The sequence below is a fragment of the Acomys russatus genome, chromosome 3 (genome assembly GCF_903995435.1).
Source record: "Acomys russatus chromosome 3, mAcoRus1.1, whole genome shotgun sequence".
Taxonomy (NCBI): Eukaryota; Metazoa; Chordata; class Mammalia; order Rodentia; family Muridae; genus Acomys; species Acomys russatus.
Genome location: NC_067139.1, coordinates 13,302,747 through 13,591,104, shown reverse-complemented (window position 1 = coordinate 13,591,104; position 288,358 = coordinate 13,302,747). Strand labels below are relative to the sequence as shown.

The 288,358-nt window shown below is 43.2% G+C and overlaps 1 long non-coding RNA gene across 1 annotated transcript; it reads left to right on the top strand.

The window, feature by feature from the left end:
• Positions 1–52,825: 52,825 nt before the first annotated feature.
• LOC127209779 (uncharacterized) lies at positions 52,826–235,419 on the top strand. The gene is made up of 3 exons (XR_007833247.1): positions 52,826–53,020; positions 170,378–170,421; positions 235,353–235,419. It is a non-coding gene; the product is annotated as an uncharacterized LOC127209779 (long non-coding RNA).
• Positions 235,420–288,358: the final 52,939 nt, after the last annotated feature.

The window sequence follows — 288,358 nt, the reverse complement described above, 5'->3', positions numbered from 1 at the left end:
CTGTTCAAAACCAGTCATCTGTTCAGGAAGCTGCGTTTTTCTGCCAGAGAGCCGGGGACGGGGAAGTCACTGGAAAGGGGCTTGAGACAGCCTTTAGCTGTTTGGCACAACAAGGAGTTAAGCCTTGGTGGGTCAAGAGCACTTTGGTAGAAAGCTAAGACACAGGAAGACTGTGGAGCGGGAGTAGGGGAGCAAACCATAGAATGCCAAGAAAGAATTCAATGTGGAAATCTTCTGAGAAGGAACGAAGCTCTCAGCATGACCCACTCAAGTGACTTGGGAAGACCACATATCAGTGGCCAGTAGGTGTCTGTTTAGTCAATCCACAGTGTCAGCCAGAAGTGAATAAGGTAGAGAGATATCTATCTGTGCTGCCCGCCCCTCCTCGCCTTCCGGAAACACAATGGAGAAGTTAAGCTTTAGAGCTGGCTGGGAGAAGGTGTCTTTCCACTCCAAGCAACTAAAATTGACTTTGGAATCAATCAATCAATCTCTCTCTCTCTCTCTCCCTCCTGCCCTCCCTCTTTATCCTTCCTTACTTTTTTCCTCCCTCCTCAACCTCTCTCTCTTTGTTACCAAAAACTGAATTCAGGATAACGGTTAAATATTTTTATCTAAAAAAAAGTCTCATTTTATTTTACATATATAGTTATATGTGCTTTTTGCCTGCATGTCTGCTCACTACATTCATGACATGCTGGAAGACTCTAGAAAAGAGCATCAGATTTGCCAGAAATGGAGTTTCAGATGATTGTGAGCCATCGTGTGGTGCTGGGAACTGGACCTAGGTCCTCTGCAAGAACAACAAATGCTCCTTTTTTTGTTGTTTTGTTTTGTTGACACAGGGTTTCTCTGTGTAGCCTTGACTGTCCTGGATTAACTTTGTAGACCAGGCTGGCCTCCAACTCAGAGAGATCCACCTGCCTCTGCCTCCCAGAGTGCTAGGATTACAACCATGGGCCACCATGCCTGCCTCAGCAAATGTTCTTAACCACAATTTCCCCCTCCTTGCTCTCCTTCCAGTACCCTCCCCACCTCAATTGCTTTTAATAACTAAAAGGGACCAAAAAGTTATAGTCTCTTATTAAAGTGCACTTCATTGGTCTTCCCCCCATTCTGTGAGATGTCAGTCTCACCACACTATTTTCTATTTTCTCCCATGTGGTAAGTTGGCAAAAGGTATTTTGGGCTACACTTAGGAATACATAGTAATGATGACACATTAATACATAGACACAGTAATGTCTCAAAATAAGAGGGCCCCACCACCAGCAGCAGGAGACAGAAGCTTACCATGTAACTATAGGCTGCCCTAGTGCTCACTGTGTAGACCAGGCTGGCCTCAGACTCACAGAGCTGTGCCTGCCCCTGCCTCCTGAGAGGGGGCTTTAAGCCTGTGGCCTACCATGCCCAGCTAGGATTCCACTATCCCAGAAACCAAGATACACTACTTTTTTTAAAGGCAGATGTGCCTGATTTACACCAAAACACCCCATTTTTACTTACAGTGAGTAAAAAAATTCTACTTTTAAAATGGAAACAAACAAAATAATCCCATGGTGTTCGATAATCATGGAGCCACTGATCATGAGATTCTAAAATATAAATGAAAAAGAAACTTCCCTCTAGACTGAGACTACCAAATCTGCTGACCATTACATAATATTCAGGGCCTTTATGAAAATTTATCAATAATCCAGGCCTGGAAAATGGCGCAACCAGTAATGAATGCATTATTACATCAGCATGAGAGCCTGAGTCCAGATCCCCTGCACCCACATAAACAGCAAGTGTGATGGTGCACACTTATAATCCCTGTGCTCAACAGGTGGAGACAAGAAGATTCCTGGGCCTCACTGGCCAGGTAGTCTAGCTAAACCAGTATGGTCCAGGCTCAGTGAGAGACCCTATCTCAACAACAAGGTGGAAGCTGGGCACGGTGATTTGGAGACAGAGGCAGGCAGATCTCTGTGTGTTTGAGGCCAGCCCAGTCTATATAGTGAGTTCCAGAACAGCCAGAGTTACCTGGTGAGATCCCATCTCAATATAGAAAATAATAATGATGATGATAATAATAATAATAATAAAGAATAAGGTGGAGAATGATTAAGAGGACACCTAAAATAGACCTCTGGTCTCTACATGCATCTGCATATACGTAAGTGCACACACTCGAATGTACCTACATATATACCCCCGGATACACACACGCACACAGGCACACATGCACACACACACAGAACACAGAGTTATACATAACTCCAAATTAACTACCATTATCAGAGTCACCATTAAAGCATTAAAGTCTCTGTCCATTTAAAACAAAATAAAAGCCGCATCTACCATGTAGGTAGATATATAATTTCACTAAAGTTGAACTATTTTGAGTAAATGGTCCTTGGTCTCATAACAACCAGACATAGCTCAAGTTTAAGCAAAGAAGCAACTATACAAAATGTAAAGCTGTTCATTGGTGGAAGTATAGGTAGTTACACACACACACACACACACACACACACACACACACACCGAAAAAAATAAATGAGAATGTGAAAAAAAGAAGGAAAGAAGCCTGCAGTAACTGACTTCCATTTTGGTCAGGGGCCTTGAGAACCTGCTGGAGGGTGGATTCCCACTCCCTTTCCAAACCTTGGTCTCTGGGAGTCAGAGTTGAGGTACACAGGTGTACATCAGTCTTACTGACAGAACTGGCTAGCTCTCAAGCACCTAGAGTGTTTCATGAATGAAGCATACACCCAAATATTTGGAGAGGAGAGAAATCCCAAAATTGTACCTTTCTCCCATGCCTGTTTTTAAGAAGGTAGACATATGCAAACCAGAGGCTTACCAATGGCTCTCCAATCCTTGCTGTTATTATCAAAGGCCTCGTAATTACTGAAGCAATTAAAACAAAGTAAGCCTGATAAAAGACCCTTAAGATCCTCACCCTGTCTCTCGTGGACACGAGCAGCCTGTGGTAGTTGTCTAGCCTCTGCATGCATGAAAAAACCCTCAAAGCACTTCCTGCCCTTTGATTTGCACTGTGCTCTGGGAGAGGGCCGCTTTCCTTCTATCTCTGTGCCATCTCTTCAAGCTGGTCCTTCTGGGAGTAATATTACCCGAGTGTTTATACCCTGAGCCCAGCTCTCCACAAGTAACTGCATGTTTCCTGAAACCTACCATTGGCAGCTGTTACACAGACATTTTCTCCTTTTTAGATACCTATAATTACACCAATTATGCCAATCATTGATGTTTATAAAGGACTTAAATTTTTACACACCCAGAAGAGCCTGTCAGGAAGCAGAATACACCCCACAGAGAGGCCTATTTGACCATCACAATCACTGCAGAGAGTCCCTAACTTGAGAGTCAGCCCTCAGAGTGAGGCTTCTTGTGAGCCTGGATGTCTCAGGCAAGTTAATCCTGTCACTGGGGTAAAAAAAAATATGTTTGGTTACCAACCACAGAACCCCATTTAACTTTTAAAAGGAAAGAAGACTGTGTCCCGTTCAATGAAATAAGGCTTTTGAGTTTAAACCCTTTCCACTGCAAGGGAGGCGTTCAGCTGTCTTTGTCTCTGCCTTCCAACAGAATGAAGGATGAGGAGCTGCCAGTTAGCATGCCAACCTGGACCAGGGGAAATGAGTCTCCCTGGCAGTGCCCCTCCCCCAGCTATTTAATGGAGCTTAAGGCAAAAGGAAAGTCAATTTGTGTATATCTGCCTTTATTTAAATTTTTTGCTCACCACGTGTTTTTTTAATACATTAATCTTGAGAGTCAAAAAACAATTACTGCATGGGGGCTAGAGATATATCTCAGTTGGTAGAGCACTTAAACAGAGCCCTAGGTTATAGATTCACAGCACTGCACAAAACCAAATAGGGTGGATCATTTCTGTATTGGCAGCACTGGGGGTAGGGCAGGAGGTTTCAGAAATCAAGGTCATCCTGAGCTACATATAAAGCCAGCCTGGTATACATGAGGTCCTGTCTCAAACCAAAATAAAACTGCAGGATTATAGTGGTGTGTGCCTATAATTCCAGCACTTGGGAGGCTAGAAAGAAGCCAGTCTGGGGTTACAGATACTCCCACCTCAAAAAAAGTCCATGGGACTCGGCCTATAACTCAGGAGTAGAGGGCAAGCTTAGAATGTCTTTAGACCTCTGAGTTCAATGCTTCACAGAACTGGGTAGGTCGATTTGTACCCACGAATCCAGCACTAAGGAGCCTGAGGCAGGAAGACTGCCCCATGTTTGCTGGCTACATAGGAGTTCTGGGCCATCCAGGGATTCATAGCACTCTCTCAAAAAGTCAAAACAAGCGCAAACACACACACATACACACACACAGAGAGAGAGAGAGAGAGAGAGAGAGAGAGAGAGAGAGAGAAGGAGAAGATGCACACAGCTCACTGGGCAGACACTTTTTATTTGCCTTCCTAAAATATTAGAGCATTGTCCTTAGTTTTGTTTGTTTGTTTGTTTTGTTGCTGTTGTTGTTGTTTGAGACAGGGTTTCTCTGTGCAGCCTTGGCTGTCCTAGACTCACTTTATAGACCAGGCTGGCCTCAAACTCACAGCAACCCGCCTGCCTCTGACTCCCGAGTGGTGGGATTAAAGGCATGCGCCACCATGCCCGGCTTGTCCTTAGTTATTAATGTACCTAAGGATCTATCATCTGGGCTACTGGTAAAGGATGTGCACGTCCAGTCTGCACACCTGGAAATTCAGACTTACCATATTGAGGTGGAATTCAGACTTCTATATGGCTAAGACCAATGCATGCATAGTTAAGCAAACATGTTTTTAATGCAGGCAAAACACACTTAGGAAATTCATTATTGGGCTGGAGAGATGGTTCAGTGGTTAAGAGCACTGTCTGCTCTTCCAGAGGTCCTGAGTTCAATTCCTAGCAACCACATGGAAGCTTCCAACCATCTGTAATGAGATCTGGTGCCCTCTTTTGGAGTGCATGAAGAACACTGTATACAAAATAAATAAATAAGTCATCTTTTTAAAAAAAGAAAGAAAAGAAATTCATTATCAGTGTGTTTCAAAGCCTTTGCTTCAGAGGAGGGATATACCTATCTCACTAGATGCAGGAGGTTTCAGGAAAATGGCAGATGCCTAGGTTTAGCTACCGGCAGCATTAATGGAATTACTCTCTGTTCCTGTCCTGAAAGAGAGGGAAAGGGAGAGGAAGAGAGAGAGAACTTCATTTTCAGTGGGCAGCAGAATGTCCTGATAATTGTGCTGTCTTTAAAAGAGCACATGCAGGCACTCGGTGTTTTTACAGAGGGCTCACAAATTCATGGAGTTATTATTACACATCTATTCAGTGTTTTTACAGACATTTAACGTCCCTCGGAACATTACATTCCTTTACAAATCCCCCTTCTGTCAAATTCTCTAATTTAATAGGATTATCCCCTAATGGAATGCTTTAACAATATTTCTCAAGTTAAGGTCTGAGCACCATCTATTTATTATGCAATCCACAACCATATGCCGACCTTTCCAGAAAATGTTATCTGAAGCTGCCCAGAATGCTCATGTACAGCTTCAGGCACTTGTGCACAGTTGGGGGATTATCTACAGAAAGATGGGAGCAACTTTATAACGGAAGCTTGTTCTCTTCTGCAGGCAGGTCCTGGGCATTATATGCATTCCCCGCTTTACTGGGACCTAGCCAGATCATGTGCAAACATATTCAAGGTCATGGAAGCCCATAAGCAACAGGAGAATATGAGCTCCTCTGTGAGTAGAAACCAGGACCAGTGTGAAAACACTGTGTTGTGCCTGGTGGTGACTGGCACTCAGTGAGCTCCTGTGAGCTTACAGCTTCTCTTTAGATGACTTCCCAGCCAGGTTCACCAGTGCAACCCTCTTACTGAGTCCTGGAAGTTCTTGTGAAGGGACTTTGAAGACCAAGGGCTCCGTCGTTCAGCCATGAGTCTATGACGTCATTGAGGCTTTAGCACAGCTGGAAGGGTACTTGCCTATCATGAACAAAGCTGTAGATTCAGTGCCAGCACCATGTAAAATCTATGCATGGCTGTGTGCACCTGTAGTACAAGAAATCAGTCAAGAGTATCAGAAGGCAGTGTGTGGTGGCACACACCTTTAATCTCAGCACTCGGAGACAAAGGCAGGCGGATCACTGTGAGTTCGAGGTCAGCCTGGTCTACAACTGAGTCCAGGACAGCCAAGGCTACACAGAGAAACCCTGTCTCAAAAAACCAAAAAAAAAAAAAAAACCAAGAGTATCAGATGTTCAAGATCATCCTTGGATACACAGTGAGTTCAAGGCCAACTTGGATATATGAAACATTGTCTCAAAATAAATAAACTAATGAATTACTAATCAGGATAGGTGAAATGGCTCAGTGTGGGTCAAGGGGCTTGCTGTCAAGCCTTACAACTCATGTTGGGCCGTGGGAACTCACAAGACAGAGGAAGAGAAGTGACACACCAAAGTTGTCTTCTGACCTCCACATGTGGACTGTGGCATGTATGTGGAACCCCTACACACACACATACATCACAATCCACATGTATCCCACACTCTTCCTAAAGTCTCAAAATCTTCTTAGAAGCTAGTCATGCTGACTCTATCTATTGTCTACTCTGGACAATTTTTCCTCATACTTGTGGAATTGATCATTTATCTCACCGGAGGGTGGGGGATATTTGGTAGTGGTTTTGGCCGAGGCAGAATGGCTCTGATCCCGTTTCTTCAGTTGTGCATAATCATTGGCCAACTGTCCAGTTCAACTCTGCTGACACAGGCCATGAGAAAGGCTTGACTTGTGTTTTGGGATTCTCTTACATATGTAAAAGAAGGCCGGTCTGGGCAGCTGGTTAGATCAGTCCCACTAGGAGAGGAGGACCCTGTGGATCCTTTAAAGACAGAGAGAGCAGAGAAGATAGTTTCCTCGTACCTTGCTGTAGAGAGGGCTCTTCACCTGGGATGCGTCTATCTGCTACGTGCCAGCAGTTGGGTGTCTTTATCCACTCCTTTTTGGCTTGTGGAGAGGAGGGAGTGGGAACGGGAGGTGGATTATAGGGGTCAAGGACAAAGACTAAAGTCCTGGCATCAGTAGGAAGGTGACAGGGTGTAGTTTTTAACTTCGTGTTTGTAAGTTAATGAGTGAAGTTAAGATACAAATTGTGTTTTTCCTTATGTATATTACAAACACACACACACACACACACACACACACACACAGCCCTACTTCAGTCCCTCCCCCTCCTACTGTTCCTCCAGTTTCGTCCCTGTTGGAAGCCGATATTTTTAAAGACATTTGATCTGCCTAATGGAAGAGGAAGAAAACGGGGATGAGATCAAGGGGATTTCTGAGAAAGAAAATTCTGAAACACAAGGGACAAAAGAATGAGTCACCAGCCCTGTCATGAGAACCCAGCTGGCTCAGGCCTCCCCAGTTTTTTTGCTTGTGTATGTGTGTGTGTTTGGGGCGAGGGAGGGGGTGGGTTTAAAGATATTATTTGTCAATATCTGATTGATTGGCAATGACCTGTTCTGGGAAATTTGAGGGGAGGGGGAAATCTCTGGTCAGTCTTTAGTCCTGATAATGCACTTGTCTGTGGAGATGGTAGTAGGGAATATTTAGGCATGGCTTTCTGAAATGAGCCTGTGGAAATACGCTGTTGATGATGAAAAGGAACAACCAAGGTAAAAATACCATGGCAGACATTAGACTGCCTCCTTCCCACCACGGTGACAGAGAGGGGCAAGTTCTGTTTTCAGGCTCCTTGCAGGAGTGTCTGAGTAGCCAAGAAATGACCTAGGACAAGTCTGGGGTGTGTAGGGGTGGGGGCTGGGGGGGGCGGTGACTGGGCAATTTTCCTGCTTGACAATGGACTAGAGGCCATTGATGAGCAGCCAGTTCCTGTTTCCTTCCTGTTTTGTGGGTGGAGGGTGTGAGGTCTAGAGCAGCTGGGGTCAGGAGGGAAAGGCCACGGAGAGGCTAACCAGAGCCTGACAACCTAATCTAGAAGACAGGTTCAGGACAATACCCGTGGGCTTGTCCTCTTGTCCAACACATGGAAGACTCTAGTGTCCACCCCAAGCACTAAAAACAAACCCAGAGATCGGTTCTCTTCTTTTTTTAAAACTGGAGTCTCATAGAGCCCAGGGTTTCCTGCGAGCTGGGCAAGCAAGCACTCACCACTGACTTTCTCACCATGTGGGTGGAAGGGACAGATTTGTATGGTTCCAGCCACTTTTAGTCAAGTAATCTGTTGCCTGTAAACAAAAATCTCACCTGACAGGAACAGAAAATCTTCACTCTGGTTGTTGATTGTTTTGTTCTGAGCTTATTTCCCAACTTTATCACCATTGACATCAGCAACAACACTTATTAAGCACTTATTATAGATGTGCACTGTGTGTGAGTGCATGTGTGAGACTGTGTGTGTGAGTGAAAGTTTGTGTGTGTGTGTGTGTGTGTGTGTGTGTGTGTGTGTGTGTGTTGTTATTGTTCTTTTGAAACAGGATCTTATGTAGCCAAGGCTGGCTTTGAACCCTTCATTCTCCTGCCTCCATCTCCTGAGTACTGAGATTATTGGTGTGCATAGCCATGTACAATTTTTGTATTGTTTCGTTAATACCAGCACCATGACACAATTATTATTACCCACACTTTGTAAATAGGAAAATAAAGTGTAGAGAAATGAAGCAATTTGTCCCTGGGAATAGCTGTAAGTAAAACTGAATCTAAACTGTCTAACTCTATAGCCTTCCCTCTTTCCATTGGCAAGAAACCAATGCTTAAAGTGTGGCCCATCTTTTAAGATCATCCTTTTAAACCAGGAAGTAGCATGGATTGTTGGAACAAAGTACCATCACAGCCACCATATCTACACTGAACAGTATAACTACTCTGTGAACATCTTGAATAGCATTTACTAGATTTAAATTTGTCAGGCGGGAGGGTGGAAAAAGGAAGATAAGAGCAAGGGGATTATAATCAGGATGTAGTGTGAATAACTTATAATAATAATTTTAAAAATTAAAAATAACAATATACAGACAAAGCAGGCTATATTTAGGAATGTACATGTATAGACATATACATATATACATGAAAAAGAGGCCATACATAGTAACTGGAAGGTCACTACAAGGAATCATAATGCATGCTGGGCAGACTCAGGGCCAGTGCACAGCTCATGCCTTCAGGTGGCTTTCCTGGAGGAGACCCAGGTGTTCAAGCCGGAAGCTCACAGAGGCAACTGTTTTGCTTTTTCCTCCACTAAGCCCGGGTAGGCTGTCACAGGTCTGTCGCTTTCTGCTTTTTATTTCTTGTGTTTGCGGGTTGCTTTAAATGGCCCCCCAAAGTGCATGACCTCCTGAATCTGGATCAGGTTGTAACCTTTCTCCCCATCTTTGCTGTGTCCCTGATTTTGTCCAGCTTCAGCCTTTTAAAATGTCACTACGGCTAGGCTTCTCAGTCGGGTTCCTTTGGCCTATCTTTGCCATTCCTTCTCCAGGCTGCTTCTGCTATTTTGGCTTTGGTTGTTAGGGTTTTTTTCGGTTTTGGTTTCGGTTTTGGTTTTGGTTTTGTTTGCTTGTTTGTGTTTATTTTGTTTTTGCTTTTGAGACAGTGTTTCCCTCTTTATCCCAAGCCAACCTTGCACTCACTGTAATCTTCCTGGCTCTGCTTTCAGAGTGCTGGAATTACAGACCTGCACCTGGCTCCCAGCAAGGCCTAATAATTCAGTCACAGGTGAAGCTACTTTGGAGACTCCTCTGTTCTCTTGTGCCTTTCTCATTCTCCCTCTGGCTCTGGTCCTCCCACTGCGCTCTGACTATCTGAAATCTGGTTCCAATCCCAGGCAGAGCACACAGGACTCTGCTTGCCTTTTCCTCTCTTGCTGGGATAATGATGATTCCAGGAGTGTCCCTCCCACCTGCTTCCCAAGTCCCTTCTCCTGTCTGTTCTCCTGAAGAGCTCTTTTCCAGACAAGCATTTAAACCCACAAGAAACATTCACCTTTCACTTCATAAGGGAAATTCACTTACTTAAGAGGAATGAAAATCTCCCGATGTATGAATACAGTGCATATGCGTGTGTGTGTGTGTGTGTGTGTGTGTGTGTGTGTGTGTGTGTTTTGTATCTATGGGTCTGCATGTGTGTGTATGTATGTATATATATATATATACACATATACCCACATACATACATATGTGTGCTGTATATGCCTAAGAGTGTATGTATGTCCGTGTGTGTGGTGCATAAAGCCAGTACTCAATGCTAAATAAGGGTTTCCATATAAGGATCACTATTGTAGGTACAAGGAGTCAAATGTCTGGTTTCTAGTTGCCTGAACAGCCATTCAGTGTCCTGGAGACCCAGCCTCTTCCCTTCTTTCATTTCTACCCTTATCAAGATGCCATGAGAGCATGTCTGCCACTGCATCCTCACAAAGCGGTCAAGCGTGAGGGGAAGAGGAGCAGTTTTCTTTTCTAGCCTCTCCATCTTTGTGACTAACCAGGGAAGAAAAAAAAAAATTTCCCTGAAGTCCTCAAGCTATGCCTGAATATACTTTGTATGCTCTATGTGCATGTGCTTTATAATATTATTAAAATTGACAAGCAGGCTAGAACTGGAACATTCCTTGTTCTCTTGGCTTTCCTTGTCCCCATCACTCACAAAATTAGCTTAGTAAAGAGAGGTAGATGTCTTTGTGTAAGAGGGGAACATCTTAGCCAGGTGTGGTGGCGCACACATTTGATCCCAGCCCTCGGGAGGCAGGACCAGGTGGATCTGGACGGAGGCTAGCCTGATTTGCTACAGAGTGAGGTCCAGGACAGCCAGGACTGTACAGAGAAACTCTGTCTTGACAAAAAACAAAAGAGAGAGTGGAGTAGGGGTAAACACCTTACAAGCTTGGTTTCAATATGTTTTCTCTGAAAGGACATGCTAGGAAAAGAAAAAGCTAATGAAGTATTAACTGTACATTAGAGGTTAATTCTGACTGGCAGCATCCACATTCAAGAAAGACAACCAAGGCCAGCCTTAATGGTATTGACTTTAAATCTAACCCTTGGGAGGCAGAAGCAGGCAGATGTGAGTTCAAGTCCAGCCTCGTCTATATAGTAAACCTCAGGACAGCCAGGCCTATATAGAGAGACCCTGTCTTGAAAGGAAGAAAAAGAAAGACTAAAACAAAGAAGAAACAAAAAGACAAGCAAGAAGTTAATTAAAATTGTGTAATCTCAGTGCTGAGGTTGAGGCAGCTAGATCTGCAGGGTCTCCAAGCTGGTGAGACCCTGTCAACAATAAAAGATAAGACCCCACTCACAGCAGTGGTTCATATTGATCTCCATGTAAAAGCTGGAATATTTCTGAAAGTCAGGACTCTCTGACAGCCGCTCCTTAAATATCAGTGCCGCTCTGTTCTCATGCCCTCCCTCTTCAGTGAGGAAGAAGAGCCTGCAGTCTGGTGTGCACGTACTCACATTCATTGTTTTTCCTTAAATGACTCAGCCGCTGTCGGCTCCTGTGATCGAATAATTTCATGTAATCTGTGAGCTGTAAAGTGGTCACTGTGTCTGCCAATTGTCAGACTGGAACCCTGTCCTAAGTTTCTCCTAATCATAGCCATAACGGACTGTATTAGCTAGTTTAATATAGATTTTGCGGGTAAGCTCAGCCTTAACCCTCAGCCAAGCCAATCTACAGGTGAGGCTGTTTACATAGGAGAAAGAAGAGAAGGGAAGGCAGGCCCGATGGCGCATACCTGTAATTACAGCACCTGGGAGGCAAAGCCAGGAGTTCAAGGCCGGCTTCGGCCCTCAGTTCTCCTTGCCACATAGCCCATGGATTCATGACATCTTTTCTACTTTAGTTCCTCAGGTCACCTCTAAGGTAGGAGCTCCTGTGGACTCCTACCTAAGACACTGTGACAGTCACCTAGCTGTTCTCTTGTTTTTTTGTTTTTTTGTTTTTTTCCCCCCCTGTTTGGTCTCTTTTGTTTGAGACAGAGTCATATACCTAGGTTGCTCAAACTGACCTTGAACTCCTGATCCTCCTGCCCTCACCTCCAAGTCTAGGAGTTACAGAAGTATGCCACCACACCCAGGAGGAGACCGGTATTGTTCCTCTTCTGTTTGTTCGTCACATTGTGCCCTGTCACTGTCCCCTGCAGGATCTATTCAGTATAGATGAAAGGTGTTCCCACACTCTCTGGCCTGGGCTCCCTCTCACACAGCCCTGGAACTCTGAATAGTGAAACCTTTCCTTCATAGCTGCCTGCTTGCCTGGCTTTTTCACTCACCATTGAGCTTAAAGGAGTTATTCACGCCTTCTCGGTTCCTGAAGACTCCTACCTTGTCTAGAGCTATGTACATGTGTTCACAGACTATTCCACTTAAGGAAATGTCTCATAAGACTGAAAATAAAGTTGGAAAATTTGGGGAGGGGGAAGAAAGACATATTTACACTTGTCCCTCATGCCCTTCTTGGATTGAAGAACTCCCATTGTTGGTGTTTCATTGGTTGATTTTGAGACTAGATCTCCCTCTGGAACTCATTATGTAGACCCAGCTGGCCTCAAGATCACAGGGATCCACCTGCCTCTGCATCCCAAGAGCTACCATTAAAGATGCTTGCTACCACACCTGGCGTAGGAATCCCCTTTGTTGAAGCACATGGTGGTTTGAATGAGAAATGCCCCTCATAAGCTTGCCTATCTGAACTCTCGGTTCCAACACAGCAGTATTTGTGGAGCTTTAGGTAAACAGCCTTGCTGGAGGAAGCACCCACTGGAAGCCAACTTTGACATTGCATGGTCTCACCCTACTTCCAGTTCGCTATCGCTGCCTAGTGCCTGTGGTTGAAGAGCTGCCAGCACTGGCTACCATGCCTGCCTGCTATGGTGCTGACCTGCTGTGATGGACTCCTATCCCTCTAGAGCAGTAAGCCCAAATAAACCCTTCCGTCAGTTGCCTTGCTTGTGGTATTTTATTCCAGTAACAGAAAAGTACTACCACAAGGTGGAATAGTCCAGATGTTGGTGGCCCCCAGATCTGTTTTTAACCATCAATGTTCTTCTATTGAGTTGTTCTTCAATGAGTACTGATTCTGCAGAAACTCATCATCCTCATCTGTTGAATAAGGACTGTATTCATGTCTGTAGTGTGCTGTGAAGGTTACTAGAGATCTTTGGATCTAACAAATATTAATAAATGTTACCTTTTTCTTCTTGAGCTGGCTTATTGGCCTAAAAGCTTAACATATTATGTAATTTTCACATGAGAGGCACATTACTTGCCTTTCCACAATACAAATTATGGAATGCAGATATCTAAAAATTGGATCAATTTCTTAAAACTATATATATTCTTTAAATACACACACACACACACACACACACACACACACACACACACTCCAAGACCTCAACTAGCCTAGGCTGGCCTGGAATTCACTGTGTAGTGAAGGATGGCTGTGAACTTCTGATCCTCTGGCCTCTGCAACCTGATTGTATTTAATCCTTTAATTAAGCTAGCTTTGTAAGTTGTAGAATAAACTCCATTTTATACTAATTAATAATATACAAATTATTTTATCAGTATCCTAGTATAGGAGAATTAGTTACAATTTTCTTATTATAATAACCTAGTCTACTAGATTGGCTAATATATTAATAAAAGTGGCCCAATTTATCTCTTTCTTGAAAGCATTCTAAGTAAATTAAATAATGTATAAGTGAGCAGAGTTAGCACACCCAAGTAATAATGGATACACTGAAAATTATTATGTGCAAAATCATACACTTTGTAATATTCTTTGGGTATAGAAAAGGAAAGTAAAGCATTGCCAATAATTCTGGAAAGTAGACTACATTAATGTGGGAAGCTGGATTTAAAAAGAGATTAGAATTCAGGCATTACTAAAACATGTTCTCAGACAAATAAGTAAATCTAGGTAGTAAATTAGACAATTTAAACGCAAATCTTTTGCTTGGTTGGTTGATTTTGTTTTACATTGTTCTGGATGGAAGGCCTCATCTGCTTCTGCTAACCGGGCTACACTCAGCTCCCAAAGGATCTCCGAGCATTTTTGTTTTGTTTTGTTTTTGAGACAGGATCTCCCTATGTAGCCCTGGCTGTCCTAGAGTTCACCATGTAAACCACTGGCTTCTCCTAGAGATCCACCTGCCTCTGCCTCCGAAGGGCTGGAATTAAAGGCGAGCGACATTTTGTTTTTTTTTTTTAAAACAGGCTCTCATTTATCTCAGGATGACCTTAAACTTGAGGATGGCCTTAAACTTCTGATCCTCTTGCCTCCATCTCTGACAGCTAGGATTACAAGTGGACACCTCATGTTGGGTTTACATGCCACTGGGGATGGAACCTTGAGCTCAGCTAGTCAGTGTTCCACCAGCTGAGCCACATCCCAGCCCCAGCTCTGTCCTTCTTTAGGGTAAATAATTGTTTGACTTGAAAGCCTTGGCAAATGCATTAAGTTCATTCCCCCAGTCTCTCTCCCTTTACGAGCTCCTTCACCCACGGGTCCCCAGCAGGTTAAACAGGCTACACTTTGGCTCCTTTTCACAAGATATGACTAATTACTTTAAATTGCTCTGGTTTATTAAGTGAAATCCAAAGCAGCTTCTCTGCTTACCTGACATTTAGTTAATGAGCACAGTGGTACCTCCAGGAGGTTCGTGGACCTTTGATAAAGGGGTAGTTTAATAGGCAAAATAGCATATCTGGATTTCATTGGGGGAAAACATGAGATAATCCATATATTTGAATGCAATTTAATGTAATTACATAGCAATTTTGGTTATTGCCAAAAGAAGGTGTGTCGTTGCAAGTGAGAACGGGAGGCTAACTACTTCTACATGTAATTAAAATCTATAAACAGATATTAATTGAATCTTTACTATGCTCAGGATTCAGGGGTATAAGAGCAGATACAAAGAGACATAGGACTCGGACACTACTCTCAAACAATACGCACTGTCATGAGGAAGTTAATGGGAAATGCTGTACGTGTTAAGTTCTTGGACATGCCCATGTCTTTTGGTCCTATACTTTAGTAATCAAACTTTTATTGATCTTCATATATAGGGCGCTGTATTTGTGAGACAAAGAAAAATTAAACCTGTTGTTATTTCACTTCGAGTCCTTTACAGGAAATAAGAGCGTCAAAGTGTAAATAAATAAAAGGCCGAGAATGATGGAGTCAAATACCATTCCTTCACTTTAGCATAAAACTTTTAAAAAGTGCTTTTTCAAGCCATACCTGTGTGTCCAGTTAGCATAACTAGCTAGTGAGTAGTGCTAATAAAAAGGCTTTCCTACATGCACCATATTGAGATAATTTTTCCTGGTCTTGCTTCATGCTATGCTTTAGATCCACCATTTGCACTGACAGTGGTTGAGATGGCTTGGAAGCTTGATCTATACTTATGTCCTCAGCACTTCACCTTTCTTTAACCTCAGCATCCACTGTAATAACATTTTGTCCAGCTACCCTTCTAAGGTTCTTTTTTTCCCATCAGCCAAAGTTATGGCACCCTTCAGTTTTCTTCCCACCACAGCTCTGTCATGAGCTCAGAGACTGGACTTTTATTCTGAGTTCCCTAAACCACTCTCTGCTGCTCCCTTTTCCTTCTTGAAGAATGTAAGGAGCTACCTGGTGTATTATGTACACCCTTGTCCACCCTGAGATGCTGAGATGACTCTCTATGGAATATGGCCTTAAACAGAAGCAAGGTTAGATGGTGAAGGTGACATCCAAGAGCAAAAGCAAGAAAGGTGGGGGCTAGGAGATGAAAACTTCAGATAAACAAGATGGAGCTGTAATTCAGTGGTAGAGTATTATGGGCTGGCCCAGGGGCCAATCCCCTGTACGTCATGGCCATCACTGTTAACAAAAAAGAAAATAAGAATGGGAGCAGGGAGGGTGGAGGTTTCTCAGTGGCTGGTCCCTTTGCAGCCATTTCCAATTGCCTGTGGCTGTGAAATTTCCTTCTTCATGGTAGCTCTGAGAACCTACATCCTTAGCAGCCCAAGGTCTAGGAGGCTTAGGAAGGCTTCTGTGATGTAAAGCTTGGAATTAGGTGGTTGGGGGAGGTGGGGAACACTGAGCCTTAGGGTTCTTTTATTCTACAACCACCAAAAGACCAGGAGCAAGAACCTGGGATAGGAGGAGGCTGGGGAGATGGCGCAGCAATTAAGTGTGTTTGATGGCCAGCACTCACATCCGGCAGCTCCCAACCTCCTCCAACCCCCACCCCACGACTCCAGTTCCAGGGGATCTGACACCCTCTTTTGCCTTCCACAGATACCTGAAGGCCCATGGTGCCCATAAACCAATTGAGGTCCACACACATAGACATAAATAAATCTTAAAACAAATAACACCCTGGCTCTGGAGCCAGACATCTAGCTGCGGACTTGAATTTAGCTCTGTTTCTCTGACTATGAAGTCAGAGAGGAAACTTGCTCATCTTAGAGGCGAGGAGTCATTCCTGTTTCTTCTCCTTCACCATGAGCCTTCCTACATGAATGAGCAGGCTCCGAGAACTCTGCCCTCACATCTGTTCTTTGTTTGGTCTGCACTATTTTTCTTCTTCTCCAGGCCACCATCCCATCTAGCTGAACCAATACAGATGGTCCTCAACTCCCCATTGGGCGGTGTCAAGATCAAGCCTCAGTAACATGGAGCTAAACTACATAGAAAATGGCCTGAATATAAGCTCTGGACCTTCGATGCTGAGCAGTGGCTTACAGTCCTGCTGTCTGGTTCTCCTCTTCATCCCTGGGAGAGAGAGATGCTGCTGAAGAAGATTGGATTATATATCCCCAGGTCAGGAAAAGGCCCAAGGTCAAAATTCAAAGTATAATTTCTACTGAGTTGAATTTGATTTCAAATCGCTATCATGTCAAACCACAACAAATTGGTGAGTTTAACTGTCTTCAGTTGGGGAAATTTTTTTATGCTGACTTTCCCTTTTGACCCTCTTTTATGCTTTATACCTCCTGAGGCATTTAGACAGGTTTTCATTTTTATTTGAATGATACAACTTGAACAGGGGCTTCATGCTAAGCCCACATTCTACATTGAGTTACCCCTCCAGTACCCAGTAGGATACCTTTTTTTTTTAACAAAATCAGATTGTGTTACCCCTTAATTAAAACCCTCCGAATGTTTTCCATCACTGAGCACCAATTCCTGCATCTCTACATGGCTACTGGTACAATATTACCAACACACCAGCTGGAGTATTCCTCAGCACCAATGGATTCTGTCCATTGTTTCTGTAGCAAGCTAGACTTGTCCTTGTTCACTGGAGAGCTGGCTCAGTGGTTAAGAGCACTGGATGCTCTAACACATGAGCTGGATTTGGTTCCTAGATCCCATGTGGTGGCTCACAACTGTCTGGCGACTCCAGTTTCTGGGACTCCAACTCCCTCTTCTCACCCCCTTGGGTACCAGGCACACACATGGCACACATCCATGCAGGCAAAACACACATGGCCATAAGATTAAAATACAACTGACATGTTCTAATTAAAGAGGACCTCAGTTCAAATGTTCCTTCTAAGCTTGGACTTGATCTATCACCCTGTGACCTCCCAGCATGCCACTATCAGAAATTGTCATGCTGATTTCCTCTCTCTTCTCAGCCATAGGCGACCTGTTTATCTCTGTCATCCATCACAGTGCCTGGAATGAGCCTGACACTTGGTGCAGAGTCAGCAAATATTGGCTGACTGTTGATGGAATGGGGTCACTTTTTTGAACATTGGTTTCCACTGAGAAAGTAAGGGAGATTCTCATTTACTATATATAAAATGTATAATCTCATTTACCAAACCTTTATGCTATATTCTATATATCATTTAGATTTATGTATGTAGCATATCTGAATATGTAAAATTACAGACATAAATTATTCACTACGTAAACCACACATATACATTTGTATTTTTATTATTATTTTTAATCCCTTCTTTGAGAATTTCGTACAATGTAGTTTAAGTCTCCACTGTCCCCCATCTCCTCCTAGACTCTGCAAATCCATATATTATGCATATTTTTACATACATGTATATTATATATTTACGTTTCAGGAATCACTTTTCATAGATATGTGTATGACTTTGAGCGAAGTACCTTTACTCGCCAATAGTCAAACTATAGTAAATGGTTCCGGTGGTGCTGGCTAGTTTTTGTCAACCAACACACCTGTAAAGAGGGACTTTCAAGCTCTGGTTGTCCTGTGGGCGTGGCTATGGGCATGGACTGTGGCCTGTAAACTCCTCAGCATACCCTTTCATCTCCCAGTTGGTTTAGCCAACATGCTATCATAACAACAGAGGAGCAAGCTAGGACAGCAGCTGTTGTGTTTCTCATCCTGCCAGCAAGTTTGGACACTTAGATCCATTCGGCTAACAATGCTTGGTAGTGTCTCGTTTTGCTTTGTTTCCTTCAGTCCTTCCTCTGAAGAATTTGCTGGAAATAGTTCTTCACTTAAGCTGAAGCCACTGGATTAAAAATGGCTTATGAATGTTTTTCTCAAACTAGAAAACAGTGGTCTAGGGAAGAGAAATCGTTTGGTAACCAGCTCTCCTGTGCATGACAAGATAACCTACCCAGTCAGAGGATTCAAGAGTTCACTTCTGAAGACTCTTGGGAGAAGAAAATTCATTTAACAAATTCCTAGGGCAGTCTGACTAGAGATTGATTCTCTGGATCTAAAGTTAGGGTCCCACCTTTCCCGAGAAGGCCAGCAGATATCCTTTGGGTTCTTGATTCAGTTTTGTCTGGCACTCGGAAGCCCTTAGCTACATATGTCCTTTCAGTTGGCTGGGAGCTACCGGTGTCTGCCTCGTGGAAGGCTGAGAACCACAGCTATAGACATTTAAAGCACACTGACTTCTGCAATAACCTCCTTGTGGACTGGAAGAAGTCCACTGACCAGTAGGTTGGTCCCTGGATGTGTGAGTATCACTAACCCAGAGAAAGGGTATAGGCTGGAGAGAGAGCCAGACTGAAGAGGTGGGTCTCCGGAACTTGATTGCAAAACCGTCTTTTTCCAAATTTTTATTTTCATTTAATCATAAATTCCTTTGTGTCTCCTTTCCATTTCTGCCTCCACAAGATCAGACCTTTCTTCATGATCTAGTATAAGGGAGTTCTTTGTTTTTTTTTTTGTTTGAGGCAGGGTCTCTTTGTAGCCAAGGCTAGCCTCCAATTCACTATGTAGCCAAGGATTACTGTGAGCCTCGGATATTCCTGCCTCCTCCTGGGATAACAGGCATGACCCACCAAACCTGGTTTCCATGGTGCTCAGGATTGAACTCAGGATTTTCTGCATGCTAGGTAAGTATGTTACAAATTGAGCTCTACTCCAAGCCCTAAATTACTTTCTTATCAAGTTGCTAAAAACAACAATAACAATAACAAAAAGAAACATAAACAAACAGCAAAATAAGGCCCATAAAGTTTGACTGAGATATTACCCAATGTCTGTTTGTCCTGTATAGGGTTCAAAGTCTCTTAGAAAGTGGATCTGAAAAGGCTTGAGTTTTGAATTTAGTATCAAAAACCATCTCTTCTTAAAAATCAGTATAATTAAAGCAGGGCGTGGTGGCACACACCTTTAATATCAGCACTCAGGAGGCAGAGGCACATAGAGAACTCACAGATCGCTGTAAGTTTGAGTCTACAAAGTGAGTCCAGGACAGCCAAAGCTACAGAGAAACCCTGTCTCAAAAAAAAAAAAAAAAAAAAAAAAAAAATCAGTATGCTTCCTCTTATTTCTTTAATCAAAACAATGAGTGTTACATAACACATCCTGTTATACAGCTCCCAGTTTGTTGGTGGGAAAATCGGGCACATTTATTCACAGAAGTTATATTGCTATTGCTGTCTGTGGTATCAGCTTTGCCTTTTTTTGTTTTTTGTTTTCCCCTCTCTCTCCATATATTGCAGTTTGAGTAGGAAACAGCCCTTGGAAAAGCAAAGCTATAATTATTTTTTTCAAATATATTGTTTCTATTCAAGTAGCAAAGATGACCTTTCTTGGATCTTAGGAAGGTTCTAGAATTGGGCTGGGGCTATAGCTCACTGGTAGAGCTCGCGTCTAGCATGAGTGAAGGCAGGAACTCAGTGCAACAAAACAGTGAATTCACATGTAATGGTCAGAAAATAGCCTCTTCTATTTCCTATCTGATGTTCCTGATGTCTTCTAAATGTTTGGGATAAATAAGGCATATAAAGACAGAGATGCACCAGGGTGGGGATGGGGCCAGGTAGGATGCCTGTTTGAATTCTCCTGAAACTGGACTTACTCTCTTGAGGTTGAGATGGTTAACAAGGCTCACCCAGAGCAAGTTCTGTGTGTTCTCCCTGGCCATGGTTGGTAGAGTATTGGAAGTGGACCTAAATTTGTTCAGGATATGAAATAGTCATGACTCATCTTGCTGTTTTGAAAGGGTTGTCTGTCCCAGTTCCTGGAGAGATGCTATTGTTTGTCTGCTCCACCAGAGAGGAAAGTTGACATGAAATGGATCGTGTGACACCCTGATGACTGGTCTTAGAGAAGGAGTAGAAACCACAGCGTCACCTCAGGGGCATCCAAGAAAAAGTGGGGTGGAGATGGGACTCTAAAGTACCAGGAAGCACAGTCCTTGCCTGAGGCGCTTGCTCAAACCTGCCTTCCTCCAGGCACAAGCCTCTTAGGTTTTGTTTTGTTTCCTTAAAGAGTTTAATGACCTCACCCTCTTGAGAAGTCCATTGTGCTGAGTTCTCTGTGTAAGTGCTGCCCATCTAGCCAGGTGGTCTGGGAGGATCCAGGTGACTAAAGGTGATGACAGGAGTCAGAGAGGATAGAGCTGAGGGCGCCTTGCTTGGAGGTAAGGCACAGAGCACAAGTGACATATCACAATCTGGCTGCAATGTGGGGTTTATTGCAAATTGGGGTTGATGCTCGGACTTGCAATCCATCACATACTCTGAGTCAGGAGTGAAATCACAATCATCACCCTACCGCTCTGTGGAGATGGGGTGAGTGAGGAAAGGCATTCCTGAAGTATGTACCTAGATGAAAGTTTTGGCCGCTTCCTCAACCATAAAAATACCAGTGGTAATGCACTTAGGGCATTTATATGAAAGTCATTTTCAGTGCTGTTTGTGAATAGCCTTGCCACACAGAATGTCTATTTTATTGGAAAGAATTTCAGAATGCAGCTGGTCGTGGCGATGCACGACTTTCCTGTCTGTAAGAGGCCAAGGAAGAAGGACTGCTGGGAATTTGAGGCTAGCCTGAGCTACGTGGTAAGTCTAGGCCAGCCTATGATACTTTGAGTAAAACCCTGTCTCATATTCTGGGAATGGTGAGTTTGACAGCTTATAATATGTGAGGCCTTGTCTCTAAACAAACCAAGCAGACACAAATGACTGAGGTACAGCAAGTATGAAGAAATTACTGGTTTACATGTGACTAATAAGGAAAAATGAGATCATGTCCCTTAGCTTCCTTCGATGGGAGAAAACCCTTGTTCTTTTGATGATTTCTGGAATTTGACTGCAACAGTGTAACAAGAAGTCATGGCTATTAAACTAAGCATTCTGTTTTATTAAACACACACACACACACACACACACACACACACACACACACACACTTATACTGTAGGACTAAGACTAGGAAGATGGCTCAGTGGATGAAGAAGCCTGAGGACCTGAGTTTAATCTCAGAGACCTACATGGTAGAAAGAGAGAACTGACCCATGCAAGTTGTCCTCTGACCTCCGCATGTATGCTGTGACTCTGACAGGGCAAGTAAATAAATACAGAAGGAAATGTACATAAAGAAATAAGAACAATTTAAATTTCCTACTACTATAATTTAGTTTCTTTATATATATTTATTTAATAGTATATTTTATATAAAGAAACACATACATACATACATACACACTTTGAAGCCAGGCATGGTAGTACTTACTTGTAACCCTCCCATTTGGGAAACAGGCAAAAAGTTCAGGAGTTTAAAGCCAGCCTCAGTTACACGAGACACATCTCAAAAAGGGAACCTCCCAAAAAGAAAAAAAAAAAAGTTATTTGACTTGAGAGCACTTTTATAACATGCATAGGCCTTAAGGCTTATTGTTTGCAGTATTGAGGATATATATATATATATATATATATATATATAGTTTGAATAGTAAAAGTAACAAAATGAGTGAGTCATGGTGGCACACACCTTTAATCCCAGCACTTGGGAGGCAGAGGCAGGTGGATCTCTGTGAGTTCAAGGCCAGCCTGGACTACAGAGTTCCATGACAGCCAGTGCTATATGGAGAAACCTTGTCTCAAAAACAAACAAACAAACAAAAAAAAAGTAACAATTGGCCATTATGGCTACAACATTAATTATATGCATTAACAACCTTAAGCTTCTCTCTCTCTCTCTCTCTCTCTCTCTCTCTCTCTCTCTCTCTCTCTCTCTCTATCTCTCTCTCTCTCTCCCCAACTCGACTTCTGTCTTAATTGCTGTTCTATTGCTGTGATGAAACAACATGACCAGGCAGCCTTTAAAGGCAAGCATTTACTTGGTCCTTGCTTACAGCTTTAGAGAGTTAGAGAGTTAGTACATTAGCATCATGATAGAGAATGTGGTGGCAGAAAGGCAGGAATGGTGCTGGAGAAATGAGTTTTACATCTAACCGGAGAGTTACAGGCCAAGAAAGAAACATTAGGCCTGGTGAAACCTCAAAGCCCACCCACAGTAATATACTTCCTTCAACAAGGCCACACATCCTAATCCTTCCCAAACAGTTTTATTAACTGGGAACCAAACATTCAAATATATGAGCATATATGGATAAATTCTACCCAGGTTCAAGCATTAATGTAGCATTTAGTTTGTGTGTTTGTGTGTGGCATATATGTGTGTATATAAGTGTGTATGAATACATGCACATGGCACATACAGAAACCAGATACAGACCTTAGGTGTTTTCTTCACTCTCTCTTGACCTTATTTTCTGAGACACAGAGTCTCTCACTGACCCTGGTGCTCATGTCAGGCTTTTTGTATGAATACTGGGGCTCCAGACCCAGGTCCTTATGCTCTCATGGCAAGCCATGTTCCCCCAGTCCAATAATTTACTTGAAAACTGAGCTAATTTATACCTTGGCATTCATTTGATTTCTCAGGTATTCTGGTATAAAATACTTACTCAGTGAGAAATTAAGAGTTCCCATAAAGATTGTTTTCCTTTTATGTTCCTTCCTCTCTGGACAGTTTCCCACTTGGATGAAATATTTCATAAGCGCTAGAGAAGATTAGAACTTTCTACAAATGAATTCCAGTGTTTCCAGTTAAATTCCTCAAACATTTGTCAGAACGTTCCCTTGCTGTGTGTCCATGTCGCCTAGCAATATGGGCAATGCACCTCACCAATAGGAATCACATGGAATTGTGTGTGTGTGTGTGTGTGTGTGTGTGTGTGTGTGTGTGTGTGTGTGTAGGGTGCTGGGGACTGAATTGGGAACCTTGAACATGTTAAGCACAATTCTCTGCCCCTGAGGTACATGCCCAGCTCCCAAACAGTAAAGGGAGGCCTTGCAGTTGACCTCTTCCCACCCCCTACTTGTTTGCCTAGTGCCCACGGAGGGTGTTGGATCCCATGGAACTGGGGTTACACATGGATGCAAGCCACCACTCGGTAGCTGGAAATCAAACACAGGTCCCCTGGAAGAGCAGCTAGGCCTGGAAGAGCAGCTATGAAGCCACTGTAGCTTCATAGTTTTCTAGATCTTTAATAGCTTCATATAATCGCCTGAATTCTGTAGTTTTTTTTTTTTTTTTTTTTTTTTTTTTTTTAAATTTATTTATTATTATGTATACATTATAGATGGTTGTGAGCCACCATGTGGTTACTGGGAATTGAACTCAGAACCTCTGGAAGAGCAGTCAGCGCTCTTAACCACTGAGCCATCTCTCCAGCCCGAATTCTGTAGTTTTTGACCCTTGTAAGTATAATACAAGAAATGTTTGTAACTTTTCGGTGTACTTACTATTGTTGGCACTGAAATCTCTCTCTCTCTCTCTTTCTCTCTCCTTCCTCTGTCCCCTCCCCCCTCCTTCCTCTGTCCCCTCCCCCTCTCCTTCCTCTGTCCCCTCCCCCTCTCCTTCCTCTGTCTTCTCCCCTTCTCCTTCTTCTTCTCCTCCCTCTCCCTCTCCATTTCCCTCCTTCCCTATCTGTCTCTTTCTTTGAGAGAGGGTCTCATGTAACCAAGGTTGGCCTAGTAACTCAATTTTTTTTTGTTTTTTTTCCCCCAAGATAAGATTTCCCAGCGTGGTCCTGGCTGGCCTCAAACTCAGAGATTCACCTGCCTCTGCTTAAAGGTGTTTCGATCAAAGGTCCTAGCCACCACTCCTGGCTTCAATGTGTTACATACTTGAGAAAGACCTAAACTTCTAATCCTTTCCTTCACTTTCCAAGTACTGGAATCAAAGGCTTGAGCCTCCAGTAAGGTTTCATGTGGCCCAGCATTGTATGCTTACCATTTTGTAAGCCAAGCAAGCACCCAGCCAACTAAGCTAAAAGAAAAGTCTTTTCCATTTCTTTGTGTTTATGACATAGTCTCATGTAGAACAGGTTGACTGTGACCTTAACATGTAGCTTGATTGACCTTGGATTGTTGGTTCTCTTGCTCAGGTTGGAGATGAGTGTATCTTCAGCCAGCTCTATTCTTTTCTATCCAAGATTCTCCATCATTAGGTTTTGTTTTTTGAAATTTATTTCTTTATTATTTTGAGTTTTTGAGACAGAGTCTCTCTGTGTAGCCCTGGCTGTCCTAGACTTGCCTTGTAGTCCAGGCTGGTCTTGAACTCACAGAGATCTGCCTGCCTCTGCCTCCTGAGTGCTGGCGTTAAATGCAAGCACCACTGTGCCCAGTATGAAATTTTATTTTTAATAATATATGTGTATGTATTATGTGCGTGCATGCGTGCGTGCGTGTGTGTGTGCATGTGTGTGTGTGTGTGTGTGTGTGTGTGTGTGTGTGTGTGTGTGTGTGCACGTACCCATGGAGGTTTTAGATGTTCTGGAGCTGGACTCACAGACAGTGGTGAACCACCTGACTTGGCTTCTGTGAATTGAACTCAGTCCTCTGAAAGAGAGTGATATGCACTTTACTCCCCTGAGCCACTTTACACTCCAGCCCCCACTGCCTCCAGGCCCCATGGTGTGTTTGTTCCTGATTTGCATGCATCTCAATGAACCAGGATGAGAGCCTGGAACTCACTGGGGCCTCCTAAATGCTGGGATTAAAACATGTGTGCTACCATGCCCAAAAGAGTTCCTTAGCCACCCGTGCTGGTTACTTTGTCAGTTTGACACAAGCTAGGGTCATCTGGGAAGAGGGAACCTTAATTAAGTAGTTGTCTCCAAAGATAGCCTGTAGGTAAGTCTATGGGGCGATTTCTTAATTAATGGTTGCTGTGGGAGGGTCCACCCACTGTGGGCGGTGCCACATCTTGGCAGTTAGCCTGAGGTTGTATAAAAAAGCAGGTTGAGCAAGCCCAGGTGAGCAAGTCAGTAAGCAGCATTCGTCCGTGGTCCTGACATCAGGTTTCTGCCTCAAGTTCTGTTACGATTTCCCTTCTTGATGGACTGTAAGCTGAAATAAACCCTCTCTTCCCCAGCTGCTTCTGGTTAGTGTTTTATCATAGCCATGGAAAGTAAACTAAGGTATCACCTTTATTTGTTTTCTCAATATTTATCAGCCCAAGCCCTCCCTTTCTTACTAGTAATTGAGCAATAGAATTTCCCAACCAAAGATCCTTCCTTTTTAGTCATTCTTCTTCCTGACATAACAATACTAGGCACAGAAATGACATTCAGGGCCCTCTGACTTATTGTTTTTCTTTCTTTGTTGTGCCAGGTCTAACATTAAGCACAATGCTGATAAGAAACTGCAAGATTGCCATCTCATATTTTTCCTGATAATCAAGGAGAAAAAAAATTTCCATTTCTCCATTATGTATGATTCTAGCTACAATTTAGTTTTGTTATTGCCAAACTGTTTTCTAGAATGGTTTTAACAGTTTTGCCTTTTCACCAATAGTTTTTGTTGTTGGTGGTGGTCTTTTGTTTGTTTGTTTTAGTTTTTCGAGACAGGGTTTCTCTGTGTTATCTTGGCTGCCCTGGACTCACTTTGTGGACCAGGCTGGCCTCACACTCACAGAGATGCAACTGTCTCTGCCTCCCAAGTGCTGGGATTGTAGGAGTGGGCTATCATGCCTGGCTCAGTTCTTTCTTTCTTTCTTTCTTTCTTTCTTTCTTTCTTTCTTTCTTTCTTTCTTTCTTTTTAAATTTATTTATTTTTATTTTATGTGCATTGGTGTTTGCCTGCATGTTTATGTGAGTTATGTCTATGATAAGGTATCAGATCCAATGGAACTGGAGTTATAGGCAGTTGTAAACCTACATTAGCGTTCTGGGAATTAAATCTGGGTCCTCTGGAAGAGCAGCCAGTGCTGTTAACCACTGAGCCATCTCTCCAGCCCGGTGTCTTTTTAAAAAAAAAAATTTTATTTATTAATTCATTCATATTATATCTCAATTGTTATCCCATCCCTTCTATCCTCCCATTCCTCCCTCCCACTTTCATCCTATTCCCCTCCCCTATGACTGTGACTGAGGGGGACCTCCTCCCCCTGTATATGATCACAGGGTATAAAGTCTCTTCTTGGTAGCCTGCTATCCTTCCCCTGAGTGCCACCGGGCCTCCCCATCAAGGGGATGTGGTCAAATATGGGGCATCAGAGTTCATGTGAAGATCAGTTCCCACTCTTCACTCATCTGTAGAGAATGACCTGTCCCTTGGCTAGATCTGGGTAGGGGTTCAATGTTTACTGCACGTATTGTCCTTGGTTGGTGCCATAGTTTGTGTAGAACCTCTGGGCCCAGATCTACCCATCATAATGTTCTACTTGTAAGTTTCTAGGACCCTCTGGATCCTTCTATTTCCCCATTCTCCCATACTTCTCTCACCTAGAGTCCTAAAAGGATGTCTTCACATCTATCCCACTTTCCTGGTAGGTGAAGACTTTTATGGGACATGTCCCTTGCCAGCCCGGTGTCTTATGTCTTATAAAGAGGAAATTCATTCTTAATTTGCTAAGTTGTTTGTTTTAGCATGAATAGATCTCAAGTTTTAATAATTGTTTTCAATTATTTTTATTCAATTGTTTTCATTAAACAAGCTATGATTGGGAGGGATCCTCTTTAACATAGTAATTTATTAAATCCCTTACCTTTCCCCCCCTAAATCTAGATGATTCTGTGTCTTTTTGAGCTATGCTGTATTCCTTCATAATTTATGACTTTCTAAAATACTTCATTAGGGTTCTAGAACTCTGTTAATAAATGAGATTAAACTACAATTTTTCTGAAGTAGACCTTTCTAAGTTTGCGTATTAAGGCCGTACACTTTGGAAAGGTGGTAGGGACTCACATTTTTCAGTTGTAGAATAGTTTGTGAAAGGCAGAGCTTCTCTTTTCCCCTCTTTCTTTGATTTAGTAAAAACTCACTGTAGCCAGGTTTGTTGGTCCATACCTGTAATCTCAGCACTTGAGAGGTAGAAGCAGGTCATTCACTGTGAAGTTGAGGCTGGTCTGGTCTACAGAGCAAGTCCAGGACAGTCAAGGCTACACAGAGCAACTCTGCCTAGGAAAAAAGAAACAAAGAAAGAAAGAGGAAAAACCTCACTGTAAAGCTGTCTGGCTCTGGGGCTAGAGCTTTGGCTCCACAGTTAAATCCCCTACTGCTCTTGCAGAGAACTTGAACTGGAATAGCCCTGTTCTGTGGCTCACAATTGCCACACAACTCCAGCTCCAGAGAAGTCTGAAGCTTCTGCCGCCATGTGTACTGGACACACAAACCCATACACGTAAGTAAAATCAAAACTAAAAATCTTTTTAAAGATCATATGGCTCTAATATTGCTCCCTCCCTCCCTCCCCCCCCCCTCGTGTGTGTGTGTGTGTGTGTGTGTGTGTGTGTGTGTGTGTGTGTGACGTGGGCAAACTCAGATTTTCTTTTTCTTAAGCCAATTTGACATATTTTTGAATGGTTTTTGGTTTCATAGTTTCATATTCACTGACATAATATTGTGCCCCATATTTTCCCGTGATTAAATAAGAACCATCATGACGTACATCACTTCCTGTGTTGTCTGAGTCAGGATTGTCCAAGTCTCTCATTGACTTCCGGACAATGTCTGTTTTCTGTTGCATCCATAGCCCCCTTTCCCCTGTGTTGGAATCAGTTGTGCTGGCACTGTTTGTTATAGTGACTTTTTCTGCCCTATTTAATTCTGACACCATTTAAGTGAGGGTTTTGATCTGTTTCATCCATCTGCTTGTCTCTATTTACATTAATACCACACAAATGATGTTTTATTTGTACTGAAGATTGAACCCAGAGCTTCCCTTAAGCAAGCTATACCCCAGCTCTGGCCCTCTCTTTACTTTTTATTTTGATATAAAATTTCAGTAAAATTTCCAGGCTGGAGCTGGAGAGATGGCTCAGCAATTAAGAGCACTGGCTACTCATCTAAAGATCCAGAGTTCAATTCCCAGCAACGAAGGAGAGAAAAACCTGTTTTTTAGGATCCCAAGTGTGGGATTGGAATGGTCTTGTGAGAGAACAGGTGAGGTTGATCTACCAGAAGACCGACCACCTCGTGAGGGAGCTTGATTGTTGCCAGCTGAAAAGATTCCATGAATAGACTCTGGGAGGAGATATATAAATGAGGCCGGAACTGGAGGAGCGGTTTTTTGTTTTGTTTTTGTTTTTTGTTTTTTTGTTTTTTGTTTTTTTGTTTTTTGAGACTTCAGATAGTTTTGGTTGTTCATCACTCCGCTTTGAGATGCTCCTAGAGAGAACCGCTCAAGGAAAGGCTTCGGGGTTCTGGCTCCTGCTGAGGTTACAGGTTCTGGTTACTCCAGGTTCCAGCAGAAGAAATCCTGCTGATTATGCCAGGAGATTCGCTACTCAGACCTGATATCCTTACAGTTTTGTTGTTGTGTTCCTTAATACTCATTTCCTATTGTTTTGGTTAGTTGGGTTACAAGTGACGTATGCTCGGTTAATAAGTTGTAATAAAATATATTGATTAAGAAAATTGAGCCTACACAGCAACTACATGGTGACTCACAACCATCTCTAACAGAATCTGATGCCCTCTTCTCTCATGCAGGCATACATGCAATAGAGTGCTTATATACATAAATAAATAAAATCTTTGCTGGGCATCGTGGCACATACCTTTAATCCCAGTACTTGGGAGGCAGAGCACTGTGAGTTCAACGCCAGCCTGGTCTACAAAGCAAGTCCACGACAGCCACGATAACATAGAGAAACCCTGTCTCAAAATAAACAAACAAGCAAACAAATAAATAAATCTTTAAAAAACCAAAAATTTCCAGGCTGGCCTAGTACCCTGGCCTGTAGTCTATTAAGTCCTTGAGTTTACAATTCTGCTGCCTCAGACTCTAGAGTATATGGGATGGTAAACCTTGGGTATAACCCCCAAAATCACACAAATAAAGAACAGAAGTCCTTAATCAAGTGAGGACATGACTGCTCCACAATATGGTTGAGGGGAAGGTTTTTTCATAGGTATGAGGGAGAGCACAGCCAGAGGCATCTGAGAAAGCCAGAGCAGGGAGAGAAGGCAGTAGAGTAAGCATGCCTGTAGACTAAACCAGGGCGTGAGAGGAGACCAGGGAAGTGGAGTGAGAGAGGAAGAGGAGAGGAGAGGAGGGGAGAGGAGAGGAGAGGAGAGAGAGAGAGAGAGAGAGAGAGAGAGAGAGAGAGAGAGAGAGAGAGAGAGAGAGAAGAGAGAGCCGAGAGTGAGCCAAGAGGACCATGCGGGCAATGAGAACAAAGGGACTGATGACCAAAACGGCAAGGATAGGAAGCTGTAGGCAGGGGAGAGTCCATGAGCTGGGACACTTAGGGTAGGGGTGGAGTGAGCAGAGCTGAGAGGAACCAGGATGCCAGTACGGATGGCACTGTCACTGGTACTTGCTATGCCGAGAGAGCCTGGAGGCAGCATGGGCTTGGGTATACTGACAGGCACCACAGTTACCCATTTGTGGACTGACAAGAAGGCAGAAGGAAGAGGAGGGAAAAGAGGATGAAGAGGAGGCCAGAGGTGGCCAGGAGGGAGAAACTCGATTCCTGTAATTAACATCCGTAATCTCTAAGGTTTCTCCCAACATCGTATTTTTATTGATCACCTGGGAGTTTTACATCATGCACCCCATCACATTCACGTCTCATCCTCCTGTATCTGCTCCCCCTCCCTCGTGACCTCCCTCAGAGAAGAAACAGAAGAAGAAAAAAGTTATGTTTATTTATTATGTACTTACTATATTTGTGGGGCGTGTGTATATGTGTGTACATTCATGCCACGGCATGTATGAGGACGACAAGGACAACCTTCAGAAGGTAGTTTTCATGCTCCACCACAAGGGCTCTAGAAAGTGAATTCAAATCCACAGGCTTTGCTTGGTAGGGAGGTAGCATCTTCACCATTTGAGCCATTCTTCTAGCTCATTTTAAACATATCTTGTGCTCCATATCATGTATAATATTTATGTATATGTGTTAACATTTTTATTGTTCACCTTGTCTTATATCTAAATTATGATTGTATTACTAATTTACCAAATGTCAAGTTAAGGGACATCTAATTAATAATCTTTGTTATAAACCTGGTGTTGTGGTGCAAGTCTATAATCCTAGCACTTAAAACAATGAGGCAGGAAGATAACAGCATGGCAACATAGTGAATTTAGTCCATTCACAGGTACAAAGTGAAACTGTGTCTCAAAACCCAATCATCCTCCTCCTCCTCCTCCTCCTCCTCTTCATCATCATCCTCTCATCATCCATCTCTGTCCTGAACTCCAGAGACATGATGATTGTTTATCCCTATAATCTGTGAGCTACATGCTGACCATACTAGAGTAAGTCTGGGAAGAAAAATCAATATAGGCTATAAAGCACCCTCCTTTGGATGGGTTACCACACAGTCTAGCATCACCAGGAGTGGGATATGAATGAGTCTTTCAGCTTGTTTCTGAATTTTCAGGATTATAATTAATTATAGTAAAAAACTCAGCATTCAAGTAGCCATTTTACAATTGTGTGTTGTTGCTTTACACTTGCAAGTAGTTATTTTAGTATAAAAAATTAAAAACAGATAGACACTCAAGCAAGTGTATTTAGGCTTGAATTCTAGAGGTTTTATTTTTGTTTTCCCATTGTTTTGTTTTAAAATCAGGCTCTCATGTAGCTCAGGCTCACCTGGGACTCACGATATAGACCAGGCTGGACAAGACCTCATAATTTATCTGCCTGATAGAGTCTCTTTTATTCTGGGACCAGCCTTAAACTTGCTCCTGAGGATGTAGTAGCTAAGGATGACCTTGAACTCCTGATCCACCCCTATCCCTCCCTCAAGTCCTGGCATTACAGGTATACGCCCGACACCAGGCTTATGGGGTACTGGTGATCCAACTCAGGGCTTCCAGTTTGCTAGGTGAGCACTCCCAAGATAAAAAAGATGCTTTTTCTGTTGGGAGTGGTGGCACACACCTTTACTCTCAGCACTTGGGAGGTAGAGGCAGGCAGATCGCTGTGAGTTCAAGACCAGCCTGGTCTACAAAGCAAGTCCAGGACAGTCAAGGATACACAGAGAAACCCTGTCTCAAAAAACCGTGAAAAGAAAAAAGAAAGGAAAGATGCTTTTTCTAACTTTACTTCAGCCAAACATTCCATAGATGCTGAGCATCTGTCAGGCCAGGCTACACGAGAGTGAATAACCACAGCTTCTCAGGGAGATTTTACACGGTTCCTGGAATTGATTTATATCTGTTTAACGTATTAACCTTCGTAAATGAACTTGTGTTTCAAGTGAGTTTGTATTGATTTACCTGTATGGTTTCACTGTGTCCTCTGTGTGACCCAGGCCATGTACATTTCAGAGTGGACAGGACAGAGACTTACTAGGAAGCAGGCAGGTGTAGGGCTGTCTTGGGGTGCTGGGAGTCAAACCTGTGAGGTAAGGATACTACCCAGCCAAGCTTACTGACAGCCAAGTTTGAGGTACACCATCCTATGTACCTCAAAACATCAAAGCAAGCAAGAACATTTGCTAAGTTGAATTCTTTTTTTTTTTTAATGCAGCAGCATAGGAATAAATAAGCTATTACCTAAATAAAGAGCAATCTCCTCCCTCTCACCATAATTTCCCCTTTTACTTCCTCTCCCCCTTCTGTAACACTGCTTCTGCACCTGTATCCATTCTCCCTATGCCCTGTTCCACTTAGAGAAATCGTTAACCTTGGCTATAAAAAATTACTATGCAAAGATGATAATCTTGCATTTTCTGTAACAATCCAACAGTGTGTATGTCTCAAATGTGTTTCCACCTCTGTCTTCCGGGCTGCAGAAGCAGGAAACACTCTCTCTCTGTGTGTCACAGGTTGGAGACTCACAGGTTCAGTCCCAGGAGAGGCAGAGCTGGAACCCCGAATCTCTGGATTCCGAGTTCAAATCTTTAGCTTCTAGAATCTGGAGTTTGCTTTTTGGTGGGTGTGACAACCAAAACGTGTAGAAGGTGGATATTTGCTTTCCCTGGAAGTGAACAGTGCCAGTTAGGGACGACAGCTATTGGGGTGAGATTTCTTACCTTCTATCCAAAGGTTTCGGTGGTTTATGTATAAAGAAACCTTAGTTTAAAACATTTCTAGAAGCCAGGGATAGCAGCTTCCACCTGTCACCTGGGAAAACAGGAGAAGAGCAGCATCATGCATGTGAAGCCAGCCAGGCAGCAGCCGGTGAGACCCTGCCTCAAAATCCTAGAAAGTAAAATAGCTCTTTGGTAGGGTAACTTACATAGCCTGTGGGAGGGCTTGGGTTCAGATTTTTAAAAACCTAAAGCGGTAAAGCATACTCGTAGTTCTGAGTTCAATCGCAGAACAATAAACATCTAGACACGATTCTTGGCCAAACTCTTGTTGGGCTGAGGCATCAGAAAACACTTTTTTCCTGAGATGATAAAGGCTCGTTTTCCTCTGTTGGAAATCAACTATGCATCGATTCCTGCAAGGTATTTTTCATAGATCAACAGACCAATGATTCTTGAAAGCGCCGCTGGACAGGAAGTAAGTGTGGAAAAACTGCAAGGAGGAGGCTCCTTCTCAGAGACGGCTTACTTTCTCTCTGCGAAGAGCTGCGAGTGCAGGGCGGCACACTCAGCTTCACGTTTCTGAGAACAAAGCGAAGTAGGAACCCGCTCAATTACTACATTTATCCATAAGATTAAAGCCAAACTATAAATGAAATGTTATTTGATCCAAAAACCTGTGAAATTGTTCTCCTGTAGCGACCCATAAAGAGGACATGGCTTGATATTGTGAAAACGGCCCTTGGCCACATCACACTAATAGACAGAAAAACAGCTTTCAAGTCTCTGGTTCTTTGATATCTTTGACTAAAGGCCAGGGGCAAAAGACCAAGGCATGCTCCACAAGGGGCCAGAGAACCTGTGTCCACAGGTCCGAAGTCCCTGTTCAGAAAATACAATGGTACTATATAACACAAGTTGAGCTAAAACAGAATTCAAACATATCTACAGTGCTTAGAACTTTTACAAAAATCTCATCAAACCTCAGGCAAATGAAGCTAAATGCTGAGCTAGTGCAAAGCTTCTTAATTTTCTTTCTTTCTTTCTTTTTCTTTCTTTCTTTCTTTCTTTCTTTCTTTCTTTTTTTTTTTAAGGTTTGGAATGGTGGTGCACACCTCTAATCCCAGCACTCAGGAGACAAAGGCCGGTGGATCTCTGGCTCTCTGTGAGTTCAAGGCCAGTATGGTCTACCTGGAGAGCTCCAGGCCAGCTGAACAACACAGTGAGACCCCCATCTAAGGAAAAAAAAAAAAAAATCAGGGCCTGGAGAGATGGGTGAGCATTTAAGAAAACTGGCTGCTATTTCAGACAAACCACCTATACATATAAAATAATAAATGGATTTATTTTGTGTGAGCATGGGCCATGGACATTGCAGGACATGCATGCAGAGTAAAGTCAGAGGACAAGCGTGGGGAGTCCGTTCTGGCCATCTATGCTGTAGAGACAAGGCCTCTTGTTTACTGTGAGGTATGCATTCCAAGCGAGTGGGCCCAGGGGCTTGTGGCCAATTCTTCTGCCTCTGCCGCCCATCCCCTTTAAGAGTGTTGGGATTACAAAGTCATGCCGCTACTACTGTTTTCTTGTTTGTTGGCTTGCTTGTTTTGAAACAGGGACTCGTCTTACTATGCAGCGTTGGCTGTCCTGGAACTTGCTGTGCAAACCTAACGGACATCAAATTTGTAGAGATGTACCTGTGCCTGCCTGCAGCGTATTGGTACTAAAGTCCTTTGGCACCACACAAGCGACTTCTGTTCTTTTTAGTTTTTAGTGGATTACAGGAGTCAATTCTACTGGGGTGGGGCGGGGCCTGAGGGGCTGAGAAGGACCTTTGCTAGCTAAGCACTAAAGCAAAGCTTCTTGGACCGTGACCCCATATACGTTCTAGTAATTGAATGTAGGAATCTCAAAACAATTGCCAACAATAAAAGGTTTCTGAACCCACAGTAACCAAAAACTAACTCAAAATCAAATGCATAATGAATCAGAGATGTGTCTTGCTGGCAGCCACTTGACTTAGACTGTGGGACTTGGTTTCAGCAGCCCGGGGTTCCAGACCCAACATCTGCTTCTCACTGTGTACACAGCCATACTAGGCAACACCGAAGAACGCACCTGAAACACCTTCACTTGGACATGGACTACTGTCGATGGTGAATTGCTGTTTGTTTGTTTGTTTTTGGATTTTGTTTTGTTTTGGCAGGGCTTTTTTTTTTGGTCTCCTGTAACCCAAGCTCCCCTCAAATTTACCAAGTAGCTAAGGGTGGCCTTGAACTTCTGATCTTCCTGCCTTTGCCTCCCGAGTGCTGGGATTACAAATGTGTACCACCACATTTGGTTTCAGTGACCCTACGCCTCAAACCCAGGGCTTTGTGAATGCTAGGCAAGCACTCTGTCCACCGAGCCACATCCCCAGCTCAGGAAGTAAGAAACTTTGGCTTTTTTTTTCTGACATCATTTCTCAGTGTGTATCCGCTCATATCTTTGCTCAGTATCTCATTAAATGAACAAGTACTTCCATCTTCACTTGAATGTACCTTTGCTTTCATCTTTAATAACATAAAATAATCATGCCCAAGAATTGATGATCTTACAGATTTCATTTAGTCTTCATTGTGTGTGTGTGTGTGTGTGTGTGTGTGTCTGTCTGTCTGTCTGTCTGTCTGGGGGTATGTGATGTGCATGTGCAGGTGCCTGGAGAGGCTGGAGGCATCAGATATCTCTAGGGAGCTGGAGTTACAGGCAGGTGTGAGCCTCCTGATGTGGGTGCTACTTAAAACGTAGGTCTTCCTCAAGAGCACCGAATGCTCTTAATTTCTAAATTATCCTTTTATCCCTAAAATTTATTAGTTTCTTTATAGTTTATTATCAGTAAATGGTCAATTTTGTATACCTATTTTATATACATATATTCCTGGGGGGTCCCATAGAAATTTCTTGGGTGAAAAGGAGTCATGACTAGCAAGCTTGAGAAGCCTCCATGAGAACAGCAAATGAGCAGTTACCTGTGAAACATGGAATTATGGGCATGTTCCTCTGACCGGGTTTGTCCTAAGTAGCACAGCTCGGAGATAAAGGCTATAATGAGTTGAGTGGCAATGGTGCTCATGGTAGGTAAATAGAAAAAGGAAAAGTAATTACCTAATGAGTAGATACCAAGTAAAGGAGCCTTTCCTCGGCCTGTCTCAGTGCTCTGACCTTTATGAAAGTAGTCAGTTGGTTGAAGTTGGACCTTTACGTTAACTTTAAGTGAATCTTAAAGAAAAACCTCCACAGACTTAAGTGAAAGAGGTAATTTTAAATAAGATTGAAAAAAAAATTCAACAGGAGCTGGTGAGATGGTTCTGCAGGTTGCAGGTTACAACATGCACTGCTCAAGGCTCAAAGTCTGCTTGCAACTCCATAACCCAAGGCAAGAGAAAACAGACTCCTAAGAGTTGCTCTCTGACCTCTATACACACTGAGTGCACATTCTAGCACATACTTTTATGTGCCACACACACACACACATCACATCACAAATTTTAAAAAGATCAAAAACTCATAGATATGAAAGAAGAATAAATATATTTTTCTTCTTCTTGTTTTGTCCTTGTGAGGACAGAAACTCACTATGCTTTCTAGATTGACTTCGAACTCGGCATCTCCTGCCTCAGTCTCCCCAGTGCTGGGATTGCCGACGTGTACCACCATACTACATTTAGATATATGTTTCTGAGCCAGCGGTAGAGAAGGACTTGTTTGCTGCTTCTCAGGGATCACTCGGATCCTAGGTGTCTTTACCATGCGCCATCTCCCAGCCCCAACGTAACATTTTTATCACCATCACTCTTGAGATGGTGCTTCGACCGCTTGGACTCAGTGTATAGTGAGGGTGGAAGCAGAGGCTGTTTGGAGGGTTTCAGTTCAATCTCAAACATGGAGAGGCTTCAAGCACAGATCTGGGACATCTCCAGGCAAAGTCTGCTGTGGTCAGTCTTTCATCTGACTTCCTGGTGTGCATAGGCTTTTCTGAGAAGAGTGGGGGAGGGAGAGAGAAAAAAAGTAGGTACAAGGAGAGGTGGGGGAGGGAGGGAGGGCGGAGATTCAGAGAGTGTCAGTTCTTTTCCTTTTCCTTTTGAGACAGAGTCTTTCTCCATAGCTCTAGCCATCCTGTAACTCACTTTGTAGACCAGGCTGGCTGTGAACTCACAGGCTGTGAGATCCTCCAGTCTCTGCCTCCTCAGTGTTAGGATTAAAGGCATGTACCACCACTGTTCTGCAGTGTTTATCACTTACTTGTTTTTTTTTTTTGTTTTTTGTTTTTTTTTTTTTAAACTTACTTATTTATTGGTTTTTTCGAGACAGGGTTTCTCCGTGTGTAGCCTTGGCTAACCTAGAATCACTCTGTAGACCAGGCTGGCCTGCAACTCAGAGATCCACCTGCCTCTGCCTCCTGAATGCTAGCATTAAAGACATGCACCCACCATACCCTGGTTTTTAATTTTTTGTTTTGTTTTGTTTTGTTTTTTCGAGACAAGGTCTCTCTATGTAGTGTTGGCTGTCCTGGACCCGCTTGCTAGACCAGACTGGCCTCACAGTGATCCACCTGCCTCTGCCTCCTCTAAGTGCTGGGATTAAAGGCTGCTTCTTTTTAATTTTTTAAAAATAATTTTTAAGCCGGGCGTGGTGGCGCATGCCTGTAATCCCAGCACTCAGGAGGCAGAGGCAGGTGGATCTTTGTGAGTTCGAGGCCAGCCTGGTCTACAAAGTGAGTCCAGGACAGCCAAGGCTACACAGAGAGACCTTGTCTCGAAAAACAACAACAAAAAAAAAAATTTAAATTTTATTTTATGTGTATGAGTGTTTTGCCTGAATGTTTGTCTGTGTACCACTTATGTGCTTGGTACCTCCAGAGCCCAGAAGAAGGCATCAGACCTGCTAGAACTGAGTTTGGAGATAGTTGTGAACCACCATAGGGGTGGTGGGAATAGAACTCAGGTCCTCTGGAAGAGCAACAAATGCTCCAACCACTGAGCAATCTCTCCAGCTGTACCTCCAGATCAGTTCTTTTTTTTTTTTTTTTTTTTTTTTTTTTTTTTTGAGGCAGGGTCTCTTCTGTGTAGCTTTGGCTGTCCTGGACTCTCTCTTTGTAGACCAGGCTGGCCTCGAACTCACAAAGATCCACCTGCCTCTGCCTCCTGAGTGCTGGGATTAAAGGTGTGCGCCACCACACCCAGCCATCCAGATCAGTTTTTAAAGGACATTAGTCCTAAGAATCAAAGCTCCACCCCTTGTTACATCTTAAGCCTTGATTACTTCCTTGGAGGCCCTAACTTTCAAAATAGAGCCCAACTATAACAGGAAATTAGGGCTTCAGCATCTGAATTGGAGGGTGTGGCCAACACTGTCTACCACAAAGAGGACTGAAGTTGCTAAGGACAAAAAGGCCAGGTCTTTATGCTGTTTAAGCTTAGATTTAAGCACGTGATAAGCACAGCCCCCACCTCACCCCCTCAAGCTGGTGGTATTGTTTCATTTTTGAGATAGATGGAATTACTGAGAAAAAGGATGAAGATTGTTCCTTGGGTAAAATTAGTTTAAGATATGTTGAGGCGAAAGGCGTGTAGGAGGCATGGTGGAATTTTCCAGACACAAGGCGCCTTCAAGGGGCTTTGTGTGGATGACAGACACCTGGGTTGGAGAAGCAGAAAGGGGAACCAGTGTGCTGAGCAGGGTGGACAGGCAGACGAGGAATGGCAAGGGAAGAGGACTGAGGACTGATGTGGGGGAGAAAGTGGAGGAACTGATGATACCCAAAACTCCCCGTTCCTGACAGGCATCTCATCCCAGCCCAGGGGAGGCGATTGGCAGGAGCATCTTCAGGGTCATCTTTTCACTACAGAGCCAAAGAAGGCCAGCATGGGCTACAGGATACTCAGTCTCAAAAATGAAAATTGAAACAACAAAGAAATAGAAACAAATCAAGTCAGCAAGCAAACAAACAACAGTGACAACAAAACACTCCAAATCTTGTTAAAGACTATATTGCTTCAAACCTAGCGGAGGAAAATCTAGGAAAACTTTTGATTTAATAATTTGTAATTTCTCCATTGCTCACACTCTCAATCTTAATAGTTTTGTCTGAACACATCCCCACTTTTACTGCAGTTCAAAGTAATATTTTCACTAAATAAATGAAAGAATCTTCTGGAAGGTGCCTTAACAAGCAGAGGATTGTATTTAGCTATGGATTTAACCTCTGTCACTCCAGCTGCAGAATGAAATGATTTATGACAGGGAGAAATTGTTGGCTGGGAGGAGATGAGAGAGGCAGTGGCTTCTTTGGCTTACTCTAAGTAGGGTGATGGCTCTCCTCTGGCTCCCCAAGGAGGTGTCCCATCCTGAGGAGGATCCTGGTGGCTTTTTATGGGGCTCTCTGTGATCTAGCTCAGGAAGGGCTGCTACGGAGTTCCTGTCTGCTGTGGACAAAGAGACTCATCTCCAGCTCTTTTTTTTTTTTTTTTTTTTAATGACAGCTAAGATTGCCAGCAAATAAGAGCAAACTAAATAAGTAATGAGAGAGACAGGGTCGGGGAGGGGTGGAAGAAAGAAATCTCTTATGAGTGGAAAATTGCGCATTGAACCTAAGCATGCTGCTGAGCAGGTGGGAACCCTGACGAAGCTAAATTTGTTTATTCCAAACTCAAGAGGAGTGAGCAGGTGGCCAGAGAAGGGTTCTGTGGCATGTGCTTGTGCTCCCAATTACCCCTTGGGCAGAGGCAGGAGCCTTACTACAGGTCTATGCAAACCAAGACTGGGTTTTTATTTTATTTCATTTTCTTTATAATTTTCTTTTTTCAGTTTTTTTGAGATAGGGTTTCTCTGTGTAGCTTTGGCTGTCCTGGAACTTGCTCTGTAGACCAAGGCGGGCTTGAACTTATAGAGAGCTACCTGTCTCTGCCTTCCAAAGTGCTGGGATCAAAGGCATGCGTCACCACACCAGCAGACTGAGTCTTAAAAAAAAAAAAAAAAATCAAACCAAGAAAAGAGTTGGGAAAAAAAATTAAATTAAATTTAAGAAAATAAATTAAATTAAAATTAAATAAATAAATAAATAGGAAAAAAGCCAGATGTGGTGGCATGCACCTTTAATCCCAGCACTCAGGAGGCAGAGGCAGGTGGATTGCAGCCTAGTCTACAGAGTCTAGGACAGCCAAGGCTACACAGAGAAACCCTATCTTGAAAAACAAAAAAAAAAAAAAAAAAAAAAAAAAAAAAAAGAAAAAGAAAAAGAAAGAAAGAAAGAAAAGAGTTGGGGGATAGCTACCTTATTTATCTCTTATGGTTTTTGGTGTTCTGTGTTTTGTTTTTATTTTTTTGTTTTTGTTTTTTGATATAGGGAGGGTCTCAGGTATCCCAGGCTGTCCTCTAACCTGTTGTATAGCCAAAGCTAGCCCTGAAATCCTCATTTGTCTTCTGAGTGACAGGAATATAGATGTCTATTACTTCTGGGGTATTTATTTGGCAGTACTGGGGTCTCACTAAAACAATTACCCTACCCTTGAGCTCAACACCATCCCCAAACCCCCATACCTAGTATGCATTTAACCCCGTCTAACTAGGAACTTGATCACTATTTTTATCAGATTGGCCTCCAACTCATGGACATCTTCCTGCCTTTGCCTGCTGAGTTCTGGTTAAAGATGTAAGTCACCACCTGGGCCCGTCTATGACATAGATAGCCACTAAGGTTTTCCTGGGTTTGTCTGCTCGTTTGTTTTTTGTTTGTTGGTTGGTTTTTTGGGTTTTCTTTTTGTTAGTTTGTTTGTTTGTTTGGTTGGTTGGTTGGTTTTTCGACACAGGGTTTTCTCTGTGTAGTCTTGGTTGTCCTGGTCTCATTTTGTAGACCAGCTGTCCTTGAACTCACAGAAATTAGCCTCCCCCTGCCTCCCCTAAGTGCTGGGATTAAAGGCATGTTCCACCACTGCCCAGCCTGTTTGTTTCCGTTTTAGCCTGGAGGAAAATACCCACTATTATCTCTCTCTATAAAACAACATATTCATTAGTCCTAGCCTTGTTTAAGCTGTATTGTCTCAAGTATGTTCATGGAAAAGAAAAAGGCATGGGGCAAATTGGAAAACTCAAATATTGCAAAATTGAAAGCAAACAGGTAAGGGCATTTTATCTCCTTGTGTTGCTTGTGGGCTAAAGATTGTATCTGGTAGATAGGAAGGGTGAATATTATGAAACTGAAAGCCAGGAGTTAGCGCTCCATAATTACGCCACCAAACCTGCAACAGGATCTGGGCTTTTTCTCCTCTGCTGCACCACATGACCAGGTGAGCCTGGAAAGCAGGGTTTGCCATCAGAAGTGGAATGCACTTTTTACTGATAAAGGTCCCTCCCACCCATCCTATGACTTCAGATGCTCCAGGGGAGGACACACACTAGTGAGAAGTGCAGGTTCCGCTGGCACAGACTCAGGGGCTGTGAGGAGCCAGTGGCAAGTAGGAGGTGAAGGCAGGGTTTATAGAGGTGCTGGGGAGAAGAGGAAACACTCACACAAAGAATCCTTAGTCTGCTTGAAAGAGACAGGCTGTTCTGGGACCTTCTAAGCATTAGAAGGTAAAGGGATGGCAATGGCTCTTGGTTCAAACACTAAGCAAGCTAGGAGTCTTAAGGCATCAGGGATGGCTAACAGAGGCTGTGGGTTGGTGGTGGGGATGGGGGTGAGGGGTAGGGTAGGGGTGGTGGTGGTGAGGGGTGTTGTCCTTGGTCCTAGAGAAGTGGAAAGGACTTACTGGATCTCAGTTTCCTTAATATGGAAAAGTGTTGCTGTCACTCATAGGAGAATTTGATGACAAAGCAATTATACCACTCTATCCCTAACTGTAAGGTACAATATCCTCAGAAAATGAGTTTGCAGCCACTTACCTCACTTTATGATTTGCTGTCTGGTTTAAAAGTATATTTTAGGATCATGACAAATAAATCAAAATATAAACTTATAAAAGTCTACCTTACACAAGATTCTTATGATATAATCTCACAGTGTACTTACTTACAATAACAAATTATATTGTGGAAGCCCCTGAGCTTGATATTTTGTGCCCCAGTATATTTTGGGGGTATGTATAGGGGGTCACCTACCTGAATAAGAAATCAAGAAGGCTAGCCAGATCTAGCACCATTGGCGCCCATAAGTTCAAGGACTGCCCTGTACTAAAATAAAAAGTAACAAAACAGAACAAAACAAAGAACCGTGTTAAGAAGTGGAGGCATGAGGACCCTTGGCCATTCAGCCATGAGTGGAGGCTAGCCTAAGCTATATGAGACACTGTTTCCAGAATAAATTAAGTACAGGACTGGAGAGGTGGTTCAGGGGTTAAGAGTATAGACTGTTCTTCCAGAGGACCCAGACTCAATTCCCAGCACTCACATGGCAGTTTACAACTGTCTGTAACTCCAGTCCCGGGGGATCTGTCTCTCTCATGCAGACACATACAGGCAAAACACCAATGTACATAAAATTAAAATAAATTATTTATTTAAAAGAGAATAAATAAATCCATCAATAATAGAAACTACACAGAAAAACCCTGGTTTTTCTTTGGGAGGTGTTGTTGTGTTTTGTTTTGTTTTGAGCCAGGGTTTCTCTGTGTAGCCTTGGCTGTCCTGGACTCACTTTCTAGGCCAGACTGGCCTCAAACTCACAGAGATCTGCCTACCTCTGTCTTCCGAGTTCTTGGATTGAAGCCATGTACCACCACCGCCCTTCAAGAAACTCCATCTTGAAAAAGAAAACAACAAACCACCCCCAAAACAGAGAGACAAAACATACCGTATAATTCATTCTTTCCTGAACATGCATTGAATGATTCTCCTGTTAGGATTTCCAATACAGTCTAGCAATTTCTATACCTTTTTAGTATGCTTATCTGTGTGTGTATGCTTGTGTGTGTGTGTGTCTGTGTGTGTTGTGTGTTGGTTGGGGAGGGTGTAAACATGGAGATCAGAGGACAACTTTCAGGACTTAGTTCTCTCCCAGAGGTAACTGCAGTTGTTCATAAGACAAAAAAGATATACATAGCACAGAGACAGCTCCCCAGCCGCCACAATTGCCTGGGTGAAACACTGCATTTTTCCCATCCTGTTGTTCGTTTGAGTCCTTTTTCTTTTTGAACTGTTGGTGGTCTTCTGTTCCCGGTGTTTTAATAGAAGGAATGAACTGCTATTGATTGAGAATCATTCCTGATGTTATTTCTTCTCCCCCATCCACCTCTTTTTTCCTGAGAGGTTCTTATGATCTCCTGAGAGTTCAGTATACTTTTGATGCTGTGTAGCCAGTGATGACCTTGAACTACAGATCCCCCTGCTTCCGTCTCCCAAAGGCTGGGATGACAGATGTTTGGCAGCGTGCTAGTATATGCAAGGCTGGAGATGGAACCAAGAGCTTCCTGCATGGGTAGGCAAGTATCCTATCAATTAAGCCACGCTCCTAGCCACTGCTCAGAGCTCACAAGGCATTCTGCTACTGAGCTGTGTCCAGCTCCTTCAACAAGCTTGGGTAACTTTTGTCTCTCATTCCTATCATCCTTAAGGATGGTCCTTTCTAGAACTCCAGACTTTGTGCTCGAGAATCAAAGTGAAACTTTACTATGTCCTACTTTCCCCACTTTAGCTTATTTTACATCTGCTGGAAATAATTCGCAGTCCGTAAGCGTCAGCTGTTTTTATTATTTGTCAGGTTGGCATGCTAAGCACTTTCCATTTTGATGACCTTATTGTTGGCAATCCTACCATACAGCTAATTATAAATCACAACAGACGATCAGGTAGGTAAGGGGCCTGACCTCAGGGATAGGGAGGGAGGGGCAGAGCCAGGGTTCTGGGGTGAGAAGACAGCAAGTTCTTCCAAGAAAATTTCAAAGCCTAGTTGTTACCTGTATGTTTGAGCATGAGTCTGTGAGTTTATGTGTACCATGTCTGCACAGAGGGCATCAGAGCTTCTGGAAAAGCACTATAGATGGCTGTGAGCTGTGTCCTACCATCCTTAAGGATGGTCCTTTCTATAACTCCAGACTTAATGACCTAATGTCCGTGCTGCCCATGAACCCAAGTCCACTGCAAGAACAGAACAAGCTCTTAATCCTGCCCCCCCATTTTTTTGCAAAAGAAAAAAAAAACCTCATAATATTCAGGATCCTTTCGTGATAAAATGTCTACATGGATAAGGTACAAGAGAAATATTCATTTGAGTTCTATATGACAAGCCCAAAGCCAGGCTCTCATTAACTTTCCTCTAGGATACAGAACAAAACACCAGTGGCCACTGTCAGCACGTCCATTCGACACAGTGCAGGATGTCCCAGCCAGGGTAAGTAAGTAAGTAAGTAAGTAAGTAAATGAATAAATAAATAGTTGAATCTTTGAGAGAGAGGAGGAACAGGAAGGCTTGTTTCTTTGCAGATGTTCTGATCTTATATACATAAAATCCCAAAGAATTTATAACCACAAGAAAAGCTAATGATACATAACTTTAATAAAGTGGTGAAATACAGAATCAATATAGAAATACCAGATATTGGTATTTTATTTATTATTTAAAAATGAAAACCTCTACTTTCAGAAAAGACTGAGATTTCATCTGAGGTGGCAAGGAAGAGAGATGCTTAACCCTAGTGGGTTGAGGGAGTAAAGGCATTCCTTTAAAGTCTCTCTACCCTTCCCACAATGGTGGCTTTAGGACAGTGGTTCTCAACCTTCCTAATGATGTGCCCTTTAATACAGTTCCTCACATTGAGGTGACCCCCGATTGTAAAATTACTTTCATTGTTACTTCATAACTGTAATTACCCCATATGGTCAAAGCAGAGAACCATCTCCTACAGATTGTCCTCTGACCTCTGTATGCATGCCATGGTGCACACATGCTCTCTCCCAACCAACACACCCACATAAAATGAAAGAATTCATCCAGCAAAATATAAGCCATAGAAATTGATGTCCAGCTAGAAAATACTATGAAAAATTTATGTGAACCTTGCCAAGATGAACTTGGGCAGAATCTGGAGAGACTGCCTCAAGACATGGTGGAACTTCTCAAAGTTGTTCTCTCATATCCACATGAGCACCATGGCATGAATGCTTGGAAGCACGAACACACACACACACACACACACACACACACACACACACACACACACACACACGTCACATGACCTCACTTGACTCAAGGGAAGTGCGTAGCATTTCTGCCCTGTGCCCAGTGAGAACATCAGGAAAGCAGAGTGCAAGCATGCAGTCTAGGTTAGAGAAAATTCCAGAGCTAGAGATGGCACTAGAGTCTTAAGATTATGTGGTCATTTGATGATTTGCTCATTATGGCGGCTAGAATGAAAATGAGACTTGTGTATTATCTCGTAAGATGTTTAGAAACAGCTGCTCCTGCACCTTGAGGCATTTGCTGGGAGGTTTAGAAACCGGCCGTACAGTTGCAACTGCCTATTAGCCTTTCACCATAGTCTGAGTCTGCATCAAAAACTTCCTCTTCCTCCCCTTCTCCTTTCCTCTTCCTCATCTTAGTTCTCCTCATTTTCCTTTTCCTTCTTCTTCTCCTCCTTCTCCTTCTCCTCCTTTGTAATGCGTCATTGTGATTGAACCCAAGCTCCTCCTCCTTTGTAATGCTTCATTGTGATGGATTGAACCCAAGCCCTTTGCATGCTAGGCATTTGTTCTGTTACTCCTCCACTGCTTTTTTGTTGCTTTGAATTTATTTTTCTTTTCTTCCTCTTCTTTTTATGAAGGAGGTAATTTTATTTGAAAAAGACACATTTATTTATTTAATGTGCATTGGTGTTTTACCTATGTGTATGTCTGTGTGAGGCTGTTGCATCCCCTGGAACTGGAGTTACAGATGATTGTGAACCACTATGTGGGTGCTGGGAATTGAACTTGGGTCCTCTGGAAGAGCAGCCAGTGCTCTTAACCACTGAGCCACCTCCCAAGCCCCTTGGATTCATTTTTTTCCAAACAAGTGTTTCTAGTTCGTATTTCCTATTGCTTTGTTGGCTGTTGGCATTAGAGGAAAGAACTCGCTATGACCATTATGAACCTGTGTGTACAACTCTCGTAGGTAACATTTGATTCTATTTATCCCTACTTCAGTCTCAGTGAGTACAATAGTACTGATCTTAAACTACTACATAGCTAATTAACTACAATCCCTAAACATTTGTTGTTACTGATGTGAATTCTCTTCTAGGAAAAGTATGAGCTTCCTTTTGTCTCCAAACAGAATGCAGTCTTCCTTCCAGAAGGCTACATGTAAAATATGTCCAGTTCCCTAGCAAGCCGACTGTGAGGGTAGCACTTAGCAGCAGGTACCAGTCTATTAGGGCTGTGATTCCAGAAGGACCAGGAAAGAAGAAAGCAAGGAAGCCAGCAGCATATAGAAGAAGGAAAGAGAGAAAGAAGGACAAGAGCAGGAGGGAAATGGGAGTCAGCTAACACAGGGTTGGCTCCCTGAGAGATGAGTGCTATTGGTAACTAAGGCTTAAGATTGGTGACTCCAGCCAGGCAGTGGTGGCACATGCCTTTAATCCCAGCACTTGAGGCAGAGGTAGAGGTAGGTGGATCTCTATGAGTTTGAGGCCAGCCTGGTTTACAGAGGTCTACAGAGCAAGTTCTAGGACAGCCAGGGCAATACAGAGAAACCCTGTCTCAAAAAAACAAAGAAGAGAGAGAGAGAGAAAGGAAGGAAAGAAGGAAGGAAGGAAGGAAGGAAGGAAGGAAGGAAGGAAGGAAGAAAATAGGTGATTCTAGGGAGACTGGAATAGTTTAGCACAGTCCCACCCCTGCGGTGAGGGAGCAGAAGTGTGTCTAACATCTTCTGTGGAAGGCCCAGTCTGAGGGCCTTCACTGCCTGGCACCTGTGCTTTGCCCCTCTGTACCAACCACAGTGGTCTTAGAATTCCAGGAAGGCTGTGATCACAGAAGTAAAAAGGGAGAGACACATAGTCAAGTGTCATTGTCGGAAGCTTAAATCAAGCTTGGCCTGGTGGTATGTTCCTTTAATTACAGCATTTGTGAAGCAGAGGCAAATGGATCTCTGTGATTACAAGGCCAGCCCAGTCTGCAGAGGGAACTTCAGGCAGGCCAGGGGTATGTAGTAAGACCCTATCTCAACAACAGCAACCAAAACAAAATATTAAGCAGAAGCTGTGACCCAAAGCTCCTACATAATGAGTACAGAGGGGTCATCCCTCTGGGTTTCTCTTATGGCCACCTTTGAGCTCCACTTGTGTTGTTGTTGTTGTTGTTGTTGTTGTTGTTATTATTATTATTATTATTATTATTATTATTATTATTATTATTTGTATCTGAACTTGACTTTCTGATCCTCCTCTTGCTAGCTCTATGCACCACTGTACCTTTTTCTTTTTTTTTGTGAGATGCTGGTGAAGGAACTTGGGGCTAGATAAATATTCTGCCTATTGAGCCATCTCCTAGCACTTAGCACTTACGCTTTATTTTTATTATCTATTTTTTAAAATGTTTACTTATTATGTATATACTATGCATCAGATCACATTATAGATGGTTGTGAGCCACCATGTGGTTGCTGGGAATTGAACTCAGGACCTCTGGAAGAGTACTCAATGCTCTTTTTAAAAAATATATATATTTTATTGATTTATTCATATTACATTTCAATTGTTATCCCATCCCTTGTATCCTCCCATTCCTCCCTCCCTCCCATTTTCCCCTTACTCCCTTCCCCTATGACTGTGACTGAGGTGGACCTCCTCCCCCTGTATATGCTTATAGGGTATCAAGTCTCTTCTTGGTAGCCTGCTATCCTTCCTCTGAGTGCCACCAGGCCTCTCTCTAGCCCTGCACTTACATTAAAAAAAAAAAAAATACAGAAATATGGTATACAAAAAGAGATGATATCCTGGTTAGCTTTATGTCAACTCAGGACATAAGCATAAAGTCATCTTAGAGGAAGGAACCTCAATGCAGAAAATTCCTCATTTATATCCAGCCATGGGCGTTTTTTAAATTAGTGATTGATGTGAGAGGGCTCATCATAGGTGGTGCCATCCCTGGGCTGCTGGTCCTGGCTTCTATAAGAAAGTAGACTGAGCAAGCCAGGGGAAGCAAGCCTCCATGGCCTCTGCATCAGCTCCTGCCTCCAGGTTCCTGTCCTGTTTAAGGTCCTGTCTGACTTCCTTCAGTGGTAAACAGTGATGTGGAAGTGTGAGCCAAATACACCCTTGCCTTCCCAAGTGGTCGGTCACGGTGTTTCATGGCAGCAATAGTAACCCTAATCGAGTGGGGTGGTTTCCTTTTAAAATACAGTGGTGAACACCCTGACACAAACTGGCCCAGGAGTTAAGGAGATGGAGGGCTTCTGAGATTCTTCATGAGCTGCCAGGGAAAGAGATATTTCCAAGGAGTGTTTCATATATTGACAGCAAGGAGAAACTGAGCTTGTAGCAAGTCCTTTATTCTTCCTTTTGTGAGAAAGAAGTAAGGATCTTCAAAGGCTTGGTAATCTTTTTTGGTTCTATTTATTTATTTATTACTTATTTATTTAATTTAAACAGAGGGTCTCACCATGTAGCCCAGGCTATTCTGAGGCTCAATTTGTAGCCCAGGACGGTCTTGAATTCAGTCATTTTATATGCTCAACTTCCAAGGGATTGGGACTATGAGTTTGTGCCATCAGGGAGGTTTGGCAGTGTTATAGACTGACTGTAAGGGTAAGTGGGAAACTGGATATTATTTAGGAGTTAGAAACTACATAAGGTTGACTCGACCTACAATTTGGAGTATTTTCCAGAAGCCGCTGGATGGAATCGTCGCTACTGGCCTTTTGTGACTTTTAGGAGCCGGGGCCGGGGGGGGGGGCGGGGGGGGGAGCAGGAGGGCAGGGAAGAGGAGAGTACATTTCTCCTAAAAAGAGAATTCTGGAGATCAGAATAATTACACAAAGAGGAGAATGTGACAGACAGGAGTGGGCGGGGGCGTTTCCTCTTTGTGATTGTGATGCATTCAAGATTCCCATCCTAAAAGGAGGCTTTTGAACACACCGGAGGTAAGCTCTAACTCCAGCATGTGTGCAGGTGTCACCAGTAGGCTAAGGTCCCAGCAGACCCCTAGTTGGTGGCCGTGTGCCGATGGGATCCCAGGCGCAAGCGCCAGCGCAAAATCTTGGCGGGACCCGCGCGAGCACGTGCCCCGCCGCGCAAGTGAGCCGTGTCCCCCTCTCGGAGCCGCCTGAGCCACCGCCCTTGGCCTTCCCTGTGGTTCTTTGTATCACTTTGCCACCTTTTCCTTTGGCTGCCTCTACCTAACTTCGTTTACCCCACATTCCAGACTCAGCAGGGTCCCCAACTTCAGAAACTGCTTTAAAGAGAACTAAGGGGCTAAGCGCGCTCTCCTTGCCTTTGCGCTGAGGGCAACCCGAACATGCCAGTGGAGTGCAGCACCCAGCAAGGGTGGAGGACTGACCTGGGAGAGGGCATCTGTCTGATTCTTGGGTGCGATTACCCGGGTTTCTTCTGGCCAGGGAACAAACTCTGTGGGAAGTTGGTTACAAAGTTTCAGAGATGAAGCAAAGTGAGCTCTAGCGGGTACCTAGTACGGACCCCAAGAGGCCAGGACGGAAGCTCCTTCATGGGGTCTTTGTTCTAGCCTAGGGAAGAGACTTGGTAAGCACCGGAAGGGTGGTTGCAGTGATCCACACCCATGACATTCCAGACCCAGCAAGGGTCCCATCCTACCCACTCTCCATAGCCTTCATCCTAGCCAAGAAGACAGATCTCACAGCCCCTTTGCACCCTCAAATTTAGCAGCCCACGGATACTCTTTGTCTGAACTTGGGGGGGAAGAAAGAGTAAATAAAGGTGCGCAATTGTGGGGACACGAGCAGGAGGTTGGATATTAACTTTGGAATGTTTGGTTGCAGTCTGGTTTTGGTGTTTTATTTTTATTTTTATTTTTACCCCCCTTTGCCCTGAAGACTGATTTATTATAAAAGGCTCCTTCTACCTCTACTCTCTCCCATGGTCCTGCTTTTTCCTTCGATCTTGGTGAGATCTAGAAAGAAAATTGGCACTGCTTTGAGTTCCTTAGCGAGTCAACCATGCTAGGGTGAGAATTGAATGCTGCGGTGGGGGGTTGTAAAGATGGGTGGGGGGTGGCCCAGTTTTGGAACTGATGGACGGACCTAGTTTGCAGAGGACTTGAAAAGCTGAGAGATGTCCCAGATGCCAAAGACAGCTAGCTGGCTTGCCCAGGACAGGAAGGTGAGGGATGAGATTCAGGGCTAGAACACACCAGTTCCAGGGAGTAGAAGATGCCTGGGGGGTGAGGAGGACCCTGTAGCTGTGAGGGGAAGGTAACCAGGAGGAGCACTAGGCCTGGAAGGGAGCCATGTTAACCCTGAAAGTCCTGTTAATATAGCTGGAGATGAGAGGAAGTTCGCTGGAGCTTGAGGGGGTGGTGCAGGATCGGGGGGAGACCCCCGAATGAGTGGCATAGTGCCTGCAGCAACAAGTAGCCTACAAGGCTGAGTGTAGACCCCTGTGGGACCCTACTTGGCCTGTGCCATGTAGATTTGAGTGAGGGTTTTTCTTTGGGGTCATGTCTGGGCACTGGTCTGGGAGAGAGGTGAGAATTTTCCATTTCTTAGAGCTCTTTTGAATTCTTTCAGCCCCTTGGGTGGAGGAGGGTGAACAGGAATGGAGGATCATGGATGGATAGACTCCTGTGAACCCCACCTCTGAGTGTACCTCTTATCTTAAGGGTTGACTGGATCCTTCGCGTTACCGCTCCTGGGATGCTGAGAAAAGGCAGAAACTCATTGCCAAAGTGGATGGCTCTCCCTGATTGGCAGGGAAAGTGCAAACAAAGAGGTGCATCTCCCGGAAACAATGAGTTTGGAGATTTCCCCTGGGCACGGGAGCGCAGACTGAAGGCTGGGTGTTCAAAGGGTGTATGAGAAGGGACCAGAACCCGCATCTCCAGGGCAAAGTTTTCTGGGAGGTGGAAGGAGAGAGGATCGGGACTGAGTTGTTGGTGCTTGGGGACAGAGCAGCCAGAGCTGCGTACCAAAGCTCAGAGCCGGGCGGGAGATGCGGGGAGAGGGAGGGGGCGGGGAGGGAGGGGAGGGGAGGGAGAGAGGAGGAAGGGGTGAGAGGGAGAAACCTGCCGCGGCTCTCCGCCTCTTTGTCTGCTCTGGGACTTGGAACAAAAGGGGGAACTCTGATGAACTCCTTCTCCCGCTCCCTGGACGCCCGGGTATCTCTTTCTCGCAACTTTGTCAACGCGACTTTCTCCGCTGTCAGGCTGCGCAAAAGTACCCCAGCGCCTGCCTCGCAGGCTGCAACAATGGAAACAATGTCCCTTCAAAGTGAGACCAAGTGGGGGGGAGAAGGTGAGTGACTTGTCCTGTTTACCCTCCTCCCCTCAGGTCGCCCTGCTCTCAATCCTTCCGAGGGCAAAGTCGTAGATCCAGTAGGCAAGTTTGACTGTTTCTTCCTTTTTTTCTTTTCCTTTTTGGTATATTGCTTCCCCACCCCCCCGCGGTTCTCTCTTTCTTTTGTTCTTTACGGCTCTTGCACAGATTGCTTTATTGTTTATTTTAAGTGGGTTCATCTCATGTGCTTCCTTAGGGGTGGTGAGGGGCTGGGGAGAAGGGCATCCAAACGGGGCACGGCTTCGCTTTTCCCCAGTTGTGTGTAGATTGGAGGAAAACACTCTGATAAGGATGGGAACTAGATCAGGCTCATCCGCACCCAAGTCCTAACTTTGGTCACAAAAAAAGGGAAGAGATGCAGAGGTGGGGGTCATTTCCTCGCCTGTTTTCAAACTTCACCGTTTGCGGAGCGCTCTGGAGACGCGAAGCTTACAACAATAGAATGTAGAAGGGGTTTGGATGGTGAGGCGGGGTTCCAGCAAATTGATAGAAGTCCGGCAAGTTTTCTTGGGCTGGGGTCCGATGGAGGAAGCCACAGGTTCCAGACTGTCAAGAGTTGCGCAGATGAAGCAGAAGGGGCCTAGACCATTAATTGGGAGCCTTCTCCTTTCACCTTCCTGGTTTGGTTCAGTTTCATGACCCACCCAGAATGACCTATTGCTATCTTCAGGATCCATCCTCTCTTCGGTGGTGGCGACCGCCCCCACCCCCCATCCCCTGGCCTATTTCATTGAGTTTGAATAGAAAGGGGACTTTGAACAGGCAGAACTACCCTAACCTAGCCCTCCGCCCCGCCTTTTGTGTTTTAACCTTTTGTTTCTATCGGCCACACCCCGCCCAAAAGAGCGGCGGCCCTATTCTGCGTCTCTGCTCTGCGGGGAATCAGCGCAGGCTGCGCGGTCCCTCTGGTTAGTGGTGAAGGGCGGCTTCCTAACTTTGTTTCCCAAGTCCCTTAACTTCCGAAAGCTTTTGGGTTGGTTCTTGCTCACTAAGTCAACATCTTCACTTTATATGAAATTTCTTTTGCTGCTTTTCTACTTCGTTCCAAAAGTTGTTTATCCCTACCAGTCACTTGCGTACCTAAAAAAAAGATAACTTAGAGATCTAAGTTGGGGTTTTTCCAAAGGCCAAAGTTCGTTTTATCTGTCGGATGTCTTAAAATATGACTCTGTCTTGATTCTACGACACAAAACCAGCCCCATCATCTTCAGGTATGTTTTGTGGGATGGGTCCAAATACCAAGGTAATTTATCACCTTCTCCACTCTCTTCCGTGAGCACAATTCCTGGAGGTGCCCCTCAAGCTCTTGGAGCCACTCTCAACAAGACAAGGGGAACGCCATCGAAGCCATCCTGCCGCTGCTGACTCCAGGAAGCACCCTCACAATGCGGTGACTTCTGAGAGTTACCATTCTAAAAGGTGCCAGGGCTGTGGAGCTTTGAATTTTCGTGTCAAAGACTGAAATGAGTTAAGACGACAGAAAACTAACCTTTATAAATTCTCATTGTATAGGTGTCATTACCAGTGGCTCCAAGTGTCGTGTCATGCTTAGCCGGAGTACTTCCTACTGATCAATCCTTCGAATTGTTCTTATTGGATATATACTTTTACCAGCCAGTGGCTTGGAGATGCCAGGACCTCAGCCAGTTAGCCCTGGACAAAATACCATCAACTTCTTCCATTGGAGTTTCTTCAGTTAAATTGTTGGAATTTTTGACAAGGTTCTCTTTATGTGGATTATTATAAGTGTGATAACTCGGGACTCTCCACTTATGGAAGGTATGTTGCTTAGACACTCACCAGCACTTCATTTCGGGCCTCATACTAATGTCACTGGAGAACTGTCTCCTTGTTTTGAGTTGTTGCCTGACCAAGTGATTTACGACTTCTTGTTCCCTTCTCGGGGACTGTGTTTTGTAGATAGTTTGTCAGGTGGAATGATGATTTGAGAGTGTCTGATGAAAGTTTATTGATTTTTACCATGTGTCTGTCAATATCTGCACATATAATGAATGTTGATTTATATAGATTTATTATTATTTTATGTCAGTAATGGGTCCAGTATCTTCAACAGTCCATGCCTTATTTTAGTTGTGCCTGATTTTCTCCTTAAATACCACAGTGGATATTCTATTTTAACAGAACTTAAAAGGCTTGCATCATTATCATCATTATTATTGTTATTATTATTTGCATTTTGACAGTTCATTTTGGTAAACAAAATCCACCAGTGACCCCAAATAAATAAATTTCTAATGGCAGAGTGACAACATAAAATGCAGTGAGTTCTCTTAGAATAGCAAGTTTCGTCATGCAAAAACCAAAGGGCACCAGGGTTTCTTTAACCTTCATGGCAGATTACCAAGATTTTATATTTCCTTTTGAATACCTTACCATTAATTTCTGTTGATCTCTGGGAATGCAACTAAAAATTCTCATCATCTTGATGGTGACATAAGGGGTTACTTTTGTACGATATTTCCTGTTCTTGTTGAAGCAGTTTGCTCTGGAAACTCAGAGTTTGGTAAACAAAATAAAATGATAATAATTGGAAATGACTTTATCCCATTATGAGTGAAATAGAATGATTTGGGGATTTCTGTAAAACTAGGCTTCAGAACCCTCTGGTGCTTCTTCTTCTTCTTCTTCTTCTTCTTCTTCTTCTTCTTCTTCTTCTTCTTCTTCTTCTTCTTCTTCATCTTCTTTATCATCTATAAAATTGAAGATGTAAACAAACCCCTGCAGTTCTTCATCTCGAAGATGCTCTACTCTGTGGGCTGTTGCTTGTAACTTAGGTGTGTCTTTGGTTGTGAAGTTTATTTTCTTGCTGATAAACAGGAGAGGGCTGCATTGGAGCCCTGTGCTCATCGCTGCGTTTCAGCACTGCAGAATTCACCTTCAGCAAAATGTGCCAGACAGCGGCGGCCGTGCTCTCTGTGCTTATCTGCTCCAGTATTTTTCTGGACACAGAGCAGACAGAGTTACTCTTTTTTTAAAAAATTTTATATTTACCTATTTAATGTATATGAGTGCTCTTTTCTCTTGTACACCTACATGCCAGAAAAGGGGATCAGATCATATTGTAGATGGTTGTAAGCCACCATGTGGTTGCTGGGAATCGAACTCAGGACCTCTGGAAGAGCAGTTAGTGCTCTTAACCTCTGAGCCATCTCTCTAGCCCCCAGACAGAGTTACTCTTAAGAATATTACCCATCTGAAGTTACTATTTTGGATTTTGGTGTAATGGCCACCTGGTGTTGGCCTCCAGGGTTTAGACTCGGGCTTTGGAATGAGTCCCATCCCAGACAATACTCTCTGTGACATCTTGCCTCTGTTGCATGATTTGCTTGGGACTCAGTTTTGTCATTTGTAAGTTAGGCAGGCCCCCTAACACCTGTCCGATAGCACTGTGGTGAGAAACATATAGGTAGGTCTAGGGGTGTTCTTCAGTTGTAGAGTTCTTTCTTAGCATGCATGAGACCCTGGATACAATTGCTAACACTACAAATCACAAAAGAACCCCAAGAGTATATATGTATGAAAAAAAAGTAACAGGGGGCTAAGCATTAATAAACAATATTACTGTTAGCTTCTTCAATGAATTAGTGATGTTTGAATGACTCAAACTTTCTTAACTGGCTTACAAACCATGGCCAACAGAACTATTCACTAAAGTAATCACAATTAATTTGGGCAGGAGTGTGCACATGCATGAATGTGCATTTCACTAAGAACATATTCTGTCCAGTTCTGTTATCCAATCCACTGCATGGTAACTTGCAAGCATTACTATGAGCTAGCCTGCTGCTAAGAGGCCTGCTTCATCCTTGAAAGAGTGGTTCTTCATCCCCATGTAGAATGTCTGTCAGTTGCAATGATAGTGACTTCCAGAATTAGTTTACTCAGATTCTCTCTTTTGTTTGTACATTTATTTATTTATTCTGTGTGTTGGGGTGGGCATGTGTGCGTGTGTGCATGCATGTGTGTGTGTGTGTGTGTGTGTGTGTGTGTATCAGTCTAGGGTATCTTGCAGGAATTCCTTTCTTTCAGCTTGCAGTTGGCTGGGGAGCAAACTCAAGTCATCAGGTTTAGCGATAGATAAGCCAGGCCTTTATTGGATGAGCCATCCCACCTGCCTGGCTTACTCAAATTGTCTACTTTGAAAGCTGTTAATGATGAGTGGTTTTGGATATAGCTTTAAACTTTGAGGTGTCTGAGGATGTAACTCAGTTCACATAGTGCTTGCCAGAGCTATGTAAATCTTGTTTGGGGACTCATTCCTGTAACCCCAACACTCACCTGAAGGACGGGAAGTTCAAGGTCATCTTTCACTACCAATTTGAGTTTGAGGCCAGCCCAATGTACATGAGACCTTGCCTTAAAAAAAAAAAAAAAAAAATCATTAGTCAGCTAAAATACAAACACCGTGGCTTAATGGCTTAATGGAAATCAAGAATTCATACATCTTCTGATTGCAGTGTTCACCGAATGGTCTTTATTTAGAGAGAAATCAGGTTTGTGGAAAAGGTGCTCAGTAGAACAGCAGTTCTTTCTAAAATGAAAGTGCACACCTAGGATTTTCATTTACTAGATCTGTGCATCAGTAGGTGTGTCTTCTGGATGGGACATTTTACTTGGACAGAGATTACATTCTCTTTCTCTCCCTCTCCCCCTCCCCTCCCCCTCTCTCTCTCCCCCTTTAGGAAGTTTTAGGTAGAAATGCCAAGGTATGGCTTCTCATTTGCAATCTACTATCAGGTAGTTGCCTAGAAATGATAATATTAAATAGGATATATCGAATATGAAATATGTCTGTTAAAGTAGGAAAACACCTTTTAAAAGGTTGTATTCAAAACTGTCAAAACATTCATTTAGTCAGCTGCACACCAGCCACTAATAGCTGGAGATAGTGTCGTAGAGTTTATCTGTGTGCTGGTCTTTGAAATTATTACCAGGTTTACTTAGTGGAGTTTTACACTGTTGGTGTTTAGCACGGATGGGTCTGCATCTACTTAGCTTCTGAGAATCCTCCCAGGTGGCTCCCAATACACTCCTGAAGGAAGCAAGGCTGAGTGTTCACCTGTGCTGTCTGCAAATGGTAACTTTCAAGACCTCAACAGTAAGTGAAAAGGGCTTGCTAGACTTTGGTTTTGAAGTCTGGGAGGTCAGTACCTGGACACTGAGCTGGGCCATGATCTGGACAATGAGATTTTTTATTTTCTCAAAGGCACCTGCTTGTATTTCCAAATTTACTTTGATTCCTTCCTTATAAAATGTTTGTTTTTTAAATTACCTTTATTTATTTATCATGTGTGTATGTGTGCAAGTGCCAAGAGAGTTTGTGAAAGCGGGAGTGGTGGTGCACACCTTTAATCCCAGCACTCAGGAAGCAGAGGCAGGCTGATGGATTTATGTTTGAGGCCAGCTTGGTCTACAAAGTGAGTCCAGTACAGCCAAGGCTACACAGAGAAATCCTGTCTTGAAAAAACTACTCCCCCGACCAAGAAAAATGGCAGCTTGCGAAATTGGTTATTTACTTATTGGATCATCTCCTTGGTCCTGATTTCTTCTTTATGTTCTCATATTTGCTGACTTTTTAAGTACAATTTAATTTTTTTTTTTGAGAGTTATTTTAGGATAGGATATGGTGGTACATGCCTTTAATGCTAGCACTCACTGAGGAAGGCAGAGGCAGACGAGGCCAATCTGGTCTACAAAGCAAATCCAGGATAGCCAAGGCTACATAGAGAAATCCTGTCTCAAAAACCAAACCAAAACAACGACAAAAGACGTACTTTAATCTTATGTGTGTGCACCCACTGGTGTGCATGGCCTGAGGGGACCAGAAGAGCATGTTGTATCTCTGGAGCCCTTGGAAGAGGAGTTACAGGTGGTTTAGTCCCCCTCTCATGTGGGTGCTAGGAACTGTACTTGGGTTCTCTGTAAGAACAGTAAAATTTTCTAATCTTCCCAGCGCCAGATTGGCTGACTTCTAAACTGCCTTCCATCTCTAAGAACTTAGGTGTCATTTCTGTCTGTTGTTTGGACTGGGAATTGATCTTAGGGTCTGGCACTTGCTGGGCGAGCTACCCCCTCAGCCACCTGTCCGTTATTGTCAAAGATACAGATGTGTAGAAGTGTAACGTGAATCTAGGAAGCCTGCATTGTTCATCTGTCCTTTCCTCATTCCTTCTGCTAACTAGCCATCTTGAGTGTATCATGTGTGCCAAGTGAAGTGACAAGCTCTCAGGACACAGATGTGAAGGACATGAGTAAAGTCTTCTGAAGCTTCTCCTGGGGAATGTAAAATATACATTCAAAGGTGGAAGTTGGTATTGAGAAGAATGAAGCAGGAAAGGAGATGGGAGTGAGACAGGAGAGGTTACTGCTTTCTGCAGGCTGACCAGACACGGCCTTATCAGGAAGGTAACCTTGAGGGTGGATAGGAAGGGAGGAGAGGAAAGAGCTCCTGCTATCAGGGCAGGGAACATCCAGGCTGAGGCAGGGGCAGGAGCCTGACTTATCAAGGCAAAGCCATGGGGAGTGGAGGGCACCCATGAGACACAGTAGTAAGATGAGCTGTGGGAAGAAACAGGAATGTGGACAGATAGCAAGGGTCCTTGAAGGACAGAATGCTGCAGTTTATACCAAGGGGACAGGATGCCACTGAAGAGTGTCAGATAGCGGATGACCTGACATAACCAATGTTGTCACAGAGTGGCTCTGGGTGGGGGAATTGAGGTCAGAGCTAACCAGGGAGACTCTTAGGAACTACTGTCCTTGTCCCACTGCCTGGATGGTGGCTGGGACAGTAAGGCAGAGGGATCGTAGAGGGGTGGGTAAGAGCCAAATCATGGGTATATGTCAGGGCTAAGTTTGGAGAGTTTTGCTGGTAGGGTAGATGGGAAATTGAGAAAGAGGGGAGATGCATAGGATTCTGAGACTTCCAGCCTGAGCTCAAGAGGGGATGGAAAGCTTTTAACCAAGGTGAAAGTGAAGTTGCAGGAAGTCTGACCAGTACCTCAGGTAGAACACATCAGGATCCAGGTGTGTGTGTGTGTGTGTGTGTGTGTGTGTGTGTGTGTGTGTGTGAGCACAAAGGCCAGAAAAAGACATCAGGTACCCTGTTTTAATACTCTTTATCCTTTTAATAATTTACTTATTTTATGTATATTGAGGTTTGGCCTGCACATTTGTCTGTGTGAGGGTGTCAGATTTTGGAGTTACAGACAGTTGTGAGCTGCTGTGTGGGTGCTGGCAGTTAAAGTAGGGCCCTCTGGAAGAGCGGTCAGTGCTCTTAAAAGCTGCTGAGCCATCTCGCCAGCCCTTCTTTATTCTCAAGACAGGGTTTTTCTCATTGAAACGGGAGTCACTGTGGAGGCCACGCACACAACCATTCCTGGCTTTTGACTTGTCTTCTGGGGAGTCCAACTCAGGCTCTCACACTCTTACTTACCCAGTAAGCTGTCTTCTTAGGCCAAGATGAAACGACCCTTAAAGTAACTACGTAGTTTAAGATATGTCGTGTTTTCCAGGTAGGCATTTGGAGACATCGTTGGGAGAAATTAACTGCCGTTTAGAACCACGGGTGCATGAGTTCACCAAGGGAGTGAGTGTAGAGCTCCCACATTTAGAAGCAGGAAGATGAGAAAGAAAGACCTTTTCTTGTAAATGGCTTGGCATATTATTGTGTGTGTGCACACGCGTGAGCACGCACACACACACACACACACGCACACACACACACACACACAGGCTGGTGAGGTAGCTCAGCTGGCAAAGTAGGGCCTGAGTTTGATCCTCAGATCTCACATAAAGCAAATTGGGTGTGGTAATAATATGCCCTCATAATCCCAGTAGAGGTAGAGACAGGAAGATCCCTGGATCTTTTTGGCCAGTAAGGCCCAGCTTACTTGATACATTCTAGGCAAATGAGAAGCCTTTTCTTTTTTTCTTTTGCTTTTCTTTTCTTTTCTTTCTTTCTTTTTTTTAAAAACAGGGTTTCTCTGTCTTGTAGCCTTGACTGTCCTGGACTCACTTTGTAGACCAGGCTGACCTCAAACTCACAGAGATCAGCCTGCCTCTGCCTCCCCTAGTGCTGGGATTACAGGCATGTACCACTATGCCTGGCTTGAGAGGCTCTTTCTTAAAAAACAAAACAAAACAAAAGCACCAAACCCAAGATGAACAGTACATGAGGATGGACACGCAGAATTGACCTGGCTCACACACACAGAGTTTATAATCCCATGAATCCTGACTAAAATTTGTCAGTATTTTATAAGGTTTGAAATACTTTCATATTCTTGGTGTGGGGCAAGCTTTTGATGCCAGCACTCAGGGTGCAAAGACAGATAAATCTCTGTAAATTCAAGGCCATAGCGAGTGAGACTGTTTCAATAGAGACAACACATTTCATGTCTATCATCTCAATGGAGCCTCACAGTAGCCACAGTTAGAGAGCCCAATTACGCTCATGTCTTCTTACCTTAGAGACAAAGAAACTGAGCCTCAGAAGTCAGATGGTTCAGCACTCGGGAGGCAGAGGCAGGCAGATTGCTATGAGTTTGAGGCCAGCCTGGTTTACAGAAAGAGTCCAGGACAGCTAAGGATACACAGAGAAACCTTGTCTTGAAAAACCAAAAAAAAAAAGTCAGATGGTTTGTCCAAAGTCACCCAAGTATAAGTCAGAGCTATTGCTGAACTTCAGATCAGTGTCATCCCCCAAAGAGAACATGGTAGTAACTAACTAGGTTCCACTCATGTACACAGTAGGCATAACTCCTCTGTACCCACAGCACATGACTCACAGCAGGGGAAGGGGCGACTCATCACTGTGGTTAGGGAAGACATAACATGCATGACTATTTTAAGCTTGGGCGGATGAGACAAGATACCTGGATGATATGGGGATTTCGTAGCCCCTTGATTCATACTGAGCAGTGAGAAGTTGGATAAGAGATAGAGTGAGTGGCCTGTGACAGATTTTTTTTTCCAGAGGAGACACAACATATAGGTCTGTTCACTTCAAATAGGAAGCCCACAATAGACCAAAGGAACAATTGCACTGAAGTCCAGTTTGGTGATCCAATGAGTTGTTTTTTTTGTTTTTTATTTTTTTTTAATTGGGGTTGCTAGCAGGAATATGGGTAGGTGGGAGTTACTTACAAGCAGTATGGATGACTCAAAAGCAGCCACAATAGCAGAAAGCTCACCCCAACATGGTGAGGGCTCCGGAACACTGCAACCCTGAAATGTCTGCTTCTAACAGGCAGCTCACAGTACAAACACCTCTTTCTTGCTGCAGTTGGCTGCTGGATCTCCATTTTCAGCAATTGTTAACTCCCGGGAGCAAATGTTTCAAGTTGGAGGGAATGGAATGTTGCAATTTGAAAGTTTAGGCCATATAGTTACAAGGGCTAGTTCAAACACAGATGAATTTGAGATTTTTATTTTGGTGTGTGTGTGTGTGTGTGTGTGTGTGTGTGTGTGTGTGTGTGTGTGTGTGTGTGTGTGTAGGAAGGTACATGTATGTGCTTATGTATGTGGAGACCAGAGAATAAACTTTGGATGTTTTTCCTCAGGTGCCATTCTCCGGGTCTTGTTTGTTTGTTTGTTTAGTTGGTTGGTTTTTGCAGACAGGGTTTTTCTATATAGCCTTGGCTGCCTGGGACCAGGCTAGTCTCACAGATACCTACCTGCCTCTGCTTCCTAAGGGCTGGGATTAAAGGCCTGTGTCCTGGTGCCTGGCCTCTGCTTGTTTTGACAGTCTCTCACTGACCTAGGACTCCCTGGATAGGCATGGCTGTTTGGACAGCAGCACTGCGGACTTACCTGTTTCTCTTCAGTGCTGTGATCACAACAGCCCTATCAAAGGTTTTGTTTGTTGGGGGTGGGTGCTCTAAGTGTGGAACTCGAGCAAAGACTTTACCAGCTGAGCCATCTCCCAGACCTGTTTGCTTGATTGTTTCAGGCGGGGTCTACTGTATGTAGCACAGGCTAGACTTGACTTGGTGACCCTCCTGCCTCTGCTTCCTAAGTGCTGGGATCACAGGAGTGTGCCACCATGCCAAAGGAATTAGGTTTGAACAGTGATTATGATGTGGCATCATGGGCAATGTTGCTAGAATATACTTATGCCTGGACATAGACTCAATACCACATGTACATGTTTTAAACATTCCATTTTCCTCAAGCCATGGAAGGGAGGTGTGTCTGAGTCACCTGCTGCCACTGATGCTCTGGGTTCAGCATTTGTGTTTCTATTTTTTGGATTCAAGTAAGAAACCTCCCAATTTAGATCTTACAAAGCAAGGGTTTTCAGGATGTGGTAGCATATGCATGGAATCCCAGCCTTTGGAGGCTGACGCAGGATAAGAGTAAGTTGGAAGACAGCCTGGTCTACACCCAGAGACTTTGGCTTGAGAGAGAACTTTATTTTGTTTTGTGTTTGGATTTCTTCCTTCCTTCCTTCCTTCCTTCCTTCCTTCCTTCCTTCCTTTCTTTCTTTCTCTTTCCTTCTCCTCCTCCTCTCCCTCTTCCTCCTCCTCCTTCTCTTCTTCTTTGACAGGGTTTCTCTGTGTAACCTTGGTTGTCCTGAAACTTGCTCTGTAGACCAGGCTTGCCTTGAACTCATTAAAATCCACCTGCCTCTGTCTCTTGAGTGCTGGGATTAAAGGCATGCACCACCACTGCCTGGTGTGTTTTGATTTCCAACCAAAGGAATTCAAATAGCGCCATCCCTGAGTGCCTAATGGGGTAGCTTTGTGTTACCTTGGCTGCTGGAGACAGGAATATGAATATGAAACTTGCTGTGTAGCCATTGAAGGTCTTGCCCTTTTGGTTCAATGAATATGAAATGCATTTATTTGTCTTTTTTTAATTACATGTGTGTGTGTGTACATGTGTGTGTATGTGTATGCAGACATGTGTATGTTCGCATGTCCATGTGTGTGTATGCGCGCGCGCGCGTGCGCGAGCGCACACGCACATATGTGTGTTGCCATGGCACAGATGTGGACGCCCACAGACAACTTTTTTTCCTTTGGTTCTTCGGATCTAACTCAAGTCAGATTTGATGGCAAGATTGTGTAGCTGCTGAACCAACTTGCTGGCATGGATATCATATACTTTAAAACACATATTAGTGTAAGTACCACCAACACTATTTCAGATCCTTTCCCATAAAGACCCCCCTGTACCAATTGGCAACTTTTGCCCCTAATCATTGGTCCTAGACAAGTACTCATCTTTCTATCTCTATAGATTTCTCTTTCAGAACATTTCATAGAAATGGATTCATACAGTTCCTGGTCTTTTGACTTTGGGGGCTTACCGCAGAGCTAAAGAGGTCATGCATGTGGTGTAATGTGTATGTCTCTATTTCATTTGACTGCTAAGTGGCATTCCACCGCAAGGACATACTCTGATGTGACCTGTGAAGCAGATGGTGGCCCTGTGAGTTGTTTTCAATGTTTAGCTATCTTGAATAGTACAGCCATGAGTAGGTAGCCATATCTTTGCATGGATAGATACTTTCATTTCTCTTGAGCACATATCTAGGTGTTGAGTCAGTGGGTGGTACAGTAATTATATGAAACTTTAAAGAAACTCTTTTCTAAGTTTGTGTCTTTTTTTTTTTCTTTTTTTTTTTATTAATTTATTCTTGTTACATCTCAATGTTTATCCCATCCCTTGTATCCTCCCATTCCCCCCCCCATTTTCCCATTATTCCCCTCCCCTATGACTGTTCCTGAGGGGATTATGTCCCCCTATATATTCTCATAGGGTATCAAGTCTCTTCTTGGCTACTTGCTGTCCTTCCTCTGAGTGCCACCAGGTCTCCCCCTCCAGGGGGACATGGTCAATGTGAGGCACCAGAGTACGTGAGAAAGTCGTATCACACTCTCCACTCAACTGTGGAGAATATTCTGACCATTGGCTAGATCTGGGAAGGGGTTTAAAGTTTACCTCCTGTATTGTCCTTGGCTGGTGCCTTAGTTTGAGCGGGACCCCTGGGCCCAAATCTGCCTATCATATTGTTCTACTTGTAGATTTCTAGGACCCTCTGGATCCTTTTATTTTGCTGTTCTCCCATGCGTCTCTCATTTAGAGTCCCAATAGGATGCCTTCCCCTCTGTCCCAGTTTCCTGGTAAGTGAAGGCTTTCGTGGGACATGCCCCTTGGGCTAGTATGCAGATATAAGTGAGTATATACCATTTGATTCTTTCTGCTTCTGGTTAACTCACTCATTATGATCATTTCTAGCTCAATCCATTTATCCACAAATTTCGGGAATTCCTTGTTTTTAATAGCTGAGTAGTATTCCATAGTGTATATGTACCACAGTTTCTTTATCCACTCTTCTACTGAGGGACACTTAGGCTGTTTCCATGTTCTGGCTATTATGAATAAGGCTGCTATGAACATGGTTGAGCAAATTTTCTTGTTGTGTGCTGGAGCATCTTCTGGGTATATTCCAAGGAGTGGAATAGCTGGGTCTTGAGGAAGCCCTATTCCCATTTTTCTGAGATAGCACCAGATAGATTTCCAAAGTGGCTGTACTAGTTTGCATTCCCACCAGCAATGAAGGAGTGTTCCTCTCTCCCCACATCCTCGCCAGCATGTGGTGTCGCTTGAATTTTTGATCTTAGCCATTCTGATGGGTGTAAGATGGAATCTCAGAGTTGTTTTGATTTGCATTTCCCTGATGACTAAGGAGGTTGAGCATTTCTTTAAGTGTTTCTCAGCCATTTGATACTCCTCTGTTGAGAATTCTCTGTTTAGTTCCAAGCCCCATTGCTCAATTGGGTTATTCGGTTTGGTGGTGTTTAATTTCTTGAGTTCTTTATATATTTGGATATTAGACCTTGTCAGATGTAGGGTTGGTGAAGATTTTTTCCCAGTCTGTAGGCTGTCGCTTTGTTCTCTTGACAGTGTCTCCTGCCTTACAGAAGCTTCTCAGCCTCATGAGGTCCCATTTATTAATGGTTGACATTAAGGCCTGGGCCGTTGGTGTTCTGTTCAGGAAGTTGTCTCCTGTGCCAATATGTTCCAGGCTCTTTCCCACTTTTTCTTCTAAGTGGCTTAGTGTCTCTGGTTTTATGTTGAGGTCTTTAATCCACTTGGATTTGAGTTTTGTGCAAGGTGACAAATATGGGTCCAGTTTCATTTTTTTACACATAGACCTCCAGTTAGACCAGCACCATTTGTTGAAGATGCTATCCTTTTTCCATTGAATGGATTTGGCTTCTTTGTCAAAAATCAAGTGACCATATGTGTGTGGATTCATATCTGGGTCTTCGATTCGATTCCACTGATCAACCAGCCTGTTGCTGTGCCAGTACCATGCTGTTTTAATTACTATTGCTTTATAGTACAGTTTGAGATCAGGTATGGAGATTCCTCCGGAGCATCTTTTATTGTACAAGATTGTTTTAGCTATTCTGGGTTTTTTGTTTTTCCATATGAAGTTCAGAATTGAACTTTCAATGTCTTTAAAAAATTGTGTAGTTATTTTGATAGGGATTGCATTGAATCTGTAGATTGCTTTTGGTAGGATGGCCATTTTTTACTATGTTAATTCTCCCGATCCATGAGCAAGGAAGATCACGCCATCTTCTCAGGTCATCTTCAATCTCTTTCTTCAGAGTTTTGACATTTTTTTCATACAAGTCCTTCACTTGCTTAGTTAGGGTAACTCCTAGATATTTTATATTGCTTGTGGCTAATGTGAAGGGTGTGGTTTTCCTAATTTCTTCCTCTGCAAGCTTGTCATTTGTGTATAGGAAGGCTACAGACTTTTTGAGTTAATTTTGTATCCAGCCAATTGCTGAAGGTGTTTATCAGCTTTAGGAGTTCTCTGGTGGAGTTTTGAGGGTCACTTATGTACACTATCATATCATCTGCAAAGAGGGATAATTTGACTTCCTTCTTTCCCATTTGGATCCCCTTGATCTCCTTTTGTTGTCTTATTGCTCTGGCTAGAACTTCGAGTACTATATTGAAGAGATATGGAGAGAGTGGGCAGCCTTGCCTTGTTCCCGATTTGAGAGGAATTTCCTTGAGTATCTCACCATTTACTTTGATTTTGGCTATTGGCTTGCTGTATATAGCCTTTATTATGTTGAGGAAGTGCCTTGTATCCCCGATCTCTCTAAAACTTTAAACATGAATGGGTGTTGAATTTTATCAAATGCTTTCTCTGCATCCAAGGTGATGATCATGTGGTTTTTTATTTTCAGTTTGTTTATATGGTGGATTACATTGATGGATTTCCGTATATTAAACCATCCCTGCATGCCTGGAATGAAGCCTACTTGGTCATGATGAATGATATCTTTGATGTGCTCCTGTATTCGTTTTGCAAGTATTTTATTTAGTATTTTTGCATCTATGTCATAAGAGAAATTGGTCTGAAATTCTCTTTCTTTGTTGAGTCTTTGTGAGGTTTAGGTATCAATGAGACTATGGCCTCATAGAATGAATTTGGTAATTTTCCATCCATTTCTATCTTTTGGAGTAGCTTGAAGAGTATCGGTATTAGCTCGCCCTTAAAGGTCTGGTAGAATTCTGCACTGAAACCATCTGGCCCTGGGCTTTTTTTGGTTGGGAGACCATCGATGATTGCTTCTATTTCTGTAGGGGAAATGGGACTATTTAACTTGTTTATCTGTTCTTCATTCAACTTTGGCAAGTGAACTTGATCAAGAAATCTTCCATTTCCCTTAGATTTTCAAATTTTGTGGCGTATATGCCTTCAAAGTAGGATCTTATGATTCTTTGAATTTCTTCAGTGTCTGTTGTTATGTCTCCCTTTTCATTTCTGATTTTGTTCATTTCAATACTGTCTCTCTGCCTTTTAGTTAGTTTGGCTAATGGTCTGTCTATCTTGTTGATTTTCTCAAAGAACCAGCTTTTGGTTTTGTTGATTCTTTGGACTGTTTTCTTAGTTTCTAATTTGTTAATTTCAGCCCTGAGTTTGATTATTTCCAGGCGTCTACTCCTCTTGGGTGTTTCTGCTTCTTTTTTTTCTAGGGCTTGCAGTTGTGTTGTTAAGATGCTTATGTGCGATGTTTCCAATTTCTTTTTAAAGGCACTTAGTGCTATGAATTTCCTCTTAGCACTGCTTTCAATGTATCCCACAAATTTGGGTATGTTGTTTCTTCATTTTCATTGAATTTCAGAAACTCCTTGATTTCTTTCTTTATTTCTTCTCTGACCCAGGTGTCATTTAGCAGAGAGTTGTTTAGTTTCCACAAATGTGTAGGCTTTTTGTTATTTCTGTTGTTGTTGAATTGCAGCCTAAGAGCATGGTGATCTGATAGGATACAAGGTATTATTTCAATCCTCTTGTATCTGTTGAGGCTTGCTTTGTGACCTACGATGTGATCAATTTTGGAGAAGGTTCCATGGGGTGCAGAGAAGAAGGTGTATTCTTTCTTGTTTGGGTGAAAGGTTCTATAGATATCTGTTAGATCCATTTGACCCATGGCATTGGTTAATGATGTTATTTCTCGGCTTAGTTTCTGTTTCAATGACTTATCCTTCAGTGAGAGTGGGGTGTTGAAGTCTCCCACTATTATTGTGTGGGGATCGATGTGTGGTTTAAGCTTTTTTAGGAGATCTTTTACATATGTGGGTTCCCTTGTATTGGGAGCATAGATGTTCAGAATTGTGATGTCATCTTGGTTGACTTTACCTTTGATGAGTATGAAGTGTCCTTTCTCATCCCTTTTGATTAATTTTGGTTGAAAGTCTATTTTGTTCGATACTAAAATGGCTACACCTGCTTGCTTCTTGTGACCATTTGCTTGGAATATTTTTTTCCAACCTTTTACCCTGAGGTAATGCCTTTCATTATGGGTGAGATGTGTTTCTTGGATGCAGAAGAATGTTGGGTCTTGTTTATGTACCCATTCGGTTAGTCTGTGTCTTTTTATTGGAGAATTGAGGCCATTGATGTTGAGAGATATTAATGACCAGTGACTGTTAAGAGTCTTAATTTGATGTTGTTTCCAGTCGAGCGTTTGTGTAGTTGTGTTTTTGCCATGGGATAGTTATCTATTTCCTGGGTAGTTTTGGTTGTAGCTTGACCCTTTGGGATGGAGTTTTCCTTCTAGTACCTTCTGTAAAGCTGGGTTTGTGGATAGGTACTGTTTGAATTTGTTTTTGTCATGGAATATTTTGTTTTCTCCATCAATGGTTATTGATAATTTTGCTGGGTAAAGTAGTCTGGCCTGGCATCTGTGTTCTCTTAGGGTTTGCAGGATCTCTGTCCAGGCCCTTCTGGCTTTTATGGTCTCTGCTGAGAAGTCAGGTGTAATTCTGATAGGTTTACCATTAAATGTTATTTGGCCCTTTTCCTTGCAGCTTTAATATTTTTTCTTTATTCTGCATGTTTTGTGTTTTGATTATTATGTGGCGGGCAGTTTTTCTTTTCTGGTCAATTCTATTTGGTGTTCTGTAGGCCTCTTGTATGTTTATAGGCATCTCTTTCTTTAGATTGGGGAAATTTTCTTCTATGATTTTGTTGAGAATAGTTTCTGGGCCCTGGAGTCTGATGTCTTCTCTTTCTTCAATGCCTATTATCCGCAAATTTCTTCTTTTCATGGTGTCCTTAATTTCTTGGATGTTTTGTGTCAGGAGTTTTCCAGATTTTGCATTTTCTTTAATGGTTGATTCAATATCTGTGATTGTATCTTCTAGCCCTGAGATTCGTTCTTCCATCTCTTGGATTCTGTTAGAAAAGCTCACCTCTGTGTTGCTCGCCTTCTTCTCTGAGGTCTCACGTTCTCGTTTTTCTTCTGTCTGTGTGTTTATCATTGAATCCATTTTCATTTTCAGATCTTGAACTGATTTTTTGATTTCTTTCATCTGATTTTTTGTATATTCCTGAGTTTCTTCCATTGCCTCTTTATAGGTCTTCAGAGCTTGAATCGTTTTACTTATTTCTTTCATCTGGTTGTTTGCATTTTCCTGCAATTTTTCCAGTTCCACTCTATGTGCTTCTTTTATGTCTCTCACCTGTTTGTCTGCGTCTTCCTGCATTTGATTACGAATTTTATTTGTTTCCTCCATTATCATCCTCATTACTAAGGATTGAGGTCATTTTCTTGTATTTCCGTTGTATTTGAGTTCTCTGGGTGGTTTTCTTTGGGCTAGCTGGAAACTGGAGACGCCATGTTGTTTTGGGGTTTTTTGCGTATGCTTTTTCGTTGTCCTTTAGACATCTTGCCGTCTTTGTTTTTGTTGGGTAGCTTCCAGAGTTGAATGGAGGGTGTCTGACGATAGATTCACTTGTTTTCTTACGATTTCCCTAGGCTGCGAGCTCAAAGCTTCACTGGTGTGGATGTTAGGAGGTTAGCCCTGTTGTTCTGGTCTCTCACAGCCAGTGATCCTCAGTCCCCCTCTGCTGTGGATCCTGCAATTGTTCTGGGTCTCTGAATGAGCGTTGGGTCAGGCCAAGGTATCCACAGCCTTCTGTGTTCCCTGCCAAGTCCAGCCAGGAGCACTGGGACCGAACCACGGGCAGAACTCAGCTAGATTCTCAGGGCCTGAACCGTCTGCCAAGCTCAGCTAGGGATTTTGGGCCCAAAATGCACACAGGGTCCAGCCAGAATTTTTGGGCTGGGACTACGCACCAAGCTCCACTAGGGCCTTTTGGCCCAAAGTGCGTGCTGTGGTCAGTTATTGACTCAGGGCCCGAACTGACCACCAATCTCAGCCAGGAATTCTGGATTCAAACTGTACACTGTGTCCAACCAGAGTCTTAGAGCTGGTGGAACCGAGAGCTCTGTCCAGCCTGTGCCACAGCAGGAGAACTGCGGCTGCTCTGAGTTAGCGCCAGTGGTGGAACAAGTGCTCCGCCCGGACTGTGTCACCGCAGGGGAGCTGCCGCTGAGCTGAGGTGGTGCCTAGGATGGAACCGAGCACGTCACCAAGCCTGCGCCACAGCAGGAGAACTTCGGCTGCTCTGAGTTAGCGCCAGTGGTGGAACAAGTGCTCCGCCCGGACTGTGTCCCCGCAGGGGAGCTGCCGCTGAGCTGAGGTGGTGCCTAGGATGGAACCGAGCACGTCACCAAGCCTGCGCCACAGCAGGAGAACTGCAGCTGCTCTGAGTTAGCGCCTGTGGTGAAACCAAGTGCTCCGCCCGGACTGTGTCACCGCAGGGGAGCTGCCGCTGAGCTGAGGTAGTGCCTAGTGTGGAGCAGCGTGCTCAACTAAGCCTGTGCCACAGCAGGGGAGCTATGGCCACGCTGAGTTAGTGCCTCAGGCAGAATTGTTTGCTGGGCCGGGCCAGTACCCGGGACTCTGGGGCCGAACTGTCCGCCGAGTCCAGTCTGGGTCCAAAGGCTCCACGCGACCCAAATCCTGCCCCGAGTCCCCTCTCCCGCAGCAACTCCCACCAGCCACCACACCAATCGCCTCCACCGGAAGGCTATGAGCTGCAAACCTCAGCCGCTGCTGCTGGTGCCGCTGGTGCTGCTGCCTCTGCCGCTCCGATCAGAGAAAAACCACGCTCCTCCCGTGTGCAGGGGCACGCAGGTCCTCCGCACCCTGGTCCCTCCGCACCGTGGAGCACTCCCGCTGCCGTGATGTTCGGACCTCGGTGTTCCTGGCTCAGAAATCTGTGCAATTCCCTGAATTGTTCACTGGAGCCTCCAAACGCGGTCCACACTGCTCGCCGCCATCTTGGATCCCTAAGTTTGTGTCTTAATCACTGTTCTATTGTTGTGAAGAGACCATGACCAAGGTAATTCATTCTTTCTTTCTTCCTTTTCTTTTCTTTCTTTCTTTTTTGTTTTTGTTTTTAGAGACAGGGGTTCTCTGTGTAATTGCCCTAGCTATGCTGGAATGCTCTTTATACATCAGGCTGGCCTTGAACTCACATTGATCCGCCTGCCTCTGACTCCCGAGTGCGGGGATCAAAGGCATGCGCTGCCACGCCTGGCTGACCAAGCTAATTCTTAGAAAAGAATGCATATAAAGGGAGAGGAAGCCCCCCTCAGGCACAGTCATAGGGGAGGGGAGTAAGGGGAAAATGGGAGGGAGGGAAGAATAGGAAGATACATGGGATGGGATAACCATTGAGATGTAACAAGAATAAATTAATAAAAAAGAAAAAAAAAGAATGCATTTCATTGGGGGCTTGCTTAGAGTTTCAGAGGGTTAGTAACAGGTTATCATCATATGGAATGTATGGTGGCATGCAGCCAGGTATGGTGGTAGTGAAGCAGGTGAGGCCTGTACACTGATCTGCAGGAGAGAGGGAAGAAAAGGGGCTGGCGTGTTGATGTTAAAGCCTCATTGCCCACCTCAGGGACACACTTCCTCCAACAAGGCCACACCTCCTAACTTTTCTAACTTATCTCAACAGTTCACCGACTGAGGAACAAGTATTCAAGTATGTGAGCCTATGGGGGCCATAACTCTGCTTTGTCTTAGTTCTTTTTTCTGAGGGAGGGACATCCATGAGAAAACTTCCCGGCATAACCGTGGAGCCCAGGATAAAATGGAGTTGTTCACAGGGATTGCCAAGAGGCTTAGCTCCCTGGCACAGAGTCCCTAGGCCTCAGCAGGTCTGTAATGCTTGTCCCTGTGTGTTGTCAGAGCAGAAAGGAGTGAGATAGGGGCCCAGCCACCCGCAGAGGGCTCTGTCTCAGCATGACATGCTTCTAAAGCTAACAGACAGAAGAAAGTTGTGTTCTTTGCACAAAATAGTTATGGTATCAATGTTAGCTACAAACTCACAGGGAAGCCATCTATGCCGTTAAGAGTCCGGTGGTTAAAGTGTTTTGCAATCACCACATTAAGCATTTGGGAGAACTAGGTGGGTGTAGGGTTTGAGGGGTGGGTGCCTGTAATCTAAGCACCTGGGAAAAGGGGCAGGACGAACCAGAGTAAAAAACCAGCTTCAGCCACTACCTGATACCCTGTTTCAAAAAAAAATCAACCAGAACCAAATAAAAAAGATCGTAAAACTAATTTTGGAGGACTAACCTGTGTAAACTAGCTGCAAAGCACGGCCCTGGGAGGTGACCCGCGGCTCTGGGAGGTGACCCGAGGCAGGTGCCAATCGGCGTTCTTCTCTTATGAGGCAATGTGTAACATTTAGTATCCCAGTAACAGTTTTTCACAATCTTGAGGCATGCAGGCTCGCAGGCACCAAATCCTTGGCTTAAGATAAGGATATTTAGTCTAGGTTAAGTGTTGGACAGCTTGGCAGCAATGTGAGAGCAATTATTTGAGATTGGATTTTTTTTTTTTTTCTAGTTTTTTTGAGACAAGGTTTCCCTGGGTAGCCTCAGATGTCTTGGACTTGCTTTGTAGAGATCCACCAGCCTCTGCCTCCCCTTTAATCCCTGTGATTACAGGTGTACACCACCATGCCTTTCACCAATCATCAGCTGAGATGGGATTTTTAAAAATAAATATTTTCTTTGCCTTAATGTTTTTGAGGCAGGTGAGTCTGGAACTTACTTTGTAGCCCAGACTGTTCTCAAACTTGTGGCAATCCTCCTGTTCCTGTCTTCTTAGTGCTGGAATTACAGATATGAGCCACCATGTCTGATCTTTTGTAATCTGTTTGCCTTTTATTGAGTTTTGAGGTAAGGGTCTCAAGGAACCCAGGTTAGCCTCAAACTTGCTGTGTAGCCATTGAAGGTCTTGCCCTTTTGGTTCTTATGTGGGGATTATAGGCAACTGTTGTCATGTCAGTTTACTCAGGGCCTTTCTTGTGTTAGGCAAACACTCTCTAACTGAACTATACCCCTGTCCCCCTCTTTTGTAATTCTTTTAAAAATATTTGTCATAGGGTCTACTAGATGTAGAAAATATCCATGGTTAACTGATCCTCTGCTAGAAGATTCCAGAATAGTTGGGCCAGCATGTTAATGATGAGGAGGATGATGCATCCAGTGATTTATGTATGGAAGACTCTGAAAATAAGTATGAAACTTAAAGAAGTCTTCATAATTAGCAGACATAAACAAAAAACCACAGTCAATATACAGGCACACACTTGTAATTTTAGTACTCAGGAGGAAGAAGCCAAGACTCAGAGGTTCAAGGTTAGCCTTGGCTACATAAGGGATCAGCCTGGGCTATATAGACATTGATTTGGGAATTATTTTTCTCACTTTTTTCTTCAAGTTAGATGTCCAAAGAGCTGTGGGCATCCTCACAGTTCCCTAACCAATTACTGAAGTGCCAACCTTTCTTTATTTTCTTGGTATGTTCAGTCTGGGCTTCATATAAACAACAGTGCCTTTGCTTTTAAATTGAACCTTTTTTTGGTGGGGGGGGGTGGTTTCGAGACAGGGTTTCTCTGTCTAGCCTTGGCTGTACTGGACTCACTTTGTAGATCAGGCCAGCCTTGAACTCACAGCAATCTGCCTGCCTCTGGCTCCTGAGTGCTGGGATTAAAGACGTGTGCCACCACACCCGACTTAAATTGAACCTTTCTGGAAACATTCTCACAGGTACAATTCCAAGTCCCATTGACACGACAGTGAAGGTGAGCCCTCAGAGACGGGAATAGGCTTTTGTTTTCTAAAAGCCCAGGGCAGGATTCCACACTTCACTCCATTTCTCTTGGGTCTAGGTCTCTGCGCCAACTCAGTCAATCTAAGGGCAGCATGGTGCCTTTTCTCCTTGAGCCCTTTATTTTCAACACTGTCTGGAAGGAAGAAAGAACTCGAAGCATCTTCACAATGTTGTAGCGGATCTGCCACAGCTTGTGCAGCGGCTTCTTGTCGCTGAGGCACACTGTGGCCTGGTGCTATCTTCTCCCTGGTCCAGAAGGTGATGCTTAGATGTTCCAATGAGTGAGCCAGGCTGATAGCGTGCTTGCTTATGCCCTATGCGTGTTGTGTCACCCAAAGGTAAGCAAGCGATGCAAGTCTAGAAGTTGGAGCTCCCTGAGGTAGGCTTCTATGGCCCGATGTGCACTGCTGCCTCAGCCTCATCACAGGCTGATGCTCTTCTTGGAATTCCCTCCCCAACTTCTTTTTTTTTTTTTAAGAAAAATACCACAGTGCAGGAACTCAGCCCCAAGCTACTGGAGTTAGTGCCCAAAGGCTCATCCGCATAGGTGGTAGACAGCATAGGGGCACCTATGGCACCTATGGCACCAATAGGACAGACAGCTCTTCTGAAATGCTTCCCCAAGTTAGGCAACTGTGGTCAAAATAAAGCAGGTAATGATGCAGCAAACAATTTTGCCAGCATACGTTTTGACCCTCTTTTATTTTGTAGATTAGTGTGGTTCCCAGGATAAGGGAAGTTCACTGTCAACCTGTTTCTAGGGTAAATAAACCTTGGTTGCCTTCTGAATTAATGTTCAGCATTTGTCTTAGTGTGGGAATTTCGGTGACATGGACTGTTTTTCTTACTTTTTTTTTTTTTCCTTGTCAATTTCTCCCTGACTCTGCAGCCAAATTTAAAAATTGTCACTTTACTCTTATGATCCAACTACCTGAGTATATCATGTAGCCTTCCAGCCAAATGTTTGCACCAGACCAGTGAGCAAGGACCAGGAGATGCTGCCCTTGGTCTAGTGCTAATTTCTGGCATGGCAACATGGCTTTCTGAGTTCTGAGGGTTTGAACATGACCCCTGCAAATGGGCTCACAGCCTGAGCACCTGGTGCTTCCACCAAATAATGATCTCATCCTGTTTTTTTTTTTTTTTTTTACTTTTAATTACATAAATTTATTTATTGTATGTATGCAAATGTGTGTCTCTGTGTGTGTGTATATACATATGTACATACACTAATAAAACCATAATACGCTTGTACAGGCCAGAAAACAACTTGTGAGCGTTAGTTCTTTCCTTCCATTATGTAGGACTCAGGGATTGAACTCATGTCCTCCGGCTTGGCAGCAAGCACCTTTACTAATGGAGCTGTCTTGCTGGCCCTCCAGCTTATTAATTCAGTCAATTATGCAAATTCTACAACTTGCTACTTCCTGGGTTTGTCCTGGCCTTTGTGTTCTTCCATTATTTTAGGCACATACATAACTAGTTCATGCTATTTGTTTGTTTTTGAGACAGGCTTTCGCTGTGTAGCTCAGAGTCTCCTCACGCTCGTGGTCATCCTGCCTCAGCTTCCTGATGGCTGGGATTCTAGGCATGAGCCATCATGCCCAGCTCTACTTGGTACTGTTTGAGTACTCTGACCTCATTCTTGCTGTCATCTCCCTTTCTCTGTTTGACTTACTTTCTTCTTCCCTGTGACCCTTGGTTGCTGTTCTGTCTACCCCTCTACCCATTTTACAGTCCTTCCTCCTTACATTCATTCACCTACCCATCCATCCATGCATCCACGTATCCATCCACACATCCACCTATCCACCCACGTACCCATCCATGCATACATCCATCCATCCGTCTACCCACCTTCCCCTTCATTCTCTCACTCACTCATTCATCTGTCCATCCATGCACTTATCCATTCGTCCTTCTCTCCCTTTCTCTCCCCCCTCCCCATCCATATATCAAAACATCCATCTTTCCTTCTATTATGCTTTCACTCATTCAGATGTGTTAGTCACTGATTAAATGTTGATGATACAAAGTTTAACAAAGCTGAATGTGGGTACATCCTTCACATATCTTAGGGGAAGTGGCTTCTGCATCTCAGCACATCTGGAGAAATGTGGAGAATAACTTTTGGAAGGTCATCGGCACCTCAAACTCTGGCCTAACCTCATGTTAAAACTCAGCTATTTTTTTTCCCCTAACTTCTTGAATGTCACATTGAGGTCTCCACCAGCTTTTATTTTGTTTTTGTGTTTTTAAAACACAGAGAACTCTCATTAGCAGAATTCTACAGAATGCACTTGAAGTCAGGTTGGCTTAGGTTCCTGAAGGTTGCAGGAAAAGTTCCATCCCTTAGTTAATCTGTGGCCATCCTAAGGGATGTCCTATCTGCACTCCTTGGTGGCTTAGAGTGCTTGGTAAACTGCTCAGGGGAAGAATTACAGGCCAACGGCCACAGTAAGGCACCGGCCACTTCTTTTCTTTCTTCCCTTTCTCTTTTTTCCTCTTTTCTTCTTTCCTTCCTTCCTTCTTTCTTTTTGAGACAGGTTTTCTCTGTATAGCCCTGGCTGAATTGGAACTCTCTCTGTAGTCCAGGCTGGTCTTGAACTCAGAGACCCGCTGCCTTGCTCAGCTCACCTACCATTTCTTTTACAGCAGTTCTGAAGGTAGGGAGGAAAAGAGGCTGCTGCAGGCCTGAGGAGCTACGGCCCAAAGCCAGTGATTATACACTCCGCTATGCACTACTTTGAAGCAGTGGACGCCTTTCCGTGTCATGTTGCTCTCACTCTGTAACCTAGGCTGGTCTTCAATTCATAACCTCCCCCTCCTGAGAGCTGTGATTGCAGGTGGGAGCCAGGATGCCTGGGCTCTTAGAATTTAAGGGAGCGGTTCATTTCAGCTGTGAAAAGACAGAACATAGCTGAGAAACACACAAAAACATGGAGAAACAACAGCAATGAAATTTTGTCTTAACTTGTAGCAGCTGTGGTTACAGATAGCACTCCTGGCCACTGCTCTGGTTACCATTTTCTTCATATTTCCATATTTCCAATAATGCATGTTAAGACTTGGCCTTTTGAGGAAGTCACTAGCCAGCCTACAGGCAGCAAGATTGCAAGTTCAAAGCCAGCTGGGCTTTATAACAATCTCCCTCACCCTCTATTGTCTGCATACATTTGAGCACACACTCACGCACACAGCAAAAACCATTAAAAAATGAGCTGGGCCTGGTGTTACAAGTCTGTAACCTCAGTTATTAGAGAGGCTGAGGCAGGAGGGTCATGAGTTCAAGGCCAGCCTGGGCCACTTACTAAGAACCTGTCTCAAAATTTCAAGGATGGACTGGAATTGCAGCTCAGGAGTAGACCATGTGCCTAGTATGTGTGTGGACATGCTAGTCTGCGTTAACACAAAAACGCACCAACAAAAGCGAAAACGTCACAAAAATAGTCTTCGCAGATGAAATTAAGTTGGGGATTTTGGCCTAGAGAAATCATCCTGGGCTGCCTAACTAGGCCCTAAACTCAGTCTTGGTGTCCTCAAACAAGAGGGACAGGAACACTGCCTCAGAGAGCAAGTGTAAGGGACATACAGTTGCTGGACCTGGATGGCCACAGCCACCACTAACTGGAAGCAGGAAAGAACGACTGTCTCTTGGTCTTTAGGAGACCAATTTTTGGCACTTTAAGCCACAAACCTTGTGTCATTTGTCACAGCAACCATAAAGAATAATTGGGCTATCCATTCATACACTTTCTTTGTGTGCATACATGTGCTTGTGAGTTGTGAGGCTGTGTGTGTGTGTGTGTGTGTGTGTGTGTGTGTAGGTCAAAGGTCAGCTTTGGGTTGCTGTTCTGGAACAGCTGTCTTTTTTGGGATTTTCGAGACAGGATCTCTCACTGGCTGGGGAGCTCACCCATCCAGCTAAGCTGGGGGGTTAGCAAGCTGAGGGATCTGCCTTTCTCCTCCTCTGCGAGTGCCAGCCACTACACCTGGCTCTTTAGGTGGGGACTGGGAATCGAACTCAGGTTTGTGTGTGTGTGTGTGTGTGTGTGTGTGTGTGTGTAGCACCTTGGCATCTGTGTTATTTTCCCAGCCACACTGGGCTGCGTACTTTCTGAGGGGCCCAGGCCTTTTTCTTCTCTCTGCCTGGAGTCTTCACAGCAGGCAGACTTCTGCACACAGCAGGCACCCCATACCCAGCTGCTCTAACTGACTTCTTCATTGGTTCAGAACTTCAGAGCCTGAAGATTTGTATTTAAATTTTTATTGGAAGAGAAGTGAGGCCAGCGAGATTGTGGCATTTATTTGCAAAAGAAGAATTGATACCCCTAAGGCTTACTTCTGTCTCAGTTTATTGCATCTTGAAGCCCGGATTTACACCACGTTTTTAATGTAGCAATTCCTGCGCTGGGCTAGAATATTAATAGAAGCACCAAGGAACCTCATCTGGTGGAACAAGAAGAGCAAGTTGGTCCAGGCAGTGGTTTGATGTCTTAATTAGATAGGGCTTCGGGGTAGGTGCTCTCCTGCACCGACAGTATCTAAGTGACAGTGTTCAGGGATTTCTGAACCAAACGCAGAGTGTCTTCTGCTCAAATCTTCCATGAAATACAATTTTGAAACTGTGAGCTTGGCTCTCACTCAGGCAGAACCTTGCTGTATTTGCCAGGACTTCGGCTCAACAGCAACTGCGGGATCACATTCTTTTGGAAATAGAGTTTGTTTTTATGTATAAAGAAGCCGCAGAGAAATAGCAGGGATTTAAGCCCGATAGCCTGGGTTGGTGGCAAACATTACCTAATAGCAGCGTGGCATTCCTTTCTCTGTTTCCTTTTCTCCATCCGATACCTCCCTCCTCCTCCTTCCCTCCCATCTTATTCTCCCCCTCCCCCAACGATGACCTCAAAAACACTATGTGTCCAAGGGTAACCTTGTAGCTCCTAATCCTCTGGCCCCTGCCTCCCAGTTGCCAGGAGGGAGATAGTTTCTGTATTTACTAGGAGGCTGCTTTTCTCTTGAGTGTTTATAGTGCTGCTTGGCATCACCTAAGGCATTAATACACCATCAGAGTTTGTAAGACTCAGTCACTTTGACACATAGTTACAATAGTAGCAGGGCTTCTCCCCCCCCCCCCCCCATGGAGCTGAGTGTTGACTTTTTGTTCTGGTTAAAGTTAATAGGCAGTTTAGTTGTTGTTTTGTCTTTCTTTCTTCAGACAGTGTCTCTCCCTAGGAAGCCCTACTTGGTCTGGAACTCTCTAGGTAGACCAGGCTGGCCCTGAGACCCACGTTCTTCTGTCTCCTGGGTGATTGGATTGAAGGTGACAAGGCAGTTACTTTTTAAGCTAACTCAAGTTCTGTGGTCCACCAGTGGAGTTCTTGGATTGTTGCTGACCTTGCCCCTCTCACCTCCCTACCACATTTTTTTTCCAAATACAAAATCTAGTTTATTAAACACAACAATAAAATTGATAAACTTTACACAGCCTGATTAAGACAAAAAATAATCAAATCACCAAGATTGAAGGAAGAGCCGTCAGTGCTAATCTAGTGAACAGTAAAACAGTGTCTGAGCACCTTCAAGAGCAACATACACCCACATGATGGAACGGACTTGTATGAAATGGACTAACTCTTTGGAAGACTCAATCTACCAAAACGTTCATAAAGTCCTACCACATTTTAAATGTGTGCTAGAGCTGTGTAGTTTTTGCAAATAGCTACAGAGCTATTAAATATTGAGGAGTTAATGGGTGTGCTCTGGATGTCTTATGCAATTCCCTACAGGGAAGCCTGAGTCCCACCAGATTTTGGTTTTTTTCCTTGTGATTGAATAATGATTAAAACCCACAAGTGTTGATATAAGCACAGCCTTAACTGCAGTTGGAGTGTCCTGAATTCTCATGTCACCTAATAGTAAATTCCCCCTCCCTCCCCTTTTTTTCTCCCCCCCCCCCAGTTTTTTGTTTTTTTTTTTTTGTTTTGTTTTTTTTTTTTTTGAAACAAAGTCTCACAGTGTATCTGAACCGGACTGGAACTCACCCTGTAGCTCATCCTGCCTCAAGATTGTGACAATCCTCCTGCCTCATCCTTCTGAGGGTTGAGACTATAAGCACTCACCATTACATCCAGCATAATTAACTAAAAGCCATTAGCAGTGTTGGGCTTGAGCCTCCTTAGGACTGAACCCTGTCTCAAAACACAACCAAAACACAAACAAGGAGTTGCATTTGGTTTCCCTGTTGTGATTTATTTTGTTTTGTTTTGTTTTTTTTCACATAATCTCATCATGTGGTCCTGGCTGGCCTGGAACTTTCTATGTAAACCAGGCTGGCCCAAAACTCGCAGAGATCCACCTGACGCTCCCTCCTGAATGTGAGAGCCTCATGTCAGGGAGGACCAGAGGGATGTGACTTCTTTGTGTGGCAGTGGTGCCTCAGTCATGAATTCACAGGGCTATGGATTGTGGTTTCCTGTAGAAGAGCAAGACGGTCCAAATTCTAGCATGGAGTGGGGAGAGATTCACTAGTCATCACTATTAACTGAGCGGCTCTGGAAACTGGCTGGCTTCTAGAGGAGGGAGAATCAGTTTTCTTTAAGAGTGTGACTCTTAGGCTAGCCATGCTCCAGTGGATGATCTCATATGCAGGCACATATGGGCAGCATATTATTGGAGTTGAGGGGTTCTTTAAAAAAATGAGGAAAAAGAGGACACAAACTGGGTGTGGGGGTGCTAGGAAGGGCAGGATGGATCTGGGAGGAGTTAGAGGAGTTGGTGTCGAATATGGTCAAAATACGTTGTATGAAATTCTTAGAAAATTAATAAATATTTTCAAAACAATGACTGGGGATGTAGTTCAGTTTGTAAAGTGCTTGCCCAATGAGGCCACAGATTTGACCTTCAGAATCCCAGAAACTATGTGGTGGCCCAATCCCAGCACTGGGGGAGAAGTAGGAAGACTGGAAGTAGGAAGTCATCTTCCACTACAGTTTGAGTTTGAGGTCAGACCAACAAGCAGAAATGATTACATGAAGCAGTGATGGTCACAGACAGAAGTCCATCCTATTGGTCTTCTATAAGTCCTCTGCTGTTTTCTGATTTAACTTAATGTATTTTGATAGGAAACTATTTTTAGCCAGTGTTTGCCTACCTTGCTACTAGTAGAGATAATGAGAAATCCCTGGAGATACTTAGCCAAATTTCTGTTCCCTGGGTGTTTTCTTCTTTTAGATGGTATGGGTGTGTGGGCCTTGATTTACTTGATACTCACTCAGGAAGATCATCTCCATGATAAAGACTGATGCTCAGAGGAATTGCCGAAGCCTTCACTAATTTCCAAGAAGGCTTTTTAAAATCTTCCTTTAACCCTTTGTTAAAACAACAGCAGCAGCAGCAGCAGCAGCAGCAACAACGATAACAGCAGCAACATACTTGTCAGGAAAGGATTAATAATTTTCGTGACACCTGAGAACCCCTGAAGGATTAGGGAGAATAGTGTGATTGTTGACGCTGCTATTGATGAAGACTTTTAGAGTGTTCAATTTGTAAAAACCTTTGTTTGACTGCTTGATGTCAAATCTTGGTACATATATGCAGCTTGACTTCCCCCAAATTATTAACTCCATGGTTGAAGATAGATTTTGGAATGTCTTTGTAAAAACAATGTAGCTTTTGTTGGAGATTTTATTCTCCTGGGCTGTAAATGATTGTGACTAGCACATGGGAGGCAGAGGCAGGTGGATATCTGTAAGATTGGGGCCAGCCTGGTCTACAAAGTAAGTTCCAGGACAACCAGAGTTATGTAGACAGGCCTTGTCTAAGAACCAAACAAACAAACAAAACCAACCAAAAAAGCTACAATACAATAAATATAATATTTTTTTTGCTTTGCATATTCATATAAAATTAAATACCCCAAACATAAGAAGTAGCTCAGTTGTTTTGTGTGTGTGTGTGTGTGTGTGTGTGTGTGTGTGTGTGTGTGTGTGTGTGTGTTTTGTTTTATTTTTGAAGCGGGATTTCTCTGTGTAGCCTTAGCTATCCTAGACTCACTTTGTAGACCAGGCTGGCTTCAAAATCACATTTATCCACCTGCAGGCATGCACCACTGTTGTATAACATAGTGATTTGAGTGAAACAATCATTTATTTTTTGGTATTTCGAGACAGGGTTTCTCTGTGTAGCCTTAGCTGTTCTGGACTTGCTTTGTAGACCAGACTGGCCTTGGACGCACAGCGATCCGCCTGCCTCTGCCTCCCGAGTGCTGTGATTAAAGGTGTGTGCCACTACCACCCGACAAATAAGTTTAATTTTAAAATAATTTTTAAAAAAGTAAAAAGGTAGGCTCACATCTTCAATTCTAATACTGGGGAATGAGAGGAGGGCAGATCTCTTATGAGTTCAAGGCCAGCCTTGTCTTCATAGGACAGGCACGGGTACATTAAGATACCTGGTTTCAGAAAAAGATAATAATCCATTGAAAAGTAAGATTATTTTTTTAATCTGGCATTTTCCTGATAGCACTAAAGAAGAATCTTGTGGCAGCATTTCCATGTGTCCAGGAAAATCTGAAAACCTATGTAGTTTCCATAATTGTATTATATGAAATTATAATTACAAAACTTTAACATGAATCAACATACTTAATATTTATAGAACATTCAACATTTGTTGTTGTTGTTGATTTGGGGGTTGCTAGGGGTTTTTTGTTTGTTTGTTTGGTTTGGTTTTAGTTTTTTGAGACAAGGTATCTCTGTGTAGCCCTGGCTGTCCTGGAACTCTCTCTGTAGACAAGGCTGTCTCTGCCTCCTGGATACAGGGACTAAAGATTTGTGTCACCACTACCCAGTGAATATTCAACTTTTCTAAGAAAAATACTTAAAAAAATATAGAGACCTGGTCAATCCACAACAAAACTAAAAAGGCAGTTGAATGAAGCCTTTCTTTCTGTGTGACAATATTCCAGAACACTGATTTGATTCTACCTTGGAAATCTCACCCAAATCAGACAGGCAAATATATGGATTCCATTTGAAATGACTGCAGCCATCTTGAACCATTTTCACCATTACTGCCCCCTGAGCTTCTCCTGCATACAGCAAACTAGGTGCAAGGGCATAGTAAGGAAGCCCCATCTCCAGCCCTGGAACTCACTCCTTGGCAAGTCACTCGATTCCACAGGAAGAGCTACCCTTGCCTCTGTCACAAACCACAGTTTCTAGGATGAACTGCTTCAGAGTGTCAAGCAATGTTAACACTTACTGAACCATTTGACAGTTTATAGCCTAGCCAATACAAGTGACAAGCCAGCTTTTCCTTCGTTTCTAGAAAGACACTTGAAAATCTGTGCTAAATGTCCACTGTCGTCAGAACCTTTTAATGAAGCATTTAATGGCGAGTAAATGGAACTTTATGGCTCAATAGGCTAATGGCCAGGTCTCTCTACTCACAGTTGTAATTAATAATGAACTGTATTAATTTATTGAATAAACAAAGTCTCTCTAAGCTAAAAAAGAAATATGGCACTGGTTCTCATCTTCATCATGCAGATGAAGGAAACAGCATCATTAGCACACGGCAGAGAGGTGGTTGATGCCTCTGAGGTTTATTTGGTTTGTTTCTTTTGAAGCAGGCTGACCTTGAGCTCACAGGCAAAGACCTACCTACCTCTGCCTCCCTAGTACCAAGATTAAGAGCATGTACCACTAAGCCAGGCTCTGTACACAGACATAGGAAAGCACAAACCCTCTTACACTCAAGTCATCCACTTTTTCTGACTTTACTCCTCACAAATAAACTACCTCATCATTATTTTATTTTTCCAGAACTGAGCGCTGTGCACTCTCTTATTCTCTGCACCTTGACCAGTTTTGGGTCTCTGTGGTAGTTGCCATTCACTACAAATAGGAGTTTCTCTGAAGAAGGTTGAGAGATGCATTAATTAACCTATGGGTTTAACAACAGTAAGTCTCTAGGAGCTGGTTGAATCTATGAGCATTTAGAAGAGTTAAAATAAGTCATCAGTTCTCCCACAGCGTCTGTGACCTGTCTAATTACAGGTTCCAACCCAACATTAGTGTTGGGTAGGGGAGTAGAGCTTAAATCCAACCAGAAAATGGCTGGTTACTTCCTTGATGTTTATGTCACTATTGCACAGGTAGGCATGTTTTCCCAGGCCAGTCATTAATGTAGTCAGCAGGGTACACAGGTAAAACTGATGTGTTATTCAGTGTGGTTTCTCTTCTGGTAGTGTGCATAGCAGATTCTAACGCTATGAAAGTGAGTCAGCAGAAATGAAGCTTCCAGGTCAGTACCAGCTTGATATCTCTGTGTTCTGATTCGAGTATGTGGTGTCTTCCATGGTAGGGTCTTAATGTCAGGTTTTGGAGGGTAACTAATGGCAATTGGCAAGACCTTGTAATGTTGATGGGAACCAACAGGACCTCACTGGCCAACAACTCCAAAATTAGTAACCTATTCCTGACAATGGACTATCTGTTAGCCTGTGGGATCCAGTCAGAGTGCTGGCTCCCCTCTATAGGTTAACTCCACATTAACTATTCCATTTTAGGGAAGTCTCTACAGTAGTAGATTTCCAAATGTCTTTAGTGTTATTTTTCCCTCTCCTGTACTTCCTCCTCTACCCTGCCCTCCCGTCTCTTATACCCAAACAAGACATCTAATGTTCCACTCCTTCTTCCCAGGGCTCAGGGACCATTGCAGAAGATGCAATGGGAAGGCAGTAAGAGCCAGAGGCAATGAATGGCTACAAGGAAACCGTATCTTACACAGTAATGCAGCTGCACATAGGAACACACAGTGGTTATGACAGCATGTACAGGACCCATGCAAGCTCAAGCCAGAGCAAATCCCAGCACACAGTGGGAAGTTGAGCATCTCTAGTCTAGAGTTACTGGAAGATGATGGCTGTCAGAAGAGGGAAACTCCAGTTCTTTTAAAAGTGTACCCCGGGGAAATTGGCCATGCCCCTATGAAGGCCACTCACTCAAGAATACAGAGGCAGCGCAAATTAGACTGAATGGATGTAAAATGTTTTTTCTTTTTCTTTTTAAAGAAGACACAACCAGGTGGTGGTTATGGTGATGGCACAGGCCTCCAGCACTAGGGAGACAGAGGCAGGCGGACCTATGTGAGTTAAAGGCCTTGCAAAGAGAGGCTGAAGCAGGGTGGGTAGCTCATTCCTGTAACTCCAGCACTCAGGAAGCAGAAGCTGAGGCGCAAAGCAGATCGTTCCAAGCCAGGTGAGAACTTATCGCAAAAACACAAAGTAGAAGAGTGAACCCAATTTTTTCTCCATTTAAATGATTGTTTCAGCCAGGCGTAGATGGTGCACGCCTTTAATCCCAGCACTCGGGAGGCAGAGACAGGCAGATCACTGTGTGTGTGTGTGTGTGTGTGTGTGTGTGTATGTGTGTGTGTATACATACACACTTATTTATTAATTAATTCATTTTTTATTGTTTGTGTATGTGTGAATATTGCAAGTGTGCTTGTGTGTAAACCTGAATATAGAGATTAGAGAGCCGTTTTGAGGACCTCCTTCTATCATGTGAGCCTGAGGCTCTAACTCAGCAAAGTGCCTTTACCAGTTAGCCAACCCACTGGCCCTTGTTTGTATTAGTTTTGTTTGATATTTTGTCATTAAGAACTTAATCTTCAAAAGATCTTGGATAGTGATGACTACTGAAATAACCAGAATAAAATGCTGATTTTACCCAGAGTCCTTTCTTTACGGAAAGAATGACAAGGGTCCAGGCTCTTGGCTAGTGCTTGGAGGAAACTGAGTGTGCAGTAACTGCTTTCAACACAGAAATCTCCCAGTGGTGATTGGGATTCCTTTGTGCTTTATGGGACAGTGTCTAGGATGGCCCAAAGTCCTCCAGTTCTGCAGAGGCCTGCTTCTGAATATTAAGAATCATAAGCCTGTGAACATTTGAAAAGGCTGGGTTGGGACTCCTCATTTGTCACTGTTCAACCGAGTGTACAGATGTGTGAGGGTCCCTCGTAAATTACAGGGTTTGACATTTCTAGGACTAACCACGGAAGGGGTACTTGCCTGTGAATCACCGCTGCTCGCCTGTGCTGAAACGGCAGCTTCTATTTTATGGTGCTGAAGATGAAGCAAACAGAGCAGTAGTTATGTTCAGCACTAGTCTTCTTTTGCTCCTGTCAACTTGCTGAGGCAGCATTTGGATACCAGTGGACCCCTGCACTTCTTTCAAGTGCTTTAAATGTGGGCAAATTTATGTTTTACCAAAAGGTTAATTCTGACAAATTATTGTAAATTATTTCTGTAGGATCTGCCGCAGTGAATTAATTCTGTATGATGCATAGGTGGGTGTGTATTTTAGAAGCAAGTACTGCGTTTCCTATACCAGTAGACCCAGGAAGTCGTAGTGGGGCAAGACTGTGGCCTTTCTGTGAGGATAGATGACACCCATGGGCTGAGGACTTAATATTTCTGTTGAATTACATGATATTCTAGTGTACCACCCACCTTTGTGGCACCCCTATAATTCTTTCTCTCTTCGTTGATGGAAGACAGTTCTCTGTTCATCACGGATACTTGCCACACATAATTATTCTAGCAAAGCCTGAACCTTTTCTGTGATTCCCACCTCATAGAGAGGATGGAGCAAAGGTCGACCCTGAAAAGGAGTGATGTATAAATTAGCTGTTTAAGTACTCCCCTCCCCCAAAGCCCCACTCTAATAACATCAAACAAAAACAAAACAAAAGAAGTAACAAAGCACTGAGCATGGGGCAGGAGTGGGGGGGTATGAGGGGGGTGAGTGGGATACCTTCCTGAGTGGAACAGGCTTCTAGAAGTTCGGAGAGGCCTGCTTATTATGTGTGCTGCTGAGGATCAAACCATGACTCTGGTAACTAAGCAACCGCTCTACCACTGAGCTAGAGTGCCGCCCCCAACATGTAACTAGGGTTTAGAGTGCCATGTGTTCTGCTCCCGGAACTAGGACTTGAACCCAGAACTTTGTACGTGGTAGGCAAACACCCTATAACTGAGCTATATCCTGGCCCAGAACACCTAAATCTGCTGGCTTCGATGAGCCAATGTTCTGAGAACTCACGTAGAGCAATCAGGACACGTTCTACAACAAACGTACATTTGGCAGCCATGGCTATACAGCAGAAAGATCAGATGGCTCTGACAGCAGAATTCTTTCTCATACTTCTGGTGGCTGAAAGTCCAAGATTCCTTCTGATGTATGAGAGTGATGGTTCCCCTGTGTCTCTCCTTGTGTAGGAGATGCTGTCCTCTGCCTCCCCAATCCTTCCCTTTTATATGAGTTGATGTCCAAATTCTATTTTTTTTTTTTTCATAAAATTGTCTGCTCTTTTGGATTATGGTCCACTCTCATGATCCTACTTTAACTTAATTGTCTCCTCAATGAGTTTCCTAATTGAGTCATAGTCTCAGGCACTGGGAACGAAATGTCAGCCTATGAATTATTTATTTTTTGTAATATTGGTATTGAACCTGGGGCCTCTTATATGCTAGGTAAGCCACACTTTTGGCACCTGAGTTTGATGGGACACAGATCAGATCATGTCAGATGGTGGTACCCACCCCTCAGTACTAACTCAGTCTCTTTACGCTTTTCTTCTAATTGTTCTTTTAAAAGCACCCAACAAAGCAAAACTTCTCAGTGTCTTGTATTTCAAGTAATTGACTGACTAACGTGTGTATGTGTGTGTGTATCTCTGTGTGTGTGTGTGTCTGTGTGACACATGTGTGCTAGGATGCCTGTGTAACAGTCAGAGGACAACCTTGGATGCTAGTCCTTGCCTTGTTTCATGTTCAGGGTCCCTGAACTTCCTGCTTTTCTGTGTGAGAGCAGGGGATTACAGATATGTGTGCTACCGTGTCAAGCCTTTATGTGGGTTGCTGGATTGGAACTTACATCGTCAGGTCTAGTTGGCAAGTGCTTTATGCACTGAGCCTTCTTTTATTGTGTGTCACAATTTGTACAGGAAAAGGAAGATAAGAGAATATCCTCTCTTGAATATATCTTCTAATCTCTTTACTGGGTATAAAACACATAAAGAAGAGTACACAATCGTAAATGCATTTTCAATGACTTATCGCAAAATGAACTCTTCAGATGGAGAGTGTTGATTCTCCCTTTCTGCAAGCTCAGCTACAATTCCTCCGTAAGGCAGATGCTGTTGAAAGTTCCCCAGTATCTAGTTACATCCATGGAAAGGCTCACTGTCCTCCGTTGCATCTGAACTCTACTCAGCTTTCTCTTTCTGAGACTCAGATATGCTGTGCGACATTTGCTTTCTTGAGCATGCCACACTGTGCTCTTCTATTCTTGGAGGGCATTTGGGTTGTTGCCAGCTGTTGTTAGGGACCCTATTTTTAAGAACATTCTTCTTTTAAATTTAAAAAAATATTTATTTGGCAAAGATTGTGTACTTTCAAGGCATGTGGTGTGGTGATTTGATACACTGCATAATATCCTTGTGAAATGTCTCTTATTGAACATATGTGTGCGTTCCTATTATGGGATGGAGTTGCTGGGACAGAGAGCATATATTAAACTTTAGTAGATGCTGCCAAATAGTTTTTCCAAAAGTACTTGTACCAATTTACACTTCCCCTAGTCTCTGTGGCAGTTCCATGTGTTACCACAGCTTTGCTCGTATTTGATAGCATTAATTTTTTAAGTTTTAGCCACTCTCTTGGATAAGTATTGAGTCTCATTGTGTTTCCATGTAGACAAACGAATTTGAGTATCTTTACTTGGTTGCTCTTTTTAAAAATTGAGACAGGGTCTCACTTTACCCAAGGCTGACCTTAAACTTTAAACAATCGCCTTGTTAATGCTTTCTAGAACCTCACGTGATGGGATTATAGGTGTGTGTTACCCCGTCTCACACTTTTGCTTTAACATTAGCATAGATGAATGTTTAAAACAGTCTCATGCCTGTTAAGGTTTCCCTGATGTCTTTCAGTTCTTCTAAATCTTAAGCATATAAACAGTGAGTTGTCTCCTCTTTTGAAGCATCATGCTTCATCCCGGGGGTGAGGGGTGTTTTGAATCAGACAGCCTTGGCTTATGCTTGGTGATAGATTCCTTGTCATTCAAGGTTGGGTCATTAATCTGTGGTCAAACATTTTTAAAAAAAATTTATTTCTTTTATTGTATGTGCATTGGTGTTTTGCCTGCATGTATGTCTGTGTGAGGGTATCAGATCTTGAGTTACAGACAGTTGTGAGCTGCCATGTGGGTGCTGGGAATTGAACCTGGGTCCTTTGGAAGAGCAGTCAGCACTTTTAGCCGCTGAGCCATCTCTCCAACCCCCAAGTGTGGTCAAACATTTGTTGTCATCATCTTTTACACAATATTAAAGCCTTTTCAACCTCCAATCACTCATTCATTTGTTGCTTGATCATCAAGTGAGATTAAAAAATTAGAGATGGGAGTATGAATACATTGTACCCACTTATGCGTCTCATCTGGCAGTGCTGTTTCTGGAGGTGATGGGACTTTTAGGAGGCAGCGTCTAGTGGAGGAAGTGGGTTATTGGGGAATAGGCCTCATGGTTTGTAGTCTGGTCTTGCTTCCTACCAGGCCTCTCTGCTTCCTGATTCACAGATGTGTGAGCCAGTAGCCTGTGGCCATGGGGCCTGTTGTTCTGCTTTCTTGATGTGATAAACTGTGTCCCCTTAAACCATGAACCAGGATGAATTCTTTCTCCTTTAAACTGGTGCTTATTCTTTCCCTGCCTCCCTCCCCTGGCTGTATGTGTGTGTGTGTGTGTGTGTGTGTGTGTGTGTGTGTGTGTACTTGTTTGCATGCAGCTGTACATCTATGTGCATGCATGTGGAGGTGAAAGGTTGACATACTGAGGCAGCATCTCCCACTGGACCCCTGAGCTCACTATTGGCTAGTGTAGCTAGCTAGATTGCTCTGGGAATCCCATTTTCTCCTCCTCTCACCACCTGCTTAAGTTGTTTCTTGCCAGGTAGTTGGTCACAGCAACAAGAAAATAACCAACACAAAACTTAAGTGTCTTAGAAAAACAGATTGAAGAACTGTTTTCCCCCTGGTTTTATTTATTCCTGGTTTTGTAGTTACATTTATATGCAAGGAGAATGCTCGTGCTGAGGAATTGACTGTTCTACACAGTCACTCATGCTGCTGTTTCAGGTGACAGCTGGAGACCGAGCAGTTGTATTTCTTCCAAAACTCTCAATGAGGTAGTGTGTGGTAAATGTTCTCTTGAAAACATTGGCCATATATACCAAACCCTACGAATTCTGAGGGCCCTTATATGAGATGCTCTAACATTTGCACAGACCCCTAGCACTGTGGTGCTCAAAGTTTCTAATGCTCCAACCTTTTAATACAATTCCTCATGTTGTGATGACCCCAACCATAAAATTATTTTATTGCTCCTTTAACTGTAATTTTGCTACTGTCATGAGTCATGATGTAAGTAGCTGAAAGGCAGAATATCTTATATTGCAACCCCCAAAGGGGTCACAACCCACAGGTTGAGAATCACTGCCCTGGACAATCATTTCCTATGCTTTCAGTCATCTGTCCATACCTTATGTGCAACACACTGTAAGACTAAGTAAAGGCAGCACTGTAGCATTTAGAGAATGAAGGCAAGAAAGAGTCAGTGTGTGCTTTGGATCCCCATTTTTTCTGAAATACTTTTGATGATCCCTAGTCAGCTGGATACATGAAAAAGAACCTGAGCTAACTGTGACTCTGTTGATGTCCTTCCCTTTATAGCAATATCTGACATGTGAGTTATAAACTTATGGTCTGAGACTTGTCATTTGGTAGATTCTTCAAGCCGTGTTTGGGGCACAAAGCTTTATCATTTAATTGTAGTGAGTATGATGCCAGCCTAGCATCCATAGCCAGTGTCAAAACAATTAGTCTATATGGAGGGACCCTGTCTCAAAAATAAAACAAAACAAAAAACCAAAACAACACCAACAACAACACCCTCAAAACCAAATCCAAACCAAGCCAAACCAAACTAAACCAACCCCCTCAAAAAACCCCAAATAAAATAAAGAATAGTAAGAAAAACTTGTCTTGAGTTGAAGTGACTTCTTTTCCAGTCCCTAGAGATTAAACTCAGGGCTGTGAACAAGCTAAACAGGAATTCTACCATGGAGCTAAACCTCCACTTCTTTACACATTTTCATTATGGGTGAGAGTCTGTTCAGCTGGTCTCAAATTCACTCTGTACCCCCATGAGTATCTTGAATTTATTATCCTTCTGGCTGAGCCTCCTCAGTAACTGGGATGGCAGGCTACACCACCAGGTCTGGCTGAAATGATTGGCTTTTGAAAAAGTATTCTTCCCTCTGCCCTCTGGTGGGGCCCAGCTACATCAGAGAGGCGCATTTCCACCTCCTCTTAGCAAGCAGAGCACTCGCCTCTTAACTCAGATGAGCCTGTCGACACAGGCTCGGGGCCACCTTTTGCTTTCCCTGGATGACAGGACTATAAACAGTCTTGGCATTATCTGTTTACTTTTCCACCTGCTAGATTAGATTATCCTTACCTCAAAATCCCCAGTATCTAGTATGTTGGCTGGGCACGTCCACTGTTCTGGTCAGTAATCACCCCTTGGATAAAAGGGAATAAACAATGTCAGCAACCAAATACAGAGGTACCCATTCACTCTTTGTTGCAGTGGGTAATTGCATACCAGGAAGCTATGATGTGCCTGGCACAGAGCTGCGTTCTGGGTCTGAGTCATTGTGCCCAAACAGACCTGGCAACTAACTGTTCCAGCAGGCTTCCAGTTTGTAAGGATCCAGACCCAGTTGCGGTTGTGTTTAGTTACAAATTGTGCTGAGTGCTTTGAAGCATGGGAGCATGAGACCCCAATTTGGGGGACCAAGAAGGCCTCCCAAAGAAAGGGGAATGGAAGACAAGACCTGAAGGATGAGTAGGGACTAAGGAGGAGGGGAGAAAGGCAGGAGGAGCTTTTCCTGGCTGGGGAAATGCCCTTGGAAGAGCTCTGTGTCAGGAGAGAGCATGCTGTACCAGATCCCTGAGGTCTCTAGAAAGATCTTTCAGGAAGTCAGGCCACAGTCATATGATTATTACAGCTATGTTTTGCAGTGTCGTGACCAGACTCTAGGCCATGCTAAGCAGGCATTCAACCATGGAGCTACTTACCCCTCCTGGAGCCCTTTCCTTTGGGACTTCCACATCTTCCCTGAAGGTGTGCCTTGTTTTAGAAGCCACAGTTTGCCTTTTAGAGCCTGTCTGAGCAAACAAGGGGGACAGGAGGGTCAGCTTTGCACGTTGTAAAGATTACCTTCATGCCAGGAACAAGGCCATTAGACTGCAAATGTAAACAAAGTGGGGAATAAAAAACCAAACAAACTATATTTATCCGTGTTGCTCTATGTTGCTTGTATGTCAGAGTAATCGAAAAGTATAGGAGGAGGAACTTCTGTACAGAAGCCATTCCAATGGATGTGTGTGGCACGGAGCCGTGGGATGGCAGCATTTTGCATTCTTTAGTGAACAGTGCAGGAGTTATCAGTATGGTTAAGTTTTCAAAAGGAGAGCTAACCAAAAAAAGGTTCACAGAAGTACACAGTACCAGAACTTGGTAAATAGAAAAATAAGCCAAAGCGGGCAAACAAGCAAACAATGAAACATGAATCAAACTAAGCCTGCAAACCGGGTGAGTATATTCAGGAGATGTGACACAGGAGAAATAGGCTTCTTGTATCATAGAGGTGCTTCCAGAAAAGTCCAGGCCCAGGGAAATTTAACATAAGCAACTGAGTCTGTTATAGCACAACATACTTAAGGAGGGGAAGGGAGAGAGGAGAAGCTATTAAGACCTGAAGGGAAGAAATGAGTTACATAAATGTCTGTCTTATTTGAGTTCCAGTTTGAGTACCTGACTAAAAGCAAAAATTTATGATATAGTTTGGATAATAGGAACACAATGGGTATTTGATGGTATTAGTGGTTGTTATGAATTATTCTTGTGTGATGTTACTTTGACAATGTCTAAGCAGTAACAAAGAGACTTTTCTTGCTAGAGGTAGTGCCTGAAATATTTACAAATGGGTGATAGGATGTCTGGGATGTGTTTCTGAGGTGGTTAGTGTTGAGGCTGACTAATAATGGGAATTCGATTACTTTCCTTTCTAATAACTGTCGACACTTTTCCATTTTAAAGTGTTCTGCAGGGCTGGTGAGACAGTTCAGTTGGTAATGTGCCTGCCTCGAAAACTTGAGGGCCTGAGTTCAGATCCTTTATACCCGGGTATAAAGCTGGGCAGGTGGCAATGATTTGTAACCTCAGTTCTGGGGAAGCAGAGACAGGCAGATCCCTGAAGATCACTAGCCATCCCATGTAGCCAAACCAGTGAGCTCTAGTTCAGCAAAGATACACTGTCTCAAAAATAAAGCAGATAGTGATTGAAGAAGTACACACAAACATGCACACACACATACACACGCACACACACACATGCACAATCACAAATACATATAGAACATATAATTTGGCAGATCTTAGGGTCTCACCCTCAACCCCCAAATCCTCAGTCTACTTCACCTGACATCTTATTACTGAATCACAATTTAATGTATTAGTACATTGAATGTTTCATTTGTGTCTTTGGGGTTGTAGCTCAGAGATAAAGCATTTGCTGGCATGTATGGGGTTTTAGTGTCAGTCCCCAGAATAAATATTAATTTGTAGTACACATTTAATGCCTTTTTTTCATTTAATGCCTTTTAATGCCTGTTACAGTGATCATTTTTAAAAGAAAAAAAAAAAACCAAACAAACAAACACAAGAAAGTTGAAACTTTTGGATATCTAAGAGAAAGCCAACAAAGATAGTTACTGTTAGCCATAATCCCATCACCCTGGAGAAAGTTGTAGCCGGTATTTTGGGGTATCCATCTCAGTAGGCATATATACTTAGTAAAATAAAATTGTAATTATAAATTGATGCGTTCTCTCCTTAACAGTCCATTTTGGCCATTTTCCTGGGATACTTGAGAATTCTTTCAGAAGCGAAATTTAATGGTTGTTTGTACTGAGTCCTATAGACGTACATCTGTGGCAAGAGTGAGTCAATTCCTTGTTGTCAAACACTGAGTTGTTTACATTTCATTTTACTATGTAAATGATGCTGTAATGACTATCCTTATAGGTACAGCTTTTGTACACTCTTAATTATTTCCTCGGGGTAAATACAGGCATTGCAGTTGCTGGGACATGATCATGTTTTTGAGCAATTTTATAGTATAGGCCTTTGGAAGGTGAGCACTAACCTGTCCTCTGTGTGTGTGTGTGTGTGTGTGTGTGTGTGTGTGTGTGTTTGTGTTTTCCCCAGGTACCCACCAGTTTTGCATGTAATCTCTTAAGGTTTTTGGCCAGTTTGTCATTTTGTCTTCATTGGCATTTTGACTACCTGAGTGAGGCTTTTTTTGTTACTCACCAGGTTTATAGCCATGTTTCTCTGAGATCTTCTATTCTGTGTGCTTGTTTTTCTTAGTTTTATGCGGCCTCTATTTACAAAATGTCCTGTTTTGTGCCCTGTCAGGCACCATATCTATGTGTTTTTAAGTTTAAAGTATGGAAATGGTTCATATGTGATCTCATGGTGCGTGCTTATACTATTTGGGATCGGAGGCAGCCTAGTCTACACAGTGAGTGACAGGGCAGCCTACATAAGAACTTGTCTCCAAAAAGATGATCAGTTTTCAAAGTGTAGGTCATGGTTTATACTAGCATAACATTTTCCTATGTTCAGAAAGGTTGATCTCTTTCTGGATTCTCTCTGGTGTTATAAAGTCTTTTTACATTTTAGAGTCACCATCTCTGCTTATCCCTTCTATTTTTTTTCATTTCCCTTATTTTGACTCTTAATTTACATGGATCTCATTTTGATATGCTGCATAGAAGAGGGACCAATTATCCCAGAAATTCAACAGTTCTTTTTTTTTTTTCTGATTTGAGTTCCTTCTTCATTATTAAAATCATCTTTAAAATATTTTAAAAATGAAAATTACATTATTATTGCTAGGTAAGTCACATGTGTCTTGATGCATGTGTGGAGGTCAGAGGACAGCTTGCAGGAGTTGGTTCTCTCCTTCCATTTTGGTTCTGGGGAATCAAACTTGGGTCATCAGGCATGGCGAGTGCCTTTACCTGCTGAAGCACCTTGGCAGGCCAATTGAGATCATTTGTGTATGGTCTTTCTGTAGTATTTCAGTGCCCTGCAACCTAATTTTATCCTAGTATAAACCATGACCTACGCTTTGATAATTGATAATTTTTTTTGGAGACAAGTTCTTATATAGGCTCACCTGTCACTCACTATGTAGACCAGCTGCCTCAGTACCATCATGCCTGGCTGCTAGGTTTGTTTTGATGTTTGTATTTGTTAGTTTGCTTGTTTGTTTGTTTTTTTCTTTTGAGACAAAGTTTCTTGGTAGCCTTGACTGTCCTGGACTCACTTGGTAGACAAAGTTGGCCTCAAATTCAGAATTCTGCCTGCCTCTGCCTCCCTGAGTGCTGGGTTTATAGGTGTATGCCACCACACCCTCCTCTGCTAGCTTGTTTTAATATATAATATCAATACAGTTTTAAACATTTTTTTATTTTTAGATCTCCCACCTTTTTTGTTTGCTTTCTTTTGTTTGTCAAGGCAGGGTTTCTCTATGTAACAGCCCTGGCTATCTTGGCACTAACTTGGTACACTAGACTGGCCTTGAATTCACAGAGATCTGCCTGCCGCTGCCTCCTGAATGCTGAGATTAAACATGTGCACTACCATGCCTGGCTTTCATTTTAGATTTTAATTCTGTGTATCTGTGTATGAGTGTGTGTCTGTGAATGTGGGTGGCCACAGAGGCCAGAAGAGGGCTTTAGATCCCCTGGAGCTAGAGTTATAGGTAGTTGTGAACCAACCAATGTGGGTGCCGTGAATCAAACTCTGATCCTCTGAAAGAGCAGTCCATGCCCTTAATTGTTGAGCCATCTCTCTAGCTCGCTCAGCACCGTTTGTTGACTATTTATTTATTTAGGAAATTTGAGACAGGGTCTCACTGTGTAGCTCTGGCTGTCCTGGAACTAACTATATAGATCAAGCTAGTCTCAAGCCCCAGAGATCCACCTGCCTCTGCCTCTCAAGTGCTGACATTAAAGGCCTGTACCATCACAGCCAGTCCTCCTTCTCAGTATAGTTTATATATACTGGTAGTCAGTAGAATCTTCTCGCAGTTGCAGGACAGGTCATTAAATTGAGAGTCTTGGTATCTCCCATTCATTCCATCAAGTGACAAAGCATCAGTGGCAACTGTCTATGTTTTTCAGAAATGTGAAATGATATCATAAAGGCCTTGCCTCAGATTTGTCAGTTACTAGGTATTTTATGCTCAGTGATGTTATTGAAAATGGAATCTCAGAAAAGCAACAGCTTTGTTGAGTTATGATCTGTGTCCCAAGTTTTGGGCTTGTTTTCAAAGATAAGCTAACTAGTAGGCACAAAGCATATGTGCGACCTTTGTGACTTGTAGTTTTCTGTTCCTGTTTTGTTTTGTTTTTTTCATGTGTTCATGTTTGTCCTTTTTACGAGTGTGTGTGTGCGCGCACGCGTGCATGTGCGTTCGCACTCTCCACAGGTAAACGCATGTATGGAGGTCAGTGGTCAGCCTTGGGTGACATTTCCTCAGGTGCTATCTACCTCTTTTGTGTATAAGGGTCTCTGAGATCTGGGACTTACCCATCAAGCTTACCATGGAACCCAGGGACCCTTCTACCCCACCTACTTGGGTGCTTGGTAAGATCTCATACTTCTATGACAATCACTTTACACGGTGAGCCATCTCTACATCACTTTTCCTTCTCTTTTTCATGTTTTCTTCCTTTCCTGTCATTTCTCATTCTGTCTGCCTATTGTACTGGGTCACCTACTACCATTTTCATTCAAGTATGTTATAAACTTTGAGCATATTACTCGCCCTCTATTCTACTGCTGTTTCTTCCGTGAACAAGATCATATTTAAAGTGGACATCTGTGACTTTGGCAACCCAAACAGAAATTCGATCTGCTATTTCATCATTCATTAACTGGCTGTGTGATTTTGGAGACATCACATTACTTCCCTGGGACCTTTTCCTTAAGGTTCTTTCTTGCTTTGTACTAATAAACATAAAATATGATGCTCAAAATATTTGAACCGCATAATGTATGTGCACAAGCACAATCAAGACCCACACACACACACACACACAGACATACACACACAGACACACACACACAGACACACACACACACACAGACACACACACAGACACACACACAGACCCCCCCCCCACAGACACACACACACACACACACACACACACACACACACACACACACACAGAGACACACAGACACACACACATCCCTACCTGGATTTGCGTGATATCATAGTCTGGGGGATGTGGCAGCCTGTGTTCCCTACCTAGGACTACAAAAAAAATTTTAATTGAGGAAAAAAAAAAAAAAAAAGACCTCACAGCTATTGAAATGTTACAGAAAAAATTGAGATATATTTTGGTGTTTCCTCCTCTTTCAGCTTACCTGGCCTTGGGTACTGGCATTGGATCTCAGTTCTCTGAAACGTGATTAAAAATAAAGCATGACCTCACTCGATGAAGATATGTCATCTTTCTATTTTAACTGTTCATTTTAACACTTCTGAGGAGGAGAGCACATTTTTATTTTAAGTCTTATTTTATAACAAATGACCCAGCTTTAGTATTTTGAAACTGGCAGTGTTTGCACATGAGCTGTTTCCTTGCTGGGACACGAGAAGAACCTTCTTTTAAATCTGACATGAAATCTGAAGCATGCTTTGAAAACCTAAGTGTATATGTGTGTGTGTGTCTAATTATGGGTATGGTGGTAAAAATGTGTGCACATGTGTAAGGGCATAGTTGAAACTTGCATGTCATTCACAAGAAACCACCCACTATTTTTTTGTTGTTGTTGTTTGTTTTTTGTTTGGAGACAGGGTCTCTCCCTGGAACCTAGGGCTCATTGCTTCATCTAAACTAGTTGTCTAGTGAGTGCCAGGAATCTTTCTGTCTCTACCTCCAAAGCTCTGGGCCCTCAAGCCTGCACCACCATGCCCAGATTTTACATGGGTAAATATTGGGGAGCAGACTCAGGTCCTCATGTTTTCACAGAGCTTACACTTTACTGAACTGAAACCCCACTTCTGCAACCCCAACCCCATGCTTACTGAGGATAAGAATACAACAGCCAGGCGCAGTGGCACATGGCTTTACTCCCAGCATTTGGGAAGCAGAGGTAAGTGGATTGATATGAATTTGAGGACAGCCTGATTTACAAAGTAAGTCCAGGACAGCCAAGGCTACACAGAGTCTTGGGAAAACCAACCAACCAACCAACCAACCAAACAAACAAAAAAACCCCCACCACCAACAGTAAGCCACAGGAACACTGAGGAAGGAACACTGTGATGGGGTGTCCAGGTTACATCTTCTTCTGATTCCTCTATGGGTGCATTTCTGACTATCTAAAATCACCACCATCTTAGAAGTAACTGAACTTGCAGAAATAGCTCATGAAGTAATTTTCTATTTAAATGGTCTGCACTTTCTAGAATAAATACTCTTTAACAAGGATGATATTAATGTATGTCTGACAGCAACTGCATTGAGAAGCCAGCTTTTGCAAACCACTTTTGTCACCCATCCAAGTATGGGTCTTTTATGACTGATTGTTGTGTGTCTGAAGGAGCTATTGTGTCAACAGTGAACATCATAATGATCCTGAAAATCTGACTCAATGGAACAAATGCATTTTAATGGCATGCCTTTTGCTTTAAAAAGACGTACCAAAATAGAGAGACAGTCTGAAAGCAGGGCATTATTTTATAATGAAAAACTAATATGTGGGTAGTTGTAGCTAACGGAAGTGTGTGTCTAGGGATGAAAATCCACTTTGTGTAGATGAAATCATTCCCATCAGCAGACTGCGCATGGTCTAGGAGAGTCAGCTGAGGGAGAGAAATTAAAAGGGTGGGATATGGATGGAAACCTAGGGAGGCCTTTTCCTGAGGTGCAGGACTAAGGTAGACTTAGGACTGCTTTCTTAGCATGTGCAGAACATCTCTGAGACTTGTCGCAGCCCTGTAGCAGCACCACTTTGTCTCCTGCAAAAGTAGCTCTGAGATACCTTGTTTCCTTCCTTCTTACAGTCAGACTGTAAGTGTACCCCATGTTGAGGCACAGGCTTGGAGACCAAGATAATCCTACCTCTTTAAAAAAAAATTACTGGGGCTGGAGAGGTGGCTCAGAGGTTACAAGCACTGTCTGTTTTTCCAGAGGCCCTGAGTTGAATTCCCAGCAACCACATGTGGCTCATAACCATCTATAATGAGATCTAATGCCCTCTTCTGGTGGGCAGGCACACATGCAGGCAAATGTTGTATACACAATAAATAAATCTTTAAATAATATAATAATAATAACATTATTATTATTTATTTTTTATTTTTTCTGATACAGGGTCTTAATTCTATATTCTTAGCTAGCCTAGAACTTGGTTTTTTTGTTTGTTTGTTTGTTTTTTTGTTTTGTTTTTGGAGACAAGGTTTCTCTGTGGAGCCCTGACTATCCTGGACTCACTTTGTAGACCAAGCTGGCCCTCACAGCGATCCTCTTGCCTCTGCCCCCTGAGTGCTGGGATTAAAGGCGTGTGCCACCACGCCCGGCTTAGAACTTGTTATATATACCAGGCTGGCCTTTAACTCACAGCAATTCTCCTGCCTCTGTCCTTTGAACACTAGAATTTCAGACTCTGTGATACCATGCCCGACGTGAGGCTAAGATAACGTTCTAGTGTTTGCCAGGAATTTTTGTAGAGCCAAGGATCCAGGTTTTCATATAAGGAGATTATATAGCAGCGATTTTGTTTGATATCATTACATTTTTGGAAGTGAGGTGTTTTATTTAGATATAGTTTGGTTATTTTTAAGCATATATCTGTGTGGCTGTGTGTGGACTTGTGCATGTTAGTGTGGATATCAGAAGATTAAGTTTTCCTGGAACTGGAGTTGCAGGTGGTTTTGAGCTACCAAGTATGGGTGCTGGGGAACCCAATTTGGGTCCTCTGCCAACAGTATTCATTTTTAAGCATGAAAGCCATCTCTCCAGCCCCTAGAGTTGAGGTTTGTTTGTTTTGTTTTGTTTTTTTTAAGGACTAGCATATTGTTTTTCATGTCACTATTTTTCTTATTCCTCATTTGTTAAAAATGGGGTCTCATTGCCTGGCCTGGAACTCAATACATAGACCAGACTGGCTTCAAATTTGCAAAAATTTACCTGCCTCTGCCTCCTGAGTTATTTTGCCTGTTGTTTTATTTGTTTTCTGGACAAGGTCTCCCACTGTAGCTCAGTCTGTCCTGGAATTAGTCCCTATATATCTTAGGTTGGCCTTGAACTGTATCTGGCTGTTTGTGTTATTTGTGGGAGAGCTCACACTTTATAGAAATATAACGTAGCACATTTGCCACAGGTATACTATTTTGTTTGCTACAGTTCTTATTCTAAGGCAACCTATCAGAACCCCCATTTACGTATGCTTTTCAATAAAAAAAAAAAAATTAGACATGGGCTGTCAGGCCTCAGGATTGTGTTATGTCCTGGTCCATGGTGATGCATGGGGTTTTGTGTTACGTCAGCTGACTAGAAACAGCAGCAGTCTGTTTTATCAAAGGCCTCTTAGGAAGCTGAGCCCTTTGGCAAGATGGAACAGAGGAAGCTGGGAAGAGAGAATATCAGTGCTTGATTGTCACATAAGACATTGTTATTTCCTGTCGACCCCAAGTCACCATTCATGTCTCTGACGGTCTCTTCTTTCACGCTCCGATGGTGGCAGTGCTGTTGGAGGCCTCTTGTCCACATTGCTTGTTTCATGAATGTGAGGGCCAGTTCTCTTTCTCCTTCTGGCGGCGGATGCCTCCTTTTGGTTGCTAGCAGCCTTGCACAGACAGGCAGGGATGCCTTTTGAGGAATACCGTGTGACTGGCAGTTTCTTGGGCAGGAAGTCTGGAATGAGATATGTAACTCTAAAATTAGAATATGCACGATTAGCTGGGCATGGCCGACGTGGGAAGGTGGGTTTGTAAGCATGGTAGTCTCCCAAGGCAGGTGTCTTATCCTGAAATGCAGTCTGTCTGTCCCTTGACGTGGCTTGTCTACATAATACAGGATAGGTGCTCCCATGACCCGGAACTAAAGGTAGTGGACATGTCCAGCTTTCTACCCTGAAGAGAGAGCTATCCTTCTTTAGGACAATAGCAAGAAAAGGCTAAGTTGATGTAAGAGGCTCCCACTGTATGAATTTACTCCTACCGTGTCATCAGTTGTGTATGGTAACGGACCACAGCCTTAGTGCTTTCCACTGTAGTGGGAGTGCTCCGTAACACTCTGCCTTAGTGAATAGTGCAGACTCCTTCATTCCAGTAAGGAAAATTAAAAAGCCACCCTTCTCCTTTTCAAGGGTCATTTGCCTAGGTTCTTTATCCTGCCGACTTCCCTTGCTCACTGAAAAACACTATGGGGTGCACAGAAGACAGACAGCCCAAAGGCAGCATTTTTAAGGGCAGGAGGGAAAGAAGTAAGGGCCTTAGAGGCAGAGGGGGAAGGGCAAGCCTTAATACCTCAGGAGCCTGGCAAGTTGGGACATCTCACCATCAGTGTAGAACCCGTGGCCCGGGAGGTCATGTCTCCTTCCGTGTAGAGCCCCCCAAAGTGAGCCGCTCCTCAGAATTCCAGACTTGAGTTCAGTGAACTAAAAGGAGGCTTTTGTCCTTGGGCAAACCACACATTCCACAGACCAATTTGCAAAAGCCAGATTTGTGAGTGATGGAGGGTCCATTGGAGGAAAAGGCCTCTTTGTTGGAAACTGGAATAGGGCAGAGGTGAAAAGGTGAGTGAGGCAGATGTCAGTTTTGTGTATGGCAGCCTCCCATTTGTTAGCAGTCTGACCCCCCCATGGTAGGTCACGAATGCCTAGTTGGTGAAGGGATGCTCGGTGGCACATTTGGGGGTGCATTTGCCATTCATGGACATTAAAGGGGTACTTGAAGAGTCTTAGTGTTTTTCTGCGTTATCTATAGAACTCACTCAAAGGAGGATCGTCATTCTCCAGATTGAGGCTTTTCTACCAGAAAATGCCTGGAGTCTGTTCTCAGCTGTATTTTCTTTTAGAGTCAAAGCCTGTCTCCAAGTGCCCTGGGGACAGCTAGCAAGGGACCCAGAGGTCAGCACTGTCCATGTCTAAGTTAGACAAAGAAAAGTTCATCTGGGACGCACCACTCCCTCAGGGACTAAAACCATCCGTTGGCATCTTACATCTTTTCCTGTATTTTCAAAATACAGCCTATAATTTTGCACACTATATTTGCCCGTGTTGACTTTGGCGTCAACTAACTTAGTCTCCCTTCCCTGACAATCTGACAGTCTCTCCCTCCCCCCTCCCCCCCCCCCCCCCCCCCCCCCCCCGACTCTCTCTCTCCCCGGTACCCCTAGGAGCAGTGCTTCACGATGACAAGCAGGCTCATCTGCCTCCCCCTCTGCCCCAGTTTTTCTCTTGGTTCAGCTCAACAGTGAGCACCTGGGTACAGTACTGACACAGTGTGGGAAGGTGGGACACGGGCCTTTGGGGAAACATGTATTTACAACTCCACAGAGGCAAGGCTGGCCAGGGATGTGTATCAGGCTCTCTCCTGGGTGTGGCACCGGTCAGGATGCGGAAGGTAGCTCCTTCCTCCCTTTCAGGTGTGCTTAGCGTTAACTTACTTCTCCAAGGGAAGTCAGCCCAGGATGAGAAAGATGAGCTTGTGGGTGACTTTTGGCCAGTTTCCAGCTTCGTTATTACTTATAGAAGTGTATAGTAACTGAGAAGGATTTTGCTGGTGCGAAACTCAGCCTTTGAGGGGCTGGATAACCTGCCCAAGGTCACTCAGACTCTAACAGATGTTCTCTGATCCAAAATAAGTTGTCACTGTTTAGGGCATATCAGATTCGGGTGACGTTGACAATGACATGCCCACTAGATAAAGGGAAGACGGGAAATAGCAGGCTTGTAAAATATTTTTTTTTTCTTTTTAAGTTTAAACCAAAGTCCATCTCGCCTGCTGCCACCCATTGCCCATTGCCCATTGCCCACTGCCTTGGATCCATGAAGTTTTTGTTATGGTTTGAATGTAAAGCTCCTCACACTGGTGCCATCTTTGAATCCTTGCTCCCAGCAGGTGTCCCATTTTGGGATGTTGTGGAAATTTTAGGTAGCAGCTCCTTGCAGGAGGAAGTGACTCATTAGGGGCTGGCCTTACGATTGCACAGCTCAGCCTGTCTCCGGTCAGCTCTCTGCTTCCTGTTCTGTGTAGATTTGAGGAGTCCCAGCCACACGTCCCTGTCACCATGGAGGGCCCTGCCATGCCTTTCTAGTCCTGACAGACTGTATTTCTTAAACCATGACCCTAGGTGACTATCTCTTTCCTCTTAAGTTACTCTCATCAGAAGTTTGGTCACTACAGCAAGAAAAGCAAGTAACACAGATATGGTGGTCTCCTTTACACAGGACTGTCTTGGAGAAAAAAAACCCAACCAAACCTTTGTTCTTTGAGTTAAAAATCAGTCCTTTTTTTTTTTTTTTAAATTGATATAAATGAATCAGTGTTTATTCTGCAGAGTTAAACCTTAGAATTTAAAACTAAATTTTCTTTAAATCAGTGTAAATGAATGAAGCAATTTTCAGTAGTCATCCCTCTTAAATATATCTTCTATATAAAAATTCAAGACTTTGTCAGGTGGTGGTTGAAGGAGAGATAAACATGTCTTTTTTTTTTTTTTTTTTTTTTTTTTTTGGTTCAGATCACAAGTAGGGGATGAGAAAAAGACTTGTGAGAGAGTAGGTGATGTTTATCCCTTTAGAAGTCGAACCACTGTGTGGGGGAGATTGGTTGTTAACCACCTGAAAAACATCCTTGAGCAAATTCTGAGAAGAGGTATAAATGTGAGCCAAAAACAAGAGGCGGGGCCTTTGAAGACTTGGGATGGTTCTGGCTGTTCACTGCTCCACTTCGAGACGTTCCTACAGAGAACTGCTCAAGGGAAGGCTTCGGGTCTCTGGGCTCCAGCTGAGGTTCTGGGTTCTGGTTGCTCCAGGTTCCAGCAGAAGAAATCCAGCTGATTACACCAGGAGAATCGTTCCTCCGAACTGATATCCTTACGGTTTCATTATTGTATTCTTTAATCTTCTTTTCCTATTGCTTAGGTTAGTCAGGTTATAAGTGAGGTACTCTTTGTTAATAAGTTTGTAATAAAAATATATTTGTTAAGAAAATTGAGCCCACAGGGGGTGTTGTGTACCTTTAAGCCCAGCACTCTGGAGGCAGAAGCAGGGAGATTTCTCAGTTGGAGGCCAGCCTGGTCTACAGAGTGAGTTACACAACTGCCAGGGCTACACAGAGAAAACAATCACGATTTCTTCTTATGTCAGTTTGGTGCATTTCTCTGAAGTAGCAGGTTCATAGACACAAATAACTTCATGTTTGGTAATTTGCATTTTCTGACTCACAAAAAGGCGGTAAGACTCACTGTCACACAGTACTTGCTAAGAAAGAATTTTCTACTTTTACTACTCTATGGGCACCTTTTATAGTTACAAAACAACAACAATAACAAAACCCCGCCAAAAAAAAACCCGCCCCCCCAAAAAAAAAGTCCTTAAATTCTTAAGCAGACAATATGGTTGGTTGGTTGGTAGGTAGGTAGGTAGGTAGAATTAGCTGTAGGCTGGTACTATAGAGCAGCCTGTGGGCCACTTTCATCCTGTGTCATTGAAGCTTTACCCTTGTTAGTAAGTAAATCTGCATTTCTTCTCTCTCTGTGGCAGCATCTCGCTTTGATTCCAGGCCGTTGACTATTTAGATGTCTCATACAACGAAGTCAGGCCATCTTGCTCCTTTCTATTTCTGGTTTATTTCACTTAGCCTAGTGTCTACCAGGTTTGCTTATGTGGTTGGATTGTCTACAACTTGCTTTTACTTAAAGGTGGAATGATAATTCTATTTTGTGTTTGTATGTGCATGAGTGTTCTCTCTATGTCTCTGTCTGTCTGTCTGTCTGTCTCTCTCACACACACGCACACGCATACTCACACACCTATGCAGCACATTTTTCTTTGTTTCTTTACCTGCTGGTAGGCATTTTGATGCCTTGGCTGTCTTGGCTATTTTGAGTAGGGCTCCAGTAACCTGGGGAGTAGGTGGCCATTAATGTCTTTGAGGGATTCTGATTTCAGTGCATTTGGGTAAATCACCAGAATTTGGATTACTTGACTCTCTGGTAGTTTTAGCTTTAGTTTTGCAGAATTTTCCTGTTGTATTCCACGGTGATTTCCACCATTTTGCAGCCTTACCAAGAAGCTTTCCATTTTCTCCACAAAGCTTGTCTTTAAAAAAAATTTTTTTTTGTATTGAAAATGATATCATCCTAACAGGTGTGAGAGCTCACTGTAGATGTGATATGCATTTGCATTTCCTTGAAGACGTGTGACATGGAAATGAAATTTTCAGTGAAAAGCTGAGCTATGAAAATTGGAAATAATATTTGCGATTCATATACACGAGGCGATGTTAACTATGGAAGAGTCAAGAAACCTACACAAGTCAATAGCAGACTACCTCAAACCAATACAACTCCAATCATACCTTGATTCAAAGATGGTTAAGACAGCCAGGCATGGTGGCGCACACCTGTAATCCCAGCACTCGGAGAGGCAGAGGCAGGTGGATCTCTGTGAGTTCGAGTCCAGCCTGGTTTACAAAGCGAGTCTAGGACATCCAAGGCTACACAGAGAAATCTTGTCTCGAAAAACAAAAACACACAAACACAAAACAAACAAAAAAGATTAAGAGGATGCACAGACATTTTTTCAATGAAGATGTATACATGGCTGCAGATGTAGGAGAAAAAAAAATCCTGTGTCTCTGCAGGTATCAATTTCTAAAACCTTACTTTCTGTTCTTCCAGTGAAGAGTCTGAAGGAGGCGGGGTATCATCTAGGCTGGTGGCGCATGCCTTTAAACTCAGCACTCCAAAGGCAGAGGCAGCAGATCTCTGTGAGTTCCTGCCAAGCCTGAGCTACACAGCGAGGCCCTGCCTGAAAAACAAACAAATAAACAAGCAAAGAAGATGCAGAGAGAAGGAGGAGAGGCTTCATTTGGGATGATTCCTCAGGTCCTCTCCCTCTGGACTTAGTCACTCCCTTAAAATGTTGCTTAATTTCTTATTTTAAGTTGACAATCACTGCACCCTCTGTTTCACGGGAAGAAGGGAAATCACATGCGCACATCTGGAAGGTAGCTGTGAGTCTGTGTGTATTCTTGCGAGCAGAATGGATCCAGCGCTGAAGTTTTAGCTGTGCTGCGCTCTCGAGAGTGTGGAATTCCCTTAAGATCCAAAGGCCATAGAGTATTCTTTAGAGGACTGCCTCGCATATTTCCTGTGCATCTTGTTTTGTCTGGGGACTGTTCTGCAGAACCCTTGCCATCTGTAGTGGGTGGCGACTATATCTCAGTCTTGAGGAATTCATCTGTTCATTTTCTTTCTTTTTCTGACTTGATGACACCATTGTGGTTACTTCTCCTCCCTCCCCAGTCAATAACATCTCATTTTCCATTATTACATCTTAAGTATATTGCAGTGGCTGCAAGCTGTTACATTTTCATTTTGGTAATGTGATGGTTGGAAAAATCTGTCAGGAAACAGTCACAGGAGTTCAAGTCTTCCAAAGCCTAGCTCTCTTCCAGAAGAATCTGCCTGGATGGAAACGGATCTCTACCTGCTTGCACTTCGCAGCATTAGCTCTCCGGCCTGTATCATCTTCTCAGATGCTGGAGCTCTGGACAGTCATGTACCCACATGGGCAAGTGGAACTCCCAGAACCTGCTCTACACTCTAGCCAGTCCTTTTCTGTTTAGATGCAGCGTCTCACTGCTCTTAAGAAATCAGGAGAAGAGAGTGTGGCTGCAAAGTGTGATGTAGATCTATCATCCTAGCATTCAGGAGGCTGAGGCAGGAGAGTAGAAAGTTTGCCATCAGTCTGGGCTACAGAGCAAGATACTGTCTCTAAACAACAACAACAACAACAACAACAACAACAACAACAACAACAACGCAACAACCCCATGAACAAAAACTACCCAGGGAGTCTCTAAATATGAGTGCCAGGATTCACTCAGTGGTGAGATCTGGGTCACAAGTGTGTCCACTGCCGTAGGAAGCAATCTCCCGATGCAGAATTTGCCTTGAAGCTCTTCGTTGGTAGTATTAATGCCTTAGTTGATGTCTAACGGAAACTCCTTGTTGGTGGGAGAGGCCTTTGCCTTTTAATAGTGCTTTTTCAAGTCTGAAAAACTGAAGTAGCCACTTCTGGGAACCTTTTTTGTAAGGGCCCTTAACTGTTTAGAGGAGGCATAGGCTGGAGGAGTGTGGGTTAGGGAGGAGTGCTTGGTAAACAACATGCAAAGCTGGGGCAGGAGTAGTGGCTCTGTCTCATCTAGTAGTGGCAGTAAGTGAGTCAGAGTCCCGCCACCAGCGGGCCACCATCTCCTGTGATGGTTTGGGATCTGGGATTTTGATTAGCAGCTGGGTGCACAGCGTGCTTGCTCACCTTCCCCCCTTTCCCTCTGTGCCGGCTGCTGTCTTAGGGGACGAACTAGAGCCATTCATCATTCTGGACACTTTGTGGCTTTCTCTGTAGGGAGGTGGGCCTCTGCATTTGGAGTTGAAACACACGAGGGCTTGTTTCATTTTGCAAGGTGCAATCTTATACTTCACAGCAAAGGAAGGCTCTCAGGTGAAGGTCATGCCTTGAAAGACGAGAGTGAACTCGGTTCTGTGTAAGAACAAGCTGCTCTCCTTGCTTCTTTATTTCTCTACTTTCTGTCCTCGGTCCTATTTCCTTCAGCACTCTTCTGTCAGTCTTTTGCTTTTGCCCTCTTGTTATTTATGTATGCGAGTCAGTATATTTTTATATAAGTTGCTTAATGTGTACCAGTAGTAGTATCTTACAGTTGAGGTAGCAAGGCACCGCACACTTAGAGGCTTAAAGAAGCAGAAAAGTCTTTTTTTCCGAGTTCTGGGAGCAGAGGAGTCCAAAATCAGCACCGCTGGACTGACAGCAAGGTTGTCAGCAGTATAGCCACCCAATGTCTTCACGTCTTAGAGTGTGGAAAGTCAAACAAGTTTAGTCAAGACGTAAAAGAGTGCAGCGAGATTTACTGCCAGGAGTAGGTAAGGCGAACTCAGGATCCACCCCCACCAAAAAGCAATGTCCTTTTCCAGCAAAGGAAACATGCACGTTTTATTGGAGAGTCTGTGAATATTTTTACAGAGGAAAGCAGTTGAGAGGCAAGCACAATCCTGTGCGTGCTCAGTCAGGAAGTACATTCCTCAGCAATCTCAGTGGAAGGTCATCGTTCAAGAAGGCAAGACAGAGGCTGTTATTTTAGCTCAGAGTCAAAGGAGGCACGTGCAAAAGGTTAAAATGGTGGGCAGGAGGATTTTTGGGATGTGCTCAACTGTGTCAGAAGGTTGTGTCTGAAAAATGGAAAATACACTTTGAAGATTCAGAGAACCAGTGTCTGTCTCATTTGGAGAGAACCTGGCTTCTCTCTGAGGATTTCTGCTGGCTGCAAGCATGGAAGTAGGCACCTGCAATCCCAGCTGCTTGGAGGATGACTTGATCTTAAGAGTTTCAGGCCAGCCTGATGATGATGATGGTGGTCATGGTGAAGGTAATGACGCCAGAGGTAGAACACATTCTCTTCTGGTTCATCAAATCTCCTCTCTTTCCATAATTCTTGGAGCCGCAGATAGCTCAGTGTTAGCAGGGCTTGAGGGCTAGCCAAAGATGCTGGAGACCCTTGGCTTTATATCCCAACGTGGAAAATAAACAAATAGAAATGTCTAAAACCAGTTGCATTGACTGTATGTAGGAAACACATCAACAGCCCAGCATGATCTCCCCACCTAAAGGTCTTTGCTCACACTTTGGAAGAGCCCTTTCTAAGTTAGATAACATTTACAGCTCCTGGGGATTGGAGCCAGCATCCCTGGAGAGGCCTCTTCAGTTCCTGCCGTACGGTTTGTCTTTTGAAGATTACGTAGTCTATTTTAGACATTTTTCTTGGCATACTGGTTAACATAGACTTTTCTCACTGGCTGGCCAGTCTTCCCAGGAGCGCCCTTCATGTGTGATTTTTGGTTCTTCAACTGATGAGCAGTTTTGCTGACATGCAGCAGTGACTGGTTAAAGACTAATGGGGTGCACACTGGTTAGCAAGTTTTGTTCCATTTTTGTACAGGAGATGAGTCTTCCTAGCCTCATGCAATGGCTTTTTCACTGTGTAATTAAAACAAAACAAAAGAAAAGAAAACAAACACAAACACCCAATTCTTTGCATATCTATCTCATCCACGTCGCTGCAGTTGGAACAGTTTAAAATACTTACTTTTGGCGTTCATTTTATTCTCTAAAGCCTCAGGTGCCATCTGTCAAAACGGTGACAGGCCTCTTCAGACTTACCCTCATTAGCTACTTTTTTTCAAGTGTCTAGTAAGAAACAGCTTAAGGCAGGAAAGGCTTATCTTGGCTCACAGTTTGAGACAGCCCATCCTGGTGGCAAAGGCGTGCCTGCAGGAGCTTGCTCACATCCGGGTGGATCAGGAAGTAAAGGCAAGTGAGTGATGTGGGCTATAAACCACAAGCTTCACCCCATATCCATTTCCGCCAGCCAGACCACACCTTCCCAAACGGTCCACAACCTCTCCAAAACAGCCCCACCACTTGGGGGACCAAATATTTAACTGCATGAGCCTGTGGGGGACATTCACCCCGAAACTGTATACTTCCTCTTGGGTTCGTGTGAGTTTCAGATGAGTACATATAATGAACAAATGGCTCAGGCAAATGGATGGTTCTTTACCACACAGATGTTTTGTTGTTTGGCTATTGCTTATTTTTGTATCCACTCCTAAAGGAAACCTCTCAAAAATTTGGCTGGGATGATGGGCTGGTGTCCCTCCTATTTGCTTACTCCATTGGCAATCATCTCTCCAAGCAGCTTGGCTCAGTCCCTCCTGCTTGTTTGAACTATGTGGGCCACTCACCTGGGCTTCTTTCCTCTCATCTGCTTTCCACTGTTTACATTTCTCTTTTCTGGGACTGACTCCCTGACTGTCATGCCATCCATTGCTGCGTCTAGGCAAGTTTGTTCTTTCTTCTTCCTCTATGATCTCTTGACTTTCAGTTCTTTGTCTCTTTCTTTATCCTCTTCTTTCATCTTCACACATCTTCACACTGTTTCTTCTTATTGTGAGAACAGCTTAAACAATGGGTTATTTTTATTACAGAACATTTCAAGAGAGCTGGTACCCAAACATAGTATAAATAGGATGATTGAAAACTTACATCAGTGAGAGTAGCAGGCTCAGGGGACCCCCAAGGGTCAACAGATCCTATATTCTGACAAAAGTTGACAGAAATTGCATTGCCTCAAACACTTCAGTAATGGAGCAGGCATGGCCACAGCATTAGAAACCAGCAGGGGTGTTTAGGGTGAAAATCTATGGCACAGCTTTTATTAAATGATGACAAAGACATTTCTCCCTCATCTCATGAAAAACTATATTGTAATTTCCAGAAAGTTCTACCTAATTCTTTTGGTGTGTGTATGTATGTATTTGAGTGTGAACAAATGTACATTAATATTTTAGAGTAATTTACTATTAACTTGCTAAATTTAAATAATATATATTATTAGACTTAGATGTTTTAAAAGAACACAACTTAAATATTCTTGTGGAGTACAGAACAGCAATTTTGGATAAACTTTTACCTCCCCCACCCGCACCTGAGATAGGGTTTCTCTGTGTAGTCCTGAGTATCCTCGACTAACTTTGTAGACCAGGTCAGCCTCGAACTCACAGAGATCCACCTGGCTCTGCCTCCCTGAGAGCTGGGGTTAGAGGCATTTGCCACCAAGCCTGGCTCTTTTTTCAGTTTTCTAATTCACCTTTCTCTAAATTCCCTGCGAATATTAGCAGTAATAAAAGAAACCTAGCCAAGATGCTCACATTCTGACAGACTTGCTCAAGATCTGGTTCATTGCTTTTATCTTCAATTTTCTTTTCTTTACCTGAACTTTTAAACTAACATTTAGTTAATATACAAAATAATAGGCTTCATTATGACATGTATATATACACATTGCAGTTTTCTAATAGGTAGAGTAGAACCATGGGTAGTTAGGCTGCCACACTCCCTCTTAACATGCCAGTTGAGTGGTGATCTCTCTCCTCCACACACACACACACACATGCTAAATCTTATTCCAAACCCTCCCCATGCCACTTCCATTCACCCCCTTTCAAAGTCATCCTCTTGTTCTTCTTCAGGGTCCCTTTTTGCATTCATGCCATATGTATGTATGCGTTTAAATATAGATGATGTATCTGACAGTGTGATATTTTCTCTTTCTCCAGTAGCCTATAGCCTCTTTTGTCCCACTTCCTCCCTCCCTCTAGCCACTTTCATCCTACATTATAGCATTATAGTGACCTTTCTGCTTTCATGGGAGAGGGAGAGGGAGAGGGAGAGGGAGAGAGAGAGGGAGAGAGAGAGAGAGAGAGAGAGAGAGAGAGAGAGAGAGAGAGAGAGACTCTGCACATGGGAGAAGATGCCCTCTTTGTCTTTCTGAGTCTGGCATATTTCTGTTACATATTAATCTCTAGTTTCATCCATTTTCCTGCACATGATGCATTTTTATTTTGTTCTTTGTAGTTGAAATCACACACACACACACACACACACACACACACACACCATTTTCTTTAGTTATCTGCCAATCAGCATGTATGCTGGTAACTGATCTTGGCTCCTGTGAATAGTGTTGCAGTAAATATGAAGGTGCAGGAGCCTTGGTGGAAGATTCCCTTGCGTATATACCCAGGAGTGATATAGCCAGGTCATATGCTAGCTCTATTTTTAGTTTTGTGGAAGCTCCACACTGATTTCCATAGTGGCTACACCAGTTTACACTCCCATTCCCTTGGTTTCAGGCAGTAAAGCCCTACATTCCTAACAATAACAATATCAACTCAAAATCATTGTTGAGCCCTTGTTTGCAGTTTTCTAATAGATTAGAGTAGAACCGTGGGAAGGTAGGCTGCCACACTCCCTCGTAACGTGCCAGTTGAGTGGTGATCTCTCCCAGGAAAGTGGAGACTTCCTCATGTGGACACACATTTCTCTGGGAGCTGAGGAATCAGTCACTTGAGTCCAAAAGAACTGTTGAGAGGACAGCTTGCTCATCTCTCCAGGCATCATGGGAAGTTTCTGCTCACCCCCAGTCTTCTTTTCTTCTGACTGCCACCCTGACTTCTTCTGCCTGCACACGAGGCGGAGCTGCTGACAGTGCGCCAGTGATCTCCACCACTGTGTTGGCCCCTCAGAAACTCATAAAGAATGGGAGTGAAAGGTTTTTTGTTTTTGTTTTTTGTTTTTGTTTTTTTCCTGGATAAAGCCCAGATGATTCTGAATCTAAAGCCAGGGCACAGATCTTGCCTGTTGTGTGTGGGTGGCTTCTATTCTGAAGCAGAAGTGTTTGTGGATCTTTTCTTTTAATCACTTGGTTCCCTCCTTGGTGGTCTAATGCAGAAGACTGCTTGGAGGAAACGAGAAGTTCCAGGTGTTGTCATAGCCACAACAAAGCATGTCCCTGGGGTCTGCTAGCAGTGGGCTGAGGGAACCAACAGTCTCTTGGGCCTTAATCTTCTAACCTATAGAATCAGAAGATGCACTGATGGCTATATTCTGTGGAGCTTTAAGTTAGGTAATTCTGCCATTGAGAAACTGGAATTCATACTATGTATGAGATCTAGATGCCAAAAGGAGGCAGCCATCAGACAGGAGTCACAGGTCTATTTTTTTAACCTGGCTTTGCCAGTTCACACCTTGTTAGGATCCTAGGGTGGCAAGATACACTGTCCATTTATTGTTCCTTTCCCTCAGCAATGCTTGAGCCTTGTGGATTAGTCCCAGTATGTGCTACAGTAGTGAGTTCTTCTATCCATCAGAATAAAATTCATCACACTCTTGACTACTTTTTCCTGTCTAAGAAAATGATCTTTAGGAGAATGACATGTAATATAGACTTTATTCTTCTTAAGATATCAGAGAAATGATATCTGAAATAAAATCAATACATGCTGCAGTAGTTCATTTACATTTAAAATATTGAATTGTGGCAAAGCATTTTATCAGAGACTTTCGGACCAAATACACATTCCAGACTTATAAAAGTCTGGCAATATGCCGCAGAGACGTGGGAGAAGCTGTTGTGTGTTAGGTATAACACTGAATGTGCTCAGTTAATCCACATATCTCAACCACAGTAGCAGAAAGAGGCAGACCTAGGAAAGCTTAAGATTTACAGACAGCGGTTGGGGTGTGTGTGTGTGTGTGTGTGTGTGTGTGTGTGTGTGTGTGTGTGTGTGTGTATGATACACACATACTTTTCAAAGGTTTTATAGACACACATGCATATGTATGTACATGTATATGTATGCATGTTTGTGTGTACGTTAAAAAAGCTATGTCATAATCACAACATTGATGGTTACTAGGCAAGTCAAGGAAACATAGGCACAGTCTTAACCTTCCATATTCTCCTGCATGAAAGTTGACAAACAGGACAGAACAGAACAGACTGGAATAGAATTCCAAAGTATGGGGCAGCACATGCAGACTTGGTTCAACTCTCTTTCCTTTTCTCAGCCCCATCTTCTCCAAATATCAGCATTATATAAACTGAAGGGTTGTGTTTTTGTTTTGCATTACTTTTAGGGGCAGGAATAATTTATATGTGTCTTTATAGAGGTTTGTCTTATATTGTTATCTGAAGTAGTTGATAGCAGCATGAGATTTCTTGGTCTTTGAAATTTGAAATAACTAACTATACAGACTCATACATATTGAGTCTTTCTATGGGTTCTTTTTATTTATTTATTTTTTAAAAATATTTTTATTTAATTTTAATTTACATGTGTTGGTGTGAGGTTGCCAGATTTTGGAGTTACAGACAGTTATGAGCTGCCATGTGGGTGCTAGGAATTGAACCCGGGTCCTTTCAAAGAGCAGGCAATGCTCTTAACCACTGGGCTATCTCTCCAGCCCTGTGGGTTCTTTTTAAAACATGATTTTTTAAACCTTTATTTTATGTGCATAGGTGTTTTGCCTGCATATATGTCTATGTGAGAGTGTCAGATCTTGGCATTGCAGATAGTTGTGAGCTGCTGTGTAGGTGCTGGGATTTGAACCCAGGTCCTCAGTACCTTTACTGAGGCATGTGTTTGCATGTGTAGAGGTCAGAGGTTGATATTCAATTGCTTTTACCTCATACTACCTTTTTTTTTTTTTTTTTTAAAGGCAAGCTCTCTGACTGAAACAATTGGTTAGCTAGGATGGCAGCCAGCAACCTTTGGGGATCTGTCTGTCTCCAGCAATCAGATTATCAGCCTACTTTGCACCACCTCTGGCTTTCAAACAGATGCTAGGCATCCAAATACAAAAGTGGCTGGAGCTTTAACTACAACCCAACTCCTGAGTCCTGGTTACTTTGTTTTTGGAGATGGAGACTCACTGCATAGCCCTGGCTGTCTTTGAACTCCTGGTATAAGCCAACCTGGTTTCAAACCCACAAACACCTGCTGTGTTTGCCTCTTGAGTGCTCAGGCTAAAGGCATGTGCCATCCACCATGCCTGGTCATTCTGGTGAAATCTATATAGAAAGCCATCCGTTTTATTAATATTTTAACAGTTTATAAGCTTGGTGATGGTGGTGCATACCTTTAATTTGAGCATTCTGGAGGCGGAGGCAGGCAGATCTCTGAGTTCAAGGGAGCTGGCTAGCCTGATCTATAGAACAAGTTCTTGGATAGCCAGGACTACACAGAGAAATTTTGTCATGGAACCCCACCCCCCCATCAAATTAACTTTTTTACCATAGAATTATATATTAATCTTAACAATGTTTGAACACATAGTTATTTTTATTTGCATTGCCATTTTAAAAAAATTAGTGCTATCCATACATGACAGGTCTTGAATTTATTTACTGATTGTAGTTGCAGGACCTTTTTTGTTTTTGTTTTTGTTTTCTGTCTTAATTTTTATTTTGAAACAGGGGCTCACTACGTATAAACTGATTATAAGTTTTCCATTCTGACCTTGAGTTCTGAACTCAAGGCTTTAAATCCTCCATCCTTCTGCTTTGGCCTCCAGAGCAGCTGGATTAAAGGCATATGTGCCATGAGGCCTGGTTTCAGGGTGTATAACTGTTATTTTTAAAAATTTACATTTATCCATCTTCTTTCTTTCTTGTGTACATATCTATATTCATATGGAGGTCAGAGGGCATCTTGCAAGAGTCAGTTCTCTCCTACCCTGTGGGTCCAGGAGGTCAAACCCAGGTCATCAGGCTTGGCATAAAGCTCCCTTATTGGCTAAGCCATCTTGCCAGTCCCCCTTAGGTATGGTTTTAATTTTTTAAGTTTTGGCAGCCTCCTAACATGCTCCTCTGTTCTGATGTAACCGGGCGCTATGGTTTGAATGTGTCTCCTAAAAACTCATGTGTGGGAAATTTGGTCTCCAGGGCAACAGCGTTGAGAGATAGCATCTTCTGTGAGTTGATTGGTTCCCGAGGACTCTGCCTTCATGAATGGATTAGCTCACTTGTAGACAACCCAAAGATTAATGTGGGAGTTGCCTTGTTTTAAAAGTGAGCTCTCTGCTTTATACTCACTCCACCTTGCAGTGGTGTCAATCCTGGCATGATGTGGCATGATGCCTCGTGACATTCTCCTGGACTCCATGTCTTGCAGAACAGAGTGTCAATAAGTTATTGTTGATAATATGTTATTCAGTCTCAAGAGTTTTAGTCACAGAGAAATTAAGACAGGTGTGGTCATATTCCTAGGCCAATTGGGAATCCACTGGCTTGTAGCCCTCCCTGCCTTGGGGACTTTTGATCCACGGCCTCTTTATATGTCACTCCTTCTTTTCTGTTAGGATAGGCAAACTCCCTTGCTTTTGCGTCTGGCTGCTGTTTCCAGCCCATCTGCCATCATCTGCTGCAGCTTCTGTGCCTTCATAGCTCATGTCAGGCTTTATAGCCCCTCTCTGCCTCACCTTCGAAAGGGAGCATTCTCTCTATTATCACTCTAGACTGAGCTCAGATGTACGGACTTTCCCTAGTTTCTTAAAGATTTCTAAATTCGTGGCCATAATGTTTACGTAACCCTTAAAGATATGGGGCAGCAGTAGAGAATTACAGGACAGAGGTCATGAGCCAGGACTCTCTTTGGACTGCAGAGGCCCAGATTGTATCTGCAAGGTTTTATTTTAGGTTGTGCTCCCCAGGCTGTGCCTGACACTTATAGACTCAGAGGTCAGGCTTCCTGCTGCCCTGAGCCCTTGGAAGTAAATCTAGGATCCTAGGAGTCCATTCATCAACAAAACCTTATAAGTTATATAGAACAGAAGCTTACAGCCTTGGCCAAACAATTACATGATACACATATGTTTTTATTTCGGAGTGCATGCATTGAGAGACAGTACATGGGCTTTGAGTGATTCACAAGCAGCATAAAGCTATGTATAAAAATTCATGGGCGTTTCTCTTCTGCTTGGGGGCAGGTTATTAAGAGGACCTACCGTCTCTTTAGATGATGATGAACCAAGACAGTGGTCCAGTTCCAGGTTGCTTTTTCTTGTCTGGAAGTATCTAGCAGGATATCAAAGGCTTTTCTCTATATAGAGCAGTGGCTCTCAACTTCTTTAATGCTGTGAACCCTTAATACAGTTCCTCATGTTGTGGTGACCCTCAACCATAAAATTATTTTCCTTGATACTTTGTAACTGTGATTTTGCTATTGTTATATATCATGATGTAAATATCTGTCCTCCCTGGGAACAGCTGCTCAGTTGCAGGTGTCTCCCGTGAGTAGTCCAGGTCCATCACCAGATGAGGAACCTTCCTTTAGCATCTGCACAGGTGCTGCCCTCTGGCTTTGCGATTCTTTTCATTACCTAAGGGATCTTGCATAATTAAACTACCTGTTCGGGCAGCCTTCCTGGGGTGAAATCATAGTCTCTGCAAAGGGATATTAAGTTTTTACAGGCACATAGTCTTCCAGTGAGGAACATAATTTGGAAGGTATTTCCCAAAGAATTTCAAAGATACTATAGCCGTGTTCTAAAGAACCCCAAATTCTTATTAATATCTTTTGCGAAATGGACACTTCTCAGGAGGTTTCCACCAGGGCTTGGAAAATGGTGGAAGTGGGCCAGGGGCAGTAAAAGATTGCCTTCTCTATCTGATGTTGTTCCAGACATCTTATTTCTAGTTACAGCTGGCATTCAGACATCTTAGGTTTGATGCTAGATTTCCTATTCCCTTGGCAGGGCCACCTTTCTACCTGAAATTGTAAGACATTGAGTCTGCATTGTCACAGTCCCAGTTTGTGAAGTCTGGAAATGCATTTACTTATTATGTCTTTCTGCTCTAAGCAAAAGAAGGCTGTTCATCCCTGCCAGGGCCTGGGGGCGGGGTAAAGCCATTTGCTTGTGCTTGCATCTTTAGAAATTAGCGACCAAGATGACTAATCTGGTGACCTAAGATGAACAGAAATGTTCATGGAAGGCTTTTCACCAGGCATCTCCTCTTGACTCTGCCACCTATGCCTTTTGAAAAGATTTACTTTTATTTTTAATGCATGAATGCATGTATGTCACATATATGTATGTGCCTATGGAAGCCAGAGGAAGACAGGGGTCTCCTAAAGTGGGAGTTAAGGGGTGGTTTTGAGCTGCCTGGCATGCGTACTGGGAACTGAACCTCTAGGAAAGCAGTAGGTAACTCTCAGGCACTGATGCCTCACTGCAGCTCTGCTCCTCAGCCCTTTACACATGGTTAGCTGACATGAGGTTGTGGCTTCACTGGTAAGAGCTGTGTCCTGGGGCTTTGGAAATGCTCTGACAGCTGCTTTCAGATATAATAATTAAGGAGACCCTGAGGGTTGGAAATTTGGGCAGCCCTCCTGGCAGGCTGTGCATTTCTCTGGGTGTGGGTAGCATGCTTTCTCAGGTGCTGTCCATGAAGGCTAGCAGAGACCTTTGCCTTTCATTTCTTGCAGTCACTCAGGAGGTAATTACAGAATGCTGTTTCTGAACCTACCCACAGTGGGTGAAAGGGTAGCATTTTCATTGGGTTATGATCCTGACTCCTTACTACCTGTATCTTTCAAGATAAGATTTTTTTCCTCCTGTTGATAGGTCCTTGTGTGTGTGGCCTGTCTTGTGTGCTCAGCTGTGTGCGCATTTGTGGAGGCCAGAGGTAGATTTCAGTATCTTCCTCTGAGCATCACCACCATCACTGTTGATATCTGGAGCTCTCTCAGCTAGAACGGCCCGGCAGCAAGCCCTAGGGTTCCACCTGGCTCTCCTCTTTCCCTCTCAGCACTGGGTGACAGGAACATGCTGCCTCTCCCAACATTTTACACAGATGCTCGGGGCCTGAACTAGGGTCTCTGGTACATTTGCTGCAGATATGGTACCCACTGAGCTCTCTTCTTCTCCTTGTTGATGCAGCCTTATAGGTTTTGTGTAGAGAGCTAGGGGAAGAGTTTTAAGACCAAGCTGTTGGAAATTTTGAAATTTTGAGCATTGATATGAATGACAAATGTAGAAATTTATAACTTGTGAGCATTTAGTTATTGGTTAGTTTGCATTTTCTCACCATCATCAAAATATCTGACAGAAACAACTTAAGAGAGAAAGCAGAATTTATTTTCCCTTATGGCTTTGGAGGGTTTAGTCTGTCCTATGGTTGCTTGGCCCCATGTGCTTGAGCAAAATATGGCAATGGGGGCTTTTCGTGGAGGAAAACTTTATTTCATGGCCAAGAAGGAAGCAGAGAGAGGAAATGTTGGCAGTAGCTACTTTCCTCTGTTTTTCGGAAGACTTTTACACTGTCCAGTCTGTGCCCATCGTTTGGATGGCTCCTTCTCTCATTGGTCGATCCTTTCTGAAACAGCCTTCAACGACCCAACCAGAGGCCCTGCCTCCCCAATCGCCTGGGTGATTGATTCCAAGTCTAGTAAATTGATGATGACAATTAACCAGCACAGCCATTAACATGGAATTTTAGCTCTGCCAAAATAATGTTTTTTGGGCTGGAAGCCAGTAACAGATAGTGTGAGATTAGGGCTTAGCATCAGCATAGACATAAACAGTGTTTATAGAGACTTTTCTGGTGCCTTTTGGAACTGGAAATGTATATAAATGAAGTATAAAACTAGGAAGCTTCTTTAAGATTTAAGATGAATGAATCTACTTAGCAGTGATTTAAAAGGTGATCAGTTAATGATTTTTATTGGGACGATTTTCTGTGAAGTGCCTGCTTTGAACTGGATCAAACTATTTTACAATATTGTTAATACCTTAGTTTGACAAGAGTGGCTGTCAGGAAATGTGCTGTTAAAACTGTTGTAATTTGAATCTTTACCAAGTTTCCCTGTTTTTTGTTTTTTTTCCTCACCTGATAACCTTGAATTAGTTCCATTGTGATCTGCATTCCAAAGATAAAAGACAGGATGGAATGCAGGTTTGGTCCAGGCTCCTTTAGTTAGCTATTGAGGTTTCCAATGTTGCTAAGGAGTTGAGCTGACTTTGCCTGATCCTTTTATCGATGGACTCTCTGGACAGGTAGATTTTCACGGCATTTGTTTCAGCCATTAGTGTGAAGTTTCTTCACTGCCTCGCCTCTTCGGTGTCTTCCTTACACCTTAGCTACTTAAGGCACAGGCAACAGGCCAACACATTGTGTTGTTAGACCTCTCTGACAAACCCTTAGCATAGAGAACCACAGCTACATCCAAAAGGGACATCCTTGTCATCCATTCCCATCCAGTCACCCACCGGCATGGCATGCTGTACCCAGCTATGGTAGGGGGCAGGATCTGTTCAGGTGCCTGTAGAAAAGCTGTGATGTTTCTGATGTCCACAGTTACTTCTGCACTCTGCTTCTCACGGGTGGAAATCCGCACAGCACAGCTCTAGTCACACAGAAGCCAGGAGCATCAGCTATGCACTGGGGTGTGAATTCTTGATCTTCCTTCAGGGGTTCTTATCTTTAACCCATTTGTTTGCTGAAGCTGTGGTGCAAAGGTGCTTCCGCAAACAAACCATTTTCAAGTGTAAACCACGAAATTAGTGGACGTGTTTGCATTGATTGTGACTCAGCACAGATGTCATTTGTGTTTCTGAAAGTGGTCAGAGCCTAGGAATTTGAGGGCTTGGAACCCAACAAACAGGTACCTTAAATTAATTATTAGTTAGTGAGCTGGTTCAAAAAAAAAAAATCGAGGTGGGTCTCATGTAGCCCAAGCTGGCCTTGAACACTCTATATAGCTAAGGAGCACTTTGGCTTCTAGTCATCCCGCCTCTCCATCCAAGAAACAGCCGCATACCACCACGCCTGCTTTATTCTGTGCTAGTGAGTGAATCTAGGCCTTATGCATGCTAAGAAAGCACTCTACCGATTGAGCCACACCCCAACTCTTATTTCCTTACATACTTATCTGAGACAGATCTCACAGTGCAGCACAGGATGGCTTAGGACTAGAGGCCTCTGGCTCCCGGTGGGCTGGGATTGCAGGGATAAGCCCTTGTGACTGGCTGAGATACTCTCATTTTCTGGTCCGTGTCATTTGCAGTTTAACAAAGGTTAGGGAAATAAGACTTTTTTTGGAAAGTCTGGCCGAAGCCCTAGAATTGGTGTGTGCTTTGGCAGTGTGCTAGAACTATGTGCCATGCTTCGTTTTCTCAGTGCCCTGTGCCTGGCTTCTGCAGCTTACCATGTGGGCTACCAGGGATTTTATCATAGTAAAATGCTCCTTAATAATTTTTAAAAGTTACTATGCACTGCATGGGACATGAAACTTGCCATCTTAAAGGCTGAAAGGCAGTAGTGTTAACCGCTGAGACATCAACACCTCTGCTCATCTTACCTGGTTTTAAGAGCCCAGTTCAGTGGCAATAAGTAAATTCACACACTCGCACAGTCATCACCACCACCCACCTCTACATTTCATTCCACCAAACTGAAAACCTGCAATGCTGAAACATTTTTTTGTGATATATATATATGTATATCTGAGTGGAAAATAATAAAATTCTCAAGGTAGGAGGAGCGAGAGTGGTGTGTCAATGCTTCAATCTATCATCTCCGTTTCTTTGACATTTCAGTATCATCAATTCCCTTTTCATACAGTCCTTTTATTTTAAAGATTGCCTTTTAATATTCAAAACCCAGGTAAGGCAGGCATTCATATTCCCACTTCATAAGCAGGGAATCTAAGGTGGTGACAGATGGAAGCAGTGCTGAGGGGCCAAGCTATCAGCTTAGTGTGGTGACTTTAAATCATACCCTTTAGTCAGGCACCACCAGTGATGATACCTGTAATCCCAGCATTCGGGGAGGCAGAGGCAGGCAGATCTCTGTGAGTTCCAGGCCAGCAATAACAACAACAACAAATCACACTCTTTCTGTTATGCTGCACTCAAAAGACTGTAAGTAATGTTTAGTGAGGCCAGCCTGCCTGTCTCCCTGTCTATCCTGTGTCATCTCTTGAGTTTGTGGGCATGGCATGAGTGTCAACAGGGAGGGTTCCAGGATTTCCATCCTAAATTATGGGTCTTGCCCTGATAACATCCTGTCTTGTTTATCACCGTGGGCATCTCCTCAAATCCCACATCATCATATTCTGCTTAAACACATAGATAGATGCAGCAGATGTCTCTTCAAATATCACTTTTAAAAATGCCTGGAATTGTATTTAAATGGCTTCGATTATCCCCTAATTAAATTGCAGATTGTTTCTCCTGGGGAGTTTGCACTGGGCTGAGTTTCTTCATTGTTTGTGTTGGACAATGACAAATAAATCTTTCACGTAGCATTGTGAGAAAGCCTGCTGAATAGGCTAAAGGAGTCTATAATCCATTTCAGAACAACAGATTTAATATTAATAAAACAATCTTTGAAATTGTATTTATTCATTTACATTGGCAAGGCCAGGCATGGGCAGATAGTGGGCTTTTGTTACTGTTGCTTTTCATTTCTGCATTTGATCTTGATGCCCAGAATACCCTAAGGTGTTATGGACGTAATGGAGGCCCATGTGTTGTATTGAACTTGTCAGCTTCCAGATCTGTGTGGGTTGTGCCAAAGAACAGCACAATGGGATTCTGATATTTTAAAGTCGCATGAGTGTCTCCCATGTGGCGGTCACATTTAGAATCTTTAATCAGTTTTCCCAGAGGTTGAGTGTAGCAAGCACTTTGCCCTAGGACCTGGTCTAGCATCCTTATCATTTGTTGTCGTCTTGGTGTTTAGCATTATATGAAACAGTTCTCTCATGTGCTGTTTTCATTCACAGAAGAGGAGGGGGAAAAACACAATAGGGAGAAGAGAAATAGCTAGAAGTTCAGTGTTCCTGAAGACCCAAGGCTTGTCTCAATATGCCGGTGGTATTTTTAAACAGGAGTGCTTGCTAGCTTTTAAAAATGTAAGTTATTCCAACACCTTTAAAAAAAAAAAGGCTCAACAGTTTCATGCTAATATTCACCCTTATCTTAGATAATTAAGATTTTCTTCTCTGAATAAATAAATAGCCAGTTCTCTGGAGTGGTTTGAGGGGCAGCCTGGTCATGGCTGAGTATTCCACAGGCCTGTCTTTGCTGGTGAGGAAAGTAGATTTCACTTGATTTTCTGGGTGAGTCAAAGGTTCACTGAGGTTAAGAGTCTAAGGGCCCATGAGATGGCTCAGCAGGTAAAGGTGCCTGCTCTCCAGGCCTGATGACCTGAGATCAGTCCCTGGAACCCACCTGGTGGAAGGCGAGGGCCAGTTCCTGCAAGTTGTCACCTGACTTCCACACCATTCTGTGGTGTGCACGCACACACGCGCGCGCGCGCGCGCACACACACACACAAACACACACACACGTGAAAGGTTTTCTCAGTATCAGTGCTCTTGTGCAGATGCTTTTCAGATAATAAAAGAAAACCATGTCCTCTCTGGGACATGATCATTCACCTTGGCTTTTCAGGTTGCTGATGATAATTAGTCAGTGTCAGGGGTAGAGGCTGTTGAAGCCTATGGAGTTGTAACCGGCAGAGAGAATGGAAGCTTCTGCCCTGGACAATACCACACTGACATTAGCACAACTCCAGTAAGTGGGGAAGCTGGGGAACTGGGAGATTTTTGCATGGGAAATGCAAGAGGTTTTCAGATCAAGCACCTCTAAGTGGCCTTCAGCAGGCCATGAGAAAGACCTTGTCACCAATATAAATAATTGAGAGAATCTGTGTCCGATCTACTTGAAGCAGCCCAGAGATTGCCACATGAACTGGTTGAGAAAAAAAGCAGGCTGTGGGAAGCAGTAGGTGTGAAGGGGGCCCGGCTGCAGGTACCAACAAATCTCAGTGCAGGGGAACGTTGGAAATCTGGATGGACAGGGGACATACCTAGGAGGCAGACGCAGGAAGAATAGAAGTTTGAGTCTAGCTGTGAGTTTAGCCGTGACTGCATAGTCAATCTGAGGCTAACCTGGGCTACATGAAACTCCCTATCCCCCAAGCCACCCAAAGTGAATGAAAGAACGAGTGGATGTCAGGTGTAGACAACACTGAAAGCGAACACATCACCAGTAGTTACAGTAATAAAAATGAATGGCAATACCTGCCTGCCTGTGTGTGTGTGTGTGCGCGCGCGCGCGCGCGCGCAAAGTGTGTGCAAGGATCCTCCTGTGTGCCTCCCCAGAGCATGTGCCACCAGACACAATTTGTCTGTATGGGTTTTGCAGATTGCAGTACGGTTTTGTTTTGTTTTCCTGAGCCAGGGTTTCTCTGTATAGCCCTGGCTTTTCCTGGAACTCACTTTGTAGATCAGGCTGACCTCAAACCTGGAGAGATCTGCCTGCTGCTGCCTCCTGAGTGTGAGGATGAAAGGCTTAAGCCACCTGTGCCCTGCGTGCAGGCAGGTCCTTGTTTTTGTTTGTAAGGCAAGCATTTTTCTAACCTAAGCTATTTCTTCAGCACACAGAACAAATCATACAAATTTCCAGTATAAGATCCCTGTACCATAGACACAATGCTGTGCATGCAAATATGTTTAGTCATGAATGTTTAATTTATTTACGAATGTAGTCAGGACCTATGAAGATGGCTTAGGTGGCAAAATGCTGCCTCAGAAGCATAAGACCTAAGTTCACACATGCCTTTGTTTGTTTGCTTGTTTGTTTGTTTGTTTTTCCAAGACAGGGTTTCTCTGTATAGCCCAGGCTGGCCTAGAACTCACAGAGATCCTCCTGCCTCTGCTTCCCAAGTGCTGGGATTATAGCCATGCACCACCATTGCCCAGCTTGGTTTTTGTTTTTTAATCTGAATGGGGTGTGGTTCATACTTGTAACCTCAGTGCTAGAAAAGCAGAGCTAGGGTTATTCCAGCGAGGGGGCTCTGTCTCAGAAAACAAAGCAGAATTTGATGAGATGGCTCATAGGGTAATGGTGCTTGTCCTGCCAGCCTGGATCCCTGGAACTGACACAGAAGTGGAAGCTGCCTGTCACAGGTGTTCTTTGACTTCCATGTACTCACCATGACACTCTGCATGCGCTCATACTCAGCCACAATGTGAACAGCAGCAACAACAAAACCCCAAGCCGCATAGCCCCTGAGGAATACTGGAGGCTGACCTCCAGAACACTTGTACACTGAAACACTCCCCCCTTTCAAAACAATAAAGAAAAGCAACCAAACCTGATAGAATCTCTTATTAGGGTTAGATAAAAATTCTCCTACTTAATTTTGGAATGAAATATAGCCACCCTTTCCAGGTCCTCTTTCTCATTCTTTTATTTGTTTATTCAGCATTTATTTATTTATTTATTGTGTGTGTTGAGATATGGTTTTATGTAGCCAAGGCTAATCTTGAACTACTGATCCTCTTGTTTTCTACATTTAAAAAAAAAAAAAAAGATTTATTTATTATTCTGTATACAATGCTCTGTCTGCATGTACATTGGCAGGCCAGAAGAGGGCATCATATTACATTATAGATGGTTGTGAGCCATCCTGTGGTTGCTGGGAATTGAACTCATGACCTCTGGAAGAGCAGTCAGTGCTCTTAACCGCTGAGCTATCTCTCCAGCCCTTGTTTGTACATTTTAAGGACTAGGATTAAAATAGACACCCACCTTGGGAAGGCATGGCCTTTTTCCTTACAGTGGTCCCCCTTTCAGTCCTCAGTTTGGCAGATGAGCTGACATGGTGGCATTCTTTAGCTTTTGCAGCCCTGGGAAGTGCTGAGGTAGTGCAGTGAGTGCTTGCAGAGTGGAGGTGAAGGGCAGGACTGTTGCTTATTTCTGAGTGTCCAGTCACAATGACACAAAGTACCAGAGGTGGGGTCTGGTTCAGGTGCACATGTTGCACCCCAGGGTGAGCAGCAGCAACCTAGTACAGGGTTCTCTGAAGTGTGCCCACAGCCTTCATGGAGCTCTGAGTTTACCACCACCCACAAAAACTTGTTTGTTTGTTTGTTTGTTTGTTTACTCCTGACCTTGTGTTAGGGGCTAACATTTTAGCACTGTGTCCACATGCCTCACTGCTTATGAGAATTTCTTGACATATGGATATTTGTCCAGACGGAAGGAAAACAGACGTTCAAAGGCACAGAAGCTAGTTGTTTTGCTTGCTTGTTTGTATTGTTTTCATGCAATTCTATGCCATGGGTTCATCCGTTTGCTCTGAAACAGCCACGGTCCTTCTGTATAGAGGTGGATTTGAACACCTACTCTTTGATGGGTGGATATTTGAAGTTGTATGACTTAGATAGGGATATTAAGATTTTAAGGGTAAGGGAAAAGGTGGGTTTTTTGTTTACTTGTTTGTTTGTTTGTTTGTTTGTGAACAACAGGCCACTGCCTGTAAACAAGGCAGAGATAACTCTAGTTTGAGAATGCAAGTCTTGGATGTTGGTCCTGAAAAGCAGGACTACAGAAATATTAAGTACAATGAATGTTTATGACATACTTTTAAAGTGTGTGTGTGCGTGCATGTGTGTGTGTGCATGTGTGTGTGTGTCTGTCTGTCTGTCTGAGTGATTTGTGTGGGTGCTTGTGTGTGCATGTGTGGAGACATCAGCAGTGGAAGAGTCATTCACCTTGTTTTTAAAAACAAGGTCTCTCACCAGGCCTGGAACTAACTGATTCACTTAGGCTGCTTGGCCACTGAGCCTCAAAGATCTGCCTATCTCTGTTCCCCCAGTCCTGAGAGTGTGCCAAGTGTGCTGGCATGCCCGGCCCTCGATGCCCTGCTTTGGGTTCTGGAACTGAATTCAGATTTTCATGCTTGAGCCACAAGCACCTCACTAAGGTATCTCTCCTGCCTCTGGCGGTCTCCGCCTCCTCCTCCCCCTTCCCCCACTTCCCTCTCTCCAGTCCTTTCTCCCTCCCTCCCTCCCTCCCTCCCTTTCTTTCTGAACATGGGGCATAACTAAACCTGGGGATTTACATTAACAAATATAGTGAAGACAATGCTCTACAATACTGTGAAATGTCTGAAGGCCCTGGAAGACAGTATCTGCACGGACTGGGATGTGTTCAGGGAGTCCTTGGCTCTGCATGGCGGCAGCCAGCCCTCATGAATTACCTTCTTGCAGGACATAGGCCTTCTGTGGGACTTCCTCTTGAAGTCGGCTGGATGCCTCAGGACAGCGCAATAATAAAGTTTATAGCCTGAGAGGAAAATCTGGAGACTCTGGGGCCTCCTGTCTGCCTTTGGCCCTCAAGGCACAGGCACCCTAGCCCTCCAGTCTGTAAACTGCAGTTAGGAGAGCAACAGCTGGGAAATTGTGTTCAAGTCTGAAACTAAAAAGAAAAAGAAAAAGAAGCAAAAGCAAAGCCAAAACCAAAAAAGCTGTCACTTGGGACTACTTTAACCGCCCTAACCTGTAGTCCGTGCACACAAAACACAAACCCTGCCTTCTTCCTCTAGCAGGACTCAGCGTTCTTCCCTTTTTGTCACTCATGTGACCATCCTACGTCATGCCTTAGAGGTGTCTTCTATCCTTAACTGGACTGGAAGGCCCCAAGGGTAAGACAGGGGTCTGTTTGCACACCATTCTGTATTCTTTTCCTAGGGTTGAAGTGTCATGGCTACTGTTAACTGCCAACCTGGCACTGACCTGGGCACAGGGATGGGATCAGTAAGAGATTTTCTAGTTAAGGTTGTATTGTGAGTGATTTTCTTTTCTTTCTTTCTTTCTTTTTTTTCTTTTCTTTATTTTTTATTTTTTTGTTGTTGTTTTTTGTTTTTTGTTGTTGTTGTTGTTGTTTTTTTTTTTTTTTCCAGCTGCCCTGGAGCCAAGGGAAATACTTTCCAAAGAGAATACATTCAAAAGGGTAACCAGGCTGGCCTCGAACTCATTGAGATCTGGCCATTTCCGCCTCCCAAGTGTTGGGTGTAAAGGCATGCATCACCACCTGCCTGGCTGTGGGCGATTTTCTTGATTGCCTTAATTATATGGAAAGACCCAGCCCACTGTCATTTCCTGGGCAGGGGATCTTGAGCTTTTCTCCTTAAGGATGGAGAAAGAGAGCTGAGCACTGACACGTGCAGAGGCATTCCCTTTGCCTCTGCTCTTTGGATGTGCGGTGACTGGGTGGTTCACATTTCTTCTGCCATGACTTCTCTGCATGAATTAATCCTTTTCCCCCAAAGATGCTCTTGATAAAGATATTTTATCACAGCAGCAGAGACAAACAAACAAGAAACCCAGAAACATCCCCCAGTTAGCAGTATTTAAAGCTGACCCTTTGGGTGATAGTTAGGATTGGATGGAGTCAGGGTAGACCCACATGGCTGCATTACTGAGCGGCTTTTTTAGAAAAGAAACACGCTTGCGGTCAGCAAACCTTGGTGTCTCCCTCTGGAATGATGAGCCAATGAGTTTCTGCTCTCTATAAAGTTCCCAGCCAATGGGATTCAATTGCAGCAAAAGAAAGCAGCCCAACACAAGGCCAGCAGTGCATTTTGCTGGTATTCAGCAAATAGCTGCTAAGCAAAGTTAAAAAGGCCAAAACAGTGTGAGGACTATCTCCAAGCATTCTCTCTCTATTGGATTACTTCCTGCTCTTCATCAAGCTGGAAAAATAACTCTTAAATGTTGTACCCTCAGAGACTGAACTGTTCCCCTGTTAGGGTCAGTTTTGCAGCCTACCGTCAGTGCAGAAGGCAGGCTTGTAGTTCTTGTGTATTTGGTGTTCTGTTGTTTGAAGGGTGGACCACGAGGGATGGAATTGTCAGTCATCTTAATGTGACTTCAGTTGTGTGCAGAGGTGAAGCAAAGCTGAGTTCTTCCTTAAGCCATTCACACCGATGACTGTGTTCCAGGTATGACTTTGTGTCCCAAGGAAGTGGATATGAGTAAGCCGTGGTGTCTGTTGACGGAGGGAGTTCTCAGCTGGGAGGAGTGTGGATCCTAGGGAGTGGCTTAGTGGGTAAACTGTTACCCTGGAAGCTCCAGGATCAGTGTTTCAATCCCTGGCACCCTCATAAAAGCTAGGCGGAGCCAGACTGTGGTGGCACTCGCCACTGATCCCAGTACTCACTCCAGAGGCAGTGGCAGGCAGGCGGATCTTTGAGTTCGAGGCCAGTCTGGTCTACAGAGTGTGTTCCAGGATAGCCAAGGCTACACAGTGAAACCAAAACAACAACAACAACAACAACAACAACAACAACAACAACAAAAACAACAACAAAACCAGGCAGGTATGATATACACAAAGAGCTCCAGATTCAAGGAGAGACCCTACTTCAGCAGGTAATGTGGAAAGCAATGAAGACAGACAGACAGCATAAACCTGTGGTCTCTACAGGAGCACACCCATCAAACACACACACACACACACCCAAACACACACAAAACTGACAAACAATGAGTAGTAATTCAATCTCTGAGTTATGACAGGGGCTTTAGAAAGATAGAAAAGGAAGGTCAAAGGGCAAAGGAGGGGCTATTTGCTTCTGCGAGGGGGGGGGGGTTGGGAAGAGGAGGCCCCTTCAGGTCCTACCAGTGGGTGCTAGGCACAAGACAGCCTTAGGAATGTGACTGGAGTGGCAACATTCCAAGCAGAGGGAAGAGCCTGTACAAGCAAGGCAGAAGGAGATAGTTTGGAATTCTGAGCCCTATGCTGGGATACCAACCTGGACACCAAGAACAGGGAACAACTGGAGGCCTGGCCACAGAGGCCGTGGGCAGTTTGGACTCCACTCTTGTGGGCCCCAGCTTCACTGAAGTGGGTGAAAGCAAGTTCTCACTACTAAGCTTGTTTTACAGTCAGTATCTGAATGCAGATCTTAGGTCTTGCTGAGGCAGGAGCCTAGGGCAAATAGTAAATAGAGGCTGTAATGGGCCAGGGGAGAGATTTCATCACTCCTACTCTTTAAATTACCAAACAAGCTTAAACACACCAATTCAGAAGAGGGCCAGGGGTCACTAACACATCAGCAGGGTCCTTGTCAGGGTGGCAAGATTCTTTTGAACCTAAGTTTATTTTCAGAAAATTAAGAACAATAATAAGGGTAAGTAAGCCTGGTGTTTTTCCTTTCAGCATCTAACATGTACTGTGCAGGTACACACAGAGACAGCATGTATGTGGGTGCACATGAGCTTGTATGTGCATGAATGTGGAGTCCCGAAGTTGACACTGGGAGTCCCTCATGATCTCCAGATACCATATTTACCAAGGCAGAATCTTTCAATTGACCATGGAGCTCACCCATACAGACAGTCTAGCTAGCCACCTTGCTGTGGCCATCCTTTGAGCCTGCTTTCCCAGTTCTGGAATTTTAGGATTACAGCATACACATGGGGGCTGGGGATCTGAACTCTGTTCCTCATGCCTGCATAGCAAGTACTTTACCCACTCAGCCATTTGCCCGGTAGGTAGATGACGTGGGGCTCTGAGTAAAACAGATAGTGATGGGCATGTCAGTGCTGTCTATTCTTAATGGACTATATGGGAGCTTGGGGTCAGTGGCTGGTAGGTAGCATAAGCAAGATAGGAGCAACTGTTAGGATTCTGCTTCAGTCGGCCTTACCTGTGATGTCATTGCCTACCTGCCATGGAGGCGTGGCCCTATCCAAGATTACAAAAGGCCAAACCCTCCTTGTGGCTCTCTCTCTTCTCCCCCCCCCCACCTCCCCTCTCTCTTTCTGGGGTACCCCTCCTCCCTTCCCCTTTCCTTCTCTCCCCATGCTCACTTAATAAACCTCATATAATCTAATATCTGTTGCCTGGCATCTTATTGTCTTATTTTTTTATTATTAATTATACACTTGGTGGCCAGTATGGAAACAGCTCCTCCAGAATTGTCTTAAGTCTGAAATCCTTTCTACTGAGCTTGTTCTGTCTAACACACTTCCCATGACAATTTCCTTTTGTTCCAAACTTCACTCTAAATCTCCATTCATTCCCATCTGAACCCATCACCACCCTGCCTTCAGACCACGATTCTAAGCTAAGGTAAATTTCTGCCTCTCTGCTCTCCCAGGGTGCCTAGACATGGGAGTGTGCTCAGCTGATTCTCTCTGCTGCCTGGCTGGGCAACCCTCAACAGCCCCTCACCCCACCCCACCCCCTCCCATCAATGGTGTTTCTCCTGGTGTTTGCAACAGTGTAGTCCTGCCGCTGTGGACCTGGCTGCCTAATGTCCCGCCATTAAATCGCCATTGTTCCACACAGATATCTAATGTTGGTAAACCACACCTACTCCCACCAGGCCACATGTCCCAATAGTGGCAGTCTCTATAAGGTCACACGGGGACCAAATTTCATTCAAACTACCACACTTGGAGGGATGGGAACTACTCAGTCAGAGCCAGCACTTGTTATGGAACTTACATGCTCTTCTCTTTAGTGTCTGACAAATAGTTTTAATCAAGAAAACTTGATGTTTTAATATCCTGGTGACATTGTTGCTCTATGTATTTGTGCACTGTCAGACATCTGTTAAATACCTACTGTGTGCAACTTTTGTAAGCTTTACCTGCAAAACTTTCTGAACTGGAAGGCAACCCTACTCACAACTCATTTCCAAAGAAAATATTTGTCATGAACTTTAGGGACTATTTGGGTGGCAGTGTTGTATTAATTGGTTTAATTTTTTTTTTTTTTTAACTGAATAGCTATTTATTTTGAACTCCAACAAAGATGAGGCTCAGCCTTGCATCTTTGCAGAAGATAGAGACTAGTGATTATGGTGCATAACACGCTGCATGCTCCCTAATACGTACATACAGAGATGCCCTGGGAGAATAAAGCAAGTCAAAGATGGATGAGAAGGAAGGGAAGATACAGTAGACGTCCCAGAGGTACTTGCCAAAGTGCAGGGAATATACATATGGATATATGTTTCATCTGTGTGACTGGGTATTTTAGTAAGAGTCTCAGATTTGCAATCTGACTGGAGTGTGGAGTGTGTGGTGGGAATGTGGACATCGGGTGGGAAAGTCCTAAAGACTCAGACCTTACTTGGCATTGCCCAGAGGACTCTCTTGCTTCCGAGAAAAGTGAGTGAAGCTGGCATGTGAAGACAGACCACTGGACACTCGAAGCACTGGCATGGCTCCAACTAGGAGCCATTGAACTATGGGAAAGTGGTTGGAGTCAGGAGCCATTGGGGAGCTGGGTGCTTTTCCTGGTGTTTGGGTGCCAAATGCAGTGGTGGGATTTTGGGGGGAACAGGCGAGAAAAGAATGCTGGTATACATGCTACTTATCTTTGGAGGCAGGCATTATCTTCAGGGCAATTCAAAGTATTAAAACTGTTTGATCTCAGATACCTTCCAATTTCCTGCTAGCTCAAGCAGGATCCAGATGTGTTACAGAGATAGATAGATAGATAGATAGATAGATAGATAGATAGATAGATAGATAGAGAACACTTTCAGAAGGGGGGATGTGCTCTGATTTTGATTTTCCTCCTTTCCTTTCAAATCTCAAGGCCACTTGCTTGTACCTCATTAACATGAAGGCAGCCGTGATCCTGTGATCTTCTGATTCTTTCTGAGAACTCAGAGATGTTAACCTTTCTTGGAGAAGGTGATTTTCACAGCCTTTGGATAAAAGCACTCAGTTCTACCTTCAGCCATAATCAATGGAACCCTCCTGTTTATCAGAAGCCACCCAAGATGCTAGTGTCCGGGCCACCAGCACTTCAACTTTATATTGTTACTGAGTCTGATGCTATCCAGTGGTCCTCAATGACTACAATTTCAAGTTGGGTCTTCACTTAAAAAAATAAATAAATAAATAAATAAATATAACAAGAAAGAGGAAAAAGGGGTTTTCCCCCCTAGAGATATGCTTGAATTATTGGTGAGTGACCAGACTTTCCTCCTCCTGAACATGCCGTCAGCTAGCTCATTAATGGAAGAATCCAGTACACGATGCTGCAGAGTCTCTTTTATTGTAATGTGCTTTGGTATAAAAGCTCAAAATCGTCTGCATTCTGTCAAAAGATTGTAGACCTGGAATTTTAATTTGATTATTGTCCCCAATTTTCCCAGGCTTTCAGAGGCAAGTGTGTTGTTTGAACAGCTGTTACCCTGGTAAGTCTCAGTAACAAATGAGTCAGGGAACAGTTTTGTGTAGCGAGACACATCAAAGGGACTTCCTGAAGAAGACAGCCATGAAAAGAATGAAGAAAGAAAAGCCAGCAGCAATTGGAGGAAGTTAACAGCTATTTTTTCTACAAATGCAACAGTTTGTTCTAATAAGTGTTTTCTAATGACCTTATAATCTGCTGACCTATTTTCTTTTGGGATTTTTGTGCTGGGTAGAAAGAAAATTTGCAACGAAAGTCAATAGGAATGGAAAAACCTGCTAAAACCCAGAAGCATAGCAAATGGTAATGAGTGGTGTGGTTAATTTCCTGTCATCTGTGCAGATCATCCATATGCTGCCCCTCCCCCTCCATGAGGGAGACGGGGAGGGGCTGTGAAATATGTCTGCCTGCAGTTTCAGAAAAAGATCAAATTAACATGTGAAAAGATACTTGAAAGCACCGTGGTGTGGAAGGGTTTTTTGGCCTCCATCTTGCTACCTACTGGACAGGTTCGAAAACCTAGAATAAAATTCAGCTAAATCCAGGGAAACATTGATTCACCCAAGTGAATAAACACTTTATTGCATTTGCTAATCTAATTAATCAAACTCTACTTCTCCTTTCCAAAGGAGATTCACAGCCAGTAAAATAAATTAAATCATCATTTTTTTTTTCCTCCTCACTAAAAATAAGCTTTCTTTCCTTGGGTAAATCGGTCATTTAAATTCCCTGGGCTGCAATCCTGTAGTCTGCCAGTGGAAAGCAATTGTATGGGTCTGAAACTGTGTCTCAGAGCATGAGTGCTAAGGCCCATGACCTATCCCACCCCCCCCCCCCCCCGCACCCCCTATCAACTGACCAGCCAAATAAATTTGAACTGAAGTTATTTTTTGAAATAAGTGGACCATAGATGTTGTCCATGGATGTTATCGATCTGCAGATAAGGAGGCTGGCCTATTTATAGAATAAAACCGTATTAATGCCAAGAAATCCTGGCAAGTTAAGGATACTTAGGGTCTGGAAACAGTAGTAACAGGGATTTAGACACAGAAGGAATAATGGTTCTGTAGCTTACGGGTCTTGTGCTTAATGTTGGGTGTACCTAATTTTAAATCATTAGAGTAAGATTGGCTGTAGACTGCACTTAGATCACCAATGAGACTTTATGTGCACACATGTTCACAGAAGTGCCGTGTACAAGGAAGTGAAGATCAAAGTAAAAAAGGACAAAAACGCATCAAAAGATTGCAGAGTGATGAGTGCTAGGCATTGTGTAACAATAAATATAAGGTTGGGGTCACCTAGATGAGAAGTTAAGTCTAAGCCAAGACTATACAAGATCTGTGATTTTTAATTAAACAAATTAATTTGTGTGTGTTGCTGGTGCACATGTGTGTGCATGTATGTGCATGAAGGCTAGAAGTTAACCATTTTTGAAACAGAGCTCCTCCCTCTCTGGTTTGCTACTCTAAAATTAAGCATAATTAAGCTAGTTGGCTACCTGGCCAGCACTAGCAAGCCAGCAAGCCCTAGAGCCCCATCTGTCTTAGCTTCCTCAAGCTGAACTACCACACCTGGCTTTTTTTAAAAAAAAAAATAATTTATTTATTTTTATTTTATGCACATTGGTGTTCTGAGTGCATGCATATCTATGTGAGGGTGTCAGATCCCTTGGAACAGGAATTAAAGACAGTTGTGAGCTGCCATGTGGGTGCTGGGAATTGAACCCGGGTCCTCTGGAAGAGCAGGCCATGGTCTTAACCAGTGAGCCATCTCTCCAGCCCCTACACACCTGGCTTTTTTACATGGATTCTGGGGATCACACTCTTGTCTTTATTCTTTTTTTTTTTTTTTTTTTTTGTTTTGGTTTCTCTGTGTAGCCTTGGCCATCCTGGACTCACTTTGTAGACCAGGCTGGCCTCGAACTCACAGCGATCCGCCTGCCTCTGCCTCCCGAGTGCTGGGATTAAAGGCGTGCGCCACCACACCCGGCTCTTGTCTTTACTCTTACACAGCAAGCTCTCTACTCAGCCCCAGTTTGTTGGTTTGTTGTTGTTAGTTTTGTTTTTTCTTTTAAAGGCAAGACACCAAGATTTAGATATAGAAGGCTTACTAGTAGAAATGGAGAGAGGATTCATTGCTTACTTAGTGCTGTCTTCCTCTCCCCAGCCAGCTCCCTTCCTTGGAAGACTCCAAATGTATATCCAGCTGCCTGCATCTTAGCCCATTGCCTTAGCCCACTTGGTGTCCTGGCTTTGAAGATAGAGGCTCCCAAGGCTTATCAGACAGGCCAACCCCGAGTCTTGTTCACCCTGGCGTAGTATGCTTTCAATTCATTTACATGCTCAATTAATCTAAATTAAAGTGTAAGGGATGATTAGGTTTCATCACATTCAGATCTGAAGAGACTAAGCCGTTCTTGCAACTGTTTCTCTTTCTTGCAGTAAGTCTTTTTTTGTTTGTTTTGTTTTGAGTTCTAGCTGTCCTGGACTGGACTGGCTTTGGAAATTAGGCTGCCCTCAAATGCACAGAGATCCACCTGCCTCTGCCTCCAGAGTGCTGGGATTAAAAGTGTGTGCCACCATGCCTAGCTTCTTTCAGTAAGTCTTACAACTGCTGTCCTTTATGTAGTTCTTTCCTTTTATTCCTAACTCTCCTTTAATTCCCTTCCCTCCTTCCTACCTTCCTTCTTCCTCCCCCCCCCCCCCCACTCCTTTATTTTCTCTCTTTTGAGAAGGATCTCATATGGTCCAGACTGGCCTTGAACTTGCTCTATGGCTGAGGTTGTCTTTGATTCTCTGTCAGCTCTTCTTAAATTATGGGCACGAACTGCCCACCTTGCCTGGCTTTATTGCTGTAATTTCTGAATATCTTCTGAATACTTCAAGTGAAGTAAAATTGATGCTGGAAGCCACACTGAATGCAGAGAGAGGATTGTATGCAGAGGGTTGAACTGTCTAGGAATTCACGCCCCTGTGCCTTCCAGTCAAAATTGCTTTACTCACAGCATGACTGGGACAGTTGTCGAACACTGTTCTCAGGTGGGCTGTGGAATGCCATAGAAATACTGGAGATTTTTTTTTTTTTTTACCTGAATATGATGCATTTTTACACGTAGCATGAATAGCTTGGGCAACTCAAGTGTCCTTTCGAAGCCTGAGTGGCAGGTATTACTGTTGGCCATTGAAGTGAATAGCGTGTCTCAAGACTCAGGGCAAAGACGTACCGTGTGTGATAGTTTAGAAACACTCCATCCCGTTCTGTGGTGAGATCGTTCAATACTGAAAGAAAGCTTCGAACTTGACTATGATATTCGTGTGTGCTCCTGTGCGTACACTCATGCCACCCTCCCCACAACAAGACCTCATGTAGTTCAGGCTGTACTTGAACTTTCTATGTAGTGAAGATGTGTTTGAACTCATAACCTCCCTGCCTCCACCTTCAGCCTGCTGAGATTGCAGGTACGAGCTATCACATCTGACCAAGCACTCAGCCAACTGAGCAACAGCTGGCCTTATTCACTATGGATGTTGTGTATACGGGCCAAAATAGTGTTTAAGAATAATTTACTTTCTGTTTTTTTCAGTTGTTCATAACATCCAAGTTCAGAGACAGTTTAGCTAATGGCTGATACAACACCAATTGTAGTAGCCAACCTACCTTAAATACCACTCTTCTTTGTATGGCATCTTTCTTCAGTACCCTGTCCACTGCCCAACTCTTAGTCTCTGAGCTAGTGCACCGGCAAAACAGTAAGAATGCCTTATCATGTGCTCTGTAAATTGTACCCTTGACTGCTCAGATTTGCATCCTCTGTGCTTTACTATTTGTGTGTTGTGTATACATTCAACCAGCCATCAACAGTTTTATTTTTAATTAAGTGCATGTGCATTTGTGTGTGTGTGTGTGTGTGTGTGTGTGTGTGTGTGTGTGTGTGTGTGTGTACACAGGTGCCACAATGTCTGTAGATTAGAGGTCAACTTTCAGGAGTTGGTTTTTCCCTTGCAAATCTTATTGAGGTAAGGTCTCTAACCCTAAGTACTCAACTTCAGGCTAGCTGGCCAAAGAGCTTTCTCCTGGTTGTTCTGTTTCTGTCTCCCATCTCTCTGTAGGAGCACTGGGATTAGAGATGTGCACCACTATGTCTGCCAGTTCCAGGCTCTTTTTTTGTTTATTTGTTTTTGGAGACAGGCATTCTCTGTGTCCTGGAACTTGCTTTGTAAACCAGGCTGGCCTTAAACTCAGAGATTTGCCGGCCTCTGCCTCCCTAGCCACCACCGCTGCCACCCAGCCAGTTCCAGGTTTTGAACTCAGGCTATCAGACTTGCTAGGCAAATGCTGCTAACCTACCAAAGCATCTTCTTGGGCCTAACAGTCATGTTTTCGTATCTCTTATGACTTTAGGACTAGCACCTAGATTCTGTAGAGATATAGAGGTAAAAGGGATAAAGTCTGTGTTTTCCCAAAAATGATGCTTTACCTGTTGGTATAATTTACTTGGCAGATGTATTTATGTTTTCTAGATTGTGAACCATATGACTCTGCAACTATAGCATCCCAGGTTAAGATCAGTTTCCCTCAAGTAGTTTAGAGCTGGAACGAGATGAATTATCCTACACTCAGTTTGATAAAACTCCTTTTGCATCCTGTATGTTTACAGAAATAAGTCCTTCTCTGACTTTGCTTTGTTAGGTATCTGGTCATGGCACAAATAACCAGGAAGAGTGACAACAGAAGCATTCTGACATTTCTACTTACTATTCAAGAGATTGCCCTGGAGCCCTGATAACTTATTACCATGACAATTGCTCTGTATTAATAACCTACTATATAGGGCATGCATATCTCTTGGTTCATTTAAGGCACACAGTGGTTTCATGAGGTTTGAAGGGCAGTAGCTGCTCCAACATTCCTAAGTAACCTAAGTGACTTCCTGAAGAGTGCACAGTAAGTTCAGCATGAGGGCTCTGACCTGTTTCCTCAGCCCAACCCACTGTCTCTCTGGCCTCAGATGTTATTTGAATAATTGAAGAACCTAGCAACATTTCTCTGTGAGGCTGAAAAGGCAAGCTGGAGGACAGAGGGTGTGGCTTAGTTAGGAAAGGGCTTATTATATAGTGGTGAGGACCTGGGAGGGAGGCCTGAGATGGCCAGGTGAACACCCAGGCTCAGTGTCCACCTGTGATTCCTGTGCCAAGAGGAGATGGGAGGAGCCCTGGGGCTCCATGGCCTACTAGTCAGGCTGAATGAGTGAACTCCAGGTTCAGAAAGGTACCCTGGGCCAACAATATAAGGCAACATAAGGTGGAAGCAATTGCTGAAGACATCCAATGTCAGTCTTTGGCATCCACATCCACACACGTGCATGCACGCAGGCGTAAACTGGTGCATACATATGAACACACACATATGCATAGATACATGAATGTTCATTTTCTGTATAATATCTGAAAACTCGCCCTGGAGCCGTGGTGATAGGCCTGAAATTTCTTCATAAAATTTCAAGTGTGTTGCTTATGTCTCCCTTTATCTTGGCTTAATAAAGAAAAGCAAGTTAATGACATGCAGAGTTAGTGCTGGAGGATGCCTGGTCATGCCGTGTGGACTGTGTCTGTCTTCTCCACCTTTGCCCTATTTCCTAAGGCTCTTCTTAATGCTCTTTGTTACACCAAGACCAGGTGTTCTGTGTTTCTGTCTCAGGGCCTTTGCACTGCAAGGCTCGCCGCCCACTGTACTGTTCCTCTTTTTGCAAAGTTTTCCTTCCTTCGTTGGGTCCAGTGATCTATTAGGGCTTGCCTAGAGACTCCCCAAAGAGAATGAGTAGTGCCCAATGCCAGTTGAGCACAATAAATTATGGACTTGGTATGTTGTTTACAGGAGGTAAATAAGACAGTGTATATGTAGTTGCTTAATAAATTATGCAAGGCAGTATATGCATAAGTGAATACTATTCTTTTTGTTTTGTTTTTGTTTTTTGTTTGTTGAGACAGGGTTTCTCTGTGTAGCCCTAGCTGTCCTGGACTCAATTTGTAGACCAGGTTGGCTTCAAACTCACAGCCATCTGCCTGCCTCTGTCTGCCTTGCGAGTGCTGGGATTAAAGGCGTGCACTACCACATCTGGCTCAAATGAATACTATTCTAATTCGATTCACTTTGTCTTTTGAGACAAGGTTTCTCCTAGTAGCCCTGGCTGTCCTAGAACTTAGTCTGTAGGGCAAACTGACCTTGAACTAGGAGATCTGCCTGCCTCTGTGTGTCAAGTGCTGGGATTAAAGGCATGTGCCACCAAGCCTGGTTTTGACTTGCATCTTTAAATAAATACTGTTTTAATGTTTATTTATTTATTATGTACACAATGTTCTGCCTGAATGTGTGCCTGCCTACCAGATCTCATTATCGATGTTTGTAAGCCACCATACGCTTGCTGAGATTTGAACTCAGGAACTTAGGACTTTTGGAAGAGCAGACTGTGCTCTTAACTTCTGAGCCATCTCTCCAGCCCGATTTGCATCTTTAATCAGAGCATAAAATATAATGCTTAGGAGCTGGAGAGATGGCTCAGAGGTTGTATGCCTTCTGGTTTTCCAGAGGACTCAGCTTCATTTTTCTGCACCCAGACATTTCACAGCCACCTGTAACTCTTGTTCCAGGGAATCCAATACCCTCCTTGGCCTCTGAGGACAGTTCCCTTCCCCCACAGATAGCATACACTCATACAGACACAGACATATAAGTAAATAAAATAAAAATCTTAAATAAATAAAAAAAATAAATCTTAAAAATGATAAAAAAAAAACCTCAGCAGGTTGGCCTCTTTAGCTCGCTCTTTATACCTTTAAATATACGAAGGGATTTAACAGTCAGGAGAGACTTAAAAAAAGCAAACAGTACTTCTTATAGCAGAGTGCTGTTCTTAGTACTTCTTACAGCAGAGTGTTGAGTGCTCTTCCTCAGGCATTTCTACCGTCCTCATGTTTTTATTTTGCGTTAGAAACAAATTATAGTATCAAGCTCAGAAACTGTCCACTGAAAATGTGTGTAGGTTTCGGCTACTTCTGACTGGTTTCTGAATTTTCAGGCTTTATTCTATTCCGCTTTTTGCTCTGGTTTCATGTGAATACAGCCTTCTTCTTTGAAAAGGGACAATGGGCTTATTCAACCTTCAAGGCCCCTCTGCATTTGGCGTTTTTTGTTTTTGTTTTTGTTTTTTGTTTTTTTGGCCTGTGGTGGCTTTAGACTAAGTGTATTTATTATTTATCTTGGTTTTTAAAGCGTAGCCATAACACCTGACTTCTTTTTTCCTTTAGCTCCTATTACGTGTGAGTGAGTGAATGTTGGTGCTGTGTGACGAGCATACACATATCCAGTGATGGTTCTCGGTGGCCAAGTGTATAGAAGGGAAGCCAGCTTCAGGGTCATTGTCAAGGAGAATCGTGTTGTTTTCCTGTTTGACAGAAATGCTTCCCCGACTAAGGAATTAGAAGTCTGAGTTATGTACTTGGCTCATTTTCATTTTTTCTCATAAATATTGAATTAAAATAATATGCTGGTAGAGAAAATAAAGTATTATCCTAGTGCCTTGAATGGCTATTCTCAAACTGAGAGCTATATGCTACCTAAAGGTTACATTTTATTCAGGAATATGAAGAATTCTTGGGTGTTTTCGGTCCCCGAGTATGAAGTATCCCAATGATACTTTATATCGGATTGCGTTGTCCTGAATTTTCAAATATTTCATCATTAAATTCTTGGGAATTTCCCCTCAATATAATCCGCTGTGTATCCAACTTTGTTTCATCTACGTACTCCTGAATACACGCTCATGCAAGTATGACCTAAATGGGACATTTGTCAGGACGGAGTCTCCACTCTATACATTGTGTCTTCATAGAGGCTGCAGTCTCCAGCTGGAGACCACTTTGAGGACAGAACTGTAGTAAACACGTTTATTTGAAGTACAAGGAGCACCTAAGTAAATAATAAAGCTTAATGATTCACAATTTATTCCACCCATCTGATATGCTCCTGTGTGCGTGAGGTGTAGACACTTTCTAGTTGTAAGAACGACCTGAATTCCATCTCTCCAAATACGTGGTGCTCACATGCATGCCTGAACACAGACGGCTATGTGTCGGGTAGAAAGAAGGATCAGGGGAACTGAGGTACAAATGGAAAATTCAATGCTGCAGCTTTTGCCTTAATTGGTAGTGTTGAAAGTAACCTTGGTCCCGCTGGGAGTTCTCCAGTGACTGTGGGTGTATTGTGACTGCCTTTCATTTTATTGGCTCACTAAATTCTTAGATTACCCTCCACCATTTGATATTGACAAACCATAAAGCCCGTCTAGAACCTGCTCAGCAGTGACTTACAAAGAATTATCTTGTTAATAAACTCGGCATCATTTGGAATTCAGGTTTAATTAAAATGGAAAAGTAAATGATGATGTAAAGATTTTTCCTCATTTAAGCCTATAGCTTTTTATTGTCTCCTAGCCGCTTCTCTCAGTTGAAAGACAGATTTCACTTTAAGCCCGCCCTGCACTTACCTTTTCTCCTTCTCCTTCTTCTTCTTCTTCTCCTTCTCCTTCTCCTTCTCCTTCTCCTTCTCCTTCTCCTTCTTCTTCTTCTTCTTTCTTCTTTCTTCTTCTTCTCTTCTCTTCTTCTTCTTCTTCTTCTTTCTTCTTCTCTTCTGGAAAGGTGAATTTTTACAGAATCTCTGTTGTAATCTTTTTTTTCAGCTTTTCTTTCTTTCTGTTCTTTTCTTTTCTTTTCTTTCTTTCTTTCTCTTTCTTTCTTTCTTTCTTTCTTTCTTTCTTTCTTTCTTTCTTTTTTAAATTGGAAAGGGAGTTCAGAAGTAGAGTGTGAGGAAGATAAAAATGAAAAATCCGTGCTATCCAGGGATTTTGATTTTCACTATCCTGTTGATGGATAATGATCACTTGTGGATGCTTCAAAGGTATTTTTCACCATAGTTGCCAGATTCCAGATCAGAACACAGAGGGTGGCTTGACATTGCTTGAGAGACAGGATGATGGTGCAGTGCTCCCTGGAAGTTGACTTCCATATTTGGAGACCAGGAAATATTTCTCTTTTATTAAACAGAAAGCCATACACGCACCCAAGTTTTAATGCAGTGTTGCTACTTTGAGAGAATACCTGGTAATGTTGGTGATAAAGGTCACACTTCACCTTCCAGCCTTTGTGGGGTATGGCGTTCTTAGAAATTGGATCCTCAGCCAGCACAACAGATAGGTAGACAGCTTATGAATTATGTGTACTGACTCAATGTCAGGCCTTGGGATTTTCTCCCATAGGAGATGTAGGCTGTAACATTCCTATACAATCTTAGTTATACACAGTGGCCCTAAAAGAATAGGGGAAATGGAACGGGTGGTCAAAGGTCAACGCTAAGAGCCTGTGGAGACAGATACTGCTGTTGAGGTGAGTGAGAGTTTCCAGTTAGTTACCCTCTTCAGTCAGAGCTTTCTGGGCTCACAAAGGGCATTCGTGGTCTGTTGCTTGTATCTGGGCAGGAACTCTCTCTCCCCAAACAGTTTCCCATGTTTTGGGGGCGCTCACACATGTTCACTTTGGCCTCTCAGATTATGAATACATGAACCTTAATGATTATGAAGTCCCGAAGGAGGGAGGGCACACTAACTAGTGCATAGTGAAAACACAGTTCTTCTAGTAGATCGCTGCAGCCCTTCTTAGCTGCCACACATCAGTCCAGTTCTAGAGGACACGACTCAGCAGATTTCTGCAGCCCTTGAAGGACATTTTTCTTTGCTAGTGTTCAGAGGGAGGATCCTATTGATGATAAGTTTACAACCCAGCAGCTGAGCCCACAGCGAGATACGCATGACTTCTGAGAGCAGCAGGAAGTGTTTTATGGTTTTACAAAATTCACAAGGCATTAGAGGAGCACACAGGTGGGTTATTGCAAGCATTCAGAAGCTTTACTTTCCAGATTCAGCAGTGGGGAAGGTGATGAAGTTGCCCTTTTCACTTACAATTTACCTTTCAAAATAAAAATTGATATTGTGATTATTATAAACACCCCAGTCTCTTATTATAAATACTTGAGTTTCAAGTGCTGTTTGATACACCCTGAATGCAACTCCAGGTCTCTTATGAGAAGGTAGGAAGTCATTAGAAGGCTGTTTTAATAGGATTTAACCTGTAGTATTATGGTTTTTTTCCCTTCCCTTCAACTTTTATCAAGTGTTTAATTGCCCACCAGATGATTTATTTTAGAATTGGCCTACTTTTCCCCCCACTAATGCCTGTGGGCAAATGTAAATGTGTAGTTGAATTAGCAAGCCAGGGACCACTCTGTAAGTTAATAACCACAATGGGGAATCAGGTAACTTTGATTTCCCACTTTTTCTAGATTGGCTGTGTGTATCATGTGGTAGAAGTAGGAGTGGAAGGAAAGGGGTCTTGTGGGGCTGCCCTTGGCTTTAAATGGTCTCATTAGTATAAAAGGAAAGTATGTTTACCGTGGAAAGTACAGGGCACAGAACTGAGCAAGGTAGCATGCCTATAATCCCAGCACTGGGGAGGCTGAGGCAGAAAGGTCATTGGAGTGATTTTGAGACCAGCCTGGGCTACGCTGTGAGTTCCAGTACAGCCTGGGCTTCAAAAAGAGACCTTATCTCAAAATAAATAAATAGATAGATAAGTAAATAATTAAGAGAAAAAGAAAAATCACAGAAAATAAATTGCATTATCCTTCCATTCAGAGATATTCATGTGAATTCTTTGATAACTTTTTAAATTCTTTTTTTTTTTAAGATTTATTTATTTATTATCATGTATACAGTGCTCTGCTTGCATGTACTCCTGCAAGCCAGAAGAGGGCGCCATATCACATTGCAGATGGTTATGAGCCACCATTTGGTTGCTGTGAATTGAACTCAGGACCTTTGGAAGAGCAGGCGGCACTCTTAACCACTGAGCCATCTCTCCAGCCCAACTTTTTTAATTCTTAAGGGAGGTTTTTAAAAAATTATTTTTAGTGCTGGGGATGGTGACTCACACCTTTAATCCCAGCATTCAAGAGGCAGGGGCAGGCCAAACTCTGTAAGTTTGAGGCCAGCCTAGTCTACAAGGTGAGTCCAGAATAGCTAGGGCTCTGTTAAACAGAGAAACCCTATCTCTTAAAAAAAGATTCTTTTTTTTGGTCATGTGTATTTGTGTGTGTGTAGGCATGTGCATTTGAGTGCAGAATCCAAAGAGGCCAAAGGCATAGGGTTTCCTGGAGCTGGAGGTAGAGGAGGTTGTAAGCTGCCCCATATGGGTGCTGGGAGCAGAATTTGTCTCCTTTATTAGAGTCGTGTGCACCATTAACCAGAGTCCCTTGACAATTTTAATGAAATAATTCATACTAAAAGTGTACATAGGTTTATGAAATAAATGCCAATAAAACCCTGCCTGCTTGTCCACCCTCCATCCACTTTTCTCTTTTTATCTCCACTCGTTTCGCCCACAGTTTGCCACAGTTAACTTTTCCCTCCCCATTAAAATGTGTTTTTAAAATAAATATATTGCTTCCGTGAAGACAGCCAACAACTCATTATATTTCTCATGTCTCCTCATTTTCTTTTCTTGGTATTCCTTCATGGTTTTACCATATACACATCTCCCTAATAGTTGGGTTATGCTGCATACTCAACAATTTTAAGTGACTGCTGTTTCTTGCAATGCCTTTGTTAGATGAGCCTTATGTGTTTTGTGATGTGCACGGATGACTTTGGTAGCCTTCTGGCTACCCTGGAGTATTACATCGCCTAAATGTGCCACAACATATCTCTTTCCAGCCTGTGAGCATCTGGGTTTGAGTTCTGGATGGATCGTAGGTCCTCCTACCTCTCACCGACTTCCAGGTGCTACTGGCTGTTTCTGAGCCTGAGGGCTGCTGCCGGAGCTCGCTGCTGGCCCTGGGGCTCTTGAGTAGTTCCTTCATGAAATGACACAGGAGTTGGTTTAATAGCCAACCTGTGACTGCCTGTCTTTCCTTTCTTGACCATCCCCTCTCCCCATCCCAAGACCCCGATAGTTTTCCTGCTTATTTCTCCTCCTAAATAAACTTAATCTTTATCTTAAGATCTGGAGAGAATCAGGCTACATGTAGCCTTTGTCCTTGCAAATGAGTGACCATTCTTGTGGTGCAGCACACAAAGTGGGTTGATTCTCTCCTGTCTGGTCCCAGCTGGCTTACTAAGCAGGAATCCTCTGAGACAAGGAGGAAATAGTCCTATTATTTATCACCCTGGCTATTTACTTTTCACATGTGGCAAGCATAAAGTAGTTTCTCATGGTTTAAACTTGTACCCCTGGATTATTAGTGTGATTGAATATCTTTATGTATACTGTTTAATATGTTTATTTTTCACTTGTAATATTTGTATGCCCATCTTAGGTCACATCATACTTTGGCCTATAGTTCTCTTGTAGAAACAGTGTATCTTGTTTAATTGTATTTATTTACTTGCATGTGGTGTGTGTGTGTGTGTCGGGAGTGCTGGGTGGGTTCTTTCGTTAACCCTGGGGTCTTCAGGATTGAGTTTGTCATCAGGCTTGGTGGCCCAGTATCTTTATCTCCTAAGCCCCCTGCATTGCCCTTCTGATAAGCTCCTGGGACTAGTATTATGTGTGCTCTGTTGACATTCCTGCCAAGTTTGCGTCAAGCCAGCTCACTCTGCAGACAGTTTGTAAGAACGAATGTAAATTTCAGCAGGTCACTTTAGGCGACAGGTGCTCATTTTTCATCGATGTATAATATTCCTTGAGGGGTTTTCTGATTTGCCTGTTTCACTGACACTCTTGGATCATTATCATTTAACGTAGCTACCAATAAGGCTGCACTTAAAACCTGCAACCTAATTTCTCTTGTCCTTCTATCCTTTCTTGATTTTCCTCCTCCCTAGTCCTCTTATTGCACTTACTATTTCCCCCACAGCAGAAGTCCAATACCTTGTAAATATTTTAATGGTGATTTTTTATCATGTGGATAAAAATGGATAATTCCTTTCTAAATTGGAATTGCCAGATGTATATCCGCTATCTAGAATGAAGTGTTTCTGACAAAATAGGTTTGGACATGGGGGTGAGGGCTGGCACTGCTGAGCCACACTCAGTGACTGACACCTCTGCTAATAAGGTGCTTTTTGAAATCCCACACAATTGGAAAAACATCTTAGAAAGTCCCAAATATTTGAACATGATACTGGCCTTTGAAGAGGAAGTGAGACACGTGATGGACAATCTGTCAATTTGTCAAGATGTCATAGGAACATCTGCGATAGCAACTCAGGCCATGATAAGCCTATTGTCCCATCAGAAGTTCCATGGGCAGTCCCAGGCTGGAGCCTCTGGCCTGGTTTATTTCGTGCCTCAAAAGAAGGGAGGCTTGCTGCTCAACTTTCCCACTTTAGTTTTCCTATACTTTCAGCAAAGCTCACTTGTTTTTCTGTTTCATTTTGTTTTTAAGTAATTGAAATTTCATGAGAATGCCTTATCAGCCAGCCTAAGTCTTGCTTTCAACAGCTCAGCGTAGAAGGAATTTTCAGTTTATAAAATGAGGTTGTGGGAGGTCACCGGGATGGTGCTTGCTTTTTCTTGCGGGGACTTCAGTGGCAGTTGTATACTGTTTGACATGCTTTCTTTGGGACTGTCTGATAGCAAAAGCATACAGGTTTGGCCTGAGATTCCTGAAGTCACATTCTGCCCTCTATGCAGATAGTGTAGCCCACAATCATCCCTGTGTTTTAATAACAGAATTATGTGTAAGACCTTCATGGATGTTAGGCATCATCCCCATGACTAACTTCCAAAGAGAAGGCACGGAGAGCCCAAGAGTCTTGCTTGACTCAGACTGGATCGTGAGTTTTGGTAGATCACACAAAACAGGTTTTATGTATCACCCACAAAATACATCAGTAAAATTTTTAAATTTTATTTATTTATTTATTTATTTTTGGTTTTTCGAGACAAGGTTTCTTTGTGTAGCCTTGGCTGTCCTGGACTTGCTTTATAGACCAGGCTGGCCTCGAACTCACAGTGATCCACCTGCCTCTGTCTCCCGAGTGCTGGGATTAAAGGCATGTGCCACCATTGCCGGGTCCTATATCAGTAAATATTTTGAACCTGGCCACACCTCTCCAGAGAGGCATTCTAGAAAGTTGAGGGGATTACAGTTGAGCCCAGTTCACTGTGTCCTGGCTATTGGTCTAGGGGCAGTTTGCGGACCTGTCTTGGTGCAGCCTTGGGGCTGTAGCTCAGTTGGTAGAGTGCCCTCCTGGGGTGCAGTTTAGTCGGTCTCTAACACCATATAAATCAAGTATGGTAATGCATGCTTGTAATCCTGGGCACATGGAGGCAGGAGAATCAGAAGTACAAATTCGTCTCAAGCTGCGTGGAAAGTTGTCAGTGACCTTGGGCTACCAGAGACCCTGCCTCAAAGGGACTTGTGGTATATTTTTCTGTAAATTCAATGTATAAAGAAAAGTATCCTCAGACATTTTTTCCTATGTGGAGTGCCTGCCTCCCTTCACCCCTTTCTCTTTTGTCTTGCTGTATAATCCAGACAGGCCTCAAATTTAGGATCTTTTTGCTGCAGCCTCCCAAGTGCTAGGATTATAGGTATGTACCACCGTACCTGACCATGCTTAATTTTCGTTTTCAGTGTCCTACACACAGAAGCCCCACTGTATGCGAGTTTGTTTCTGGAGTACAAGTATTTCTTCAACCTGTGTCCATTTAGGATAAGCTATAATGGGACAACTATCATACAGGAGAGACTGTTTTACATGATGTTGCCATGTTAGTGAAGGCTGGGGGATGCAGAAGTGGGGAAAGAGCAATGTGTTCAGGGGCAAAGGAAAGCCAAATATTGCAGGTACATGTTAGAGAAAACCAAGGATGGGGAATACAGATGTTCCACACCCTGATGTTTTCTGATTTTTGAAACATTTGGAAACGTTTGCATACATATACATTATGTGATGTCTTAGAGATGGGACACAAGCCCAACCCTGAAGCTCACTCATACTTTATACATACATTATACATGTGTCCTGAAACTTGTTTTTACAGTGCTATCTGTGTGCATATATTTTGATCTCCTCCCACTCCACAAGTATGGGGTCTACCATTTACAGCATCGTATTGATATTTGAGAAATGTCTGAATCTGGAGTGCTTTGGATGTTTTGATGAGGGGTGACCTGGGATACACAGGGCCAGATGAGAAGAGCTTTCAGGGTCTCTGGTTATGATCAGTGTTGATGGGATGGTTTTAGGATGGCCTTAGAGTTGTGCAGACCACTCAGGAATGGGGCATACAGAAAGGTGGTTCCTGCCATTTGGCATGTTGGCCATTGAAATTGCTGCTTTGAGCATCTGACGCCCGATTCGCCCATAGTTTGTTTCCTTTAGTGATCTGTACTTAGTGGTCTACATTAATGCTTACATTATTGTAAGTGGATTTTATCTCTTGGACTGAGGATGCCAGAATACGTCAACTTCTAAGTTTCATAGGCCACTTTTTTGCATGTTATATTCATCAAATGTCCTTCAGCAAATCTGCTGAAGGTGGGCAAACTGAATTTGCCTTTTCCAATATCCTCTGAATTTTTAATGAGGCGCTCCCTATCTCATCACTTTTCCTGCCCACGGCTACTATTTTTAATGTAACCGTGTTCTACAGTTCTCATTTATTATTTTTGTTGAGGAAAGTAATTTATTTCTTTTGCTTTCTAAGAGAGCTTCCATTTGCATGTATGTGAGTTCCGGACAGTGCAGGTCTATAAGACACATTTTCAAAGTGCTCTGATCAGGAGTCTGTCTGGTGAGATAGCTGGGGCACCTTTTCTGAGGAGGAGCATGCTGTCATGAAGACCAGGCTTTGCCCCTTTGTAAAACTTTGCGCGTATACCAAAGCTTTAATAAAATTGCCATAGTGCTATCCAAGTAAGAGACGAGTGGTTTTTCCACTCCCCCTTTCAGAACGGAAAAATGTGTTGCAAATAGATCTCAGTGATTTCTTTGATCATAAGTTTCATATTATGGGCCCTTAATTTTTTTTTTAACAAGCTGAATGTTTTTACTAAACACTATGAAAATACAATTATAAGCTACTACGTCAATTAGGAATTAGTGGTTCTTAGAACAGTGGTTTATTCCATAGCTCTGTGAGCACACTCAGTCTGCATGCTAAAATTAATTTAAACGTAATTAAGGACAGAAGTAGAGATTTTAACCATTACACTGCCAGCTTTTGACACCATCAGCTGTGGTTGAATTTAATGGGATCAGATAATTGACTCATTTAACAAAAGTTCTTTTTCGTAAGGGAAATTTTAATAGTATAGATGTTAACATGTATCTTACTCTGGTTGAGGCTTACACAAGCATTGTATGTAATTTAGTTCTTGGTAAAAATCTCAATTAATGTTTCCATTCATTTCAAATCTTAGCAAGAGAGTAACCAGCCCACACTAAAACCAGAACAAGCAAGTTGGTGAGCAGATGCTATCGTTAGAAAGAACCCCAGACCTTGCCATCTCCAGTGTGTGAGGGATATAACTTGGGATCATGGGCCATATAGGAAACTGTGGCTCTGTGCTTACCCAACTAACAGCCACGTGACACCCATTAAACACTGAATAGCAGTTTATACTGAGCATAGTCAGTGCGGCTTCAAGGACCGAAAGAACAGCCCAAAAAGACAGGTTATAAGGAACAATTTTGTAATCACATGAGATGTTCCAGTCTAATATGTAGACTTTATGACTAATTTGTAGTTGTATGAAAATACTACACCTCTGACATTATTAATATGGTAATAACCAAATTTAAAAAATATTTTGTAATACTAGGCCTTAAACCCAGAATTTGTATATGCTAAGCAGGCTCTCTACCACTGAGCTATCAGCCCTCGTTTCTTTATAAAAATAGATCTCTGCCTAATAGGCTAGGGTCTGGCTTGATTTGAGACCATACACAAAGAAAAGTCACATCTGGCCTTTGGGATTTTTTTTCACTGTAAGGTTCTGAAGGGGCAGATTGTGAAAAGCAGGTTCACAGACTAAAGGGGTCTTTATTTTTAAGATACCGACACTCATACTTATGACAGGCACACGTGTCTTCATATGTTTAGCCAACCCCGCTTTGTACCACGTCCGTGTGCACATCTAACTTGTTATCACACTGTGCCTCAGAATGTAGCTCTTGGCCTCTCAGGATTTAGCCCAGGTTTCATTTCACACATTTTTGCAAAGTCTAAAATCTTACCACCCTATGTCAAGGATTCCCTGTCTTCCCAGGGTCCGATGACCACGTGTCCTTTTGTGTCCCCCTTCTCTTTTCTCCCTTCTCCTGGTCCTCTAGCTCTCAGTGCTGAGCACACGCAAACACAGACCCAAGGCCCCTTTCCACAATCTTCATAAAAAAGCCAAAATCACAGAACATATTATGGGCGCTGAGATTTTCTGCCCCACATTTGTCAATATGAAAATCCCAGGACTAAAAATATTTTAAGATGGCAGAGTAAACATCCCTGCTATTCTTGTCTTAAGGGGCTATTTTTCATCCCCAGACATGGCTGTGCAAATTGCCTGCTCTTTTTCTCTCTCCATCCTTTTCCCTTTGTTCTCAGATTTCCATACCATTATAAGAGGCAGGCCTGCAAAGGTGGTCTCTCCTGCCTCCCTTAGCCCTCAAACAGCTCATAAAGATATTTTCCTAAATGAAGACAGTTCCCTCCCCATGAGAGATTCTGAGAGCAGCTAGGACAATATGTATTTCCCCCCACAATAAATAAACTAGTCATGCAGAATATTCCCCCAATTTTAGGCCTGTTAGCTGTCTTTCTGACTCTTGGAGAGTATCTGGGTTGATTTTTTTTTTTTTTTGGTTTTATATTACAGCAGGCTTTGATTACTTTGACCATCTGTTACTGGGGGAGGGGAGGAGGTGGCACTTCTGTTCACAGGCCCAGCTGCAAAGTCAAAGACTCACTCACTCTGGTATTCTGGTTACTTCTCGTGTGTTTCCACCCTGGACATGTATGAAATGTTTGAAAGGGGCATATTCATGGGTGAACAGAGAGGCTTGCCTGTGGCCAAGGGTGATTGTTATGGGGGAGTGGCTATTGTGGTTCCCTGAGCTCTTGGCCACCCAGATGCCTTTCATCCAATGCAGGACTCAGGGCATCTTTACTGAGGCTCGCCTAGAAACACTTCACTGCATCATCCTGGAATACTCTGTAACACAATAGCTTTATACAAGCCAAGGAAAACCAAAATGTGTCCATATGTGCCTGGGCCATATTAACATCTAGCTATGGAGCTCTGACCAAAAGCTTACCCTAGGGTATTTTCATGACTGGATCATATTAAGTGGTATTTCTAAACATACCAAGTGCAGCTTGAAGCTGCTCTTTTGTGATTTTTTTTTTTTGCTTTTCTAGCATTTAAGTCATTTTTCTTCTCCTTTTAATTAGCTGGATTGCTCAAGAAGCCTTTGAAACCTCTGAGGGGAAATCACCTTAACACATGGGTGGCTGCTTCCAAAGCTCATTTTCAAATGCCATGGCTTGTGATCATTGGTTTTATTCACCCATTCATTCAAGAAGGTTTGGCTGATTGCCTGGTATGTGGTAAAGAAGAGAAGGGCAGGAGGCAAGTCAGTCTTGCTCCTTCTAAGAACAAGGGGACCACAGGCAAATTGGGAGGGCATTCTTGAATATTGAAAGCATTGAGGTTATGGATAAAGGCTGGGAGGGTGCAGCTTAGCTACTGAAGAAGTACTTGCCATGCAAGCGTAAGTACCTGAGTTCAATCCCCACAACCTGTATAAACATGCTAGGCATGGTGGCGCATGTTTGTAATCCTAGTGCTGGGGAAGGGGAGATGGCTAGCCATTCTTACCTAATTGGTGGTCCCCACCCACCTCAAAGGAGGTGGGCGGCCTTTCTGAGGATGTCCTCTACACACATGCACACATGTGTACATGAAACCCCCTTATACATATCTACATACACACACACACACACACACACACACACACACACACACACACACACACTAGGTAGAATGGTTTAAAAAAGTTACATATGGAAGAATTTAAGATGACCTGACGAAATGATATGTAGCACTAAGAATTCCACAAACGGAGTGTTCAGGATGAAGGGTCCTGTCAGGGAATAAAGTGTAACTTAAGCTGATCCATCAAAGATGAGGATTCAGGACAGCTACAGTAGATGCTAATTTATCAAGCAGAGTTTAGTGTAGGACAGGGCTTGGCTTAAAAGAAAATCCGAGGGGCTGGAGAGATGTTGCAGCAGCCAAAACAGCTTTGGAGAAAGAGGATCCAGGTACCAGCACCCCCAGCAGTGGCTCATAATCCAGGATTTACAGTGTCCCCTTCAGACCTCCACTTCCAAATTAAAAAATATATATATATATTTGCTGGGCATGGTAGAGCATGCTTTTAATCGCAGCATTTAGGAGGCCGAGGTAGGTGAGTTTGAGGCCAGTCTGGTCTACATAATCAGTTCTAGGGCAGCCAGGCCTGTGTAGAGAAACCTTGTCACAGAACAAATAACCCCAAATTAAAACAAATTTAAAAATCTTAAACACTAAACACCCTGGGCATGGTGGTTCATGATTTTCATCCTGCAGTTGGGGGGGATGAGGTTGCAGCATACAGAATTATAGGCCAGCCAGAGCTGCATTCGGGAACTCTATCCCAGAATGAGTGCGTGAGTCAGTAAATTGAATGAATGAATAAACGAATAATTCTCAAAGGTGGGTAATCATTAGAGCTGTGCACACGCGAGTGTGTGTGTGTCTGTGTTTAAGAAAATAGAGCAGCAATCACTGGTGTTGGTAATGCTGGCAGGAGCCTAGTGTAAAACAAGTCAGCATAATTTAGTCATCAAATATTGGCACAGGAGTGCATTTTAGCTGTTCAGATGGCCGGTTATTGTTCTGATAACGAAAAGCAAGTGTCTCAAAATTGTTGCCCAGTAAGAGAGCAAAACTGGGAGCGATATGCAAAATGTAAATATTGTGTTTGTAGCCCGTGCCTTTGCTGAAGAGAAACACACTTGCTCCTTCCAGGACAGCTTGTCCAGAGCCCTGCAGGTCTGATGGATGACAAGAGAAATAATATCTGCCCATTTTCCTCCTAACCCCAACTCAGAGGCACCCACTTACAGGTTATTTATTTCCCTTTTATTCTCAGGATTGCTTTAGGGGCCTGCAGTAGAAAGGCAGGGAACTATGCGTTCTTTGTTACTGTTATTGTTCCTTTGGGCTATGGGGCTCAGAGTGTTTTAAATCCCGAGGGAGAAGCATGACTTAATTCTTGGTTCTTTAGTCTGGGCAGAAGAACGCCTTGTGAATTTTGAAAATTAGTTCAAATGAGAAAACTTCCCAAGAATGAGATATAGTGTAGAGAGCTGGGACTGGGGTGGGATGGGGGAGGGAATGGAATCCACTCTTCTGTTTTTGTCATTTTAAATAGTAGGTAAGTAGAGAGCAGGCAAGGTGGTTTTGTAAGGCAATGGAACTGCTGGTGCTAAGCAGGTTCAGCTTGCAGAGGAAGCTGGGTAATGAATTCTTTTGCAGCTCCAGCCAGACCTTGTCTGCCAGGAGGACCTGCTCTCACCCATTGGCTTTCTTCCTTGTGCATATTCAGTCCCTGGAGGTCCCAATCGATCCTCATATTCTTAGCGTGCCTACCCACCCCCCACCCCACCCCCCACCCCACCCCCACCTCCCCACCCCACCCCCACCCTCATCCCAGCTCTGTGCTCAGTATTCTGAGTAGAACATGGCTAGCTGAGATCTGAGGCAGCCTCCCACAGGACACCGAGACACAGTGTGCTGCTTTGTTCTTTGGTTGTGAGTAGTGCTGAGGCTACTTTTCTGTAAGATTTAGCACAAATGTGGTCCTTTATTTTTTTAGAGAGTTTTATTATACATTCTAAAGGCCTGTTCCACTACTGCTGAGCCTCACACGATCCTCTATCATTTAGCCGCAGGAATGGTTTGAGAAGGGCTTTTTGTTGTAGAAACACCGGTGTGTGCTTACGGAAACCTAAACTGTGTGCCATGCTATACACTTAAGTTATATGATATAGCGCACACTGCATATGTATCCCATCTCTGAAACTTTGTCTGTGACACAGGATGGTATATGATGCTATTTTTTTCAAATTATACCAGTACTTGTCAAATATTTCAAACTCCTCCCCGCCCCCAATCCAGGTAGACACCATTATGGAGTATGATAAGAATATTATATCTTTATTTTTGGCTTCAAAGGTAAAACAAATGAAAAGTGGTATAACAGAATGGACAGATTGGAAAATTAAACGATGCTTTCCTGAAAAAGAAATGTGGTGTTTAATATCTTGTTTACAAAAAGCAAGTCACTTTTGTAATCTAAGAAATAAAGCCTTCCAGAGCTACGCAGAGTCATTCTTAACTGTTTGGGTTATCTTGGTGGGGGTGAAGGGGTGAGGAAGAGCTCTTTTTGTTCAAGACTTTGTAGGCCAAGCCTGATCCTTTTATGGCCAGTCCATTTGGGATCCTTGTGTGTGACAGCATTGGACAGCACCATGCAACCTTATACAGCATGATTCCTTTTCTTAAAAGAAAAATTGAAATGGGTCAATGAGAAGATAAAATTTTAATTTCTCTTAAGTAGAGGAACCTGAGAAAACTATAAAGGACTCAGCCAAGCTCAAATATTTCCATGATTTGTAGCCAAGCAATTCAAAATAGATCGGTTTATTTCTAAATGTAAAGCGATACACCAGTGGACACACCTGTGCAATAGCAAGGCTCCTGAAAGGAATGGAGAGGCATTAGCCAGGCCTGCAGTCCGTGGTGGTCAGCAAACAGGAGGAAAGATGAAAAGGCAGAGGCAAGCCTAGCCTGGCAATTTGAGAACTTCTTCTACTTAGTCGAACATTGGCAGGCGTGGGTCCTATGTCCTGCTACGGCAGCTGGTCGGGAGTGTTTTTCTTATTACGTCTACCTGTGTGCCGTCTCTGTAGAACTTTATGGTGGTCTTCTGGTTGTCATGTGGCATCACCATTCTGAGCTCACATGATTGCCTCTTGTCTTTCTCAGCCAAAGTCATTTCATAGGGCTGGCACAGAGAATGGCAGCATCAGTTACTTGAGAAGTGACTTGGCCTAAATGTTGGGAATCGTCAGATGTTTCCATTGCTCATTTCTTTGGGTTACGGTCTTGTGAAAGGCTTATGTAGTAATGCTTGATTTTCCTTCTCATGTTCCTAATGCAGGAGAGAGAAGATTTCAATTTATTGTGTACTTCCCCCCACCCCCCTTTTTCTCTTTCCTTTTCATTCTTTCTTTCTTTCTTTCTTTTTTTCTTTTGAGACAGGGTTTCTCTGCATAGTCTTGGCTATCCTGAACTTGCTTTGTAGATCAGGATGGCCTGGAACTCACAGAAATCCTCTGTCTCTGCCTTTCCAGTGCTGGGATTACAGGTGTGCGCCACCACTCTGGCTGTTAATGTTTACTTTTTAAAAAAGGTTAATTCTGATGTTATTAAAGAAACCAATTGCTTATTCAATGATAATTTATTGAGTACCTATGAGTATCCATTCTATCATTTGAAATTAATCTGCCATTATTTTTATTTCTTTCAAATTGTCTTCTTTAATATTTTTATTGGTTGAGTCTTTGTTATGGTGGGGTGGGAACTCAGGGCCCCATTCATGCTAGGCAAGAACACTAGTGTTGACCCAAACCCTAGACTTCTCTAATTTAATAAAATTTTTTCCTTACACATATAGAGATCAGAGGACAATTTATCAGTTTTCTCTTCACCTGTGGGGGTCCTGGGGCTCAAATGTGGTTTGTCAGGCATCTTGCTGGTTTCATCTTTGATTTTATTATTTATTTATTTATTGAAGTGGGTATGGATAAGAGTAGAGCATTGGTTTTGTTGGTTTTGTTTATATTAGTGTGAGGTACACAAGTGTTTCTTGTCCCCACTCTATCTATCCATACTATCAAAATCTCCAAGGATTGCGCAAACTCATGGATTAGTGACACACAAGCATCTTGGCTGATATGGGAATAGGCCTGCTTGGAGCTGACGATGCTTTGCCCTATGGAACCAGATGGTTGCCGTGCCCCTGAAGATGAAGATCTCCTTTGTAAACTTGACCTAGGCCTGCTGTGTCTTTGTTCTGGGGTTACTTCAAAATGATCCCTTTCTCTTTTGACTTGGGTTCATAGAGGCACGAAGAGAGAATTCAGTTGGTTTTGTAGCAAGATTATATTTACATTTCATGTAAGCTCACCCTTCCTTATGCGCCCTTGCCTGGTCAGGGCAGGCGGAAGGAGTATAAAGGCAGATTAAGAACAGCCTTAAAGCCCTTAGCCTGCCTCTTACTGTGCAAGATTTTCTTGCCTCAATTGCAAGTTCCTATTAACAGGCTCGCTTTCAGATCGGGCAGAGAGGCTGTGTGTTCTACAGTCTGGTTAAATTGGAGGATGCATCCTGCCTGAATATTTCTCCTCAGCATCTCTTGTTCCACAGATCTGCTTCTCTGTCCTCATATTTCATTCCTCCAACATCTGTAAAGTGGCCAAGCTCTGAGAGCATGCTTAAAAATGGATTGAATCCAGAGGGGCCTGAGCTGCCTTTCCCTTCGTGTGTCGATTTTTAAATTTACAGGCTTGCAGCAGCTGAGGTGAGGGAGGAGTAGGCCTCACCTCCAGGAAAGGCAGGGGTTGCTCTAATTTCCATGGCAAGGTTGCCACTGCAAAGCCTGGTGTCTCCGAGGTGAATTCTCAACTCAGTGGCACATACATAAATCAGCTTGAATCTGGGTACCAGTGACAAGAGTTTGGCTAGAACCCTGTGACAGCTTTGTGGTCAAGAAAGAATATGTAAATTTCCAGAATTCCCAGGAATGCCAGCCTCCAAAAGAGGATTAGGGGAATCCAAGAGTCTTGACCTTTCCTTGAGACTGAATAACGGCCAGAGCCTGCTTTCACTAACACAGCTTGACTTTGGTACTTGAAATAAAAACACCCTTTGGTTCTTTACCATATTCTGATGGGAAATTTATTAAATGTTAAAGTCTAATCTGAAAATAAACCCTGGTTTAAATAAAACTGTGCAGTGCTGTTTAATAGTGTTTACAACTTGAGTGATGAGAGTCTGGGCTGAATAACTCTGATAGGAGGAGAAATTCCAAGACCCTCCTCCCATCTCCGGACCTGTTTGGAATGGTTTATTTGTGCTTGGCTTTCCAGACTAACTGCCTGTTTAGACTGTGTGGATAAACAGACAGAAAGATAAACTTCCTCTTCAGGTAAGGTTTGTCCCTTTTAGAGTAGACCATAACATCTAATGCCATGGCTTTGCCACACTGACACTACATACTTTTGGAAGCTCTTCTGTGTGTCCAAGCTGCAGTGTGTTTTTTGATGTCTCATTGACACTTTGCTATTGACAACATAATAGGTTTTTGTTTTCTTTCTTTAAAGGTCTTGAAATTATGACACTCTGCTTCTATGCTTCTACCTCAACAGTACTGGGATTATAAGTGTGTGCTGTTATGCCTGATTTATGAAGGGCTGGGAATCAAACCAAGGCCCTGTTTCATTCTAGGCAAACTCTACCCACTGATCTACATCCCCAGTCCCCAAAATGGAGACCTGTTGGAAAACTGTGTCAGATATATGTGGATTAAGAAATCTATTTAAGCCAGGCGTGGCAGCGCTCTCCTGTAATCCCAGTACTGGGGGAGACAGAGCTAGACGAATCTCTGAGTTCAAGGCCAGCCTGGTCAATAAGAGTCTAGGACAGCCAAGGCTACACAGAGAAATCATGTCTGAAAAAACCAAAACAACAACAACAACAACCAACCAAACAAAAAAACAACAAACCTATTTAAACAAAAATCTATAAACTTTCTTTGTAGGCTGGAGAGATGACTCAGGAGGTAAAGACATTTCTCACTTCTCTGCTTACCCTAAAGACCTGAGTCCCATCCCCAGAACTGAGTGGAAGGAGGGAACTTCCTCCTGCAGATCGTTCTCCGACCTCCCCATGCATGCTGTGGCATGTTACAACATATAAGTTAATACATGTATCAAAAAATACATAATGAATGAAATACCACATAGTAATATGTCTAGTCCTGCTCAAATAAGTAAGAACTCTCTGGTTAGGAAGAGGAAAAAGGTGTGGCTATTTTATCTGGCTGTACAGATGGGGTGGCAGCTTTGGACCAAGTGGAGCACAAAGTTCTATTTTAGCAGTTCATATCTTAATTAATCAGGTATGTCTTAAGGAACAAAGGCAAGTAGAAAGTGTGCATGAAGAAACACTTAAAATACAGAAGAGCAACAGGCAAGAGACCTTGTGCATTAAGAATGTGCTGGGGACAGACTAGACAGATGGTTAAGACGTAAGAGCACAGCAGGGCGTGGTGGCCCACACCTTTAATCTCAGCACTCAGGAAGCAGAGGCAGGCAAATCACTGTGAGTTCCAGGTCCTGGGTCTACAAAGCGAGTCCAGGATGGCCAAGATAACATAGAGAAACCCTGTCTCAAAAACCAACCAAACCAAACCAAACCAAACCAAACCAACCAACAAACAAACAAACAAATAAAGAGCACTGGTTGCTTTTCCAGACCACTTAGTTGGCCTGCATGGTGGGTCATCATCTACTGTAATACCAATTTCTGGGAAAGTTTGACACTCTCTTCTGGCCTGTTTGAGTAATGTACAAACACGCATGTAAGCAAAATACTCACACACATAAAAATAATAAAAAATATAGTTGGATATGGTGCTATATACCTTTAATCCTAACACTTGGGAGGGGACAGCTGACACAGATAGATCTCTATTAGTTTGACACCAGCCTGGTCTGCATAATGAGCTCCAGGTCAGACTACAAAATAAATAAATGGTATATTGAGGGGGATGGAGAGATGATTCAGAGGTAAAAAGTAGTTGCTTCCATCCCAGAGGACTGGAGTCCAGTTTCCAGCACCCTTGTTGAGTGAGTCACAAATTCCTGTAACTCATAGCATCTGAAAACCTCTTCTGACCTCCTCAAACAACCCTGTTATCGTTAAGAAATCTGCTGCAACATATTTAATATTAGGAAAGATGTTTATTATGAAATGAGGAGGGGAGAGGTAGAGAAACTGAGGTAGGGGCACAAAAACTGAGGCAGAGAGAGAGAAGAGAGAGAGAGAGAGACAAAGTGGTGGGTTGGTCCTTTTATATCTTGTGTGCAGCTGAGCAGCTGAAGTGCATCTGGCACATACCTGGCGGCCGCAAGTGATGACATCAGGTTGCTGGGCAACCTAGGAGTGGGCTAGTGGATTGCTTGTAAACCAATAACATCGCCCCTCCCCCCAACAGAGGTGTGTGTATTAATACAAATCTCTCTCTCTCTCTCTCTCTCTCTCTCTCTCTCTCTCTCTTTCTCTCTCTCAGAATATATTTTGTCTGGCAAGTATGGGGGCCCGAATTCAAATCCTCAGCACTCATATAAGAGCCAGACATGGTGGCGCTTGTCTATAATCCCAGCACTGGGGAGGTAAAGACACGAAGAGACACCAGGCTCATTGGTGAGGCAGCATAGACAAATAAATATGCTCCAGGCTCAGTGAGAGACTTCATCTCAAACAAATAAGATGGAAAAAGATTAAGGAAGAAATTCAACCTCTGGTGTGCATGCACATGTGCACCCATGTATATGTGTTCACTCCCATAAAACACATATATATATAAAACAAGAGTATGTAAAGGACTGAGGAAAAATACATTTGATGAAAAGAGAACTTTAAATGTTTTGATAGGTACCAGAGAACCTTCTTGCTTCCCATGCTGGGGATGGATAGGAAGGACTTTTGTTGTTGTTGTTGTTGTTGTCAATTTCATGCCATAAGAATATAGGGAGAAGGAGGATTCTGGCCATGTGTGGAAATATTTACTCTTCGTTTTCACCAATAGAAGGGTAGGCAGCAATGGAAACAGGGGAAAAAAAAAAAAAAAAGGAGCAAACTTGAAATAGAATTCTCCAGATTGTTAGCTGAAATCTATATACTTAATGTGTTAGATCAGTGGGCTAGAATCAGGAATTCACATCTCGATCTACCACTCAAGATGACCAGTGACCTGAGACAAGTTATTAACATTCCCTATATTCTAATTTTCTTGCCATATTATCCCAGCATGAGAAAATGCTTACAAACACACTGAGTTCCTGAGAAAAGATGCCTTGTTACAATAATGCCATGCTGTAATTATTCTTGTTATTGGGGTAACTGTGTTCAATTATATCACTGATACAGTTTAGAATTTCTCAACTGAAGGATATTTTTTTGATGTATTAGAATTCCAAGTGGCTTTCCTGGGAGATGTTCTTTGAAAGCATAGCAACTCTTTCAAATATCAGTTCTAATATTGGTCGAACAAGAGAGTGTGAAAAGTATATACCATTCAGGGTTATTGTTCTTATTTCCTAGCTCAATATAATATCTGGAATATATTGAAAATGCTTTGGCCTCACCTACTTATAAAGGGCTGGGACTGTTTAGATGGGCGGTGTCCGAGGCCAGTGATGCGTTTTCTGTGGAGTCCTCTGAACAGGCTTTTCTGAAAAGAATACATTAGGTCTGTCAGAATGATTCTTTTCAGAGGATGACGCCTTGCAGATGCCCTTTGTTGAGGGAGAACGGATTAGCCTGCAAGGCTTTCTGATCTTCAGGAAGACAGAAAATTTCAAACACTCTTCTGCCATTTGAGCTTCTCTGTAAGAAAGCCTCAGATATTTTCATTTTCTACACTACAACAATCATGATATATCTCAGGGTAAAATTAACTTCTTTGCATATTTATTCATCAATAGGAAGGCTGCCCTGGACCCCACTTTAGTTCCTGTTTTGCAGTTAATATTCTTTGCACTTGAACGTTGTCCTGCAAGAAGTGATGTGTGGCTCAATTATCCCAGGACATAAACACGCGCGTGTGCACACACACACACACACACACACACACACACACACACACACACGTCAGTAACACGTGGTTCAGATGATTATCTGTGTCTTCAACAAGAGGACACAGGGTTGGGGGCACAACCAACTAAACAAAATAGTACTAAGTGCACTGGAAACATGGAAGGCATTTCTCCAAAGAGCTGGGCCCATAAGCTTAGAAATCCACTTCCTGCTTTCACCACAGACAGTGTTGGAGTGTGAAAGGACACCCCTCCCCCCTCCTGATTTATGGTGGCTTTTATAATACATGTCGTTCTTTGTACCCAGAGCCACAGACCTGCTGTTTACAGAGCACGCACCCTAAGCCTTTCTGGTGGTCAAATTTATAAAACCAAACAATAATCTTGCTCGGAAGCTCCTTAAAGACGAAACTCGGTCTCGTGGCTCCGCTTGGCACAGCGTCTCACAGAGGGCAAATGTTGACAGGCCCCTCATAAACGTCTTTGTTGTTGCTGCTGCTGCTGCTGAACGAAGAATGGAAGGGTGGGAATTGCCCTGGGGAGCAGAGGGATTTCTTCCCTGTGATAGATAGGAGGAGAGCTACTGGACCCCGAAGGGAAAGATAGATGGATGGGAGGACATATTCTGGCAGATGCTACTGCTGTGGTTTAAGAAAAAGGGGAAAAAAAATGGCTGACATCATCTGCCATTTGTGTCCTGGCCCTCTGTGAGGAGACATTCAGGGTCTGCAGGGGTCTGGGATATTCACTGTGAATAGAGTGCAAACATCGTGGCGGAATTCGCCTAGCCTGCTTGATCTCCTGCTCAGTCCCTGCCTGCCCCCCTCCCCCCCTTTGGCTCCCTTGGCTCCTTCACTTCCTTCCATTACTCAGCCTGTTTCTTCTACACAGCCCTCATTTCCCTCTTTTCCTTCCTGTAACTGAAAACCATTCGGGGAGGTGCCTAGAGAGGGGAAAGGCACTTTTTTTTTTTTTTTTTTTTGAGCCAAGGTCTCATGTAGCTCAGACTGGCAAACTATTTGCTATGTAGATAAAGATGACATTGGATTCCTCATCCTCCTGCCTCTATCTCCTAGATGCTGGGATCATAGCTGTGTACTACCATGCCTGGCTACATAAATATTTTGTAATGTTCATAGTGCATTGTCTTTTAAAAAATAATGGACTATCATTGAAATTAGAATATCCTATCTACAGAACAATGTAACCTTAAGCAGTATTGTTGCTTATTGGTAGCATTTACACTGTATTTATTCACTGTCTTCTGGATGAGAAAAAAATGTCTTAGTTCGGGGGGGGGGGGGGGAAGGTGAGAGTAGAATCATAAAAGGAGATGAGAGAAAAAAAAATTTTTTTTCCCCCGGAGACAAGGTTTCTCTGTGTAGCCTTGGCTGTCTTAGACTCACTTTGTAGACCAGGTTGGCCTCGAACTCACAGCAATCTGCCTGCCTCTGCCTTCCGAGTGCTGGGATTCAAGGCGTGCGCCACCACGCCCAGCTGACGAGAGAAAATTTAATCTAAAACCAAATGTGAGTACCCATGGCCTGGGGATACATATTCAAGTTACCTCACATTCCATGATCCAGTGTGGCAGGAGTTTTATGAGGGTTCTAGAGTTACAGGACAACAACAACAAAAAAGTCATAAATCAGGACACTTTTCAATTACAATGGTAGGTATGTCAGGAAGTGGCTTACAGCGAAGCCAAGATGGTAGATTCAGCACAGAGGTGGGCAATGGGCAGCACCTGGACTAGAAGGGCTAAAGGTAGTCCAAGACAGTTTTGTAGTTATAGTCCAGATCTGCATTATTTCTATTTCTGCTCATTGAAGTTGGAGTCAGTTAATCAGTGGAAGATGCAGCTTCTCTCTTGGAACTCCCCTCCACACTAAGCCTTACAGTAGCCTGGCAAGTAAAGCTTTAGCTCAGGTATGATTTTGCAGCTGAACTGAAATTTCACTCACTCACTGCAAACGGATCTGTGAAAAGCCGAGGTCGCATTACCACACACTGCTAAGTTTGTGATTAACCTCCTTCTAGTTTGTGCAGACAAGATCATTGCTAAATGAAAGGAGAGGTGAGATACTATATTACGCTTAAAATGACTTTTAAATACCCTCCTTACTGTTTGCATGTTGTCACCCCCAAAAATTTACTTAATGGAACTGTAATCCCCAAGTTCATGTGCTAATGGGATTTGGAAGTGGGGCCCTCGGATGTCATTAGGATTAGCAGAGGTTGGAGGGTGGAGTTCCCATGATGCTTTAGTGGCTTTAGAGGAGGAAGAGGAGGGACTGCAGCTACCAGCTACATGGGCATGCCAGTCTCTGTGCCTTATCTGATGCAACACTAGGCCCTCAGCAGGTGCTAGTCTGTGCTCCTGGGGGGGGGGGGGAATATATATATATATATATATATATATATATATTCACCAGACTGTAGTATTGAGTCATAGCAACAGAAAACACTCGAAGACACTTGTTACACGTATGTTTTTCCTTTTTCCTACCTTCCCAGAAATCTGTTTGGTGAGAGATTTTTATTCTGCATGTTGCCCAGTGTGTCTGCTCTGCACAGATCTTCCAGCACGAACATTTCTGACCTGGCCTTCATCCCCATGTCAGTGCAGTCTCTCTTAGGGTGAACTTAATTTTGTCTTAAACTACGTGGGGCAGAGGCCTCCCCTTCTGACCGCAATTAGAAGATGTATGTCACCTGATAGGCCTGGCTGTTCTACGCAGGGTGGCAGCCTTTAGTCTAGGCCCATTTGTTCCCAAGTAGCGTCTTTCCCTTTGCATTTGAAGCTGCACAGTTACGTCATGCATAGGTCATCCCTAGCTTTGATGTGGTTTCTGTGCTTCCCCATTCCTGCCTGCACTGCTGGGTGTGACAGCCTTAAAAACCTTTCAGAACACCCCCGCCCCCTCTCTCTCTTGGTCCTGCTCCTGAGTTACCTCAGCTAGCAGAACAGAGGCCAAGATCAACGTGTTGCAGATTGAGATTGCCTTCTGTGCCCGTAGGTCCGACCAAGTGTAGAAAATGACTTATGTCTGCCTTGACCATCTGTGGGGTTGATGTTCCTGTTGTCGGCTCTAAACAATAGAGGCCATTGGCTATTCACTTAGTGCTTATACTATGTTTGGGACTCCTCATAGTCCAGTGAGGGAAGAAGATGGCAGTGGGGGTTCTGTGAAAATGCCATGCCATCTTTAAACTCAGAGACTTGGGAACTTTTCACACAAAAGTGCTGGAACCAATCCTTTGTAGATAACCAAAGGCAGCTGTCCTGTTGTATTAGAATACACAAAACATTGTCCTTAGCATCTTAGTGACAATGGGGGCACACCAATAAGCTTCTGATATAGAAAGTGGATGTCAGTTACTCTCCCCACCCTCTCCTCCCCAACAGGGTCTCTCTTGTAATCCTGGCTGTCCTGGACTTGCTTTGTAGACCAGGCTGGCATCGAACTCACGGAGATCCACCTGCCTCTGCCTCCTGAGAGTTGGGATTAAAGGCTTGCGCCACCATACTCAGTGCCAGATACTTTTTAAAGGAAGTAATTTATTTAATTTTATGTGCATTGATGTGCAGAGTGTCAGATTCCTTGAGACTGCAGTTACAGACAGCTGTGAGCTGCCATGTGTGTGTGCTGGGAACTGAACCCGGGTCCTCTGGAAGAACAGACAGTGCTCTTAACCTCTGGGCCATCTCTGCAGCCCCTATCTGTTACTTTTTGGATAATTACTAATTACCTATTTCTATTAGTTACAGTCCTGAGTCCTGAGAGTGCACAGGTAAAACAGATAATTCCTACACTAACGAATATTACATTAGGACAAAGAGACTGCAGAATAATGCTAACAAGATAAAATTTAATGTCAGGCAACAGTAAGTATAAAGAAATTTTGCATAGTGTGGAGGCAGAGGTGTGCTGGGATGCTGTTTCAGCTGGGCTGACCAGAGGTGAGTTCTACAGAGGGACTATTAGAAGCATCCTTTCACCCATCTAGAAGGAGTCTGCTACAGAGAAGGTCCATGATCTCCTCAAGTGCTCATGTTGTAGACTGATACAAAAAAGAGGCTGGACCCTTCCTTACTGGGGAAAGGAGCACTGTCCCCTCCCCCATCACATGTGATATACTTTAAGAACTGTGCTTTCTTGATCCCTTTGTATATCTATCATAAATGACCAACAAGCATAACATCTTAAGATAGAACAACTAAAACAGTATGTAATAATGAAAGTTATGTGAGTGGTTTTTGTTTTGCTTTTGAAGGACTCTGAACAGAATCGGACTGCTGGTGACTAAGATTGTGAGTAATGAGAACAGCCCTGTGGCTGTGGCAGTGGCTGTGGTGGTGGCTGTGACTGTGGCAGTGGCTGTGGCTGTGGCAATGGCAGTTCAGCTTAGGGACCTTGCTGTGAATCAGCTTTCCACAGCTTCCCTCTGCCTCCAGTGGTCATCTAACACCATGCGTTTTCTATTCAACATACTACCCAGGTCATGTTTTTAGTGTGATGTTCATAGTTCTAAGAGGTGTGGAGAGAGGTAGGAGTTCTATGTGATTATATGTATAGTGTGTGTGTTTGTGGCATGTAGATGCGTGTGTGTGTGTGTGTGTGTGTGTGTGTGTGTGTGTGTGTGTGTGTGTGTGTGTGTGTAGAGCCAGAGGGCAATGAGCCAGAGGGCAATGCTAGGTGTCTTTCCCAGCCATACGCATACGCCATCTTATTTTTTGAGACATGGTCTTTCATGAACTTGGAGCTCGTCTGTCCAGTTACACTAGCTGGCTAGTAGCTTCAGGTATCTTGTACACTGGCTGGCCAGTAGCTTCAGGGAATCCACCTGTTTTCTTATGGGTAGGATTGCAAGCGTGCACTACCGCAGTCAGCCCTTTACATGGTACTGGGGATTTCAACCTGGGCTTTCATGTTTGTGTGGCAGATACTTTACCAACTTAGGCACCTCTCCGTCCCTGAGGTGGGCATTTGTGGGCTCGATGACAGAATGCACAGGTGACGGACTGTTTCCTTAAGCTGGACCTATCCAGTCTTGTGGCCCCATAGGGAGACATCCTAGGAAATAATTCTGATGCTCCAGGTCCCTCTCATCTGAAACATGTGTGACATCCCTGCACCTTGGAGAGGGAAACGGGTCCCCCTACCCAGAGCCTTCCATTCCAAGCGTCTGCCTACCAACCGCTTTGCAATCTGCCTTTCTCTAACTCTGCTCATTGTTCCCGTGCTGGGGCTGCACTGTGCTGAATAAATGTAGGGACAGATGGAGGTGGCAGACTGGAGGAGAAGAGCAAGAGGTGACATTGAGCTGGGAGCTCTTCACAGGAATGGTCTGTATGCTTCCTGGGGTGAAGAGCTTGGGGTTGGGATGTGACATTGTCACTCAGGCACACCTGTGGCATGAATAAATGTCACAAGGTGAAAACAGGATCCTTTTTTTTTTTTTAATGAAAAGGCTTTAAACACAACTGGACTTTAAATGAAGAAATCCTGGAGTTGAAAAGGAATACTATTATTTCAAATTCTTCTACATGATAGGTGTTCCTGATCTGGATTTTATTAAAAAAATTAAAAGAAATGGTACCCCCCCCCCCTTTTCCCTTGTTTTTTTTTTTTTTTTTTTTTAGTATATGAAGGCATGAGGGATGGGGTAGCTATTGTGTAGCAGGCCAGTATTTTATCACCCAGGCTCTGATTGATGGATGGCGTCTTGATCATTTAGCTGGTTGCCTGATTGGTCTGCTTTTATATCTCATTGTTTTGTCTAATTGTTAATGTATGCATCCATCCTATTCATCCGTCTTTTATTCCACTTGCCGATCTATCCACTGAAGTTCAACACGAGGAACATTTCTGTTAGTAACAGTGTGATAGTGTGGTTGAGATAATTCTTTCTTTGTTATTTTGTTTATTTGCTTGTTTGTTTTATTGTTGTTGTTTTTCAAGACAGGCTTTCTCCATGGGTAGCCAGTGACTGTCCTGTAACTCACTCTGTCGACCTGGCCCGACTGGCCTTGAACTCACGGAGATCCACCTGTCTTTGCCTCCTGAGTGCTGGGATTAAAGACGTGCAAAATCATCACCATGCCAGTATCTCTCTCTCTTTTGTGTGCCTGGGAAATTTAGAGGATCGTATTAGCTCAAGATCCTGCAATATTTTTCAGCGTGTATTCTCATTGTAGAAATTAAGAAAAGCTTTAGCAGATCTTTGCTCCTGGTGTCAACTGACACCTGTCAACACTGTCAGTTAATCAGCATCCTTAGTTCACCTAATGTTTGCAGTCTGGAACACTGCTAATTTTCATATCTGCACTATGAGCTGAGAAACTGAGGCAAGACACTGGCTCTTCATAAAAATAGTCAGTAGAGAGATAAGGTCAGCAGGTCGTTTCAGAGAAATAAAAGACCATTATGCTCTGGGTGGTGGTGGCACATGCCTTTAGTACCAGCACTCTGGAGGCAGAGGCAGTCTAAGCTCTGTAAGTTGGAGGCCACCCTGGTTCACAGAGTGAGTTCCAGGACAGCCACGACTGTTACACAGATAAACATTGTTTCAAAAAGACGAAACAAAACAAAAATAATACCAAACCAAAACAAAGCAAAAAAAAAAAAAAAACAAAAACAAAAAAACAACCCCAACAATATGGGGCTCAGTTGGTAAAATGCCAACTCAGTACAAGGATCCTAGTCCAAGCCCAAGTATCCATGTAAAAAGCTGGGCATTTTGGCTTGTGCACTTCATCCCAGTACTACGGATTGGGGTCTGGGGGCAAGGGGTAGGGCATAGAGACAGGTGGAGCTGGGTGGCCTTTCAGTCTATTAATGGGCAAATCTTAGTCTAGTAAGAGACTCTATCTCAAAAATAAGGCAGATAGCTTCTTGGGAATGACATTTGAGGCATAAACAATTGTGCACCAATACCCACATGAACACACACACACACACACACACACACACACACACACACACACACTCAGGACCATCAATAAACTGGCTCAAGCAGGTGCACACATCCTTTACTTGAACTGTGGGGACTTTGGAGATGGGGAGCATGGGCGTCCAAATGGTCACTGTAGGGAATGGGCAGGGAAGACAGCCTGAGTTGGTTAGAAAGGCCCGCTCTCCGGGTTTTATTTGGCTTACATGGAGAGTTTGTGCAGAGACATGGACCGAGACGGATGTGTACTACTCTAAATCTTTTTTAAGATTCTGACACACTCTGCATGCTCCTAGCTCTCCATGTGGTGCTGTGCCAGCTATGCCCCCTGATGCCTCCATCAGCAAAGCCAGTGAACAGTTCATCCGAGGTTCTGCACTAAGGGTCTCAGAACCCCTCCCAGCCCCTCCCCCACCCCACCCCCACCACTCTGATAATCAGCACTGTTAAAAGCCTCTGCCCTGTTCTCAGGATTTGAAAAAGAAAAACTCCTTCATTTCCTCCCCCCACCCCCACATACCTCCTTTGCCATTTCCTAGATTTTAACCTGTTTTTCTGTGATTTAGAAACAACTTCTATCCAATAAATGGATCAGTAGACTTTTGTGGGCTTTGCTAGTGAAAAACTACAGCATAATATTTAGATTAAAACAGTCTGATAGCCACACTTGAAAAGCACATCCTGGTTACTTGATGAATTCCTCCCTCTCCTCTTTATTCCCGGTATCCTGGGGTGGCCTACTGGAGGAAAAAAAATACTATTTGATTCTCCCTGGGTGGTCAGGGAGGTCTTGTAAAGACTCTTGTTTGTTTTGTGTGAGCCTTCAAAGACATGCACGCTTTCCTCCATAAAGATGTCCTAAGAAAATAGGGATTTTTTTTTTTTTTTTGAAGTTTCTATGTATAAAGGGAGAATCGGAGCCACCATCTTCCTTCAGAGCTGCAAGCTAATGTGATTAGAGGCTCTCCTTTCACCAGAAGCCTTTGTTGTTTCTGTCTGTGGTCATTACCACCAAGCTGATTGGGGAGGTTGATGCTTACAAAAACCATCTCCACCCGTTTTTCCCTCAAAATTCATCACATATACACATATGCTTTAATTTCAAAAGCTACATTTATTATGTCCACCTGGGTTTTTGGGGAATTTAAAAAAAAAAAAAAAAAGCAAGGAAAGTGAGTGTGGAGAATGTGTATGAGTGTGCACTTGTATTTGTAAGCATGTGTGTTTGTGCATGTGCTTATGTGTGTGTATGCATGCATGTGCACACTCACTCGTGTACGCATGCATACATGTATACATTCCAGTGCATGTGCATGTGTGTAGTCCAGTATGCTCCTGAGATGTGCTCCAGGACAGCACATTTCAGGCCACATCTCCTGTACAACCCAATTAGTGGAGCCCTCCTGCTGTGGTGAGGGAGCAGAGTGAATCTGCTTTAGGGCCAGCTAAGTGTAGGCTGCTTTTTCATGCAGTCTCTGCAGAGCTGCCTCATTAGCACCCCAAGGTCAGTGGGAAGTTGGGAAGCTGCTACCATGTGCACAGTTGGTATTTTCTGCTGTGAGTAGCGGTAGCGACCAGACCATTCTATTTACCCAAGCTTGTTTTCTGCATTTCAGAATTATTAATTGTACTTAATCGGGGAGGCTGATAATGCTGGATTATTTTAAACCCAGAGGGAGCCAGAGCAGGTGTGTCCTGGATATGACTGCTGATCTATCAAACGGGTATCTTGCTACCTGATTCACAGGACAAATGTGTTTTGCCAATTATGTGCAGCCCAGTACCCAGAGAGAGATGACCTCGAGCCCTAGAGATCTTAGTAGTTGCTTTCTGCAGTGCCTTCACCTACTGAGGATGCACCGCGGCCCTGGCCCAGGAGGAAGGCCATAGATTTCTAATCCTTAGGCAATTATTTTTCCTGGGGCGGGGTGGGGGGGGAGGAAGCCACTCTGAAAAAGCTGAATCTGCCCAAATTGCCAAGAACTGTGCTCTTTGGAAGCAGACTTTTAGAAAATAAGTACTTTATGGTGAAGCTACTAAAAAATGTAAAGGCTAACAGAGCTTCCCAGTGCCCTCCTGTGTCAAGAAAAACCTGCCGTGTCATGAACTCTGCATGTGTTTAAGGGGGATGTCAGTGAAAGGCAAATACAGCTTTTAAATAGAGTTGAATTTTTGTTTGCTTTTTTTTTTTTTTTTGGAGATAGGGTTCCACATAGCCCAGGCTAGCCTCAAATGCCCTTGGTACCTTGAACTCTAGAGCCCGCTGCTTCTACTTCTCCAGTGCTGACTGTAAGTGTATCCAAGCCTGAATCAAAGTGTTATTAGCTAATTCTGTTCTCTACTCTATTGAGTTATTATTTTGTAATCAAACATATGCTCATAAAATGCCAGAGTTTGAAAAAGATAAGCCTGGGCATAGAAAACAAACTTGACCTTTGATATAATCTTACATTTCTTTTTAAGTCTTAGAGTCAGTGTTCACTGGGGTTTTGATGTGACAACAGCGGTAGAGTGGCACCCACGGTCTGGCACATGGTGCTGTTATGAAGTTCTTCTCTGAGGTCACCAGGTTGGGGCTTTGATCTGTGAGTGCCATTGCCACTTCTGTGACAGGGGCAGCTTTTTGCACATCCTCCACTCTGGTCTCCAGAACCTTCTGTAGCTAAGTTGGGTAGGCCACAGGTCAACATCGGGTGTCAGGTTTCAGCACTAGCTAGCTACCTCAGTTTTTATGGCGGGGGTGGGGGGGTGGGGGGTGGGGTAGGGCTGGGGGGGTGTCTCTGAGTCTCCTGGAACTCACCCAAGTAGTGTAAGCTGGCAGGCCAAGAAGTCCAGGGATCACCTTGCCTCTGCCTCCCCAGCACCCAGATCACAAGAGCATGCTGCCATGCCTTACCCACCTTTTATCTATGTGTTGGGAATGGAATGCAGGTTCTCTCCTGCTTGCATGGCGGGTACCACCAGCTGACCCGGCTCCCCATCCCCATCAACACTAGTTTTACAAAATCGTATCAAAGGCTAAATGAGATAGGCTACGTAAATCACTGAAGTAGGGGCTGGAGAGACGATGGCTCCAATGGTAAAGAGCACTGGCTGCTCTACCAGAGGATTCTGGTTCAATTTCCAGCACCTGTGTGGCAGGTTGCAGCTATCAGTAACTTCAGTTCCAAAGGGGTCCACACTCTTTCTTCTCTTCTGGTCTCCATGGATATCAGGTATGTGAGTGGTACACATACATAATATAGGCCAAACTCCCATACACATGAAAAGATATCACTGGGTACATACCACATATGGTACTATGTGCACCCTCCTTCCCAACACACACACTGCAGCATCCCAGGACTAGTAATTACTCCAGTGTAGTGAAGGCCTCTTAGCTTTGAGCGTTAGTCTGGAGAAATCCATCACCAGTACATGAAGTCTAGGATAGAGATGGCTACATGCCCTTGCAGGCCACCCCTTAGACAGGAGTGGCAGGACTGGACCTGTGCCTGCCCTTGCTGAAGGCTTCCAGCTTTGCTGCCAAGTCTGGAGAGTTGGTACTCCGCAGTGAGTGTCTGGAATGGTTCTAGAATGGTCAAGTGCAAGGGTAGCGTTAGGTCCTCCAGGGACTTTTGCACTCAACAGAAACATGTGTGAAACTCATCCTATGGTGTCTTTCCATTGTGTGACTCAGTTTCCCTTTCTCTTGTAGTGCTCTCAGGGGACTGCAGAGGCCTCCACACCCAGCATACTCAGGTAAGGGGCTTTTCCTGACTGGGGAGGACTTCCGTATGGAATGGAAGATCTTAGTGTCCCAAAGTCTCAGATGAACCTCTTCCCTTTCTTCCTCTCCTCTTCACAGTTATTCTGTTTGTTTGTTTGTTTCTATTTTTTCTATCATAACAGCTTAACTTTTATATATTCATTTGTGTACCTTATGATGATACAAACTATGCATTACTTAACTAACATTCATTAAACCCTAATTTTAGGCTAAAGGTTACCTTGGAGGAAGCAGATCACTCTCCTTAATGTTAGGATTCTGCCCCAGTAGCCTACCTGTGATGTCATTGCCTACCTCCCACTGGGCATGGCCCTACCCAGGATTATAAAAGGCCAAACCCCTCCCTGTGGCTCTCTCTCACCTCTCTTCTTCCTATCTCTCTCTTACCTCTCTCTTTCTTCTTCTCTCTCTAACTCTCCGTTTCTCTCCTCCCCCTTTCCTTCTTTCCCCATGCTCATTTAATAAACTTTTTCATCTAATATCTGTTGACTGGCATTTTATTTTTTAATCATCAAACCTCAGTCCTTGCCAATTCTAACTACAGTGCTTTGAATTCCATGTCCCCCCTCCCCCACCAATATGAGTCCCTTAAAAATGGGAACAGTTTTTGTAAACCTAAGTACCATTTCTTCCACCTACCTTAGTAGCAGTCCTAACTAAGGCTTTCCTATGTAGCAGGCAACTAGTGTTCGGTTGTGCAAACACTGCCAGAGTTAAATCCAAAGCAGTTGACCACAGAACGATCAGCAGCTGTCACATCACAGGTGAGCTGCTAGAAATGCAAATGCTAATTAAAAAATGAAGATAATTAGACCCATCCCCTGGCTAGTGACTCAGAGATTCTGACTGGGGGTTGTTGTAACATGCCTTCCAGATGATTCTCAAGATGGTGGAGTTAAGCAAACTACTGGTATACAGTTATTAAATTTTAAGCTCTCTGCTCACCCTGTTTTGCATTTTTCACTGTGTGTAGCATGACAACACGTCCAGATGCACTTTAAATTCATAATAGGGTGTGTTTGGTGTCATTTGGATGGCTCTAACCTTCCACTGCCTTCAGACATCCGTACCAAGCCAGCTTCAGTCTCTAGCTGTAGAGATGGAAACACAGTCTGCTTCCGTCTTATGAAGCATATTCGGGAGCTGGGGACAGAACTGGTGACCATGATCTTCTGGGACAGAAATCAAAGATGTGTGAGGATTTTCAGAGTTGTGTTTCTCAGCTGCTGCTGCCTGGCCATCTGAATCACTTGCTTGGCTCCAGGAGATACGGGATTGTGTTGGGGGCCTGGGCAGCTACAGTCATGGATAGAAACCTGGGGTGAAGGCTGGCTTTTGGTTTGAGATTCAGCTAGAACAAACTGAACCCCTACAGCCCTTGCAGGCCCTTACCTGTGATGAGTAAACGCCCTGAGAGCTTCAGTTCTTACGCCCCAAGGGACCTGGTGCTAGGGTGATTCTTGTGCTATCTTTGGGTTGGTTTGTTGTTTTGTTTTGAGCTTGTGTTCAGCCTTCTGTGACACTCAGCCCAGTCTTTGTCTAGGTACGGAGATTTTGATCATGGTTTCCTAGTTGTAGATGTCTTGACTAGACGGTGCCTTTCTGTAACACGCACATGACATCATCTTCTTTTTATTTAGCTCTGTCCTTTTCTGATTGTAAGTGGACGTAGCTCCGGGCACCGTACTCTCAGAGACTGACACTGCATTTTGCAGTGTGAAGTGTTTTCATTTTTCTACAACTACCAGGGTCGGGGGCAGGGTGGGAGTGGGGGTAGAGCTTTCCTTTCAATCTCCAAAATTATGGAAAGGAAAACTTGAGCTGTGTTTGTTGATGGAGTGTTGAAGTAGTCTACAGGAAAAAGGAAAGGGAGACAGGGGTTCTGATATTCTTGGCTTTATCACCTGTCTCTCCCACCCCCAAGCTTCTGGCAAGCATGATTAGAAATTGACTCGCATTCTCCATGATTACGAGCTTGCTTGCTGCTGACTCTCCGGAGTTAATTCGCCATCTCTCACATGTGTTAGCCCCAAATCACAGAACTCATTAGAAATAAACAGCATGAATTCGGTCAGTCACATTTTCAGGATTAGCCAGATGTAAATCTGAGTTGCAGTTGGGAGGTTTCCTGTGTGTCATTTGAAAATAAATAGACCGCTAGCCTTGAGTAGAAACAGCTTTGAAAAAGAAAAATCTTAGTGGAAAACACATTTTATTTTTCCAGTTAAAAAAAAAAAAAAAAAAAAAAGGTTAGAGGTAAGTTTTATTTTATTTTATTTTTTCTTTGACACCAATGTTTAGTTTATGTCATGGCCTTTTCATCTCCCTGCTGATTGCAGATGCGGTAGAAATAAAGACCCAGTTTCATTTCCCAAGATGAGGAAGTTTAATCAGCTCAAGAAATTATATGTAACTGGTCGTGGAGGTCTGAAATCTGCCTGGAGTCGACAGGCTTGTCACCTCATTATTCAGTAGGTTGAGACAGGAGAGTCTCAAGGTCAAGGTCTAAGCAGGCTATACAGTGAGTTCCAAGGCCGGCCTGGGCAACTTAGCAAGACTGTTTCAAATTGGAAGTCAAAACCTCAATTGCACGTGCTTGCTTTGCCTGCACAAGGGCCTGGGTTCTAGCCCCAGCTTTGCAACCAAACAAACCAAACCAAACCTCTCTGTGTGGTCTCTGGCAACTGTTTTCTTCTGGGGAAATAAACATGCCTGTATGTATTTCCCCAACCACTCTGGAAAATCCACACCCTACGAGAGGTTATTTAGGTTGTATTGACCTTGATCACATCTGATTTTTTTTTTTTTTTTTTTTTGGCCCTTTAAAACACATTTTTTACTAAGGAAAATGGAAAGAATGGTCTTCCCATGTGATTACAGTATATGATTTATGTGATTAGAAAATTCCTGTTTTCTGTTGATATGCAGATTTGCTGCCAGCAGTCCTGAATATCACGTGCCACCTGTTTCTAATTCCAGCAAAACCTGTAATCAGAAGGAATGCAAAATACCATATTGGCCATGTTGGTTATGAATCTGGAAAATAAGTCAAATCTGTGAAAACTTTTTTCTTGAGGATCATTGTAAATCAGGTGTAGATATAAATGCCAAGGGCTGACCTGATAGCAGAGAAAGATTATGTTAAAGGTGAGGTGGAAGCCTCCCACAGGCTGCTTTGGGATCATGTTGGCTCCTAGAACCTCCAAATTTGATAGTTAACACACACACACACACTTTAAACAAAAATGGTTGTTTGTAGCCTGCCATAGGAAAAAACATCAGCTTAATCAAAACCAGGATTTTCTATTCCCCCTGAAAAATGTCTTTCATGAAACCATTATCTCCCATTCCACCCCTCACTGGAGTGGGATTTGCAATGTGCAGCTAGGGTTTTCGAGAGGCAAAGATAATTTGCCTTGTTAGCTTTTATTTAGTGTTCAAAAGAAATCCCCGGTCAGCTCTGGCAGCAGTCCCTGGTATTCTGAACGCACTCTGAAGGTGTGTGACGGAAGGCATGAGGGTGCAAGCATGACGGAGCGCCTCACCTCTGCCTCTTGTGAGCGTGCCCAGTGGAAAGAGACTATAAAACGCCAGTAAATGTGGCTGCAGGGAAGGACAGAGAGGAGGAGAAATAATTCTGTCCTTATGCCTGTCGTGTCTTGTCAGCAAAGCTTGAGAAGCAGGCGCTGAAGTGGAGAGCCAGCCTGGCTGGGTCCTGTGATCTAATCGAGTGTTTTCACTGGAGGCTAGCGATGCGAGATCTTAGTGGGATTCATCTTACTGAAATTTATTAGGCTTTGCCTTGACAGTAAAGATTATGGATAGGTCAGGTTCCATTTGGAGGCTGTGGCACATGCTGGACCCTGGGATTTTTTTCCTATTGCTTTTCTTCTGAGCATTGCAGGTACCAAGCAGAGCACAGGGGTCCTGTGACTGTGGCCTGGCTCCCATCTCGGTCAGCGGGAGTGTTTTTCCTATTAATTTTTGGTAGTAGCGTGTGCAATGTTTTCTCCTGAAGTGAGAGGACCAGAAGCTTTTTATTCCCTTTTCTCCTTCCTGCTTGACGTTCCTGTCCCCTCATCTTTCCCATCTCCCTTCCTTTCCTTCTATTCTTTTAAAGATGAGAATTAAGTAGATATTGGTCCCAGGTCTCTCAGCATTTTTCTTCTTGCTCAGAATTATCTAATTGAATTTTTTTTTATATAAAAACTTTATTGTTTATTTATCCATTCATGACCGGATGGGGAGGCGGCGGTGCACTTATGTCATTGTGCGCACGTGCAGGTCACAGGACAACTGCAGGAGACCAGCTCTCTCTTTCCAGCCTGTGGCTTCCAATCATCAGATTTGGCAGCAAGATCCTTTACCCGCTGAGTTATCTCGCTGGCCCCATGGATGCTTTCTCTAGTTCAAGGTCACTGATAACTACCATTCCTCCTTTTTCTCTGTGCAGCTTGCAGGGGCTAAGACGAAAGTTTGGTTGTTGTTTTGGTGTTTGGTACAGCGTATTATGTACTCCTGACTTGATCTCCTGATCCTTCTGCGTCCACCCCCGCCCCCCCCCCCCCCCAAGTGCTGCTGAGATCCTGAGTGTGTAGTGCTAAGCCCAACTGGTGCAACGATATTTCTTAGGCTGTAAGAGGCCTGACAGGAAGCTTCCTGCTGTGGGTTGTGTCTTACTGTCCATAAGCTTGCTCACAGTGTCATGCAGCCATCACTACTTGCATCCCCTGAACAGCTTTCATCTTCTTACTCCAAAGCCGCAGGTGTGACATGCTGACTTTATTCCCACATCCTACCAGCCCCCAACAACCTGTTCTCCTTGCTGACCTTGAGTTTGTCCACTCATGTTATTTGAGACATGCAGTATTTGTTCTTCTGTGCTTCGTGTATTTTTGTCAGGATGATGACCTTCCTTATGAAACGTGTACATCAGGAGGTCTTCTTTAAAAGCTGAAAGATCTTTTGTGGTAAACACATACCACATTTTTTTTTCTTCCACTCATCCATGCATGGATACAGGTTCCTCCCACCTTATAATGAATATGTGCCCATGGTCTCTCCCTGTTTTTGACCTGCCTATCTACAGAAATGCCTCTCCTCAATTACTTGATATTCTTTGTGGTAGCTTGAATGAGAAAGGCCCCTATAGATTTCATATGTTTGAATGCATGGCCTGCAGTGGGTAGGACTGTTTGAGAAGGATTAGGAGGTGTGGCCTGGTTGGAGGAGGTGTGTCACTAGGGATGGCTTTGAGTTTCAAAATGCCAGCCTGCCGGCCCAGTCTCCTCTCTCTGCTTCCAAATCTCCTCTCAGGATGTGAGCTCTCAGCTGCTGTTCTAGCCCCTGCTACCTGCCTGCTGCCACGCTCTCTACCATGAATAAACTCTTCCATAAGTTGCCACGGTCATTGTGTCTCTTCCCAGCAATAGAAAAGTATCCAGGACACTCTTTGATGCTGATTTAATGTCTTAAAAATATTAATTTGGTAACAAGTATTTTATTTGAGTGACTGCGGCCAGTATACATTGTGAATGCCTCTCAAGCCTTTGTGGACAACTAAACACAGCCATAAAGATGCTTTTGAGAACCCATGTGGCTAAAGAAAATCACTCACTTACTCTGCAGAAGACCCATGAGAAATTCAGGTGTAGAATTCTCATATACAAGGAATGTTGCAGCATGATACTCAGAATCATTAAAGTATAAACTGATTTGCAAAATGTATATCCTCTGTGGGCCCAGGGAGCTGGCTCAGAGGGTAAAATGCATACTGTGTGTCAGGCCCTGAGCTCTGATCCACAGCACTTGTTTTTCAAACTCAGGAAGGTGGTGTGTATCTGCAGTGCTACCGCTGGGGCCTAGAGGCAAGAGAACCCTGGCAGCTCACTGGCCAGCTAGCCTGTTTGAAATTGTGACCTCCTGGTTCAGTGAGAGATCCTGTCTCTTAAAAAATAGGAGAAGAGCAACAGAAGGCACCAGACACCAACTGCTGGCCTCCAAATACATGGGGGTACACTCACCACCTTTACCACCACTAAAAATTATCTTTGCGGATTGACAAAAATCCTGCCAAGTGTGATGTGTGCTCTAAGGCTTACCTTTGGAAAGAGGAGTAACCACTTTCTCTGAGAGCAGACACAAAGCATACCATGGGCACATTCTTTGTGTTTTTATTCATCTTCTATAGTATTCTGGATGATATGATTCCTTCAGTTAGCTCAGGCATAACAAGTTGGAAGGTGTCTTGTTACGTGACCCGGGTCAAAGCTGTGATCTTACTACCAGTTGCCATGTATGCAGTGAGTGAGATATGCTGGGTACTGGGCAAGCCTTAGAAAGTGCAATAGCTCATGGAATCCTTCTGACCTCTTTATGTATTTGATGCCACTCTGACTTCATTTTACAAATGATAAGAGTGAGACAGAGAGAGGTTAATTTGTCTCAGGAGTGTGGAATTGGCCAGGCTGGCACTTGACCCCAAGTCTCTGAGTTCAGACCATGTGTCTTTGACGGCTGTGCCTTTCTGACCTGGTGCTTTACTGTTGATCTCATGGATAAACACTGTGGACAGCATTCCCTAGAAGACAAATTATCTGAGATGGAAAGAACAGCTTTTGAGGTCACTTCTCTGCGTCGTTCCAGGAAGCTGTGCTATCCTAGGTGGTCACAAAGTGGCTTAGCAGCTTGCCACCTAGGATGAGGGTTTCTTTTGAACACAGTGCCCTTCATTTCACCTTTAAAGGTGAACACGGTTCACAGAGAAGGGAATTTACAAAGCCATGGTTAGTATTTTAGTTTTTGTTGTTGTTGTTGTTTGTATCTTTGTTTTTCCAAGTTTACATTTTATAAACATGAAAGAATTTACTAGAAGCAAGTTACACTTAGAAATTTTGTAGCAAAAACTTGTCAGGCATATTACTTATGCCCATTTCTACTTGAGGGGAATGCTTTTAAAAAATGAAAACGTTTTCTTATTTTACTTCAGCTTTTTTGAAGACAATTGGCAAATAAAATTTTTGCGTAATTCAACATATATCTTGTGAAGTTTTGACAGACATCATGTAGTGGCCACTATAATCAAATTAATTAGTCCACCCCTTTCAATGCCTACTTGCCATTTCATATGTGTGTGGGAAGCAAGGGAGGCACTTAAGGAACACGGGATAAATCTTAAGTGAACAGAATTGCATAATGAACTGTAGTCATGGTACTGTGTTTAATCAGTGGGAAGTTCACACCATGGAAGGGTCACCTGTCATTTCCTCTCGTCACCATTTACCTCTCTACTTCAGGAGTTTGAGCTTGCTCTTAGATTACACACATAACTGAGCTCATACTATACAGGTTTTCCTGTGTCTGCCTTCTTTTACTTGGCATAATGTGCTCTAGGCTCACTCCTATCATCATTGAGGATGGGGTTTTCCTTTTATCTGGTTGAATGTTATGTTATGGCTTGTTTGTGTATGTTTGTCTGCAAGTAACTCACATTACTGCAGTGTATAAACACCACTGCTTGCTGCCTCTTAGCCCTTTGACAGGCTATCTTCAAGCTCACTCCGTAGCAGAGAATTGTTTTAAATTCCTGGTCCTCATGCCTCTATCTCCCATGTGCTATCGCACACACATGATTGTGCTTTGCTTTTGTATTCTCTCCATTTTCCTGTTGGCCATTTAAGCACCTTCTTTAGAAAAATACGTTTTACTTTTTTAAAAAAAACTGTATGAGGTTGTATGAATTCCTTTTATATTTCAAGTATTAACTACTTTTTGAATATGTGATTTATGGAGCTTTTCTCTATTTTCCTGGGCTGACTCTTGTTTTACTTATTTCATTTGCATAGCAGAAGCCTTTTGGGGTGACACAGATCCACTTCCTAGTACTGAGTTTTATACACTTCCAATGTCATATTTCCAAAAACCTCTGCCTAGACAGATGCCCCTAAGACTTTCCCTTGCTTCTGATAATTTTATAATCTGGGGGCTCTCATTAAAGATTTTAATGTATTTCTAGTTAATCTACATCTGCTACAAACTAAAAGTCCAGTTTCATTCCTTGACATGTAGCTTTCCAGTTTTTCCTAGTACCATTGTTGAAGAAAAGATCTTTTCCTTATGTGTGTCCTTTACCTTTCTGGCTGTGTGTCATGACATTACTAATAGCTGGCATTTCTTTCTGTCCCCTTGGCCAGTGTATCTGTTTCTCTGCTACCACCACCCAGAACTGAATACTATTACTTTGTAGTATCATGTGCAATTGGAAAAGGGGATTATGTTTAATATAAGTGATTAAGGGTCTGAAAATCACTTGCAGCTGCTTCTGTATGAAACCATGGCGGGTCCATTTTAATATCTCTAGTCTTTTTAATAGAAGGTTTTAATTCCCAAGTATGCTCTTGGTGGGCTCTAAAGATTTCATTGCAACTGATGCTCACTGAACAGTAGTTAAAGTTAAAATCACAACTAAGTGTTGTGATTTTCTTTTTTAATGTGCACTGGTGTTTTGCCTCCATGTAAGTTAGTATGAGGATGTTGGTTCTCTGTAACTGGAGATACAGACAACAGTGCTGGGAATTGAACCTGGGTCCTCTGGAAGAGTAGATAGCTTAGCTATCTCTCCAGCCCTACATGCTAGGATGCAAAGATGGGGACATTATGGTAACAATAACTATGCACAGTCCAGTGTGAGAGAGACCATGGCTGACTGCAGAATTTACAAATGACATTCAGAGGAACCCTGGCAGAGGAGGCATGGGTCCGGTGTAGTTCTCTGGCCATGAAGACTTAGGTGGGGGATACAGTTTGGGAGAGAAAATACAGCCTGGGATGTTCTGTAAGGTTGAAAAGAGAATGGTGTAAGTTTCAGCATTGCCTCTAGTAGTTGCACTCCTTGGGGTCAGCAGGTGCAGATGGTCAACTGTGGTCTGAAATTATTAGATGGAAGCCAACTCACCAATATACTAAATATATAGCTATAAATTATTATATGTTTTCTTTCTGGTAGCTGTTTCTCGCCCCCCCCCCCCTTTTTATTTTATTTTATTTTATTTTATCTATCTGCCTATCTGTCTGTCTGTCTGTCTATCTATCTATCTATCTATCTATCTGAGACAGGATTTTTTTTCTGTGTAGTCCTAGCTGTCCTGGACTGGAACTGTTTCTGTAGACAGGCTGTCCTCAGACTCACAGAGACCTACCTGCCTCTGCCTCCCACGTGCTGTCTTTTGGCTTCTTAAGATTGTTGTTTCATATATCCCAGGCTGGTCACAAACTTCAGTATAGTCAATGTTGGCCTTCTATTGTGAAAACCCCAGCTTTTGTCTTCCAAGTGCTGGCACTATGGTCTCCCACCATCAGGTTTGGCTATTTCTATTAAAAACAAATACAATTTAAAGGAATTTGTGTGTGAGTGTCTTGCCAGAATGTATGTCAGCATAGCATGTGTATGTCTGGTGCCTTCAGAGGCTATAAGAGGGTGTCAGATCCCCAGGAACTGAACTTATAGGTAGTTGTGCACTGCCATGTGAGTGCTGGGACTTGAACCTGGGTCCTCTGGAAAAGCAGCCAGTGCTCTTAATTACTGAGTCATTTCTCCAGCCCTTCTTCCTTATTTTTTTTTTTTCCTTAGATTTATTTTACTTCATGCCTACGAGTGCTTTGGCTGCATGCATGTCTGTCTGTACATCACATGTGTGCTTGGTGACCAGAGAGGCCAGAAGAAGGCCTCGGATTTCCTGGAACTGGACTTAGGAGTCACCACGTGGGTGCTGGGCCCTCTGCAAGAACAAATGTTTTTAACCATCGCTCTAGCCTTCTCCAGCTCCCTAATAATGGCCTTTTGAAACACAAGATTGCGCAACATGGTGGAGTATTGTGGCATGTAATCCAAACACTTGGGAGGCTGAGGCAAAAGGGTAACGGTGAGTTAGAGGCCAGCCTGGGCCACACACAGACACTGTGTCTCAACGCAAAGCAACAAAGCACAAAATCAAATCAAACAAAGCCAAAACAGTTTTTCAAACATGAACTCTTCTCTGTGAATAACTGATAATTACTATCTCCCTTCAGAGACTCAGTGTATTTAGAAGTACTCATGACCATTAATGTTACTTCATTAATGTTACTTCTCCATGGAGTTTGGTTTTGCTTTGATAACATTTCTTGTTCCTAGCAGGTAAAAGGGGGAGGCTGGGGCTCTGGTGGGAGAAATGCCATATTTATTGAGCATCTAGTATGGTACATAATAATGAGAAGTTTTACATTTCGTTTACACTGACGATTTTACCATTGTGGTGGCTTCAGTAAAAATGGCTCCCTGGGGCTCATGGGGAGTGAGTGGCACTGTAGGAAGTGTAGCCTTGTTGGAGGATGTGTGTTCCTGGGGGCAGGCTTTGAGGTTTCGGAGGTTCAAGCCGGGCCTGGTGTCTCTCTTCCCACTGCCTTCGGATCCATATGTAGAACTGTCAGCTCCTTCTTCAGTATCATGCCTGCCTTCATGGCACCATGCTTCCTGCCATGATGACACTGTTCTAAACCTCTGCACTTTAGCTAGCCCCCAGTGAAATGCTTTCCTTTGTAAGGGTTGCGGTGGTCATGGCCTCTCTCCACAGCCATGGAAACCCTGACTAAGCCAACCCTTTTCTTACACTGTTACTACACAGCCAATACTTTCCTCCAGTCCCCTGAGAACCCAGCTCACCCCCTTTTTCTTAATTTGGTAGTGGGAATGGTGTTTTGGAACACTGTACATTTATGGCTTCGAGAGAAGGTGGTGACTGGTATGTACACCTTAGCCTAGCTGCCCTTGGCGTGCAGTCTTGTTTATTGATGCTTCAAGCAGCCTTTTAACAACTGGTGCTCATGGGCATAGTGAACCCATGATCTGCTGTAGGAACCAAATGGAATGAAACATGTAAACATGGTGCAGTGTCTTGGTCCTTGCAGATGGGTATTAAGCAAACAATACTTTTGTAAGATGATTTGAAAGTAGGAACTGTGAATTGGCCACTTTTTATTCTTTACCTTCTGAGCAGGTATCCTGACGGCTCAGTACACCCAGCTGCCTTCCCTAGTATGTGGCATGCTGTGGCATTCCTCACCTGACTCCGGGGTGAGGGAGGTCATGTTCCCCTGGGAACAGGAAAGCCTTAGGCACCAGGCTCCATGCAGAAGTGTACCCTGTGTTCTAAGATGCACCAGGTTTATATCTTAATAATCTGGTTCACATAAGCAGTGTAACTATATGCTGAGGACACCATGTGTGTCACTTACATTTACTAGATATACTAGACATATGTCCTTTCCCTTCGTCCCTTCTGGAAAACCATAACTTGGAAATCATCTTTGCCTTGTGAAAAAAGAAAGCATTTTCTACCTGACTTGCTCTTTGGAGTGGAGCTTTCATTTTGGTGCTATACCGGTACCGTCCTTTCTAAGCCAGTGCACCCCACCCCCTCAATTGTACGTGTCATTTTATTTTCTTCCCTTGAGCTTCCTAGTCAAGCATGCTCCCCACCATGTCTTCAGGAATCCCTGGGATGTGGGTTCATGGAAACGATTCCATGAAGGATTTGAGGACCATTCCAAAGAGCCTGCATTTGAGGCACTAAGTTCCAAAGTATTCACTGACATGTATTATTCTACTTCCGGTTACTAACTGCCTTTCTGATCACCTGGCGCTGTGTTTTGCATCAGGAGACACATCTTTCTGACCCTAAGGCACTAGAACTGGCATCAGTTTTAGTCATTGGTAGGCTGGCTGAGGCTGTACCACCCGCCACTCATGTTGACTGATGGAGACTCTTAAGGAGAAGATGCTGCCAGCTTTTTTGGGACTTGGAGTTTTGCTCCTTAGTTTTCTATTCCAGTTATGAATAATCCCATTCCATGTTAGTAGCCATAAACTCATGACAGGAGATTTAAAACTTGTCATTTCTCAGCTGTATTTTTTAAAAAACAGGGTAAGCATTTTTTAATTGAATGGAAGATTGCTTTCCTTATTTAGTCTTTAAATGCTTTGAGAGAGTTGGAAAGATGGCTCAGTGGCTAAGAGTATTTGCTGGGAGTTTGGATCCCAGCACCCACATGGTGGCTTACAATCATCTATAATGTCAGTTTCCTGGGAATCTGATACCCTCTTCTGATTTCCTGAGGCACCAGACACACACAGGGTGCGCATATGTGCATGCAGGCAAAACAATCATGCACATAAATTTAAAACTCCCCAAATAAGACACCACAAGCGCTATCATACACAGATGATTTGGATGGTAGGATTTCCTTTTTAATTTGGACATATGTATATGTGTGTGTATGCTCATGTATGTGCAGGTGCATGTGTGTGTCTGTGGAGGCCTGAGGACAACCTCAGATGTTGTTACCCAGGTGAAGGAGAGATAAACCTGTTTTTGTTATGACCCCAAGTGTGGGATCACAACGGTATTGTGAGAGCAAGTGATGTTAATCCACTAGAAGACAAACCACACCGTGCGGGAGCTTGATTGTTGCCAGCTGAAAAGATCCCTCGAACAGACTCTGGGAGGAGATAGATAATGAGGCCCAAACTGGAGGTGGGTCTTTTGGAGACTTGGGATAGTTTTGGCTGTTCATCACTCCACTTCAAGAGGCTCCTACAGAGAAGGGTTTGAGGAAGGGCTTCAGGGCTCCAGGCTCCTGCTGAGGTTCGGGGTTCTGGTTACTCCAGGTTCCAGCAGAAGAAATCCCGCTGGCAACGCCAGGAGAATCAGTTCCTTGGGACTGATATCCTTATGGTTTTGTTATTCTTTAATCCTTTTCCTATTGTTTCAGTTAGTTGGGTTATAAGGGACGTACACTCGGTTAATAAGTTCGTAATAAAATATATTGGTTAAGAAAACTGAACCTTCACCCAGGTGCTGTTCACCTTGTTTTTTTGTTTTTTGTTTTTTGTTTTTTTAAGGGAGGTCTCTTACTGGCTTGAAATTGTTCAAGCAGCCTATGCTTGCTGGCTGGGAAGACCCAGGAATCCTCCTGTCTCTACCTTCCTAGCAATGTGTGTACACAACACGTATAGCTTTCTGTCTTTCTTTTAAATGTGGGTTCTGGGGATCAAACTCTGGTCTCTTCACTTGTAAGATAGCACTTTACTGACTGAGCCATCTCTTCAAATTGTCTTCCTTCCTTTCTTTTTTTCTCTTTCTTTCTTTCTTTCCTCCCCCCCCCCCCCCCAAGATAGGGTTTCCCTGTGTAACAGCCCTAGCTGTCCTGGAACTTACTGTGTAGACCAGCTTGGCCTCTAACTCACAGAAGTCTGCCTGCCTCTGCCTCCTGTGTGCTGGGATTATAGGCATGCACCACCATATCCAGCTATCAAATTGGATTTCTTAATGTTAATAATCAAGGGAATATTCTGACCCAGCAGAGTAGTGTAAGAATGGCAAGAGAGAAAGGGGGGGGGGGAGGGAGAGAGAGGGAGAGAGAATGTGTGAAGGAATGGGGATGGTGATGGTGCATATGATGTGATTAGACTTTGTTTTGTTTTTGTGTTTTTGGTTTGTTTTGTTTTGTTAAAAAACAGATTTCTCTGTGTAGCCCTGGCTTTTCTGGAACTCTGTAGACCAGGCTGGTCTCAAACTCAGAGATCTACTGGCCTTTGCCTCCCAAGTGCTGGCATTAAAGTCATGTGTCACCACTGTCTGGCTGGATGCAGTTTTTAAGAAGCAACATCACAATCTATGTCTTTTGAAATTTATGGCGGAGACAGCAAAGCTCTGTATTGGGCATGCTCTGTATTGATGCCTATGTCCAGTTTCTTCCCTGCAGAAATCGAGGCAGCAGAGGGCAGGAACCTACACTATACAAAGCTACACCTGAACAAACTTGCGTCATGGCCAGCCAAAACCTCAGTGCATAAAAGGAACATGTGTGTGCCTTCTGGTTCTTAAGTAATCATGCCGAACTTTATGTCTCCTGTTGCCTTTCTTTCCCTAAGCATTTTTGGAGATGCACTGTGCATAAAATACAGTCTTTGGTTAGCTCCTTCGCTAGGTCTTTCTCTAGTCAGTGCTGGATATTTGGCAGGCCGGCTAGTTGTTGTATAAGACATTGCTCATTGGTGAATTGTATGACTATTGTAGTTTGGATTTATAGGACTCTGGATTGGTTTCTATAAGTAGTTTTGCCTGGAAGGGGAGACCTGCATTTTAAATAAGCAGAATAGTAACATTAAAGGTCCATAGGATCTTCCAGTAGTGACATCCTAGAGAGCAAATCTCTAACATTTGGGCTAAACCTTAGCAATGACCATTGTTGGAAAATCCAAGCACGTGACAGCTAAGTGATTCTAAGTCCATTCAAAGACCCAGAAGTGCTGTCAGTGTGTGTGTTTATGTGTGTGTTTTGGTTTTCAAGACAGGGTTTCTCTATGTAGCCTTGGATGTCCAGGAGCTGTCCTCGAACTCAGAGAAACTCACCTGGCTCTGCCTCCTGAGTGCTGGGATTAAAGGTGTGGACCACCACACCTGGCTTATGTTTTGTTTTTGTTTTTAATTGTATGTTTGTGATCACTTCTACTGAAAGTTCTGAGGGCTCATTAAGAGACACAGGTTTTATTTTATTTATATACACATACCCTCCCTCCCCCCTCTATATACACACATACAAACACATATATATGAGACACACATATATGTATATTATATATACATATGTGGCATATACATATTCTAGAACTTGCTATGTATCCTAGGAACTTGTGGCAATTTTTTTGCCTCTTCTTTCCTAGTGCTGGGACTACAGGCACGCACGCCCATGCTTGGCCATCAGCTTTCGATACTAGTTTGTTTGTGAAACAGAACAACACACACTTCATATTAAGTTGACTGGCTGTAAATAATTATGTCCACAGTAGTGATGGACATAGGAAAGCTCAAGCAGACCCAGGGCCGCAACAGGAAGAGAGGGACCAGGAAGAACTCAGGTGTCTGGGCCTTCAGGAAAGCTAGTGTAAATCTACTTTCTGTTTCTCACACCTTGGCTAACTTCTACCATTAAGATTAAATCAGAGGTTAATAAGCTTCTTTCCTGCTATGGTCTATTTTATGGACTCATTGGCTCAGATGTCGAACCCTCCTCCTACACTTCAGTGTTGAGCAGTGAAGTCTATATAAGTCTCATATTTAAATTCTTTCTTGTCCTATCCTTGTTTTGTGCTTAAATAGTCCCAGAAATGAAGAAGGAAGAATGAGATGGAAAATTAGATTTCCAGCTTAGAGTGCAGTGGCACTTTGGAATTCCGAGTTCTCTTCATTGGGTCTTAACTTCTTTTCTCGTAATGAGGAGAACCGGTGTGTCTGAGAGTTGTAAGCAGAGGAGTGTATGCAGCTAGGTCACACACCATCTGTTTGCGACTATGTTTTTTAAGAAATACCGTTTTGATGCCAACACTCATTATGTCTATCATGTATTTTTACTAGGCTAAAATCACAGAAGACCATCTTTTAGAGTATCCCAAGCCTTTTAAAACAATTCAGGCTTTTTTTGTTTGACTTACGGAAGTCCACGTGTTAGGCTATGTGAAATCTATATTTAGAGATACGGAGTGACTTAGGTTTGGTTATGCACCAACTCACATCCCCCATTTAAGCCAGCCAATGGGTGGCATAGTTTTTAGATGCCTGTTACACACACACACACACACACACACACACACACACACACACACACACAAATGCGCGCGCTCCTGTGTGTGCGAGTGTGTGTGTGTGTGCATGTGTGTACACACATGTTCATGTGCCCATGTGCCTGGAGGACAGAAGTCAATGTCTGATAGCTTTATTCCTTGCTCCCCACCTTTCCTTTTTTGAGACAGGATTTCTCATGGAAGTTGAAGCTCACCAATTCAGCTAGGCTAGCTAGCTAGGGAGCTGCTGGACCTCCCACCTTCACCTTCCCAGCTTGTGGATTTCTGGAGCACACAGCTGTGCCTGTCTTTCATTTGGGTTTTGGAGATCAAACTCAGGTCATCACATTTGCCCTTGCTCAGCAAGGACTTTATGGGCTGAACCATCTGCCCAACCCTGAACTTTTTATTTTTCCAATCATTAACAGAACTGTGACACATTGATTTTCTTTCTTTGGCTACTGTTCAGTCACTTGAGAAAGATTTGAGACTTTTTAAAAGAAAAATTCATGCATGTGCACAGATTGCTTTATACATGCTTCTATGCTTATACCAGACCTTTTCACATCAAGGGTGAAATTCATCCCCCACTCATTTGTACCGTAATAAAACCAGGGTATGAAAGAGCCAGTTTACCAATATGAACTAGAAAACCCTAAGGAAGAACTTTGTGGGGGGGGGGGGGGAGAGAGAGAGAGAGAGAGAGAGAGAGAGAGAGAGAGAGAGAGAGAGAGAGAGAGAGAGAGAGAGAGAGAGAGAGGCCATCTCGGGACTGGGGAACAATTTGGGGTTGTACTGATGCTCCGGTTGGCAGGGTGTCTGGGCAGCTGGATCAAAGTTGCACCCTGTATTTTCTCTTTCCATTTGGGCAGACCTGAAGGTGTTGAGTCTGTAATCTGGACCTTATGAGAGCCAAGTTAATGTTACGCAGTATTTCTGTTTTGAACACGGTTGTCCTTATTTTCCCTCTTCTCTGCTTGCCCACTAGAAAGGAAAAAAGTAATCAGAGGTGCTGCCTGGTGGAGCCCTCTTTGATTGCAATGCCCTGGGGGTTTCTAGGTTAACAAATTAGAGCTTTGGGGCTGACTGAGTGGCTTGGCCAGGGTGGGTGCAGCTGCTCTTTCGTGCCTTCTCATGTTTCGGTCCTCCCTTCCCACTCCAGGACGAGACTGAACTCACAGTATCTGAGTGAGGAAAGGCTGGTTTGGGGGAGCCCTGGGACCGTTGACCACAGCTGCGGGAGAGGAAGGCCAGCATATTCTTGGAAGGTGTGGGATGAGAAATGTACTCCCTTTTTTCGCTGCCTTTGCAGTAATGCCTGGTGTGCCTCAGAGCTAGGATATGCTGGCCAGAGCTGGGGTGGAGGGTGGAGTGTGGGGAGGACCAAGGTTAGGGGGAGGAGGTGAAACTCTCCTGGGAACCTGGACACCAGGAATAAACATCCAAAGGAGATGAGACAAACCCTCTGGCTGCCCTCTTGGGGCTCCGGGGTGGATGCTAAAGGACCTCCTTGGTCACTTGTGTGGCAATGTCAGAGCCAGCGAGGGAGGCAGTGGCATAAAGTCTTGGAGGAGGAGAAAGACCTCTCTGGCTGCCGCCTCTGCTGGAGTCCCTGAAGCCAGTACAGGAAGTAGGAGGGTTTCTACTGGGGTTTATTGAAAAAACAGCTGCCTGGCTCCGTTTCCCTCCCCCACAACGGTCCATCCTCGCTGTTGCTCAGGATAGAACTATGCTGTAAACTTTGGCAGGAGTCAAGCATGCTGATACTTTTTCAAACAGCAACTTTTTTTCTTCCCCCGCCCTTGCCCCCGCCCTTGCCCCTGCCCCCGCCCCCCCTTTGGCATAGTTCAAGGCTTGGGGGAGAGAAACAAAAAGACTAAATAAAATGTGATGCACTGATTCTAGAAATGATCGGTTCTGGTCCAGTAAAGGGCCAGAGTTCACCGGCGTGGACCTGAAGGAGCCAAGTGAGAAGAAGGTAGGGAGCCAGTTTTTCAAAGCCATGAGCAGCTGCCAGAACTTGCAGGCTTGTTTGCTCTTTTCCGTTACTGTCAGAACATCTTGGACAGGGTCCACCATGTGAAAACACTGTAAATGCCTCTAAGTTTGTGACTTAGTTTTTGACTAAGAATGCTTAGGGGATTGAAGGGAACAGGAAATAGCTAAGAGCCAGGGTACCAGTGGGCACGCATGCGTGCGTGCGGGTTTGTGTGAATGTTTAGAACCTGCAGATGGTAAGCGACAGCTGGTTTATGGTGTGAACTGTTGCTTAGAGGATTTCCAGAAGCTAATTATCCTTGGATGCTGGTTTGCCAAGTGGCTCTTTCCTGGCCATTGGTTTATTCTAGTTTCCAGACCTATTTTCACGTAAGTGTGTGCAGCGCATGTGCAAGAGTGCTTGCGCACGTGTGCACTCGTGTGTGTACATACTTGTGTTCCAGCCCTACCTATGACCTTAAGGCTCTAGGAGCTGCTGTCTGGCCTGAGGCTGTGGGTTCTAGGACGGGTTACTGTAACTGGGGGTTTCCTTTTATCTATGCAGGCTTCTGGCATCAGTTCACTTTAGATCTGGTGTTGAGGGTAGATACCAAGGAGAAGGTTGCAGAGGGAAGGGTTTCCTCTGTCTTGTCTGAGATCATCAAGTGTGAGCCTGGCCTTCCCCCTTCAATTTGGCTTTGCTGTGAACTCTTGCTCCTGCCTTCACACCCTTGCACTTTGCCTTCTTTTAAACCTGAGCTCTATTTCTTCTTCCACTTAACATGAGAGAATATATTTTTCCAGGGACAATTATGAGTAGTGAATTAAGATGTCTCTGAAGTTCACTAACGCTAGCCACCGGTTCTGTTACCCTCTTTGATTTTTTTTTTTTCTTTTAATACCCTCACTTGTGGATTGTATTTGCTTGAACTACTAACGAAAGCATCCTTAGCCATGTTGTAGAAAGCAAAGCGACCATGAAACAGCATTGAAAGCATGGCACAAAAGTCTGGGACCTTGTGAAGGGGAGAATTAAAGAGGCCAAATTAGCCAGGTGTGGTGGTGCACTCCTTGAATCCCAGCACTAGGGAGGCAGAAGCAGGTAGATTGCAGTGAATTCGAGGCCAGCCTGGTCTACAAAGCAAGTCTAGAACAGCCAAGGCTATACAGAGGAACCTTGTCTTGAAAAACAAAAAACCAAACCAAAACAAAAAAAGCCAAATTAATAATATGGCTCTGGGGAACTGATGGCCCTGTGTATGCTAAACACAGGTTCTCCCAAGTCCAGCCTACCTTGCTTACTAACTGGTCATTAGTAATAGAGGTTACTTCTTGCCATTGTTGTGTGTGTGGTGCACTTAAAGACTAATGATTGATTATCGGTGTCTTCCTCTATTATAATCACCTTTAATTATTACTACTTTTAGATTTAATATTAATATTTATTTATTTTACGTTATATATGCACGTGTATGAGAATGAGTTGGTACATGCAAATGGGGTGCCCCCTGATGTCAGGTTTCTTTGAGCTGGAGTTGGGCTCTTATGAACTACCAGACATGGGTACTGGGAGCAGAACTCAGTGCTCCGTATGAACAATGCATGCTCTTAGCCACTGGACAAGCTCTTCAGTCCCTCCACTTTTTTTTTTCTCTTCCCGAAACAGGGTTTCTCTGTGTAGCCGTGTCTGTCTGCTTCCTGAGTGCTGGGATTAAAGGCATGAGTCACCACGCCTGGCTTTAGTCCCTCCACTTAATTTTGTGATAGTCATTCTCATTGAATGGAACAGTGCACAGGAGCTCTTTGCTTGAGCAGGACTAACTGGGCAGCTGGTTCCAGGAATCCTTCCATCTCCTTCTCTCTGCCACCAGGATCACAGATGCTTGCCATCAGGCCTGGCTTTTTTTCTTGTGTGCTGGGATTGACCTCAGATCTTCATGTTTGCATGGAAAGACTTAAACCAATGGAGCCGTCTCTCCAGCCCACTAGTTGTCACCTTAATGATTAAGATTTCAGAGGGAGAAAAAAGATTTCAGAGTAAACTTTAATTTCCTATCACACATTGCTATTTTAACAGTGCATGTTGTGTATTCCTTAAAAGACACACTATAGGGACTGGAGAGATGGCTCAGAGGTTAAGAGCATTGACTGCTCTTCCAAAGGTCTTGAGTTCAATTCCTAGCAACCACATGGTGGCTCACAACCATCTACAATGAGATCTGGTGTCCTCTCCAGGTGTGCAGGTGTACATGTAGGCAGAACATTATATACATAATAATAAAGAAATAAATCTTAAAAGGAAAGATACACTGTGGCCTGGCATTGTGGTGTGTACCTGTAATCCCAACACTTGGACAGTAGGGGCAGGAGGATCAGGAGTCGAAGGCCAACCTTAGCTACATATACAGAGCCTGAGGTGGTACAAGTTAGATAAGAGTCTCAGAAGAACAAATCCAGTGAAGCAAAGTAAAGCAAACTGGTTCTAACTTACTGATGCCTGCATGGCATCTCCATGCAGAAAACCTTTTGCATAGACAAGGGCAGCATCCCTGTCTTCTATCAATAATGTTATGGGAGTGAAAGTGTGTGAGGACATGTGCCACCCTGAAACCTTGCTTTCCTTTTTAGGCAGCGTTTAAATTTAGATGGGAAGGCGTGACTGAAAACAGGAGCCAGCCCGTGCAGTAGCATCTCTGCAAACCACATATGGTATTTGAACCTGAATATTATCAGTAGCTGAGTGCAGTGCATGAACACTTACAGGTGTTTTCTTTTCATGTTCCTTCCACTCAGTTTTCCTACAATGAGCAAACAACTTAAAAAAAAATCTAACCTTTATTAAAATATAATGAGATATTAAGGGGTGACTCTGTCTAGTCTACTTTATTTTCTGACATGGATTAGATGAGTGTGAGAATTGTACAAGCTCAGGAACTAGAGAGTCCACTCAAGTCAGGCCCCCGACTCTCCAGCAGTCAAGTCAATCAGCTTACAACTGCCCACTACTTCTGTTCCAGGGGATTAATGCATGTGGACACTGCATACACATACATGACATGGAGACACAGATGCAAATATACATACATGTAGCATGCAGACACAGGCACACACACAGACATACAGAGACACAGACACACATGTAGCATGCAGGCATTCACACATGTAGCATGCAGATACAGACACACAAGGCATGCATACATAGACAGACACAGGCACACAAATGCACATGACATATATATGCAGACACACAAAGACACACACACCTACAGCATGAATGCATACATAGGCGCTGATACACAGACACACGACAAATCTTAAAAAAGAATGAAAAATCTTCAAGAATTACTGTTTTAAGCTTCTTATCAGCAAGACTTTCAGTGTTGTAGGAAAACAGGACAGCTCTTGTTTAATGTGGTGAGCGCCACCCCTCCCCCCCCCCCTTTTTTTTTTTAGTTTTCTTTGAAACAGGGTTTAGGTAGCTCAGACTGGCCCAGAACTCACCATGTATTTGAGGCTGGCCTTGAAATCCAGATCCTCTTACATCTACCTCCTGTGTGATTAAATGTGTACCGCCGTACCCAGCAAATAGATTCAGTTTTGTTCATAATGCCAGGGTCTCATTTTGCCATGTAGGCTACCCTGGAACTCACTGTGCAGCCCAGGTTGGCCCTGGATTCATGACAATCCTATCTTGACCTTCCAAGTAGTAGATTACAGGTGGGATGCAGCAGCTCAGCCACCCCTGCCATTCTGTTCTGCTCCAGCGCTCAGCTTTTCCTTTTCCTGGGTTTGGCAGAAGTTCCCTCGCCCTTACTCCTGTTGTACTGCTGCTTTTTTTTTTTTTTTTTTCCTGGTTTCTTGTTCCTCCATTCCCTTCAGTTGTCTGTTGCCATTTTCATTGCCCCGGAGACATCCCTGCCTTTTACTTGGAGGTGACTCCACCAGAAGAAGCGACAGGTCACCTCTAAAGCTGTGCTTCTTGTGAACCCCATGTCTGGAGGTAAAACCTGCAACTAGGCAGGAGCGATCTCAGTTCTCAGTATGTGGTTTTAGTTGTTCAGAGATGTCTATAAAATATACTATAGCAAATTAATATGGCTTATGAACTCCTGAGCTGTTTCTTTCCAAAATATGGCCTAGAAAGCACCTTTCTCTTGGATGCGCTGCCTTAAGCACTTCCTGTCTGGAAGGATTAAGCAGTACTTTACATATGTGCAGAGGTACCTGTTTCTGCCTGTATCTCCATCATGAGACTATTTGAACTAGAAGTTGTACCACCCATGTGGGTGGGTTAATGGTATAAAGCCCATGTCATTGATGCATTTAGCCCCACATCTGTCTCTCCATTTTCCACTTAAGGAAATGGAGCAAAACAGATGAGAATGCATACTCCTTTCCTTCCTTTTCATTAACCCTAAACACACATATACTGGGGCAGAGACTCTTAGGGTGGAAATCTCTGCTTCCATCTCCTCCTCACCATTGTGTGCATCTGGTGTATGCATGTGTGGGTCAGAGGTCATATCCAATGTCTTTCTCAATTACTCATTTTTTTGAGACTGACCCAGAGTTTACTGACTAGTTAGATTGTCTGTCCAGTGAGCTTTCAGGAGTCTCCTGTCTTCACAGTGTGAGGATTATAGGCATGAGCCAACCAGCCTGGCTATTTTTATAATGGGTATTGGTGAGCCAAATTCATATCCTCATGGTTACATGCACTTTTCCCACTGAGAAATATCCCCAACACCCCCCCTATTATCTGGAACATCAGACTCATTAAGTGAGTATAGTACTAGGTAGTGATTGTGTGTGTGTGTGTGTGTGTGTGTGTGTGAGAGAGAGAGAGAGAGAGAGAGAGAGAGAGAGAGAGAGAGAGAGAGAGAGAGAGAGGAGAGAGAGATCCTCTGTTTTCAATGGGATTGAATAAATCCACTATCTGAAAGCATTATAAGTCAAATGTGGCCCACCAGACTTCCCAGGTCAGCCACAGCACACTGTAGGGTTTCCTTTCTTGATCACAGCACCACCAGGGAGTGTCATCTCACTGCCAGTTCCTTGCATGGGAAGAGGCTACATTGCATGTCACTAGCCCAAGATCCAAGCTTGAAGCTCTACATCTGCTAAATGCCTTTCCTTTTTATGGCGTCTTACTAAACATCATATCATCATCGTATGAAACATTTGTAAACTGAGAAGTGGAGCCACTGGAAGTCAGGCACCATCATTTTTATATCTTGTCCATATTTACCCTTACCTCCCATCTCTCTTCATGGTTCTGTCCTTTCAAGGGCCTCTGTCAGTCAGTTTCTAGGATTATCAGCCACTCTCCGGAAGGACACGCTCAACCTCATCCAGTAGGTGGGTTCTAGAATACAGATAACAATGCCGTATTTTAGAGTGCTTTGTATGTGTAGACTGTAACGCTCTCCAAATGGAATAGAATGTCAAAAGGCAGGAGGAACGTTGAGATTCACAGGAGCTTTCTTCTGTTGTCACTGTCATTCCTGTGAGGAAATGCAATCTAGGGATGTCATGAGTGTTGTGGAGGAGGCGAGAGTGCTCAGGCCGAAACCAACCAACCTTTATTCCTGCCTTTCCTCCTTTCCTCGTTCCTTCCTTCCTTCATCTCTCCTTGTTTTGTACTTTATTTGTTTTAATTGTTATCTTAAGATAAATTTATTTGATATATATGCGTGTTTTTTTCTGCACGTATATCTGTGTACCACATGTAGAGCAGAAAAGGAAGTTGGGTTCTCTGAAACTGGAGTGGCAGACAAGTTGTGAATCACCATGTGGGTACTAGAAATTGAACTTGGGAACTCTGGAAGAATAGCCAGTGCTCTTAACTGCTGAGCTATGGCTCCAGCCCTCTTTTCTATGATGATGATGATGATGATGATGATGATGATGATGATGATATGGCTCCAGCCCTCTTTTCGATGATGATGATGATGATGATGATGATGATGATGATGACGACGACGACGATGACGATGACGACAAAGAGGGTAATGATAAGACTGTACTGACAAGGTTTGATGTTGCCTAGGTTGGCCTTTAGGTAGAATGTAGCTGAGGATGACCTTGCATTTCTGACCTTCCCATGTCCACTTCCTGAGTTCTGGGATTACAGGTGTTTACTATCACATCTTTACATCCTTAGTTTGACAGTGAGTTTAGGGATAGCCTGGGATACATGATACTACCCTGTCTTAAAAAATGGAATGAGTTGATCTGGGGAGATAACTCAGGAGTATAAGTACCTGAGCTCAATCCCCAAAATCTATTAAAAAACAAGCAAGCAAAAACAAAACAAAACAAAACAAAACAAAACAAAGAACCATCAGATGTGACTGTGTGTGCTTATAAACCTTGTTCTGGGGAGTCAGAAACAAAAGCATCTATGAGGGAATTCTGTCCAACCATTCTGGCCCAATGAGCCCTCTATCGTAGAAGAATTGGTGGTGTTTCTAAAGATGACATCAGAAGTTGTCCTCTGGCTTACACACACACACACACACACACACACACACACACACACACACACGCACGAGCCTACCCCCACATGAGTAACACATGTACACAAACGTATACATGTCAAGACTAAGCTTCCTGAAGCTGGGGGCAGACCTGAGGGTTCACTTCTTCTATCTGGCCTTGTTGTCCATATAATTTTTATTCTTTAAGGAAAGTCATGGTTTACAAATGTACAGACAAGAAATAGCTTTATTTTGTTTCCTACCAAGTGGGCTTTGGCCTTCACATTTTCACCATGCATAGTCAGTCAGTATCTCATCTTGGCATCCACAAGACATTAGAAAGACTCAAGTGTGGGAGGACATCCTTCATCTGCCTAAATTCCAGCCTCCTCTGGCCAATAAAGTTTTCTAACTTACAGAACTGAAAACATCTTTTGTGGTTTGAAGAAAGGAATTGAAATGACGTCATGGTTTATGTTTAGAATCTGTGTGAATCAACTCTTTATCTGAGGGCTGTTTTGTCTCTGAGGGAGAAAGATCCTGTGTGCTTGCCCAGATTCTGTTCTCCAGGACCTTAGAACAATGCCTTGTGCAGAGTCAGTGCTCGGTGAGTAAGTGTCAATGAATTGATGAATCAAGGAATACTTTCCTCAGTTTTATTATTTTATTCTATGATTTTATGAAAACAGAATAATTTTCTCAAAAATTTTCCTTTTTATTTAATGACAGCCATTGGTGTCACCTCAGCAATTGAAAGTTTCTGCTCAAGCCATGTTGATTCATTTGATTAGTCTTGGACTCAACATATTTGTTTTCATTTTTGTTCCCATTGCACAAAATTTCTCCTCTGCCCAAATTCTGCCTTTCCCATCAGATAAGGTACATTTGCTATTATTGGCAAAGGCTAGCTCAAATCCCCAAGCCTTGAAGGATATGAATTCAGTGGGTGCCCCGCCCACCTACTCTACCTGTAAGAGTTAAGTATGATGTGTACATGAGAGGTCTGATGTCTCCATCTGGTGTTTTTTTCAATCTTTTTCCACCATTCATTGAATCTGGAGCTCAATGCTTCCTCAAGACTGGCTGACTAGTGAATCCCAGGGATCTTTCGCATGCCCTCTCCACAGCAAGGATCACAGGCGTTGGCTGTTTCATCTGGCTTTTTCTATGAGTGCTTACAGATCCAAACCTAGTTCCTTAGTCCTAGAAACCTCACTGGGCTGATGTAAGAATGGAGAGACAAGAGTCTCATAGGCTCATGTACAGAAAAGCTCAGCTCTGGTAGCCATGCTTGTCTTTATGGAGACACACCACCAGCAGCAACAGCAACCATGAACTCAGTGTGTTTATTTTATACATCTGAATTGAGGAGGCAGCTTTATGGTTTATGGCTGAGCAAGGAGGCTGGTTTAGCTAATTTCTGTAGGAGATCCTGTAGCTGAGCAGTCTCAAGCCACAGTCATCTTGCCAGGAGGAAGCTATGTTTGATCATTTCTGCACACACTGGCAGCATCAATACTTGGAGCAGAAGAAGCCTTTTCTAACTCTCCAACGAGCCTCACCTGGGGAAGGCTTTGCCTTTCCTGTGGGTCTGAGACATTGAAGTTCTTTTGTGTTTTTGCTTTTGTTTTTGTTGTTTTTTGTTTTTTGTTTTTTTGAGACAGGGTTTCTCTGTGTAGCCTTGGCTGTCCTGGACTTGCTTTGTAGACCAGGCTGGCCTGGAACTCACAACAATCCATGTACCTCCCTGTGTGCTGAGGTTAGCGGTGTCCACCATCGTGTCTGGTGGCATCGAAGTTCTTGACAAGCCTTTCCCCATGTCAACAACACACATGCACTCTGGGTGTTCTTGGCTCACCCACTCAGGCTTGTGTGGCAAGTACTTTAGTGACTGAGCCATCACACAAACTTCTTACTCTACATCTTATTGCCACTATCAATCATCAACTTTTAGCCAGATCCCTTTGTAGGGCTTGGTGTGCCCAGAGGCCTGGTGCCTTTAGATGCCTAGTGTACTATTTTATGAGGAAGTGTGGAGGGTGTGGGAGTTGCATGCATTGCTCATAGGGGATTCTTTCATCCACTTGGACAGAACACTCTAGGGAGACAGATTACAGTATCTTGATGGCAATGAGGGTGAATAGGAAACAGCTAGATGCTAGATAGACAGATAGTGAGGGACAGAGGCTCAGACTGAACTATGGGTCCCTTTACTTTGACGACAACAACATGCCTTACCTGTGGTTCTTGACCAAAATCAGCAGGCAGGGTGCTCCAGTCAGGAAGTCTGAGCGTCCCATCTCTGCAACATCTCTGCTTTAATATGAATTTTCCACTCAGCCGCCATGTCATGCTCTGTCCAACCCAAGGCCACCATGTACTCTCTCAAGGCTAGGTGGACACTGGCTTCAGGTTTCCCTCGAATTTATGTGCACTGTGCTGTGTTAGGGTCATTCAGTAGCTTAACTGAGGGTTGTGACATCAGACTTTTCATCCTGTAAATTCACCAAAGAGATGAACCTCAAGACAGACCTCAGATGGCTCAGTAGACATGAATTGCTGTGTGCTTCTCTGGCTCCTGTGTTCCTGGCATCTGCCCTTTCTCCCTAACACCCATCATTAAGAGATTGGGTTTCTTGAAACACCAGACTTCGTTGGTCTCCTGGCCATATCAAGCGCTGCAGTCTCAGGAGCAAAAGATCTAATGGATTATTTTCAGTTCGGAAGAAATGCTGAGCTTAAAAATAATAATTCATGGTACTGAATGCTCTCCTACCCACTGGGGAGGTACAGGTACGAGTCAAAAACCATAGCTACAGACAAGAACATCTAGAGCTGTTAGAGGGGCAGAGGACTCTTAGTTTTCATTTTGGTTGGTGGCCATTACAAGCTGGTATCTGGATGTCCTAGTTGTTACCTTATGCAAACATTTCATTTGAAAGTGACTGGTAAAATTGCTCAGAGGCACCTCCCCCTATCAGTGCACAGAGAAGCAACCTCTCCCCCCACCCCATCTTTCTTTATTTTTCTTTCTTCTTTTTGAAACAGGGTCTTAACTCTGTAACTCTCGTTTACTTGGAACTTGGGGCTTCGGCCAGGATGGCCTTGAACTTTCACTGATCCTCCTGCCTCCACTTCCCCACAGTGCTGGGAGTACAGGCTTGTGCCACTACACCCAGCCCTTAGGGGAAGAGTTTGAAGTTGTGTTTCTTCATGAACAGAGGTTTAATCATAGGGGTTGCTGGATTTTATGAATGATAGTATGTAAGGCTTGAGTGTTAGGATGAGGACTGAAATGAGGTGAAGATTTAAAGTGGTGGTAATTTCTAGAAGCAAACTTGATGAAAAGAACATTGAAAGGGCAGGATGTGATCCGTTATGTCATCCTGAGAGAGCTTCAGCCACTGGTATAATAGTCACAGAAAGCCTGGACCCAAATGGGTAGTAGGCAGTGGAAATATGTAACGTTGTTATCTTGTGTGTGAATCGCTCATAGGGTCAAGCAGTAACTCCCATGAGCGTCTTGACTTGTCTGGCCAATTAAGCAGACATGTCTCTGCAGTGGAAGCCTATTAAGTGGATAGGGTTGGGTTCTGCTGGTATAATTACAAGTAAGAACAGTTCACCATCCATCTTTTAGTTTTGCCCAAATAAACAAATACGTATCCCAAGTAAAGTCAAGAGTGAGCGGACAAAAACGTGTACCTCTTACATAGGCCGAATGCACAGCCCTATTGACATGTGGGTGCTGTAGGACTCATTCCGTCCTGTGGGAGCTGAGACTTATTTCAAGTAACCTTGGCAGCTGAACATTAGCTACAGATCTGTAGAGGATATCTTGAGCTGGAATATAAAAACCACATGTAATAATTAATATAGCAACAGCTAAAAGTGCCTGAGGTCAGTAGTTGCTACATCTATACTGCATATAAACAAAGTATTAGCCAAAATGACTTTCAGAGGGCCCTAATTACATCTGTTTTAATTTAATTTAGTCTGATTTAATAATACTTTTTTATGAATTTGATTCATAGTAACCATGTCGATTGCAATTTCCTTTCTTTGAGAAGAGTGCACAGAAAGAGATGGGATCATTTTAAGTTAATTTTAACTGTTCACTTTGGTGACTTCACATAACTAAAGTCATGATATCTTACCGCAGGCCTAGAGTCTCCATGCCAGTAATTTAGTCTTTGTCTATATTTTTACAGGGGAGATCCCCACACGCTGAGGGACAGAGTCTCACTGGTAGATTTCTTTTATTTTGACAAACACACACACACACACACACACACACACACACACACACACGCTTTGTAGCCAGGGTTCCCGTCAGGATGGAGAAGCTCACCATTCCCATGTTGGTAGTGTCAGTCCCTGCCTCCCTAGTCCCAAAGGCAGCCAATGTTCTGATCTGTTTTGTTTTCTTAGGGTGGATTTGTCTTTACTAAAACGTCATGCACGTGTGAGTGTTAAAAAAGAACCCTCTTGCTTAAGGCTCTTTTCATTCAGAAAGTTAACTTTAATTAGTCACCCTCATGCTGCTATATAGATAGTAGCAGTCATGGGTAAACTGATCAGGTGGGGAAAACAAATGGTACTTAAGAAGACAGATACAGCTAGCAATTTCTTTTTTAAAAAATGTATGTATTAACGATAGAGGTGAGATGACATCTTTTGAGAGTGGGTTTCCTCTCTCCTCCTTGGATTCCTAGAATGAAGCTCAGTTTCACGAGGCTAATGGAGTGAATACTTTTGCCCCACTGTTTTGAAATAGCTAAGTTTGCAAATATTTGCTATCCATTTGATTTTTTTTAAACTGCTATCACAATAAATGTAAAGTTGTAAGACATAATACAGTAGAGCTTTTGCTCAGGTTCTCTCAATGATGACATTTCCCAAGACTGATGCAATTCTTGATCTTCCTCTGATTTCTGCTTTAACCTGTGTGAGTGAAGGTGAGTGTGTGAATGTGTGTGTCATTTTGTAGAGTCATAGTTGCAGAATTATATGTTTAACACCATTGTGAATATATTAAAATCTCTAAGCACAGCGGTTTCCCCTCTGTTGCACTGTTACAGCTACAACCACCTGCTTTCTACACCTTCTTTCTTTCTCTGCTTCTGCAGACACTAACAGGTTCTCTGTATCCAAAATCTTTGCAAACATAAATGGAATCTCTTTCTTCTTCTTCTTCTTCTTCTTCTTCTTCTTCTTCTTCTTCTTCTTCTTCTTCTTCTTTTTCTTCTCCTCCTCCTCCTCCTTCTTTGTTTTTTGAGACAGGGTTTCTCTTTCTCTGTATATCCTTGGCTGTCCTGGACTCCTTTTGTAGACCAGGCTGGCCTCGAACCCACAAAGATCCACCTGCCTCTGCCTCCTGAGTGCTGGGATTAAAGGCATGCACAAGCATGCCCAGCCTATGGAATCTCATAGTTCTTTGTTGGTTATGTTTTAAAATTTTCTTCACTTTTTTTGAGATCCACCAGGTTGTTTATTCTCTTAATTGCAGAGGACTGGACCAAGGCTTGAGGTCCCATAGTTGGTGTCACCGTCTACCTGTTGAAGGATTTCTGGACTGCTTCCAAACCTTGGCTATTGTGAATAAAGCATCTATGAACATTTATATATAGGTTTTTTTGTGTAGACATAAGTTCTTGTTTCTCTGGGATGAATGCCCAAGAGTGAAATTGCTGGATCGAATGGTAATTGTGTGCTTAGCTTTACAAGAACCTACCACACCATTTTCAAGAGTATCTGAGTCCTATTACACCACACGAGCTAGCTTTTCTGTAATCGGTCTTCTGCAGCCTTACTAGCATTTGGTTTTCCCTCCCTCCCCCCACCTCTCTGAAATAATGTTATATTATAGCCTTTGTTTCTATTTTCCTGATAGCTAATAGTGAACATATTTTCCTGTGCTTACTTGCCATACTAAGTCCTATTTGATAAAATGTCTGATTAAATCTTTTCTTCATTTACTGACAGAAATTTTAGAAAAGGAAGTTGTGTTTAAAGATATATTTCATACAGTGAAGCTTCTTAAATTGTGGCTAACGTAATTGATTTGGGTTTGTGAAAAATTGGCAACAGGGAGGAAAATGCCATTCCTCCCCCCCCCCCCCCAAGAAGGTCCAAAGCAGGAGAATAGAGTGGAAGATGGGGGGAGGGTGGGAACGGGAAGATACGAGCAAGGGTATAACAGTTGGGGTGTAATATGTGTAAGTTATAATTTAAAATGTGAAAAAAAGAATCAAACAAGAAACAAAATTTTGCAAAAGTGTAGACAAACAAATTAGATAAAGAAGTAAACTGTGGTCAGAAAAAAAAAAAAAAAATGGCATCAGTAAAATGTTTCTGAAAGCATGATGGCCCCAAAATTTTAAAGGATTGGGCACGTGATAAATCTAGGGTATTTCTGGCTGTGCTTTCCTCTGTTGCGTCACATGACTTCAGTGTAGCCCTGATTCTCAGCACACAGCATGTGCACTTTTGCTGGCCATGGGGAGGCACAGGGTAACACCACTGATACAGCCCGAAACACCTTAGCTCCGGTTCCATTCTGTTGTATGTCATAAATTCAGTGTACATACATTTTTACTGTACATACCTCATTTTCTGCTTTTATTGAAACATAATGGTTTAATTACAAAAGACAAATGCTTCATATTTTTCTACTGTCTTTCCCCAGCATGTAAATATCAAATTAGCATATCTTTGGATGTTAAACATATCCATCTCATTAGTATAGAAATTTGCTTTCATTGGTAATAAATGGCAAAATTGCATAGATATTGTCTTAAAATTTTTTATTTTAAACCTTTATAAAATTGTTGCAAATGAAAACAATCATACAATATAGTATTCTTTATGCCTTATCACCTTAATGTTTGGTTTTTATACCTGTTTTATATTCCTATATACCCTGGGTCAATTAAATATTTCTCAGATGAAAAGGCATTGTAACTGGAAAAGCTAAATAAGCCCTGTTAGAAATCATTCTCCAAATGGCTATCAAGAACGTTTAAAAGATACAAGCCCAAGAAATCTCTCACGTGGCTTGATAGAATGTTATATAAATATATTGAGCCATGTGCTAGGTAGAGGTGGTGTTTGGCAGTGAAGAGGTGGCAAGAAGCATTGTCAGGTTTTAGTGGTGCGGGATGCAGGTCTTTAGGGATGCAGGTCTCCAGGGATGCAGGTCTCTAGGGATGCAGGTCTCTAGGGATGCAGGTCTCTAGCCAGGTACTTGAGCTCCCTCTTGCTCCTTCTTCTCCTCTTTTTTCCCCTTTTCTCTACAACAAGCCTGGTTCGGGTCCAGTCCAGTACCATGACAGTAATTGTAATGCATGTCAACATCTTCAAATAGGTCTGTGGGTCAAATTATTCTTTTTCTCTGTACAACTTTGGAATTTAAAACCACCTGTACACATTGCGTTTGTGTGTGTGTGTGTATTTGTGTGCTGTGTTTGTATGCATGTGCATATTGTGTAGGCACCTTGTGGAGACCCGATGTCATTCATTATCAGTGCATCTCTCAATTACCTTGTCACATTCTTCTTGAGGTAGCATCTCTGATGGAACCCGGAGGTTGAGATTTAGCTGGGTTGACTGACTGAGGATTGTCAGTTTCTGGCTTCCCAGGGTTCAGATTGGCAATGCATGCCACTGTACATGGGCTTTACATAGGTCCTGGCATTGAACTCGGGTCCTCATCCTACGTTTAACTGACTGAGGTGTCTTATCAGGCCCAGCACATGCTTTCACTCTAAGTGAGGCAGTATGCTAGAGTTATCCACAGAAAGATAAGAAAGGATCAGTCTAGAGACAGAGTAGTTCCCTCCTTATGTAGGGTAGTGGATTGCATGTAGGCATCAGAACATTTCCTTAGATGTTATGTTTTGGAGCCAATAATAAAGCAAAAATGTGCTTGCGGCTTAAGACCACAGGACTGAGTTTGGGATTAGCATTAGACAGACTAGTCAGCCTTTATTCGCCTTCACTTAGTAATTTGTAAATTGAGGCAATGCTCTCTATGTTGCCTTGCACTATGGTTACCAAAGGATCAAGTGGAGTAATAAAATGTATTTGTAGGCTCTAAGCCTATGCACAGGCGTAAGGCCCTGTTATGTTTATTGTTATCAGGACCCTCCCCCTGAATAAAAGACGCAGAAACAAAGCCTGCAATAGAAGCAGAATGAGACCAAATGGTCACGGTAGGTTTGCTGAAGGGTCAAATAATGTAGAATCATTATTGTTAGCTTGGATGGGCTTTCATTTTGATTGGCAGGGTGCTGCTTTGTATTTTGTCCACTTGACACAAGCTAGTCATCTGAGAAGGTCCATTAAGAAGGTGCTTCTATCAGACAGCTTATAGATGAGTCCATGGGTCATTTTGTTGATTGGTAGGGGAGGGCTCCGCCCACTATGCTCGGCACTGTACATGGGCAGGTGGTTGCTCTGGGTTGTAGAACAAGCCAGGATGTCCTGTGCTTAAGTTCCTGCCTCCAGGTTCCTCCCTTGAGTTCCTGTCCTGATGTCCCTTTTTGGAAAACTGTGATATATAAGCCAAAGGGACCCTTTTCTTGCCCAGATGTTTTTGGTTGTGATGTTTTATCATAAAGCATAAAGCTATGTAGGAAAGCTACGTAGGTAAGACGCTGCTAAAGGAACTCATCAGCTGGGAGTAACGTCTCAGTTGGGTGTAGCAATATTTATGGGCACCGCACAAAGTTCAGAGAGCCAAATATAAGTTGCTTTAAGACTTTTCCCATCTTATGCAGTTCCAGTCCAGCCTGAAAGATGAGTCTTTTCCAGGGCCAGGTTATCCCCTTTTCTGGTGGCCTTAGGGTTCCGTGTACAAGCAGAAGGAGTGTATTTGTGGGAAACGCATTACTACGTGTGACCTTGGACCAAAGATTGAACACTACTCCTAATGTGTAACAGGGATTAAAATAAAACCACTAATATGCTACCCACATCATTAAATTTCTTTCCTATCTGCCTGTAGATAGTGGCTCTGATGTGTACACTGGGCAGGACAGTTAGTTTCCGTGCCAACAAACAGAAAAGGCTGCTTTTGTTTTCTTTAAAGGATTTATTTGTTTTGTTTTGTTTTGTTTTCTAGACAGGGTTTCTTTGAGTAGCCTTGGCTGTCCTGGAACTAGCTCTGTAGACCAGGCTGGCCTCAAACTCACAGAGACATGCCTGCATCTGCCTCCTGAGTGCTGAAATTAAAAGCATGCACCACCACCACCTGGCTGGAAGGATTTTTCTTTTCTACACTGGGGATTCAACCACAGGTTTACAAGTGCTAGGCAAATGCTGTGCCACTGAGCTGTATCTGTATCCTTGATTTTATTTTAAAATACGTTGTTTATGGTCATGACTAATTTAGTATTTGATGAAACCAAAAGCCACTTTTCATGTCTGCAGTTCTTTAACCCAGGACTTGGTTTGGGAAATGTGTTTTTCTATGATTTTTGGATAATTATGAGGTCCCAAGGCAGCAGGGTCAGCAGGTGAGAGTCCTGTATATGCAAATAATTTGGAATTGAGACGCACTATGTTGTTTGCAGATGGTTGAAGCAGTGAGGCTGAAGGTAATCGTAGAAGTAGAAGTCTGTGTTCATCAAGCCTGACAACACGCCTTTCTCTAAGAATATTTCCAGCTGTGTCTAAACAGTGTCACACACTAAAATATTTTTTAGACTTTCTTTCCAGACTCCGTGTCTCCCAGAACCATCCTATTCTTGGAATATACAGAGCCACGAATCCAATCAGTGTCTACTTTACATTTTAACAATTCGATTTTATATGGTGACATATATAAAATTGTCTCTTAACTCTGGGAGAAACAAGTGCAGTGACTTCAGATAGCATAAGGGGGAGAATCTTAAGTAATGGAGAGAGAGCCAGTGATTAGATTAGGTGACAGGAAGGGGGTCAGATGGATTATGGAAAACTGAGGAAGGAAGTGGACTGAGTCATTATGCTTTTAGTTACAGTGTGTTTTTCATTGATTCTGTGGGTGGTATATTGTTTAATTCATTACAGCTTTTAAGGACCAGTTTCAGATTAAAAGCATAAATGATTGAGGCTCTACTCAAACTCTAATCACAGCTAGTAGAAGGTGATGACTTCATTGTGTCTTTTAATCTGAAATAGATTATGACTATGCTGTAGCTTTAGATTTTTTCAGATGCTTATTTCATTTTAAATGTCAAAGGCTTATTTCACTGTCTGCGCAAACATCTAAAGTAGTTGCTTCCTGTCTTTTAACATAAGACAGTGGCTTTAAAATGATATTTTAAATTTATTTCCTTCTTTCTTTCTTTCTTTCTTTCTTTCTTTCTTTCTTTCTTTCTTTCTTTCTTTCTTTCTTTCTGTCGTGAAGCCTGAACTCAGGGAGGTAAGTTCTCTGAGCTGCACCCCCAGGTCAGTCACTAGAATTTTATAAAGTCCACATGCTTACTTCTCCTGCATATAGGCTAGAAGGCTCTGTTCATAAATCTTTATGTAAAATCTTGTATGCTTACTTTGTTTATGCCAAGAAACTACTATATTTCATGATCCAATGACCCAATTACTATATTCAAGGATTATTTTGGAAAAGGTAACTTTTAAAAATATTTTTTTATTTCTTTTTTATTTTATTGAATTTATGGATGACAAGATCTCAATAGAATCTAGATCTCAAGAGATTCTCCTGCCTCTGCCTCTCCAGTGCTTGGATTAAAGGCACCTGCAACATGTCTGGCCTTTTTTTTTTTTTTTTTAAATCTTTTAAATTATGAATATGTGTGAGTTTGAGAGTGGATTTGCACACATGAGTGTGGATGTCAGAAGAGGACACTGATTCCCTGGAGCAGGAGTTCCAGGCAGTTGTCAGCCACTGAACATAAGTGTAAAGCACCAAACTTGGCCCCAACAAAAGAGCAGTGCATGCTCCTAAGCGCTGAGCCATCTCTCCAGCTCCCAGATGAGACAGCTTTAACAAAATGTGCTTCTGGGCCTGCAGTGATGGCTCAGTGATAAGGATACTTGTAGTTCTTCCAGAGAACCAAGGTTCCATCCCCAACATCCAACGGTGGCTCACTGTAATAGGGATCCCCCCACTCTCTCCCTCCCCACTCTTTTCTCCCCTCTGCAGAAGCTGCACAAACATAGTACATAGGCTAAACACCCATACATGTTAAACAAATTAAATAAAATGAAAAAGATACATTAAAAAGTATGCTTCCTCAGATCCATTGCATGTCTGTCATACTGGGGCAGATGAAGGGCATGTTGTCTGTCTGTGCTCCCATGGCCCTTTCCGGTTTGCTTGACATTCTGGCACTCGGTTGGCTTCATGCCTGTGCCTCTCTCCCTCTCTTAAGCTTTCTATGATGTTCACTAACTCACTTAGGTATTAGTGAGTGACTGTTTCTTACACTGATGGATGCATAGATATAGCTGGGATGCAGAGTAGGTGCCACCCCATTGCAGGACTTATTGCTACATCCAACCTAAAGTGTCCAGAGACATTTTTTTCTGACCATTCTATTTAAAAATGCCAATTTTGGCTCCCAGATGTTTTATCCCCTGTCTCCTCTTTCCCCCACTTCGGTTTCCTTCCTAGACTTGACACTGTCTGATCGCGAGTGTTTGTTTGCCGACTGGCTTACTGTTGGCTTTTCTGCTGGAACATAAGCATTGTCTGGCAAGGATATTGACTGTCTGTACAGACAAGAACTGTGCCCGGCAGATACACAGGCATTTGATAAATTGCATAGTCAATGCCGACGGTGGAAATGAGGGAACCATTGAGCCTGGTGGCGAGGCTCCCTTGGCCACAGTTTTCTTCAGATTCCAAACTCCGTATCTCTGCCCCCTTGCTTATCTTCCTATGTCCTTAGTAACGCTGCTATCTCCTGTCACAGGGGGGAAAAAACTCCTAAATGATGTTATTTTGGGAGAAAAGAAAGGTAAATGAATGTCACGTTATCAAGTAAATGTTGGCACAGTTTCTAGCCCATGGTTGAGAATGTTTATTTTGTGTGAATGTGGATTGGTCTGACCTTGCAGGGGAGTTAGTTACTTATGAAGCTGCCTAAATGTTTATGCGCGTTTAGAGTACGGGCTTTATGCTCAAAGCACTTAACGTAGAAAGTACTTCAGCCACATGTTAGGAAACAGCCCGGGCTCCTTCAGCTAGCTTGGATTGTGGAGGGAATTCTCCTGACTTAGTGAGGAGAGTTGGGGATTTGGAGAGTGGGCTGTTGCCCCTGTGTTTGACAGCCCTTCACTAAGTGGCTGGCTTTATAAATGTTTAATGGGACACTAGTAGTCGATTAAGTAATACCTTTACATCGCTGAAACTATTTTGATGCTCCATGCACTTCAGTTCTTATTGAAATCTTGTAAGGCCCTTCTTCAGATTTCTCCCTCTAATTTTACTGTTAGCCTGTTACGCTGCCCATGTGTGTTAGTGTACGTGCAGTTGTGTGTGCATGTGTTGTTTGATTCTGTATTCTCCTTTTTCCATTTTCCATTTTCCTATGTTGTGCTTGTGTAAATGTCACCACAAAACCCATGTGTGGTAGTTAAAATATAAAATTGCGGCACCCAATGAACCAAATGTTATTATTTATTAAAAGATATTTAAAGGCAGGGACTCGTGTTGCCTAGGCTGACTTTGGACATGTTATGCAGCCAAGGATGGCCTTGAAGTTTGACCCTATTTTTGATGCCTCCCAAGTACAGGGATTGTAGGTTGCAGCAGCACACATGGCGTATGCAGTTCCAGGGATCAAGTCCGGAACTTCATGTGTGCTGAGGCAAGCGCTGCACCCACTGAACTACATTCGTTGCCCGTTATTTCTTTCTTTCTGTCTTTGAGACAAACTCTCACTGAGTTGCATTGCCCAGGCTAGCTTCCAGCCCACTCTGTAGCCCTTGCAGGCCCAAATCTTGCCGTCAGTTGCTTTATCTCTGCCCACCAAGCGCAGTGAATCCAGCCGTGCACCTAGATGCCTGGCAGCAAATGTAAGTTATACAAGGAGAGATGTAAAGAGAGACAGTGTTCATGGGCAATAAGAAGGACTGTTTCCAAGGAAAGCAGAGATGACAACCTCCTACACTACCAGAGAGAGAGAGCAAAAAGTCAGGGCCTGCAAACATCTTAAAAGGAGGTACCTAGGTCCACACAGTGCCCTGTTTAAGAAATCCCATTACCATCATTAGTGTTATCAGGGCTTTCATGTGAGCCTTCTCTTTGCCTGTGGCTGTTTGGTGAATTTTTAACTTAGCAGGCATTACACTTGGAGCAATGGGCTAGACTGTAAACACTGCTAAGCCACTTGAGAATTCCAAAGGCCTGGCTCACCTCCCTCTTGGCTCTTTCTCTGCACTGGGCTCTCTTCTGGGCTTTCTCGAGGTGTGGTCCTGGGACCACCAGTACCTCATCACGTATGGCTCTTGACCAAATTGTTAATCCTTGGCTCCCACTGTAGACTTGCTGAGTCAGAGACCTCTGGGGGAAGTTTTGAAATCTCTAACAAGCACCTTTCAGGTTTTTCTCAGGCCTGCTGAAGTTTCAGAACCACACAAGTATTCCTGAGTCAGTACTGGCTTTCCGAAGGTATCACTTGGATCTCTCTTTTTCTAGGTTATGGCATGATGTTAATGGAAAAGAAAGGACCAGAAAATACAAGGATCTAGAAAGACTTTTTCTGGGTTTTTCCTTGCCCCCCCCCCCTATATATACTCTCTCTCTCTCTGTTCCCCTGCCTCCTTTCTTCTTTCCTTCCTTGTTTTTTTACTTCCTTTTTGTTCTCCTTTGGCAGAGTCTTGCTATGTAGCCCATTCTAATCTGAAACTCATGGTTATCCTCCTGCGTTTGTGTCTACTTTCAGGTCAATGGGATTCCAGGTGTGACTTGGCTTGAATCCAGTTTCTTAATGCAGTTTGTAGAAGCTAAAGAGACCCTGTAAACTCATTTCCGTATGTGCCTGCTCTGTAGCAGGGGCAGCTTCTTTCCACTAGGGTTTAGTAGGCTGATGTACACATGAGTGAGGACAGGTACCAGTGAGGAATTCTATGAGCTCAGCAAGGTCATGCCTCTGGTGCCTATTACCCGGATGAGCAGACCACATGCTTCTAATGCCCAGTGTGGGCTGAGGCTGACATTTCAGTGTTTTGTGATATCAGGAGCTTATTGAATATGATTTGATGATGTGGAAGTGCCCTCTGTAAGGCTGTGGTTGGTGGGGCATAGGAGATAGTGCTAGTAGAAGCACTGCTATGGGTTCCAAAAGGGAATTCTTGGCATCAAAATTGATGATAATGATGAAAGGAGGGGGTCTTTGTAAGGGTTCTGGGTTTTTATTGTGTGAACCAAGGATCCTCTAAAGGGAGATCCTCTTGAGGCAGGAGTGAAGACATACCTTTTGGTTTTGGTTTCTTTTTTTTTTTTTTTTTTTTTTTTTTCTTTCTTTGCACTGGGGCTGGAGCTAGAACCCCAATTGTGTTCATTTCAGGAAAACACTACCAGACAAGCTCCATTGCTAGTCCCAAGGATACAAGCTTAACTTTTCCACTAAGAAATTCTGGAGATTATAGCTAATTATAGAAAAATGGAGCGGTGTTTTTTTAAAAACAATATTTTTCACTGAACACCTGTGAAGAAAGTGGGAAAAGATACTTCATGGGTTTGTTTGAGTCAGGAAAGAAGGCTAGTATGCTCAACTTCCATTGCTTCATCTATAGCCAAGTGTGTTGGGAGCTCTGTTGGTCAGTTTCCCAGCATGCAGTTAGGGAGGACGATTGCACTTGTGCACCTGCATGGGTTCTTGCCCTTCACCATTACTGGTCTTTGGGAGATTAGAAGCCAAAGCACAGAATGGGGAATCAAACTTTTCTTCTCTTTTCTTTTGTTGGTGGTAGTGGTGCAAAGAGTTTTATCCAGGTGTTGTGCACATGAGGCAAATACTTTGCAACTGAGTCATATCCCCAGGGGGAATGAATTGACTTTGACACAGACAGGTGGCTAGGTCATGAAAAGTTGTTGGCCAAGTACTTTACTCAATCACTATAGTAGATGAAACATTTGTGTGTTTCAGTAAAACTTTATTTATACTGCAGCCTGTGATTTTTAGTTTGTTGATTTCCTGGTTATACATTATGACTTTGAAAGTATAGTTGTGATTATTTTTCTGGTTACATAATGTGTTAAAGCAATCCTTCGTATTGCTATATCACAAACGTGTGGTTATTTAAAGTATTTTAGTAGTTATTCTCCTGTGTGCTTTATATTGATCCTTTTAAAAAAAAGATTTATTTATTTATTACATATACAGGGTTCTGCCTACATGTATGCCTGCACACCAGAAGATGACACTAGATCTCATTATGGATCGCTGTGAGCCACCATGTGGTTGATGGGAATTGAACTCTGGAAGAGCAGCCAGTGCTCTTAACCTCTGAGCCATCTCTCCAGCCCCTACATTGTTCTTTTTTTAATTAAAATTTTGAGTTAGCTTACCAAGTAGTGATTTCATTGTGGCATTTCCAAAATATATCACTATGCTTTGCTCCTGTGCCTCCAACTTCCCCTACTTGCTAGTTCCTTCTCTCTTTCCCAAATCTTCTCCCTTCTGCTTTCGTGTCTTATGGACCCCATTACCCCTTCTCGCTTCCCTTCCTCCCCATCCCCTGCTTCCCTTCCTCCCCGTCCCCTACCCTTCTCGTTCTCTCCCTCCCATCTTGTGATCCCCTTTCTACTTTTGTGTCCTGTAGATGCATGCATCTATATACATTTTAATGTAGCATCTACACACAAGGGAAAATACGATATTCATCTTTCTGTGTCTGGCTTATTTCACTTAGCACAATGAATCCCAGCTCCATTTATCTTCTAGGAAATGCCACCATTTTATTTTTACTTAGGGATGAACGAAATTCCATTGTGTTTCCATACCACATTTTCTTCATCCAGTCTGGATGAAGTGGTATAATAGATAGATGAATTCAGAATTGCATTATGAACCCGAGAGCATGACAACCCTGTTTGAGGTCGCACGACTCGCATACAAACTGGGTTCGGTAATGGGCCGGTGGTTCTTGTCCTCATGTCGGCATATGTGAGGATGAGGCTAAAGGAAGTCATACATTTAGGAGAGATTTGTGAAATTTCTGTATCAGAGGCTTGCCATAACTTCTTGCAGATGCTTTTAGCATGTGAATCTTTGTATCCTGGGTTGAAACCAGTGATTGTTCTTCCTCATCTGAAGGCTTGTGGGAAGAAGAGTTACATCAGACGGTGTTGGTTCAGCCTCTATCTAAGTTCTTGGTGGCCAGTAAGTTCTTGGCAAAATGAGGTTCCCTCCCCTAGTGCTGACACATGGAAAGGCTCTTTCAAAGGTGATAAAGCAGGGCTGCTGGCTTTCTCACATTGTTTCCGGTTACCACTGTTTGCCAGAAGGATCTTCCTTACTCAGCATTGTAGCATTCCATGCAGCAGTGTGGAAGTCAGATTTTCTTGGTTTGCTCATGTGGATAATCCCATCCAGATGCTAAACCCATGGTGTTGTTTCCCTTGGAAGTGGGAACAGAATCTCGGTCCTTCTGTCTTGGCAGTGTGACAACAGCAGAGTCAAGTGTAAGAAGTCTTTCAGTCCCCATAAATCAAGATAAATAGCCACCTAGAACAGTTAAGAGGCAGAAAAAAAGCCCGTGATATTTTCATCTTTGCTGCTTAGTAGTTTGTTTGTCTGTTTCTGGGCTGGAGAGGGTGCCAGGTTGTAGAGGCTTCATAGATGATGTACCAAAAGGTAACTGGGATGCTGGGGACCACATATGGGGTTCTAGCCCCTGCACAGAATGGCAGTAAACTGGTGGACATTTGTTGGAACCGTGATAGCACTAGAAAATACCTAAGTGGTTTGTAAAAAATGCCCCAGCTTCAGAACTTTTGACTTTGGCTCTTACGTCTGGATTTCAGACTTTTGAAAGGCATGGCTTAACTAACACTGGCCAAAAAGATTTATGTTTTTTTTTTTGTTTGTTTAGGAATATATTTATTTATTAGAATTCTTTTGTGTGTATGATGAATGTTGGGGCACATGTGCCAGTCAGAGATGAACTGATGGGGTCAGTTCTTTTTTCCATCATCTCTACACGGGCACTATGGATTGAACTCAGGAAATCACGCTTGCCTGGCAAGTTTCTTTTCCTACTGAGCCATCTTGCCAGTGCCAAAGAGACATCTTGATTGAATAAGTAACAGCTGCTGGGACAGACATACACGGTTAATGTGGATGCTTGAAACTTCCTATCATTTGGCTGCTTGTATTTTGATCCTAATGGGGTGCACATGCGTTACCCTAGAAGCAGATGAGTTCATGTTAAACATGGCAGAACCTTTCCTATTGTGGGATGCTGGGCTTTGCTACCTTACGAGGACATGGATTGGTAAGAAACATGCTGTGCTCTGCTAAGGATGCTTTCAGTGACAGCCAGCAGCATCACAAATCCAGGGTCAGAGTCATCCTTCTCCCATGGACCAGACAAATCTTTATAATGTTGGGTAGAAGCAAAGTCACAGTCAAAAGGCAATTATAAATGAAAACATATTCAATTGTATTTATACTGATCTTAAAATATTTTACATTTTTTTGTTTTTATTTCATGTGTGTGTGTTATGTTGTATGTGGTTGAGGATATGCATGCACATCACATACATGCAGGTTCCATGGAGGCCAGAAGACAACATCGAATCCTGTGGAACTGGAGTTACAGTAGTTATGAGCACTCCAATATGGATGCTGGGAACTAAGCCTGGGTGCTCTGCAAAAGTAGCGTATACTCTTTCCCACTGAACAATCTTTCTAGCCCTCTATTTGTGGCCAATGTCAAAGCAAGTTCTCGACCTAGTTCCCTGTTCAGATTTACATGTGATATTTCTAACTTGGTGGACAAACTTTTCAATTTTAATTGAAAATCCTCATTCAGTTTATTCTTAATAATTGGAAGGTAGCATACATGTACAGGCTATTACCCAGAAGTCAGGATCTATATGTTGTGCCAACTAGTATAGTGTGATACGGGTTTGGAGGGTTCCCAGACAGTTGGCGTGTTAGAAGTGTGGTATCCGGTGTGAGTGTTGGGAGGTGGTAGAACCTGTAAGAATAGGGTTTACTTGAGGAAATCAGGCCATTGAGTATGCTGGTCTCTCGGAATGAATTTGTGTGAAAATAAGTTTTATGAAAAAAAAAAAAAAGCAGTCATGATCCTTGATTTTGTGACTTCATATCTCATCACATGTTTTCTCCATCTGCTCTTGTCATTGCTATGCCAAGTGTCTCACCAAGGCCACCCACTGGGGCCAGACGATTGTAGCTACCTGATATTCTGCTTTTCTAAGCTGAGAGCTAAGGAAAAATCTCTTTTTAAAATACATTACCCAACCTTGGGTATTTGTTATAGTAGTAGAAACTAGACTTGGACTGTCATCAAATATTCCTCAGCTTCAATGTTCTCATCTGAAAAGTCGATATGCCTCTTATATGGTCTGTTAATGGGAACAAATGACGTAATGTATGTAGAAATGCTTTTACGTTCTTCAGAAATAGAATTCTAGAATTATCATATGGGGGAAAAAGCATATGGACTAAACAAAACAGTATACATGCTGCTTTCTTAAGTCTTCCAAGCACTGCTAGGGTCACAAGTGTGTCACCATGCTAAGCCTTTTCACGTGTATGCTTGGGAAATCAAGTATGGTTTCTTATACTCACGTTATGCTTGTGCACTGTGACTGACTGACCAAACCCTGTGAGTCTCTAGCTCTGAAACTTTCTTTTGCTTGTGTTTTTCTCTTTTCTGTTTCTGCTGTGTTTTTGAGTATGCATATTAAACTTCTGTCTATCAGCCTTGTTTTCTAGAACATTTTGCAGATACAGAGATTTGCATCATATTATCTAGAAAATGTTATTTTAAATTACATTTTCAGGAGAGATGAACATTTATAAACAGGTATTTTCCCCCTCCCCCATTTTAGGCTTAAAGAACCGAAAAAGTTTATTGTGTTTATTTTACTGTGTATGTGGAAATGAGGTCGTGTATGCAGGGATAGTTTTTGAGCACTAATGTTCTTTAGAGATAGAATTCTCACTGTGTTTTCTGCAGTTCTCTTAGTATCTTTCCATTGTATTGCTCATCATCTCACTGTGTGTTAGTTTTAGGAAGGTGACTTGAAGCAGTTGCCTTTGTGGGGCATTGCTGTGTGATGTCCACTTGCTTGTCATGTAAAAAAAACTTTTAAGGTGGGTCATAGAGATGGCCCCTGAATGCGTTTGCTGCCCAAACTTGATAACTCCTGTAGGAGAGAACCCCTCCTCCAGAAGTTCTCCTCTGACCTTGCCGTGCACTCTGTGCCATGCAGGGTCATGCTCCTGCACTTGTACGTACATACATACATACATACACACATACATACACACACACACACACACACACACACACACACACACCCCACAGACACATACACACACCACACACACACACACCACAACACAGACACACACACATCGAGACACACACATGCACACATACACTAATGATGATGATGATAAAATGTTTAAAAATATAAAAATTCATTAGCCTATCATACATGACAAATGTGTGTGCTGAGAATTGGATAAACATGAGAAAATGTCCCTCTCCTTTCTTTTTATGATGTATTTTGCTCTCTTGATTTGTGAGACACAGCATTTGTGATTGTGTTTTTGGCTTAGAGTGTGTTGTAGGAAGGAAAAGGCAAAATCATAACGTTGAAATTGAACATGGCTCTCAATCACTGTGTCCTTAGCTGGTTCCTTTGATGCCTTTGAGTTCTCTATAAAATGTTACGGGAGGGAGGAAAGATCAGCACAGGGACTCAGTGACATTTGAGGGTAAGTTCTGGAGCTGTTGTAAGAGTTATTGCTGCTTGGGACTGTTTGGCCTGGCTCCTTGTCAAAGCCATTAACTTCAAAATAACAGAGCCTTTAAGAGAATGTATGCTTTTAGAAAACTCCTCATTAATTCAATTTATAGAAGGGAGGAGAGTTTAAGCAGCAGAGAATGGAAAGCATGTGGCTTTATCAGGGCTTGGAGTTCAGTTGTGTATGTGTGTATGAGAGAGAGCGAGGTGGGGGGAGGGAAGGAGAGAGAGAGAGAGAGAGAGAGAGAGAGAGAGAGAGAGAGAGAGAGAGAGAGAGAGGAGAGAGGAGAGAGGAGAGAAGAGAGAAGAGAGAAGAGAGGAGAGGGGCCCTTGGAAGACTGACTAATATGGAGGATTATGTGAAGAATTCTAACATTTCCAGCTCTGTGTCTCTGGGATGGACTTGCCGTCCTTAGCAGTGGTTTTAGAGCTTGACCTCTGACATGGATCCTGGCCGGGAAATCTTCACCATTAATTAATCTTTGGCTTGCTTTGATTCTCTTCCAGCCCTGCGGTTGAGCAGCTTTGTGTACACAGTTCTTTTCCCACAGTCAGGACAGTGCCCCTTTGCAGTGTTGCTCCTTACCTGATGCCTGAGAGTAGTCTCTCACAGGAAGTGGCCTTACTCTGCACATGCCTCTCTCAGCTCCCCCACAGCTAAGAGCATGTTTAAGGGAGCAGAAAGAACACAGGTGTATTGCTTAATGAGGAATGGGAAAAGATGGTGGCATTTTTAGCCAATGGAACCATGAGAATATACCAGCACCGGCCATTTAGGCCGTTACACCCCCTTTGCCATCTTTACTGAAAGCATCAAGAGTAGGATAAAATATATGGAGACAGAATTTATTAAATACACAAACATGCTTATTGAGCCTCCAGTTATGTGCTGTTGTGCTAGCTTCCAAAACAGGGGAGAGCTGGGCAGTGCTGGTCACTGCGAGCCAATGTTGTATGCAGGGCATCAGTAGCAAAACAAGGTGAGTGCTGTGTTGTTTCTGTGGCCCTCAAGGGAAAGTGTGTGCCTAGAGGAAGCAGCATTTTTTTCTTTTTTCTTTTTTTTTTTGAATTACAGAGAAAATCCATGTACAAGGCTTTAGAAAGAAAGTCAGTGTGTGGGAGGGAAAGTAGGTAGAGCACTGGGGAATGTCTTATTCACAGATGTATAGTAGTCCTTTGTTTCTTTGTTTGTATTTCTATAGAAGCGATTCATTTGTGCATTTAATATGTATTCATTTTACAACAAGTTTTTTTTTTTTCTTCCATGAGATTTTTTTTTTAAATAGTTTTATTTAATTTTTAAATTTATGTGCATCAGTGTGAGGGTGTCAGATCTTGGAGTTACAGACAGTTGTGAGCTGCCACATGGGTGCTGGGAATTGAACCTGGGACCTTTGGAAGAGCAGACAGTGCTCTTAACCACTGAGCCAACTCTCCAGCCCCTTCCATGAGATTTTTTTTTCCCTTTTTCAGTACTGAGGTTTAAGTGTAGGGCTCTAGGCAGGCACTCTATTACTGAGCTATGTCCCCAGCCTTCTCCATACTTAAAAAAAATTAACATGTATTTATTGCAAAATTTTAAAAAAGTATTAGGACATTTTATACATGTATATGATGTGCTTTGGTTGTATTCGCCCACCAACCCCCCCCCCTTTTTTTTTTGTTTCTTTCCTCCTCCTCCTTCTTCTTCTTTTCTCTCTCTCTCTCTCTCTGTTTTCTTTGGTTTTGGTTTTTCAAGACAAGGTTTCTCTATGTTATCTTGGCTGTCCTGGACTTGCTTTGTAGACCAGGCTGTCCTCAAACTCACATCAATCCGCCTGCCTCTGCCTCCCGAGTGCTGGGATTAAAGGGGTGCGCCACCATGCCTGGCCTTTTCTTTGTTTTCTGAGACAGGGTTTTTCTATGTACCTTTGGCTGTAGACCAGGCTAGCCTAGAACTCAGAGATCCACCTGCTTCTGTCTTCTGAGTTCTGAGGTTAAGGGCATGCACCACCACCACCTGGCATCCATTAGCCCATTTTATACTTCTTTCTGCTTGTTCCCTTCTTCCAAAATGGGAAGCTAATTAAAAAAAAAAAATATCAATCTAAGGTTCCATATGAGACATTCGCTCACGTGATGTTGCGTTTCTGAGTCTGGCTTATTGTGCTTAACATGGTGATCCTTAGTTCTATCTGTTCTTCTAAAAAAAAATCATGATTTTGTTTTTCTTTATGGCTAAATAGTGTAGAAATAAACATGGATGCACAGTGTACTTTTTGCCTAGTGCTGTAGTGGGTACAAGAAGTAAAATTAATAAACAAAGTAGATGTTGAGTAGATTTTTGTGATAGCTTAGAAGTGAGTGGAAGTGTCAAGGTGAGCTATTTTATCAGTAAATTAACTTTTAGGTATCCAGGCTGACCTGGAACTTACAAGGTAGACCAGGTTGGCCTCAGACTTTTAATCCTCCTGCTATAGCCACCATAGCTGGTTTAGAAAATACTCTAAAAGTGCTGGTTCTAGTTTTAGCTTGGGAACTACTAATCTTCTTCTGGAAGATTTAGGTATTTATATTGTAGGTCTCCAATTCCCTCAGTATATCTAGTGTATTGAATAGCATGTCTAGATACACTGCTGAGTGCTCATTGTATCACTTTATGACTGCCTGGTCTACTGGGACCTGTGGCTCAACTGTTGCTGCCCAGCGTCACAAGGAAAGATTAGACCACCTAATACTAGCCTAGGAAAAAAATACTGAAAAAAAAAAAAAAACCCAGAAGTAGCTTTCCTACTGAATTTTAATAAACTGCTTTTTCAGCATCATAAGATAGAAAAATCATGTCAATTATTGTAATTGGATGTCTGCCTGCCTTGAATAAATTAGGATTGTATGAGGCACAATACAAAATTTTTATTAAAGTGTGGGTATGTATATAAATATATACATACTGTATGTTATAAATACACACAAATAAGGTTCTATCTATCTATGGAATACATATATATATATATATATATATATATATATGCATATCTATATGTATGTAGGTGAAAAAAAATTTCTCTTTCTCTCTCCGTGTGTGTGTGTGTGTGTGTGTGTGTGTGTGTGTGTGTGTGTGTGTGTGTCTCCTTGGGATTTTTTTTTAGAACCCTATTTCTAAGCAATTTTACTCCCAAACTACCAAGGGCCTACTTTAGGTTTTGCTAAAGAAAAGTTGCCTTGGGAAATTCACATAAAAGGAAAGTGGTTATATGTCTTTGCTGCATAAGCTTAATTGGGTGCAGCGTGAGAAACTGTAGGCCTGGTGAAAGATAGTGGGCATCTTCTCTGCTGCTCATTCCAGTGCTGGGTCAGGGAGTGCATCTGAAGGTGACTAATGACATGGCTTATGGAATAGCAGAGGAGCCCGCAATGCTCTACAGCAGGTACCACTCTACAAAGCCAGGCAGTTTCTAGAAATGGCATTGATAAGGTCTATTGACATGAAGACCCAAATGAGCTGCTTCTTTGCTTGGATTTGCTGTCTTTTCCCCAAAGATTTCACATCTACCAGTCTTTACCAAGGGCTAGGTATCTTCAGTGAGAGTTTGCTGTTGTCTCATAGTTGTTTTTTCTATAGTGACTTCCTTCTCATTCATTCCGTGTGAACGTAGAGATCTTACGTAGACTTCAACACAAACAGATCATCTTTGTCCAGCCGTTTACCTCTATCTGCCAGACTCCACGGCTTCTTTCTCTGTGTCCTCTTTCTCTTCACTGTTAGGAGAAGTGAGGCTTTTCCTTATGTGAACTTTTTATTTCTTTCCTTTTTCTGATAATCCAGTAACAAACCTGGCAAGTTCTTTTTCAACATGCATTTTTTTTTTTTAGTCAACACCAAATGTCTTCAGTTCGAGGTCAACCTTTCCAGCTGGTACCATGGTTTTCACTGCTGGGGAGTTTTGCTTTTATGCTTGAAAAATCACAAAATTCTAGGCTCTAGGATTGACTTCATAGGGGAGGGGTGAACATTTGAAAGGTTTTTTTTTTCCCCCAGCGCCAGCTGTGGCTGATGTGTCAGCCTTTCCGTCACTCTATTCCCAACATTCAAGGGTTCATACCAAGACTGCTGAGTTTCACCACAAGCTGAAGTTTGGTATGCAAGAATTGAGCCCGAAGCAAACTTTTTCATTACAAAAGTAGTTTCTCTATAAAATCACTAATAAAGAAGCAAAGCTAGTGATTATCATTGAGCGGAATCAAGCTGCTTGGTTTACTTAATACTCCAGGGTTGCTGGACTGTAATAGAACCCAATCCAGGAGTTTGGGGTGGGGTGTGGAGAATGGATGTGAGTGACATTTAATTTTCAAGTGTGTCTGTTTAAACATGAGAAAATATTTTCTTCCTGAGTTTAGGATACTTTTTAAGGCTTGTCTGCCTGAATCACTTGTGGGTAAAGGGATATATTTGGGGCCCATGATAATAAACTTCATGGAAATTTGCAGATTTTAAAAAGCCCAACATCTCTCTCCTTCTACTTTCCAACAGGAGAAAATGACATGTGCCTGGAGGAAGTGTGGTAGCTGCGGGTTCTGCCTCACAGCGGGCTCGATCTTGACTTAACAGCACGATTTCATTCCCTTGCGAAGTTGTTCCTGAAGGAGAGCACTGGCAGGGAAGGCAGATGCCAAAGCTATTTTTCCCCTTGCTGTAAAGATGATGAGTTTCTGCGCATACTTCCCCATGCTCTGGCTCAGTCCTCCATCACCACTAGTAGGGAGCAAATGCAGGATTGTATTAGAGTTGAGCACGAAATTTATAGCCTGAAATAGAAACAGCATGATGCATGAATGGATGAATCCATGGCTCTGGCTTCTTAAGCACCCCATTTCTATGTCCCCCAAATTACTTAGTCCACGGGCAAATGGAAAGCAAGCTGCATTGTGAGGACAGTATCTGTCCCTCTTAGTCATTCTTTTCCATGTTTCCATTTTCTTCTTCCCTTTTCTTCTTCAACGCTCATTACTTTAATATTAATCATTACCACATCTTCTGTGTGTATTATCCCTTCTCCTTTCTTCTTGTATTAGTTATTTGTCTCATGGCTGTGACAAAAACTCCTGACAAACACAACTTGTCTCACAGTTTGAGAATAAAGTCCACATGGAGGGAAAGGTGGCAGGGACATGAGGTAGCTGTCACATGAACACAGAGTGATAAATACTGGGGCTCAGCTCTCCATCTTTCCTCCAGGCAGAATCTGAGCCCATGGAGTACTGCAGTCCAACTTAAGGTTGAGTCTTCCTTGCTGAGTTAAACTTGTCATGAGTTGCTTACACAGACACACCCAGAAGTGTGTTTCCATTGTGATCATAAATCTAATCAAGTTGGAAGTGAAGCTTAATTTCATCCTAACATAGGTCCAAATAACACAGGCTCTGTAACTCCTCATAGAGAATCTACCAAGTAGCAAGTGACTACCGTATTTTCTGACATATAAGATGACCCCCAGCTTTTCCAGTTAAAATATAAAGTTTGGAATATACTTGCTGTATAAGACGACCCCCTCTTTCAATGCACACCCTGTGCAGCAGACTCGGGCATGTGTCTATTTGCAGGCAGGGTGAGGACAGTGAAACACTTCATTAAATGCTGGCAGACAGCCAGGGCCAGCCTACATGGCCCCTTTAAGGCACGTGCCACACTCAACCTGAAGATGCATAGCCCTCCAATTCAAATGGGCGGGTTCTGGTGGAGAACCAATTCACCCTCATGTTCTCCTCCTCGAGGTACAGGAAGATGTGTGTAGCTTGCTTCTCCCTTCTTCATACTCCCTGCACAGAGCAGGAATCGGCCTCAGCACCGCCCCCCCACTACTATATGCGCCAGATATATGAAGCAAGGGGAAGCAAGCGTAGGTAAATACCTAGTGTATAAGATGACTCCTGATTTTGGCATGGATTTTGTGGGGTTAAAAAGTCATCTTATGTGCTGGAAAATACTGTAGCTCAGTTTTAGCACTTATACATTACACTATCTGAGTTGGAAAGACTCAAATTTGTGGGTACTGATTTGACACATACATGTTGGATTGTTAACCTGAAAATCTAAGACTTGAAATACCACAAAGTCTAAACAGGTTCAGCACCACTATGAAGCCAATAGTGGAAAATTCCATGCCATGAATCTTTGTTTCATGTACAAAATTATTAAATATGTTTGCATAAAATGGTCTATAGGGTGCACATATAAAATGTCTGTGAAAAATAAATTTGTTTAGTGTTTGCGTGTTGGTCCTCTCCCTAAGATGTGACTGTGTATATTTAGATATTCCAAAATTAGGAAGACTTCTGGTTCTTGTCCCTTTGGATAAGGAATGCCAACTCATGCTATTTAGATATTGATATAAACATAGACATATGCCTTTTGTGTGTTTACAATCTGGCTGAAGGTATGTCAGCAATGCACTAATCACATACCAAGTTGCCTTGTTCAGGCCACAACATTTCTAAGAATTCCTGGATTATAAAAATGTAGGTCTCCTTCTGATTCCAGTCCATGGGGTCTAGCTAGCTGGAAGATACTCTCTGTGTTCTAACCACCCATTTCCTTCAGCATGGTTGTTCAAGGCATACTGCTCAGGCCTGTGAGAACATGTCATTGATTGGCCTCAATCTGTTTTTTAGTCTGGGTTTCCCCTTAGTATTCAAAATGCAGTCCTGACTTTAAGAAGAGGGTCAAGGGCTGGAGAGATGGCTTAGAGGTTAAGAGTGCTGCCTGCCGGGTCTGGGCCCTGGGGTCCTCCTCAAACTATGGCACCAGCCAAGTAAAATATAGGCAGTAAACTTTGAACCCCTACCCAGACTAGCTGATGGACAGGACATTCTCCACCGTTAAGTGGAGAAGGAGATCTGACTTTCACACAAACTCTGGTGCCCCATATTTGACCATGTCCCTTGGATGGGGACGCCTGGTGGCACTCAGAGGAAGGATAATAGGTCACCAAGAAGAGACTCGATACCCTATGAGCATATACAGGGGGAGGAGGTCCCCCTCAGTCACAGACATAGGGGAGGGGAATAGGGGGGAAAGCAGGAAGGAGGGAGGAATGGGAGGATACAAGGGACGGGCTAACAACTGAGATGTAATATGAATAAATTAATAATAAAAAAAGGAAAAAAAAAAGAAAGAAACAATTAAAAAATAAAAGAGTGTTGCCTGCTCTTCCAAAGGTTCTGAGTTCAATTCCCACAACCACATGGTGGCTTACAACTGCCTATAATGTGATCTGATGCCCTCTTCTGTCCTGCAGGTGTACATAGAGATAGAACACTGTATACATAATAATGAATAAATAAATTTTTTTTGAAGAAGAAGAGTGTCAATATATTCAGGGTATGTGTTAGTATTCCATGGCTGCGATAAAATACTTGAAATAGGTTAGAAGGAGGAAAAACTGATTTTGGCTGATAGTTGCACTCTGTAGTCACTGGCTGCATTGCTTTGGACCCATAGCAAGCCAAACATCATGGTGGGAGTGTTTTTACTTACTTATTTGTTTATTTGTTTTGTGCATGTGTAGGCATTCAAATGTGTATGAGTTGATTTTGTCCTTCTACCAACAGAACCCTGTTGATTGAACTCAGGTCATCATGCTTGGCAGCCAGCACCGTGCCTACTGAGTCATCTTACTGGCTCCATGTTTGCAATGTTTTCCTAAGCATAATGAGATATTTTAGGGATGGACTCAAGTTTGAAAACTAAATTTGCTTCCTCTCCAATATGGGCCTTAGGTCATATAACCAAAAATATTTTAAGTAACATTTTCAATAATTTTGTGCATGAAGCAGTTATGGTATGGGATTTTGCAGTTGTGGTTTCATGTTGGTAATCATGGCAGCTAGGAAAAAGAGAGGGGCATGGAGGGGGGAAGGAAAGGAGAAGCAGAAGAAGGACAAGAAAAGAAAGAAGGCATGGCCAAGGACACTCTGAGCACCCCACGCCCCCAGTGGTCTACAGCAGCATCTTTCCCTGAGTAACATTCCCTGAATGTACTAGGAGCAGCAGCATCCAGTCGTTGAGTTTTCAGCACACACAAGCTGTGTGAGACATTACAGTCCACACCATGACCAAGGGTAGCAAAGCATTGCTGATAGGATGCGAGCTCCTTTCATTGCAGCTGTGAGCTTGCCTTTGCGTTTTCATACTATTAGGATAGGCAAGTGATTGGAAGAACTGTATTTCATACATTCAGCTGCTCATTCTCTTTTTCTCTTTCTTTTCCTTCCTCTCTTCTCCCCCCTCCCTCCTCTTCCTTTCTTTCATTCCTGGTTTTGTTTTTGTTTGTTTGTTTGAGAAAAGGTTTCTCTTTGTCGCCTTGGATGTCCTGGCACTCAGACTCGGAGATCTGCCTGCCTCTGCCTCCTGAGTGCTGGGATTAAAGGCGTATGCCACCACTGCCAGCTTCAGCCGCTCATTTCCTATGGGGCAGTTTGTAAGCTGGGGAGATATGCGCTACTTCCCCTCCTCCCTCACAAAACAGTAGATAATTTTAAGCATTGACACATATAGAGCAGTTAAGTGAATGAACACTATGGCTGGCCTCCCAGATTCTTGAAGGGGATGACTGTCAAGATTACATGCTTGGGGTAAGAATGGTTTTCAGCACATTTTTATCTGTCTGTCTGTCTATCTATCATCAATCATCTATTTTTCATTCATTAGATCACTTATCCTGTAGCTCAGGCTGATCTTGAAACTCCCTGTTTAGCCAAAAATAACTTTGAATTTCTTGTATGTAGGTGTACACATGTATATGTTCCTGTCTGAGTGTGGTTCCCTTGCGTGTCACAGCATGTATGTAGATGTCAGAGGAGACTCTGGCTGCTGATTCTTTTTCCACCTTGTTTGTTTGGGCCAGGATCCTTTTGCTGCTGTTAGCTGCTTTGTATGCTGGGTTGCCTGGTCCATGACCTTTGAGGCATTCTCATGTCTGCACTTCCACTCTTGTCTTATGGGCACCTAGATTAGAGGTGCATGCTGTAGCTCTCAGCTGTACTTGGATTCTGGGGACTTGAACTTGGATCTTCATACTTGCACAACAAGCACTTTTCCCACTGAACCATTTGCTCAGTCTAGACTTTGAACTTCTGATGCCCTTCTTCTTCTTCTGGAGTGACAGGATGGCAGGTACACAGCTGCCGAAGATCTGGGCTTTGGGCATGCTAGGCAGGTACTCTACCTAATTGAGCTGCAGCTCTTTTCCTCCATCCTCCTCCTCTGCCTCCTCCTCCTCTTCCACCCCCCTCCTCCCCCTCCTCCTCCTCCTCTTCTTCTTCTTCTACTATACAATTCATATTCTATCTTTCTAAATTAGCTAGTTTATGTAGGGTTAGGTAAATGTGAACTGAAGAGCCTAGAAAACAGAGAAACAAAGATTTATGTCATTGAACTTTGGAACCTAAAGGTACATTTCAGGAGATTCCCAGCACTAGATCTGGAAAAAAAAAAAGGAAACCAAAAGGACTCATATTGACAACTTACCTTTATCATTGCACACCTAGTCTTTTTTTGTACTCAATTTTACCATTTTATTAAGCCATGATTGACTTATAAAAGTTGTACTTAAGTATACTGTATCTACTTGTATATGGTATGATGAATCCATTGACTGTTGTCTACTGCCATGCACCCTAAAGACACATGATCTTAGCATGAAGCTAAGCATGAATGTATCTGTGTTGTTCTTGAATTGGTGCCAATGAGTGAAGGCAACCTTATCCATCACTTCTAAAGTTACTTCTGAAATGTCTTTTGCTTTTTGTCTTAAAAAAAGAACTGTTTCTTTTGTCGTGCAGGTATTTATCTCTACCTTTTTGAAACACTAGAATATTAACTGCAGGCCCTAGTTTTCCAGATTTTATTCCCTACAGTATTAACTAAAGACTCCTCTTTGTTTGTTTGTTTTGTTTTAGCATCTCTGCATCCCATAGAAGGAGACAGATCGTGCATCCTTTGTCTGGCCTCTTTGCATCTCCTCCCAGCACTATTCTGGTACTCAGGTTCTGCTGTCTGATTCTGTGGGTTTGGTTGTTTCTAAGTCCTCATAAAAATGGGATCATGTAGCATGTTTCCTGTGCCTGGTTCATCCACTTAGTGTAGCATGATCGAGTTCATCTACATTGTTGCAAACCACAGGATCTTCTTTTTCAAGGATGAATAACATTCTATTCACTCCCTTGTTTTTCCCTATCTGTGTGTGAAAAGCATGGCTCATTAAGTTGATTTAACCACACCCTCCTCTAATCTTTACTGCATTGATAACCTGCTGATAAGGATTGTTGACTGGGAATGCCACAGAGAAAATATGACTAGGAATCTGCTACTCCCATTAGGAGACCTTGTTTACCTGAAAATCAAATCAAATTGCAGGACAGGAAAAGCGTTTAGATTAAATGTTTATAACAATGACACAGGTCATTATAAACAGAAAAGATAGCTTTAGTGTGGAGTGTATTGTTTCAGAGTAAGAAGTCGACTGAAGTTCTGTGTCTTTTTCCTTTGAAATGATAGGGTACTTCCTCTGCTCTGTGACTCACTTCCTGTTTGGGGGGACAGGATGCTGGATGCTGGGTGAAGCTCATTCTCTTTGCAAATGGATCCAGTCCCATTGTTTGTCTGAGGGACAATGATAGAGTGGCCTCTTGGCAAACTAGGGGAAGTGGCTCAGAAATAGAAGGTGATGGGGTAGTTGTATCCCCCTCCCCAATTCTGTAACATTGGTTTTTCTCTATCCTTACAGTTAAATCTATAGCTTAACTTTCCTAGGAGTTATGACGGTCATGTGATCTGCTGCCTGCGGAAAATAAATAAATAGATAAATAGATAAATAAATAAATAAAAGTCAAATTTAAGTGTGTATCTCTAATATTCTCACCCTCCCAACACAATTGCATAGCTGAGTATCCAAAGGAATGTCTTTTACATTAAACTTTTTTTTTTTTAAGTTTTAACTATTTTTCTTGTATTCATCAAATGAATAACAAAGATAGCATACATATTTGACTAATCCATGTATTTGTCTCAAACTGAATTAGTTTTCTAATGGTGGTGGCTACAAGAAATTCCTCAATTTGGGGCTGGGATGGGAACACTGAGGGAGGCCTATAGTTGTAGCTAATGATGGTGGTCTCATGTTTTGAGAAGTCCCTTTATGGTCACATAAATGTCCTCCAAATCAATCAGTCAATCAATCAATCAATCAATCAATTAATTTATCATGAGTTTCAGAATAGTGTTTATGCATTTCTCACACAGATCACATAGCAAGAAAATGAAGCAGGAAGCTGGCCATAGTGCTGTATCCTTATAATCATAGCACTTGGGAAGCAGTAGCAGGAAAGTTAGGAGTTCAGCATCATCCTCCCAAACAGAGCAACTTCAAGGCTAGCCTGGGCTACATGAGACCCCGTCTTAAAAAAAAAAGAAAAGGGCTGGAGGAATGGCACAGAGATTAAGAACACTTGGTACTCTTGGAGAGGATCTGAGTTTGATTCCCAGAATTTACATGGTGGTTCACAACTAGCTCAGGCATTCTAGTAATGCCTTCTTCTGATCTCCATGGGGAACAGGCATGAGTGTGCCCACTAATATGCACAGCCCACTCATACACATAAACAAATAAAGAATAAGAGCACAAATGATGAGAGAGAGAGAGAGAGAGAGAAGGAAAACAGCGAAAAGATAAAGGTTACATGAGACTAAAAAAAAAAAAGTAGAAAATCACTATATACTTATATACCAACTGCACAGTAGGACCAAGGCATAATAGAGGCAGCAAAGCAAGCACATCCCTGAGCACATAAACACAGACAGTGGCATGTGTCAGTGCTTTATAAGTCATGCGAGCCCTGGGGTACCTGTGCCTAGTCAATCACTAGGCAGGGATTCTAGCAGCGTTTTTGATTTTGATGTGGTAAGCCCATGGTGTCTGGAATCAGAATTGGCATACAACATACTCTCTTTGGTAGACTAGGGCAAGGATGAGGATATGCGTGTGGGATCTGGAGAAAGGGGGTGCTAATGAGAAAAGCAGATCTTTTTGACTTAGGGTCCTCCACTTATCCATATCACACTTGGCCAAATCTGGTCACCCCTCCCTTGCGTGTACTGGATGTCACTGGATGCCTACAGCCCTTATACCCTGGGCTACGGCTAATTCTGTCACCATGATTAGCTGTGTGTGAATAACTTATCTATGACAATTAAAAAAAAAAAAAAAATGAAATCCATGGTTGGCTTTCTTCCCTTGCCAGCCAGCCTTTGTCTGCAGTTCTTAGTTGGCTTGTGCTGAGGGAATATAAAATTCAAAATTATTCTAAACTCAACTTAATTAGGGAGGGAAATGTGTAGCCAACTTACCACCCCCGTATAACGCAACTAAAACCAAATGTAAATGATTTTTGGATGATCCAAATTAGTTTCCCCTTCTGCCAGCTAGCACGGAGCGCTGAGATTAGCCGAGTAATAACAAGGCCTTCTAATAGGTAGCTTTTGGAAAAGGTTCCGTTTGCATTGGGAAAGCGTATTGGGAAGATTGGCTTTTCCAAGCTCTTGTCTACATATTTATTTTTGGATTTATGATTTCAGCATACTGCATTTTAATTTGTTCCTTTTTGTTGAGTGTGCAGTTGATTTTCATGTCTGGCTTTTTATTTTGTCTTTGATGTGAATTTTTATAACTTTCAAAATGACAGCCCCCATTGCTTGCAGCACGTGGGTCAGGAAGAGCCTGTCCCCCACTGTGCCTTGTTAAAATGAATTGTCTTAAGAGGCACAACAATAATCGCCCTCCCCCACTTTTGTCCCTGATGACCCAAGGATTTAGAGGTCACTGGTCAGAGTCTTTTCTTCTTTACACCCAAGCATCTCTTTGTTGTATGGTGAACCTTTAGGTTTGTATGGGGTTGCAGCATGCATGGCTTGTGTAGAAACTCTGAAATGTGGCAGGGGGCTCTTACCCTCTGGTTTGCCAGAGTGGATATGAGAGAAATTAGATTTTCTTAATGAATTATTTAGAACTCACAAACAGTGAAGAGCCTTCTTCTACTCCTGCTTTGAATCTACTTATCAGTTTTTACCTTTGAAACAGATTAATTATGAAAAGAGCCAGGCTACAGTCATTTCATTTGGATGCTTCTGGCATCAAGGTAGGTGTGGAGTAGACTGGTCAGTGGCAGAGTACTGGGAGCTTGGAGTAGTTAAATTTGCTCTTAGTAGATTATTAGCTTTTTCTCCTTATGCATCATTCAGGCTGTGGGAAGAGAACACCACCTCAAGCTCCATCAGCCCTGGCGGTGGGCCAGCAGACCAAATCCTGCCACCTGTGCTGTGTGGCCAAGTGTCTTTATTACTTGTCATAATTCTAACTTTTGAGCTTGATCTGAAACTCTGATATGACCTCAGCTGTTTGGGGATGCGGACAAACACCCTGGGGTTCAGGGGAATATGAGCGAAGGATGGAAAGTGACTTTGAGCAAGAGTTTTCGTGGATGCTACGCTTAAACCCCTTTTCTCATGCGGTCTGGGGATCTGAAATGCATTCTCCACTTCTGTTGACATCGATTGTTACTTTGAATAGACATGCTCTTGCCACCCCCATCCCCCACCCAGTGGGCTCCAGTTTAGGGGTTAGCCACCATCAGGCATCTGAAGGTTGTGTTGGATTGCCCTGCTCCCTGGGTTCACAGATAAACCCTGGTCTTCACAGATCTGGTGGAATGATAGGTTGAGCTACTTACTATGCTGTCAGTCTGGACCTGACTTGGGATTAACTAGGACAGGGTTAACTTTTCTTCTAACCTACTTCAGAGGTTAGGAAATGTAGTGGGAACCAGATAATAATTTAAAATCCAGTGGTCAGTACCATCCATGTCTTATGTAAGGTGTCTCCAGGCTCTTCTTTTGTGCGTAGCTCCCTCCCTTTCTTCAGTGCTTAGAGCTTTGCCAATGAAACTTAGGCTGTTGGTGAAGAACTGTGCAGATGCTCTGAAGGGCATTGGAAGCCTTGCAGACAGCAGTAGGTGAGACAGGGCCTAGCCATTCTCCCGGAATGGCTCCCAGCCCTGTACTTACTTAGTGCTCAGCATTGTCAGAAAACAGTCTGTGAGGAGGAGGAAGAGCCTCTCTGAGCCTCCCTTCTCCATCCCCTTAAAAAAAAAAAAAACTTTTCAATTTGGCTGCTGAATGAAAGCATGCACTTTATTTAGAAGTGAGTAGGGAGGGGAACACAGCTCTGGGTTGACACCCTTCTGGTGCTTATCCATAAATATGAAATGGTGTTAGAACACCAGACACTAGAGAGCTTTCTGATTGGCTGCTGGTGATGTCATCTTGTCATTAATGCTGGGCTCAGAAAATAAACTGATCTGCCTGTTCCCCCTCTCCACACCCCCCCCCCTTTAAAAAAAAACTGAAATGTATGAAATCCATTTTGTCATCTAAAAGGAGGCACTTCAGTTAGGACATTTTGAAAGAATTATTATATTTCTCATGTGCTCTGTCATTTTGGCCTTCACTTGCGCACTGCTGTAATCACCCACAGGCATTCAGTCTGTCTCGTCTTGTTGCTTAAGAGGAAGGCAGAAGCTCTGTAACACCTGGGCACCACAGTTGACATTTGCAGACACTAAGTGCTAATTCGGAGGGTAGGAATTCCTTCCTGTCAGCCTTGCCAGGCCTGAGTGTGCCGAGAGCCAACGTGGGCACTTTCAGGATTTAAAACAAGGGATGGATAATGGAAGGTGTCTTTAAAAAAAATATGTGTGTGTGTGTGTGTGTGTGTGTGTGTGTGTGTGTGTGTGTGTGTGAGGGTATGTGTGTGTGTGTGTGATATGCACATATGCATATTAGTGTGTACGTGTGTGGGCCAAATGTAGACATGGGTGTCTTTATCAATCTTCATTTTATTTATTTATGTATTTATGTATGTATGTATGTATGTATGTATGTATGTATGTATGTATGTATGTATGTATTTATTTATTTATTTTATAGTCTCTCACTAAACCTGAAACACTATGATTTGGCTAAGCTTCCTCATCACCAAATGACAGGTTTCTTATTGTTTCTCCTTCCCCAGCAATGGGATTACAGCAGTAGCATACTTCTGTGCTTGGTATTGTATATAGGTGCCCGGCAATCCAAAATCAGGTCTTCATGTGGACACATCAAGCACTTTACCGACTGAGCCATCTCCCTCGCCCTTTGACATTAATTTCTTAAATCCTAATTTTCTTTCTCTAACTCTGGTACCTGGGTGGTATCAGTCAGTCTGTCTTTGCACCTAGTGAGTGCTGATCCTGGTATATTAACTCACAAGTACATGTCTGAGTAGGAGGAACACACTTGTGTCATGTCCCGTGGAGTATGGAAAAACCCCAATAGTATTCTGGTTACTTGCGAGTGATGGTGTCAGGGGGGAAGCTACTGGCATTTCTCTGAATGCTGAACTGAGTTCAGATGTCTGAAGGTTTGGGATAGTCCTTCATCCCTACTGGTTCCACCTTTATATTTATAACTGTTTCCATGAACCACTAGGAAGACTTGTGTATAGCTACAGTTCTTTCGGTTGAATACAGAACTGTCTTTTAGTTATAGAATTTGCTTGAATAGATGGACTTGGCTTTTCTGTCATATTTCACTTTGCTTGTGAGTGACCATAATAATGCACTTCTCTGTATGCCTAAGACTGTTGGGCTCAATCTCATAATATATAACCAAATGTCTTGTGAGCCCCCACCATCCTCGGGTGAGCCATGGCTTCAGTGAAATGTCTTCGGGAGTCTCTTCACTCGCTGATGAAATGGCTGTCCGGGGTTGTTTTCCACACCGTGCAGGCACATCACTTGAATTAGCAAAATGTCCCGCCAGCAGGTGCAGCCGATCTCAGCGATGCAGCCATGGCTCGTGTTCCAGGGAGCCGCTGGATTCCCTTTCAAGTTTCCCCTCGTTTTCACAAGGTTAGAAACCATAGATTTAGCAATCTCTGGGGTCAAAGGGAAAAGGGGGAGACAATGAGTTTCATTCATCCGTAGGCACTCTAATGAGTCATGGGGAGGGTCTCTTTTTCAGGTTAGAGCTCTGGCAGGCTGTAATTATCTGTGAGCTGAAACAAGAAGTGATAGCCACACACAAAAGCATTTCAGGAATAGGGGTTTGAAGATGAATCACCCAAATCGTTGTCCCGCTCGGCTGTTTTGCAAGGGGCTGTCTGGCTCTCTGTGCCTGGCTCCCACTTGATCATGTGACAGCTGTTTGTAGACTAAATGAAAGAAGCCATCATTCAGTGGCAGGAAACCTAATCCCAGGCAGGTGCAGTTTGAGTAAAGACTCTGGGCCTGAAGGTCAGAGCCTTTGCAAAGTCCCAAGCTTTTGCAGATGGTGGGTGTGGGTGGAGCAGGATTCAATTCCCACAGCCCCATCTGCAGTCTCCAGACTGTCCCTTCCCAAGGAGAGGGCTACCCTTTGTCCAGATATTGCTGAACTTTTGAACCTCAGTACACTACACAGCTCTTAGGAGGCTGTGTTCACGCCTCATCCTCAGATAAAGCAGTACCAAAGTCTAAGGAAACAGTAGCTGGACCCATTTTCCTTTTCCTCCAGTGATGTGAAGGAACTAATTAGAAATCAGAGTTTAGCAGCTTCCTCCCCATGTACTCGGGATCCCTTTTTTCCTAAAGGATGCTTATAGACACGAACAAAAGCCGGATGTTGCATTAGGGCCTTCTCATCAAGTGCTCCCTGTCGGATGGGGCTGGAGTTTACAGACCTCTTTTCCTCCTGCTCAGGCCAACAGGATCCCGATGGGTTTGAGAACCCCTCCCCCATTAAGTTGTACTTTTCAGTGTCTGAAACTGCTCCTCCAAAAGAAGAAAAGAAAATGAACCTGCCTTTTGCAGTTTTCTTTGGTTTCCATTGCTGAGGGCTGTTGAGAACTAACTCAGGTGCCAGGTGTACAGACACGTCACATTTAAAGCTTTGGATGTTTGGGAAACACCAATACTGCCTCCATTGGAGGCACCATTTGTGGGAGAAAAATATACATATAGCCAAATAGACATCCTTAATAGAAAAACATGGAGAGAAATGATAAGAATTGAGAATTGTCTCAGGCAGAACGCAATCTATTTAAAGGAAAAGTAGTGATTCAGGTGGGAGGGGGGAATGCAGACCATTTGCTAAGGAAGCTCCTGCTCTGAATAGATTCCTCACTTCTTGTGGCTAGGAGATCAAAACTTAGAAATCCATAATTATACCACATAGATTCTCCTTGGTCTATATTTAGTATATAATCTCTACACTTTGACTACATATAGCCTTGATCTCCACTTATGAGCTAAAAATGTGTGTTGCCTCCCACTGAGTCCTGAATCCGAATGGTATGTGATTATGTAGGCTTTAGGAACCTTGCTTTGAGGAAGGACATGGAGATCAAATCATTGGTGGGCAGTTCCCCCCATAAGCACCCTTGGAAAGATGTTCAGAATGTTCTAGTTGAGCAAATAAATGAGAATCAAGGAACGATGTCTAAGTATGGACTCATTTACCCCCTCAGGACTTCAGCAGGTCATAACAGAAAGTTCTAGATCCACACTAGAAGTAAATGCGGAATCCCATCAGTTGGAAAGCAAGAACAGGTGGGCTTTGCTGTCGGAACTAGAGCGGTTTGAGCCTGAATTGTAGTGTTTGAGTGCGAAATGCTTCCACAGGCATGTGTGCTTGGACTCTTGCTCGCATGGGCTGTCTGGCTCTGTTTGGGAAGGCAATAGAACCTTTAGGAAGTAGAACCTCACTGGAGGAAGGGGGTCACTGGAATTTGGCCTTGAGGTTTGATCATCTAAGTCTATGTCCTGTTCACTCTTTATGTGACTTCAGATGCAATGTGACCAGCTGCCTCCTTGAACTGTAGGCCAAAATAAACCTTTCTTGACTTAAGTTGCCTTTGGTTGCGTATTTTGCTATAGAAATGGGAATGCTAGTTGTTCCTTGTAAGCTACATTGTAAACTCTCAAAAATATAATTTATGAAAGCATCCGTCTGCTTTCCCTAACATCCTCTGTGTATAGCAAGGAAGGTATAGCACTGGCAGTGGACTGGAAATGCTGACGAGGACAAGGAGAGGGTTTCTGAGCTTTAGGAGGTGATTCAGGGTGGGCATGAACTAAGGAGGTGTCAGGGCTTTGCCAGCACAGAGCAGAGGACTCGTGTGGAAAAGTGAGGGTCAATCATTTATTGAGCACAGTGTGCTGTATCCTATGTTGTGACAGAAGTGTGCAAAATAAGATTCCCTCTGGGGCAGAAGAGAAATCTCTACCACTGCTCAGTATATGGGGGACGCAGCACAATTTCCCAAAGAACCCCAAAGAGGCCTGGGTAACATCTGGCTGTGAAGAGGCCTCCAAGGGGAGAGGATATCTAAATTGGTATAGAGGGGAGCTAGTGTTTTTTCAGGAGTAAAAAAAAAAAAAAAAAAAAAAAAAAGGAGTGTTAATCAGGATGATGAGAACCTGGAAAGACTGTAGGATGAGAAAACATCATAGCTCAGGTGAAGCAGGCAGACGTTCCTTTTGCCCAGGGCTGGGTTTCTCCCTAATGCATTTGCTGGCTAGGTCAAGACACCTAGAGTTCATGGTGTAGCCAACACTTTCCCCATCAAATGTTGACAATCATAAGGATGTTGTATCTTCTACTCGGATTTGAAAGAAGTTGGGAGGCAGTGACTCTAAGGCAGGAAGGACTGTGCTCAGAGGTAGGTGCTCAGTATCATTTCCTATGGAGAATAAGGCCTCTGAAGGTGGGTGACAACTGTCAGAAGTGACTCCAATCCTGTGAGAGAATCATAGGTACTGGTTACTAATGGGTCTTCGATTAATTAAAAGGTATTTACTACTTATTTCATTAACTAGAATAATCGGTGTCTCTGAGAACATTGGTATGCATTATTTTTGGCTTCTAATAACCAAAAATGGGGAATAAAAGCTAACAAAGAGCAATTTGTTAGCTCTTGCTTCATCTTTTCCCCCTGGCCACATACGCTCCCTATACTCCATAGCCATACATTGATCTTTCTCCTCAGACTCCAGCATCCTCTGAGAATACCAAAGCTGCCATGGCTATGGAAACTAAGCTGCTTGAAAACCAAGCGCTTTGACTCCTCATAGCTTTAGAAATGGAACCATAGGATATGAGAACAGATGAGTTTTAAACAATTGTGAACTTCACCTGTTCCCTAGTCAACACTGTTACAATGTCACAGACTTCTTGTTTTATCTTGTTTTTTTGGGATAGGGTTTCTCTGTGTATTCTTGGCTCTCCTGGACACGCTTTATGGACCAGGCTGGTCTCGAACTCACAGTGATCCACCTGCCTCTGCCTCCTGAGTGCCAGGATTAAAGGCATTCAGGCACCAACCCCCAGATTGACTTCTTAAGATGCAAAATGGCCAAACCCATAAGGCAGAGCTGCAGCTTCCCAGAGATCACTGCGCTTATTTTCACTGCTGGCTGGTTTGCATCTCTGCTGAATATTCATGAGGCATAAAAAGAATGCTTCCCCTCTCTTTGAAGGATGCCAAACCCAGGTGGGAAGTAATGGTCTTGATGAATTTTAGCAGTTGTCAGTTTAGAAATGTTCAGGGAGAACAAATGAAAGGGAAAGGATGACTTGCTTCTCTGCGATCATTTGGTGAGTCATCTGCAGACATTTCTTTCTTATTGTACCTTTGAAGGTAAGCACTGGAAGTGAAGAGTAGACAGCCTTCCAGCATGGAACAGTGTCTCTCTTTGGGTTCTCTATTGTTTGTTTGTTCGTTTTGATAACTCTATTGTGTAGCTTGCCTTTGTCTTTGATCACCCTTTCTTATGACACTGAATTTAGTCATGTTGTGACTTTTGCATTTCCCATAAGCTTATATTGGGTCATGGAAAATATTTTCTTTTTTTTTTTCTCCTACTAGTTTTGTGACACGCAAATAAACTTATGATTATCTACACCCAGAAAACTCACACATCATAATCTGCTCAGTCTTTCCCTCAGAGGTTTTTAGTTTTCCTCATCAATTTGTTGAGACTGTAGAATTTCATTGTAAATTAGAATATAATAAAATTCGTTAATTCCCAATGTTGGCCTAAATATGCTCTTCTCTCAGCAAGCCTTTCTCCAGAGCTGCAAATTAATAGCTAGGTAATATCGTCCTGGCGGAGCTGGTGGTTGGGTGTTAAAAATCCTCAGTGTAAACTGTGTGTAAGTGTCCTTAAGTACTTCAGAAGCCTCCATTTCCATAGGAGCACTTGATATGGTAATTATATACGATCCTCCTGTGTTCATTAAAATATGAGCCTAAGGGCTCCTTTGGCAGTTCGTTACCTTCTCATAGGTTGAAAGTAATAAAATTGGTTTGCTTAAAAAAAAAAAAAAGTCTGTAATTTGGTGCCTTCACTAATAATGCACAGAGCCCTCTCTTTATTCTTTTCCCTGCCTGGTATTGAGTGGTGGAATTTTTTATTTTTTTAAATGAGGGAGTGTTCAGCTGCACTGGGAAGAAATCTAGGTTATTTTGGAAGGCGCCATTGTATTTGTACTTTTCATATGTATGGTTACACTCATCTTCTCTGCTCCTGTAGTTAGTTCACTTCTATTCATGTTTCCATGTTTGTATTTGTTTCTAAAATGAAAATTCCCACCATCTTGGTGAGATAGCTTTTCAAAAAGTTGTGGGGTAGGAATTGAGGGGGGTGGGGGTGGGAATGGGTATGTTGTTCCATTGATGAAGTGCTTGCGTGGCTTGTACAGTACCCTGGAATTAGTCCCTAGCACTACACAGATCAAGTGTCCTGGCACAGCCATGAAAGTCCAGCACGCAGGAGGTGGAATCAGGAAGATCAGAAGTTCACTGTCACCCTCAGTTCCAGTTCCAGTCCGGCCTTGGCTCTGTTAGATTCTTCCTCTAAAATAAATAAGCAATCCACTCTGGTTTACAGAGTTAGTTCTAGGACATCCGGGGATATACTGGGAAACACTGCCTTGAAAAACCAAAATAAGCAAACAAGTAAGTAAGTAAGTAAGTAAGTAAATGAATGAATGAGCTTAAAAACAAGTCAGTAAGGGAAAAACAACTTGAATTCTATTAAGTGATGAATGGATAAATGAATTATCATATACACACGTGGTGGAATATTATTCCATCTTAATAAAGGCAGAAACGTCTATTTCATATGCATGGTGTCCTGTGAAATGCACTGTACAAGAAGCACAAATACCACGTGATTCCCTTGTTAGGAAAAATCCAGAACAGGCAAATGAACAGTTATAAAACCAGGTTTGAGGTTGTCTTGGAGCTGGGGCGAGAGAATGTAGTCTTAATATGAATATGTTCAGATGTGCCACTTTATAAGACAAAGAATTCTCTCTTGCATGGTGGTGGCCATGACGAAGTCCTGTGAATGGCTTTCATACCACTGTGGTGATGTACTAAGAGAGATTATAATAGTAAACTTCATGGACATTTTCACATAGTCAAAATGAAGAAATTACAAAAGGATAATCTGGGAGTAGTGGTGCATGCCTTTAATCTCAGTACTCAGAGGCAGGAGTTCAAGGCCAACATGGTCTATATATAGAGTGAGTTCCAGGACAGCCAGGATTACACTGAAGAAACCCTATTTCAAACAACCAAAAAAGGAAAAGTAGAAGAAGGGGAGGAGGAGGAGGAGGAAGAAGAAGAGGAAGAGGAAGAAAAAGAAGAAGAAGAAGAAGAAGAAGAAGAAGAAGAAGAAGAGGAAGAAAGAAAGAAGGAAAGAAAGAAAGAAAGAAAGAAAATTCTTGCGACATGGTCTCATGTAGCCCAGGGTAGCTTTGAAGTCTCTATGTAGTAGAGGCTAGCCTTGAACCCCTGGTCCTCCTGTGTCCACTCCCTGGTGACTGGGAGTACAGGTGTGCCCACCAGTCCTGACAGAAAGGAAAAACTCTTGATGCCAATTTTTTAAACTCACAGTTTCGGGCTTAGTGGTTAAGAGAGATAACTGCTGTACCAAAGGTTTGTAGTCTGGATCCCACCACCTATATTAGGAAGTTCACAAATGTAGTAACTCCAGGTCCAAGGGATCGATGCCCCTCTGGGTTCTGTGGGTACTTGCACAAACAAGTCTGTCTGTCTGTCTGTCTGTCTGTCTGTCTGTCTGTCCTTCTGTCTGTCTATCTCTGTGTATGTATGTATGCATCTATCTATCCACATGAATAAAATAAACCGTAGACTCACAAGTTAGAGTGTAAAAACCAATTGGCCACTTTGGTTACTTTTCAATGTTCATATATGCAATAAAAATTATAAACATGTATGCCATTGTACAATTTAAATAGAATCAAAGATATAAAACCTATAATGAAATGATTGCTTTTAATGTCAATCCAATAGACACATGTTAAAGCAAGTCCAGCTCTATTTCTTAATTTGTGGCATTTGTGTCTCCTTTGCAGATATCTTCTAACTTGGCTCTAACATATGGTGAGTAAAATCCCTCTTGCTGTTCTTTTCTTTGAATTTGGAATTCCTGGAACATGAAAATGGATACATGTTTAAAAGCAAAGAAGACTGAACTCAATGAGAGCCTTTTAAAGCTAATAGGAAGCATCTGGGGAGCTGTTAACAGGCAGATTTTGGGTTACTAGAGAAGGTGTGGCCTGGGATTCTTGGATTTCTATAGAACTAGCCTGGACCGCAGGTTGAGAGAACCTGAAAACCTGTGGATGGCTGTTTTGCTTCCTGCTCATTTAGAGTTCATGACTGTGGCATCACTGATCTGTTGCTGTGACAGAATCCCTGTGAAGCCGAGGGAGGGGCTTATTTTGGCTCAGAAGTGTAACCCTTCATGGCAGGGGCAAGGTGGCTGCACTGCAGCCACAATTGAGAAGGAGAGAGTGAATGAGACGCCTTGGAGTCAGGTAGCTCTTCCCGCGGAATGATGGCTGCCACACTGATGGTAGCTTTTTTTTTATTTTTTTAACTTCAGATATGTCATCGAGAAACTTGCGCAGATTTCTTTCCTAGGTGAGTCTAGATGCTGATAAGGCGCCACCGGTGTTAGCCATCTTCCCTCCCATCTGCTTGCGGCGCCCGTGCTATTGCTCCTGTTCATCTTCTTACTCACTTTGCTTATGGGCTCTTCGTCTTGAGGACTTCTTTTCTTTGATCACACTGGGGTATTTTACGCGGGTAAAATGAGAAGAATGTCCCGAACCCTCCTTTCCGTTTTCTGTGGCTTGCTGGTACTCAGCGAAATTGCCAGCCTGTGTCAGCAGTCCCCTCATTGATGCATTCCTGAGCAGTATCCTGTCTGACACCATAGATGTGCAATCTCCTTTCTGAGAGCCAGCTGCCCGTCAGCCTCAGCCTTGGATTGTCCACCTCTGTTCATGTTCATGTTTTTGCACATCTCTGTCTTCAGTGAGTGAAGTGGAGGGTCACTTTATATTTCCCTGTTCTGAGACAAAGATCATGCTTGTTTCTACAAACGGTCTTTCCAAATTGTGCCCACAGTTCCTCAATTTTTTTTTGGTTTTTTTTTTGTTTTTTTTTTGTTTTGGGTTTTTCGAGACAGGGTTTCTCTGTGTAGCCTTGGCCATCCTGGACTCACTTTGTAGACCAGGCTGGCCTCGAACTCACAGCAATCCGCCTGTCTCTGCCTCCCGAGTGCTGGGATTAAAGGCGTGCGCCACCATGCCCGGTCCCTCAATTTTAATGTCATATCATCGTATCATCATCTAACAAATATTGTCATTTAACCCCTAGAAAGTACCATTTTAATCCTCATTCATGTCAGTGGCATTATTATCATCATCATTTTTATAGTCATCATCTTCATCATCATCATTCTTGGAGACGAAGAAATATGCCTTTATGAATGTCATGGTGAGAAGGCAGAATTGGAAACTATTTTCTTAGATCCACTTATGGCCTCTTATTGGTTCCATGCCCTGGATCTATGGGATGGTGATTGTGATGTTTTTGACCCTCGTGCTGTGCTGTTTTGTTTGTCACAGTTGACCTTAGACATGGAGGTTTTTCAGGTGAACCTGAGCTCCTTGTTTATTGATGGCAATAAAGCGTATTGCTGGGTTATGGGAAGTGCCAAACAGAAAGGTGAGGAATGCCCAGCAAGTGCTCACTCTGTTATTTCCTAGCCAGGGCATGAGCCTCATTTAGGAAGCATTGGAGGGGAGCAGCTGACATTTCATCACAGTGTCAGCCTCACTCTTCATTACCGTGCTGTACTCATTCCTGTAGTTTTCCTATTTATAAGGAATAATTTAAGGTGCTCCTCTTTCAATCTTGCATTAATCTGAAGTTTGTACCAAGGTTACGTAAACACATCTCACTCCATAGAAAAAGTAATGTTGGAGACAGGGGTAGATCTCTGGGGCTTGCTGGCCATCAGCATAGCCTGAAAATGGTAAACACCAGTTTCAGTGAGAGTTCTGCACACAGATACTACAGCACACACATGCACACACACATGCACACAGATACCACACACACACACACACACACACACACACACACACACAGATACTATAATACAAACATGCACACAGATACTACAACACACACATGCAAATAGCTACTACAACACAGACACACATGCACACAGATATCACAACACACACACATGCACACAGATACTACAATACACAAATACACACATGCACACAGATACTACAATGCACACAGATACTACAACGCACAAATACACACATGCACACAGATACCGCAACATACATATACATATGCACACAGATACCACAACACACACACACACGTGCATGCATACTCACACACACACATTCTGATTTTGAGATCTAGGGTTCTGACTAAACTAGAAGTGGTACTTTATTCAAAGACACCTGCTTATTAGCAGCGGCTCTTAGAGTGTTTCTGGCAGAGCTGGGTGGGGCTCTATGCTCATCTCTCATGCCTCACTGTACGTGTGAGCCTGGACTGTTGAACTTAGAGTCATATTTATATCCAAGTCTGTGTCTGAGAGCCAGGGTTTTAAGACAAGTGCTTACATCGAGCCCTCCAACTTACTCCTCTTTTTCCTATGAGATGACTCTTCCCTGTGCTGGAGGATCTTGTTCACACTGCAAAATAAGATTCTGCGGGAAATTAAGGGCACTTGAGTTACAATATTTCAGGGATATGATGATATTTCAAAGGGAAAATGCTAATTGTGGAGAGCTTTCTTTCACTCACACCTGGAGCTTCTTTTCTTGCTATCAACTCACTGCTGATTTTCATAAATTGGGCTGTGAGTGCTTGGGGAGGGGGAAGCCCAACAGTTCAACCACCAGGAGGCTGGACAGAAGTATTTATCAGTGACTAGGAAAAGAGGAAGGGAGTTTCTCACCCACCTTCCTGCAGTCCCAGACTCTCCAGGGAGCTCTGGGGAGCATGCACTTACAGCATGGAAAACAACATCGCTGACATGGTGAGTACCTAGGGGCCAGGAAAAAGACTTGTTTGTAAAGTACTTTTCACACAAACACGAGGACGAGAGTTCAGTTCTCAGCACACGCACAAAAGCTGGTGTGGTGGCATGGCTCAGTAAATCCAGTGGGAAGCAGAAACAGGCAGATCCTTGCAACTCACCGGCCAGTGAGTCTAGCTGAATCAGCATCAGATTGACAGGGAGAGAGCATCTCAATAAAGAGAGTGATTGAGTGGGACACCAATGCTGACCTCTGGCCTCCATGGATGCTCTTACACACACACAGACACAGACACACACACACACACGTGCACGTGTGTACACACACAGAGACACATCCCTCTGCCTCACACTTTTTGATGCTATACATGACAACATGAAAAACATGAGGTGGCATTCACTCAGTCTGGGATTCCTGCTGCTGGCACTGACAGTAATAGATAATGTGCATCCACACAAGGGTATCCCCCAGTCCCCCGCCCCCTCCCTCCTAACCCCCCCTCCCCGGCCCCTACCAAGGCCTGGAGCAGTTAGATGGTGTGAACTGTTTTTCCCTCCATCACTTTTAATTTTGTCCAAGTCCTGACAGTCCTCACTTGACATTTGCCTTGTGAAAATAGCTTCTGTGGAGCTAGCTATTGTTTCTTCTGTAATTAACAAAAAACAACAACAACAAAAAATAAAAATAAAAGAAAGAAAAAGGGGAAAAAAAAAAAAACAATAGCAAAGGACAATGAGCCGGGGAGAGGGAATCGTGGTGCCACACAGGCAGAGGTCTGTCTCTGGGATTGGCGGCCTCCTTTTTCCCCTTGCCAATTCTTCACTGTCAGTACAAGTGACTTATTTTCTGACAGTGGTTCAGGGACCAAAACCTCAAGCTTTGCAAATCTGCCACATTTCTGAGACTTCGGTCCTGTGAATGTCCCCTTGATAGCCCTAAGGCATTATTGCAATTCTCGTGCGTCTCCTCCAGCGCTCTAGTCTTGAATGGGGTTATAACCAGAGCCTGTCTTTGGATTTGTGGTGTTGCAATCACTTCACAGAAGGTTGGCCCTATTCAGATTGTTTCAATAGTTTTATTGAGTACTCACTGTTTACCCTCAATTCCCCCATTTTTATTTTTTATTTATTTTTAATGTGCAACGTGAACAATAGTAGTTAATAGCTACTTTTCTTGTTGCTTTGATAAAGTACCTGACAATAGCTGTTTAAGTTGGAAGGCTTATTTTGGCCGTTGGTTTGAAGGTATAGTCCACATGGCAGGGGAGCTGGGGTAGCATGAATGTGAGATGGCTGGTCACGTGGCATCCGCAATCAGGAAGCAGAGAGAGATGAGTGCTGGGGTTTTGCCTTTTCTTTTCTATATTATCTGGCACCCCAGCCCATGGAATGCTGCTGCCTGCATATAGGCTGGATTTCCGACCTGTCAAACCTCTCTTAAAACACGTCACAAACATGTCCCAGAGTTTTATGTGCCGAGTGATTCCAAATTCTCTCAAGCTGGCAGTCAAGATGACTATCCACAGAGCAGTTCCTAAATCCCTGAAGCATCCTTGTACAGTGCATTCTCATACAGTGCATCCTTTGTACAGTGCATCCTCGTACAGTGCATCCTTTGTACAGTGCATCCTTGTACAGTGCATCCTTTGTACAGTGCATCCTTTGTACAGTGCATCCTCATACAGTGCATCCTCATACAGTGTATCCTTTGTACAGTGCATTCTCGTACAGTGCATCCTTTGTACACTGCATCCTCGTACAGCGCATCCTTTGTACAGTGCATCCTCGTACAGTGCATCCTTTGTACAGTGCATCCTTTGTACAGTGCATCCTCGTACAGTGCATCCTTTGTACAGTGCATCCTTTGTACAGTGCATCCTCATACAGTGCATCCTTTGTACAGTGCATCCTCGTACAGTGCATCCTTTGTACAGTGCATCCTTTGTACAGTGCATCCTCGTACAGTGCATCTTTTGTACAGTGCATCCTTGTACAGTGCATCCTCATACAGTGCCTCCTTATACATGGTCTCTGCTGCTCTCCTGATTGATGCAGCGTTAATCCATGTGTTGCCCAAGTGTGTTAGGAAATAGAGGGGCCATGCATATCTGTGAAACTCACTGATGCTCATGTATTTAATTCTGCAGGATTTCTGCTAATTCTCTTCATACCATGTTTTTCTACCACTCCTGACCAAAAACTGTTAATCACTCCCCTTACTGCAATAGCACAAGTGCACAACAAAAGCAACTTAAGGAAGCAAAGGTTCTATTTATCCTTACAGTTTGAGGGGATAGAGGCCATCATGGTGAGGAAAGTGTGGTGGTGGGATCAGGTGCATGGCTGGCCACCTTATGCCTGTAGTCAAGAAGCAGAAAGCATGAGTGCCCCATCCTCTTCTTTTTATCTAATTTTCTTCTTCTTTATGCAATGTGAGAACTCCAGCCCATGGTTGGTGTCTCCAGAGTTAGGGCAGGTCTATCTATGTTAGTCAAACTAAGCTAGAAACTCACTTCCAGGGATGCTCAGAGATTTGTCTCCAACATGATTCTAGATCCCCGTCAAGTTGACCATCGGTATTACTCCTCACAGGCACTGTGTGCTTGGGCGCCATCTGACGTAACTTCTGTCTGTTTTCATCTGAAGCCCATTTGTTTACAGTCAAGTATAGAAAAGTGTCTGGACAGAGGACTGGGTCCTTACCCCCCAATATAACTGTCCTGACTTTGGTACTGTGAGAGCACAAATCCTGTACAGGATTGTTGTTTCTTTAGCCTCAAGCTTTGCATATGACAAATAGACTTTAAAAGGACATTAACACAAGGCAATTAATAAAGGCTGGGGACAGGCTTTAATACTTGGGCCTTGTACTTAGTGTGGGATGTATATGAAATGAATTGAACATCTTAATTTGCAAGTCAAATTGATATTAGAATGGGTATCTAAAGATACTATATTTCTCCCAGTAGTTTCCTAATATTAACCTGAATAAGAGCAATCATAAGAAAAAGAAAGTTTTTAGGTCACTAGAAAAGGGTATATAACACTATATACTACAAGTATAGTTCTAAGGGGTATTTTAGACAATTTCCAGGTAAAATTGTCACGTATATGTCAATAGTACAATAGGCTAGTTTCATTGATTGATCCACTGTCAGGAGCTCAAAGCCTTTCCTATTTCCCTGGTGGTTTTTGAACAATAGTGGAAGATTGTATAGGAGAAGCTTCCCAGTCATCTGGTAGACCTCTGAATTCAGACTCATCATGGGTGGATATAGATAATACTCTTATTTTACAGGTCATTTAGTTTGCCACATTGCCAAATTGCAGTTCTACAGCATAGCTGGGTATGTTAGTACACACCTGTCGTCCCAGCATTTGGGAAGTGGAGACAGGAGGAAGTAATGCCATCCTTAGTTACTTAGTGAATTTGAGGGTAGCCTGGGCTATGAGTGACCCTGTCTCAAACACCCTGCCCGTAAACAAACCAACCAACCCATGGCTATACCTTTCCAAACTTGTGATACAAAACTTGTAAGTTGTCTCCAAGGCTGAGAACAGCTAGTTATATAACTCTGTGATTATTTGTGTCAACTGTTGATTTGAGGAACTAGAAGGTTTGACAATGCCTCTGGAAGAGTATCTTGATTGCATAATTGAGGTGGGAAGATTTGCCCACCCTGGGTGGCATCATTCTTCGACTGGGATCCAGGACTATATAAAAACAGAGTGACCTGTGCACCCGCTCATTGGTCTCTCTCCCTGATTGTGGATGTGATGTGAACAGCTCGATCAAGCTCCTGCCTTTGCAACTTCCCCCTGTAAGATGGACTGTACTCTTGCACTGTGAGAGGAAGTAAAACTCTTTCCCTTAAGTAGATTTTCGCAGAATACTTTATCACAGCAGTAGAGATTGAAACGAAGACATTCTTGTTATGTGATTGAAGGCTGTTATTAATTACTCCTTAAATTCACCTATAATCTGGCTTTTGGTCCTTCATTTCCTTCTAAATATAACTTGAACCATACATTTAAACTTTTTTTCTTTATTCATATTCTGTTGAAACTGAAACACCATGCCATTTTCAAAAGTTATTGTCCTTTGAAGTGTTGAGTATAATGGGAGAAGATTGCCTGCCTCAGTGTAGGGACTTCCTGAGGCATCTGTTTGAGTTGGTAGTCTAGTTGAGATGTCAGGGTTGAATGTTTATTTGCCCAATGCTGAACAAATCATTCAGTTTTCTGGAGCTTTGTTTTCCTTATATGGAGGGATGGGCATCATAATAGCTGTTTCACAGTGGCACACAGCCAGGTAGTTCATGGTCATTGTTCATTGTCCACGTTTGCTGTGCAAAATATAAAATATTGTTTAGTGGATGTGAGTGTAGCATGTGATAGATCATTTGCCCAGCTTGTTCATGGCCCTGAGTTTGATCTTGAGTAACACAAAAAACAAAAGTCCTCAAATACATACCCTCTGTCAATGTGTTATCCTCTCCTTGTGGATGCATTACAATTTGGATCTGTAGTGTCTCCCAGAGGACCATTGCTAGAGACTTGTTCCCAAGCATGACATTAGTGGCAGAACCTAAGAGGCGGTGCTGTGCTTTTGGGTCTAAAAATATCTGCAGTACCTTGGGGTGGCAAGTCATGATCTAGATGTTTTCAATTTTCTGTAGTCTGAATGTAGGCTGCCTTTCAAGGCAGTTCGAGTTATAATGGCTTGACTGCTGCTTTCTTTCTAAAGCCATAAATTAAATGATCTCTATGCCTGTATCCCACCTATATAAAAGAAAGAGTGAACTCAACACATGAAGACTGTTGGCCAGAGGTGGCTGAAGAAGCACCTTTGAGGTCAAGGCTGTCATGCAGTGGCGTGTCATTGTATTAGTAAGTCTCAGTCTTCTGCCACTTGTGACCAGCCTGTCAGAATCTCTTGCCTATTCAGACTGATGGAAATATCAAGATCTCCACACTGTCAGTCTTTATCTCATAGCTACACATGGTAGCTTCCTTTGAGATATTGAGAAGTGTCTGAGAAATTCTCTGTCTTAGTCTGTTTCTACTGCTGGAATGATGGAATTATTAAAAATAACTCAATTTATAATCCACAGAAATCCTTCACCATTGGACCCTGAGAGTCCAGGACTAAGGTACTAGAAGACTCAGTGTCTAGTCTCACTATTTTTAAAAATGGCATTTGGGGCGTTGGAGAAATGGCTCAGCACTTGCTGCTCTTCCAGAGAGTTCAGTTTCCAGCAACCACACAGGGTGGCTCTCAATGACTTATAATTCCTGTTTCCTGTTCCTGGGCATATATCCACCCCCCCCTTTTGGATTCCAGAGGCATGCACATGCACATGCACATGCCCACACACAGACACACACTTTCATACTAAAACCAAATTCTTTTTTTTTTTTTTTTTTTCAAGACAGAGTTTCTCTGTGTAGCCTTGGCTGTCCTGGACTAGCTTTGTAGACCAGGCTGGCCTCGAACTCACATTGATCTGCCTGCCTCAGGCCCCCCCCCCCCCGCCCCAGTGCTGGGATTAAAGGCATGTGTGCCACCACTGCCCAGCTCAAAACCAAATTCTTAAAAAAGAAGACTGGAGTGGTGTGCTGTTGCTCTTGCCTTCTTCAAGTGGAGGGTAGAAGGCTCATGAGTGATGGGATGCTGGACTCTCGATGGAAGAACAGATAGAACAATGAGGCAGCTTTCCAAAGCTTGATTATGCACACATGGCTCTCACTGGTGAATGTGGAGCCCTCATGACCTCCTGGGCTCCTCAAGGAGCCCATTAGCCAAGCACTCTTTCCCTTTTGAAGTTGGGTTTTTGCACACATGTTTGGAGGACACATGCTTTCAAATTGCAGGGCTCCCTCTATCTGCTTCACTTCTCTTGCTGGACGGTTCAGCCCCTTAGTTTTGCTTTCAGAGATGTATCATACTCTACTGTTGGGCCCTAAAGCAAGGGACTCAGGTGCTTTTTGGTGCTTCTTCCCATCTTCTTAGTTCCTGTGCTGCCTGTGGGCAAAGCAGGCAAGGCGGGTCCTTTCCAGGGGTTTTCAGCTTCACAAACACTTAGGAGTCAAGGCCTTGTCTTACTCATCTTACCTCCAATTAGTTTCACTGGGCCCTTAACTAAAGGATAAGAACTGGAGCTATGGAGGGTGAAATTGCTGGGCAGTGGAGGAGCCTGCCAACTTGGAGGAGAAGTCAAAGTCAGAAGTCTGGCTTCCGGTGTCTACTATTTTCTAGTTGGAAGGCCTTTGACAAGTAAGCTATTTTAAGCTTCAATTTCCTCATCTTTAATACAGGTAACATATCTTATCTTACCTCGGGGCCCACTTGGGAAATCAGAGAGGATAAGGTATACATAAGAACCTCACAAGTTAAAAAAATGAGTACCTGTCTGTCCAATGCAATGTGCTCAGCATCGTAGGAGAGTTAACCCATTGGGGTGAAGATGACACAGGGCCGAGAGTGAGAGACTCTGATTTGTGTCTCAAAGGTGATCTTTTTAGCTTTGAGACTTCCAGTAAGTTACCGAATCTCCTAAATTTTCTCTCAGCATTCCTAAACCAGGGATAAGGTGAGAGAAACGTGCTCATGTATTGGTATTCCAAAAATGACCATGGCACTGCGATGCTGCTATCATCTTCCAAATGATTTGGTTCAGTGATTTGAAGAAATAGAAATAGTTGTTGGGTGTAGCTAAAAATACCACACTGTTAGAATCCTGGGAAATTAAGGGAGCAGCTCCTGGAATCCACTGTGTAGCTAACGGGAAATAGGAGCTCTTTTGGGAACCCTCATGTCCACAGAGTGACATTGCCATTTCTTCAGCTTCTGCTTGAGCAATTCAGCTTCCCTCTTTCCCTCTCCCCCCTCTCTTCCTCCCACCCTCCCTCTCTCCCTCTCTCTCTCCTTCCCTCCCTCACTCTCTCCCCCCTCTGTCTCTCTCTCCCTCTCTGTCTCTCCTTCCCTCTCTCCCTCTCTCTCTCCCTCCCTCCCTCCCTCTCTCTCTCCCTTCCTCCCTCCCTCTCTCCCTCCATCCCCCCTCCTCTCCCTGTTTTCTCTTCTCTTCTCCCCTCTTTCCCTCTCCCTGCTCCATCTCTCTCTTCTGATCTTGAGATGAAGAAAAAGTTCCCCATCGTGCTTCTCCTCCTATCCAGCTAATCTACTGCATTTCAGGGTGCTTTTCAGTTCTTTGATCTGAAAGAAATGCTTGCCTCTTTAAAAGAGAGACAAATGTGCTTGTCTTAGCTAGGTGAGGTGCTTATACAGACAGGGTAACATAAGGATGGATTTGGGAAACTCACAAATGAACATATGGACTTTACTCTCTTTTTGGCAAAAAGCCCGTTGAGTAAACTAAACATTATTAAAGTAGTTAAGGAATAGTCATTACTTTAAAGTTATTTCAACCTAAAGGTTTGTTTCTTTAAGGTAATGTTGGATTTTACAGTTCACAACAGTATAGAATGTGGTTGGTTGAAATAATTTTGTGTGAGCCAGGTGTGGTAGCACATGCCTTTAATCCCAGCATTAGGGAGGCAGAGGCAGGTGGATCGCTGTGAGTTCTAGGCCAGCCTGGTGTACAAAGCCAGTCCAGGACAGCCAAGATAACATAGAGAAACCCTCTCTCAAAAAGAAAAAAAAATTTTTTGTATGTGTTTGGATGGTATATGCCTACATTGTGTGTGTGTGCACGTGTATGTTTTTATATGGTGTATGCCTATGTTTGTATATGTGCACATATGTGTGTGTGTGTGTGTGTGTGTGTGTGTGTGTGTGTGTCCTTTATGGCTCTTAACCTTATTCTCTGCACTTGGACTCACCAGTTTAGTCAGATTGAGTAGCCAGCAACCTCCAGGGATCCTCCTGCGTCTGAGCTCCAGGGATCCTCCTGCCTGTTTCCCCAGTGCTAAGGATATACCACTGCATCTGGCTTTTCCTTGGGCGGTGGGTTCAGAACTCAAGTCTTTATGCCTACATAGCAGGCACTTTACCATTGGAGCTCTCTCCTCAGCCCCCAAATAATCCTTATAAATAACAGAAACGGAAGCTTACTAGTGAAACTTTATGAAATATAGTAGCAAAAGCTGTAGTGTCTAAACCAGAAATAAAAAAGACAACAGAAATTCAGCTTGGGGGCTGTAGTTCTGGGGGATCAGACTCATATTTTATGCACAGGCTAGTCAGTCTCCCTACCAACTGAGCTATTGCCCTCAAATTTTTTTTCAAATTTATAATTTTTTATTATATTTCTTTTTTAATATATACATTTATATTATTACACATAAATAAACTACATACAGCAGAAAGAACCATGAAACAACCAGGAATTATACAAATGTTACATTCCTAGTGATTTGGCTATTTGTATTTGGCAACCTTGAAGAAAATATTCTTCCTATCTCAGTGAGTCTAAAATTCTGAATGTAAATCAATACCTATCATATCTCATCTCTATTAACTTAAAACGTCTATCTAGACCTAAAAACATCTTAATCCTTAAACAGGTAAGCTTAATTGTAAGACTAAACTATTTGGTCTTCAACCCCATCAGAGACTTGAGAAGAAATAAAGCTTAATTACCTGAGTGAACCAGAAAGCTTCCAAAATGAAAAAATGACAGAGACAGCTTACTGCCTGGACAGTCACCCAAAACTCTCTATACTGCTGGAGCATCATCTTCAGCCTTCTGGCCCAATATATCTGACAGACATATTTGCAAGGCAGGAACTATTGAAGACTTGCTTACCCTGTCTTGGCAGAGTTGGGCTGTGAATTCTGCCTGCGTCCAAGCTTGGCCATTTCAGTCAGAATTCTGTCTGTGGCAGAAACGAGGACATTTTGTCCAGTGGCTGGTTTGCCACACTTGAAGCCATCTCCATAAGGAGGTTCTTTGATGCTCATCATCTTCTTTGAAGTAGGATGGGTGTAGCCAGGAATTAACCTGTCTTGTTGCCACAGAATCTCTAACTGTCATGTTCTGTAGTTCTCTGAGGCTTTTGAAGACCTTATCTAACTATTTTACCTTATCTAGCTATAGAATCACATCTATCTGTTAAACCTAGGATATAGTCTTGCGATAAAAATAGACTAATAATTGACATGACCGTGATTTGATCAAGTAAGAATTAGCTTGTATTACTAGATTATCCTAAACAGCCTGGAATACCAGTTTTAAGTTATTGGAAGTAAACCTTGTCTTATGACTGAGTTGGATGGGTACATACCTCATATCAGAGTAGAAATTTCGAACTGCAGTTTAACAGCTAGGTAGAAACATCTTAATGTCTCATAGGCATATGAACAGTTACAAAGTTAAGGATACAAAAGATCTGGTGCGGGTAGATAATAGGTAGACTTGGGGGTTGTGTTGTATTTTGTATAATCCTGAGAATTTTTTTTTTAATTGTATGAGACTCATTTCCCAGTGTTCCATACTGTTTCTCCCATGTCTAGATAAGCTGTCTAATCTATAGTGTTGAGTTTGTTGTGGTTTAGACTCTGTCTGTTATCTTATAACAGATGCTCATGGTTCCAGATCCAAGAGAAGGCATGAGAAACATCCTCAGCTTATACGAGCAACCATGGGCATTTGGTAATTTTCCCTGTAGAACTTAGAGAGAAAAAAGGAAATCTGGCAGATGTGCCACAGGTGACCCTCTCTTGCGGCCATCCCAGGCTTTGCTATCTGTAAAGGATGCCTGGGAAAGGCAGGAAATGGGAAAGGCTCATCACAGAGTTTCATATAGAAAATCAGAAGTAATTTTTCAGACTCACCCACAAGAATGGGATGTATGAAAGAAAGCAAGCTTAGCACTGACCTTCTTGGTTGGTGGCCTGCTCAGGGAGACCTGCCAACCTATATCTGGGTTGGAAAGCAGGAAACTGAACACAAAGGAAAGACATGAGGAGAGACTTTGAGACTTTGAATGGAACAGCTTTTATGTCCTAAGTTTAGGTTAACAAGGACAAACAAGTTCACTCAGTGTACAGTGGTGCTACGGGTGGTGGTGGGCGTGAGCTGTGTTGCCTGTACTATTGGTAATGGGCAGCTCTTCCATCAGAGAAGCTATACATGGAGCAACTCCTGTAGGGCCATCTGGCGCATTAGAAGACCTAGTGGCTTAGCCAGAGAAGCTATCATAGGAGATAGCAAAGGGAGACAATCACTTTTCTCACCTTAACAGTTTCCTAAGTGGAGGAGGGGAATGGTGAACAAGAGGAAATAGAACCCACGCCTTACTAGTTAGGTGCCAAGTCAAGGCTTATGCAAAGCCAGAGTAGGATTTGAGAATGAATTTGAAATTGGCCTAGAGTACAATCACTAAAAATACCACCACTCCCCCCACCCTCATCCCATCCCCTGCCCCATTCTGCAATCTACCCAAGGTGTCATTCAAGATAGGAAAGGAGTTTAAAAATAACAGTTTGGCCACTGTCTTAGCTAGGGTTTCCATTGCTCTGAAGAGACATCATAATTGGGGCTGGCTTACAGTTTCAGAGGTTTAGTCTTTTATCACCATGGTGGTGGCAAGCGTGCAGGCAGACATGGTGCTGGAGAAGGAGCTGGGAGTTCTACTTGTTGCTCTACAGACAGCCAGAAAGAAGACAGGCCCACTCTGGGCAGAGCTTGAGCATAGAAGACCTCAAAGCCCGCCCCCACAGTGACACACTTCCTCTAACAAGACCACACCTATTCCAACAAGGTCACACCTTGTGCTACTCCCCAAGGGCCAAGCATTGGAACGCATGAGTTTATTGGGGGGGTGGGGTCGGGCATCCTATTCAAACCACTGCAGCCACTCCAAGGAGAGTAAAGTCAAACCATTCCTGCTAACTGTCGGCTGAGATGATAACACTCGACATATTCATGGATCCTCTTCTCCATGTCACGATGACATTGAAGATTCAGCTTCTATCCACATCAAGCTAGAAGCGGTTCAGGTAAGAGACCAGCATCTGGGAATTTTATCAGCATTAGGCTTGTAGACCTGCTCACATTGTGGGCAACATGGATCCTGAATTAGATGAAAAGATTTGCCGAGCTGCTAGAGTTTTGGGTAAGTGGATGGTTTGTGATAATCACGTGGCCTTTTTTGTACACAAAAGAGAATATTTTCCCTTTAAGAATGGGATTTCTATTATAAGGCAGCTCCTGAGACACATAAAAGACAGACAAAATAATACCAAGATGTGTACTTAACTATTGAGTTGAAAGAGACTCCCTACTTTTTATTTGCTTAAAGGAAGACTCGAGACATCCTACCAAAGCAAGTCAACACAGCTTCATAAAAAGCTACTTCACAAAGGGATAAACGGATACAAAACATTTCTCTTAATGTTTTCCTGAGAGTTGGTGAAGGAATTGGGAAGTGGATGCAGGATTTCATGTTTCAGCACCCTAGGGGTTTATCGTGCATATAATCCTCCCCCCTCCCCCGTTGAGATTGTAAAAGGGGATTATGATTTGAGTGAAAGAGTTGGTGGTTGAGGCATGCCATACAAACTTGTTAAATCTCAGGGCTTGAGATTTCCTGGCCACTTTTAAGTTTTGGGAGCAGATCAATCCTAGGGAACGCTGCTAGCAATCAGTTTCACGGACACAAAGTAGCTGTGGGGTAGTTAATCTTTGAAGCTGATAGGATAGTAGTGGAAGTTGCTTTGGGTCTAGACACTAAAGCAAGCAGAAGGTAACACTTGTGTGCAGGCTCTCATGGTAATTGTCTTTTGCAGGACCAAGTGGTTCTCCAGACTGAAACTCAATTTTCTGCTAAGTGCATTTTCTGAGTTTTGATAAAATCCAGATACCCTCCGCACAGAGCTTAAGATATCTGTGCCCAGATTGCTATGCTGTGATCTTATCTTGGCCAACTGCCCACTTCCTTTGCAGTTGAAGAGACTAGTTAGATTTAAATTGTACAGAGGTAGGACTCGAAAAAAAAATATTGCAGTGGCTTTCTGTAGACTATCCCTGGGCAGGTGAGACTGCACCTTTGGGGTAGAGTGATGGCCGTTGGGTGTGAGGTAGGATGGCAGAGGGAAGACCTGTATTTATTTGTGCATCATTCTGAGTGGAAGTTCAAACCCAAGCATGGGCAGAATGAGATAAAGGAAAAAGAGGGCGAGGAGGCATAGAGGGAGGGCATCCTAGGACAGCTCCCACCCACTCAAGCGATTAAAGGACTGCAAGGCAGGGCTGGAACAGCATCAGGCCGCACCTTAGGCTCTGTGCAGACTGATGTTTTTATTGCTTAACAGGCAGTGAGTCACCTCATTAAATGCCATCCCCAGTATAAAGATGGACTTATTCCTTGCCCTTAAGCGACAGGAACCTGTGAGGGAGGTATGAGCACGGCGCACACTCGGGTACCTACACCGCAGTGGAATGGGGCTCAACCAAGCGGCTTGCCAGATGGAATAAAGCTGTCTTGCTGGGAGCTCTCTGCCAGCCGGAGCAGCTGGAGGAGAAAAGCTGTGGTGCAACTTTGTTGCACCTGTAGCAGTTTCTGCATGACTGTGTAGTGCTCTTCCTACTGTAGTGTGAGACTTGGCCGATGACACTTGGCACAGAGCAGAGAGGGGCCTCACAAGTGTCCAAGGCGAGCCTCAAACTCCCCATTTAGCTGAGATTGATCTTGAACTTCAGATCTCCCTACTTAATCCTTTCCTAAGAGCTGAGGGATTATAGGCATGCACTTTTTTTTTGTTTGTTTTGTTTTTTAATGACACTGTAGCCGAGGCTAGAATTTACTATGTAGTCCAAATTGACCTGGAATTTGCAGTAATCTCTTTCTTAGTCTCCTCAGTTCTGGGACTGCAGATATGAGCTGCCATGTTCAGCTAAATAATTGTGATTTCTTTGGGGGGAGGGGTGTTTACTAGGGACTAAACCAAGAATTTAAGCAAGATAGAGGCACAGTATCTGTCTATCACTACCACTGAGCTCCATCTATCCTTAGCCACTTTACCAACTGTAAGTATGAGTGTATGTGCGTGCGTGCGTGCGCGCGTGCGTGCGTGCGTGTGTGTGTGTGTGTGTGTGTGTGTGTTTCTATTTCTGTCTCTTTCTCCAGAGTCTAGCTATAAAGTCTATACTGGCCTCAACATCTAATCCTCCTGCCTCAGCCTCAAGAGTATTGGGATTACTGCTCCATGGGTGAGCCACCATGCATAGCCTTTTTAATGAAAAAGATGATTGAATTTGTTTGGGTTTTGTTGTTGTTGTTGTTTTTGCCAGTTTCACACACGTATACAGTGCATTTTGTTTACTCTTATTTCACCCTCTTTTGTCTCCTTCTTCCTTCTTTTCTTACATGTATGCCTTTTTGTTTTGCGACCCTCTGATTGTAACCAGTACTGTCTGGGTCCCATGACTTTGGAACTATGCTTTGGAGCTTGATGTGCTCGACATTTCATATACATGACCTAAGGCAATCCTCCCTTCTTCCCTGCCAATGGTTAAGCAGGGAGGGGAAGGGCACCAAGAGCCTCCTGGGTTGGCTATTGACAGGCCCGATCTTGGACAGGCCCAGTACTGCATGCCTGGCTTTCCCCCCGTTTTGCCTTATTGAGTTGATATTTTGGTGTGGTTATAAAAGTAGTGCTATTCACATATTTGCACAGTTAACACCACTGTGGCAAATCTTAGAAGCCCCTGCATGTATTGGCTCAAATATCGAGGAGGCTCCCCTGGCACATGGGAGTGTGTGGAGCATAGAAATAGCATTAAGTTTCTTTCCATGTTAGTGAGAACTCTGTACTAGAAGAGAGGCGAGCATCTGCTCTTTATTTTACAGATGAGGAGCCTTAGTCCCTGGGAGAGTGCGATTTGCTCTTTCTAGGGGGACGAGCCGGCAAAAGCAGCACAGAAATCCAGGGCTTTGCGATTCAGCCCAGTGCCCTCCAGGAATGCCACACAGCTTCCCCTGGTTATCTGGAGATCTGTGGGGGCCACGGGACTTCAGAATCCCCATGCAGATGGGGATTGTTGCTCCAGCTGAATTATCTCATCATGTCAGTCCCAAACCTGCTTCCATAGCACGCGGTAAATCATCATCCCTTGTGGCCTGAGAATAGAGTGCCTAAGGGGGATATCATTACCACCCAGAGTTGGCTTTGCTGTTGCATCTCTGTGCATGGTTCTCTGCTCCAGCTTGTTTGAAGTCTCTCCCCCTTTGGAGGCAGGAACTGAAGGGCTATAGCCCAGTGGTATGTGTGGGAAAGCCTACAGGTCTAAGTTGGTCCTGTTTGAGCCCCTGAGGGAGGGCTTCATGTCGACTCAGAGAAGGTTGTTCTTTTTTTAAGAATATGGCCCTGGTCTACAAAGTGATTTTCAGGCCAGGCAGCTTCTATAAATAAATAAACAAACAAACAAACAAATAAATAAATAAAAATAAAAATAAAAACTGCACAGGAGCCAGAAAGACAGCTCAGTGGGTAAGGTGCCTGTCTTCTGAGCATGAGGAACTGAGTTTAGTTCCTGGAACCCAAGCTCCAGCTGAGTGCTGTAATCCCAGTGCCAGAAAGGCTGAGACAAGAGGATCCCTGGTGCTCACTGGCTGGGCTAGCTTCTTCAGCAAGGTCCCTGCCCGCGAGAGACCCTGTCTCACCACAACCACGAGAATGGTGCTTGAGGAACCATACCCAAGGTTGGGCTCAGGTTTCCACACAAATACTCAGACATATGCATGCATTCATATATGAGAATGCTGGGACACATATAGACGGGGGGGGGGGGGTGAGGGGGTGGGTAGGGGATGAGAATGAGAATTGAAAAACTACTAAATCCTCAGTGGATTCATTTGCTTTTTCTCTGAACTAGAACTTCTCTTCTTTGGGCTGGCTCTGATTAAAGTTATGGCCACTCCTGCTTTATGGTTTGACAGGTTGATGTATTTTATCAATTTGAGACTGAACGCCAATCCCGTAGTTATATAATGTGGTAAGGGGCTTTCAGTAATTTCGGTCACCATTACAAGTAAATGGATTCCAGCCCTATGTAATCTCCCTGCCTAGAAAATCAGGAGTTTCCAGTGGTGGGTTGAGATCCCTTTCCAAGTACCCTGAATCTCACTTAATCTAGAACAGAGTATGTCAAGGCAGTTAGTGGGGCGGAGGCATCTGAAGTGAAGTTCTGGCAACTGCTTCCCTGAGGGAAGTATGTCAGATTCCCTCATGTCAGTCTGGCCCTTCTGTTGTACCCTGGCTGTTCATAAAGAAGTGATGTGCCATTTCTTGGAAGCACGCCTTGCTTTACACAGGGTCATGCCAAGTACTTTGGCCTTGCTTTTCAGTACTTGAGTCTGGTTCGCTAAAGAGTTTTGCGTGGCTGGCCTGAGTTGGGCTGCCTGAAGCCTTTTGACTTTAGGAATTGGGTTATTTCCTATTTCCTCTTTTTCTTCACAGCCTCGGACATGCCTTATAGTTCCTGCTGGGCAGGCCTCAGTGCTCACTTGGTTTTATTGCCTGGAAGAGATATGGGCAAGAAGAATTGTAAACTCTTTGCCACAGTTCCCCCCTTTTGCCCAAGGCCTGGTGTGGCTGAAGAGCATAGAGGCTGAGGGGCGAACTTCCTCAAGCAGTGGCAGCCTGTTCCTTCTCTGTAAAACACCCGCTGTGCCCCACCCCCACCCCAGCATCTTCCTCCTCTTTCTGCCCTAGGCTGTTAGCTCCTTTTTTTTTTTTCCTTAAATACATTATAATATTAATTACTTCAAGCATATATGAAATTTGGGGGGAAAAAGTTTCTTTACCTTAGTCCTGAAACCTAATCCCTGTTTAAGAAATTGTTTCAATGAGGAGAAATGAGGAACATTCTTTAGGAATGTGAACCATCTGTAGCTTAGGTGTGTAAATGCACACTTTGTTTCTGAACCTTTTGAAGTTTATCTACACTTCATTTTAGAATCTGGAGTGGTGACACGTAGTTTTGAGGATATCAGAAAGGCACAAAGTATGTTCTTTTCTGGCGTCAGAGTTGCTGCCCCCATACTTCTAAGATCTGCACAGTCCCACACACCCCCTCTTGCCTCATTTTTGTGAGTATGTTTCTAGGGATCTGAGAGTGTCCTGGTCTTTTGCTAATACTGGTTTCAGAATCCAGCATATGGCTGGAGACCTGCTTTTAAAGTACTCTGTAGTTTTCTCATTTTAGGATGTTTTCTGGCTAAGTTCACTAAATACTACAATCCCATGAAGAGCTAGATGGTTGAAGATCTGGTATTGATTATCATTAATTCTTCCCTTTATGACTTTGCCACTTAAATACACATTTAGAAACAAACCAAATAAACATTAAATGGAATAACTGGGTTTTTAACTTGGGTGGTCCAGTGAGTCTCAACATGTGCTTAGCTTTGAAAGGTCATTATAAAAACACTCCATTTAACTATCCCATTAAATGAGTGCAATACTTAAAATTTAAAATGTATGAATTCAGAGATTTAAAGAAAGGACCGTGGGCTATTTATAGTGCTTTACTGTATAGATTAACAGAAAACATAAGGTATATTTGCTTAGTCTGTGTATTTCAGTTTGGCTGGTAGAACTGATTGATGGGTGTTTAATGGTGTGCCTTTGAATACGTCGCTCAACTGTGTTTGGGTGTCTTCTGTGAAAAGGAAGACCCATTGCTTGGTTCCCAGCATTGCTTTCATTTTTTTAAAGCTAGAATGCTGACATTCTTTGAGTTTAAAAGTGAGACTTAAAGTAGCCAGATGAAGCTGCAAAATCTACCATTTGTCTAGCAACAGCAATGGGGAGAGGGCAAGGCCTAGAATGGTTAATACAGGTTCTGATATAATATGATCCTGAACCATCCTTAAAGAGTCAGTCATGGGACTAGGATGATCACTTAGCCTGTAAATGTGCTTGCCATGTAAGTGTGAGGATCTGTGTCCACTCCCCTGCATGCACACAGGAGAAAGCCAAGCATGGTTGCCACAACTGTTCTCCCAGTACTAGGGAGATGGAGACAGGAGGACCCTTGTGGCTTGCTGGCTAGTCAGGCTAGTCTATTCAGAGAGTTCCAGGTCCCTGTGGGAGATCTTGACTCCCAGACAAGGTGGAGTGTTCCAGGAGAGTGACACCTGAGGTTGACTTGTGGCTTGCTGTCTTTGTCTGTCTGTCTGTCTGTTCTCTCTTCATTGGTCTATCTTTTGTTGTTGTTGATGTTTTGTTTTTTTTTTTCGAGACAGGGTTTCTCTGTGTAGCATTAGCTGTCCTGGACTTGTTTTGTAGACCAGGCTGGCCTTGAACTCACAGTGATACACCTGCCTCTGCCTCCCGAGGGAGGATTAAAGGCATGCACCACCACCGCCTGGCTTTACTGGTCTATCTTGCGCACACGCGCGCGCACACACACACACACACACACACACACACACACACATATCTTTGCTGCTCTGTTTATCAAATTGCTTCTATGCTTGCAAAAATAGATGGGCCATCTGGAAAAGAAAGTTTTTTACAGGGCAGAGATGATGTCTCAGCAACTTAGTTGTATTGTCATGCATGGTACTATGCAGCTGCACAAATGCAAGCTCTGAACCAGCCCTAATATCATCACTTTGGATTCCCCCAGTGGTATTTTGGTAGTTTCTAGATGGTGTGTTGGAAGCCAGACCTTCTAAATAAATCATTTAGTTAGTATGGCATTCTGCATGTACCTGCCCAGTACTGAGCAAGGTCCCTGCTTGGTTTTGTTTCGGTTTCCATGACAAGCTTTGTTCTTATTATGGTGCTATCCTTTCTAGATCTCAGTTTCCCCAAAATGTTGTAAGAGTTTCTTTATTGTAATTTCTTATCTCAAATTCCTTCTTTTGTGGGCTCATAGTTGGTTTTCTAGGGATTATTTGATGATCCCATAAAACCATGTTACAGTAACTATATTGAAAACCAATATATTAAAATATTTAAGAAATTTGACCCTCTGTGTGTTTTCTGCACCAGAAAATCCAGTTCCTCACCTGAATCTGAGCCTAGGCAATTCATTCCATTTTGTCAAAGACATGCATACTAATGCTTCTAAGACCGAGAAGTGACCCATTTTGGTTCCTTTGATCAGTTGTATGAGGTTCTTAATACATGGACATTACATCAGAAGCCCAAGTGTTTCTGAGAGCTTTAGTTCTCAGCATCTTCCTCCCCCTTTCTCTCGTAAACAAGAGAAGATAATCAGAGCTTTGTCACTATCTCTTGCACGTGACTCTTCTTTAAGGAAACCTATCTAGTAAGGAATTGGTAGTGTTTCTACCTATTAGCACAAGACATTAAGAGAGCAGATTCTTATCTTCTTACACAGTACATAGAGCATATGATGAGGTGTTCCCCCCCCTCCCCTGGATTAGGGTTCTAAGGGCCCTGTACGGGTATTCCTTTAAAATCTCTATAGTATAGATAGACTCTATGGTCAGGGAAATAAGATACCAAAGAGAAAACAAAAACAAAACAAAAAAACTTTTATTTCTGCATACATTTATTCTGTGTGTGGGATATATACATCGTGTGTATTTTCATAAATGAGATTTTTTTCTTTCCTCATTAAAAGTCTGTGTCTGTCTATCTCTGATTGTAGGAATCAAGCTTAAGACCTTGAACATGCTCAATTTACAACAACCCTAAGTTATAAGTCTTCCCCAAATTCATGCTTTAATATTCATGCTTAGTAATAACCAACAAGGAATTAACTCTTAAAGTCTAACTTTCAGTAAAAGGGTGATGAAGTCTAAGTAAATGCTTAGACTTTTTAAAAGAGTTAGGCAAATCTCAAGATCTCTGTGGCCTTTGAAAATCATGAGACAGATGCTTAGCAGGAGAGACTTCCATCTTGCATGGCCACGGCCTCTGTTTTCTCATTGGAAATGGTTGGGCTTCTTGTGAATGAGGTTTCTGTGTATCTCCACTTGAACTTGGTTGTATAGATTTTTTTTCTGCCCTATGAGTCCTAAAGTCATGTTTTTGTTATTTTGGTACCTTTTTGCCTTGGGCATGGTATTTTCACACTTCTCAAGGATTTATCATTCTGAGAGGTAGGCGTCTTACATCCTGGGCAGTATGCTAGCTGCTTCTACAGTGGGATTGCTGTTAGTAGCACCGTTCTGAGGCTAGAGAGATGGCACAGAGACTGAGGGCTTTTACTCCTGACTTTGAGTCCCAGCACTCATGTTGGCTAGCTCTCAACTGCCTGTAACTCCAGCTTTATGAGATCTGATGCCTTCTTCTGGCCTCTGCGCTCACGTGCACACGCCACACATAGACACACATACACCCAATTAAAAGTAATAAAATAAAAAGCACAGGCCTGCATGGCTATTTCCATGTCTTGGATACCTGCCCAGTATGAATTTGTCAGTTAGTGGTTCAGACACGTTACAGGTGAAACACTATAAAAAGCCTCTGTTTAGATTCTTATCTCTCAGCTGAACCAGACAGAGAGAAATCAAGTTGCATGCTAGGCAGAGGGGCAGGCAGTCTCTGTTAAGTAAAGGAGTTCCCTGTGACTAGGACAATGAGGAGGAGACAAATAGGGGAGTCACAAAAGCTTTTCACTAAAAACCTCATGTGTGAATTCAGGCCTGATAAAATGGTATTTCTGAAATACCCCAACAAGCCACTCAGAAGTGAGAGGTTGGTTTTTCTCCCAGTTAGGTGGGACGAGAACTCCTGCAGTATATACCTTAGTACCCAAGATGAGTTTGTAAAGCTCAGTAGATGATTACAGTTTAGTTAATTTATTACTTTTGGCCTTTTGGGAAGGGTCCCTTAGTAGCCTAGGCTTGAGGAAGACCTTGAACTGCTGATCTATCTGCCTGCCCCCCCCCCATGCCCTCCAGAGTGGGAGGGCAGGCGTGCACATCCATTCCCAGCTAGAGGACTGCCTTTGGAACGGTCCTGTTTGCTGTCTGTGCTTATTTTTCTAGTGATATCCAGATGGGATGCTTCAAGGCTGAGGAGATGTCTGCTGTGGAGGCAGCAGTGTTTCTTTGATATGGAATCATCTAAGGATCTAAATGATTGAATGAGTTATTTTTAGAAGACGATGAGTGAGCGGCGGCTCACGGAAGAGCTTGAGCTAGGAAAGAGCAAATGTGGTAGGAGCCAGGTCAGCCTGGAGTTAGACGCAGTCGCCCTGAGGCTGAAAGAACTGGAAGGATAAAGTACTCTATAGGAACTTAAGCAAACCTACTTCTCCAGTGATGCCAAATAGCGATGCCAGGCCCACGATCCCTCAGCCCACTTGGCAAACATGTAGTTTTTACAAGGAAGGTGATCTTGCTTAGAGACGTTCTAAATTATCTTTTAGCTTACGAATTTCTCTGCCTCCCACCTCCTTACCTTGATTTCAGCCCTGTTAAAGTTTTAAGTGGGAAAACTGATAGTTAAGCAAGAGTAAGGGAATGAAGTCACTTATCGCAAAATTTCTTTAAAGCCTTATTTATTGTAAACAAAAGATCCAGTTTCTCTGGAGTGTGTAGTCATGCCTTTGTTTCATGGCTTAGAGTTTTGACTATATGGGTTTGAGTCACTGTGTGACATGAAAACTACAATGGGCTATTTTACAAAGGAATGATTATAATACTTGGCTATGAGACCATCCTCAAACAAACAAACAAAAAATTGTATTTAAATAATTAGCTAAATAGTTTAAAAGTTTTTATTACTTCACCGAGACTAATTAGGCAGTGTTTGCTACAAACTGGGAAGGTGGGGTTCGCATGATCCTGTCCTCTTGGCTCTTGCCTCTTGGCTGTAGCTAGCCTACATATGGATTTGTACTCAGCTCAGACCCTTGACTCCTCTTCAATAAAAGAAGTTTGGGAGAGTATCAAGCTCTTGTCAAACAGCAGACATGTTGGAAACACTTGATAGGCAGTTGATAGTGAGTGGCAGAGTTAATGGATGAACCGTGAAGTAGACACAGTTTCTCTTGTGCCATTGCTGCCCAGAGGCACATGGTCGACCCTAGGAGAAGGCCTTGGCTGTTCTCTTAGAGACACAGCTCAGAGGGCCACCTGATGACTTTGAACCTTTTTCCATGATGCCCTTTCCTAGAGTTGTTAATTGATTAATTAATTAATTAGGATTTCATGCATCCAAGGTGGCACACTGGCTAGTGAGAAGATGGCTGTGAACTTCTGCTCCTCTTGCCTCCACGTACTTTGTTGTGGGATTATAGTTTTATGTCGTGCTGGGGTTGCACCCAGGGCTTTGTACTCTGCCAACGGAGCCTCATATCCAACCCTGGTGTGTCTACCTTAAAGGCTCATGTTGTCTGATGAAAGGTGTCCTCTTGGTCTTGCTACTGACTTTTGGCAAAGGAGCCACATGTTAGCTACATGCCCTGAACATCCATGGCTACATCCGGTGTTGACACCTTGATCATGTACAGTTCTCAAGATCTTTAAAAGTGAGTTTTTTTTTTTAATAAAAAAAAAGTGAAATTAAAAATAAAAATGCTTATTTTCCAACCAAGATTGATGAGCTGGCGTGGAGGGAAGGTCTTTGAAATGTATAGGCATCCTGTTGCAGGTCCAACCCACTGACCCCACCACATTAGTAATGGTCTGCATAGCTTGCTCTGCCAGCAGGCCTGGGTGTCCACAGATGGTGCCAGGTGCAGAAAATGACTGCCCAGCCCTTCAATACGTCCTGGACTCTGGCTTCCACCTCCAGGGAACAGGCCAGACTGAGCCTGGGTTGTTTGTGGACCTGCTCCTGCTTAATGTCTCCAAGACCAGTTAGGGGGTGTCCCTCCCCCATTACTTAAGTAATGCTTTATTGTCACAGTTAGGCCTTCCTGAGCTGTTAGGCATCTGGGACTTTTACAGGGTCTTATGGCCTTGGGGTTGTTCCACAAGGGAATTTGAAACTAGAACTGATCTCATTCCAAGGAGCCAAGTATAATGCCCTGCTTGTTTTCCCAGAGCCTTTTAGTGTAAGGAAAATGTGAGTGGGCTGGAGGTGGGGGCAGGGAGGAGTTCTCAGAGTTTGAGTAATCAACTTAACTCAGGGGTGAAACGAATTTTATTCCAGAAGGCAGCACACGTGGCCTCAGTCCTTCTGGCCTAGCATTAGTTTCTGAGCTGTTGATGATACCCTGAGAGCTGACATAGTCAACACTCCTTGTGTGGGGTCAGTAATGGAAATGATGACTGTGTTCCCCAAAGATGGGAAAGAAAAGGACCTCATTAACATTCAGCCATTGGAAACTGTGAGCCCCCAGCTTCCTAATTAGCAGTTTTATTCTTTGAAAATTCAGCTTTCATTGCATTTCTCCAAGTTAGAGGAAAAATGCACAGGCCTCTCCCCCTCAGCTGTAATTCAGCAGGTGGAGTCATTCTGAAGAAGTCATGATGTGCAATAGGACATTAGTGTGAGTGCCTGTAATCGAGGAAGCCATGGTGGACCCTCCTGGCTTCTGAATTGTTTTTTGTTTGAGGTCTCATTTTACTTTTAATCGTATGTCCTTTTGTGGGTTTGAGCTTGTGAGTGCAGTGCCTCATGAGGCCGAAAGGGGGCGTTAGATACTCTTGACCAGGTGTTACAAGCAGTTGTGAATTCCTGATGTGAGTGGGTGCTGGCATCTGAATTCCAATCCTCTCTAAGAGCAGCAAGTGCTCTTAACCCATGCCATCTCTCCTGTCCCCTGCCTGGATTCTTCCTTTTTTCCTCCAGGTTTCTCTCTCCATTGGTTTTTATGTCTCTATCTAGGTTGGTATTTGTCACTGCACCTGGTTCCTGACTTGGCCACTTGTTTTTGGATTACTGGGTAAAATAGCTCGCTGCTTTATTTTCCTCGGAGGAACTGCAGTTGTGAAACGTGAGCATCTTTTTTAAGGATCTGACCTGACAAAGGTTTCCAGTAATTTCATTAAGGGAATATAGATTTCTTTTCTTCCTGGTGATGTAAACACACAGATCCTGTTGCCCTCAGTGCAGTGCTTTTGAAATTGGAATAAAGGAACATGACCTAGAAGGAGATTCCTCCCAGAGGGAGGGAATCTTTCTGACCTCGCTTAGGAGGGAGTTACACACTAAATACAACATGGCTTGCTAGGAGTCTTGAGAGGGTACCTGAGGGTACACATCAGTATGATAGAAGGGTTGTCTCTTCCTGTCTGAAAGTGGAGGCCAGGCATGATAGTATCAATTAGATATGAGCTCAAATGGAGAGAGGGAAGGCAAGGATGACTCCAAGTGTGGGGCCCCAGCATCCGATAGGTGATGAAACACAGTGGAGGGAAGGTGATGAGAAATTCAGCCTGAGGCAACATGCACCTGAAGTGTCCACAGGTCCTGGGGGCTATTGGCTATCTAGGGCAACCTTGGAGAATGTACCCTGAGGTGGACACATAACTGGTGACGAGGCCACCAAATTGAATAAGATTATCTGAAAGAAAGGGCAGAGATCTGCGAACAGAACCAGAAGCACACACATGTTCCTCCCTTCTCCAGCAAATGAGCAGCATTTGCCAGGAGAATATGGATAATAAACATTAGCAGTTGATTGTGTCCAGAGCACACTTGGTAAGTATGTTGATTAGGAGAATTCAGTGGTCTTTGGGAAGGCAGGACTAAGCCCTTGACAGTAACCCAGCAGAGGGATTTTGTGAGGCCCTGGTCCGGTCCACAGATGCTCCCTCATTTGAACTCAGTGCCAAAACAAACTATAGCATAGATAGCTGGGGTTTGAAGCACATAAGTGAGCATCTGCCAGTCCATTTAAAAGTGGGAGCGGAGGGGGCGGGGCTCCCAGAGATGACCATGTAATGAGGCCAAGGATGAAACCTGGTCAAGAGGCCACATCAAGCTGGCTTGGCAAGCAAGCTCAGTGGTGCGGTGCGGTAATTATACTGGTGCCTGCTTCTATGTGGGCCTTTTCCATTGGGTTTAAAAAAGACTTTCCTCTAACTACTGGGTCTCAAAGAAGTTGAGCCACTTTTGCCCTTGGTGGTTTTTTCATGTGGAATCTGCTCTGTGCTGTTTGCTGATTCTGTCATAACAGCCTGAGAGTCCTGTCCTGTCCTCACCACTTCTAGACAGAGCTCACCGGAAGTTTGTGAGGACGTACCCTTCTGAAAGAGGGCATCATAAAAGTTGCAACTACATGGCCAGACTAACACATGTGGCCTTGACCGAAGCCTTCTCTTTGTGAGCACCCCCCCCCCCCGCCTCGGGGCTTCTGTTAAATATTTTGGCATAAATATTAGGGAAGGGATTCAAATGAAAGAAAATTCATCTTGGTTTATCTTCTGTTGAATACCACAGTCTGTGTGGTATTTGTCAAAGAAAAGAGGTTAAATTTGCCTCATAGTTCTAGTACAAGGTCCAGAGACTGCATCTGGTGATGATGGCCTTTTAAGTTTTATTAACTTAAAAAAAAAAATCTCTCTCTTCCTCCTTCCTCCCCAGCTCTGTGTGTATGTGTGTACATTCATGTGTGTAGGCGCATGCTATACTATGCACATGAAAGTCATAGGATGGTTTGCAGACAGCCTTTCTCTCCTTCTACCCTCTGAGTTTTGGGACCAAACTCAGGTTTTGTCAGGCTTAGTAACAAGCACTTTTATCTGCTGAGTCATCTGGCCAGCACTGGTCGTGGACCTCATATCTGCTGTGTCATCTTGCCAGCACTGGTGATGCACTTCTTATCTGTTTGAGTCCTCTTGACAACACTGGTGATGGACTTCATATCTTGAGTCATCTAGCCAGCACTGGTGGTGGACCTGTTATCTGCTGAGTTATCCTGACAGCACTGGTGAGGGACTTCATATCTCCTGAGTCATCTTGCCAGTACTGGTGATGGACCTCTTGCTGGCAGAGTCTTGGGGGATACAGATATTAAGGATGAAAGGAGGAGAAAAAGAGAGAGACAGAGGAGAGAACAGATGTCAATCATCACTCAGTGATATATGGGGCAAGAGAACAGGGAGGGCCCAGTTCTCTTTTTTTATAGCAACACACTCCTTTGGGAACTAATCCTCTCCAAGAATATTAGTGCCTGTAGGCGCTTGACATGACCTAGTCACCTTCCACTAGGCCCAGCCTTCCTCCTACAAGTATCACCACCTCTCTTCTTCTTCTTCTTCTTCTTCTTCTTCTTTTTCTTCTTCTTCTTCTTCTTCTTCTTCTTCTTCTTCTTCTTCTTCTTCTTCTCCTGCTCTTTCTTCTCTTTCCTCCTCCTCTTCCTCTTCTTCTTCTTTAAAAATTTAATTTAACTTCATATGTACATGTGTGCCTGAGTACCCAGTTCTTCTCCATGTACACCCAGGAACCTTTGGAGGTCAGAAGAGGGCATCAGGTCCTCAGGAACTGGAGTTAAAGGTGGTTTTGAGCTGCCATGTGGGTGCTGGGAACCAAATTCAGATCTTCTAGAAGAGTAATAAGCATTCTTAACTGCTGAGCCATCTTTCCAGACTCATCTTACTGCCTTTGCATATCACCATTGGAAGGACTGGAGTAAGAAGCTTTGGGGGAGACAGACCACATCCAAACTACAGCAGAGTTAGTGACAAAATTCAGACCTAACAGTCAGGGTCTGTTAATACTGGAATTTCCGTTGGATTAATACTTTCTAAATTAACAAAAAAAAATGTACATTGCATTATTTATTGTATTTTGGAATGGAGAGGAAAGCTGGGCACATGCCACAAGACTTGCCTGGAGGTCAGAGGACAACTTGCTGGGATCTCTCCTTTGACCATGTGTGTCCCAGGGATTGACCTCAGGTTGTCTGGCTTGTTAGCAAAGTCCTTTTGCCTGCTGAACTATCTAGCCAGCCCTGGATTAACACTCTCTATGAGTTAAAGCCTCAACATTTGCCAACGTTCATTAATGCACCCTGAGTGTGGTCATGGCATTAGGGGGATGAGGCTAGAGAAGTGGGTCAGCAGTTAAGAGTGACTAGTGCTCTTCCAGAGGACCGGGGTTCACTTCCGAACAGCCACACAGAGTGGCTCACAGCTGCCCGCGATTCCTCTTCTGGACTCTGTGAACACCAGACATGCATATAAATCCTTAAAAACTTTAGGAGGATGAATCTCAAAAGCAATTCCAAGCCTTTCCCTCACTGGACTCCTACTGTACTCAGCACTGAAGAGCCTGGTCTCTGTATCCTCAGCTGGGGCATTCCTGGTGCTGCCCACACACTACTCACAGACCCTGCTTTAATGGCTATAAGGTAACATAGCTTTGCTGCCCTGGGCCCCTGTGCTCACTCTCTGCTCACCTCGATTCCATTCAGTTGAGTGTCACCTGGGTACCGAAGGCCTCCCCATCTGAAGTGTTTGCTGTCCTGTATCTCTATGACTGCATCCTCACAGGACTGTAAGCTCTCTGAGGATACAGACGACACATCACATATTTGTATGGTAACTGGCTACAAGCACACATGCTTTTATAAGTGTCCTTAGGGAAATTGTCTTGGAAAGTTAACTTTCAAAAAACTTAAGTTCCAGGCAAAGTAAAATCTACGGTGATTGCTGACAGTTTGGAATGATAGATTCATGGAGGGATGATGGTGAGATTTTATTTTGGGTGAATTTATGCCTAGTACATTTAAGGTGCAATGAAATTAGTAAAAACAAAACCAAAACAATAGCAACTCCCATATGCCTCCATTTTGAACCCTTAATCTATTCTATTGAATAAGACAATGCAAATCTTTTTTTTTTTTTTTTTTTGGCCTTGGACAGTGTCATTAAAATGAGAATCACACTTGGTTCAATTAAATTAAGGATTCATTTGTCTGAAGACACTAATCATGATATTGATAACCCAGAAGAATTTTCAATTTGGCCTGAACATCATTATGAATATCATCTTCTTTGGCTGTGCATGCTTGAACTCATTGAAATATAAAAATAACCCCAAATAACTAGAGCTCAGAAGTTACAGTGATTAGTCTTGCTCCTTAGAGGACAAAGTCACATATGACAGTATTATGTGTAAAGCTTTTACATTTTGTGGTGCTCTTTCCTGGGGCGTATGTACATTATGTCCAACACCCTATGGTTCTGATTGTCTGAAGCTCTGTATATTAAAGATAATGATTGGAAACATGACTCCATGAAAATTCCTCCCCTTCAAATAAAGGCTAAATAGATCCATGTATAAGAATGCGGACTAGCTGGTGCTCCCCTGACAGTGTCAGCGATAACCACAGGAGGTGGGCGGGCTAACTGGATAGATTGTACTGTTCCTGCACACTCTCAGATTCTCTGACTCATTCCCTGCCCCGCCCCAATCTGAAGACTTGCATCATGAGTGGTTTTCTGATGAATCTTGAATGAATTAGAGATTTGATTTATCAAAATGCCTCATTCAGTATCATGGCCTGATAGCTTTTAGTGCACTTGCTTTTGTCAGAAAATTTATAAAATGTAGGGATTATTTTTGCTTCATTTTATTGTGTTTTGTCATGTTTGGTTGTTATCTCTTAGAAGCCTGTTCTTTTGTAATGAGAGACAGAAAGAGAGTGGACCCAGAAGGGAGGAGGGGTGAGGAGGAACTGGGAGGAGTAAAAGAAGAGGAAACCATAGTCAGGATATACTGTATAGAAAATACTGTATTTGTAATAAAAGAAATAAAATAATAATTAGAAAACAAAAAAGAAAATGTAGGGATTTTAAAGCTGAGAATGGGTCTTTTTACTTGCATAGAGCAAGCAGTTTGTTCTGTATTTTGAGGTAACAGGTGATTCCACTGGCTACCATGGTGTCTAAGCCACTTTGATTACTTGGCAAGTGCCCATCCTCCAACTATGTGTCTCTCTGTGGGTATATGCAGTGTGTGCATGGTACCTGTGGAAGCTAGAATTATACATCTGATCCCCTGAAGCTGAAATTACAGGCAATTGTGAGCCACTCAGTGTGGTTGCTGAAAACTGAAGTCTAGTTCTCTGTAAGAGCACAAGGGCTCTTAACCATAGAGCATTTCTTCAGTCCGACATGTGTCCTTCAGATAGTTTGTCTATAGAGACAACAATACAGTTGGTGTTGTTCTTGGAGATTTATCAACACACCTTTTCATTTTATTTGTCTGCTATGAAAATGTATTTTTATCTAGTATACTTCCTGTGGACCAGTCTTACATGTCAGTCCTACATATTCACCCCTAGTCTTTTTTAAAGGCATTTTCCCTACCTCAGACACTAATTATTAAAATTGCATGATTTGCCAGACAAACACAACTCAGTAGTGGTATTTGAGCAACAAATCAATGAGCAAATATTGAGACAACACACATGCCACATGAGCATGACACCATCTGGGCTCCTGAACATGATTTATACAGGAAGAGAGAGCGTCTCTGCCTTTAGATGGCTCAGAGTCTAATTAGTAGAAGACTGTGGCGGAAGAGCAGAAAATATCATGCACACTCTTAAACCAGTTTTCACAGTTGCTGGCATTGTATCATTGCCATCCATTCATGCATCGTGTAATTGCTGGGTGCCTTGCCACAAAGAGGGAAGGGTGATGAGGCTTGGTCCATGGGGAATATGACCCATACAGTACCTCAGGAAGCTTGGAGAACAAGGCTTACTATCATTGTCCACATAGCAAGAGAAAACAATCGTCTTATGTAATCCAGAAATGTATAAATTAGCTACAGAGACTGTTTATGGATAAACTGCAAGTTTTGATATCTGACTGCTGTAGAAATACTGTTCAATGTTAGTATCTGGTTCATCTTCCTCTGGATGTCTGAGTTGTGGAGTGGGTGAGGCATACAGCACCGGAAGGAATCATACTAGATTTGAGATTTCTGTTTATTGATGGTGTTGTTGTTGTTGTTGTTGCTGCTGCTGCTGCTGCTGATGATGCTGATGACGATGATGATAGGGTTCCATGTAGCTCAGGTTGGCCTCAAACTTGCTAGATAGCTGATGATGACTTTGAACTCCTGATCCTCCTGCTTCAACTGCCTGAGTGCTCAGATTACAAGAATTCTTGGCTTTACCTTCATTTTTTTCATTATATCTCTTATAGATGATATAATGCAATTATAATGAACGTTAGTGTTGGTATTGGCACTTATAATTCTAAAGTTAAGTTTGGATTTGCAACTTACCAATTGAGCAAAATGACACAAGTAACATAAACACTATGGGCCTTTACTTACATGTCTATAGAGAGCAGATTGTGAGAAATCCTTATCTATTTCCCATGTGATGGGAGGGTACAAATGTTACACAGGTATCAGTTATTAGTATTGATGGGTGTAGAGGCTGATTTTGGTTAAACAGCCTCAAGATGGCTTTTTACTTTTGTTGTTTGGTTTTTGGAGACAGGGTTTCTTTGTGCATCCCCGGCTGTCCTAGACTCACTTTGTAGACCAGGACCTTTAGAGATCTTCCTGCCTCTGTCTTCTTAGTGCTGATATTAAAGGCATGCACCACCTCTTTCACCTTGGCTTTCTACTCTCTGCTCCCAAAGGTACATTATTATGGGATTTAATAGTACTGAGATAGAGAAGTATAGGTCATGCCTCCTATCTTTTGATCATTGATAAAGAGATACTGTAAGTCAGCTGGTAGTTCTAGAACTCTTGCAAACCAGGCTTGGCCTTAACTTTTACCACGTTAGAAGAAATATGTAAAAGTTGGCTGTGTGCATGTCTTATTTTTGCCCTATTTAGGTGAAATTTCAAATCAACCAATAGGAAAAATTGTTGGCTCTTTGATGATCATTCATCTTTCTGTTTGGACATCTTTCGAAATGTTCAGTAAAGGTTGGTGTATTTATATGTTTTGTTCAAAGCTGTAACCCTAGTGCCTGGACCAGGGACTGGCTAGTAAAAGGTACACTATGGGTTTTTCTGAAATCAATGATTGCAAAGACCTTGTTGTATTTTATGTATGTTAGATGGCACTTAGAAATATTAGTAACTAAAAATTAATGAGCTTCAAGTTCTTATTGTTCTATAGGTGGGAAGAAGAACAAAGAGACAGTGATAATTCTGTAGCATGTGGACTAGGAAAATTTTAAGTGTGTCCAGGAACCTGGGAAAGGGCAGTGGCTTCCCCAGAGTGAAGGTGATAGTGATGTTTGGTACAATGTGTTCTTCCTCTAGAGTAGGGAGATGGTTTAGAGGGCTATGCTCTGAGCACAGCAGCCATCACTTTTATCAGAGCAGCTCTGACTCCTTGGTGAGACCCAAAGACTGGACCTGTCGACTGGGAGTATTCCCTTAAAGAAGAGCTGGGAGGGTGTCATTTAATCCTATCTGAGATTCTGCCCCCTTCTTCCTGCATCTCATGGGCAGTACTAAGCAATTCTGCCTTAATTAAACACAGCCTCCTCATGTGGAGGTGCTACAGAGGTGCTGCAGTATATAGACTCTGGTGGGCAACTGAGGAGGAGACTCCATCCATGCTGGGATGAGGCATTCTCGTAGTGTGCTGTCATGGGGTCATCTGCGCTCTTGTAAGTAATTTGTCACTCAAGCTAAATGAGGAACCACAGTAAACTTACTGGTCCTATGAGTTGGACTTCAGTGAAAATGCACTTCAATCTTTTGTCTGTGTTCTGCTCCATGAAAACAGGCAAGATGTTTGTTTGTTTCTCCCTAAGGAAAGAGTTCAGATAACAGGATGTGGGAATGCCTAGTTCCTTGAAGAAAACTCATTGTAGAAAACTGAAAAATTGAGCCAGGCGTGGTGGCACACGCCTTTAATCCCAGCACTCAGGAGGCAGAGGCAGGTGGATCGCTGTGAGTTCGAGGCCAGCCTGGTCTACAAAGCGGGTCCAGGACAGCCAAGGCTACACAGAGAAACCCTGTCTCGAAAAACAAAACAAAACAAAACAAAACAAAACAAAACAAGAAAACTGAAAAATTATAAGAAGAACTGACAAAGAGGGCCAACTAGTTCTTTCATTATCACTGTACAGGAAACACCCCTTCAGCAATTGCCACAGTCCCTCTATGATATCTTCAGGTCTGTCCAACCACCTGCCACCTGCTCCCGTGATATTTGTCCTTTTGAATTCTTGTCTCTCTGAAAGTAGAATCTCCTGGCTTGTTATAGTAATTTTTCAGATGTGTGGAATCTGAATGTGTGAAATCTATGGAAAGACTTTTATCTTTAACTATAAGATCCAGCCAAGACAACTTTGGAATAAAAAGAGAATGTTTTCTGTGACCCACAGAAGTTTAGAAAGGCCTTCCTTTCTTCTCTCATTCTTTCAAAGCCAGATGATCTTTAAAAAACATCTGTTCTATCCTTAAATTCAATCCATTCCTGGGTCAACCTCACATACTAGCATCCTTCTCCTATCAAAGAGTGACCTTTCAGTCAATGAAAAGTAATTTTTTTAAATCAAAACTTGAATTAAATTCCACTATGTTCCTTTTAATATTTTATTTTGATCTACCAGTGAATTAGGATTATATAGGTTTGTTTTCTTGCTCCTAGACTTTCCAAAACCAAACCAAACCAAACCAAAACAACAACAACAACAAAACAAAGCATAGTTCTATTTTGTGCCAGTCAGCTTTCTCCCCAGATACACAGCCCACTTACCACCAGACATTACTGAAATGTTATTTTTTTCATTATTATGTAATATTTTAGATGTTTTCCAGATTTCAAGGTGATCAAGTTTTGTTTCCTTATTTTTCCAGCTATTTAAAGCAAGGCGAGGGGGGGGGGGTCAGATTGGACTCAACATCCAAGTAAAAATAAATTCAGCTCAAGAGAGCTCAGAATTGTACAGCATACATTTTCATTTCCAGAGAACCAGATGATACTTAATGCTCTTCATGTAGCTGAGCCCACCAAAGTGGCTTATTTCCCCAGTAGGATCTACACCATTGATTTTTGTAGAGTAAATCATAACAGCCTATTAACATCCCATTATGCTGAGACTAGCTCTAATAGGGAACATCTACAAGGTCAGAGATCAGAAGTAGACTTGAGGATGCTCTCTTCAAAAGAGGGTTGAATGGAAAATGAAGATGTGGAGCCAGCTTCATGGGTGGTTTTTTTTTTTTTTTAAATTAGAGTTTTCCTGTAGGGTGGGGTAAATCTTGAAAAAAACAAACCAAGGCAATGTATGACTTGCTGCTAATTGAATCAGAAAACAGGAGGTCATTGGTGCCGCGACCCTTCCGACCAGCGGAAAATAAGAACACGATCTGAGCGTTCTTCTCCAGGTGGTTTATTCAGGAATTTTCAGCAAGCTTCCTCTGTACCCCAGCGCCCCTCTTATATCCTCTGCCTCACCCAATCAGCAGCTCTTACGTTGGTAGCTCCAATTGGTTCCCGACAAGGCGGGATGCATACGTCAGAGCAAAGCGGGGCCACAACCCAAGTAAGGACTTGTTTACCAGGAGCAGAATTGCAAGTCGCCTGGCATCGTAGCGAGGGCGGTAGCTTCAGCTTCCCACACATTGGACTGTTCTGTTCTCATCTTGTGCTTTCATATTGGGGTGAGATACTCTTCGAGCAGAATTGTTCATTAAGATTTAACACCAGGAGAGTGATAGTGTCTTGTGTGGATTCCTACAAAATAGTGCTGGTTCTCATCAAGCAAGGAGATCCTCTGTGGACTTGGGATAGCGCAGTAAGCAACAGGAAGACATGCACCTGCTGTTTCAGCCACTGTCTGTAGCCAACGGATGACCCTTAACTGGTGTTGGATTGAGTGTGACAGTTGAATAGTTTGGAAGTTTCCCAATAGGATCTGGAGGACCATGTTAGGAAAAATAACTCCAAGCTGGAGGAGTTAGTTACATTAAGAGTAAACTTAACAAGGCCATTGATGTTTACTATGAGCCAAGTACTGTATTAGGCTATGAGAGCCCTCCCGGAAGACACAGCTCCAGCGAACCTGCATCTAGAAGGCTTTACTTCCTATCAACTATAGACTTCAAAACAATTCTTTGTTTGTTTGTTTATTGTTCTTTGTTTTTCGAGACAGGGTTTCTCTTGTAGTACTTCTGTCCTGGACTGGCTTTGTAAACCAGGGTATCCTCAAACTCACAGAGATCCGCCTGCCTCTGCCTCCCAAGTGCCAGGATTAAAGGCCTGCGCCACCACGCCTGGCTTTCAGAGCAACTCTTTAAACATCTGAAATACATCTAAAGTAAGTCTGACTTCACTTCTTGGGTCAGCCATTGTTGGGGTGCAAATTGAGCAAAATGATAAGTACCTTAAGAATGCAGTAGGAAGGAGTAGACAAACAGAAGGGTTATCAGGGGAAAACGGTGTCTGGAAAATGGAGGGAAGAGATAATTTCCAGAAGGAAAACATGGATCAGCCCTGTCACCTGCCCCAGAGAGGGACAGATAAGCTCAGCAAACTGAGACATAGGGACACCCAATTCATTGGTGACGTCTAGGAACCTTTAGGGTCCTGGGAGGGGGAAGTGTGTTTGCAGGGAGGGGTTGGCAGGAAGACAGGAAGGAAGACATCCAGTATAAAATTCTTTGGGAGACGGAGTGGGCGGAGCTACGGAACAAATGGCCAGTTTCTAATTGTACGTCCTCTGGAGGTCCTCCAATCATCCCGGGCCTTCATTTCCTTGTTTCTCAAACAGAAGATGGCTGATACTAGTAGCCTAAGTTACTTGAGGGAGTCAAATGAGTCAACACCACCATATGGAGTAGATTCTTCTTAGATCATTATCTGCTACAGTGAGTGTTTAAGGATAATTTAAAAGAGCAGTTACTGTGTGTGTGTGTGTGTGTGTGTGTGTGTGTGTGTGTGTGTGTGTTTGTGTGTGTGTGTGTGAGAGAGAGAGAGAGAGAGAGAGAGAGAGAGAGAGAGAGAGAGAGAGAGAGGAGAGAAAGGAGAGATTGTAAAAATATTTTTCTATTAACATTCACAGTATTAAATATCATTATGGTAATTTTGAGCAAAATTTGTTAGAGTTGATTCTCCTCTGTCTGTATCTTTCCCTAGCCCATGAAGAGATTTTTTTCCTTCCTTCCCCACCTTTCTCCCTCCTTCCCTTCTCTTCTCTTCTCTTCTCTTCTCTTCTCTTCTCTCTCTCTCTCTCTCTCTCTCTCTCTCTCTCTCTCTCTCTCTCTCTCTTTCTCTCCCCTCCTCCTCCTCCTCCTTTTTTCTGTGGCCTCATTCTGTAGCTCAAGCTGCCCTGGAACTCAACTCATTATGTAGTCCAGGCTGACCTTGGACTCAACAGAAATTTTCTTTCCTTGGCTTCCTGAGTGTTAGGGTTTTATGACACTAAATACAAAATGTATTATCTTAATTATAGAATTCAGTAGTGCAAAGTACATTTGTGTTTTTGCATACCCAGTCTCAGAATACAGGAATTGTGAACACAACTAGACAACAATTCACAAGCCCCTTCCTCTTCCTCTCATTAACCACCATTGTCCTTCTGTGTCTGTGTTTGAGTACTTTACTACTTCCTGTGGATTTGAACCACAACATGTCTTAGTGGCTGGCTTATTCATCTTAGCATAGTATCCTCATTTTATTTATCTACTTGGGTTTCTTCTACATACTGGTGATTGTTGTTATCATGAGTGATGTCCCATCATCACTGCCTACTTTATAAAGAGGAATGGCAACGAAAGACTCGGGGCAGGGTGTAGACAGGTGACGAGCATTGCGCAAAGGTCCTCCTGTGAGTCACTGCGAAGCTTGGGCTCTGCAGCTGGCCCCTCCCCTGGTGATGCCCTGTTGTTTCCAGCCTTTGCCTTGTTTAATTGCCAATTCTTTGCCCACTATGAAATGGTGAGAAAAGCACAGCATTGTCTTGCCTTGGCCTTCTTCAATCTTTTAAAACATGGCTGTTTCTGTTCCTCTTGGGGAAGAAGCTGTACTTAAGCGGGCAGTCTTAAGAGAGTGAAGTTCTTCACCTATGGAGTGTCAACCCAGGAGTTTGATCAACTATGTTTCAAGGGTTTCTTCAGACCCCGAAGAGCTCAACCTGCAGACAGTTTGGTACCTCAAGAGTGCACAGTAAATTCAGCATTCCCCCTCCATCTTAAGAATTTACCAACTGAGTCTGCTTAAGTTTTTCTTTAGCAGATTAATTTTGAATCAACTCTTTGAAGAACTGGGTGCAACATATAGTATTCTTTTTTTGGATTAAATAAGAAGGAACAAAAGAAGGGAGAAAGGAGGGAAAAAGCTTAAAGAAGCTGGACTTTATGATTACAATGGTTTTAAGAAAGCAGCTGTTCAGTATTTACAGCAAATCTCCCAGGCCCAGCTGGGTGCACATTTTCTGATCCACCCCATCATTTGATTTTTGAGGACAGGTCTTCTGCCATTTTCAGACCGCCTTCCCTAGTTACCATCTAAACACTTTTGAACGTTTTAAAAACCTAGTTCTTGGGTTCCTTTAAATGCAGCATCAGATGAAGAAAAAGTTAAAACCCACTAAAGTCATGTAAAAGATACTTTGCTGCCTGCGGGACCCCTGAAATGTAACCTCATCAGATTTCTCTGTTATTTTTTTGGGAAAAAAATGGTAGCTGTCCAGACTGAAATTGAGAACTGGGGGCTTCTGATAGAGTTGGCCTGACTACTGAACACAGAACATCATATAGGCCTCTTTGTTGGAGCTTGTGTAGGGTTCTGATGACCCTTGTCCATATGTCTGCCACTTTAGTATTAGGACGTTAAACTCTATTAGGACATGGAATAAGATGGAAGCCTTACACCCAACCTTATCTTCCTGTGGGACTGGGTGTCACTCTCCTCAAAAGTCCAGTGATGTTATATTTCTATAAGCTTTTAAATTTTGGTCTAGCACCTAAACAGAAATGTGTGTTTTGAATAATAACTTCTGAGAAATGGTGAGTCCTAGAACTTGAAGATAAGACTGGAACTCAAGAGACAGGACTCCCCTCTCTCTGTTGTCCAAATACCTTGACCGAATACCTCTCAGGTCAGTGGAGTGGCACTTTCCATAATGTTAATGTTTTTGATGAATGAGACTACACCTGCCCTACTTAAAGTTTTTTTTAAAAAACAAAAAACAAAAAAAAAAAAAACAAAACTTCTTATCCTTGACATTTAATGAATCCCAAAACACGAAGCTTTAGAAGTGTACAGCATGTGGCACACACCTGTAACTTGATGACTCTAGAAGCATAAAGATGGCTACAAATTTGAGATCAATGTGGGCTACGTAGGGAGTACCAGGGCAGCTTGTGGTACATAGCAAGACACTATCTCAAGGATTTAAAAACAAACAAAAATTTCAAAATACGAACACACCTATGCCAACAACAATAAACAGTCCCTCACAAGGGAATTCATACATGCACAAAACACACAACAATAAATGAAGCCCCACAAAACAACAGCATATGCACACATGTGCGCATATGCATAAAACACCACCACCAACACACACACACACACACACACACACACATACACACACACACACACACACACACACACACTAAAGATTTATGTTTATTTTTGGCAGCCAAGTCTTGGTATTTTCTACTTAGAAACAGACTGACTTTTGCTATTCTTCTAGTTGTTCCTGGGCTTCTTTCTCTTTTCTTAGTCGTCTTATTGCCTAATCTACATTGGTGGTCGGCTTCATTCCCATAAGTAGAACATTTCTGCCTTCTCTACCACAGTTCGCCTGTTCAGATGACCTAACTGTTGGAGAGAGCTCAGGTGCTAACTAGACCCTTATCTGAAGCAGGTGTATGCAAAGGATGTAATACATAGGCATTCATTCCATCAGAGGGATTGATCCTCAAGACATCAAGTGACGATGGGACCTTGGGTCCTCTGACAAACAGCCCAGGAAGAAATTATTTGGGGTGCTCCTGAGATATTTTAGGGAGCTGTTTAGAGAGTAATATTATGGCAGTCCCAGTAATTTGGATAGTTTTAATGATGCGATTCTTCTTTTATTCAACCTCATAATTTTTTCCTTAAATATGAGGGCTGATGGGGATGCTCATGAGTCAAGTTGTATTTTCATGAACTGGTGTAGAGGGTCCTGGCTTCAGGCTCTCCAGTGCGAGAGGACAGGACACAATCTCCCAGGCTGTGGTTCTCTTCAGCTGGAAAGGCAAAGAGGCCCCATGGCTCTCTGGAATGAATGAGCTTGGCAATTGGTTGTGGTCTGATAATGTTACCAACTTTGTGGCTGGGAGTTCTATTTGTGTGTTTAGTTCAACTGCTTACTGATCTAGCATTTATTTAGGCTTGCTAGGCCAGTTGCTAAGTCTGAAAGTTGGCAGACATTTGCTTAATGTAAGCAAATGTGTTCAGGACCCCTACCCCAAACCCCTCCTCCCCGCACCAATCATGTTAGTTGGAATAAAATTTTCAGTGTAAAGCAATGCTTCAAGACACTATAGTCTGTAACACAGTGGTTCTCAATATATGGGTTACAACCCCTTCGACTTATATCAGATATTGTTCAGATTAGATATTTACATAATAATTTATAACAGAAGCAAAATTACAGTTATGGAGTAGCAATGAAATAATTTTAAGATTGGGGAGGGTCGCAGCATTAGAAAGGTTGAGAACCACTGCCACAACACATAAATAAGAATTCCATTTACTTATCTATTTATTTAAGACAGGGTTCTACATAACTCTTATATAACGCAGGCTGTTTTAAAGTTTACTATGTAGCTAAATATGACTTTGAATCCCCGCTCCTCCTGGCTCTACCCCTTAAGTCCTGGAATCACATATCTTATATCACACCCTGTTTGTCCAAAAAAAAAAAAAAAAAAGTAATTTATCAATTCCTTAAGTCTGTTATTCTCTTTTATCTCTAGATATAAATGAGGTCAATATGTAATTAAAATACTTATCTGTAACAAGACGAGAAGATATAGCTTTGTATCTTCCTGATTGATAATAAAACGAGAATGGTGTGGTTTTTATTATAATTTCCTAGACCTTTGTGTTCGTATATGAAGATAATCAGGCTGAGGCACCTTACACACACACACACACACACACACACACACACACACACACACACACAAAACATTTGAGTGCCAGCTATCTTAGAAGACTCAACTATTTCTGGTGGTGTTTCAAGAACTTGGAGCTTTTGTTTTATTTTTAGTTGATATTTGCCATTTCATTTATGTCAAATTTACCCTAAAAGTGCGCATTAAATAATCACTTGGTTAAACTTGACCTTCATTGTTGGTCTAAATTATCAGAAGCACCTGCTTTTTCGGTTACAATTGCAAACATTTATTTATTGAAACATGCCAGAAGCAAAGACTGCTTTTCTAAGCAGAGAAGATACAAAACTAGCTCATTAGGATGATTAGAAAGCAATGCTTCCGTTTTGACTGGTTTCCAGCAGAAAAAGCAAGAGAAGGCTTGGTGATGTCTGTTCTGCGAAGTCCTTTCTGTCTCCTCCCAGCTGGCCAGGTTCTTTCACTGTGGCATTGAAGCCTTGAGTTGTTGTGACTCAACAAATGGACAGCAACAAATGTTTGGCCTTCTTATTGGTGTCAAGCCCAGGAAATCGACAAATTAGATGAACAGGCCAAATGTATCAGCAAGCTTTTATGAGCCAAGTGTGCCGAAGGAGCAGGCAGCTGCAGGCTCAGTCCTGCAGCCAGGGACTGCCCCTCTTCCGCTTTGAGTCTGTTGCTGCCCTAGGTGGAGACATGTTAGTGCTAACAAATTATTTCTTTTAACTTCTCAACAAATAGAACATTTAAAAACCAATCAGAGGGAGGCACAGAGCTATTTATTCTTCATATAATTCCCAAATCATTCACATTAGTGGTGAAAGAAACATACGCATGCATACAACATTGGCATAAAACTTCCATTTATAATCTATAATAGTCTTCCACAAAGACTGCTCTAATGGGTAAATAATGTTCATATTGGTACCTCAGGTATAAACAGGTTGCGTCTGATTTTCAGTTTGAATTTAATATAAATCTCAGCAAAAAATAGTCTTTCTTTCTGTCATAATACCAATTTGGTTTTGGCAGCTGTTAGGGTTTTCTTCTTACCTGTCTCTCTCCCCAAACTTCTTAAAAAGTTTCACATTAAAGTTTGGGTGTGGTTGTATATGACCTTAATCCAAGCACATGGGAGGCCCGAGGAGGACTCAGGGTTTGAGGCCAGCCTGGATAGTTAGAGTCCCAGGCCATGCTGGAATCCATAGTGAGACCCTGCCTCCAAAAGCCGACCAAGTAAACATTTGTGTTGGAGGATTTCTACATTCTAATTGAAACTGAGCATATGTGGTTTGCAGTTCAGTAAAGAATTTAATATGGGAATGAGCCATTTCCTCATAAATCAATAAAAGCAGCTTCCTGTTTCCCTGTGGACAACCATTGGCTGGTAGAAGCGACTTTGAACTTAGTTGGTCCTCTTGCTTTTTTGGATCAAAATAAATTGGTGAGTCACTTTGTTTATAAATCTCTTCTAAAACTTTTAACATAAGGCTTCACTTTGTAATTGTGTCTAGCCTGGCTCTTGCTGAGCCTCTCAGGCTGGGCTCAAACTTGCGGCAATCCTCCTGCCTCAGCATCCACAGTGTGGGGATTTCAGACTTGATGCCTGGCTAATCAAGCCCTTTTGTGTGTGATTCCATGTGTCAGGAGATCATTTCCATTGCTATTTTATTTAGACAGAAAGATGAAACCCAAATCTCAAGCCATCATTTATAAATGCCACAAGCTCCTAGGCTGTCATTTTGGCTGTGGAGTGTTTTCTTCCTGGCTGCGCTATGTGTTGGCTGCATGTGTATCTGAGAGGCATGCATTTTAAAGGCAAGGCAGATTGAAGGGTGTAATTTGGTGACATTTTGCTGACTGCACTCCTTGCTGTATGTCTCTTTTAGACACTTGACTATTTTTGCCATGGTCAGTTATTTCTTAACCTTATTCTGAGCGGGCGTCCCAGTTTCTCAACTATCTTGCACATAGGAATGACTGGAAGGATATCTAAGACACGAGTCATCCATTAACGTTTGTAATTTGGTTTTTGTTCTATATGTAAATCAATATTTAATGAGAGACACCTCTTTAAATGCCATTAAATGAGTTGTCTTCACTTTGGTCTATGCCCTGCACTGATTTCCTGTTTTCAAATAGCAATCTATCATTTAACTACTACTTTTAGCTCCCTGCCTTTTAATTTTGAAGACCAAATATGGCAGAAGGGTTCAGGTGGCCAAGGGAATGTTTTCTGACCTTGAATGTGGTTTTCTGGTATTTCATTAAAAGGAGGACAGGGAGGAGGAAGAGGAAGGGTGGAAGAGGAGGAAGAGAAAGAGGAGGAGTGAACGAAGGAAGAGGAGGAGGAGGAGGAGGAGGAGGCTGTCCTGTTAGCTGTTTTAGGTAGCATGATCCCTTGCGATTTTGAAAAGATCATTTCACAGTCTGACATGCAGCTGTCGACCTCCATTTTTAGCTAAAGGCGTCTCACTGGCCTTCACAGTCCAGTGATTCGGGAATGCAGAGCAGGCATAGGGTGCTACTAGGCTCCAGATGCTGCACATCTGACAGACACTGTGGTGGGCATTGCCTTGTTCTTTGGGTCTAGGATCAACATTTTCTTGATCTCCGTGGTGGCTGGGGCAATGTTTACCAAGACTGGTTTCTTTCCACTTGCACAGTGTCAACACTGAAGGCAAAACAGCCCACGTGTGATTTAAGATTTTAAAAAACCTGTCATCCAAATAGTCACTCACACCACAGGTGTAGCTGAAGTCACCTGTGGAGCCTAGGCTGCGTGGGTGGTGTGTTCACGGAGATGCATTCCTTTGTTAAGAGGAGTTATATCCATTTTATAAAACTATGGTATTGTTCAGCGAGGTATGTGCTATCTCTGCAGTCTGATATTGTTCTTAGCGTGTTTCCTCCACACATCGATAAAGTCCAAGGCCTTGGCTTTGTGGTCTGCGTAGGGGTGTCTTGTGTTGCAAGTTAAACTGACCACAGTTCATTTCTATGGTGTCAGTGAGCTCTTGGCTTTACATTGTAGGACAGACAATCTTATTAGAAAGCTTTTTAAAGTGAGTGATCATTTAAAAAAATTTAAAGGATGGTAGCGCATCCTTTTATTAAAAGGATATTTTAATTTTATTATTCTATTAAATGTACCACAATGGATATTATTTAAAAGAGTTTTATCTTCAATGTGCGGTTGCAGATATCAAAAGATGTGTCAAAGATGTTTTCTGTCATTGTTTTTTCAGATCTCTGTTCTCTGCCATTATAGGCCCTGAAGTTGATCTGGTCAGCTTGTTGAAAAGCAACTGAGAGACTTCCGTAGTACCACCCCTTTTTTCCTAAGTTCCCCTCACCTTTTCCCTAAAAGAGAAAGGTATCATTTCTTTCTCTAGTCTGAGCGTTAGTTGTACAATCTTGTTGGAGTGTGGGCCTCTCTGAGTGGACCGCTCCTGAGGGTCCACTCCTCAGTGTCGAGATCATTGTGCTGGTTATCCTACTGGTATAAGCCAACTGCCCAGTGATAAAACTGTTGGGAAGAGCTGTGCTGATAATGAGGCTGAGCAGAACCCGAGGCAGATGCTTTTTATCACCTGCCCTCCTAGTTTGGGGTATTCTTCTGGCAAAAGGGGGCAGGCTATGTTCTTATCACTGAAAGCTGTGGCATTTTCAACTGTGCTTAAAAGTACAAAGAACACAGTTTTGATAAAGACCCCCCCCCCCCAGAACAAGATCAGTTCTGGGCCAAGTGAGAGATTGACCCAAACATATAAATCTGACATTAACAAAGGTGTTTACATCCTTTAATCAGAAAACTTAGAAACTTAGGCTGGCGAAGGACTCTTTTTCTTTCCACCTACACTGTGGAGACTGTGTTGGTACATGGTCCTGACAAACACAGCAGCCTCAGGTGTTTCTAGTCAAGGTTGGTGGTGAGTTTTGACTCTCGACCTCCTCCTTGCAAACTGTTAAGGTATCCTTTATGTCTTTCCTCCACAGACTTGATGAGGAAAGCTGGCCTAACCCTCCCGGCAGCTACATTCATTTAAGGCATGCCCATGTGGGTTAACGTGCTGTATGCATTTGGTTTGCCTCTCTCATGGCTGAGGACCCTTGTTCGGGAAGATGCTGTCTGAAGCATGAGCAATAGCATAGATGTGGCTAAGGCAGCAGTTCTCAGCCCGTGGGCGGAGACTCCCTCCGTTGGGGGTAGAACGGCTGACCTCTTTTGTTAGGTTTCAAACCTGGGACAAATATCTCAGGTGCGCACCTAACAAGCCCTTCCCAGGGGTCTCCTAAGACCATCGGAAGACACAGATATTTACATTATGACTCCTAATAGTAAGAAATAACAATTAAGAAAATTACAGTTAAGAAATAGCAACAAACCGGGCGTGGTGGCGCACGCCTGTAATCCCAGACCTCAGGGAGGCAGAGAAAGGCTGGTTGCTGTGAGTTCAAAGCCAGCCTGGTCTACAAAGTGAGTCCAGGACAGCCAAGGCTACACAGAGAAACCCTGTCTTAAAACAAAACAGTAGAAAACAAGAAAGGAAGGAAGGAAAGAAGGAAGGAAGGAAGAAAGAGCAACAAAAATAACATGGTTTGGAGTCACCACAATTGAGGAACTGTGTTAAAGGCTCTTAGTTAGCTCTGAGCTAAGGCATCCTTTTCTTTGGGCCTGGTGTTTCTAAGCACCTGTGTGTCCTGTGCTCTCTTTCAGGTGTGAATGAGTGATGGCCATCCAGTGACCAGCTGTGATTTACTGCCTTACAGGGCAAGCCTGTGTGTGATTAAGGGCTACACATGCATTTCCCCAGGATTTACCTCCTGTTGCACAGAGTCACTGAAGAGAGTGAGTTATGGGATAACTTATAACACGGCATGCTCTTCCTCAAGACAAGCCTCGTCAAAACAGGGAGAGGAAAACTCAGGTTTCAGTGAGGAGGCCACTACTTGGGACCCTGCCTGGGAGTACCTCTTAATTACAAGCAGAAAAGTCTTCCTACTTTCCCATTTCTAACCCCTGGACCTCCAAGGAGACGTCTGTTGGAAGATTAGTAGTATGTCCATCCTTTTAAAGTATGTGAACACTTAATCCCAGCACTCGGGAGGCAGAGGCAGGCGAATCGCTGTGAGTTCGAGGCCAGCTTGGTCTACAAAGTGAGTCCAGGATGGCCAAGGCTACATAGAGAGACCCTGTCTCGAAAAACAAACAAACAAACAAAAAAAACAAAAACAAAAACAAAAAGGTATGTGAACACTGTTTAACTGCATACCTCCCATCCTTTCTCTCTTCCTCTATATAACAGGATGTTATATAGCCCAGGCTGGCCCCAACTCCTTAAGTAGCCAAGGATAACCAGCCTTTGTCTTCAAGTACTGAGATTACTACAGTGTCCCAACTGTCCTAATTCCCTGGGGATCGAACCCAGAATTTCAAGTGTGAATGAGGCATTCTTTTAACCTAGCAACATTCCTAGCCCTCCTTGACACTTTTTATTTCTCAAGATTTTTATGCTGTTGGAGCAAAAGGGAAAACTCGGTTGCTGAATCGCAGAACAAAGCATCTATTGACAAAGACCAAGAGAATTAACGAGTTAGGAGGGAAGACCTAGCAAGCATTCAGTGCGGGATGGACTTACCCCTCCTGTCCTCTGTTTCTCCCAGTCTTTCCTTTTCCTCTTTATATACTTGCTCCAGTTTTGAGTTGCTAAAGGAGGGGTAGGGGTGGGGCCAAGTGGGAATTTTCTGTTCTGGGCTAAGGGTCAGCTCAGTGGTAGATCTTCCATTAAACATCCCCGAAGCCCTGGGTTGCATCTCCAGTACTAAAGGAAGGACTCCAGACTGTCTGTCCTGTGTGTACTTAGCCTAAAGGATTTAGCTGGCTTTGAAAAAAGGCTTTTGCCAGGTGTGTGTGTGTGTGTGTGTGTGTGTGTGTGTGTGTGTGTGTGTGTGTTTTATTGCAAGCAAGGAAATACAGGAGAGCATTTCACAGTGTTCAAGGGGACTTGTTTCCTAACCTGTTGTGCTAGGTGTAGGTTTTGTGCTTCATTTTTAACATTAAATCCTAGCTGCAGCATTTACTGCAAGAATTTAAAGACGTTTAAAGTGTCTACGCACCCTGGGATTGTCATCAAAAGTATTCCCCTTCACCCCTGCACCCTGGCATTACCAAAGCAGCCACCTCCCCCTCTTCTCATTTGTGGGAGTCTTCCAAATGATCCTCATTGATAACATTAGATTACTGAACACTGAGTTTTAATATATATATATATATATATATATATATATATATATATATATATATATATATATATGTTAAAAATATCAAGTTGACTTTTCACTTTGCGATGCCCTAGAAGCTGACAGCAACTCCTTGTACTAGAGAGAGTGTGAAGACTGGGGTAGAGAGTTCCTTGCTCTTCCTTCTCTTCCATCTGCCCCCCATGACTTACAACTGCCCCATAAATTTCTGGTGCCCTTTTGAACTGACCTCCAGGTTCACGAGATGTAAATATTGATGGCCTTGACACCGCCTGCCCACACCCTGGTATGCACTGTGCTCAGGAGATGTGATCTCTTCAGCTAACTGAAAGCAGGTGGATGAGCAGACCAACTGCTCCTGATCCTTAACCGTCCATAATTCTGAAGCAGCCTTCCCTTGACCTGTTCCTGGCCTTGGTGCAAGGAGGAGATTATAGGCAAAGGAGTCTCCAGGTGTGCATCCACTTATTTCTTTAGCTATTCTCTTTTATATTAGAGTCCTGTGAGCCTTAATAAGGTGGCTCCTAGGACACATAATACGTAAGTGACAACTTTTATATATCTATACAAATTGAAATCACAGAAGCTAGCACTACTATCAGCATGATGCTATAGGATGGTTCAGGCCTTGCGTAGGCCTCTTTCAAGCAGTGCGGTCTTAGGCAAATTATTTAACGCCTCTGTCTCATTTTTTTTAATTATAAAATTAGAACCATCACAATACTTACCTTACCTTGCCTTGTTATTGTTGTTGTCATTACCATCCTTGTCAATATCTCATGAAACCCAGGCTGGCCCCCCAACTCTGGTGTCGTTAAGGATGACCTGTACTCCTGATCTTCCTCCTTGTAAGTGAGTGCTTGGATTGCAAGCATGCACCACCAAGTGTAGAGTCTTTTCATTTTACAGTTTTTACCTAGTTAGGTTTGTGTGTGTGTGTGTGTGTGTGTGTGTGTGTGTGTGTGTGTGTGTGTGTGTACATGCACGCATATGTCCTACCTTGTGAGACAGGTCCAGGAAAGTCAAAGGGCAATTTTGGGGCGTCATTTCTCTACTTCTTCCACCACAGGTTCCAGGATTGAGAGGCTTGTGCAGAAAGAGCTTTACCAGCCAGGCTGGCCCTCCTCTTCTTTATTTTGAAAGAATTAAAGGAGAGCCATGCACTGTTGTAAATATTTCTTTTTTCTTTTCTTTCTTTTAAAATTTAATTTTATTAATTTATTCAGATTACATCTCAATTGTTATCCCATCACTTGTATCCTCCCATTCCTCCCTCCCTCCTGCTTTCACCCTATTTCCCTCCCTTGGGTCTAAGACTGAGGGGGACCTCCTCCCCCACTATATGGTCATAGGCTATCAAGTCTCATCTTGGTAGCCTGCTTATTCTTTCTTTGAGTGCCATCAGGCCTCCCCACCAAGGAGGTGGTCAAATATGGAGCACCAGAGTTCATGTCAGAGTCAGTCCCCACTCTCCACATAACTGTGGAGAAGTAAATATTTCTTAAATAAGCATTAAGTTTTGGGGGTTACTGTGTCCATGAGAGTAATACACAAAAGTGGTAAGACCTGCAGCCTAGGACATCCTCAATGTGAGGGTTCAAACTCCTGGAGCAGATGCTTCCTTATATCACAGTCCTGTTTGGATGGGGGTGGGTGGGAGGACAGACTGTGACTACAGTGCTGAGTTTTCAGAAAAGATTTAATGAGTTTGCTTTTGCTGCTGGTTGTAATTTTTCTGGGTTTATGCAATGTGTGCATTAAGAAGGAGAACACCGGAATACTTGCTTGGTTGTATTGCCAGGCATTATCCGTTGTCCTGAATAATTGACCTGAGGTACTCCAGGCTGAGTCAGACGGGCGCCCTTGTAGGGGACTGTGATAGCACTGCAGGGGCTGGGGCCATGCTGCTTTGGATACCTTTTCACTGAGAAGCGAGGCCATGGAGAGATAGTACTCACCCATCTGCCTGTCAGGACATTTGTATGTATATTAACTGAGCATATAAGCCCACCATGGGGAGAGAGGATTTAAATCGGAAAAGAAAAGAAAGGGGTGGACATGAAAATAGATGGCCATGATGGGTGCAATAGAAAAAACCCAACTGTACTTAATATCCAGCAGCAAAGCCCTGTGCTGTTGTCTTTTAGAAACAAAACCAATGCACAAAGCTGAAGATGAAATAAGAAGCTGGAACTGTTCCAGGCAAGCCTGGCATTGCCGTCTTGAGTCTCAGATTCAAAGCGGAAAAAATCCAATTTTGCCAAGTAACTTCTTACATTGATTGCTACCTGTCAGTGTTTGATGGGCAGATCCTGAAACATTAACTGATTGGATTCCTCAGTGCTGTGCGGTTGTGATGGTGGCCTCCCTCTGCTGCTCTGTGCTTTTCAATTTGTGCTTGGACACATGAGATGTGGGCTAAACGAGGAGTGGTGAGCGGAGCGGAACAATTTTGGCATCAGCCTGTTCTCTCCTAAAGAGAACCAGTGGAAAGACGTAGAATTTAGTTGAAATATAGTTTATTGATTGCTTATGCTTTATAGCAGCTAATAAATTGCCCGGTTCCTGACACCCCGCCCCCACCTTTGTGCCCAACCCTCCCATTCTAGACACAGTGGAAACACAGGCACACTGTATGAATGGTGGGTGATTGTGTCAGCCTTTCTCACATCCCCTGGCTCCTGGCCAGCTCTTTCCCTTTGGCACTGGGGATTGCCTTCTTTCTTACCCTGTCTGCAGTAAACTACTTTGAGAGCAAAGCAACTTAAGAGAGAAAGGGCTTATTCTGGCTCGTGGTTCAAGGGCATAGTCTATCTTAGCAGGGAAGTGAAAACAGCGGGCGTTAGCCGCAGCTGCTCGCAAGCCCACTTACAATAAAGAGGCAGGCAGTGATGAATGCTGCCGCTGATCAGCTCCCCTTCTCCACTGCAGCCCGGGGGTGGGGGAGGGGGACGGGGCACAGCCAGGGGATGTGGTGCCCACAGTGAAGCAGATCTTCCCATCTCAGTTAACGCCATCATGACGGCCCTCACAGGCTGCTTGTCTCCCAGGTGACTCTCCAGTCTGTCAAGTTGGCAGTTGGACACTTAACCATCACAGGGCAGTCACAGTTTGGGCTTCCACTTGAGAGTGAGAGAGGCATCTCACCGTTGTATGGAACTGTTGCGTTGACTGTTTTGTTTTTAAACCTACGAGTTCCCTGCTTCACAGCTCTGGTTTCTGAGAGCTTTCCTTTGCTCGGTGGGCATCTAACTCTCAGGATTCTGTGTTTCACGCTGCACTCAAGTGCCTCTAGACTAATGACCTCCTGAGGATGTGGGCGGCAAGAGGTAGTAGAGCTCAAGTTCTTTAGAAAGATGCAGAAACTAGGTTCTGGGAGGTAATGGGCATCCAGCCATCTGTGGCAGGGTACCACATGTACCCAGTGCTGGCTGTGCTGTGGCTGATGGCGGGGGAATAGGATGTAAAAGAAAATATGAGGTAGAGCAAGGAATATCCCTCAAGACTTGGGATTTCATGTAAGACAAAAGGAAAAGATTAAAAGCCTGGTGAAGTATTTTCCAAGAGTAGCCGTTTACTTTCTATTGAACCCGAGGAACAATGCATATTCATTCATTGGCATTCAATTTAGGGCAATGGAGTGTGGACAATTTCTGATTTTTACCTCCTTGCCTCCTGTGGCCAGTGCTGCCTTTTGTTGGTTGAGTTATTTAAAAAAAAAAAAAAAAGTGTGGTTGGTGGTGGTGGTAGGAGGTGGGGGGCTAAAAGAGAAAGCAAGGGAAATGCTTTCCAGATCTGATAACTTCAGAGATCTCAGGAGAAAACTCTGGCTCAGGTCCCAGGATGAGGTCACACAGTCTGCTGTTGGATTTATGTTGGGATGTCAACCACACCAAAGGCATGCTGCCATGATCCCTCTGGAGTCGTTTATCAGGGTGGAAGGAATGGCTCTCAGGTCAGGTCTGTGTGTGCCCTGTGACTGCTCAGGACTGCTTAGAAGGGAAGCTTTAAGTATTTTTTTCTGGGGAATGCTGTACAACTTCTTTCTCTGTCATGAAATTCAAATCTCCTCCACCTTGTAAACCCTTTATGTAAATGTTTTAATTCTCCTTTACCTGGTGAAACCTTTGTTTACACAAAGCCC